We start from the raw sequence: 285306 nt of genomic DNA on the forward strand, positions 1-285306 counted from the left end.
CTTGCTTGCTGGGGTATAATTACATGACACAGGTTCCTTTTTCATTTTTTTATAGGGAAGCATTTTGCCGTTAGCTCGGAGTATGGCATGATATGTTTTATGGCCAGGGATTTTTTTCACTGTGTAATATTCTTCTCAGCGGTTTCTTTAAAGTCAAAATGACACCAAATGAGAGCAGTTTGTCTTCTCACCCTAGCCCCGCCCCAGAGCTGTAGTGCTTGTGCCTGAACAAACATCTCTTCGAGCAACAGAATACAAAAAAAAAAAAAACTATAAAGGACTAAAAACTGCATGCATGCCCAGTTGGGGAAAATTAGGAACAAGATACAAAAAGAGCAAAAACCCCCTGCACACAGCATCACCATGGGGGTGGCAGACCACCAAGCCACCCCTCCAGCAGACCCTTGGATCGGTCCCTACCTTCACCCCATTTGAGGGACCAATTCACCCCTGCCTCAAGGAGCCAGCAAGGACACTTGTTACTTGCTTTTGCTCCTTCGTGTGGCAGCATGAGTCCCAATAATTCAGCCTCACCTGAATTCCTCGTCTGGCCTCTTCTCAATTTCTATTGATTTAAAGAGTCCGAGAACCTAGGTCAGTCATGACCTTACACATTTCACTTCAGTGGAACCGGTCACCTTTAGTGATTCGCATTAGGTATCACAGTCCCATTCTACAACTTTCACAGCATAAAATGTAGGACTAATCAGGATGGGAAAATATCTCAACAGGTTGAAATAAATAACAAGCCCTCTACCTATGACCTCGGAGAAGGCACTGGCGACCCACTCCAGTACTCTTGCCTGGAAACTCCCATGGACGGAGGAGCCTGGTGGGCTGCAGTCCATGGAATCGCTAGGAGTTGGACACGACTGAGCAACTTCACTTTCACTTTTCACTTCCATGCATTGGAGAAGGAAATGGCAACCAACTCCAGTGTTCTTGCCTGGAGAATCCCAGGGACAGGGGAGCCTGGTGGGCTGCCGTCTATGGGGTCGCACAGAGTTGGACACGACTGATGTCACTTAGCAGCAGCAGCTACCTATGACGTAAGAAAAGGCACCAAAATATTCTGTCCCATCATTCCATGATACAACCAAGAGTACTCCAAAGGAGACAAGACCCTGCAGACCAGGCTTTGGCCCTGCCCTGCTGCGTGTCACTCATCCACGCATCCACCCACCATGATGAACAACTGCCCCAACACCCACTGTGAGCTCCTTTTGGGAGTCTGGCAGACCCTCTCCAACTTCCCCACTCCACCACCCCCACGTCTCCTCTATCCAGACCAGGGGTCCCTTGCAGACTTGAGTCCATCGCAAGCCAGTAGCACCCCTACCTGGCCCCAGTGCCCCCTACCCCCTACCCACTTACGCAGGTACCTTTCTCCCAGTATCCAGGACTGGCCACTGGCCACCTCCCCTGGCACTGTGGCCAAGGGAGGGTGAAAAATATAGATTATTCATCTTTGAATCTGAGCGCCTAGCACAATGTGGCATGAAACCATGCCTAATAAATACTTGTTGAATGAACGGGTGAATGACTTAAGGGGCTTTGGTAAATGCCACATGAGCACTTCCCTGGTGGTCCAGTGGTGAAGACTCTGAGCTTCCAATTTAAGGGGGGGCCCAGGTTCAATCCCTGCTCAGGAAATTAGATCCCATGTGCCACACACGACTTCAAGAATTCACATGCCAGAACTAAAAAGATCCCACGTGCCGCAACTAAGACCCAGTGCAGCCAAATAAATTAAAAAAATATTTAAAAAAGAAAAAAAGATGTAAACGCCACATGAATTTCTTGTGTCATATGACTGCCCCCAAAATGCTAATACTAAAGGCTTAATGCTGTAGAGTTGAGGTCTTTGACACTCCACTGGGGTGCATTGACAGCTTTAATTTCTCTCATTTGTTTAGGATAAAGAAAATCTACAGAAAGTCATAATGTAAATATTAATGGAGATTAACTTCTTTTTATTTGTAGATTTGAATCAATGTGACTAGTCCCTATGTTTACTGTGCAGACCGCCACTTAAGAATGCCTTTACCTGGCCAGTAGGACTGTGAATTGCGGTCACAGGTAGCATATTTTGACGCACTGCAGCTTACAGGTGCCTAGCGATGTGGATTTACTGATCATATGACCTAGTTTTAGCTTAACTCCCAAGTGAGCCATCAGGCTTAAAAAGATTCCTACGAAGAAACCATGTGTTAAAAATAATACTCATAATACGGGCACGCTGGAACAAGATGGAGGCTGAGCAGATGTTTCTTCTAGTATGAGCTCTTTGTCAGCCACATCATGTGGCAAAGACAGCCATAATCTACTCAGATCTGAGCTGAAGTCGGCCCTCAAGTTGAGATTATCAAGAGACAATTTGAAACATGAGTTTCCAATCACTGCTGTCTTAATGACAAGCCTGGCCTTTGAGTGTCTATGGTATGTTGGGACTATCTGGTGACCGTCAGAAGCCTTCAGAACAGAGGTCTTTAACCATAAATAAATACATCGGATTTCAAAGGAAACCAACGAGACTGAAATCATTATCAAATTATTAAAACAAATTTGTGCTATAGATATGTACATATACATACAGGCTTCTTTAGTAAATCATTAAGTAACAAGATCCGTGGCAGATCTAATGACTCTCATCATTTCACAGTGTTGATGAGCATATGTGATATCTTAAGATATCTGCTAATACTACTGAGATTTGTTGCCTACGTATATAATTGAAGGAAATGCTAAATTGCAGTCAGAGGCTAGTAAAAATGGAGATGTCATTTCTTTCCCATCCACACGAACCCTGTGAATTCTATCCTTGAACCTCAGGTCAAGAGCCGCAGTCTAGAGCAAATTAAAGGCTATTGGCCCCATCTCGCACAACCTCGTTACCAGGTGTTCTGTTAACAACCGTTTGAAGAAAAAAAATCATACCCAGCCTCCAACTGAATCAGAGATCAAACATCAAAACGTTTATGACAAGCAGGCACCAAAACCAGTTATGCAATCTGCTCTTGTAACTCAGTGAAGTGCCATGTCTCTGACCTGAAGCACACCAACAAGAGCCTTGGTGAAAAGATATGCTGAATAGAGAAATTACAATATTTAAGTGGCAGGATTCAACTAACCCTCGGTTACAACAGGCACACTGTCCCCTTCTAAAGGTGGTAGGCCACAGGAGTAAACAGTCTGTGGTCTGGGAGGCCACATCCCAGGGTCTTCCCCTCAGGGCCTCTAGATTCACAGATCCCGTTCAGCAGCAGCAGAGGTCCTAGTGCAGTATTTCTAGCCGACCCCCACATCTTGTTGTTTTCTTTGAAGTACAGTGTTGATTCACAATGTTGCGTTAGTTTCAGGTGGACAGCACAGTGAATATGTATATATATATTTTTTCTTTTCCAGATTCTTTTCCCTTATTACAAACACTGAGTAGAGTTCCCTGTGCTATACTGTAGGTCCCTGTTGGTTATCTATTTTATTTATAGTAGTGTAACCAATCCCCCCCACTCCAGTGCTCTTGCCCGAAAAATCCCATGGATGGAGGAGGCAGGTAGGCTGCAGTCCGTGGGGTCGCAAAGAGTCGGACACGACTGAGCGACTTCACTTTCACTTTTCACTTTCCTGCATTGGAGAAGGAAATGGCAACCCGCTCCAGTGTTCTTGCCTGGAGAATCCCAGGGACGGGGGAGCCTGGTGGGCTGCCATCTATGGGGTCGCACAGAGTCGGACACGACTGAAGTGACTTAGCAGCAGCAGCAGCCAATCCCCCAGAGAAGGCAATGGCACCCCACTCCAGTACTCTTGCCTGGAAACTCCCATGGATGGAGGAGCCTGGTAGGCTGCAGTCCGTGGGGTTGCGAAGAGTTGGACACGACTGAACAACTTCACTTTCACTTTTCACTTGCATGCATTGGAGAAGAAAATGGCAACCCACTCCAGTGTTCTTGCCTGGAGAATCCCAGGGACGGGGGAGCCTATCCCAGGGGGAGAATCCCAGGGACGGGCGGCTGTCGTCTATGGGGTTGCACAGAGTCGGACACGACTGAAGCGACTTAGCAGCAGCAGCAGCCAATCCCCAAGTCTTGAAAACCACTTATTTTGTCAATAAAAATTTACTTCTAACATTTAAAAGTGCTCATTGGTGGACCCTCTGGTATAGATCTAGATAGCCAACGTGCTTGTAATAGGTATCGTTGGAGTGTAGATTTCTGATGCAAGTTTTTCAAATGCTAAGTAACCATCCCTGAGATTTGTACCCCTCATTATTGTCTTACAGATGTAAAGCCACCTCTTCTACAGTACAGATTAAAAACAAGCTATCTATACTGAAGTACTGTGTTATGGACTAAACTGTGTCCCCCCCTCCCCAAGGTTGAAACACCCAATGTGACTGTATTTAGAGATAAGGCCTTGAGGGAGATAATCACAGTTAGAGGTTGTAAGGGTGGGACTTTAATCCTATAGGACTGGTGACCTCATAAGGAAAGGAAAGTTTGTACATACACACAAACACACAGAGAAAGGGGAATACATGTGAAGACACAGGGAGAATGCCATGTGAAGACAATTTCTGACTATTTATTACATCTCTTGATTCCTGGGGGTCAGGAATTCAGAACAGTCACAGTGGGGACAGCTTGGCTCTGCTCCATGATGTGTGGGGCTTTGGCTAAAAGATGTGAAGTGAGGGGCCTGGAAGATACACTTCCACGGTAGAGCAGTATCATGGCCAGCAAGGTGGTGGCAGGCTAGTTGACGTCTCACCACATGAATCTCCCCACAATGCTTCTTGAATGTTCTTACAGCATGGCAGCTAGTGTCCCCCAGAGCAAGCTACACAAGAAAGCAAGGCGAAAGCTGCAATGTCCAGCATAGTGATTATAGACAACAATACTGTACGATAAGTTTCAAAGTTGCTAAGAGACTAGATCTTAAGTGGTCCCACCATAAAAAAATTAAATGATAGGGATTCCCTGGTAGCTCAGTGGTGAAGAGTCCATCTGCCAATATAGGGGACATGGGTTCAATCCCTGATTCAGGTGGCTCCTACATGCCACGGAGCAAATGAGCCTGGGTGCCACAACTATTGAGCCTGTGCTCTAGAGCCCAGGAGCCCCAGCTACTGAAGCCCAAGCACCCTAGAACCCCTGCTCCACAATGAGAGAAGTCACTGCAACGAGCAGCCTGAACACCTTGACTAGAGAGTAACCTCTGCTTGCTGCAACTAGAGAAAGCCCACTCACGGCAACGAAGACCAAGCACAGCCAAAAATAAACAACTAAAATTATTGAAAAAGTGAAATGATAGTTATGGATTGTGATAGACATATTAGCTAATGCTATGATGGGAATCATATTGCAATATATAAATGTATTGTTGGCCAAAAAGTTCATTAAGCCAAATGAACTTTTTGAACAACCCAACATAAAACCAACATGTTGTATGCCTTAAACTTACACAGTGTTACATGTCAATTATTTCTCAATATAAATGAATTCTTTTTTTTCCTTTGGCCACAACGCATGGCTTGCAGGATCTCAGTTTCCTGACCAAGGATTGAACCTGGACCACAGCAGTGAAAGCCCTGAGTCCTAACCACTGGACCACCAGGGAATTCCTAAATGAATTGCTTTTTTAAAGAAAGTTGCAATGCCTTTTATAAACAACCTCAAAAGACACATGCCAGCACATCCACAGAAGTCTACTGATCACAGTAGATTCCTAGCAGATTCACCCTGATTCAGTGTAGCAGGGGATTGTGCAAGGACAGGAATATTAGGTGTGGCTCACTGGGCCCATCTTGGAGACTGGCTACCACATCCCCCATCATCTCTACATGTGGATAATGATGCATACTAATGACAAGGAAAGTAGGTCAGACGTGGCTTCCCTATTCATGGTTTTTGAGAAAGATGCTAGTCAAGAAACACGATCTTAAAAGATTCAGGATGTCTTCCCTTCTCATATTCCTCCACTGGGGATCTGGTCTCATCATCATAACCATAATAATGATCATCATCTTTGTCACTGTTATCAGTTACTGAGCATTTAACTATGAGCCAGGCACTGTGTTAGGTGTTCTACAAACATGATCTCCTTTAGTCTTGTCTAAAATCTTGGAAAAGAAGGTATGATTGGCCCCACTTTACAAATGAAGAAAAGTGAGATTCAAAAGGATAAGAAACTTCACACCTAGCTGGTCATGGAACCAGAATTTGAATACGGGGCTCTCTTGGTCTTTGTTTTCTGTCACACTGCCTCCCTGTCTGTATTAGTCAGAGAAACAGAACCAAGAGGGTGTGTTTCTGTGTGTGTGTGTGTGTGTGTGTGTGTGTAGAAAGAGAGAGAGACAGAGATTTATTTTAAGGAATTGGCTCACATGATTAAGGAGACTGACAAGGCCCAAGGTCTTTAATCAGCAAGCTGGAGACCCACAACAGCCAATGGTATAGTTCCAGTCTGAATGCCTTCAGGTTCAAAACCCAGGGAGACCCAGTGTTTCACTCCGAGTTAAAAAAACAGGAAAAAACAGATGTCCCAGCTGGAAGGCAGTCAGATAGGAGGAGTTTCCCCTTACCTCCAGGACGGTCAGCTTTTTATTCTATTGGAACCTTCAACTGATTGGATAAGGCCCACCCACATACGAGAGGGCAATCTGCTTTACTCAGTCCATCGATTCAAATGTTAATCTCATCCAAAAACACTCTCAAAGATATACCCTAAGTAATATTTGCCCAAATATTTGGGTCCCCATGGCCCAGTCAAGCTCACACCTGCAATTAGCTTTCACACTGTCCCCCATGAACTCAACCTGTTTATCCTTGGACATTCTTAGCTTGTGGGACCATTTTTGCTCTTGCCTGGCCTAAATCTTATGCTTTAAAGAGTCCTGCCCTCACCCATACATAATTCATGTATTTTCATAATGTTATTGAAAATTTCTCCTCTTGATAATATCTCCTCTTACAATAGGTGGGGAAAATAGAAGACAGACAAAAGGGATATTAGGGTATCCTAGTTCTAAACACTTTTTCTTAATAGGTTTGGGGGGAAATCAATTGAAAATACCTTAATAGGAAAATACTTTAATAGTCTAGGACAGTTATTAAATTATAAAGTACATCAGAATCATCCAAGGGCCTGTTAAAACACAGATGGCTGGACCCCATCTGCAGAATTTCTGATTCAGTAGATCTAGGATAGGGCCTGGGAATTTGCATTTCTACCAAGTTTCCATGATACTAATTCTACTGGTCTAAGACTACATTTTGAGTAGGAAAACGCTAGGGGGAAAAGCCTGTCCATGACGTGACCAGAACTGATATGGCGTTCAAGGACCTGTATTTCTGCTATCTTGGTACACTTGACCATTTCAGACTACCTCACAGTCTCAGATGGCTGCATGAGCTCCAGCCATCAGGACTAGATTCTAAATAAATGTTAAAAGGAACAGAGAAAGACCACTCCTCTTAAGGATACTTCCCAGAAGTTCCATGCAAGACTTCTACTTACATTCCACTGACCAGAACTTAGTCATATGCCACAACTCGCTGCAAAGGAAGCTGGGAAAATAATTTTTTTTTCTCCAGGAGGCTATGTGCCCACCTAAAATTCTATTACTTTTAAATAGTGAAGAATGGGACTTCTCTGATTGTCCAGTGGTTGATAATCTGCCTCCCAATGCAGGGGAAATGGGTTTGATCCCTGGTTGGGGAACTTAGCCTGCACACCACAACTAGAGACCCATGTGCTACAATGAAAATCCAGCGTAGCCAAAAAAAAAAAAATATATATATATATATATATAGCGAGGGGAGGGGGACAGAGGGAGAGCTAGTTAGGGACAATGAATGGCCTCTGCCATGGGGATCCCTTCAGCTTACTTGGAACACAAAATTATTCTTTCCTTATGTCAGCATGTAACCTGGGCCTACTTTCCCTTCTGGGTCAGAGGCACAGTCCATGCAGCTCAATAAATAGGATTTAGAACCTTGCAAAGCCTAGTGATTCAGGAATTACCAGTCTGGCCTATGTCACATGTGCTCCTTGCTAACTGCTGGAAGAATGAAGATGGAACTCCAAAGCTAGATTTGGGCATTCCCGTGTTCCCTCTCACTGGTTTGGTTAATTGGTTATCCTGTTAACTGGCAGAGGTTTTGGCTTCCTCTGGTTCACTTGCCTTCTGAAATCCAGTAAGAATCAGACGTCAGCAACTTTAGGGGGGAATGTCCTCCAGAGGAAAGACCTGGAACTCCAGCAATGCACATAATTAAACTTGCTCACTCAGTTCTAGAAAGGACATAGAATAAACAAGCTTTTCACAATCCCTGTAGCTGTGCCAGACGACAGAGGTTTTTTCTAAGACCCCTCCCCCCACCAAGTTCTGGGCCCCAAGGTGGAGGATGGGCCTGTGAGATCTCGGCTGCTAAGAGAAAAGGAGGCGTGGGAAAAAATGCCGCCAGAGTCAAAGCTCAAACAGACATTTTCTTCAATGCTTGACTCAGTGGTTTAATTTTTAATGTGGCTCTGGTTGATGAAACCGAGATCCAAATAGAAACTACTGTTCCCTGATTAACCCTTCTAGCCACTGGGTGCCACTATTGATTTGTTCGGTTAACCAAACTGCCAAAAAAAAAACTACTTTGGGGGGACGTGGGGGAGGCAGAATTCTCAGTATAGATTACTTTGGTAAAGCAGGAAGTGAAAACTGAACCCATAAAAAAGTCTGTATGTGTGTGTATATATATATTCCCTTAGATGTATGTCATTTTTTTTTTCTGACTTCCTCTCACCAGACAACAACATACTTTTATTACTTTTATTTCTCTGTAGTATCTCCTCCTTGATCTTATAATGAATTTCAGAGTAATGCTTTGAAGAACTGCTTCGAAAATTACATTACGTTTCCTAAAGTCCCTTACCACTCTCTAAAAAAAAAAAAACAAAAAAACAAATATGTACAAACTCTACTGCTTCGTAACGTTTGCAATCATTTATACACGTCATCATCATTGACAACAAATGTTTATAAAGTGCCTACTATGAGCCTGGGCTGGTGAATAGAAAAATGAACAGGTTCCTGCCAGCAAAGGGTTATATTCTCTCTTTATCAGCGGAAATATGACATATAGTCAAGAATATAAAGGTAGGGACTTTCCTGGTGGTCTAGTGGTGAGGACTCTGCGCTTCCACTGCAGGGAGCCTGGATTTGATCCCTTCTCTCCTTCTGTATCCTCAAGTACACTTCATCTTCTTCCATGGCCAAGCCCCAATTTTTTTCTGATGTGTACCCTGTTGTGTGGTCAGGGAAGGGAATTTTTAAGGAGGTGAATTATGCTTGATCCAAGCCAACCATGATGGCCTAATATTCCTTACCAAAGACTGGTGGAGTACAGCCTTGTCACCCAGTCCTAGACAATGGGTGGCTGTTGTTTAGTCACTAAGTTGTGTCCAACTCTCTGAGACCCCATGGACTGTAGCCCACCAGGCTCCTGTCCATGGGATTTCCCAGGCCAAGGATATTGGAGTGAGTTGCATTTCCTTCTCCAGGGGATCTTCCCAAACCAGGGATCAAACCCACATCTCCTGCTTGGCAGGTGGATTCTTTGCCACTGAGCCACCTGGGAAGCAGAATCTAGACAAAGTGACTGGAAGTAAAATCCACCACCCACAGAGAAGGAGGTGTCAGTTTCTTTAAACTGAACCTGTGATGTCTTCGATTGCTTTGGTCGTCTTTAGACCAGGAGAGTCATCACCTCCAACAAGCCGAGAATAGTGGAGCAGAGATGCTAGCCCCTCCCCACCCCTCAAAATGAACCTACCTCAGGAGTTCTCTTGTGAGACACAGTCGCATTTTGTGAATGCGCATTTCATTTCCCTGTAGTTGAAGGCAGGGAAACAATGGCCATGGATGCTGGCTGTGTTGCATAGTTCACTGGGGTCCATCTGCCTGTGAGGAAGACATCATCAAGCCCGTGTAAGGGATGAAGCAATGGAATCTGAGAGGTTAATACCACATCCCACGTCACCCTGGTGGAACCCTATTTTAAACACAATCAGTTCCCAATAAAGGTTTGATGGGGTTCCTTTATGGCTCAGCTGGTAAAGGATCCGCCTGCAATGTGGGAGACCTGGGTTCGATCCCTGGGTTGGGAAGTTCCCCTGGAGAAGGGAAAGCCTACCCACTCCAGTATTCTAACCTGGAGAATTTCATGGACTGTATAGTCCTGGGGTTGCAAAGAGTCGGACACGACTGAGCAACTTTCACCAGTGGCCCAGCATGGGATACAGCTGAGTGGCTGCAGGGCACAGCCATTTGGTGGCCAGGAAACACAACCCTGTGGGAGACACACCCTGTCCCAAACTTCAGACAATTCCTCCACCCTCCAGCCTAAGCATCTTCCAATTCATCCCAAACAACAGTGTTCTGGGTTTCACTGAAAAGCCTCTAACCAAGCTCTTGGGTGAAGACTATCATTCGGACTGGAAAGTCCTTCCTAGGATCTGGCCTCAGTCTCCCCCATGGGAGTCCAGTTCGGGGATCCCCAGCTCCAGAACAAGACGGCCCTGTCCCGCTCCATCTCTTTAGCAGGAAGGAGAGACTGTGGCCTTGGATTCAGCACCCCGCCCTCCAGGCAGAGCCGCGACTGTGAAAAGAAATCTCTTTGGAGACAAAGACTGCCCCGCTCCCAGTGGCCGTCAGCAGCACAAGTCCCGGAATCCCGGAGCTCCCTTTCCAGCGTCCTTCACGCTCCTTAGCCAAATGGAAAGCCCGCTCGGCAAAGCGATGCTTCTGCCCTCCCTTCTTTTGTTCGGCGTCCATTACGAGACTGTGATGCTGGTTCAGCACGCACATTTCTCTCTGGCTAGCCACCCAGCTCTGAAGCTGGGACTTGAGGGCTGAGGGCTGTCCTTCACCTGGCGCCACACTGCAGCCCATCCCCGCCAGCTTCCTGAGGGCGGGGTTCTAGGCAAGGAGAACTGCTCTCAAGATTGCTTAAGGCCCCTGGGGAAATGACAAGGAGAAATTAATCTTCCATTGCTAATCTTCCTACGCGGCTGGATCAGAACTGTTGCCTGCAGGAGATCGTTGCCTGGCTCCCACGGGCGCCCGGGGTCCCCCCACGCTGCCAACAGGCAGGGGGCCAGGTGGACCGAGCTCAGGAGGCCACACGGGGTGTGATTGTCACACACCTTGCCCTGGGTCCCCTGGCAGAATTCCCCACCATTAGGCCCCAGTCACTGATATGTGACCTTGATCATCCACCTACACTTATCCCTCCAGATGCACAGTGTCTGGACCTCTTTTCAGCCTCCACTTATGTGCGCTCCTTCTGGGCTTCACTCACCCTCTTCCCACCCCAAGGCTGGGCCCTCTGCCTGGAGTTCTTATTTGTCACAGGTGTAATGACTTTCATGGCATGTCCCTGGCAGACCATGAGGGCAGGTATCTGTCTAGTTTGCCTGGGGTACCTAGCACAGTGCCCAGTGTGAACTGAATACTCAGAAATAGGTGTTAGATGAAGGCAAACATTCTTGGAGCTTAAGATGTACAAAGCATGGTCTTGGGCACTGCGGCGATGCAGAATGAACACATCATCATCACCATCACAGCTAATTCACTTCATCTGCAACTAATGACCCCAAGGTTTGCAAGTGTGCTTAGTCACTTCAGTTGTGTCCGACTCTGTGCGACCCCATGGACCGTAGCCCACCAGGTTCCTCTGTCCATGGGATTCTCCAGGCAAGAATACTAGAGTGGGGTGCCGTGCCCGCCTCTGGGGGATCTTCCCAACCCAGGGATCGAACCCTCATCTCTTTCGTCTCCTGCATTGGCAGGTGGGTTCTTTACCACTAAGCACCACCTGGAAAGCCCCAGATCCCAAGGATTAGGTATAATTTAGTCTCTCCATTTACGGAGGAAGAAACTGAGGCACAGACATGTTAAGAAACTTGCTCAATGCAGGTCATCCATTCCAGAACATACGTTTGTGACCCCTATGCTATCATGCCTTCCAAACTATATGCCCTCTTGGGTGCCTCCACATGCCTCCCTAAGTAGACCGTTCCCTGTTTTAGGGCAGGACAGGCCTTTCATCTCGTTGGTATTTTCCCCTAGCCGGGAGCCATCCAGGATCTCAGTAAATACCAGTTAACAATCGTACCTGATTCAGTCAAAAGAAATCACAAGCTTAGTTTTCACAGGCTTGCTTTCTAAGACAAAACGAGATAGGAAGTGAAAAAGAAAAATACGTTACAGGGGAATCAGGGATTTGCCCCCTGCATTGGATAGATTCTTATCCTTTTCCTTCAGAGCTTGCTGCTTTTGTAAAACTGAAGCGAGAAAGAAGGAAATAGAGGTTGGAACATTAGTGAAGCAGGTCAGAGATTTGCCTGTGATCTCCAAGGCTGCGTGTGTTCCTTGATCTATAAGTCTGAGAATTCCCAGGAGGGGCCTTGTTCATCCCACGTGGAATTTGGCGAGGGGCAAGAACAGGACAGGGAGTTGACAGGGCAGGGGCAGCGTGCTGCTCCTAGATTTGCCAGTCTGCTGCAGAGCAGCCTGACTCACTGTCTCTGCGACTGGGAAATTAGGATGCAGCCGCCCCTGACCTTGGCACCCTGAGCAACAGTATCTGTTAAGACTGCATTAGGGTGCAAGTAACTGAGCACTTTGTGAATGGCATCCTCAACAAACCCAAGGGTTATTTTCCTCACAAAAGAAGTCTAGAATTCGACGTCTATAGATATGAGCTCAGTGCCTTAATACATCAGGGACAGCGTTTCTGTGATCCTCCTGGTCTTCCCTTCTGGCCTCAAGACAGCTGCTGCAGCTCTAAGAGCATGTTCATGGTCAAGGCAGGAAGGCGGGGGAGGTGTGCCAGCAGCAAAAATATCTGTTCCTTTTATAAAGAAGTGAAAGCTTTCCAAGAAACCTTCCAAAAGGCTTTGGCTTATGAGCCAATACCTGGCAGCGGGTCACGTGGCCACCCATAATTGTGAAGGGAGCCGGGAGAGAGAGCTTTCAGGCCTTTCACTTTATACATCAGGGAAGCGGGTTGGGAATGGGGCTTGGCTGCAGTTTTTCCCAAAGCAGGGCCTGAGCTGAGGATTCGGGTGCAGGTTGCTTATTCGGAAGGTGACCCGCGGAAGCATGGTGAGGGAGTGGGGAGATGAGATGAAGAGGGAAGCCCATTCTGGGGGTGTTGATGAGCAAGTTACCCTGAGGGTGGCAGCTCCCTCCCACCCAAGACCCCGAGAGGCTATGTGGGACACATGTCAGAACACATCCCCACTCCAAACACCCAACTCGGGGTTAGCTGGGTTGACCATTTCCCCAGGATGCTCACTCTGTGGCATTTCCAGGTTGCATGCTTCCAGCAAGATCCCTGGTGCCAAAGGAAGTCCACAGGCCGAGAAGGAAAGAGAAGCAAGCCCTTTAAGCTCTCTAGAAATAGCTCAGTGCAACTGCAGGCGAACTCAGAAGTGGGCCAAGGGGATCCAGAGATGGCCCCTGACACTGGTAACCCCTGCTGTCCCTCCTGACTCCACCCCCCAAGGCCCAGTGCTTGGTGACTCCCCAGGGCCCCTCCCTTCAGCCATTTTCCTTCTAGGTCCTTCTCTACATCCATCCTCTCCCCTCCCCCACCTACCCTCAGATAGGCCCTTGGGTACTCCAGAAAGAGTGTAATAAACTTACACATTAATATTATATTAATATATCAATAACATGCTCAGTCACTCAGTCATGTCCAACTCTGCAACCCCATTCTCCAGTTAACTGGAATATTCTCCAGTTAAGAATACTGGAGTGGGTTGCCATGCCCTCCTCCATGGTTCTTCCCGACCCAGGGATCGAACTTGAGTCTCTTACATCTCCTGCATTGCAGGTGAAATCTTTACCCACTGAGCCACAGAGGAAGCCCTATATCAATAACAATAGTATATACAAGGCCCCTTGAGTTCACCATGAACCTTCGTATGTATTATTTTGTTTAAAACTCACAATGTTGCCTAGTGATGAATCTTAGGTTCAGAGAAGTTAAGTAACTTGCCCAGAGATACTCAGCTAATATCAATACATGGACCAAGCTGGGTAACTTCTAAATGCTAATACTCCAATATCAAGCTATTCCTACCCACCTCCCCATCCCCCCCGCCACGATGCCTTCTATTTTCCTGTCCTGCATAGGCAGTCAATAAATATTTGTTTTTAAAGGACTTTTGCACCCCTCCAAAAAAATTGCTACTTGTGGGAACTGTAGATGTGGGAGAGTCTGCTGTGCTGTGCTTAGTCACTCAGTTGTGTCCGACTCTTTGCAAGCCCATGGATTGTATAGCCTTCCAGGCTCCTCTGTCCATGGGGATTGTCCAGGCAAGAGTACTGGAGTGGGTTGCCATGCTCTCCTCCAGGGGATCTTTCCAACTCAGGGACTGAACCCAGGTCTGATGCATTGCAGGCAGATTCTTTACCATCTAAGCCAAGAGGCAAAGCCAAGAATACTGGAGTGGGTAGCCTATCCCTTCTCCACAGCATCTTCCCGACCCAGGAATCTGTGTCTCCTGCATTGCAGGTGGATTCTTTACCAGCTGAGCTACCAGGGAAGCGGGAGGTCTGCTAGGAAACACGTTCTAGAATAAAATCCAAACTAGCCAATATGGCCCTCCACTGTCTAACAGTTACCCACCTTTCCTTTCATCTCATCTTTCTCCTTCTGTCTACCTGCCTTCACCTCCCCAAGTCACATCCTTCACTAATTATACTCCTATTCCTTGAACAAGCCATGCTCTTTCCTGCCTCTGTTTTTGCTGTTCCCTCTGTCTAAAATACTCTTCCCCTGGTTCTATTATTACTGACTCTGACTCATCTTGAAGCTCTCAGGTTAAATGTTACCTCTGTTGTTAAGATAGGAGTCCTCCCCATCCCACCCCCCAAAAAACTATTCTTTTCTCCCTTGATTAAAAAAAAAAATTTTTAACTTTTTTTTTTTTTTTAAACTTTAACTTTTTCACTGAACCCATGGTTTGCCATAACAAGGTGTACATTTCCCAGTTAGATGTGACCGTGTGACAAAGTTCTGGCCAATAAGGGATAAGATGGAATGGTGGATACAATTTACAGAAAGTGTCCTTAATGTGGAGTCTGCCAGCTGGAATGGGCCCCAGAAGGCCGGGGCTCAAGCAGAGGAGACCAGGGATGCTGCAAGCTATATAGAGAAGCCTCACATCCAACATGGTGAGGAGCCATAGGATAGCCATAGCCCAGGAGGCCTGGAGGCCAACAGCATTCTCAAGCATGAGGAAACAGCTGTGTAAATGTCTCCATTCCCAAGATGGACACAGAAATGGCTGTGAGGCTGGAAAACCAAAAGGCCTCTGGGTAGTAGTGAGGGGACTAGAGTGGACCACAGGAACCAGAGACCGTGGCAGCTCTAAAATGATCAGCAGCCAATGCAGGAAGAAAGAGAGGCTATAGTTGACTGTATTTGGAAAGCAGCCTATACAACACTAATGAATTCACAAGCTCTTCTAGAATGTGCCATTACCACCCCCACCCCCACCCCCGCCCCCACCAAGAAGTAGTCGTCCTCTCCAACTCTTGAAGTTTGGCAGGCTTTTGTGACCACCTTGACAAATGGAATGTGATGACGTGATACCACACGATTTTTAAGGACTAGGTCATGAAAGGCCAAGTGGCGCACTCCAACCCCTCTCCTCTTCATTTACCCTTGCAGCCCAGTTGCCATGCTGTGAGGAAGCCCAGACCACAGGCAGAGGTCATGTATAGGTGTTCCAGCTGACAGCCCCAGATGAGGTCTCAGACGACACCCTGCAACCACTGTCTGAGGGGGCCATGGAGTGATGCCAACCCCCAGTCCTCAGGCCACCCCAGCTGACACCAAAGAGCTGTCCCTACCAAGCCGTGCTCAAATCACGGATTTTATTGGAAAAATAAATACTGTGTTTATTTTGAGTTTTGGAGAGTTTTGGTATGCATCTAGAGGTGGATAATCCAATTGGGCAGAAGTTAGGGAGTACCAGGAAATGGCAACCCACTCCAGTATTCTTGCCTGGAGAATCCCAGGGACAGAGGAGCCTAGTGGGCTGTCATCTATGGGGTCACACAGAGTCGGACACGACTGAAGCGACTTAGCAGCAGCAGCAGGGAGTACCAGCAGCGGCCTGTAGGGCCAGGGGCCAGCCCTCGATCACCCCTGGGAGAAGGGAAAGGAAGAGGTGAGGATGAGGGAGGGCCGCATTTACCCTGAGAGGAACTACCTCTAAACAAGAAGTGCTGAGCTGGATTGAACTGGCATGCTGACAGTTTCCACCATCAGTGGAAATAAGAGCTCGAGAGCCAAGGTAATTCTAGTTAATTCTGGAGCTTTATAACCAGTGGAGCGGAATTCCTTCCCCCTGCCCTGCCCTCCATTCCTCTCCCACCCTCACTGCACCCCCCCCAACCTACTGGATGCTTGTTTTTAAAAACTCATGTTAAAAGAAACTTAGAGACTGCAAACAAAGAAGAAGAAAAAGTAAGTAAAAAGGAAAAGGAAAATAAAGGGCATTCATCTCTGTACACCAGACTTTGTCACTGAGCAGAAATTCCTACCCACTTTACAATTTGGGGCTGGATGCTCCCGAGCACAGCTCTGCTTCTAGTCCTGGAGCAGTCGCTAAGTTCACACATATAAAGACTGGGGTTCCACCATCCCTTCCAGCAGGCAGTTATGATTCAGTGGGGCCAAGTCATGGCTCCTGGAACCAAGTGGGTCTCTACTGAGCTCATCTCTCTACCATCCCAGCTCACCTGAGGCTTCTGGCCACGGGAGAGATGGGGAATGATCCATGCTGGGTGGAGAGCCCATTCCAGCTCCGTTCTCAGTGGGCATAGGGGGCATTCAAGGCCGAGCAGCCACTCCACCTGTTTGCATCCCCTCTCCTTGGCCTCTGCACAGAGGGCCACATGCTGGCCCAGTGGTTTTATGGATGATCCAGGCAGAAGGCGGCGGGAAGGACCACATGTGCCTCCAGGCATCCCAGCCTTCCGGTTCTGAGACTGATGTTTCAGGACTCAATAGTTTGGGGAAGGCAATCTTGCTGCAAGTATGCCTATGGTTATCTACATCTTACATTTTTACAAAATATATCTTTTTTTTACTTTGAGACACCTGAAACAGCTCTCTGTCCCCAAACACACCTTTGGAACTCTTTGGCTTCCTCTGCGTACAAGCCGAGCAGCGCCGGATTTTTTTCTCGCTCCCACAGAGTAGGGGCATATTCTCCAGAATAACACATGGTTGCCATTAACGCTCGTGATGTTTGGGGTTTGGTGTAAACCCACATTTTATCCATTGAACTATTTCTTTTTTTTCCAAAATAGTGAAAAGAAGTACAAAACACAAAAGCAATTACATGACTTAACTTTCCATCTCTGTCAAGCCGTGATTAAAAGTGGAAAATAACACCAGCACTTAGGTTTCTTTTTGGAAAGGCAAGAAGAAAAGGCAATTTGTTGTGATGGTTGTTTTTTAAATGCCATAAACTACCAGCGAAGAAAAGTGGAGAGAATGATGGGCGTGCCTGAGAGCACAGGAGCTAAAATGAAAGGCCTTTTTCGTGAGGGATGAGGGTTTGGTGAGCACTCAGGTCCTAGAGAAATGGGAGATGTTGCCTATTGTGAAGCTTGGGGTTGTCATTTAGCCTCTGATGGCTCACTCTTCTCTGGCAGCGTCCAAGCGAGAATGCTGTGATTGCGTGATTGACAATAAGAAATATAGATTTGGTCTTCGTCCCTTTCTGGCACAGAGCTCCTAAAACTCTTGGAATTTCTTAAGTGCTCAGAGTGATAAAGGTGTCTTTTATTCTGTTAATGAGATGACTTTTGGACTCCTTATTAAGGATAGGAGCAGGTCACCAGAGGAACCAACCCTGTGATTAGAAGCTTGGAACTTTCATTCCTACCCCCTGATCTCCTGGGAGGGAAGAGGTGCTGGAAGCTGAATCACTCGTTGATGGCCAATGATTTAATCAATTGTGCCTGTGTAATGAAGCTGCATAACCCAAAAGGACAGGGTTTAGGAGAGCCTCCGGGCTGGTGAACACGTGGAGAAGTGGAGAGAGTGGTAAGTCCAGGAAGGGCATGGACGCTCCTTGTCCTTTCCACACACCTGTCCTATGCATCTCTTTCCTCTGCCTGTTCCTGACATACCTTTTTTCATAATAAACCAGTTATCTAGTAAGTAAAAGGTTTCTCTGAGTCCTGTGAGCTGCTCTAGCAAATTAATCGAACCTGAGGAGGAGGCTGAGGGAACCTTTGACTTAGAGCTAGTAGCTTAGAAGCACAGGTGACAACTTGGACTTGCAGGTGGAGGGCTGTCTTGCGGGACTGAGCCTGCGGGATCCGTTTCTATCTCCGGTAGATGGGCTCAGAACTGAGTTGAATTGCAGGACACCCAGCTGGTGTCCCAGGCACTGCTTGTCGTTGTTGCAGCGGTGGGGGGCACCCCTCTCCCTCCATGCATTGGAATTGAGATCTGGGCACTTCTCACTCGCCGAGTCTATACCAATGAGAGGGATGAACAAGCCTCTCATTCACCAGCCAACCCTGTATGATCTACTCTGAATTCCCAGAAGACTTTTAAAAGTAAGCTTGCCAAGGTCCTCCAATGGCCATTCAGCTCTGCTCTATCCACTTTCATATGTTCTGATTTGGACATGGCCACAGTTTAGGCCTTCTGAGGTCTCCGACATGCCTGTGATCCTTGGGAAGGTGGTAAAGGAATATCCCAGTGAAAGTAAAGAGGCAGAGGTTTCCATAATTCTGCATCACACAGGACTGCATTCAGCTGCCCATAAGAGAAACTCAGTAACTGTGGTTGTTAGCTTAATGGCAAAGGCCCTGATTTACCTCAGGCAATAAGGAGTCAGGGTAATGAATGAGTCCGGGGCTAGGAGGGTGGCCCACAAAGGCCAAGAAGAAGCCAGGGCCTGTCTGTCTCCCCAGCCCCTCACTCCAGCCAAAGGAAATGCAACAGAAGATGCAATGCCAGCTAACTTCTGACCGTGTCCCCCTGGCTAGAATGGAATCACAGGGCCATCTCTCATGCACAGATGTACGGGAAAGTGGGTTATTGGAGGTAGAGCCTTGCTCTAAAGGACTGTCAGTGAGAGGAGAGTTGAGATGTGTGTTTAGGGACCCAACAACCTACCATACCTGCCATGGTCTCTTTTGGACTGAGGGCTTCTTTCTTTTTTGAATGAGATGTAGTTGACATATAACATTATATTAGTTTCAAGTAAAAAACATAATGATTCCATATTTGTATATACTGAAAATGATCAGTACAATGTAAGTCTAGTTAACATTCATTACCATTCATAGTTACACAATCTTTTTCTGGTGATGAGCCATTTTAAGAGCCATTCTCTTAGCAACTTTCAAGTCCTGCAATGCAGTATTATTAACCAGAGCTACCATGCTGTAGTTACATCCCATGACTTACTTATTTTATAGCTGGAAGTCTGTACCTTTTGACCTCCTTCAACTCATTTTGCCTTCCCCCTCATCCCCTGCCTTTGGCAACCACCAATCTGTTCTCTATGTGTTTTGTTTTGTCTTGGTTTTAGACTCCACATATGTGACATCATACAGTATTTGTCTTTCTCTGTCAGGCTTATCTTACTTGGCACAGTGCCCTTAAGGTCCATCCATGCTGTCACAAATGGCGAGATTTCCTTCTTTTTTAATAGCTGAATAGTATTCCAGCATGTGTGTGTGTGTGTGTGTGTGTATCACATCTTCTTTACTGATGGTATGGTTTCTGTTTACACTTTGCTTCAGCCAATAGGTTGGACCACATGCAATTCAGAAATAGATTCTACCCAAACTCCTCAGGATGTTTCTTAAGTCTTATTTTACTACTGATATAGAATTGGAGGGGGAAAATGTTGCGCTTGTTTTGTTGATTGAGGGGCTGGAATGGAGGGAAGTTTCCTATCAAATAAAGGGGGGCTGAGAAACACTTAAATGAGAAACTTCACACCTCTGCCAATCTCAATTCTTATAGTAGGACTATTCAGCATCCAAAGAATCGCTCAGTTAATTAGCCTGTTTATAGAGTAGTAAAAACTGCTTTCCAAGACGTAGAAACTCCACGTGAAAACCGGCTTACATACTGATTGGGGGATGTATTGGCTCACATAACCTTAAAGTCCAGAGTTAAGATCTGGCTGGCTTCAGGAAAGCTTTGATCCAGCAGCACTGTGATCTCTCCAATGCCCTAGTACCCTCTCCCACATTTCACTCTTCTACCATCCGAGGCACAGACTCCTTCCTTAGGTTTGCTCCCCAAGGCAGACACTATTGATGCCCCATTCCTTATCCCTTTGGCCTGCTTGAGTTCATGGGCAGCTATGGGAGACAGTTCACTGTACTCTGACAACTTCCTTTCTGCAGTATTCATGTATTTTGATGCTCTGCCTGGATACCTTCTCTTGCAACAAGGGAGCTGGTGCTACTGCAGATTGGGAATTGAAACTAGGGAGACATCCCCTCTCTCTGTAGCTACATATGTGGCTTGCATTATATTTCTATTGGACAGTGTTGATATAGATTCTATAGCAAACTACAGCCTGTGCACCAAATCTGGCCACCACCTGTTTTTGTAAATAAAGTTTTATTGGAACCTAGCCACATCCATTCACTTATATATTGTTTGTGGCTGCTTTGTCTGCAAGGGCAGAGTTTAGTAGTCACAACAAAAACCACGTGGCCCACACAGCCTAAAATTTTTCTTCTCTGGCCTGTTATAGAAAAAGTTTACTGATCTAGGAAATTTTCTAGGCTGCAAAAATATTACTGGCTTTCAGAAAAGAAGAAAGGTTTGGTTATGTGGGGAATATATGAAAAATACATATTTAAAACATGTATGTGGGCTTCCCAGGTGGCTCAGTGGTAAAGAATCTGCCTGCAATGCAGGAGATGCAAGTTTGACCCCTGGATCGGGAAGATCCCCTGGAGAAGGAAATAGCAAGCCACTCCAGTCTTCTTGCATGGGAAATCCCATGGACAGAGGAATCTGGCGGGCTACAGTCCATGGGTTCACACAGAGTCAGACATGACTTAGTGACGAAACAACAACAACAATATGTGTGCATGCACGTCATATGCAACTGGCGAGTATGTGTGTGTGTTTGGGGATGGAAAAGAGAAGATGGCAGCCATGTGGAAATGAATGCAGACTGCAATGTGGACACCTCAGCAGGACATTGAAGTCCTGCTTCCAAGTGATGACTGACAACATAAACTTTGACTAAAATGAAAAGTGCTTCTAACACACTCTTAACAACTTGCCAGAGAAGTAGAAAAAATATTCTTATTAGGCTCAGGGTGGCAAAGTAACTCGCTCAAAGTCACACCGCTTGTGAGTAATAGAGCCTGATCTCTGACCTTCTTTTTTTTCCCAATTAAAAAAAAAATATTTTGCTGACCACGCTGCACAGCATATGGGAGATCTTAGTTCCCTGACAAGGGATCCAATCCATGCCCCCTGCATTGGAAGTTCACAGTCTTAACCACTGGACTGCAAGGGAAAGTTCCTCCCATCTTCTTTTAAAGAAGAAGCCATCTACCTTAGATGGCCAAAAAGCACTTGAAAAGATGCTCAACATCACTAATTATCAGAGAAACGCAAATCAAAACTACAATGAGTATCATGTCACATGGGTCAGGTGACCATCAACAAAACATCTACAAACAATAATTGCTGGCGAGACTGTGGCGAAAAGAGAACCTGCCTGCACTGTTGGTGGGAATATAAATTGGTGCAGCCACTATGGAGAACAGCACGGAGATTCCTTAAAAAAACTAAAAATAGAGCTGCCATATGATCCAGCAATCCCACTCCTGGGCATATATCCAGAGAAAATCATAATTCAAAAACATACATGCACTCAATATTCACTGCTGTACAAAAAAGGTCTTAATGGCCCAGATAACTATGATGGTGTCATCACTCACCTAGAACTAGACATCCTGGAGTGTAAAGTCAAGGGGGCCTTAAGAAGCATCTCTATGAACAAAGCTAGTGGAGGTAATGGAATTCCAGTTGAGCTATTTCAAATCCTAAAAGATGATGCGGTTAAAGTGCTGCATTCAATATGCCAGCAAATTTGGAAAATTCAGCAGTGGCCACAGGACGGGAAAAGGTCAATTTTTGTTACAGTCCCAAAGAAAGGCAATGCCAAAGAATATTCAAACTATTGCACAATTGCTCTCAATTCACATACTAGCAAGGTAATGCTCAAAATCCTCCAAGCTAGGCTTCAACAGTACATGAACCGAGAACTTCCAGATGTACAAGCTGGATTGAGAAAAGGCAGAGGAACAAGAGATCAAATTGCCAACATCCCTTGGATCATAGGAAAATCAAGGGAATTCCAGAAAAATATCTACTTCTGCTTCACTGACTACACTAAAGTCTTTGACTGCGTCGATCACAACAAACAGTGGAAAATTCTTCAAGAAATGGAAATACTAGACTATCTTAACTGCCGCCTGCGAAACCTGTATGCAGGTCAAGAAGCAACAGTCAGAACTGGACAGGGAATAACTGACTGGTTCAAAACTGGGAAAGGAGTACATCAGGGCTGTGTATTGTCACCCTGCTTATTTAACTTATATGCAGAGTACATCATGAGAAATGCCAGGCTGGATGAAGCTCAAGCTGGAATCAAGACTACCGGGAGAAATATCAATAACCTCAGATATGCAGATGACACCACCCTTATGGCAGAAAGCAAAGAGGAATTAAAGAGCCTTTTGATGAGGGTGAAGGAGGAGAGTGAAAAAGCTAGCTTAAAACTCAACATTTAGAAAACTAAGATCATGGCATCCAGCCCCATTACTTCATGGCAAATAATTGGGGAAAAAATGGAAACAGTGACAGACTTTATTTTCTTGGGCTCCAAAATCACTGCAGATGGGGACTGCAGCCATGAAATTAAAAGATGCTCCTTAAAAAATAGCTATGACAAACCTAGACAGCATATTAAAAAGCAGAGATATCACCTTGCTGACAAAGCTCCATATAGTCAAAGAAAGTGAAAGTGTAGTCACTCAGTTGTGTCCAACTCTTTTCGACTCCATGAACTAATAGTCCTCCAGGCTTCTCTGTCCATGGAATTCTCCAGGCAAGAATACTGGAATGGGTTGCCATTCCCTTCTCCAGGGGGATCTTCCCAACCCAGGGATAGAACTCTGGTCTCCAGTATTGCAGGTAGATTCTTCACCATCTGAACCATCAGGGAAGCCCTCATAGTTTTTCCAGTAGTCAAGTACAGATGTGAGAATTGGACCATAAAGAAGGCTGAGCGCCAAAGTATTGATGCTTTCAAACTGTGGTGCTGGGGAATACTCTTGAGAGTCCCTTGGACAGCAAGGGGTCAAACCAGTCAATCCTAAAGGAAATCAACCCTGAATATTCATTGGAAGGACTGATGCTGAAGCTGACACTCCAATATTTTGGCCACCTGATGTGAAGAGCTGACTCACTGGAAAAGACCCTGATGCTGGGAAAGATTGAAGGCAGGAGAAGGGGACGACAGAGGATGAGATGGTTGGATGGCATCATCGACTCAACGGACATGAGTTTGAGCAAACTCCGAGAGACAGTGACGTATAGGGAAGCCTGGAGTGCTCCAGCCCATGGGGTAGCAATGAATCACACACGACTGAGCGACTGACCGACAATATTCATTGAAGTACTATTTACGATAGCCAAGACATGGAAGCAACTTAAATGTCCATCAACAGAGGAATGGATAAAGGAGATATGGTACATATATACAATGGAAAATTACTTAGCCATAAAAATGGACAAAAAAATACCATCTGCAGCAACATGGATGGACCTAGATTGTCATATTGAGTGAAGTAACTCAGTCAGAAAAAGACAAACATCGTATGCTATCACTTAAAAGTGAAATCTAAAAAATGGTACAAATGAACTTATTTAGAAAACAAATAGAGTTATAGATGAAAACAACTTATGGTTACCAGGGGTAAGGGGGGGCAGGGATAAATTTGGGAGATTGGGATTGTCATATACACACTGTGTGTGCTTAGTCACTCAGTACTGTCTGACTCTTTGTGACCCTATGGACTGCAGCTGGCAAAGATCTTCTGTCCATGGGATTCTCCAGGAAAGAATATGGAAGTGGGTAGCCATTCCCTCTCCAGGGGATCTTCTCGATCCAGAGATTGGATTGAGCCTCCTGAATTGCAGGTGGATTATTTACCAGCTAAGCCACCAGAGAAGCTCCATATATACACTGCTGCTGCTAAGTCGCTTCAGTCGTGTCCGACTCTGTGCGACCCCAGAGACGGCAGCCCACCAGGCTCCCCCGTCCCTGGGATTCTCCAGGCAAGAACACTGGAGTGGGTTGCCATTTCCTTCTCCAATGCATGAAAGCGAAAAGTGAAAGTGAAGTCCCTCAGTCATGTCCGACTCTTAGCGACCTCATGGACTGCAGCCCACCAGGTTCCTCCATCCATGGGATTTTCCAGGCAAGAGTACTGGAGTGGGTTGCCATTGCCTTCTCCACACACGTAAACTAGGCTAGAGCTAATCTACTTCCTCCTGGATGGAGCAGTTGGCTCAAGGGGTAGGCATGTGACTCAACCCTGGCCAATTGGAGACTTTTCTCAGAATTTTCTAAGTAGCTGTTAAGAATGTAAACCTAGCTTTTTTATTCCACTTACTATTGCTATGGGACAAATTAGGTCAAAGCACAGCAGCATAAAACAACCATTTATCATGCTCGCAGGTTCTGTGGGTCAGGAATTCTGATGGGGCACAGTGGGGAGGACTTGTCCCTATGCCCCAACATCTGGGGCCTCAACAGGGAGGACTCAATGGCTGGGGGCCAGAGTCATGTGGAGGCAGCATTACTTCTATGTGGTGGTTGATGCTGGCTGTTAGATGGGACTTTAGCTGGGATTCTTGGCCAGAACACTTTCATGTGTTCTCTCCATGTAGCGTGGGCTTCCTGACAGCATGGCAGCCTTGGACTTCTGCCACTGCAGCTCAGGACACCGAAGGCAATTTTTCCAGCAAACAAGGCAGAAACTGTACTGTCCTTTATGACCTAGCCTAGTCACATGGTGTCACTTTCATCGTGGTCACAGACCCACCCAGATTCAAAGGCAGAAAAACACAGACCCTACCTCTCAATGGGAGGAATGTCAAAGTCACATTGTTAGACGAGCGGCTGGGATGGGAGATACTGTTGTCATTACTTTTGGAAAATATAATCTGGCATTCTCTTGGTAGTCGTTTTCTCTATAAAAACAAGGCCAAGTGCCTCAGTGAGAGACTATGGAGAGAGGATCTGGCAGGTGAGGCCCTGGTTCCTAGAATCACTCTGTAGATGTTACAAGCTGCCCCAGTCATCTGACCCCAAAAATTTCCATTGTGCTTAAAAAAACTTTAAACAGGTTTCTAACCATGAGTCTGGCTGATAAAATAAATAATTATTGATATCAAAACTGAGAGAAGACTTCATTCATTCACCAAATATACATAAATATGTACACATGGTAATGTGCTAAGTTCTGTGGGAGAGACAACACAGTGAGTAAGACACATCCCTGAGTCACCCGCACGGGGTTTACATGCTATGTTAGCTCAGGTTGTCAAAACAGAATACCACAGACTGGGTGGCTTAAACAAGAGAAATGTATCGTCTCACGGTTCTGGAGGCTGGTAGCCCACGATCAAGGTGTTGACAGGTTTGGTTTCTTCCGAGGCCTCTCTCCTTGGCTTGCAGACAGCCGCCTTCTGGCTGTGTCCTCTCACAGCCTTTCCCCTGTGTATCTAAATGTCCTTCTCTTATAAGGATACCAGCCAGTTTGGATTAGGGCTCCCTTAATGGCCTCATTTCAACTTAATCACCTCATTAACAGCCGTATTTCCTAATGCAGTCATAATCTGAGGGGTTGGGGGGTCAGGCTGAAACATTATGAATTTGGGGGGGATACAATTCAGTCCATGGGCTTCATTGGTGGCTCAGATGGTAAAGAATCCGCCTACAATGAGGGAGACCTGGGTTCGATCCTTGGGCTGGGAAGATCCCCTGGAGGAGGGCATGGCAACCCACTCCAGTATTCTTGCCTGGAGAATCCCATGGACAGAGGAGCCTGGTGGGCTACAGTCCATGGGGTCACTAAGAGTCAGACACGACTGAGTGACTAACGCTTTCACACACTTCACACAATTCAGTCCATAACACAGGTTTTTAGGGATGATAATTGTGAGAGACTGGAGTATTATTCAGTAAATATTTATTCCTGTTGCCCCTCCCTCTTGGGCTGTTGTCCGCCCCTGCTCCACTGACCTTGGACTTGAGTCTGTGACTTGCTGTAACCAATGGAGAGTGAGCAGGTGTGATGCCAGCAAAGACTTTAAAGGTGCTTGCATTGTTTGGCTTGCCTTTTGCTCTCTGGTGATCTACCGTAAGATGAGGATGTACCCAGGAAGCTGCTGGCCCAAAGAAAATGAAGAGACACGTGGAGCAGACCTGGACCCAAGCTACAGCATGCAGCCAAACTCAGCTGAGATCAACAGAACCCCCACCCCATGAGCAGGAAATAAACATTTAAAGCTGCTGAGTTCGGGTGTGCTTAAAACTTTTGTTACACAGCATGATTGCAGCAATAGCTGACTAATGTGATAAGTAATAAAGTAAATTACTATGTCATGTAGACAAAAAGCTTTTCCTCTGTGCTGAACTTTATTTTACCAAAGATTTCAGATAGAACTCCTTTTTTTTTTTTCCTACTGGTTAAACAGACAAGCCATAAATTATTTTGATTATCTAGCATACTTGACAGGGAGGAAAAGATTTTTCCAAACACATTGCATATGTTTTTACTTTCAGGAGGATTATTAGTATTTTGTGAGTGTCAGCAAGGCACTAAGTGCTGACCTGGGATTCCAGGAAGCGTAGTTCATGCCCAGAAACCTCAATACTGGAGTCACCTAAGGACCATCAGACAGATGAGGTCATAAGCTAAGAATGTCTTAAACATGTGAAAGGATTGTGAGTAATTATTTAATTATGCTGGTGATTAAAAGCCCAGGCTCACATACCTTCAGTCTCAGGTATGGCTCCCTACATATTTCCAAATTGAAATTTCTCAAAGCTTTGATAGCTCTGGTATGCCCAGTTTTTTATTTCTAATCCTAGGAATCTGTTCCAAGGTTGGAGGGACATCTTCCACCCTACGGGGTCCAAACATTGGTAGCGCCATTTATTCATTCTTACTTTCCTGATAACTTGCCAGGATCCAAGATTTATAATCAACTGCATGGGATTTTGAACATTAGTTGAAATTACACTTTATATGGCCTGCAGATCCTCTGTTTTATTTCATTTAGGCTCACCCGTTTCCACTGCATCTCTAAGCAAAGGTCACGACCTCTTTCAAAAAGGGCTCAACGGAAGGGAAAATAGCAAGTCTACGTGTTGAAGTAAGAGAATTTGGTTCATAAAATAAAACTAAGGCGACAGAAGGCAAAGGGAGTTTCCGCTGTTTGAAAAGGGGCTTTCTCAGCACAAGCTTGGAAAAAAATGTTGATGATTTATGCAAATTAGAGAGGAAATGTGCCCCAAGGGATCTTGGCACAAAAGCTCAAGTCGGAATTCTGGATTCAAGGCTGGCAGTGTCTCTGATTCACTCTGTGACTGGGGCTGAGCCATTGAACTTCTCTGTTTCTAAATACCCTCATCTATAAAGGCGGGCTAACAATGCTGCTCTTCCTGCCCCTGAAGGGGAGGCAGTAAAAATGAATGAAATGTCGGGGAATTACTTCTAAAAGCCATCGATTAGAAATACAGCATATGGTCTTAATGAGAGCTTGTTTCTGCCACAAATTTTTCCCTGCTCCCTACGATCACTCCAGCTAGAGTGCCACAGAAATCAACTTCTCTCTTCAGCTATCTTCACATGCCGCTTTTCCAATCACAGAGGTCTTTAAAACAGCACTCCTGCCTGCTCTGGGTGGGCATGACGAGGCCGTGGCTCCTGGCTCCTTTCTACATGGAGCCATGCAGTCCAGATTTTCCGAGACGGTGGTGATTTAAAATATTCTGTCCCATTGTCAGACCATGTGTTGGAACATGTGTCAGATCACGTGTCCTGATCATTGCCTTAGAAAATATGGTCGCTCACACCTTCATGGGAAAAGAAGCACCTGCTTGTTGCCTAAAGTCCTCTTTGGAAAAGCATGGGAATAAGCCATAAAGCTGTAGAGACCCACTGATTGATTGAGCAGTGGATATATAAACAGGGAAGGGGAAATGGGGGAGAGTGTTAATTTGACTCAATCATTATGTGCTAGGGTAGGGTGGGGAAACTCACCTGTTTCTTAAGTAGCTAAGTTTGCGCTGGGCACTGGGCTAACCACTGTGGTTACAGAAACAGATAGACAACATCCCTGGGCCTGAGCAGCTTGCAGTGCAGTGAAGGACAAAGGCAGGTAGCAATTAACAAACTAAGGGGCGCTTCCAGGCTGTCATGAGAGCAAGGACAGTTTGTGGGGAATCAGGAAGGGCTTCACAGAGGTGGTGACACCATAGATGAGTATTGAAGAATGAGCAGAAGCTCAGCAGTGGGGGGCTAAGAAGGAACAGGCATTCCAAGCAGGGAGCAAGAGCCCAGCAAAGACCTAACCGCAAATTCTGTTGGCGTCCCACCCATGTCCTTCCACCCAACCCAGAAGGCACCTGGAAAGATTTCCCAAATACATGAGGACTTCCTGAAACTCCATCAGAGGGAGTTCTCAGGCCTCTGAAGCAAGCTCAGCTGGCTACCATATGTGCAGGCAGATCCTAAGTGCTTAGTTCCCAGAAATCATCCTCAACTCATGAGAGCCGGGGTGTGCTGGAGCCGTGGTACGAGCTCTGGAGCCTGACTGTTAACATATTCAGAAAATTTGCAAGCCAATTGTTAAAACACTGGTAGCTTCCAATCAGCCACAGTGGGAATATTTATACCCTGGCAATTGGCGAATACCATAAATTGGGACTTTCTTCGTTCTCCAAGAAATCTGGTTTACTAGCACACCACTGGATGGGAGTTGGTGGATAGATACTCTGAGGGGTGTACTACACAGGATCCCACAGAGACACCAGCAGAATTGAGCCCCAGTTGCTCATGTTGATAACCTGCTCATGAACGGACCCTATACTGGTCTTCCTCCCTTCCCTGTCTTGATTTTTAATCCCTCACTGTGCTTCCTGGGATCACCTCTCTTATGCCCCCAGATCCTTGGCTCAGGGTCAGCTTTGGGAGGTACCCAAATTAAAACAGTAATGGAAGCAAGAGTCGTGATCATGGAGGGCTGTTATACCAGGCAGAGGATGTTGAATTTAACCAAGGTGTCTGCAGTCTTGAAAGAATTTAAAGAGGTAAAAGGTGGCAAGATCAAGTCTGCATTTCTTAAGGTCACCCTCAAGGCCTGCGGAACAGATGAAAACACGGGGAGCAAGACTGAGGTAGGAGGACGGTGGTGATGGTTTCGAAACGTGAATGTACTTAATACCACTGAACTGTACACTTACAATGGTTAAGATAGTCAGTTTCATGCCCATTTTACCACAATAAAAATAATGGGGGGCGGGAATGGAGGCGGGAAAACCAAGAACTAAGTCAGTGTTAGAATGCAGGAAAGAAATGATAAGGGTGTCAGACAACCATGGGGGATGCCATCCATATAGAACATGAGGGAGTTGTGCTTGCCATAGCACTGTTCATGGATAGAACTCTGAGCACAGCTGGCACTGAAGAAGCAGATACCAGAAGAGGAGGATGAGACACAAAAGAAGACTGTATCAAGGAAGACAGAGTAAAGGGAACGTCAAGAGGGAAGTGTCACCAGGGCCACAGACCAAAAAGAAGTGGTTATCAGGATTAAATAGGTAAGGGTTTAGTAGCTGAAATAAACTTCTCATTGACTTCTCACCAGAGCCCTACATTAAATTCAGTGACCTTGCTGAATTCCCTTATTAATTCTCATAGATGAATTATATGTTTTGTTGGATGTTCTCTGTGCACAACCATGTCATCTGCGAATAGTTTCACTTCTTCCTTTCCAATCTTCATGAGTTTTCTTTCTTTTTCCTGCTTTATTGCACTGGCTATATGGTCTCCAGAGTAATAATGAGCAGGAAGAGTGATAGCAAGCATCATGCCTAGGTCCTGATCTCAGGAGGGAAATTTTCAATATTTTGCCATTAAATACAATGTTTGTTGGGGCTTCCCTGGTGGCTCAGTGGTAAAGAATCCACCTGCAATGCAGGAGACACAGGTTCGACCCCTGGGTCAGGAAGATACCCTGGAAAATGAAATGGCAACCCACTCCAGTATTCTTGCCTGAGAAATCCATGGACAGAGGAGCCTTGCAGGCTACAGTCCACGGGAGTCACAAAAGAGTTGGGACACAACTTAGCGACTAAACAACATCTGTTATAAGTTTTGCTTGTACTTACTTTTTATCAGATGAAAGAATTTCCATTCTAAGTTTGCTAAGTGATTTTACCATGAAGGGGTGCTGAACTGTATTTCTGTATTTCTCTGGGTGACCCTGGGAAAGTTCCTTAAACCGTAAACCATAAAATGACCTACTGCTTTGGCATTAGATATATCTGGGTTCAAATTCCAGCTGTACCATTTTCTCCCTGTGATTCTGTGCAATTTAGTTAAGTTACCTCATATAGAAAATGGAGACAATAATAGTAACTCCCTCATAGGAACCAGAGATTTTTTTGTAAGTTCAAGAGCCCAAGAGGCTGGCTTTGAAGCAGGACTAGGGTTTAACATCCAAATCCTGGAGCCAAAGCCTATGGAATTAGCTCTCTGCAGGGGCCAATGTTCCCAAGAGCCTTTCCATCTCCTGCTCCTTGCTCAGGATTTCCCAGAACCCTTCTGATGATGAATGGGGATGGAGCTGAGCTCTTCCATCCATATTGTTGCACTCTGCCCACTCAGGACTAAGGGAGCAAACATATGAGTAGTTGGTCCACTGTGATGGCCCTACCCACGGCCCATGCATCCTGGTATTCATGCCCTCATGCAGTCCCCTGCTTTTGAATCTGGGTGAGCTTCTCTCTTCTAATTAGGTGAATTGGCATAAGTGATACTGCATGACATCTAAGGCTAGGTCAGAAAAGGAGTTCTAGATTATATCTTGGTCTTTCAGAACTTGGGCCACCATGACAAATGTGCTATTATCCTAAGGCCACCATGCTGGAGATAGGAACCACATTCTACAGTCCCAGCTGAGCCCAGATTGCCAGCCATCCCCATCAAAGCATCACACTTATGCACAAAGCCAACCTGGACCCTCCAGGCCAGCTCATCCACCACTGGAGTGTCACTGAGAGTCCCTAGTTGACCACATGGAGCAGAGGAATCACCCATCTTAGTCCTGGGCCAATTCCTGGCCCACAAGATAAGAAGATACAGTAACATGGTTGTTACATACATTGGGGAGCTGTTCATTGTACAGTGATAAATAACTGAAGTATCTACCTTATGGGTTGAGTCTTTAGTCATGGAAAAACACTAAGCAAACCTGTCTAGTGCTCAAACCTATAACATTCATCTTGTTTGACCTTATTCTAACCACTTCAGCTAACCAGATTCAAGTATGCAGTATTTAAGAACTGAGAAAACAGAGAAGGAAGTTGTTTCACTCAAAATTCTCTGCATGCCTTTGTGTCTTAAATCCTTCTATTAACAAGAAGGGGTGTAAACAGATAATCCTCAGAGCAACTTACAACATTGGTACCATTAAGTCCAGCCGATTTTTTAAGGTTGAAGAAATGAAGGTTCAGAGAGAATAACTCACTTGCGCAATATCACACAGCTAGTTAAAGGGCAAAATTGGGACCGAAACCTAATACTATAAACTGTAAATCAGGCTTTTTTTTTTTTTTTGGTCTGGGTTGGGGCACTTTTACTTGGTAATCAGGGGGATCCACTCATAGTAGCACAAGGAACAGAAGAGAACTGATGAGAAGAACTCAGAAGCAAAAGTACAGCCAGGTTCCCCGCCCTGGGGCGGAGGCAGGACCCCCTCACTGGACCCCTATCTTTGAGAAACCCACCTTTGCCCTCTCTGGGGCCCTGTGTTTCTGAAGGCACTCTGTTTTTTACTGTATGTCTTTATTATTCTCTGCCTTTCTGCAGACTAGTTTTCCCTGGCCTGGGATCCACAGGCTTGAACACCACGGTCCCATGATCAGGCAGAGTTGACTACATAATCTGTGGGGCCCAGAACAAAACTAAAATGCAGGGCCCCAGCCAGAGGCTGGGAAGTCAGTCTCTCTTTCCCACATGTCCACTGCCTCAACCCAAGGTACTTGGTGGCCTCCAAGGGATCACAGCCTCCAAGCTGGAACACATTCAGGGCTGGGATCCTCCGTGGAGGAGAGGTCCCTGCCAAGTGTCAGACCCAAAGTGCTACTACCTTGCCCCACCCCCAAGATGCTATGAGGCTCACTGGACCCCAACCTGGACCTTCCCAAAGTTAGTACCCAGGCTCGTGCCAGGGGCAGAGGGTGGCAGCAGCCCCAAGGCCAGGGTGGTGTGCAGGAGGCCAAGTAAGGCCAGGGGCACCAGGAGGTGGGGAGCCAGCATCTGAGAACCCATTACAGGAAGGTAAACCGGGGGTGGAGGGCAGGAGGGGGGACCGTGCATGAGCTGGGGCTCCATGCCCCTGGGTCATGCTCCACTGTCCCATCGGACCTCACCCACCAAACCCAGATTTGAAATAATATTATTCAGAATGCCAAGATGGCAACTGCAGAGCAGTAAACCCCAAGCGTGGGGCCCTTCTGAGCACAGGACCCTGTGACTGCACTGATTAGACTCCACATAGCCAGCCCTGCCCTACCTAACCAGCTTTTTTTCCTCTCTGGCTCCCTTGTTCCTGGGGTGGGGGTACAGACTCCATCTGCAGCTAAAGCGATATAGAGACTGCTGGCATTCCAACCCTGTAGAGGACAGAGGTCCCAGACATCCGGGATGTGAACCAGGAAGAGACCCCAAAAGCTCCCTCGTGAATGCTCTCCTACCACCTCCTAAGTGATGTCATACTGCCCATCACATACTCTGCAGGTATATGAGCTAAGGGGGCTGGTTGCCCACCCCAGCATCCATCCCCCAATTCCTTAGTAACTGGAGGCCGCAATGGCCTCAAGCTAAGCAGTAGCATTACTCGGCCTCCCTTGCAGCAAGAGGTGGCCAATTGGCCAATGAGACGTGAGTAGAAATCACGGGGTGGGACTTCTGAGAAATCTTTATAAAGGAGGCTGACTCAGTTGGATGGGGGTGTCCTTTTCTCCCCTTGTCTCTCCGCTTCTTGCTGCTTCAAGGATTCAAGGCAGTGGGTGGCATGATCAGATGGAGGAGGCAAGTTTGGAGAGGGTGGGTTCCATTGTTCCATGAGGAGCTCTCAAAGATCTGAATTAAGAGGGTCAGATGGGGAAGAGCCCAGGAGAAAGGTTAAGGAGGTACGACCTACAGGATTTGATGGTCGAGAGCACAGTCAGTACCTTTCTGTGTGCCAAGCAAAGTAGAATGTAAGCTCCATGACACAGGGACCGTATCTCTGTGGCTTACCATTCCACACCCTGGCCCAGCACAGTGCCAGGCACAAAGTGGGTAATCCCTATGTGTGGTCCAATAAATGAATGAAGAATGAATGAAAGTGCTGTAGAAGTCCTTTGAGGGCTTGACTCCTAATTGATCAGGAACATCCATCCCCAGGGAGCCCCTTGTACCCAGGGAATGATTCCCAAGTATGACTCTCTTGCTTTGTGCTACCTGTGAACTCCTGCCATCCTCATGCTCAGACTCAGGCTGGGTTTTGGGGGGACCTGGAGGACAAAAGCCATTGGAATGCCACCCTGCTCCAAGCTTTTCCCAACTCTGGCTCTGATGTGGTTTGCAGGCCAAGTTAATGCCACTGTTTCCACAACATCACTTCCTCTGCAGCGTGAGAAAAGAGGAAGAAAACTCGCTCTATGACTCTCCTCTTCCCCCAGGGAAAGCACAAAGCTGTTGGAAACAATAAAAGCAGCCCTGTGTAAAGGGGAGACTTTTGTCTGTGCAGTCAGGGGTTGCTGCGCCCGCGACTTCCTGCAGGGACATTCGGCAGTTTTGCAGATAAATAAATGCTCACATTCAGAATGACCAGCCTAGAACACTTTTATGAGCCTTTTCTCCTCCCCAGGCTGTACACAGATAATAAATCAAATTAGCATCCTGAACCTCCGGATCAGCATCACTTGTCACCAGTTCCCCCTGCATGAAGGGTAAGTGAGTTTCGGCAAGGCTGTGCTCAGCTATGATCTGGCCACGTGGGATTGAGGCCTGTGGCCTCCTTGGAAATCATTTGATGTTTCAGGCTGAGGTCACAGGGCCCTGTTGGTCACTCCAGACCAGACTGTAAAAGAGGTGGCTGAAGCCCCAGCCTTCTAATCAAGATTAGGTTGTTACTTAGAAAATAAACACTTTCATTTCTTAGTTAATAATCATAGGAACATGAGCCAAAATAGACAACTGTCAGAAAGACAGACAAAGAAGGAAGGGGAGGGAGGGAGGGAGAGAGGGAGGTAGGACAGACTATATCCATAATCAGAAACAGAGGCTAGCCATTTTCCTCCTCCATGTTCTGCCTAAGAGAGTGACTTACACAGCAGAGGCATTCAACAGATGCTGGAGGAATGGAGTTGGAAAGGAGAGAGTTTACTTTCAGGTAACTGGAAATGAAATTGGTCCTCATTTAAGGCTGCCCAATTAGTGACACAGAATGGACAACTGGTTAGGTTTAGAAAATGAGGGTTCGGGGAATAACAATATGACATAAAAGTATGTTCTATAGGATTACCTGAATATATACATTTTTTAAAATCGCATCCTCTCTTGGAGCACTGGAAGGAGCTGGACAGCCCAGAGCAGCAGTGGTAGGCTGTTCAAATGGCAGATGTGGTCCTACTGCCCAGCCATCTCCAAGCTGTTGGTTGAGGTAGATGACTGCCTTCCAAGAGATGTGACCTCACAGCTGGTGAGGGCTGGGACTCTGAAACAAGCTGCACAGATGTACGATCATGGTGTTCCTTATGTGGTCTGTGAATTGAAAAATAAGCGCTAACTGCAAGTCACGCTCCCCCCCACCCCCCGCCCCTGCCGCTGCCACCAAGGGCCTGTGGAAGGGAAACCAATGAGCCATGCTTGGTGGGTGTACCCTCCTTTCCTGTGATATGTTCAGATATGCCTGATCCTGAGCAGAAGCCTACAGAGAAGGAAGGGTGGGGGAAAATGGCTGAGATCAAGCAAAAGCTGCTTTGGGTATATGCCCCAGCAAGTTCAAATGCTGCCAGGCTGATTGGTTGGGGGGAGGGGTGGAGTGGGAAGTTAATGTATTTTTGAATAAGAGTTTCCTGTTATCTGCAAACAGTCACAAAACAGCTAGAGATTTTATTAAAATAGTCCTCTTAGAAGGAGCAGTGGTTGGGGCCGTTTTCTCTAAAATCATGGGTGGTTCTTGCCATGGGTGGTTCTGTTATCGTTTCTTCAGATACCCGTTCATTTCACCATTATTTACTAAGTGCCTACTGTGTGTCAGTCATAGGGCAACGTAGAAAATACACAGTCCTCAAACAAACACTAAGTTTTGTAGATGGGTCTGGACTTCTGATTCCAAGGTGACCACTAACAAAACGTTTAACCACTCAGACTCAGGGATACTTGGCTTCAAATTCCCACTAAGTCATTTAACTCGCTGGGTGACTTGATAAACTCATGTAACTGACCTGTAAAGTTTGAGGGCTCGTAAAGTACTCAGCACAGCGCGGAAGTGGGAGTACTATTATTATTTAGCGCGATCCCTCCACCCCACCCCAGCTCAGATCCCTGCCGCCCTCCACCGCTTGATGGTATTTCCGAGGCGGGCCAGGCCTTCTGCCGCTGGGCCGTGACCCTGGAAATCGGGTCAGGCTCTCGTCAAGACGTGAGTGTGTGTGTGTGTGTTGGGGTGGGAGTGGGGGGGGGGCGGCTTTCTTTGCGCGCGGCTTTCCCCAAGGTCTGTCGACAGTCTAAAAACTCACTTGAGAGGAGAGGAATGAGCGCGAAGTGGCTCTTTCGATCTGAGACACCCCCTCCCGGAGAAATCACCCCCTCCCCCCAGCCCAGCGCGGAGTGAAATCTTAGAAGCCGCGGCTGCCGGGTTTGAACGGAATGCCGGAGTCGGTGGAAGCCGGAGCTGGTCGGCCCGAAGGTCAGCGAGTTGTTTTGAGTTCTCGTACCCGGAAGGGGGGGAAGCAGGGAGGAGAGGACGCCGGGGCCCGAGAGACCCCGCGTCAGAGCAGAAATTGTTTGTGCTCCGGAACAGGCAGCTCAGCGGAAGCCGCGACGGGGGCGGGTCACGTGCGGCGGTGGCGGCGCAGCTGGCGGGGAAGCCGGGCTGGGACAAGGGCCGGGCCGGACGGGGGTGGCACGGGGCGGCGGCTTTCGCAGCCGAGGATGGAACCGGCGTACTCGGGCCGCTGAGCGAGTGGCGTCCCGAGCCTGGGGCGAGGGAGGCGCGCGAGTTATGGAGGGACTGGGGTTGGAGCCAGCGTGCTCGGAGCTCCGCGTGGTGCCGCACGGGCGGGACGGGAGATCGCTGTGGGGGAGGGGTGGTGGCGTGGGGGGGTACGGGAGTGGGTCCCCCCAGGCAAGAGTGGCGATAGCGGGACCGACGCGGAGACTGCACGGTCGTCTGAACCCCGAGAATGGAGGCACCGCTCCTGTAGTCGCTAGCCTTGTTTTCGTCTTTGCACGCAAATCCCGGAACGACCGGAACCGCCATCCCTGTCTGCGTCCCAGGGGTGCCCCATTACGCGCGGGGGAGGCTGCATCCCGCAGGGCGACTCCGGGAGGGGAGGGCTGCCGCGATGGCTCCGCGGAGGGCGCCGGCTGGAGTCGTGATGCACACGACCTACACACCTCCTTCTCCCCCGGAAGGAAAGGCTCAGGCCATCATCTCTGGGGACGCCCCGGGGCTGTGTGAGCTGTGCGGGGACCGCGGAGCGGGAGAGGGTGCTGTAGGGAGACCACCGGCCCTACCTTAAAGACAGGGGTGGCCTCGTGGCCGGGAATGAGGAGTTTCACGCTTCCCCGAAGTAGCGAGCGCTACTCCGGCGTGGGATGGAAAGAACACGAACTTGGTCAGCAGCCAGAGCGCTTGAGGACGCCTGACTTCGGTGCCCCCCTCCCGGAGTGGCCTGAAGTGTTTCCCTCTGCTGCGTAGTCCACGCGGTTGAGGTCCGAGGCCTAGATAAGTGGGAGGGTGTGGTCAGGCCTCTGATGTGAAACCCACCCATGTTCCTCTCGGACGCCACGCGGAAGAGGGGCGGCACGGTCCTCGCACAAAGTTTGCCACCCCACCTCTCATCGGGGAAGGGCAGTTCTTCCGGTGGTGGGGGGCAGGGAAATAATGGCTTGGGCACGGGGAGTGGTGCTAGTTCGTTTTCCAGAGGGGCGCGGGCGGCCAGCGTTTTCGCGTCCCCCGAGTGGCGGCGCTTGGCCCCGCTGCGAAGTCTACTGGGAGTTGAGGCAGCGGGAGCCGTGCAGAGTGTGGTGCGACGCGAGACGCCATTTGCATCCCCCTCCTCCCCCCCACCTCCGCCTGCAGGTTGGCGGGGGCCGAGGTGTCGCCCGCCGCGGAAGCGTGCTCCTCGCAGTGACACTGATTAGATGCTGTGTCGGTACGTGCCCGGAATCGGGTGGGCCTTCACCTCTCCTGTGCGCATACACTTTTCTGTTGGAAAACTTGCGGGTTATTCCAACCCCCCCTCCCCCCCCCCCCTTGCCGCACAGCTGCAGTCTTCAGGGCGGAATTAGGCGAGCACGTTAGCTCAGCCCCAGGGAAAGAGGATCGTGCTAGCGCTGGGAGGCCGCCGGGCCCGGGCCGCGAAAATCCAGCCCTGGCTTTGCGTCGAGCTGCCGAGTGCGGCGCTTACGCGCGCCCGGCCAGCCGAGGCCTGGTTTCCATCTGCCCCTTTTGCCTCCGTGTTAAGTTAGCCGGGGAAAACCCAGTGATCCGTGCACAGCCCCTCGGAGAACACCGCCTCCCCGCACCCCCCCCCACCCCCGCGCCAAGCCCGATTCTGACCGATGGAAAAAATGACAGTATAGGTCGGAGCAGGCTGCCCGCGAGTATTAATGCGGCCGCCTCCGTTCCCGGTGCATGGGGAGGATGGGCGCCAAGCCAGGAAACCGCCGAAGGAGGAGCCAGGAGGGCCGCCTGCCCCTTCCCGGGCTAGAAAACGTGGATTCTTAGAGAGACCAGACAACCGTGGGCAGACAGCTGCGAGAACTTATCCCACTAAATACAGGTTGTCCGTGTATCTTTCAAGCAAGATCGATCTTTTTGTTTTAATCAAGTACACGTTGAGTCAGTTACAAATACTGTGAGAACTGGTTGATCTGTAGCTGAAACCCCGCGCTCTGCCTGCTATGAAAAGTCTGGGCAGGAGGTACCGGACTGAGCATGATGTATCTTGGCGCAGGCCGTGTGTGTCCTGAGAAACCGCAGTCCCCTTTGCACTCCACCTTCGAGGACTCTTACTACAACTCTCAACGGGGATTTCTTTCCGTTGTAGTTTCTATTGGGGGCTTGCTTGTTCCTTGCAAAACCCTGCCTGGGATTGTTAGTACTTCCTAGTGGATGGTCCTGGGTTTTGGCTTTTATAAGCCCACGATTTTCTCTTGCCTTTTTCTTTTCCTGCGTTCGTGCGGCTGGGTGCTGTGGAGTCCTTTCCCGCACCCCGCCCCCGGTCCCGGTCCCGGCCCCGGCCCCAAACGTCTGCTGCCGCCGCCCTCGGACTCTCTCCTTCGCGCACCACGCGGCCTCGGTGGGGGAAAGTGAACTCTCCGGGTGGCGCTCGAGAACTGGAATTCTGACTTTGGGCTGCGGGTTTGCTCCGGAGGCTGGCCGGCAGCGGCGCGGGAGCCAGAGGCTGTGAAGGGGAAGCCCCAGAGGTGACCCCAGAGGCTTCGGGAGCAAACCCGGAGGCGCCCGCGTCTTTGTCTTTCGCGGGGCTGGCCGCCTGGCACGCACAGCTCGGATAAGAATCAACTGTGAGAGCGAGAGCGCACCGCCAACACATTTCAGTGACTAGGCAAACGCCGGCAGCCACGTAAGGAAAAGGCCATTTGCGTTGTCTTTGAAAAGGAAAAGGCTGTCCCACTTAATGAATTATGAGTGACCTGGGAGAGGCCAGGCGCGGAGTTTGTGGCGCCGAGGCCTCCTCGGGGCGCTTCTTCGCCCCAGCCCCGCCCCATCGTGCAGGAGACCCCATTTCAAAGGAAATGAGAAGCTTTTGGAAATCAGACATCTGACCCATTCTATTTACGTAAATAGTGGTACATTTGTGTGTCCCTAAAATGAGACTCACCAGCAGCCCAGGGACTGGGGCCTGCTGCCTGCCAGCTCTGGACCGGCGTTAAACTCTGGCTAACTTACATCCCCAGAGGATGTGGCTTTTGCCCAGCGTCTCTAAGAACTGATTTATAGGAGGTGGCCTTGAGCCATCAGAAAGGGTGGCCTGCAAGAGTCTACAGGACGTCCTCTAAACCAGGGCTGTTCGCCCAAGGCCTCAGGGAGAGGGTGGGTAATGGTGCCTGAGCCCTGGCAGAAGCTTCCCATTAATCCAGTCTAAATGAGCACCATTAAAGCAGTTTCCCCTTCCATCCTTACCACACACACGGGTCTTTAAGGGAAAGTCTAGTCGAGACAGTTTGAGCCCATTTTGCCTTAATTTTTTTATGGGCAGTAGTGCTATTTCTGGGCTTCCCAAGTGGCTCAGTAGGTAAAGAATCTGCAGTGCAGGAGATGTGGGTTCAATCCCTGGGTCAGGAAGATCCCCTGCCACTGAGTGTGGCAGGCTACAGTCCATAGGGTTGCAGAGTCCGACAGGACTGAGCACAGCACAGCATCAGCACCCTTTCTACCCTGTCCAAACTCTGCCTTCAGCAGCTTCAGCCTGGTAACCTGAAACTGAAATCTCTCAGTCGTGTCTGACTCTTTGCGACCCCATGGACTGTAGCCTACCAGGCTCCTTCATCCATGGGATTTTCCAGGCAAGAGTACTGGAGTGGGTTGCCATTGCCTTCTCCAGGGGATCCTCCCAACCCAGGATCCAACCCAGGATCTAACCCGGGTCTCCCGCATTGCAGTCAGATGCTTTTACTGTCTGAGCCCACCAGGGAAACCTGGTAAAAGTATCAAATCCTAACAACACTGTAGCCAGGCAGAGTCCTATGCACTTTATGTATGAATTCATATCATCCTGAACACAGTCCTATGAGTTAGACAGTTACCGGTATCATGTTACAAATGAGGACACTGAGGTCCTGAACGCTTAGGAGGCTCTGTGGCACATTTTGGGCTATGGCCAGGATGGTCCCCAACTGAGGAATGTAGGGCTGTGCTGCCTCCCCGGTATTGTGTAGTGAAGGTGAGCTGTTTGGGTTGGGGGGAGACGGTGTTGGACCTACCACCTTCCAAAGGGTTATGGGAAGAGATGGGGAAGCCCGACAATTTGGCCCTTATCTTGCAAAGGGAAGTCCCGAAGCCTCTTACAGAAGCACGTTATAGTGGCGGCAGAAGGAACCAGGGAAGGCAGTGCAAAGGCCCCTCGCCCCACGTCGCCGCATAGCATCCGGCGGTCACGTCCGCCGGAGGTGACTGGGGGCTGGGGACAGCCGATTGCGAAGGAACTCCTTATCGCCGAGAGTCAGTGGTCTCAGGAGGCGGAGTTAAACGACCGCCTTCGGGGTGGGGGTGGGGGCTAGGTTAAGCCGGTCCCTGGGCCCCGGGCGTACCCCCGGACTCCTTTCGCGGAGCCGGCCGGATGCCTAGCAGCGCCTTCCGCACCTCCGGGCTCCACTCCGCTTGAGCCGCCAGCCCTGGGCACGGAGCCTGAGGACCGGAGCTGGAGAGGCCAGCTAGACGAGTCTCGATTGGGATAGCTGGTTCCGGGTTGCTCGTACACTCACCCTGCCGCCCCCATACACTCATCCCCCTTTCCGGGTGCGCGTGCGTGCGCGTGCACACACACACACACACACGGATCTCCAGCCCGCAGCCCGCCTCCCGGGCCTCCGCCTTCCCTTCCTCCTCCCAGCTCCGGCGCTTCCGAAGCCCGTGGCGGTTGTGTGTTGCACTCCGGAAGAGTCGGGGTTGGGGGAGCCGTGCCACCTCGCCCCTCCCCAGGGTCCGTGCACACGCTGGCGCCTCGGGGGCGAGCAGCCAGGCCTGGGGATCCCCAACTCCCACGGGAAGTAGCGGTGGCTGCCGGGGACCTGTGCACTCTGTGTTTCGTGTTTCATGATGGCCCGGGGGTCAAAGGCGAGGGCCAAACAGTGGGGCCTACGCGTGAATGGGGATGGCGATAAATACCCTTTCCGGGAAGGCTGGCCGAGTCTCGACCACGGCTACTAGGAGTCTGCCCTGCATGGCTTGTATTGGCCACAGTTTGACACCCTGGATGCCCAGGCCAGGGTGTGGCCCTGTGTGTCTTGGGGTTGGGGTGCGAGGTGTTGTGGTCGGAGGCGGCACTGGAAAATCAGCCCCCCATCTCACATCATCCTGGAGCCTTTACTTCTAGCTCGGAAGACCCTTGGGCCCGGCTGCCCTAACCACCGCCAGAGCCCGAGAAGGGACTGGCAAACCGGCCTATCCGCACTTACGGGCTTTGAGAGGCCTCGGCCGGCAGCCGAGCCGAGGGAGGGAGCGCAGCAGCCCGCGCGCCTCAAGGCAGAACACACGCCTTTCCCGGAACCTTGAAACCCTGGGGAGCCGCTGCCATCTTCGCGTGACGAGCAGCGAGACGCCGGTGATTAAGTGTTTCTTTCCGGCTCCCTCCCCGGGTTGCGGCTCTCCTCCTTGCCGGAGAGGGAAGAATAAAACCGGGGCGCGGGTGGGGGCAGGTAGCACACAATTGCGGTCTCCACTCACCCTGTGTCCGCACTGGTCTCCCAGGATGCGTCTACGCGGGGCGCCCTCTGCCCCTTTACACAATGCCTCGGCGAGGATTGAGGCTCTTGGGGTGTCGACATGCCTCAGTTTCCATCCGCCTCGAGCCCAAATCGCGAAGTTTAATGCGGTGGGGGAGGGGGCACACATTGCTGAAGCCACCCGACCCCCATCTCTTCTCCCATGGGAATTAAACCTTAATACAGGAATCCCCCACCCATGCCAGGGACTAATCCTGCCGCCCCTCCTGGGATTAACTCGGCTCACAGGTCCATAAAACACTTCCGGCGCGGTTGGAGGGTCTGTCTGCAGAAACACTTTAAAATTATCCTCCCGGGTTTGGAGTGGGAATTGACCCGGTGGAGGGAAGTGAGTAAATCGGAGGGTTGTAAGAGGTGATCCGTGCGGTTTGCAGGCTGTCGAAAGAGGTGCCTAAACTGTGGGCTGTCGGGGCTGCTTCAACCCAGAGGGTGACCTGGGTCCCAGTAGACACATCTCGGAAAGGGATGCAACATTTACTAAATGACATTGATCTGGAGGAGAGTGGAGGCAAGCAGGAGCTGGTAGGTTTCAGCTGACTTCTGGCCCCTTTTCAATGAGGCCAGAAACTTACTGTTCCTGAAACTGTTTGGGGTTTGGGGCAGAGAATCAGTCTCCTGCCCCTCTTAGGTGGGATTCTGAAGACCAAGATCTTAAAGCATTTGGTAAACAGGACCTGATCCCCTCCACATCATTGTGACTAATGTTCCATCTCTCTTACCCTAGAAAACAGAGTGGTTTGCTGATTAAAAAAAAAAAAAAAGTAAAAACCAACCCTTCCTCTAATCCACACAGGAATGTACAGATAAACAGTATCCAAAAGCCATTTAAGATTTTGAACATCTTCTTCTTTTACATCACTTCAAATTAACTTTCTGAGGTAACAGAACATTCTTTGGAATGTTCTGAGAAACATTCCTGTCCAAAGTGGGGGTTAAATGAAAGGAAAAAAGACCTTGAAACCGGGTCAAATCACACTTTAAGGAGAAGAAAACCGGATGAAGAATATAAATTCTAAGTAGCTTTCTGGCTCCCTATCCTTCTGTTAGTCTGGAGAGCAGATGCTATAGATACCAGGCCACCCCCATAGGACCCCGGAAGTAGGTCCTGACTCGGACTTGATCCACTAAGGGCGAGGTGACGTTGGCCTTTGGGGGGTGGGGGGAAGACAGTGAGGAAGGGCAGTCATTTGCTTTAAATGAACATCAGAAGAAAGACCTAGGCCTGCCTCTGCGTCCTGAGGACCCAGAGCTACTAAAACTGTGTGTTGGGAGGCGGCGCCCGACGACCTCCTTCCCCGCAGATGGACTCACGCAGCGTGACCAGCCCCAGGTGGCGCCCAGGCACACTGGGGATAGAGGCCTGGGCCGCGCATTCACTCTGCCTCGCAGATTGCAAACGGGGGCCTTTGGCTGGACCGCCCACCGTCCATTCTCTCCCCTCCCTTGCCCGAGGCCTCCGGGCAGGGTCTACTCGCCTCCACCCCACTGCCCCTCGGGCTGCGTCCTCCCCTCCCTGGCACCCAGCCCGGATCCTGAGGCCTCCCCCGCTCGCCCGCAGCCCCCGTTCTTCCCCTCGTGATTCATTTAGCAACGGTGCAGAAAGCCTGTTTACCTCTGCAGCCCAGGGCGACTCGATCTGCGTAAAAAGCCCTAACGCCAGCGCCGACCAGTAGGGGGGGATTGTCCTATAGATTATTTCTCCTCCTGGGGTTTTTTTTTTTTTTTTTTTTACGAGAAGGCTGGGTTGGAGAGGGGGTGGGGTGGCGTGTTGCTGCTGGTTTTTAAAACACCGTATTTGAAAGAGAAACAAAAGCCACACAAAAGCCGTTTAGGAGGTACCAAGGCTGTTTTTACATATAAAAAGTGCAGCGAATACCAAGGGGCCCCCAGCAGTGATAAACTAAATGGTTGGCCGATTTCGACAATTAGCAGTTAATCTGTTATCTGCGATCTGCAAACAAGTTTTGAGGCTCGAAGGACAGCGAATTCCTGTTCCAGTCGACGGCGTTGTACTCTTGGGCACCTTCGATGCTCTGGGTTTCTCAGAGTGCAAATCCAGCTTCGGCAAACATGGGTTTCCCGAGTTGGAGGACAGACTTAGGTCACAGAAAATTCAGTCGGGCAGCCAAGAGGCCTCGGCCTGTATCGCCCCTCCAGCCCTAGCTTGTCTCTTTGGTTCCAATTTCCCCAAGGTTTTTTTTTTTCCTCCCCCCGTCATCTAATTTCGCACGTAGTAGGCCTCCAGCAAATGTGGAATGAGTGTTGGAAACCAAAGTGAGGCCCTCGGCCTGTAAAGCAGGCTGATGCGCGGCCTCGCCCTCGGAACTCCCTTCGGGTGCCCAGAGCCCTCTGGCCGCCGCAATCTGCGCGCAGCTTCGCCCTGAGCGGGCCGGGGCGGGCGGGGGAGGCCGGGAGGCATGAAGCGCCTGGAGCCTGCACGATGATAAATATTGCGCAGACAGCCCATAAATAATTTGCATTATGTTCAGCTGACAACGCAGGGCGATTAATTTTAATAGCTACATATTTGCCTGGGCTGCTGCTTTCGTAGGCCCGGTAATGAAAGGCGAGAGGCCGCCCTGGCTCTGTGCTCGCGGTCCCGGAAGGCAGCCGGGAGGTGCGGGAGGGCCCGACGAGGCGTCTCCTCCAGGCAGCCCCCCGGGGAGTCCCAGCCTCTGAGCCCCCCTCTCGCTCTCCAGGCCGTGTAGACGCGGGGTGCGTGCGCGCCGCGAGGGCACCCCCGGGGCCTGGAGCAACAGGAACTACCATAATGACACTGCACATTTGTCTGTCCGGGGAGAGCCACTTGTGACCACGGGACCCTCCCCAGGGCGATGCGCCCCACTCGGATCAAGTCCGGAGTGTACTCCGAAGGGGATTTCACGTTCCAGTTTGGGTGGGGGTTGGGAAGGGCTGGTGCTAGCCCGCCGATTCACCGGTAGGCCCCCGCGCAGCAGAGGCTTTTACGCCCTGGGGACCCAGGCAAAGGGCAGAACAAAGCCCGGCTGCCCACGCGTCCCGTCCGCGCGCGTCCCGAGTCCTGCGGTCCTGCGTCCCGCGGGAGGCCTCTCTAAAACGCTTTCCGAGCTCCTCGATTAAAAGGACCGCACACATAAAAGACAGAAGAAAGGATTTGGAGCAGCTCTTAAAAAAGGGGGCGGGGAGGGGAGCGCAGCGAAGAAGGACGCGGCGCGGCGGCTGCCGCGGTCCCGTGGCGACCGGGTGCGCGCGTGTGCGTGTCTGTGTGTGCGTTCCGATGACAAAGCCCCGCCGCCGCTGGCGAGCTCCCGGCTGCTTGCGCACTGGTGGGGGAGGGGGGGAGCCCGCGCTCGCGTAGGTAGCGGGGAGTCGAAGCTTCCCGGGAGAAAGAGTTCATTCATAAGCCGGAGGAGGCCTCCTGGCCGGGCCAGGTGGAGCCTCCCGAAGCCAACACCTGTGTGTTTGCCTGTCTGAAAAGGGGCGAGCGCATCGAATATTACCATATTTTAATTGCCTTTCGCAAAGGTCATCTCTAATTACGGGTTGCGAGGAGGGTTGGCCAGGGGTCTGTAGCCCTCGATTGTGTGCAGGAGTGTGTGTGTCGCCGCTGAGACAATGCTCTTATCGAAATGCCAATCCGAGGGTGTCCGTGCGCGCCTGCGAGGCGGTCACGACGTGCCGGATCCACGCAGACCGGGCTGCGTGCACAATAAAAGCCGAGCAGGCGGCGAAGGGCAGCGCAGACCCACGGGTTTTCTTTTTAGAAACGATGGTGCGAAGAGACTTGACAATAATAACACGCAGCAGGATTAAATCAGAGTGGGAATAAGAAAATGCATTTTCGTTCCTAAAACCGCGTCCTGCGGTTAACCCATCCGATCCCCCAAGAGCTTTTTGTGCCCACGTGGAGTCCCGCACGGGGACAGGTGCGGGGCACAGAGCGGCTTTGGGGGTGCTTGGTGATGGTCCAGGACAGGCACCCTATTTTAATACTAATCTCTTCCTTTAATGCACCGTAGTCAGCTACAGTGAAGTGGAATCCTTAACGACGTCTATTTTATGGGGAATGATAACTGGCTAGTTGAAAAGGAGAAAGAGAACATTAAGGGTTTTTTAACTTTTAAAAGTCTGCATTTCCTTAGTTTTCATCACTTGCGGAAGCCCTTGAGGCAGAAGCCTATTGTAACTTCTTCTGAGGGAGCAGCCAGGCGGGAAGGTTGTTGGAGGGTCAGGGGTTCTTAGGAGGATATTGTGGAGATGAGGGGGTGGAAATCAGTGAAGAGCAGTTGGTCAGGGGTGGCCAGCAGCGACTCTAAACTTGACTTTATCAAAGGAGCCTGACGTCTCTTAGCCACCATGCTGTTTCTGGGAGTCAGGAGACTCGCAGAGTTGGAGGGTTTTGTACTGGCTCTGCTTCCTGCCTGCCCCCCACACCTGGCCTCCTGGCCTCACCAGCAGCCTGCTTTGCCCGGAGGAAGGCAGAGCCAGATGACGGGTCCAACCCCCGAGAGACCGCCTGGCTTTCTCCTCCCCTGTAATCAAAACCAGATGCACTTAAGCGCCTTTCATCAGAGGAAGCCCAAAGCCCTTTAACAGGCTTCAATAAAAGCCTTGCTAGGGCCTACCAGCCTGCTCAGTGTCCAGGCTCCTGTGCCCATGTCCCACTGGAGGAAGCCTGGGTCGACCAACAGGGCCTAGCTCCTCCCAGAGGGACCCCAGAAGCCAAAGACATCTCCATAGCCAAGGCAGCCCTTCCAGACAAGTATGATGCCAGGATCCCTGCCAGGTGTATAAGCACAGACTCCTTTGATAGGAGGAAAGAAACCAGCAAGGACGAGAAGCCAGCAGCTAGTGCTGAAGGAAGGATAGGAAGAACCAGAGGGACTCAGAAAGTAGCAGAGAGGTGAAAGGGTGATAATGATCAAGATATTCAGAAGCACTCCAAAGTACTTGGACTACCCCCACGTTCAGAGCCCTTATCCTATCCTATTGCAGCGCTTCTGTCTCCCACACTAGACTACAAACTCCCCAAGGGCAGAGACTGTCTTATTTATCTTTGCAAGCCTGGTGCAGGTTGGCACTAAATACGTGGTCAAAATGTTTGGGAGATCACAGGTGTGGTGGAAAGCTCTGGAGCAAGACACATCTGGGCTTAAGATGGGAGCTCTGCCTAGTGACTCAGCAGTAATTTGCCTGAAATGCAGGAGACCCAGGTTCGATCCTTGGGTACGGAAGATCCCCTGGAGGAGGGCATGACAATCTACTCCAATATTCTTGCCTGGAGAATCCCATGGACAGAAGAGCCTGGCTACAGTCCGTAGGGTCGCACAGATTTGGACACAACTGAGCAACTAACACTCTGCCTCCAGTGGTTATGTAACTTTTTTGAGTCTCAGTTTCCTTATTTGTGAAATGCGCATGAGAGTGCCTGCATCACCAGATTGGGGAAAGACGTGTGAAGTAATTGCATGTAAAGCAATAATGAGGTTTTAGTCAACAATAATAATAATAAGGTTTTGATAACTGTTGTGCGCTTATTCTTGAAGGAGTGACAGAGGGTTGGGGCTGATACTGTTTGAAGCATAAGAAGACCTCATGGGCCTGGGATTTGGGTCAGCAGGGAATTGTTTCTAAAATGTGTGTTCCATAGCCCTGGGAATTGGAGCACTAGGACCCCACTGTTCAGCGGGCAGGCAGCCCCAAGGCTGTGAGCTGGGCGAGGGAGGGCATGTCAGCCCTTGAACTCAGGCTCTGGGGCAGGGCCCAGGCCCCTGTGTGCTCCTCTGCAGGGCTTCTTGTGGCCAAGCCACCTGAGATGAGTGGTAGCAAATAACCCCAGTTGGTGCTGGCTTTCTGTGATCTGGGGAAGAACTGTCCCTTGGGCTTCATTCATCTCAGCTCCTGTTTCGCGATTCTGCTGATCTGCTCAGTGCCAAGTCGTATCCGACTCTTCGACCCCGTGCCCTCTGTCCATGGGATTTCCCAGTCAGGAATACTGGAGTGGGTTGCCATGTTTTCCAGGGGATCTTCCCAACACAGGGATCAAACCCGCATCTCCTGCATTGCAGGCAGATTCTTTACCTGCTGAGCCATCAAGGATGGCTGTATTTTATCTTTGACAAGTTCACCCCTTGGCATTTGGCAGGGCAGGGGCCCTTCTCTTTGCCTCTTCTCTTTGCTTCTTGGCCTATTCTGGCCTGTTCAGTAGCTCCTCGCCTCTCATCCCCCACCCCCCACACAATTTGGCCAATTTGTCTGCACATTGCAGGTGGCTTGTTCTTTTCTCCTGCCCCTTGGCTGCCATGCTTTTTGGATGTGTGTGGTGGGGGTAGGGGAACTAGGACCTGGCCCCCCATGCCCCCCCACTCAGTCTTCCACATTCCAGATGTCTGGCATCCCCTCCCTCAGCACTTTCCCAGGAGGGCAGGCTGTGAGTGAGGGTCAGTGGGCTGCCTGGGCAGCAGGGACTCTGAGTACCTGTCTCAGGGAAGCAGAAAGAGGGGGATCGGAGGGAGGGAGAGGCCCAAGGGCTGCTGGGTGATTCTGTAGGTATGGCCAAGCCAATGTGACCTTGAGTATCAGGGATGAAAATGTATATGTCTGGACTGTAATGCAATGGGGTAGTTGGGGGTCAGGGAATGAGAAGATGTGGGGTTTGTGGAGGAATTGGGAAGAAAATGAAGCAAGCTGACTCCCCTTCTGCATTCCATCCCACCCCCTCCCTGACAGGAGAACCTTTGAGAAGAGGCAAGAAAAATGTGGGAGGGAGGAGGAAATGTTTGGTCCTGCTCTCCTGCCCCATGAACTGGCTCGCTTGTACAGCCAGTGTAGGTTAGGAGGTAACAACAACTGGGGTCCTTTCAACCAGATCCTTTAGGACAGTAGTCCCCAACCTTTTTGGCATCAGGGACCAGTTTCGTGGAAGTCAATTTTCTCACAGACCCCCAGGGACTGTGTGTGTGGGATGATTCCAGCACCTTACATTTATTGTGCACTTTCTCTCCATTATTATTACATCAGCTCCACTTCCGATCCTCAGGCATTAGATCCCGGAGGTTGAGGACCCCTGCTTTAGGGGAAATGTGAGTTCAGATTTGAGAGGGAGACAGGTCACTGTCTGTCCTCCAGGGATCCCGTAAAGAACAAGAAGTTGTTCCATCCAAGGTGGAGGATTTGGGTTGTGATGAAATGTGTCCTGCCCTCCACACTTGTGATTTTAATCCAGCTTGCCTTCCAGCAGGCATATTATAAAATAGACCTCCCCTTCTTACTATCAGAAGTGAGGGTCAGAGCTTGTCAGCAGCAAGGGAGCTAGTGTGAAAGCAACTGAATTCTGCTTATGGACTCAATGGGTCCAGAATTCAGTGGAGATTCTGGGGGCTGGAATCATCTGGAGGCTGCCTCACCCACTTGTCGGGCTGCTGGCCGGGACCTCCGCTGTGTTCAGAGGCACCAGCACAGGGCTCTGTGTGTGGCTTGGGCTTCCTTACAGTATGGCAGCTTAAGGGCAGCAAGACTTGAAGTTACATAGCAGCCGCTCAGGGCTCCAAAAACAAGCCTTCCAGCATCACCTCCTCCAACCCACCCTCAGAAACCATGTGGCGTCATTTCTACTATATTCTGTTGCCTATGATGAGTCACGGGCCCACTCAGATTCAAGGCAAAGGGACATAGACCTACCCCTCATTGGGAGGAGTGTCAAAGAACTTATGGTCACTGGGGAAAAAAGAAAGAAGAAAGCAAGCCATGCCAGGCACTCTTGAGAGCTAAGCTTAATTAGCACTGGCTCTAAACAGAATAGTCTACATTATAATAGGAGCTTGTACCCTCAAGAGGCTGCATAAATTATATGGGGGGTGAGGGAGAGACAGAGAGCTAAAATTAGGCCAGGGTAAAAGAAATAGAGCCATAAAGCAAATATGGGTCTTATGGAAAATAGACGATATCAAAGGATAGCTCTCTCTGTGAGCTTGTGATGTGTGGGAAGGACTGAGGAAGAATTGGTTGGTGGGATCAGCTGGGTTGTAGGCCCTTCAGCATTGAAAGGGAAAGCAGGTAAAGGACAGGACTGTGGAATCTGGCTGCCACCATCCTTCACCCGCCATCTTAGGGGGATCTGTGGTAACCCTTCATTGCCTCAGGCAACATTATTTTCATGATTTGCTTGCAAATCACTTTTTTTTTCTTTCAACATACAGATACCTTTCTGTGGTACAGAGCTGGAAATGTAGCCAGTGTATTTGCTAAAGTGTGGAAAAAAATAATACATTGCTCTAATAATAAATGACTCTAATACTTACTGTTTGTCCCCTACCCCCAGGTGTGGTTTTAAATATCCACCAAGGATAGTGTTGTGACTGAAAGGGGCTGGGTACATCTCTAGGGCCCCAGGTTCCCATTATCCTTGTCTCTAACCCCTGAATGGAGAGTTTGACTTCTAATTTCATGCTAGGGGTTTCACAGGCAACATAATTGTATTTGCCTCTGCCTTTGATCTGCTATTTGATCTGCTATTTCATTGTGGCTCGACTAGGAGACAGAGATAGAAACGCAGTGGAAAAACACGATTTTGTTTTGCTTCGGAATTGGCAGTTATTATTTTCTCTGGCTCCCTTAATGTGACACGCCTTCCCTAAATCTGAAATCTCATCATTTTCCCGTTTTTTAAATTCCAAAAGGCATGTGCACCCTCTGGCTGGCTTTCCTTTTTTCCTCATGAAGATTTCATTTTCAGCAAGGCTTTGGGGCGGGATGCTCCTGTCTTTAGATCTCAATGAAAATTGAAATCCCTGAGTTAGTGGAGGACTCCCAGTTAAACTCTGACTGACCTGCCCCTTTCCTGACCTCACCCCAACTTCCCAGGATGTACCTGGTTCACCTCAGCCTCTCTTCAGGTAATTAGGGGTCTACAGGGCTGAAAAACAGGTCTGCTCTGCTGGGAAACCAAAGAAACCCAAATGGAGCAGGAACCTTGTGCGTCAGAACTGAGCAACCTTCAGTATAGCCCCCCAAAGAAGCTGGCTTCTGGAGCAGGGCCAGGTCGGGCTGTGTAGCTCGTGTGCTGTACTAAGGCTCCCAGCCACCACAGGAAGTGAGGACTGGAATTCAGGCCCAGAGGCACTTTTCTCCAGTGCTCCTGATAGCAGCAAATAGGCTAGTGGCAGTTCTGTTCTCAGGGCAGAGGCAAAACAGATTTTCTCTCTGATCACTAAGAAAAGAGACGGTGACACAGGACAGGACGGGGGTCAAAAGGGCATCTTAGGAGCAGATCGGGCCAGCCTTAGGCTGTAGATCAAGCCAGCGTTGACTGAGCAGGTTGGAGCAGTAGGCCCGTTATTCGCTCTTTGTTTCATCCCCTCTCATCTGCATGGTCCAGTGTTCATAAATTATTGAATTACTAGATCCTTCCTAGGCTTTATTTGGAGTTAAAAAAAAAAAAAAAGACAGGGGTGTCACCCTACCTATGTTTCTTGTTTAGCCAGCAAGGTGGGATTTGAAGTGGGGGCGGGGGGATGTTTTCTTTGGTTTTGAAGGTGAAGCCTTTCAGGGATGTTGTTAGCTGCAGGACTATATGTAGTGGGTGCAGCCATTTGAGTGGAAGACCCTAACAGGTGGTGCAATAGAGTTGGACATCCTAACAGGTCACCTGTGAACTGAAATTCACATTAACGTGTAATGGGCAAAGACAATTTGCATTTAAAAGTGGAGGATCATCCGGAGAAAGCAATTCCTAATCAAAGTTAACTCCAAAGAGGGATTTTTCTGGTGTGAGCAGTAGGCTCCTAGGGGAAGCCTCTGGAAGCCTTCTAAATTAGCCCTGTAAAGCTTGCGCCTGTTCATTTCTATAGTGGACAGTGTGGGTATTTGAAATTCCATTAATACTTGGGAAGGTATTTTCACAGTAAAGCCAGAAATGGCGTCTCCTGAGAACAGCAAATTTAGGTGACTTGCTCTTTATAGCTAGGAATGGACAGGCCAGGCGCTCTAAATCCATTTGCCTTCCTGTTTCTTTCCATACTTTGCATAATTGGAACTGGGTATGTTGAAGAAAGACAGTTTCAAAGGACATTAGTTACATCATTGTGGCTGGGAGTTCTCAGTTTTATTTTTCTATATTTTTATTTCTATAGTTATATGTGTGTTTACTTTTTAAAATTAATTTGTATTTTTCACAAAGGAATTATTTGCCCAAAGTTTATGAAGCCCAAATAGTATGTAAAGGATTGTTATAAGAAAGCACCCCTCTCCCTTGTTCTGCCAGTTTCTTCTGCTAGAAGAAACTTTCTAAGTAATATGTAGATGTGGCCTTTTCTGGAAAAAATCCACAATAACATCATCTGTTGACCTCCTGGTGTGGTAGAGGAGGATTTTAGTTCTCTTCGTCACACTTCCCCTCCCCCACCCTCACAATAGACCTGTACCATAATTTCTTATTAAATTCATGTCCAGTGTTTACTTTGTAACCACATATGGATTGTTTATTGCTGAGGCAGATGAGCTTCAGTGATTGCGTTTCCTTTCTTGTAGGATTTTTTTTTCCCCTGGAGTTAATAATTGCCTCCTTTTTCTATTTGCTTCATTTTCTTTGACCTATGACTGATTTTTCCCACACTCTCCAACCTCTCTACAAATCATCTTGGGGCAGTTTTTTTTGCATTCACATCTTGGATCCCATCTGCAAAAAGGCTGATCTTTTTTTGTTCTGTGTGTTTCTTTTTTCATTCCCATTGTCTTCCAGCTGCAAACCTTTTTAGAAGTTTCTCATCTTCCATTTAGTTTTATTTTCTAAAACTTTGCTTTTTATGAAGTGTGATGGGAGTTTTACCGATTTCAAAGTGAGGGAGGGAGGAGGTGGTGGTATTGTGTTTGGATGGAAAACTGCATCTCTACAGCTCAGTTGATGTCAGGAGCAGAGACATGAATCCTAAGTTTCTGAATCTTGGTATTTTGCTTAGTTTAAATAAACTTTCACCATTTTTCCTAAACAGCAACCTTTCAGAAGTGATGACTGTTATTCCCTGGAACCCTGAAACTATTCAGTGTTAGCATATTTTTATCCTCCCTTCCCCTCCCAGAGTGGATTCTACATTTTTAGAAGTAAAGGTTATTTTTAAAATAATTAATTGGCCCTTCCCCAGACCATTTACTGCAGGATTCATGCCCTTTGTTTACATTAATTTCACGTTGCCTTTTATTTGTGTTTAGTTAGTCATTTACAAGTCTGCCTTCCCAGCTAGATTGTAAATTACTTGAGGGCCAGGGGTGCCTTTTTACAGAATTCACTTTTGTACTTTTGGATTCCCCTAGAGCCTAAGTCAGTGCCTAGCCCTGAGCAAGCTCTCCATAAAACCCTGTCAAAAGGCGGAAAAGTAGAGTGAGTCTTCTTCAACCTAGACCCCTTAAAGAGACATAACTTTCAAATTCTCTCTGCCCTCAAAGCTGCTCAGAGACCCTTTGGACGGTGGGGACTGTGCTCCAGGCCTTGCCCCCCAGGATGACAGCAGCCCAAGTTGCGGGCCGCTGAGTGCAGGAGAGGTCACACCGCGTGGACCATTCAGGAGTCCTGGAACCTGCTGTCGTTTCTCGGGATTAAAATCCGCCTTGGCGTGGCGGCTAGGGGCGACCACAGCCTGCGCTTTAACCAGGAGCGGTCGCCCAGGGCCAGGGGTCAGCCGTGACCAACTGCGCGGAGGAGCCTCTGGAGGGAAAGGGGCACGGCGCCCCGGGAACGCCCGCACTGCAGCCTGGGCCCGGCCAGCGGCTCTGCGGTCCCACCGCCGGGGGCAGCACCGCCCGCGCCGCCCGGGCTAAGATGGCGGCCGGCGTGCAGCCCGCGCCCGGGGGAAAGGCGGGCACAGCCCCCCGAGAACCTGCGCGCTGGGCCTGGGCCTCCTAGCGGGAGGCCGCTCCTCCTTGGCCTAAGGGGACCGGTGAGGACCCAGTCCTGCCCCTTCCCCAGACAAGCTCCCTGGCCCAGCGTCCTACCTGGATGACGCCTAAAGGGATGTTTTATGACCCAACTCCCCCAGACTCTCGATAGGAGGAAGTAGGGACAGGTCCTGGTTGAGATAAGGACTGCGAGGAGGATGGCTGCCTGACTAGACACAGTGGACAGCGGACCAGTGGGTACCACTGGATGCAGACCTCAACCCCAAGCCATTTCCTTCCACCCTGGCAGCTCGGCCGCTAAGGCGTGGGACACGATTGGTGCATACGTTTGGTGTACAGTGACACAATACCCATGACCGCAGATCGAGGATCGCGCCCAATTAATATACAGGCCCAGAGCTCTTGAAATGAAGAATGTCTTGGAAAATGGGGTACATCTCGTTGGGAAATCCGTAATATAATTCAGTAGAGGCTACAGAATGTGAGCAGCCCATCACATTTGCTCTGACATCGGTATGCGCACTGTGTAAGCTTCCTGCCTTCTAGGACACTCCAGAACCTGAGGTCCAATTTACCAGAAATGGCATTGATGAATGCAGTGCCTTCTGAGTGATCTCGCCTCGGGCTCAGGTTGGGAGGTCAGAAGGGCCACCCGAGGGAGTAGCTGATGCCGGTAGAATCACAATGGTAGAAACGGAGAGGTACCCGGAAAAGCTTCCCTTCGCCCTTTGTAAATTGCAGCCTGACACCTCCCACTGGTTCAAGATTCCATCCCAGGTTTGCATGTAGTTTATCAGCTCAGCGTGAGAAGCTGAAAGTGAACTTTTTTGTTTTGTTTTGGTGAAATAAAGTCGTTCTGCATAACGTTTGCACCGACTGGTTATTCTCATGGAGAACACTTCCTCCACCCACCCAGGCAGCCGCCACACCAGCCTTTCTTTACCTCTGCAGCCCCTCTATTAATTACCTCTCTCTCGCTCCAGTTTAGGGAGCCCCCGGTGCTTTGTTCAAGTACAGCAATAAACCCAAGACTGGGCCTAATAATCCTTGGTCCTGACCTTCCTTCTAGCTGGCCTGGAGCCTGGTGGGCCCTCCTGGCCCCCAGTTGATTAGGGCCAAAGACGCTGCTTATAGTGTTTGTGCTTTATCCCCTCTGCACACGTGGTACTTTTCAGACAGGCCGCTTCACCAAAAAAATAAAACGTGTACAAGAAAAAGTTCAAAGCGGCCCTCTGGAGCCAGGCCTGCAGGAGCTGGGGGTCATCCTACTACGGAGCCAAATCCATCCGGTTTCTACACGGTAGCCCGAGCCGAAGGGTTACCGCTGACCTTGCGCCCACCGAATTCCTCTAGTAGCGCCAGCTCGGGTGGCCCGGGGGCACCCACCTCCAGCCATGTCCAGCCCCCGTGCCCCTCCTGGGAGGCGCAGTAACCATAAACGGTACGACAGGCGGCCGGCGGAGCTGGTTCGGTGACGGCTCCCTGGAGACCGCCGCCTCGAGCGGCAGGCCCCATCTGCAGTGCAGCTGACTGTGAGCGGCCCGGGGTGGGGCCTGGACGGGAGAGAACCGGCGGGGGCTCCGGGCAGCCTCGGCCTCAGGACCCCCTCCTCCTCGCCACCAGTTACAGAACTGGCTATATCTGGCTCATGGCTTCCGAAAGGCTGGCGTGGGAGGCCCAGAAGACCCCAGTCAAAGGTTGGAGCCGGGGCTTCGGAGTGGGGCCCGAGGTATGAGGCAGCGCTGGGGACCCTGGAATCGAAGGGGAGATGAACCCTCCTGGGCCCCCCGGGCCGGGAAGGCGCTTCGGCGCCGAACTCGCAGCGAAAAGCTCCAGCACCCAACCCTCAGGCTCCTGCGGCCGAGAGGAGCCCACGGTACAAGCAGGCATGGGAAGCGCGGCTGTAGGCACAGCCTCAGGTGCGCTAAGGTTAACTGGCCACCTCCGGACAGCCCGCCCCCTGCCTTCCACCCTCGGGCGCCGGCCAGATCCTGGGCAGCACCGGCCACCGCCCCGAGGCCGCCGGGCTCAGCCTAGCGCAGTTCCGCCTCGACCTCACAAAGGCTGCGTGCGGCTAGAGCAGACGAGGAGCGGCCACGACTCTCAGATCTTTAATTACGCCCCTACCCTTCCCCCCACCCCCATCGCCGGCTTCCAGCCCTTTAATCAATTTCACGATATTAAATATTAATTTCCCGCCAGCCAGGCTTTCTCGAAGGAGGGGGAGGGGACGGGCAGGGCAGCTCCGAGGAAGGGAGGGTGTGACCTGGATAGTAAGGCGTGAGGGCTCTTAAGTGACCTGTGCTGGGAACTCGGTGCCACCGGGTCTGAGCTTTGCGGCTGGGGAACTTGGAGAGTTATGAACGCCGGGATGCAGGCCTCCCGAAGGGGCAACTAGGTGCGCCGAGAGTCCCAATGCGCTGGGCGATAGCCTCCTGCTCCGCACCCCCCACCCCAAGCCCGGAGTCAGCCTCACACGGGCCCGCGGCGCGCAGCGATGATGGATCGCGCCTGGCGGGGGTGATTTGGTGTTGATCGCACATTATCACTGGCAGGTTGGACTGGTTGCTGATGGACGACTTCTAGCGGCGGCGGCAGCAGCTTCTTCAGGCACCGCGCGGGGACTCGCTTGCTCTGCGAGGGTCTTTTTCCCCGAGCACCTCCCCCCCGCCCCACTTCCCAGAGACAGGAGAACCTGAGAGTCCGAGCGGGGTCTTGAGGCACCCAGGGCCGCCCGCCCGGGTCTGGGTCCTGGGGTGGGCCGAAGGCCAGGAGAGGAGGGGAGCCAGGACGCCTCTCCCACTTCCTCCCGTTCCTCCTTGCCTTGCCGCCTGACCCCCCCCCCCTTCCTTCCTGCTTCCCCATCGAAGCCGGGAGGGCCTGGGTCACTCGTGGTGTGGTTTCCCCGCCGCCGAGTCCAGGCAGCGGCGGGGGGCGGGGGTGGGCGAGCTCCCCCGCCCTACGGCCCCCGCCCCTCTCGCGGGGCTCGCAGCACCGCGGCGCTGCGGTGCGCCCCTCCTCGCGTCTTTTTCTAAAGTGCCTGCAGATACAAAAGCGGTTTCGTAATGCCTTCCGTCTGCGAGAGCCGGAGGACCTTGGCTGACCTTTCGGAAACTGATTGCAACTGCCTGTTAACAGCCCGTACTGACCGCACCGAGCGGAGCGGAGGACAATCATTTAAGTGACAGACGGCGAGGTGGCCTCGGCTCAGTCGAGCGGCCTGGTTAAGCCCGCCCCGCCCCTCCCCCCGAGTCCCCCCCCCCCCCCGCCCCACACTCCAGCCCCGGGCGCACTGCGGGCTGTGGCGGGCGCTCGGGCGGGCGGGGAGGGCGCGTCGCGCGCGCCCGCTCGTGTGTGTGTGAGTGTGTGTGTGTGCCTGCGATTACCGGCCGACGGGTTAACCCTTAGCCGAGCGGCCGGCCCCTTTGAGGCCGGACGCTGCTGGCTTAATCTGCCATCTGCAAAAGAGGAATAAAAGGGCCGCCTCCGCCGACTTTCCCTAATGGGTAAACTGTCCCCTCTCAGCGTGACCGGGGCTGCGTGCCTGCTGCTGCCGGAGAAAGATCCCGACCCTCGGCTCTTCCGGCACGTCCCTGGGTCCCCTCCCTGCGCCCCCTCCCTCCTCCTCACACAGACACCAGCACGGGGACAGCGCGAGGGGTCCAAAGGCTCCGAGAGGCTCGCGGTGCAGTGGACGTGGGTGTTCCCGGTGTTTTCTCTTTCGGAAACTGGAGAAAGGTGGGGGGGGGGGTGGGACCTCACCGGGAAGGCGAGGTGGGGGAGGGGAGACTGGTGACAGGGCACCTCGGGCTGCGCTCGCTCCCTCTCTCGGGAGAGATCGCCAGCTGCTCTCCAACAGGCAGCGCCCTGAAATCTATTTAAAGAGAGGGAAAGGGGAGGAGAACAAAGGGGGAGGAGGGGGGCGGCGAGCGGAGCCTGGGCGAGAGCGAGCGAGCAGGGAGGATCCGCCGCTCCGCGGGCACATCAAGCGCTCACATCTGTACACTCCGCGATCGATGGGGAGAATGGATAATATTTGTCAGCTGCAGACCTTTCTCTTCCCGGTTCCTGGGGAGGGGAGGGGGCGAGGGAGGGGGAGGGGCGGGCAGACCAGGCGAGAGAGGCCGCCTCAAGGACAGCGCGCTTCCCGCGGCAGCCACACGGAAACCCAGAGCCATGAAAGCCCGGGGATTTTTCTCTTATTATCATTATTAATTATTTTTTATTATTCCACAGCAGCCAGCGAGCGCTCTGCGGCGCCCCTCCCCCGCTCGTCCGCCGCCTCCCTTTGTTGATTCTCAGCTGCGAGCGCGGCGGGCCCGAGCCGCCGCCGCCGCCGCCGCCGCCGCCGCCGCCGCGGAGCACGATCTGCTCTTGCGCCCTCGGTCGCAGCTGCGGCCCAGGAAGCCTGGGCTGCGTCCCCGCCCCCCCGCCCCCCACGGCGCGGCAGCCCCCGCACCCCCTCCCTGCTGCCCGCCACGAGGCCAGCCCAGCCTCTCCGCTGTTCTTCACTGCGGCTCCGCGTCCCCAACGCCGAGCAGAGGCGCTGGCTGCTGCTGTCCCGGGCCTCCGGCCGCGCGGGGGCTTCGCCGCCACCCCCACCCCCCCTCACTCCGCGGCGGCTTCACTCTGATGCCGCCGTCCTCACACATGGTCTTCATTTTGCAGACCAGCGGCGTGCTTCCTTTCGGCTCCTCTCCTCGGGGCTTTTCGGAGCGGAGAGGGCGGTTTAGAGGAAGTTGGAAACCCTGCGAGCTCAGGGGAAAGGGGGAAAACCCTCGCTCTAGTTCTGAGCTTCCGAGGCGGAGGGGAGCGCCCCGCGGAGGGTGGGGCAGAGCCTGGGTGTCCTCCCCTTCTTTAGGTGTTGGAAAGGCGAAGTGAGGGGTGGCGGTCGGGAGAAGATCCGGAGCTGGAGAGCGAGAGCTGCAGGTCTGCTTTCGCTCTGTCCCCTCGCCCGCACGCACCGGCCAGGGCAGAAGTGACCCGCCCCCTCGCAACGGCACAGCGGGCCTGGGAGCCGATCCGATTAGCGGTCATCAAACGAGACCAAAGACACCTCAGTCTCCCACCTCCCGCGCGGGGGAGCTCCCTGGGCCTTTGCCCCCCTCCTTTCTCCAAGAGTGTAAGCCCACAGTCGACGGCCCCCCAGGTCTTGGATCCGGGCCCACTCTGCGGATGAGGGGCAAATAAGATGCACAAAGTTCTGGTTGGGGTTAACTGGGAGCTTTGCGCCCCTCACCCCGCTGTCCTGCGATTCCGGGCCAGCCTGCGGCGGCGTCCCCGACTGCTCCGCGGTCCTGGGCAGGGCAGGAAGCTGGCACGGCCGCCGGCTGGGCCGGCGCCACTTGGCCGGGCCGGCTGCTCGCTGGAACTCGCGCGGCACGTTCGCGCCGAGTCGGGTTCCCGGGTCTCCCGCCCGGTCACCCTGAGCGGCTGTCTTCCCCGCCCCACACTTGTCCGTCGTCTTCCCTCCGGAGTCTCCCTGTCTCCACCCGCCCTCTCAGCTTTTCCCCTCTTCGGTCTGTCTCGGGAGCCCCGTAGCGCAGTCAACCGCCCTTCCCGAGATTCAAAAAGAAGTTTTGTGTTTCCCCGGGGGCAGCAGCCTAATGCTTCCCTTGTTTTCCGGAACAAAGCAGACATTCAGTGGGGAGGGGGCAGGCGCTGACTCCTTCCCCTCCCCGCAGCACCCCGCACCCCTGCAGGTTCAGAACGCTTGCTCCGGGGCCCCGCTGGCCTGGGGGTGGGGTGGGGGCCCGGGTTCTCCCGGCTAGGCTACAAAAGCTTCGCCCCCTGCGCCTCCTCCCCACCCCCTCACCCCCAGCCTCAGCCGGGAGCCCGAGAGAAGGCGACATGGTGTTTGGGTGAGGTTCCCAGCCCGGGCGGGGAGGGCGCGCACGCAGCTGTTTACAGCGTGCCTGCTGCTGGAAGCATACCCGCCGCCGCCTGACAGCATGGGGCACCCGCGCGCTGCCAGCTAAGAGAAGACGCGGAGCGGCGAGCCCTCCGGCACTCGGCCCGAGGCCTCGACAGCCCCGGGGCCAGGGCGCGCGGGGTGGCTCGAGGTCTCTGCGAGCGCGTTCCTCTTCTAGCTCCTCTCCTGCCCCACAATGGTCTGAATCCATCTGGTAGTGTATCAAAGGTACTGGGGGGAAAGAGCGGAGAGCTCAACGAGGGGCGCTCAGAGCGTTCTTGGCGCCCGGCTTCTGGGTAGTCCTCCCCGCCCCTCACCGGGACTTAGTTCTCCGGCCCGAGTGAGTAAAGCACACCACTCTAGCGACTCGGAGATGCTTCTCCCTCCGGATAGCTCTCCGCAGTCCCACCTGTCCCTGTCCACCCTGCCCACCGGACTTCCCTTGACCCCACCCCCGAGGGGATGGCGGCACTAGCTGTGCCCACGCGCGCCGGGCCTTCTGGTCCGCGCAGCGCTGCCTTCGATCCCGTTCCAGTTCTTCCCCTCTCCCGGGCCTGTGGCCGGCCCCCGGCGCCTCCAGCGCGGCCTGAAACTTGATCCCGTGTCGGAAGGACAGTGTGTAAACACCAGGCGCGCTCCGAGAGCCCGCGGGAGGGGCCGGGCGAGGGCCGCCCGGGCAGCTCCGAGGCCCCGCGCCCCCGCCCGCCTGGTCGCCCCGGGCACGATCGGCGGGGCCGCCGCCTCGCTCTTTGCCTTCCCAGTTGGCTCAGCTAATTGGAGCCGCCGCCGCCGCCGCGTTGGCGGCGGCCTCTTGTTGAATTTTCTAGATCGCAACCGTTCGGTCGTGGCTGCTTGCGGCTCCCCTCCCCCTCCCGCAGCTGTTATCTTGGCCGGCAACTTGGTGGTGGGGGCCGTGCCTCCGCTGACCCTGGCCTCAAGCTCGGTGTACACCCCAGTAGTTTGGGGGTGTGTTTCTGCGAGGTGTGGGAGTGAAGGCAGAGTCAGTATCGGAACTGTGAGGCTTTGCCCCTGAATCTGAGGCCCCTTGTTTTGATGAATGCAAATACTATCCAAGGGATTCTGTGACAGAAAGCCATTCTCCTTGCAGTCGTGCACCAGGAGGTAGCGACAGTTTCCGAGGAGCTTCAGGAACAACTCCACTAGCAGCTTCAGTTGGTTCCAGGAAAATGTTCAGAAGGGTGGAGAGGTGGGAGGCCTGAAGATACCCCCCTCCTGCCTCCAAACCCTTTGCAAGTTTGGGACCCGATGTGTAGGTTCTTCATGCCACAGAGGCCGCCTCCACCTTAGGCGTAGCCCACCAATATGGGACAAGGCCACCATTTTTTGTCTTGATTTGGAGTACCAGGTGGGTCCGAGGGGGAGGTGTCATCCTTAGTGGGTTCTGAGCTTGTACCCTGGGTCTTTGGGTCCCCCCTTCCCCTGCTGCTGGAGCTGAGCCTCCTTTCCCCCTTGGCCAGCTGGCTCATACCCTGGTCATATGTCCCTGCTCCGAGTGAACTGTGGGGTGTGCAAACCATCAGGTCTGCATGGGTCTAGAGGAGGCCCAGAGCCTGGCCAACGGCCAAGGTGGGAAGAAGTGAGGGAGTTTGGTAGTGCTGAAGGACCCAAGAAGATGTTGCTGACTATGCTGGAGCAGTTGTTCCGTATACAACATCTGCCTTAGAACATCTTTTCCTTTGAATAGAACTTTTGGTAGTGGGTTTCACAGGCCCAGCCCTGACATTTTGTAAAAAGTGCGTGCACCACCAGCCCGAAAACGCATAAATATACACAGGCAAACTCCCAGGGGGCCGGTCTGTGAGCCACCACCGAGGGGATCTGCAGCAGCCAGAAAGCGAGTCAGCTTTTCCTGTGACGGTTCTGAGAAGGGCCCCTGTTCCCTCCCTTTGATGGTTTCTCTGACAACTGTTAGGGAACAAAGAGGCAAGGCCACTGGCTCATTAACTGTCATTTTCTAACACCTCTTTCCTTCCCTTCTCACTTCTACCCAAATTGCCACTTTGGGGTTTTCCTGAGGTGTCCTTTCTATTTATAACCAGAGCAAGGTTTCCAACTCCATCCATATTGATTTAAGCTCTGATAAAAAGGGAATCTATAAAACTGATGTGGTAAGTTGGTGTCTAGGATGGCACTTCAGTGGGTCAAGTTCACCTAGTTCTTTGGCATCGAAGAACGTCCAGGCCCTTCCAATCAGATAAGCTAAGTGTGTCTCCCACTGTTAGTTTCTCTTCTCTTTCTGTACTGGATAAAAAAGGAATCTTCTCTCAAAAATGTTTATTCTTCTTCACCCCTTCCCTACCAGTGTGCAAGAACCTTGTTACTATGTAGGAGAAAGTGTATTTCTGTGTTTTGATAAAGAAGAGAGTAATTTGTGTTCCTCTTCAGGCCTGAAAAGATAATTATGTGTCCCGGGAGCTCCCTCTTCTCCTGGCTGTTTAACAGGCTATCCAGATTCTTGTTCTGGATCAGGAGCGCGTCAGTGTCTTGCCTCCTTCTCGTCATCGTCCTGTCACCAGCCGGCCATCACCAGGCCCTTTGGCAGGTCATGTGCTTGAGGGTTTCTGTCTTGAAGACTGGTGGTGCCTCAGAAGACCCTGTGACTCCGAGCTTAATTAACATTTCTTTTACTGTACAAAGAATATTCTGAGCCATTGGCATCCTCTGGTCCATCTCCCTGAAAGCTTATGCCAGAAGCTCTCCGTGGGGCCTATCGGTAGTGGGAAGGAGCCATCATGGTGGAAGTGTTGAGTGCTTGCCTGCACCAAACCAAACCAAAGTGCAAATGGCAACAAAAGGGGCATCTCCACCTGGTAGCTAGCTTGGAAACAAATTCTACCCCACCCCACTCCACTGCCAGCTAGTAAAGGCTGAGGGCACATAGTTCCTTTGGCCTCCCTTTAGCCTGACTTAGGAATGATGCAGTTAAGTAGATCAGGAAGCTGCGAGGCATCCACTACTCCTCACTTCCCCTGGCGCTGGGCTCAGCTTGGCTGAACTTGCCGTTCCTATCTTTTAAGAGGAGCTGGTTGTGTTTCTGAAGCAGGATCGCACTGTGCCGCCTCCCCAGGGGTCCTCAGCTATTGATTTTTAATATCCGTATTCAATATTGTGTATTAAATATTGAATCCATGCACGAGAGGATGTGATGCAAATCACCAGCCGTGCCTGAGACTTTAATAGTTGTTTTATTGCCCGGAAACCACAGTTGGACGCAAGGCATCCTGCAGCCGAGGCTGGGGGTGGGGATGACAGGCAGAGAGGAGAGCCGAGCAGACAAGCAGAGCGGGGCCTCCCAAAGATATAAGCCCTCTGGAATAGCCACTGCTGGAGCCACAGACAGCTCACCCCTGGGCAGGCGAGTTGGGGGCCGGCTCACAGGCTGCTACGGAAAGAGCAGGAGGCTGCTGGCTGAGACCTGAGTAGAGGAAGAGGTATGAGGCTATGTCCTTCCTTCCTGGACTTCCCTCACTGGACTGCTCATTCCTGTCCAGCCACCCCCCCCCCTTCCCCTCCACACAGATAGTCACCCAGACTCACACACACAGAGCTATTGAACAGGAAAGTGAACTTGGGAGCAGGAAACCCCAGGCCTGGGGGCTCCTCCACCACTCTTAGCCCTGCAACCTTGGTACAGACCTATCTTAACCTCTCTGGGCGTCATCTCTCTCCTCTGTCAGTGAGGGTAACGCTATCTGCCCTACCTTCCTTATAGCCCGGAGTGAATGAGATAATATTCAGGGAAAAGGCTTTTGTAAACTGTCAGGCCCCACGTAGGTAGGCTGAGGGATTAGTGTTGGCTTTCCCTTTATACTCCCCCTCTCCTCCAGGCTGTGGCTGCAGGCTGGCTTCTTTTCTCTCAGGCATGCGGGGCCCCTCCTCCATTACGGGCCCTCTCCTTCTCTCCCTTGGCCACCTCCCCTTGGTCCTCCAGGCTCCCCACTCTGCCAGGGCTCTGCACTCAGGCTGAGTAGTCAGGTTTCGAGGGCGCCCAGCAGGGAGATGAGAAGGGAGGCCCCCAGGAAGGGCGAGAACAACTCGTGGTGTGTGTGTGTACAGCCAGCGTGCCGCAGAGTCAACAGCCTGGAGAAAACGCTCAGCTTCATTCGAGGTTGGAGAGGTGAGCTCAGAGACTTCTGTCCCGGGGCTGCCCAGGCAGCGTGGGGAGGAGTGGAGGGGAGATCAGTGAGTAAGAGGCTCTCCTGGCCCAGTAGGAGTGGCGTGCTGGGTCCATTGTGCAGGCAGTGGAAGGGAGCAGCGGAGAACTTGAGGCTGAGGAGCTCCTCTCACATGACACTGTTCCTCCTTGTGGGAAGTCCACTCGATTCCCAGTTGTTGGAAAGTCAGGGCATGGGCTTTGCCGTAGGGGTCTTGCGATGGGGAAGCTGGAATGTCAATTCAATTGAGGGTGGTGGCCTCCCAGCACCTGCAAGTCAGATAAACAGTTGCCAGTGGCCCCCAGGTGGACACTAGAGGGCTGTACTCTTGCCTGGACAAAGTGCTGACCTCCTCAAACCCACACCTTTGTCCCGGGGCTCAGGGAGGGGCGGGGACCAGAGGGGTCCCTATCAGTTAAGCCCACTGCCACGGCGTGGGCCCCACCATCTAATGGGAAGGCCCGAGTTGATTCGCTGAGCCAGCCCAGGCCCAACAGAGACCAGGTCTGGCAGAAGGCCCCGCCGAGAGTCCGCGTCAGCGTCCCTGGGCTCGCAAACCCAGGGATGCCAGGCAGGGCCTGGCTGCGCACGCCTCCGCGTCGGGGCTCGGGCGTCTGCTGCTGCCTGCGTTTCCGGGTCTGCGGCTGAGCCTCCCTGGCTCTCTCCTCCCGCTTTGTCTCGCTGCCAGCTTCTCGCCTGCCCTCGCCAGTCTCCTGGGTCGGCCGGGCGCGCTCTGCCTTTCCGAGTGCGTCTCAGCTTTTACGGTGCCTTGCTCTTTGCGCACGTGTGTGGCCGCCTTCCCTCAACCCAGGCACAACCCAGCCTCTTCTCGCTGGCTACTTGGCACGGCCGTCGGATCGCGGAGAGGGCCTACCCCTGGCGCCCCCTCCCCCACTTCAGTCTGCCGCATCCAGAGCCTGGCGACCTCCAGGACTGAAACATCCCGAGGTTCTGGGTTTAGCTCCCCTCAAAGCAAACCCAGAAGGGCTCGGAGTATTGCTCACTGCGCTCCTCGTGGCTCCCAGCCCTAGGCAGCACCTGGAGGGGGACTTTTATGAGACCTTGGCAGAGTTAAAGGGAACCACTTCTGCGGCCCACCTCGCGCCGTCTGTGGCGTTCTGAGAACTGTAAGCCTCTGAGAATTGGGAGTACACGGCTGTGCCGCTGACCCGAAAGGTGGCCGGACGTGTGGGTCCGAGTGGGGGTGCCCGGAGTGCGTGTGGGGATCGCTGGGACTCTCGGTGGATTAGCCGCTACAAAACGAAGAGGAGGGGGAGCGGGCCTTGGGCGCTCGGGCTGGGGGCCAGCCGGGGGCTTGCGAACATTCTAGGCCGTGGGGCAGGTGAAGACACCCGAGCCCGCCCCTCCCCCTGGAACCCGCACTCGGCCGGCCTTTGAGGCGGAAACACCGTCCAACTCCTTGAAAGTAAACTTGCCGCGAGGGGAGCGAAGGAGGGAGGGGGCTGGCGGGGGTGTCTGCGTCGGGAAGGCTTGTGTCAAGTTTCAGCCCCTAATGACACTCGGTGGCAAGGTGCCAGAGCCCTGGGAGCCGCGGCAGGGGGGAAGGGCGGCGGGGGATCCGGGTAAGAGTGACCGAGCCGCGGGGCCGGACTCGCGAACCCCGAGGCGCACCGCGCGCTCTCGGGCCGGAGGAGGCCGGCGGGGCGGGGGCGGCGGGCGGGGAGGGGGCGCTCCGAGAGCCGCCTGAGCGAAGAAGAGCGCAGGCATCTTCCGCAATCCATTCATGCACTGAAGCGCGTGCAGAGCTGCTGATCGCTGCCATTGTTACTCGCGGGCGGTGTGGGAGCCGAGCCTCCACTCTGGCGAGAGATAAATGGCCTCTGACAGCCCCTCCTCGCCAAGAGAGCTCCTCGGATTTCACCGCGCGGCGGCTCTCAGGTCTGTGCCTCTCTCGCTTCCCGGTGAGAACCTTTAAATCAGCCTCCCGGCCTTCCCTCCTCCTGGACGCTGCCCCCCACCCCCACCCCCGCCCGCTCAGGCCCCGACAGGGCCCTGGGCGCGCTGCGCGCAGTCTCCGGCCCACTACCCACCTGGCGGGGGGAACAAGATGGGGAGCTCCGGGCGGACCCCGGAGCCGCGGGGGAAGGCGACTGGAACCCCCGCCCCGACTCCGCACCTCCCCCGGAGCGGAGCCCCGCGCCCCGCCTCCGCGCCCACAAGATGGATCAGGCTACCGTGCGGAGAGCGGGCTGTAAATATTTAAAAAGTCTCTCGCGCGCCGGCGGTAATGGCTTTCGCAGTCGTAATGTGTGCTAGGAGGAAGGGCGATGCATGCGTGTACTGTGTTGCGAGATGGGGGAATTGTTCTTACGCCTGCCCCCCTCCCAGGTCCAGGGTGGGCTGCAGGTTCCGGCTTCCCGATTTCCCGCCCTCCGTCTCTCTGCCGCCACGATAGCGCTGAGAACGCCAATCGATAGGGAACTTGAGCATGGCACGGCGCCGAAGGCTCGGACGGGGTGACCTGGAGCCGCTCTTCCCTTCAGAGTCTCCCAAGGTCCTAGGCTGGTACTGGTCTGAGACCCCCTGTCCAGGTCCACTTCTCGTTGATGCACGGGGGAGGGCGGGAAACACACAGGTTGAAGCCCCCTGAGTTTGGGTGGTCACTAAAGCCCGGACGCGGGTCTCTGCAGCGGGGCCCAGAGCCCTGTTTTGTGCCTTTGCTCCCCTCCCCGTGCCTCTCTTAAGCCTTGATCCACTCTAAAAGAGAGCCCTTCCCCCGCCCCCCCCACCCTTTCTGAATCTGAAAGTAGCTTTGTGGCTGCTGGGACTGAAACCTGGGGGGAGGCAACGCGGAGAGATTGGGGTGGGGGGGGCGGTGCCTAGCGCCCAGGCTCAGTGGAGGTCACACGTGGATGTGGAGAGGATCCTTCGTATTGCTTGCGACTGTGGGCCTGGGATCTTTAAGGCCAAGCCCAGCCGGATGGAAGAGGTGGGGGAGGGGGCATCCAGTTTCCTCGGCTTCTCGGCTTAATGGGCCCACCACAGGGTGTGTACCGGTTGAGGCTGTCGCCTATGCCAGCGGCCCCTCCCTGGCGGGGCGGGGGCGCCGAGTTGCCCAGAACTGGGGCGCGCCGGGCGCCGCGGGTTCGTGCGGAAGGTTGGAGGGGTGTGGGCTCAGGCTGGGGCTGCTCCCCTGCACCTCTCCGCTCCGCCCGCTCAGGGACCAGCCGAAGTGTGGGTGCTGGCGGCGTGTCAGGGCGCGCCGGGGCTGCTTTCGGCGTTCGAGCGCGTGGGGCTCCCGACTCCTGGCAGCTCCGCGCACGCCACTTCCAGGGGCTTGTGTTGTGCCCTGCTTGCTTGTTTGTCTCGTGTAAACCTCGTAAACCGCCCTGATTTATTACCCAGACTAAATGCTTAATTTGTGAATATGAAACAGATTAAAAGGGGCGGGGGGGCGGGGGCTTGAGGTCGGCATATTTTAGCAATCAGACCAAAGCAGGCCGGCAGATGTTTCAAATTTGTCGACATTTTCAGGCTCATGTGGAAAGCCAGCCAGAATGGTCAAGAGGTCCTTTCTCCTTCCTTCAACCTGAGAACTTGGCAATGATCAAAAGGAGGTGATTAGTAGCTACAGGGAAAAGACACCAGCAGATAAGGAGTTAACAGAGGCTGAGCCCTTCACCTCCAGGATTGGAATGGGGGTGGGGGGGTGAGAGCTGGTCACAAAGGCAAGAGGGGTCCGGACTAAAAAGGCCTAAGTCCCAGAATCCAACTTTGAAGAACAAAGTAGAGGATCCATTAAAAGTTAATTCAGCAAATAAACTTCATTGGCGATAACACAAACAGGAAAGATGGAAATGCCAACTTGAAATAGCCAAAAGATAATAAAAATAAGTCGTTTTTATGTGGCCTATACATGTGCTTCCCTTCAGTGATCTGCCTCAGCACAGGCCTCTCCAGAGCACCCTCTCCCTTTGAAAAGACCCCGTGTGTACAGGCAGTGTTTTTGTTTTTCTTTTTGGCATTTGTCATTTTGGGGCAACTTCACACATCAAAGGCGAGCACAGTGTTCTTATCAGCTCCCTTCTTCCAGCCGCCCAGTGAAGCAGATACAATTTCTGTAAATTGGCCTTCTCCTCTGGGTTTTGATTGATCATCACCATATGAGATTATTGAAAGTCTAATGTCTTATTTCACTTTCTCCAAGGGGTGAGGAGGGGAACAGTTTATTGGAAGTCAGGCCACGTGAAGATTCTGGGGTTGTGCAATAGTAATTTCCATTATCCTGGGTAGATCAGCCTGTGGGAACTACTGCGCATCTCCTACGGGTTCCTTATACCACCTCCCCGCCTCCCCCCTCCAGGTCTCAGCTTCAGGCGCTGTTAACAGGTACACTACAAACTAGAACCTTCTGGAGCCTTTGTAGTTAGAAGGAGAAAATGGCTGTTGACTAAAAATAAGGCAACAAAAGATTCATTTAAAAAAAAAAAACATTTATTATTAACTCAAGAATCCCCTCCTGAGGACTGTTTCCCACTCTAAACTTTTTTTGTTCCCCTTTTGCCTCGATACCATCTTTCATTTTATTAAAGTTGATTATGGTTCCTGTGTCTTGTCCTCAGCCAGACAAAGGCTTAGGGAAAGTCAGAGAACGTGTTAATTATATGTTTCTTGTAAACTGACTTTTCATTTCCCCCTAACACATTTAGTCGGCTTGGTGTTTAGTTTAGCACTCAATTGCTGCAAATATGCTGCTTAAAAATGCTGTCTTTATTAAAAACAAATAAATGAATGCAGAGACCTTTCTAATTTCAACTCGCGTGGGCTAGAAACAGAAGAGAAAACCGAAAGCGAGAGCAAGAAGGAGGGAAAGGCAGCGGGGAGGAGAGAGAAGAGACAGAGACCAGGAAACACACACACACACACACAGAACATTGCTTCTGCCATCCACGCGCCCTCCCCTGTTAAAACTGGTCCGTACAATTGTCCCTGGTCCCTGGCCGCGCCCTGCAGCTCGCCAGCCCGCCTGGATTTTCCATCACTTGGCGCCTAAGGCGATCATTAGCTGAGAACGGACAGCCTCCCCTACCTGCTGGCAGCCCATCACTTACCAGCCAGGGGGGAAGGGAGAGGGAGGCAGGCTGCAGGTTCCTGCTCTGGGTGCTGGTCCCCATTTGCCCAACCAGGATGGGTCCTGGGGTCCTTGCCCCTGGGTGCATTGGTGCCTAATTAAACTCTATCCAGGGCAACGTGCACTAAGTATATGAAGACTGAGAGGAAACTCAGCGGGTGAGGCAGGGAGGCAGTCATTACCTGGGCAGAGACAGGAAAGGGATGCCACTGATCACACTCTGTTTATCCTCAGCAGAGCCTCTGAGTGCACATTTAACTCATGCTGAAATCAAGGAGAAATGGAAATCAGGAAGGGGGAAAAAAAAATCCAGACCTCACACATAACTAAACAGGGCCTGTGTCACCACCAGGCAGGAGAGAGGTCTTACGTGGCTTGAAACAGACAACGCTAGCTGCAGAAAAATGACTTGGGTGCCCTTGTGGCACTGGAGTTACTGCTCATGTGCCATGGCCCCGTCGCACGTGGGATCCGGAGCTGTATAAATGGTTGTGGGGACAGAAAGGCACACACGTGCCAGGAGCCTAAGGACCAGGTATGTGTTGTCAAGCTAAACAGACCATGGGAAAGCAGAGGAGGCATCCTCAGCGGAAGGCCAGGAATACCACTAAGACCTGAGTCCAGGCGGCCGACCTTGGGTTTAAAGCGACAGCCAGGAAAACCAGAGTGTGTGCCGAGTATGGCCGCCAGAGCTTTGGTTGGGCCCCCATTTAGTCCAGCTGAGGAAATGGGTTCAGAGGGTGGCAAGGCCAGCTCAAGGGGACACATCAGTGACCAAAGTAAGGCCAGAACCCAGAGCGCCCTGCTTTGGGAATCAGAGGAGAAAGGGGACTTCTGGTTAGAGAGCAATCCCGGGTGCCCGCGGTCACCGAAGAGCTCTGGTATTATCATATAGATTTATCAAGTGCTTGCTGTTGGCAAAGCACTGTGCTGGGCCTATGAGGCCACAGTGCTCGGAGCCCTCAACGGCCCAAGCAGGTGAGTTAGGGGGTAACACAGGCCGTAAAGGACGGTGGGTGAAGGGGCTGTGGAAGAAGGAAGCCAGCCACTCAAAGTGCTACAGCAAGGTTTACAGGAGGGCAGCCTGGATGTGAGACCACTCTCCCCAGGGGTAGAGGGGTGCAAGAGAGGCCAGGCCCTTTGGACCAGGGCCCTTCACTTGACTGTCATCTGAGGGCCTGCCAGTGTGTCCCAAGGCAGGCAAGGAAATTGAGCCGGGGGCTGATTGAAGAGGCAACTCCTCCTAGCTCGAGCACTACTTGCAGCTCTCTCTCTTGCCCTGGACAAATACAAGCATGTAACTCACCCCCAAAAAGCTCCTGGACAAATGGAGGCTCTCTGGGGGAGCTGCTAAGGGAATACCGCCTCCCTTAACAAAACAAACCTGAGACTCTCCAAGGTTTAGCACTGGAAACAGAGTCTCCCAGCAGAGAAAGGGAGCTGGCTTAAGCGGCACCCCTGCCCCCGTGCCCCCTGGATTCCACCTGCCCCTTGGGGCGCTTGCAGTGTGATGACAGGTGCCCTCCCTGCAGCCATCTGGCCTCGGCCCAGCCTGTGCTCTTGGTTTCCCTAAGCAGAGGCGAAATAGGCTGGACCCTTCAAAGCACATTCCTAAACACTAAGGGAGAGCGGTGGGGAAGCGAAAACAAAGGCCCAGGAGCGCTGGAGCAGTTCAGCTTACAGAGTCTGTGGGCCAACAGGGCTGGCCCAAGTTCAGTCAGACTTCCTGGCTGTGGGCCAGCCAGAGCTGGCAGTCAGCCCCGTCCCAGCCCACCACTCAGGCCTGCGTCGCCCCCCAGCCCGGGGCACACCCTCGAACCCAGTCTGAATCCCAGGAAACCCAGCTGCCCCTCCGAAGCTCCCTCGGCCCACCCTCTCCTCATTTAAGTGACTAGCTCCAGCCAGCCAGTGAATGGCCCCTGTAGCTATCAACCCAGAGCTTGCCAAGATTGAGGGTGTTGTCTGGGGGCCAGCCCCTCGGGGTAGCCTGGGTCTGGCAGGGGTGGGGACCGGGTAGACAACTCCCCTGACTGGTAGCTTCAGGCCTAGAGCAGCCAAGTGGGGCCCTTGTGAACACTTGGTCACTGTTTATCCTTGTGCGTCGTAAAAATATCATCACGTTCTATATGTGTTAAGGCTGGGAAGCACTGGTAACTCGAGGTAAGTGTGACATCCAGGCTCTAAGAGGTCCCCACACATATCCTGGGGAGACCATCGGGCCAGGTGACCCTTGACGGAAGGTAAGCACAGCTCATTCATTCCATGAGCACTCCATAGAGCCCATCTGTCTGTTGGGCACTGTTCTTGCGGCTGTTGGGGATGGCCGGGGGAGACCCCAGGCTCCTCCTTAGAGAACTTACAGTCTCCCCGAGAGACTTGAGCCCCACATGGCTGAAAGCTTCCCTCTGTTCACACTACCTAAAGCAGAGAGAGTGAGCTCCCCTTGATTTTCCTCCTCAAGCTTATATTTTTTAGGCTAGAGAGTGGGTGGGAGTGTCTGCTCACTTTCCACTTGCAGCTGGGTGACCAAAGACCCTCCACACTCTGAGTGGTTGGCCTGCGGGGTGGGGACTCGGGAACCTGGAGTTCTGTGCTTGCTTTCCCAAGCTTCCACCCAGACAATGTCACATTCATTACACAAAATTCTGAGGATATCAAGGGGGTGCTCTCCCGTCCCCCCCAGTCGTGTTCCTCAGTCACCCAGGGCACCTGTCTATGGGCAGTCACCACTCATGGTTTCTTGCTTATCCCCCCCAAGGTAGTCTATTAAAGCTAATTCTTTAAAAAAAAAAAATAGAATAATTTTAATTTTATTTTGAAAAAAATTCCAAACCCACAGTAAAATGTAAAGATCAAGTACAATGAACACCCATATAGGAAGGCAGGTTTTCCAAAGCACTATATTTATTCAACACTCCTACCCTTGGAAAGAATTCAAAACCCCTTCAAAGATCTGAATTAGTTTAACTTTATTTTACAATGTTACTTAGAAATACTTGGCCCTTGTGAATACATTGCTTATACAGGGTCCTCCCCCCAGAACCCCCAGTACCTTATCAGGGCGCCTGGCTCATGGGAGGTTTCTAGGATTCAATAGCCAAGACTGCACAGTAGCAGGTAGGGTACAGGCAGGCTGCCTCGGTTTCTTTCAAACCTGGCTCAGCCACTTGACTAGCTGTGTGGCCTTAGGTGGTTACTCTCAGCATCCTACTTGGCCTCGCTTTGCCCGGTTGTAAAATAGAGGAGGGGGCGACAAAACCCACAGATTTCATAATGTTGGGAGAACTAAGTTAGTTGATGGAGATAAAGCACATAAAATAGTGCCTGGCATACAGGAGGGACTTAATAGGTGTTGAGGAGACGAGACCAACACATTTGGTATCCGCTTTGCTTCGGTGATCACCTGAGAGTCATTGGGCCCCCGAGTTCATGGCCCTCCCAGTTTTCATCCAGAACCGTGAGCGAGGCCGGAGGAAACCCAGAATGTGGCTTTAATAGTCCTTTCCTGCCTGAAAGAATTGCCCTCGCTCAGCTCTGCTCAGAGCCAGGGGCTTCCTGTGGACAGTTTCCACACTCACGGAAAGCTTCTAGCCATGCTTATTAAAAAGACATTTGGAAGGAAAGTCTTTTCCTTTTTTTTTTTTTCCTTCCCATTTTCTAGCCTGGCTATTTGCTGCCCTGCTGATAGAACCATCTTCGAAGAAAGAACTGGCGTTTACTTTCGGGACAAAGCCAGGAAGAATACACCCTTCACCCTCAGGGAGTTCCAGGTTCACAGAGGCCTGTTTTGGCCCCAGGTCGAGGGTCAGATGGAGCAAGTGGATGTGATCGCAGGAATACCCCCTCCTCGGTCCCCCCCTGCGCTGTCTGACAAGCCAGAGAGGGTCTTATGGACCCTCAGACAAAGTTGTCCGGGATGCTGTTCACATGGGCAGTGTTGAATGGCAGATGTCTGACGAGCTGGACGCTAGAGTCGACATGGGCAAGATAAGGAAATTTGTTTAAAGGTATACTTTGCTCTGCACTATAAAATACTGAGCCTAATGTTAGGCTTTGACGGCTGTAATATCTGACCTTGACATTGTGGTATTTCTGCCATATAATTTAATTAACGTGTGATGCTGGCACAATGCCAGAGAGTCAAACGTTCTGGCGGCTCTTGGAAGCCACGTCAGTCCCTTTCAAGTTCCCCCCAGTGAACTGACATACAGAAACCTCCTAAGGCCGAGGACAGCCTCTGAGATGGGCCACAGAGATTTAGCTGTGTTACAGTTCCATTGGATGCTGCTGGACAGGCCACCTGCTGACTTGTCAAGGTCCTGGAGGGCTGCTGTGGTTTCTGAGACCCTAACCACCGGGAGCCGCCCCTTGAGAAGGAACCCCTCAGCCCTTACCAGAGACAACACCCAGAGATCTCCTGCTCACAGATTGTTTTTCTCCACAAAATGTTTTCTTTTTCCTCAACTCAGCCTATCACCAAGTCGTTGAGCTACACAGAGGAGCATAAATTAGACGGGAGACATATTAACTGAAGACAAAAAGGGCTATCCATCCATTCTACACATAATTATTTAACACCTACCACATGCTTACTTGGGGCTTCCCTGGTGGCCCAGCTGGTAGAGAATCTGCCTGCAATGTGGGAGACCTGGGTTCGATCCCTGGGTTGGGAAGATCCCCTGGAGAAGAGAACCCACTCCAGCATTCTGGCCTGGAAAATTCGATGGACAGTATAGCCCATAGGGTCACAAAGAGTTGGACATGACTGAGTGACTTTCACTTCATGCTCACCTACTAGGGCTTTGGGTGTTTATAGCGGCGGGGAACAAAACAGTATCTTAGCCATCATAAGACATTATTTCACTTGAGAAACAAGTACATTATATATATGTATGCATATATATATATATATATATATATATATATAGCATTTCAGGTTGTGATAAATCTATGAAGAATTAAGAAGGATAAGGAGAGGGACTTCCCTGGCAGCCCCATGCAGGGGACATGGGTTCGATCCCTGGTCAGGGAACTAAGATCTCACATGCCACGCAACACGGGGCGGGGGGGCGGGGGGAAGGAGGGGAATTCTCTGGTTGTCCAATGGTTAGGACTCTGCAGCTTTCACTAGCAAGGGTGTGGATTTGCTCCCTGGTCAGGGGGATCCCACAGTGTGGTCAAGGAGAAAAATAGAGGGGAGAGAGATGAGATGTCTAAAAACATTAGATTGTGCATTGATGGAATAAAGTGCTTAGGGTGTATCAGTCAGGTCTTGCCACAATTATGCTATATAACAAAATACTATTCCCACACTTAGTAATTGACATCAGGAGGCATTTATTTCTCATATCCGTGTCTGTGGATTACCTGTTGTTAGCAGATCTAGACTGTACCAGCTGGGCTTGAGTGGGGGTTGGGTCCAGTCTGCTCCATGGGTCTCTTGTCCTCCAAGGACAAGCACGCTACCTGGGACATAGTTTCCTGGCGATATCTGAACTGCACGAGGGTAAAGTAGAAACGCAGTGACTCGAGTCCTAGACTCAGAGCTTGTGCACTGTTACTTTTGCTTACATTCCATTGGTCAAAGGACATTTGTCAGCTGACAGCGATGGAGCCGGAGATTCACTCCACCTCTGCTGCTGCTGCTAAGTCGCTTCAGTCGTGTCCGATTCTGTGCGACCCCATAGATGGCAGCCCAGCAGGCTCCCCCGTCCCTGGGATTCTCCAGGCAAGAACACTGGAGTGGTTGCCATTTCCTTCTCCAACGCAAGAAAGTGAAAAGTGAAAATGAAGTCGCCCACCAGGCTCCTCCATCCATGGGATTTTCCAGACAAGAGTACTGGAGTGAGGTGCCATTGCCTTCTCCTTCACCTCTAGAGGGATGAATTGTAAGGTCACATGGCAAAGGGTATGGAAACAGGGCAGGGTGGAGATTTAACGGTAATATAATCTGAAACAGATGGCTCAAACCCAGACTATATATCTCTAGCTATGAGATATATATATATATATATATATATATATGTATATAAACACATATATGAAATCATATAACCGCCTTTGCTGGAGTTCTCTGTTTTAGATTACATAAATCCATGCAATAATTACACATTAACATCCCTGAGGTGGTTTACTATGGGACCAGAGGCTTCTGGATCATGGCCACCAACCTCAGGAAACCTGAGAAGGTGGACCAGAGGCCATCTCAAGGCCTAGAGAGAAGGAGATCGTGATGGAGACTTTTCTTCCTGCCGGGATTTCCTATGTAATGATGAGATATAGGTGGTAAAGACTGGAGGAGACCCAAGACCTAACAAGTGTCCTTGCTAGCCTCTGAGCATGTCTTAGAGCAACACACATCTGGACTAAGACCCAGGAAGTGTCACCACTGGAGTTCACTCTACTATCAAGCGGACATTCAGCTCTTCACACTGGCTGTCTAGGACATGGCTTCATGCATTGATGGTTTTAGGGAGTAAATTGAAGGTTCCAGCTCCTTCTTATGGCTCCTTCCCCCAGTCCTGCCCTGCCTTTCTCATTTCATCCTTGAATAATGTGGGAGGGATGCCTAATGTCTCTTCCAAAAGTGATGATGTTTAAAATCGGGCCTCCCTTCAATGAATTCCTCCAGGGCTCTGCAGTAAGCCAAGTACTGGAACCTGGCCCTTCCCTTTAGGAAGGAAAGCTCACTGTTCAATTGATTCCCACGGCTAATGGAGTCTAATCGCCTTTGCCCAAAGTGATTCCAATCAAAGGAATCCACTGTACAAAAATTTAGGGTGGCAGCATCAAGATTTACATCCTGTAAGCAGAATCGAGCGTTGGGGTAGATGTTTAATGGTGGGGCCCCTTGAGGATTCAAAGCATCTTTTATTTGGGGGGAATTCTGCCTCTTGCCTCCAAGGCTGTGGGAGGTGATCCATCTTCTGTAACTAATCCCAGCCTAGATCTGGAAAGGGGACTGGCTGAGCGTAGTTGCTGCTTAGACTAGCCACCCATTAGGGAGCAGGGCGGGTACTCTTGAAGCTGCAATTTGCTTTCTGATTTCACTGACAACTTTGCTTGATTTAACTGGGTCCATCTAAAACTTATCCTTGTTGGCATGTCCCTCAACTTTGTTTCTTTGCCACTCTTTGTGTAAATCTCTTCGTGACTTCTGCCTTCATTCCGCATTAGAAGGTGATAATGATGACAATGGTGATGATTTGCTTTTTATTGACGCAAAATAGCTATACAGAAACTCGCACAGATCATTTGCACTGGACTTGATGAACACACCCATATAACCAGTACCCAGATCAGGAAACCACCAGCACCCCAGAAATCATCTCATCCCCCCTTCCAAGTACTGTGGCCCTAGAGATAACTGCTAACCTAACTTGGCATGATTAGCATTGCCCGGTTTGGTACTTTATAGAAACAGAATCTACAATATGGGCTTTTTGTGTGTCTGGCTCCTCTTGCTTCACACACTGTACTGGTAAAATCCATTCACAGTGTGTGCATTATGGTTCATACATTCTCTTTGCTGTGTACCAAGCCACGGTGGCGCTAGTGGTAAAGAACTCTATTGCTAATGCAGGAGACAGGAGACGCGGGTTCGATCCCTGGAAAGATCCCTTGGAGGAGGGCATGGCAACCCACTCTGGTACTCTTGCCTGGAGAATTCCATGGACAGAGGAGCCTGGTGGGCTACAGTCCATAGAGTCACAAAGAGTGGGACATGACTAAGCGACTTAGCGCACACATACACACACGCAGCACTCACATTCCACAATGTGAATACACCACATTTTATTTCTCTACTATTTCTCTCCTGTTGATGGGCACTTGGGCAGCTTTGCTTTGGGGCCATTCCTAATAGTGCCACTATGAACACTTACGTACATACCTTCTTGTGAATAGACAGATATTCTTGTTTGGTTGCTAAGTCGTCACCGACTCTTTGCAACCCTATGGACTATAGCCCACCAGGCTCCTCTGTCCATGGGATTTCCCAGGCGAGAATACTGGAGTGTGTGGCCACTGCCTTCTTCAGTGGATCTTCCCGATCTTTCCTTCTCCAGGGATCCAACCCATGTCTCCTGCATTGGCAGGCAGATTCTTGACCACTGAGCCACCAGAGAAGCCCGAATAGATGGACAGATGGATGCATTTCTGCTGGTATCTGTATACCCATGCATTGAGTCTCTGGACCTGTGTTCAGCTGTAATGGTTGGTGCCAAAAAGTTTTCCAAAGTGGTTGCATCAATTTATATTCCCATAGCTGAAGAGAAGAATTCTCCTGGCTGGCACTTAGAATTTTCTCTCTTTTTAGGCATTCTGGTGGACCTTATGAGAGTCCAAGCTTCTAAAGGGCACTAACAAAAGTATTTGTCTTCCATGAAAAGTCTCCCAAGTGTATCCTATAAAACCATCCTGGGGAAAATGTTAGCTGATGCCCTGGGAAATAAAAGCACATGGTTTTCTTTTACTTTTCTGGAAAAGCTGAAATGTGGTCCTTGATCTTTAATGATAGTAGCTTTTGGAAAGTGAGAAAATAAAAATCTGGATCTAGCCACAAATCCCTCACCACTCCACCTCCCTACCCCAACCACCACCAGTCTGGTCTAGCTCTACACTGGTTTCCATACTCCACAAACACACCTGCCAGACAGTCCCAGGCTTCCCACTGCCCACCCACACCCTCTTGCCAGCTCTTCCCCCTGAGGGAGACTCAGCTCCTGGGTTCCCCACGTGGAATGATCTCCTTGCTCACCGTGACACCCAGCTCTAGGCACACCTCCTCCACGGAGCCCTCCCAGACTACCTTTGAATTGAATTCTCCCAGGTGCCTTTGCGCTTACCATCACAGCCACAAAGCTTATCATTTGGTTGCTCAGTTATACCTTATCTCCTCAGCTCAGTTGGAAGTTCTTGGAGGGACCACATTGTCCAGAAAGGTGTTCTCACATACGAGTTGCCCACAACATGCTTATCGATCAGATGCACAACTATTATGTTTTGTCTCAGTTGTGTGGGGCTGGAAAGGACTTCTCAGTTGCTACTGGCCGTTGTCTGGGAGCTCAACTGGGCTGTCAGCTGGGGCATCTACCTGTGACTCCCCAGCATGGCCATGACTTCTTTTTGACTTGTCCTAGGATGGGTGCCCCAGGGAGCCAGGAGGAAGCTGCATGGTCTCTTCTGATTTAGCCTTAGAAGTCTCACAGCATCACTTCTGTCATGTTCAGAGCAGTCATGAACTTACCCAGATTTCTCGGAGTGGGAGCATCACCCCCACCTTTGAATTGTGCATTCATGCATGCTCAGTTGCTTCAGTCGTGTCCCGACTCTTTGCGACCCTATGTTTTACTGTAGCCCACCAGGCTCCTCTGTCCATGGGATTCTCCAGGCAAGGATACTGGAGTGGGTTGCCATTTCCTCCTCCAAGGGATCTTCCTGACCCAGGAGTTGAACCTGTGACTCCTGCATTGCAGGAGGTTTCCTTACCACTGAGCCATGGAGGAAACCCACCTCTTGGTGGAAAGTGTGTCAAATGACCCACAGACTTGTTTAAAACTGCCACAGTATCTGATGGGGTTGTGATGAGGATTAAGTGAGAGGATGTCTTTGAAGTGCTGGACAAATGTGAATTATTCTTGTTTGAGGTCTAGGAGTTCCCAGGTCAAAGTCAGTGCCAGGTGCCAGGCTTCCAGATGCTTTTGTTCATGTCTACTGGGCTGGAAGGATGGACTGAAGGGACGATCTTTCTCAGTTTCTTTTGAGGGACAGCATCTTAGTTCTCCAACCAGGGACTGACCCTGGGCCCCAGCAGTGAAAGGGCCAAGTCCTAACCAGTGGGCCACCAAGGAATTCCTTCTTTCTCAGTTTCTAGTCATTTCTAGTCCCTTGAGATAGTTCAGGGCAGCAGTGGTGCACTTTCTGACTCCCTGATGGGGTTTTGGGTACACAAGGTCTTCCATGATCTCCTGAGACCCCATATCAGCCCTGACCAAGTACCTGGGCTCAACTGGAACCTTCTTGGGCTCCAAATGGGAACACTCGACTGAGGACACGATGTCTCCAGGACAGATGCCCTAGTGTAGCATCTTCTGGAGGCTCATATGGAATGCGGAACTGAGTGGTAGCTGAATAGAAAGCAATCAGAGAGTGATTCTTGTGGGTGTGGTTCTTCCTCCTCTTGTCCAGGAGTGGGTCCTGTCTCTGCCCTTGGTTTCTTCACCCCAGGTCGGAAGAGAGTTGGGGGCTGCTGCTGCTGCTAAGTCGCTTCAGTTGTGTCCGACTCTGTGCGACCCCAGAGACAGCAGCCCATCAGGCTCCCCTGTCCCTGCGATTCTCCAGGCAGGAACACTAGAGTGGGTTGCCATTTCCTTCTCCAATGCATGAAAATGAAAAGTGAAAGTGAAGTCACTCAGTCATGTCCGACTCTTCTCGAGCCCGTGGACTGCAGCCTACCGGGCTCCTCCGTCCATGGGATTTTCCAGGCAAGAGTACTGGAGTGGGCTGCCATTGCCTTCTCCGTTGAGGGGCTGAGGAGAGGTCATAGGGAGACCATTTTGGCCAGCACCCAGGCTGCCAGGGGAAGGTGAGGGTGGCTTGCCTTCCATAGCCACATTCAAGGGTGCTTTTGGTTAAAAGTGAAAGTCGCTTCTGTCGTGTCTGATTCTTTGTGACCCCATAAACTATAGCCTGCCAGGCTCCTCTGTCCATGGAATTCTCCAGGCAAGAATACTGGAGTGGGCTGCCGTGCCCTCTTCCAGGGGATCTTCTCAATCCAGGGATCAAACTCGGGTCTCCTGCACTGCAGGCAGATTCTTTACCACTGAGCCAAGGCAGCATTAAAAGGGAGGCTGGGTTCCAGTTGGTGCCACAGTGGATATGATTTGCTCCACAGGGAAAGCAGGACAGAAGAGGGAGGAGCCCTTAAGCGTCTGCTCCAATGAACTGTCCTTCGGGAAGGTGGTCGAGCGCTGTCTCTGAGGTGGGGGCCCATAGACCCCTCTCGCTCACACTTTGATTCTCGGAAAAGGCAATGGGGCCTGTGCTTGGCAGTCTGGGGACAATGCTCCCTCTGGTCCTCCTGGTTTTCTTTCTGGGGCTTCCTCCCATCCTCCATCGTCACCACTAGCCTCACGTTGGGCAACTGTGTTGTTCAGAGCAGGGCGGGGAGAGACTCAGAACTGCACAGCCTTGTAACACTTCAGCCCCAGAGCTCACCTTACTGGGCTCCTTCTATGTGCCCGACACCAGGGTGAGGGCAAGAAGTGGTCCACAGGCCCTGTGATGCTGGCCAAGGAGAACAAATTGATGAACACACACTGCGTGCCCAGGTGAATAATACATGCATTTAAGCACCTCAAGAATCCATGTCTGAGTGGCTCTCAGAGGACTGGGGAGGCCAGGAAAGGACTAACTAGGCTAGGCCATACTACAGGCTGCACATCATCTCACAGCTCTGTGCCTCAGTTGCCCCATCTGTAAAGTGGGCGTAATGAGATGCCCACCTTGAAGCAGCCTCATGAGGATGGCATGAGGGGATGCAGATAAGCACTTGACAGGGACCTAGGGCTCACAGTCAGCCCTTAATAGAGTTGGTCTTCACTGGTTAGGGATTTGCATAAGAAGGAAGGAGGGGAGCCTGGAGAGTTGCCTGGGAGGGCAGAGCCATCCAGAAGGAGAAGCCAGTGGGCATCCCACCCCCACCTCCCCAAAGCCTCCCAGCAACTACCTCCCCGCTTCAGACTGCAGTCACCTTCAGAATGCATTCACTTGCTCCCTGTGGCTCCACCCTGGTTCTCCCTTGCAAACCTGGCCTGGCTTCTCCTTATAGACCAGCTCTTCCTATTACTATGCACTGGGTGGCATGCGGGGTGGGGGGACGGGGGAGAGGCAAGCAATCCCCATTCTCCTTAAGCATCAAACCTTGAGGGAGAGGTAAGACCATCTGTTTGTAAGTCCAGGCCCACTAGCTCTGTGACCTTAGGAGTCTCAGTTTCCTCACCAACAAGAGGGTAATGTGACTAATGACTTGTTTTGCTTGTACTTTTATGAGAATTAAGTAAGCGAATGCATTAAATATACACTTAGTACTGGTGTGTGCATGCTCAGTCACTTCAATCTTGTCTGACTCTTTGCGAACCCCATGGACTACAACCCACCAGGCTCTTCTGTCCATGGGATTCTCCAGGCAACAATACTGGAATTGGTATTTAGTAGGTGTTTAATAAATGGTTGCTGTGTCCATAGTGATTCTACAGCTGTGTATCCCAAAGGTGTTTGGTTAGACGACATGTGGGGATTTGACTGGCTTAGGCAGCCGCTTGTTGACAGATAAAGAAATGGCAGTCTTCTCTCTTGATTCAGGGAAAGCTCTCCCTGCCCTCTTTTCCTCCTGAGAGGCACCCCTTGCTGTGGCCCAGAGCTAGAAACAGCAGGCACAGACACAAGGCAGGGTCAAGCCAGAGGTAGCTGAGGGAAGAAAGAGTTCTAGATAAAGGGTTTTCTCATTTAATGGAGGGCTTTGTCCAACAGTCAGAACATAACTTCCTTCTAAAACTCTGGGGTGGAACCCTTTCTACAGTATGTTTCCATGAGCTGTATTAGTGTGTTATTGCTGTGTAACAAACGGCTCTAAACGCAGTGGTTTAACACAACAACAATTTCTTCTTCCTCACTGTTGGGCGGGTCAGCCACCCTCATTCCTGCAGCTCACCTCAGAGGAGGCCCAAGATGACCTCATGCACAGTCTGGCAGCTGGTGCCAGCTCTTGGCTGGGGTGAATGGTGGCTCGCCAACCTGTTACCGTAAATCCTCTAATATACCAGTCCCCAACTGTTTTGGCACCAGGGACCGGTTTTTGTGCAAGACAATTTTTCTATAGATGGTGGTGAGGGCAGAGGAGGGGGGGCATAATTCAGGTGGTAATGTGAGCAATGGGGAGCAGCAGATGAGGCTTTGTTCTCTTGCCTGCTGCTCACCTCCTACTGTGTGGCCAAGTTCCTAGCAGGCCCGGGATTGGGGACCCCTGCTTTAATACACAATACTGGTTTCCTTACGTGGCATTTTCAGAACTTCCTGAAAGGGTGAAGCAGGTTGCTGCAAGGTCTTCTAAGGCCTTGCCTCAGAAGTCACACGGTATCACTTATGCCGCATTCTGTCGGAGCGTGTCACTAGGCCAGCCCAGCTTCTAGGGGAGGGGACATAGATTCCACTCTGTATTCATCAGCTCAGGCTGCCATAGCAGAATACTGCAGACTGGGTGCCTGAAACCACCAAAATGTACTGCCTCACTGTTCTAGAGGCTGGAAGTTCAAGATCAAGGTGTGGGAAGGGTTGGTTTCTTCTGAGGTCTCTCTGGCTTTCAGAGAGCCATTTTTTTCCCATGCCTCACATGGTCTTCCCTCTATGTGTCTCGGTGGCCATATTTCTCTTCTTATAAGGACCCAGTCAGACTGGATTGAGGGGGGGGGGGCCCATCTATGTGACCTCATTTTGGTTCTTTTTTTTAACATTTATTTATGTATTTATGTATTTGGCTGCAGTGAGTCTTAGCTGACAGCATGTGGAATCTTCACTGTTATCATGCAGGATCTCTGATTGAGGCCCATAGACTGTCTAGTTGTGGTGCATGGGCTCAGTAGTTGGCTCGGGCTTAGTTGCTCTGAGGCATATGGGATCTTAGTTCCCCGACCAGGGATGGAACCCATGTCCCCTGCATTGCAAGGCAGATTCTTAACCACCATGGAAATCCCAATGTGACCTCATTTTGAATGACCGCATTTTTAACTTAATTACCTCTTTAAAGATCCTGACACCAAAAATAGTCACATTCTGAGCTACTAGGGCTTAGGAATGTGGATTTAGGGGGACACAATTTAGCCCCTGGCATACCCCTTTGGGGAGTGGAGGTACAAAGAAGTTATGGCCATCTTCGGTGTACAACAGGAGACTATACAGTATCCCACCAGAGCAAATGCTCAAACACGCAACTGCTAGCGTTACCATTTCTGCTTACCTGCCTGTTGTGAGGTGAGTAAGGAAAAATTCCCACTCTGGGTCCTTAAACCCTCTAGACTCACTCTCTCCAGCAAATACGCATCTTTTCCAAGGTGGCTGCCCTTAGTATGTCCCTGCCAGGGCTCAGTGGGCTGCAGGGACCTTACCTGCCTGTGCCATTGGCTGCCCTGGTTTTGAGTGGACTGTGTGGGGACCCTCCCAGAACAGAACAAGCCAGGCTGGCCCCACCCACCTTCATCACTCCATGCGCCAGCCCACACAAACCCGTCCATCTTCCGTCTGGCCTGATGCTTCCCCCTGGGTGCTTGGAGTGTCTTCTTCAGGGCAGTCTCGTTCCTAGAACACCTGACTTATGCATACAGGCTGTTTAATTATCGTTTTTAGAATAGAATTGATTTCAGAATCTTTGTGGTCCTCTTAACCCCTAATTCAACAATTCCTCCCAGTCCTCATACCCCAATGTCACCAAGAGCCCGATTGGGATTCGGAAGGTTTCTCCTATCATAGCTTCTCTGGGGCTTATTCCTCCCCTCCAAGACTCCTCCCCTTTTCCCGAATCCTTTCCACAGCTCCCCTTCCTCAAATGTGGCATCCTCAAAGATGCGTTGTTTCAACACTGAACCTGACTTTTCTCTCCTGTGGAGTGATGCTGGGTGATGCTGGGAGAGAGGAAGCATTTCTGCCCCTCTCCGCCTGGAACCCCCTTCCACACACACACACACACACATACACACACACACACACACATACACACACACACACACACATCCACCCCAGGGAGCTATCCTGCACCCCAGCCCACATCTATCTCCCAGGCTGTGCCACTGCATTTCTGGAGCCACATAAACGCAGGAAAGTAAGACACAGCTGCAGGTCTGGCCACCCCAAGAGAAATGAGAAAGTGTGGAAGGAAATAAGAAAAGGCACTGACTTGGGAGAGGTCCAGTGCCATGTTATTTGCAGCCTTGATGGACACAGCACACAGCTCAGGGACTCGACAGCGGTGGTGGCAGCCCAGCAGAAAAGGCTGACAAAGCCAACACCCACTGCCAGAGCTGCAGCTCTGCCAGGGGCCCAACGAGTGAGTTCCACCTCTGAACACCCCTTGAACGAACAGTGAATGTGCTGAAACCTGCGCCCCCAAAATGCGCTTAAATGCCTGTAGTGCCCCTACTGACTACACTGTCCTCCCACCCACAGTACCCCACTGGAGGGTCCCCAAGGCCCTCTCTCACCCCTTCCTCCTCCCCCACCATTGCACACACAGCTTGGTGGCAAGTGCCCTCCAGGGTGGGAGAAACAAGTGCATCCGGAGGGGGAGTTCACCCAAGGATTTCAGGAAAGCACCAAAATGGGGATTTCTGATCCCTCAGTTCAGTTCAGTTCAGTCGCTCAGTTGTGTCTGACTCTTTTCGACCCCATGAATCGCAGCACGCCAGGCCTCCCTGTCCATCAAACTCATGTCCATTGAGTCAGTGATGCCATCCAGCCATCTCATCCTCTGTCGTCCCCTTTTCCTCCTGCCCCCAATCCCTCCCAGCCTTTTCCAACGAGTCAGCTCTTTGCATGAGGTGGCCAAAGTATTGAAGTTTCAGCTTTAGCATCAGTCCTTCTAATGAACACCCAGGACATCCTTTAGGATGGACTGGTTAGACCTCCTTGCAGTCCAAGGGACTCTCAAGAGTCTTCTCCAACACCACAGTTCAAAAGCATCAGTTCTTCGGCGCTCAGCTTTCTTCACAGTCCAACTCTCACATCCATACATGACCACAGGAAAAACCATAGCCTTGACTAGATGGACCTTTGTTGGCAAAGTAAGGTCTCTGCTTTTGAATATGCTATCTAGGTTGGTCATAACTTTCCTTCCAAGGAGTAAGCGTCTTTTAATTTCATGGCTGCAGTCACCATCTGCAGTGATTTTGGAGCCCAGAAAAATAAAGTCTGACACTGTTTCCCCATCTATTTGCCATGAAGTGATGGGACCAGATGCCATGATCTTCGTTTTCTGAATGTTGAGCTTTAAGCCAACTTTTTCACTCTCCACTTTCACTTTCATCAAGCTCTTTAGTTCCTCTTCACTTTCTGCCATAAGGGTGGTGTCATCTGCATATTTGAGGTTATTGATATTTCTCCCGGCAATCTTGATTCCAGCTTGTGCTTCCTCCAGCCCAGCGTTTCTCATGATGTACTCTGCATATAAGTTAAAGCACAGTAACAATATACAGCCTTGACGTACTCCTTTTCCTATTTGGAACCAGTCTATTGTTCCATGTCCAGTTGTAACTGTTGCTTCCTGACCTGCATACAGGTTTCTCAAGAGGCAGGTCAGGTGGTCTGGTATTCCCATCTCTTTTAGAATCTTCCACAGTTTATTGTGATCCATACAGTTTATCTGATCCCTAGGATCCCCCTTTTTAAAAAATTGCTACTTACATGAATGGACCTAGAGATTGTCATACTAGGTGAAGCCAAACAGAGAAAAACAAAGATCCTATGATATCACTTATATATGGAATCTTTTTTTTTTTTAATGGTACAAATAAACTTATTTATAAAACAGAAACAGACTTACAGACTTGGAAACAAACTTCTGGTTGCCATGGGAGAAGGGGAAAGGGGAGGGATAAATTAGGAGGTTCGGTTAACATACACACACTATATTATATATACAATAATCAACAACACAGGGTAGCACAGGGAATTCTGCTCAATACTCTGTAATAACCTCTATGGGAAAAGAATCTGAAAAAACCCAGATATATGTATACGTATAAATGAACCACTGTGCGTATACCTGAAAGTAACACAACATTGTAAATCAACTATATTACAACATAAAATAAAAATTTTTTTTAATGTAAGAAACGACGAAGAAAAAAAGTTGCTGCTAGACCCTCAGTGGATGCCTTCAACCTGTAGTAAGGAAGGTCAGCCTGTATCTGAGACTCCCTGGCCTCTGAGGTACCCTAGGGCCCAGGAGAGAGGTCATCTATACTAACCACCCAGCTGTGGGCCCAGATCCCCTGCCGTGCTGAGCAGTTCCTGCTAAATCAGGATGGTTCTCCCGAAAGTCTGACTGCTCTTCAGGTACCAGGTGATCCTGAGCAGCCACTGGCTAAGTGTGATGCTGGTCTGTAGGCCTTTGAAACAAGTGTGCATCGCTTCACTCTGGATTCTGAGTTGTCTGCTTATAAGCAGAGACCATCTCGGCCCTGGCGGTTGAGGGATCTAAGCCCTGGTGACAGGCAAGTTGAAATTCTCAGGATGACCTGCTAAAGGCTGCTAAGAATATCCAGCCTCAGGCCTGACCACAAGCCAGTGAATGCCCCACGTGGCGGCTTCCATGGTCCTTTGGTTCCAGGAGGAAGGAGTTGATGGCATCTGGTGCTCTCACTGGGTCCCTCAGTTGGAAGAGCGTAGACACAGAAGTAGAGAGGAAAGTCAAGTAACATTTTGAAAAGTCCAGCAACCCCATCCTGCCCTCAAGGAATGCATAATCCTAGGAGGAAGGTCATCGACCACAAGAGACTTTGTGCGCCTTACAAGTTAAAGCAAGACCACCAAGCAGAAGGGGCCAGCAGTGAGCCATCCTACATGAGGATGTGAGGCTGCGAGTGCCAAGGAAAGAGCCCACCATGGCTTCTTGCAGCCAGATCGGGTGAATCTCATGGCCTAGCAGCTGGCAGCCTGATGGGGAGCCCTAGTTCCCACATCTGCCAAAGCCAGGAGTTTGGCTCACTGTTTCATAGACTGTTTTTTAAGTGCCTTTAAAATTTTTTTGGCCACATCACACACCATGCAGGATCTTAGTTCCCCAACCAAGGATGGAACCTGCACCCCCTGCAGTGGAATCTTAACCACAGGGAAGTCCCTCATAAAAGGTTTTGAAAAGTCAGGCCTCAGACGTCCTGGGCTTTGATGCACACATTCCCAGAGGAAATGGACAAGGGGTTGCCTGGCCCCAAGCCAACTGTCCAGGGATCTCAAGCAAAAGTTCTGAGGTTTGGGCTTAGAGAAGGAAGAGTTCCTGGATATCTGGAGAGGGCTGGGAAGAGTTCAGGGAGAAAGGTGGATTGAAGGAGGGTCAGAAAGAAAACACCTACTCCGTCATCCAGCAAATGTGGTGAGAGTGGCAGCTGTGGGCAGGTGCAGTGGATGCAGCCAGAGAGGAAACCTAAGGGGTCTGGAGTCTTGGGGGACTGCCTTTCTAGCCAGAGAGAGAAACCCCCTGGGCTCCAGGCACACAGGCCGTCATCCTTCTTTTGCTCAAATAGTTCAAGGGCAGTCATACTTAAGGACCTGTGCACTTGCCCTTTGGCTGCCTGGAGCTCTTTTTCCCACCCCATACGGCTCAGAAGTCATGCTCTGATTGAGGCCTCTCTGACCATCCCTGCCCCTTGCAGCCTTGCTACCCTATTTCATCTTCTCTGTAGCTCATATCGTCACCCCAGGTTATCTTCTCTCTTTGCTTTGTGTTTATGGTCCATCTCCCTTAGGACAGAGACCCTGTCAGTCCTGTTCTCCATGGTGCCCTGCCACCCAGGACCGTGCTCAGCACAGAATAAACACCTGTCAGAGATATGATAAACCAAATGAACTAATTGTAGACTCAAAGCTAGGTTGCTGTGTACTCATGAGACCTGCGTGTAGGGGAAGGGCCGGGCGGTTTGAGAACTGGGGGACTAACCTGGTTTGAGGAATGTGTCTTAGAGGCAATGCTGTTTGGATAGAGTTCTGATGGTAAAGAGTCTGCCTGCCAATGCAGGAGACGCAAGAGTCTCGAGTTGGATCCTTGGGTCAGGAAGATCCCGTGGAGAAAGGCATGGCAACTCACTCCAGCATTCCTGCCTGGGAAATCCCATGGACAGAGGGGCCTGGCAGGCTGTAGTCCATAGGGTTGGAAAGAGTTGGACATGACTGAGCACAGCACACACACAGCCCAATGACTAGGCAATGGCGGTGGAGAGGAGACAGCTGGGCAGGCTCCTGGGATGGCTGTGATGTGGAAAGGGGCTGGAAACAGAAGCCCAGAGCAAAGATCTGAAGGGCAGGGCCTGGTGGGCTGCTGGAGGGTTTTTATCATCTCGTTAATGAAAGCTCCAACTACAAGAACTGCCCCCTATTACTTCTCTGATCCATCCGCTCCCTTATAACACTCTGGCCACACTGGAATCCTGGTTGCACCACAGGCACTCTCGTGCCACAGGGCCTTTGCACGGGCTATGCCTCTGCCTGCAACTCTTTCCTCCAAAAATCCTCTTGGCTCATTTCCTCATCTCCTTCGAGTCTTTGCCTGTACCTCATCTCACCTTCTCAAAAGAGGACTCCCTTGACCACCCCTGAATCCTGCAACCTTCTCCCCACCCATGTCCTCCTGCTGGCCCTTACCAGCTCCCACTTTTCTTTCCATGGCATTTTTCCTGTCTACTATCCAAGGCAATTTTAAGACCTATATTATTTATCATGCATCTCTCTCCTACTGGAATATAAGCACCTTGAGAACAGGCATTCGTTTTGCTCCCCAGGGTGTGCTGAGTGCCTGAGAGGGGCACCTGGTCCCCAGTAGCAGTTGAGATTTATGGGAATAGTCCAGGGATGGTCATTGCTGTTGGCTACTGGGCAGGAAATGGACGGCAGGGGGGCAGGAGTAGATGAGGGGGGCCAGTTAGGAGGTCATTGCCAGGTCTTAGGCAAGAGATTGTGCTAGGCAGGTGCTGGATGCCGAGGGAATGGATGACTCCTAGAGCTGTGTAGATGGAGAAGGCAATGGCACCCCACTCCAGTACTCTTGCCTGGAAAATCCCATGGACAGAGGAGCCTGGTAGGCTGCCATCTATGGGGTCACACAGAGTTGGACACGACTGAAGTGACTTAGCAGCAGCAGCAGAGCTGTGTAGAAGACAGAAAACAGGATAGGGTGATGGGGCGGGCTGGAGGGGCGGGGTGGTCAGAGGTGACTCCCAGGTCCCTGGACTGCATTCTGGGCATAACTGGAGGTCATGACCAGGTGGTTGGCAGGGACCAGGAAGAAGAAGCAGGATTAGAGGAAGGAAGCGGGAAACAGATTCCTGAAGGGGAACATTTATGGGCATCCACTTGCAGGCTTTCCTGGTGGCTCAGATGGTAAAGAATCCACCTGCAATGCGGGAGACCTGGGTTCGATCCCTGGGTTGGGAAGATCCCCTGGAAGTGGGCATGCAACCCACTCCAGTATTCTGGCCTGGAGAATCCCAGTGGGGTCGCAAAGAGTTGGACACGACTGAGCGACTAAGCACAGCACATGGGGTAAGGCTCGCCTGTTCAGGGGAGAGTGAAAAGTCCTGTTTGGCAGGAGTGGAAGGAGGTTCCCCCGGAGGAGAGGAAGATGGCAGGAAAGGCAGGATGAGGGGTGGAGCGCTGGCCATCCACTAATGCTGTCTACTCGCTGTTCTCGCTCTGGCATCCTGCGTGCGAAGCTGGGCTGTGAATCCTCACCCTGAACATGGCCCATCCGCCTGGTGCATGGCTCTCAACAACTCACCTCAATCAGGGAGCAGAAAGTTTGCTTCCATTCCAGCGATTTTATTTTCTTGGTTTTTGGATGATATTTATTTATTTATTTAATTTTGGCTGTGCTGGGTCTTCTTTGCTGCGTGGGCTTTTCTCCAGTTGCGGTGAGCAGGGGGCTACTCTCTAGTGGTGGTACACGGGCTTCTCACTATGGTGACTTCTCTTGCTGTAGATCACAGGCTGTAGGGAGTGTGGGCTTCAGTAGCTGAGGCACACGGGGTCCATAGTTGCGGTTCCCGGGCTCTAAAGGACAGGCTCAACAGTTGTGGCTCATGGGCTCAGTTGCCCCATGGCATGTGGGATCTTCTTGGACCAGGGGTTGAACCTGTGTCTCCTGCATTCGCCACAGGATTCTCCACCACTAAGCCACCAGGGAAGCCTAATTATTTATTATTTTGCCACACTGCACAGCATGCATGATCTTTGTTCCTTGACCAGGGATCAAACCCATGCCCCCTGCATGGGAAGCGCAGAGTCTTAACCACTGGACCACCAGGGAAGTCCCCTGTCTCCATGATTTTAAACTGTACTTCCTGGCTGTCTCTAGAACAACCTCACTGCCCTGTTCCCCTAACCCCACTCCACCCAGAGTATCTCCCACTCTCCAGAGCTCACATACAATTATAAGTCGTATCCTTCCCTTATCTGTTTACCTATTTTTTAAATTTATTGTACTATTTTTTCTTTTTGGCCATCCCCCAAGGCTTGCGAGATCTTAGTTTCCCGACCAGGGATCCAACCCATGCCCTCAGCAGTGAAAGCATGGAGTCCAAACCACTGGACCGCCGGGAAGTCCCTATTTGTTGGGTTTTTACTTTGTTAACCTTCCATTGAAGTGCAGCACACAGAGAGAAAAGTATACGAATCCTAAGTGTATAGCTTGATGAATCTTTACAAGCGGGCACACCCATGTAGCCAGTTAAATCAAGACTCAGCACATTCCTGTCCCCTACCCCAGAAGTCCCTGCTGTGCCCCTTTCCAAAGGGCATGCCCCTCCCCAATGTCCCTCTTCCTTCAAGGTCGCCCCTGTGCTGACTCCTGACACCTTAGATTGCCTTTGCCTACATTAAAACTTGAGGTCAATGGAATCCTATTGCACATGTTCTTCTGAGGCAGGAGTGCATTTTAAAACCAGTCTTCCCAGTGGCCTCCCCCTTGAGGCCATTGAGGAGGGCTGAGCCTCCATTGCCCCTCTGGCCTGCGGAATCCTTCCAGAAAAACTTGGAGAAGCCCTCATAAAGGCAGCAGAGGGGTGATAGAGACTTTGGGTGAGGGAGAGGACTATGGCGGGGTAAGCATGGTGTTAGATGCTGGAAGGGATTAAAAAAAATGGAAGATGGGGTTAGGAGGGAGTGAAGGCAGCTGAGACTGGATCTGGATTCTAAGAGGGTGGGCTGGGTTCTAAGAGGGTCTTGAACTGCAAGAGGAGGAAGGAAAGTAGTTTACAGCTGAGGGAGGGAGAGACCCCCTGCCTCCCAAGAAGGATATTCTCCACGCTATCCAATCCTGGAAGGATCTTCCCTGGTGGCACAGCTGGTAAAGAATCCACTGCAATGCAGGAGACCTGGGTTTGATCCCTGGGTTGGGAAGATCCCCTGAAGAAGGGAACAGCTACCCACTCTAGTATTCTGGCCTGCAGAACTCCATGGACTGTATAGTCCATGGGATGGCAAAGAGTGGGACACGACTGAGCGACTTTCACTTTCACCCGATCCTGGAAGGGTCTCTTTAGCTAAAGATTGGAAAAGGGTCCTTGCCTTAGGAGAAGAGACAATTCAAGTCCATTGTTCTAGTTTCCCAGAAGATTTCTGTGTGTGTATGTGTATGTGTGTGCGTGTGTGTGAGAAAGAGGGAGGGAGAGAGGGAGGGCGGGCAGAGAGAGAGGTGTTCCTGGGAACCCATTTCTCTGACAGTAATTCCTAGGAGACCTCGTGCCAAATGGGCAGTGCTGGCTCCTGCCCACGTGATGGTGATGGTGAGGGCAGGGGGTGGCGGAGGAAGGGACCTCAGAGATGGGGAGAGACGTTTGAGGATTTCAGACTCCCAAGTCCAGAGAGGGTGAATGACTTGCCCAAGGTCACACAGCAAGGGCGCCATCATTAGAAATGGAATCTCCTGGGCCCTCCCCGGTCCTTTCATTACTGTGTACCACCCCCTTGCTTTACAAAGAGCCTAGTGTTGCCACCAAAAGAGCAGAATTACCTCATTTTTGAAAGGCGTTATGAATTCAGTTCTATTATGTGGGATGGGGCACGGAGGTTGTGAGCAGGCATGACAGTATAATTCATGTCCCACTTCTTCTATTTATCTTTGCTGGGTTTTGTGTATCTTTGGAAGCAGCCTTAAATCATTATTGGAACAAAGTAGGGAGAAAAATAATAATATATAATTACAAATGAGGTCTAGACCGTATGAATTCTATTAATTGCCTTCCCTGCAATGCTTAGTTTGGGTATTTTCAGAATAATTAAAAGATTAAGCTTTCATTGGTGGAGGTGGTGGTTTAGCACTGAACCCTAAACAGTGGCATCACCTACTCCAGGGATGGCCCTGTGCCACCTGCCGCCTGGGACACTTTCTGAGTAACACCAAGGGCTGTGCTCCAATCTCTGAGTATTTACTCTCTGCTGAGGAGAAACTCTGGCAACGGCTGTAAAATAAAGCCCAAAGCCAGGGACAAGCTGAAGAGAGGAAATAGTCGGTGGCGCATTAATCATCGTCGGCAGACCTAGAGCAGAGGACAGAGGCTGGTTTGAAGAAAGACAGAACCTAAATTATCTTGGAGATTGATCTTCCCTCCTCCACGCTCCCTGTGCCAGCAAGTAGGTCAGGAAGGTCCCGGCGCAGCCACTGGCATTGAACTGGTGAGGGCACCCGCCGACTGCCCAGCATGCTTTTGTCAAAGAGACCAGGGCAGGGATGACCGCACTCTGTCATGGGCATCATCGCAGAGCTTCGTCCGCCCTCAACGGGCTGTGTCTTGGAAAGTGACAGCACGCAAGAGGCATCTCAGAGGGACCTTCGGGACAAATTCACTGCTGTCGTGTCCTCAGGGGACATCAGTGACACTCCAGGATGCAGTGAAGGCCGTTTCCTTTAGATCCAAAGAAAGTGCCCAGTGATGATGCACCTGAGAAACTGGCTGAGTAATGACATTGCCTGGAGAATCGGAAAGACCGCATGGATCAGACTTGAGGCTCTAGGAATCCGGCGATGAGTGTCCAGGCAAGCAGGCAAGTTAGTTATCCTCTAAGCCTCAGTTTCCTCATCTGTGAAATGGGGACACTAATAGTAGCTTTATTGTAGGGTAGTTTTCTATATGAAATGAGATTAGCAATGCCTATAAAATGTTTACAACTGTGCCTGGTGGATAGTGAGCCCTTTATAAATCCTAGTGATTGTTCTTCTAAGAGCTGAAAAAGGCTAGCGGCCCTTCTCTTCCCCAAATTCAAGGGCTTCAGAAAGGCTGTGTGGTGGGTCTTTCCGATATCCTCTCTTCCCTGCTTTAGCTGTCTCTCCATGGTGAGAGCAGAGTAATTTTTATCGAAGCCCAAAGCCAGGAAAAACATTGCCCGGAAGTCTGAAAGGGCAAGGTGGTTTATAATCTCGCCAAACAGCCATAATTTAGTATTGGTGGAGGTGCAGAAACTTTCCAAACAGAGCTAGACAATCTACTTGTGCTGGGGAGGAAGTCCTTTCCTTGAACTTGGCCCCACACTTTTTTAAAGCTTACCTGGGAGGAAGGCAAGCCTTCATGCAGATGATAAATTCTTAGGTTCCCATGGTGAACACAACAGATCAGCCAAGACCTGCTGATCCCAGAAAGAAACAAACTCTTTTTGTGATATTTACTGCAGTTGGCGGGTTGTCAAGACGACCCCAGAAGGACAGGATTGGAGAAACTATGACGGATCTGATCCCAGAAATAGTTTAAGGTTTGGGGGAACGGTACATATGCGTGGGAGACAAACAATTACTCTACTGGAAAGAGCCCAGCTTTAGAGTCAGATAAAATCCCCGTCACCAGCCTCAGTTAGACTAGCTGTGTATTTGGGGAGGGCAATAGTGAGCTTCAGTTTCCTCAGTTCTAAAATGTGAATCGTCATACCTAACCCATAGGGTTATTTGGGGGCTTCCGTGAGGTAACTTGGGAATGTACCTAATAAAGTAACTGAAAAGAGTGAAGGCTCTCAATAAACAGTAGCTGTTTTTATCATGGAGGAATTTATTCATCCTTAAAAAAGACTCTCTTTGCTAGCAAATGCATCATAACGACATGGTTACTGTTGAAAGTCGAATGTCATGGCGTTGAGAGAAAAATTCCCGACTGCCCAGGCTCACCTGTGACCAGAAGCCACTCTTCTGGTTCCCCAGGGTCTGGAGCAGAAAGGTAGTCTCAAGCTTTTGCCACCAAGAAAGGACCCAATGGTTGGCAACAGGCAGAATACACTAAAGAGGTTCTGGTTTGGGCTATGTCTTGCTCTTGGGCTAGGAGGTCCCTCTCTGATCTCTGGGAGGCTTATACTCAGTGGTATTTAGCAAGGATAGGCCTGCCCCCTGTGTGCACACCCAGGAACTCTGGCAAAGACCTGTATACCTGCATCCCACGCTCCCATGAGCCTTTCTGGGTTGTAACAGCTCCTCCAGCCTCATGCTTGACTTTCCTAATTTCTGTGGTCTCGATCCTCACCCGAACTACAGAGCTACCCGCCACAAGCCCAGACACTCTGTTTTTCCTGGCATGCACGCCCACAACTGTCTTGCTCTCTTAGATTTGGTTTCTTCTCTGGCCATGATAGAGAATATTGATTAGAGTTAGCAAAATGTATGAAGCATTCAGTGTTTCATGTACTGTTCATCAAGTATTTTAGGAGGAATTCCCTGGTGGTCCAGTGGTTAGGACTCTGCACTTCCACTGCAAGGGGTGTGGGTTCTATCCCTCGTCTAGGAAATAAAATTTTGCATGCTGTGAGATGCAGCAAAAAATGAAAGAAAAATTTTTTAGCATCTATATGTGCCACAAATGTGCTACAAACAACATTATGAGAATGTTATGTTTATACATGTTCATTGCTGGATATTGGTATAAAGTCAGTGTACAGTTATGACGCGCCCTGTCCTTACAGAGCATACAGTCTCGCTGGGGAGACAACAGCCCAGGGAGGAATGCTCAGAGCCTATTAACAACAGGCCCCTGTATGCTGGGCCTCAGAGAGTGAGTCAGACAGTGGCAAGCCATGAGGTGGCAGGGACTGGAAGCGTTGTTCAGGAGTTTGGGTTTTATTCCAAATGCAGTGGGAACTAGTGGGGTAGTGACATGTGACTTTTTTTTGCAAGACCTTTGTAGCTGCCATGTGGAGCCTGGGTTGGAGGGGGGTGAGAGTATCAGTGCAGAAGGCAGCAGGACTAGAAACCCTGCATGCTCATCCCAGCAAGATGGTGCCCTGGTGAGGGTGGATTTGGGAGAATGGGAAGAAGGAGGTTGACTGGATAGAAACATTCAGTAGCAGAATCAGTTAGCCTTGCCAGCAGACCTAGCGCAAGGCGAGGTGGGAGATGGAGACAGGTCTAGAATGACCCTTTCCCTCCCACCTTCAGGATTCTGCTTTAAACACTTAAGTGGCTGAGACTTTTCTGTGACAGGGAAGGGAGTTGGGACAAAGGGCAGGATTCAAGGGAACAGCTGGTCCCTTTTTTAAGGGACATTTTGCCCTGCTTGCCACTCTTTCCCCAGGACCTGTCACAGGGTGTGGCATTTAGTAAATAACCCCCAAATATCTATAGATTGATTTTTTTTTAAAGAATACAGTTTTAAGTGTGCTATGAAGCAGAATGGGAAAAAAACATGGACTCTGTGACTGCCTGGGTTTGAATCTTTGTTGTTATTGTTCAGTCTCTCAGTCATGTCCAACTCTTTGCAACTCCATGGACTGCAGCACACCAGTCTCCCTCATCCTTCACCATCTCCCGGAGTTTGCTCAAACTCATGTCCATTGAGTCGGTGATGCCATCCAACCATCTCACCCTCTGTCGTGGCTCCACCATTTTCCGAGTGACTTTGGAAGTGTTCTATGACTTCTCCTACTTGGTTTCCTCATTCATAAAATGTGGATAATGATTCTACCTGCCTGAGAGGGAAGTTGTAAGGATTAATCGTTAATTTCTAGAAAGTCCTTAGAAGAGCGTTGCCAGCACTCTGCAGGTGTTCACTATTGTTATCATGAAGCTGGTCGAAGATGGATGGATTGAGATGCCAGTTCTGCAGTTGGTATGGGGGTCTGGAACTGGAAAAACAAATTGAAGGGTCATCAGCAAGTTGTTGTTCAGTCGCCCAGTCGTGTCCGACTCTTTGCAACCTCATGGACTGTAGCACACCACGCCTCCCTGTCCCTCACCATCTACCAGAGTTTTCCCAAGTTCATGTTCATTGATGCTGTCCAGCATCACTGCCTTGTGGCGAAAGGGCTTGTGTAACTCATTGAAGCTATGAGCCATGCCGTGCAGGGCCATCCAAGACAGATGGGTCATAGCAGAGAGTTCTGACCAAACGTGACCCACTGGAGGAGGGAATGGCAAACCACCCCAGTGTGCTTGCTGTGAGAACCTCATGAACTGTATAAAAGGCCATCACAAGTAGGTGGTATTTAAAGCCATGGGCCTGGGTGATATTAGGGGAGGGGAGAAGGACCCAGGCCCAAGGCAACTAGTAGAGCGTAGAGAAGAGTCCAGAAAGAGACTAAAAGATGAAAACCAGGTGTGTGTGTGGCATCTGGGAAGCTAAGATGGGGAGTGGGCAGGGGTGCTTAGTGCTTCTAAGGCCAAAGAAGGCCTGAACTGCAACAGCCCCCCCCCCGCCGCCGCAATCCACCTCCCAGCAGCAAAAGGAAGTGACAGGTGATCTTGAGCCCTTTCTGCAGAATAGCTAGGGAGAGTGGAAGTTGAAGAGTGTGGGTTGAAGAAGGTGATAAATGATGCATCTATACAGTGAAATTCCATAAGCCTTGGCACAGACAAAGCCCATCTCCAAGTGCTGATATAGAAAATGATCTGTAAGATGTAGCAGAAAGTTTCATAGTTGAGGTACAGAATAGCTTGTGCACTGTGTTCCCATTTCTGAAAAGAAAGTGGTGCTGGGGGTGGGGGGTGCAGTGTTGAAGATGTTTACCTTTTGGACAAACAGGTGTCTGTATCCTTCCACGTTGTTTTTTGGTACAAGGTGTAAACAGTACTCAAATTGTAATATACTATATACTTCTGTTCTGAACATTCTGTTTTTCCCCTAACAATAGACCTTAGGGGTCACTCCCTATCAGTACTACAGAGCAGATTTTTTAAAATAGCTGCAGAATATTACCTTGTATACATGTACCTTCCTGTCATTGCTGGACATTGTTTCTGCTTATGCTGTTTCAAAGCTACAATGTATCCCAATATCTTAGACTTTGAAACTAGCTGACTCTGAGACTGCACACAAGGTAAGGAAATGGAAATACTATATGGACATAGACACCTCTTTTGAGAAGTACAGCTGTGCGGGGGAACAGATAAATAGGGAGCCGGGACTGGGGTTAAGGAAGAGCATTCTAAAGATGGAAGATGCTGCAAGGGAATGAATGCAACAGTAATTCAGTAAAGAGTGCATGGAGGTGGGGGAGGGAGGCAGCCAGGAAGAGCCTCCCCAGTGATATTTTAGCAGGTGTAGGATAACTTAAAATGGTATGAGGCCCTGTGCTGAGAGCTGAGAACAGCAGGTTCCTAAACAGGCCTTCAGGAAGGTTCCAATCCAGCAGGGAAGCTATGGATGTTTCAAAGTCGGTTGCAATATTGTTAGAAAGTGGTTGATTTTGTTACTGAGGTACAAAGATCTACAAACATCCCACTGGGTGTGCCTGCTGGTGGAGTTTGCTCACACTTCCAGTGATTTCCCTGGGTTTCTGAAAAACCATTAGATTTTCCCATAGGGATTAAATGACATGCACACCCTGGAAGGCTTAAAAAAAAAGGGGGGGGGGATAAATAAATAAAATCCCAAAAAGAATTTATATTCCTGATGGCTTTGCTGATGGTCGTGTAAATTGTATATTTAATCAAAGGCACTCGAATGTCTCTTTTTTTAACTATTGAAGAGCCATTTAAATGTCAACATAAGTGATTCCCTCCCAAATAGTGCTGTTTATACATTACTTCCCCTAATAGACCATAATGATTCATAAGGAGGCATTTCGCGCCTCTAAATTGTAGGCCTATTGAAATATAAATTAAGATGATAAATAATTTGACCTTACCTGAGAGTACTAAGTATTTACATGTGTCAAATACGAAATTACCCTGAAATCAGGGTCCCTAAAAAGGCAGCCTTGCTCTCCTGGCTGAATTCAGTAAATGAAACGGGTTTAGACATCTTTAGAGAGCAGAGGAAAGAGAGGGGCAGACACAAAAGAACGGGCCCGGGGACCCGGCCGTCCCTGCCTTCCAGACTTTGCCTGGGGCCGGGGGGCGCCGGACCCTCCCCGAGAGTGCAAGGCGAGTGCCGGTTGCCCCCGCGCGCCTCGCGCGCCCTCTTCGCCCCCTCCTCCCGCGACGCCGCTGGAGTTTCTAAACATGGAGTTCCTACAGGAACTTTGCCAGGCCGAGCTCGCCGCCCTCCCGGGTCCCCGCAGCGGGATTCACCGAGTTGGCGGCGCCGCGCGGCCTCCCCGCCCCCCACGCCTCCGGGGAGCCGCTGACCCGGCAGCCTCCAGCTCCGCGAAGCCATTCCGCCGGGTTCATAACCCGAGAAGGCACGGAGCCTCCCGGGTCCTGCGCCCCCGCCCGACCCTGCCGGGGCCCCGGAGCGTGACAGCTGGGCGCCCCGGGCGGGACCCGAGCCCAACCTGCCCGCCGGGCCTGTTTGTTGGCGGCCGCCTGCGCTCGGGGACCGGGGCTCGGGGCTCAGCGAGCTCTCTGGTCCCCGGACCTGGGCCGAGCCGCAGGGGTCGCCCAGGCAGCTGAGGGGGCGCAGGCCACGGCGGGCCCGGGTTGAGTGCGTTGGCCGCTCGCGCCTGGTTTTTGTTTTGTTTTGAAGCCGGGCGTGGGGGAGGGGTAGCACCTTGTCAATGAGAAATTTCCTGTTCGCAAGACTCCGCTTGCAGAGTTTCTGTCCTGCCCTTGAACTGACAAGTGGATCTCCGCAGCGCGAGCCCCCGAGAGTCCATCCAGTCGCGCCGGAGGCGCGCGAGGGTGGGGGCAGGGGCACCCGCACCGCGGCGCCGAGCCCCCGGGAGCCCGGCGGAGCGGGGCCGCCGCCTGCCTTCCCGGTTCCCGGGCGCACCCGTGAGCGCCCAGCCGAGCGGTGACTAATCTGCGGCTCTGGGCCTCTTGGCGCGCAGCCCGGGCTCGCCTCCCGCCCCCTCGTTCCTCCCTCCCTTCCTCGCCGGCCTCCCGGCCCCGCCGCGCCGAGCTCCGCAGAGAGAATCGCGCGGGCCGCCGCTGCCGCGTTCCCGGGAGTCTGGGAAAGCGGGCCGAGGCAGGCGGCTCCCGACCAGTCTCTCCAGTCGCCCTTCTTCGACCCAGGCCCGAATGTGCGTGTGTGTTTCCTTCCCCGCAAGCACTTTGATCAGCGCTTCCTCAACGCAGCCGAGGAGCCAGGAAGAACCGGAGCTTTTAACCCCCTGCGTGCCGCCCCACGGTGGGCTCCGTGGGGAGGGCGCCGCAGGGAGACTAGTCGACACGGGGGCGATCGGTTTGGTTTGGCAAGCCGGTGTCTGGAGGAGCCCGACCGGATCCGAGGAGCTTGCCCAAGCACGGCAGGCTCTCCAGGGGAGAGCAGGCCGCGAGGCCCGGGGCGGTTCGTTAGTGTTTCAGCCCGCTCGGGGGCCGCACAGTAACCCGACCTGCCCGGCGAGGCCAGGTGCGGGCTTGAAAGGCCTGGCAGGCGGAGGCTTCTGGAGGGGATCGGGAGTCCCCGGGGGGGACCCACTTTCACGCACCCTGCCCGCTGGCGCGTGGACGGCTCCCAACCCGGGGTGGAGGCCTCCTTCTGGCCCCGCGGACTAGGCTCTGGCCGCCACTCCCTCCCCTGGCCAGGCCTCGCCGGGGAGTTAATGATTGATTTACTGGCTCCGCGCGGCCGGCGCCCTCCCAGCTATTTGTCCAAGCTGAGGAGTTGCTGGCGAGCAGCAAAGGCTGGGAGCGCGGGGGTCGCCCGGGAAGGGAAGCCTCGCTACCGACGGGAATGAGCAACCACTTGATCAGCCCCCACTGAGTGGCTCTAGCTGTGTCCAGGGCGAACCTGCTGGAGGCCCAGGCCGGACTAAGGGAGCATCGGGAAGCTCCACACGTAAACGGGTTGGCAGCTGGTGATTAGGCCGCCCGGTTTTATGAGTCATAATGGGTCCCCCGCCTGGCCCTCAACCTGCTCGCTATGGACTCGGGGCGCCGGGGTCCAGGCGGTGGACCGTTCCAGGCGCGCAGAGGGGGATGCTCTGGGGGGCCCGGGCCGCCGAAGGCGTTGCGCAGGATTTCCTCTCATTTCTAGCAGAAGGCAACACAAACACCCTAAATCAAACCGCTCCGACAACCGAGGGCTCCACACAGACACATCAATAAGGATTTCGCCTCCCGCGTTCGAACGCACTGAAACACTTGTCCTATTTTTATGCAAATGACACCACACAAATAGATCTCGCAGGCCCCGGAGTGGGGCGAGAGGAGGAGGGGCGCCGTCGCCCCAGCCTGGGGTGCTGTGAAGCAGGGAGGGAATGCCAAGCCCGCACCCCAGGACCCGCGCCGGCTCGGGCGCAGCGGGGCTGGTACTGGCCAGGCAGCCCGCCCCGCGCGCAGTGGCTCCCTGCCAGCGCCGCCAAGTCGGCCGCGTCCCCAGGCTGCCTGCAGAGGCGGATTAGGGAAGGAGCGAAGCGAGCCTGTGACTAATCGCGAGGCCTCGGACCGGAGCACCAAGGCCATGTGCGACTGACAGGATCGACACTAGCAGAGGACACGGCGACGCCTCGCTTAATTGCAGGCTTAAAAAATTGCCGCCTGAGCAGCTCCGGTGCGGAGCCACGGCGTGCGCTCTGGGCTGGGGAGCGCGCCGGGGGGACCTGCGCTCTAGCCCCCGGGAGGGAGGTTTGGCGTCTCCTGGATCGAGGGATCTGACTCTCCCGTCCTTCCCCCACTCTGCAGGGTCCCCCCACCCCCACCCTGCTTGCGGACCGACTGTAGCTGAGCCGACCAGTAAAGTAAGATCCAGCTCCCAGGCCTAGGTTTCTGACCCTTTCCCCCATGGGCCCCACGTTCCCCCTTCTCACCGTAGATCCTATAAAAGAGGCTATACAGTTGGATGAGAGATTCCAACAAACCCTTAATATAAAAACCACACACGTGAACCACTTTCTTCTCTTCCCTCCTCTTCCTAATCCACCGGCTGATACAAAGCCCCGAATGACCAAAGGGAGGGAGAGGCAAGTCAGGGCTTCAAGGAGCAAAGTCACCGAGTGCCCCAAACTCAGGGCCCACAGACATGCACCCTAGGATCTTCATGCCTGGTCATAGCCCCTCTACCCCAGACGTCCTTCCTGGAGCACTGAGGCCTCGCGGGGGAGAAGGGGGGAAGCTTCTGCAGGCAGATCGGCCTGCGTGTGAGAGGGGAGGGTGGAAGGCGGGGTGGTGGGGAACCCAGCGAGAGAAGTTTCCACCACGCTCTGGTCGGTTCTGCCAAAATCCCCGGGCCCCTCCCCGCCCGCACCGCCTTCCGTTGCCACCACAAGTTTGGTTTAACGAGAGCTCGGGACAAAAGCAAACGTTTTCTATAGACCCCGAAAACAAAGGGGAAAGAGACGCGCGGGGCGGCCGAGAAGCGGCTGCTAGCGTAATGGTGCCGGGCGGACAGCAGAGCATTAGAACTGCAAAAGCCGCGCGGGCGGGAGGAAGTGCGAGGCGGGAGGCGGGAGCGCGGGGAGGGCGGGCGGGGGAGGGGCGCTGCGCCATGTTTCCGTGTCACCCGCCGAGTCGCCGGCGCTGGGCTCGGCCGCCGGCTCCCGCCTGCCTCCGTAACAGCAGAAAGCGTGCGATTAGCAGCCAGACAGGCGGGGACTCCGGGCCCGCGGGGCCGCCGCACACGCCGCCCGCGGCCCGGGCCCGCGCCCCCCCGCCCGCCGGGTAATCATCCTCCTCGCCGCAGCGCTGTGTGCACTCTCATTAGAGCAGGGAGGCTTTTCTCTGCGCACTCGCTCGGCTCCCGCTGGCAAAACAACGCCTTCCTCGGCCGGGCCCTGGGCCAGGAGCGCCGGGGAGGGCGGGACGGGGGAGGAGGGGTGAGGCAGGGCAAGCGGCGCAGGTCATCTCGGCTGCCCGATCTCCTCCGGGCACGGAGGAGATGGGGAGGGTCCATCGGCCCTCTCCACGCGGAGTGCCAAAGTCCGAACCCCGTACCAGTGCCGCCATGACCTACTCTGGTCCCCCGCTGGAGGCTAGAGTGAGGGCCGAGGGGAGATGAGTGTGTCTGGTTTGGAGAGCGGGGGCGGACACCGGGATGGCTCCCAAAACAGGTTTTGCCCCATCTGTCTTGCAAACGACCTCTTAAGGCCAGAAGCCGGATCCCACGGTTGGCGGCCCTTCGACCCTCAGGAAGACCCCAGTTCCCCGAACTTCGGGCCTGATTGCACAGAAAGGATGGGAGATGGGGGTGGCCGGGGCGCGGCTGCGCCTGGACCTGAGCTTCGGAGCCCCATTTTCTCCGCGATCTCTGCACACAACAGTAGGCAGCCTCTCCCAGCACCACGCGCCCAGCTGCAGGGCCTGGGAGCAGGTGTTCCTGCCCGGCGGGAGTGGCGGCTCCGCGCCCCTCCCGTCCCAGCTGCGGGGGGAGCCGCGCTGATGGTGGTAATAGAGAAAGGTCTCGCTGGACCGCGAGTAGGGTCCTCCGGGTTTAAATGGGGATGCTCCAGGGCGAGGACGGCCACCTGAGACCAGGAGGGATCGAAGGTGACGCGCAACTAGCCCTCGTCTGGAACAGCCCTGGGGGCCAGCGGAGGCCGCTCGGGGCGGCGCAAGGGCTTCCGGTCCCGGTGACTGCGGCGGCGGCGGCGGGGCGGCTGGGAAGTTCCCGGGGCGGCCGCGAGGAGCACCCTCCTCTGGCTGCCGCCGCAGCGCAGCTTTCGGAACGGCGCCCTAGGAACCTCTCTGCGTCTGGCAGCGCCGATCTCGGCCGGCGCGGGGATAGGGGCTGCGGGCTGCGGGGTGGTCCAGACCCGGCCCCGGGCAGGGCGGGGGAGGTGGGGGCCGGAGACCCCGCGGGAGCTGCGGCCCGCCTCCCAGCCCCCGCTCCTCGCCGCCGCCGCCGCTGATATGGCGGGCACGTGAAGCGCAGTTCGGCGCCTCGGCGCCAGCCAGGGAGCGGCCTGCCCCGCCGGCTCAGCTTACCCGCGGGCCCAGGAACGCGGAACCGAGCCCGGCCGGGCCCCGCAGAGCCCGCGCCCCCGCCCCGCTGCCAGCTCGCCGCGGCCCCGCACCCCGGTCCCCTCCCGCGCCCGGCCTTGGGGCCGCGCCAGACGGCTCGCCCGAGGGGAACTCAGGCTGACTAATGGGACGCGTGTGGGCCTTACGTGAGGCCCGGCTGTCAGCGGATGCCCGCTCGCTCGGCGCCTACGCCGCGGCCAGGCTTTTCGGGGAAGGACGAGAGGAGGGGTTTCCCCGCTCGGCGGTTTCGACTCCCCGGGGACTATCCGGCCGCGGCTAGCCCCGGGCTTTAGGTCGCGCCCGGAGGGGGCCGACTCAGTGTGCGCCCGGCGCCGAGGTGCAAACCCGGGATGAGGGGTGAAGAGGTGGGATCTCGGGAGCTCTAAGCCGGAGGTGGGCGCAGAGGCTCATCAACTCGGCCTGGGGTGCCTGCCTGGATGTTCGCGATCTGGCCAGCGGCTGGGCTGGGGGAAATTTACAGGCCGCTCTGCAGGCCTGGAGTTCAATACCGAAACCTCCCTCAACAAAGTCTTCCGGAAACCCCTTGGTGAGATTTTTGTGCGAGAAAAGGATTTTATAAGGCTCCTCGAGAGTCCGGTTCGGCTGAGGGTTCTCAGGTTCCGGGGCTCATGACGCCTTTTCCTTCCTTTACAGGGGCCTGTAAAAATCAGCAGAGTTTCTCATTATTTCTCATTAACAACCACTTCGTGTTGACATAGTTATATGACCCTCCCAAATATAACTACCTGTTTAGTTTCAACACACGAGCGAGACGATGAAACACAAACACCGATCAGGAACTCAGAGAAGGAAAACCCGGCTGCGAGCTTGGGGTTGGAGGCAGGATAATTCCTGATCACGCATCCCTGGTTTTATTCAGCCTAATTACACTAGTAATCCTGCCCCCCACGAGAAAGCCTGAAACCCTGTAGTCGAGGTGCGACTTTTCCTGGGGAGTCCCGCGGATGAGGAGGGGGTTGCTGGTGTAGAGGAGGTGGGTTTTAAATGTCACTTCCAAATGAAAATGCTTTCCTTCAGCCTTTTTCTTTTTTTGATGCAGTTTTCGAAAGGAGCATTTTTGCGAGATAAGAAGTGACCGATCAAAATCGCTGAGGGGAGGTTGTAAGCAGCCGCTTTGCCTCAGCTTAGCCTTATCTTATCTTTCACACTTGCATGGCGGAAAAAAAAATTGGCTTATCTTTATCCCCACCCCCTTCTCGCCTTAATTGCTAAAAAACACTGGTGTGTTAAACGGGGAGGAAGGAGGTCTCAGGATTGTCAGTGGAAAGGGAAGATTCAAAAATGTGGACACTTTGGGGGAAGCCAGGGTAGCAGGGTTTATTCTTTCCCCCAGGCCTTTCTAGTACGACGCAGAAAAGGTCCAGTCCGGGGTGGAAGGCTGGATGGCCAGATTAAAAAAAAAAATCTAGGTATGGCCTTGGGTCGTGTGGCTTCCCTAGGCCTCGCTTTCTCCGCCCTGCGTTTACCAACCTCACCTTCCCTTCATCTCTCAAAAGCTAGCAGTGGGTCTCTGGTTGAGGCCTCTCATTCTGCCTTCGTCCCCCCCTCTGCCTTTTCCTCCTCTCCACCCCGCACACATCCCCGTTTGGGGGAGGGGGATGCAAGGCAGGGACGCATGGCCTGCTGGAAATCATTAAAATATATGCGAATGTCTGCAAACACACACTTTTAAATCATGGCGTTTCCCCTCCACGCTGGTGTATTTAAACTCCAGAGCGAGCTAGATCTCCTCCCTCTCAGTCGTTTGTCTGTGTCACCGACAGGCCGCTAATGGCCGGGCTTCCAGGCGCTGTGCATTATGCATTAGCCTCCTCCGAGCGCCGCACACAGAAGGTTCTGTCAGGCCTCGCAACACAAACCACCCAGCGCCCCCCACCCCCCACTCGCGACCGGGGGCTGTGCGGTGGCCAAAGTGCTGGAGACTCTGGGATGCAGGGGTAGGGGGGCGCGCGTCGAGGGCGAAGGCCGAGCCGAGTGGACCCGGAGGGGGCATCGGGGAGGGGTGGGGGAAGTGCTCCGGATTAGGCCGTTTGGAATCTCCCTCCCTGCGCTAGCCCCAAGTTTTGTTCCTGGCTGACCTTCCCTAGGCAGCTGCCCAGCTCCACTCACCTCGGTGCCCGACTTTGTGGGGGCCCAGAGGTACTTAGGAACAGGCCAGCGCCGCGTTTCCATCTGCTGGGCCGTACTCCCTTCTGGCCCCGAGCGAGGGGCTGGCGGAGCCTTCCGGATCCCTCCAGTCCCCGGGGTGCTGTCCGCGAAAGGGTTCGGGGTGGTGCGTGTCAGCGGAGTCCCGCGGCCGCCGTGGAGGGAAGCTGCCGAGAAAATGTCTCGGGCCGAAAGCCGCCTTGCAGGGTCTGCGAGCGAAGAGTTGGTGTTCTCCGCCCCCTCTTTCCGTGGTTCCCACTCACTGCCCCTGGCTAGGTAAAATATGAGCTGGAGAGACCGCGCTAAATAAGCAGCCAGGACGGGACGTGGCGTCCGAGTTTATCTACAGGAGCATCTAGCCCAGCTCGGCGGCTTTCAGGTCTCTTAAGCCCGAACCAGGTGGGACGCAAGAGGAGGCCTCCCCAAGCCGCCAACACCCATTTCTCAGAAAGCCCCCCTCAGTGTCAACGGTAGTTCACCCACCCGTGCCTGGTCAGAGCCTGAAATCGAGCCCAGACCAGAAATTTTGAGAGGCAGTTGCTGCTACCATGTTGGGCCTGCCTTCTGGACCCTCCTCCGGAGGAGGCCCAATAACCCTTCAAAGAATAGAGCAGCCATCTTCAACCTGGAGACTCCTAAGTCTAGCAGACTCCTACCAGGGAAGGCAGCTACCTTTAGATGTTTCCAGTTAACTGAAATCCCTGGGACAAAGATGCCTTTTGCTTGAGGGGATGGACCAGTGGATCTTCTAAGTGGCACCCGTGGTAAGCCCAGAGTTCTTTTACAAAGTGACCAGGAAAGACTGTTCCTGGGGGTGTTTGTGTATTTTTAAAAATACTTAAAGTAGATCACAATATATAAAATAAAAATACAGTCTCTGTAATCACCCCAATCCCACCCATTTCAGTACCCAGCATCATAGAAGAGAACAGCTGCTGAAGAGCCCCATTGGGGCCTATAAAGCTTTATAATTTAGTCCCCACATGCATGTTACAAACAAACCCCACACATCATGCTGGGATCCCAGGGTCCCCCAAACTCCAGGTAGGACCCTCACTATGGGATGCATGGCCTTTCCCCTAGGGCTTGGGCAGTGAATGAAGGTGTGGAAGAGGACTTGGCCTGCCTTACACAATTAACCTGTCAGGAAAAGGGCAACCAGGCTCCAGGCCTGCTCCTCGAAGCACCAACCTGCTTGTCCATTTGCAGACGCTGGATAGCATGGGCAGCAGGAGAGTGCCCGAGAGCCATAGGTTCTAACTGGGAGGCCCTTCCCAGGGAACCAGCGGCAGGTGGGAGGGGGTGGCCCCTGCAGCTCCGTTGGAAGCACCTCGCCTTTCTGTGCCTATTTCTTTATTTCTCCGCTGCCTTTGCGGCCTCCCCTCCCTTGCGCTCACTCGCTGGCTCTCTCCCGCCACCGCCTCCTCCTCTGCTTTCATTGAAATCCTCCCCTTGCTGAGTGCCGAGTGTAGCAGCCTGACCCCCAGGTCAGCTCCCCAGGGACTCCTGGGAGGGCAGAGGAGGGAGGGAGCAGGAGGAGGCCCGCACACGCTGCAGGCTCCGCAGTGTCCCCAGCTCCCAGAGCCCCTTCCTGAGTGGGGGTGTAAGATGGGACTGCTTCTCCTCCCTGGAACAATGCCAATGAATCGGGCCAATTGGTGTAAGCTCCCTACTCCTCCTCCACCTTAGAGCACCTCAGGAAAAATCTCACCTTTTAATTCCCAGTGAGTCATGAATCCCCTCTCCCTCACACATACATTCATACCTCTTAGGACTCCCTTAATAAGATATTTTAAAAATCTCAGAGTTGGAAATGTATCCCCTCAGAGATGGAAGAGAAACCCTTTAATCCCACCAACTTGCACAAAGATACCATGGAGGCAATACTCCTTAAAAAGGGTGTGTGTGTGTGTGTGTGTGTGTGTGTGTGTGTGTGTGAATGCTGCAAATTACGTCAAAGGCAAATTTACTGGTCTGTTTGTCTCCAGCATCAAATTTCTCCCACAGTCAGCCCTTCTCTGGCCCCTTCGCATTTACAGCACCACCCCCCTCCCCAATTCATTTTTAACTCTAGGACTTTTAAAGGTAGACAAACAGGCCCCTTTGTCAGCAGCCCTGGGAGGCCACAGGACTCAGAGAGGCTGCAGGCTCCGGGTTTTCACTTGGTTCCTGGATTTTCCAAAAGTTCTGGATGGTTACATGCAACTTTTAACTCTGGGAAAGGCCCCTGCCTGGGGGGGAGAGTTGGGGAGGCATGGGAAGGGGAGAGAAGGTGGCCGGGCAAGGGGCCAGGGTCTCTGCGGCAGCCTAACTGAGCCGGAAGAGGCTGGCACGGCTCTGAACTCACCCAGGCCAGCTCTCCCGCGAGGCCCACAGTGGCGCAGCGGCCTCCTTGCCTCCTTGTGGCCTCTGAACCGCATTCAGAGAGTTTCCCCACAAATACCCAACTTGAGCCTTCCTGGTTATTTTAGACTTGTTTTGAATAAAAAGAGTCGCTTCAAAAAGAAATGTTGCTACAACACACAACCAGGGGCCTTTTCTCCAGCTGTGTCTGTAACTTGCATGCGTTCAGTCTAATAACTTTTAATGTCTGGCCCTAAAATGTCTTTATAAAAAATAGCTTTACAGCATAATAGTCCAGGTGTCTTTCTGCTTGTTACCAGAGATTAAAAAAATGTGTGGGTTCGCTTTCAGAGACATCCACCTCCAGAAAGACGGGGAAGAAAAAGGCATACGTTCTATTATGCAGGCGCGAGTCCTGGAAGCGGTGGCAGCCCCGCAGGGCTGGGGACTGCTCACTGGGGCACTTGCCTGCCCGTCTTTTGCATCAGTTGTTTTAAGCAGCTCTGGAGCATGAAGATTTAATTCTGCCTGAAGTTTCAGGTTTCAAACGGTAGAGATGTTTCACTTCTGCTTTGAAAAGAGCTGTTTTTATAACTATGTACTGAGAACTAAAACAGAATAAATAAAATCGCACCTAACACCAATCCTATAGTCAGGATTAAGTCTAATTTTTTTAAAGGGATCTACTAGCTAGAGCTGATTTTGGCCTTGACCTTGACTTAGTAATCAACTTGAGATGCTTTTGATTATTTTTGGTATGGAGACACTCCAGGATATTTTAAAACTTTCCGTGTGGATTTACAAGCCACCTCCATTTCAGATTGATGTTCTCATCGAGCTTGCACCATCTTGTCCTTAGGCGGAAAGAGACTCCCCCACCTTCAGCATAAAAAGACCCTATCCCTTAACCGAGTGGGTCACCTATTGCGGTGATGTCCCGGCCCGCGGTCTGGGTGCGGTTAGGCCGGAACACCCCTCCCCCCACTCCCATCCCTTCCCGCCTGCTTCTCGAACTGGGGCTTCTCAGCTCGCCTTAGAGGCTCTGAGCTCCGGGGAGGCCGGAACCTCGCCTCTCCGCTTCCCCCTCTCGCCTGCCTGCCCCCACCCTACCCACCACCCCCGCCCGCGCGCCCAGAGCCGCTCCGGGTGCGCTGGAGAAGCTCAATACGTGTCAATTGAATTGAACTGCTGCGGGCGCAGGCTGTACGCCGCCGCCGAGCTCCGATCAGCACGACGTTACCGAGTGGAAATTTATGGAGCGAACGGTGTAAGCCAAAAGTTGCTCCCTGCCAAGGAAAATAAAACGCGGGAGATAATCTCCCGAGGCAGGGGTGAGGGGCCAGGACAGACCCTCCAATCATCTGAGATGCAGACTGTGAAATGCACGAGAACGGGGATAAATTCTGGCGAATCTCCGCTCCCCTACCGCCCCCACCCCCGCCTCCTCGTGCCCCACGGGCTGCCTCCTCCGTCCCCCGCCTCTCCAGACAATTCCCACACAATCGAAACGTCCGGGGAACTCGGGCGCAGAGTTCGGGCGGAACGGCCACCGTTGCTCAGGGTGGTGTCTAAAGGTAGTTCTTGACATCGAAATGGGAAGGGGCTCCTCCGGGAGGAAGGGGCGACCCAACGTGGGGATGGGCACCGACGCGCACCCGCCAGGCTCCACTGGGTCTCGGAGGGGACGCGCGACCGGGAGAGCGCAGAGCTGGTGGCGAGAGGAGGCAGCGGCGGCTGCCACTGGGGTTTGACAGCTTTGGCTGAGCGGAGTGCGAGGCGCTTTATGGTAATTGCGGTCCTCCACTGGCCTTCTGGGTAGCGAGGGGAGTCTCGGCGCGCGGCTGGGAGAGCCGCCCCCGCCGCCCCCATCCCCTCGGCTTAGGATCAGCCGGCCGCCCGCGCCGCCGCCGCCGCCGCCCGAGTCGGTCTCTGGTTCGCCCAGGACGCGCGCCCGGGCGGGGTGTGCGCAGCCAACTCGGTCCGAGCGGCGGAGGGGAGGGCAAGGGGCGGGGTGGGGGGGGGCGCCACCCAAGTGGTCTGGGGTTCGGACCCAGAGAAGCGAAACGCTCCGAGGATCGATGACGGCTGGGGAAACTCGGGCAAACCTTTACTGGGGAATCACCCCTCCGAAACCCCACCGCCGAGGCGCCGCAGCGGAGGGTGAGCTGAGGCTGGGGGAGCTCAAACTTGCGAGAGCTGGAGGCGGCGGCGGGCGGGCGGCTGTCGCCCGAGCGCTGCGCCTGCGGGGGGAGGGGAGGCGGCTGCTGGGAGGGAGGGAGGGAGGGAGGGCGAGAGGGCGGAGGGAGGGGGAGGAGGAAGAGGAGGGAACCAGGGAGGGGGGACGCGTTGGGATCGCGGCGTGCGGCGGCAGACGGAGCCCAGGCTCCCAGCGGCAAGGTGAGCAGAGCTACGCTCCTCGCTGAACGTGGACCGAGCTCGGCGGCTGCGGGGGAGACGCGCCGGAGCCGCGACCGAGAGCGGGAACGAGGCGGCGGCGGAGGGGGAGCCCGTGAGCCGCCGGGCGGGGAGCCCAAGCCGCGCTGTCGCCGCGCAGGGACGACTTGGCCAACACACTCACACACTCACACACACCCAGCCCGAGCGGGCGCTCGCGGCGAACCGTCAACATGGCGCTGGGGCTCCTGCCCGAGCGCGGGCGGCAGCAGCGGCGGTGCGGGAGCTGCTGAGCCCGACCGAGCCCGGCCCAGCCGCCGGAGCCCGGAGGATCGCGCGGGGTTGTCGCCACCTGCCCGGAGGCTTTGAGGCCGCCCCGCCCCGCCCCGCCCCCACCCGGCCCAGAGCCCACCCCTCGGCGGGGCCGACCCCGAGGGCAGCCGGCTGGCAGCAGACGGCGAGGGAGGCGAGCGAGCGCGGCGCCGCGAGCGGGCTGCGGGCAGCCGGGGACGGCAAACTTTGCTGCTCGCCGCGCTTCCCCGGCCCGGCTCCTTCTTCCGTCGCCAACGTCGCCACCCCACTTTCCTCCAACCCCGCACACCAGTTCCCATCCACCCCGTCGCCCCTTGCTCCTCCTCGCCGCCTCGACTCTGCTCCGGGGAAAAACTTCAAAGCGCCGGATCGCAGGCTCTCTGCTTACTCCCCGGCCGGGGATTTCAGGTCAGTGCCCGGAACACCTTTCCCCGGGGGAGGCGGCGGGCTGCAGTCGGCCCCCTCCCTCGGGGCCTCCGCTCGCGGCGGGTGGTTTCTTTTGACTCTCGCGTACCCCCTCGAAGCTTGTGCCTCGCGCTTCACTTTGGCTGTTTTGCTCGCTTTCATTTTTATTTCCTAGCTATAAGTTCTTAAAAATGCAGCCAACCTAAGCGGCCCCAAGTGGGCTCCGGGGAGGGAGGGGCGCGGCGGGGGGGGGTGCTGCCGCCTCCCGGGGGGCTGGGAGGAGAGCGGGGAGTTCACGGAGTGGAAGTTTGCAGCTAGTGTGTGCCTGTGTGCGCGGGAGCGTGGTCGTCGCTGAGCGCCGCGAGTCGGGCGCGGTGGGGGGGGCAGCGGGGGGGAGCTGGGCTGGAAGCTGGGAAGCTCGGCTCGGCGTTAGCTCGCTAGCAGGAAGGGGAGGGCGGCGGGTTCCCGTCTGCTTTCTTTTTCGACTCGGGAAAGAACTGTAAAAACCCCCAGCCGCCGCTGCTTCGTCTCGCCTCTCCGGGGGCCGCTCGTTCCTGCTCGTGGAACGACGGCGTGTGCGTGCGCAGGGTGTGTGTGGCGGGCGCCCCGGGCCGAGCCGAGCTCGACCTGCTGCCGCCGCCGCCGCACAACTCGGGAGGGGAGTCCCGGGGTTTTTTTTGTTTTTTTTTTTTTTGGCTTGCTCCAAAGCGCGAATCACGTGGATTTAAAAAAAAAATACTAGGAAATCGAGGAGAGCGAGGGGTTCCGACTCGGCCCGTCCACCCGCCCGCCAGGTCAGACGCTTTGTTTTGTAAATGTTCTTTTAAAATTTTAATCTGCGACCCTAGTCCACCCCCACCCTCCCCACGAAGTCGTAGGGTTGGTTTCAAGTTGTGAGTCCCCAGGGGCGGGGGTAGATCGTGCGGGGGCGGCGGCGGGAAGGGAGAGCGAGGGGGTGGGGGCTAGACCTGGGCAGCTACGAGTCTGGTGGGAAGCCCTGTAGGGCGTGTGCAAGTCTGTGGCCGGAGGAAGTTGGTCCCGCTCGGAGGGCGTGCGGCGCGGAGGCTGAGGGCGAAGAGGAACTTGCGCACACGGCGCGATCCTCCGCCGAGGCGGGGAGGGCGAGGCGCCTCCGCGCCGCGGGGCCCGCGCTCGGAGCAGGCGGGCGGCTGCGCTGCAGAGCCTCCGCCAACTCAGGGGCTCGGGGCGGCGGCGACGTGCGCCGGCTGTTTACCAAGCAAGCCCTGGGGCGCCGTGTGCGGAGTAGGGTGGCTCGAGGCACGCGTGGTCCCGGTGGGCTTCCCGCCGCCTGCACTCTCGAGTGGGCACGTCCTCCAGTCCCTGAGACGGCTGAGCCTGGCCTCGTGTAGGCCGAGGCCGGGCGAGGCTTAATTTGCTGTTAATGAATCTTTCCCAGAAAGTCCGCGATCTTCAGCTAGTGAGTGCCCGCGCGCGAGGACGCGCGCCGCCGGCGTCTGAAGGGTGGGGGTTGGGGGAATGGAAGAGCGAAGGAGGGGGGAGGGTTATGTGTATTTAAAAACAAACCTTAAAAAGAAACCAGCGCGCTTCAAATAGGTATCCGTAGAGCCTCCTGTGTCTAGACTAGACTGCTCTGGGTTTTAGCTGTTTTTTTTTTTTTTCCTTTTCCTTTTTTTGAGATTAGGCCAGAGATGGGGTAAGTGTTGTTTGGTTCTAGGGGTAGCCTCCTGGAGAAAAATCTTTTAAATGACTTGGGAATAAAAAAGCGGAGGAAATGGCCCACCCCAGAAGGTGGTGGGTGGTGAACGCAGACAGACTTGAGTATTTCTAGCCATCTGACACTTCCTGTGGCACTGGAAACGGACACCGCGGGCCGAAATCAATCCTTACGAGGTGTTGGATTCGGTTTTGCCAACAGAATTGCTTGTGTGGAAGGCATTTTAAGTGTCGGCCTCCGAGACTCCTGTACGTGGACACTTGGAGAATACGTTTGCATAGCGACCCTTCCCACTCCACCCCCGATTTGTTATCTGCTCTGGGCTTTGCAGTGGTGGTTCTCGTGTTTATCTGGGCCATGATTTCACCGCGTGGAGGAAGGGTGGAGATGGTGGTGATTAATATGCCGTCCAGGTTTAATCCGAGGCCGGCCTTAAGTATGCGGGTTGACGCCGCCACTCACCGGGATTGGCCTGAGGTAGTGAGGGGAGCGCGCGGGTTTCGGGCGCCAGGCGCTCGGCAGGCAGGTCGGGGCTGGGGCTTGGATGGCCCCAGCGCTGTCCTTTGAGGCGCTGTCACCAGTAGGTGACTGAGAGTTAATTAGGAAGTGTTCTCCGGATCAATGGGCCGCACAGCTCATTAGCGATTCTCTCCAGCTCTTTGCAGGGCCGGCCGGGCCTCTGCCTCCCACACAGGCCGGGGCCCCGCGGCCAGGGCTGCGGGGAGCGCCGCTGGGAAGTGGGGAAGGACTGGCGGCGAGGGGCGGCGGGGAGGCGAGTGTAACTTCGCCGGCGGCGTGTTGCGTGCGGAGCCCCGAGGCCCAGCGCAGCCCGCTTTTTCTTCCTGCTCTCGATCGCCTCGACTGTGTCTTTAACTCGCTCCCGCTCGCGTCGCTGCTTGGCTGTTCCTCCCCGCCTCCCTCGCCTATCTCTTGTTCTCTAAGCACGACGCCTGTGCTCCCCGCCCAGTTTGGGATTAGACAAGATAAAAATAGGACTGCCCAGCGCGCAGAGCTGTGACTGTGTCCCGGCAGCCGGGCTGGCGGGAGCGCTGGGGGCCGGGGCGGCAGCGCGGTGCGCTCGGGGCAGCCCGCGCCCGAAGGCTCCTACCCCCACCCCGCCGCCGGTGCGGTCACGCTCCAGGGTTCGGTCCGCCGGGAAGCCGTGCGGGCAGGGGGAACCCGGGCAGGGTCTCGGCGCTCTCACGGGTGTTGTTGGTGTGCCTGTGATAGATCGGTCTAGACAGGCATGCAGGCTCCCTCCCGGCTGAAGGACGGAAGGGGGGGCGGGCCGCGGAGGCGGCAGCAGACTCCCGTGAGCCGCGAGTGAGCGAGCCACCCTGCGGGCCCAGCGACCAAGGGTGAAGGGAAGGCTGCGAGGATTTCTCTTAACCCTCTAAAGGCGAAGGGAAGAGTGGGGGTGGGGAGTCTAGTAGAAATTCCTGGAGGCAAAGTAGCCTCCAGGTTGGAGGGGGCGGGAGTCTGGACCCAGGGTTTGTCTTTTTCTGTTCTGTGTTTGCACGCTGACATCCTGGTGCATCCGGCTCGATTCTTCGACGAACCAGACGCAGCTGCTAGGTGATCTAATTTGACCCGATACTTCTTAATGGGGGAGATGTGAACACACACAATGGGCACCCCTCACTTAAGGAAGTGAGTTTGAGAGATGCAGAGGTTAGATCTCAATGTTCCCAGCGGCCCGGTGTGGAAAGGTCTGCTCAGAGCTTTAGTGGGGTGGGGCCTCTGACGGAAACTGCTGCCGACCCAAGCCTGAAATGCTCGGCCCATGTGTGCAGGTATGCATGGGAGAGAGCAAAAGGGTTCTTGAGTTGTCTGTGTAGAGACACTTTTAACCATTAACTTGTGGAGAGTTCAGATCAGATATGTTCAGGGAGACAGCGTCCAAACAGGAATTGGACAGTGATGTGTGCAATGTATGTATGGACACATACAGGGGACTCAACATTGAATTGGTCTAAAATTTTAATACAACTCTTGAAGGCATTGGTCTAGCTTTTGCAGAGGTGGACAATTGGTGGGTAGGTTACTCTATATAAAAATGAATCATTAGTCATGCTCCTCTCCTTCCCCCTTCCTCTCCCTTTTAGGGATTGTAATCTTAGGGGAATCCTCTAGGTACATTTAAACTACAAACCAACATTGGTCTGGTCTGAAAATTAACCACATTATAGGCAAAGCAAGAATGTAAGTCGTGGGGAGGTGTACTGTTAGACAGGAATGCGCAGATTAAGATGTGTGCCTGAATGACATGTGCTGAGACAAATCAAGACACTTGGGCTCCGATGCCCACACGGAACAAGAGATACAGAAGAGATAAAGAACTGGCCAAGAGGAATGTAAACATGGATATGCAAATACTGAGACCTAGAGCGAGATTCTAGGAGAGAAAATCCCAGACTTTGTTGAGCTGGAAACTGGGGCAGAATTTCTGTAAGTTCGTTCCAGAGACAAAAGCCCATTTAAAGGTGTGAAGAGGGTCACTTGGAAACACAAAAAGCATTCATATGCACACATCCACGCTTAGATACACAGGCTGAATGACAAAAACTCCTCAATGCCTGATGGAGACTTTCCTGCCCAGGGAGACCGACCAGGGCACGGAAATGTGCGCCACACAACCACATTCACACACTCATTTACCGAGAAATAACGTGTCTTTGGCTAGAAGGAAACTGAGGGCAGAGGCGCCTAGCTAAGGGTAGATGGCCCTCAGTCACTAAGATTGCTTCTTGGTTATAGTTTCTTCCAAGCCAGAGTGGGGGAGAAGGTATGTCTTGACCAGGTTGGAGGATTTCTAAAAGATTTTTGAGCTCTTGACCTTGAGAGGATGGATGGTGGAGGAAGACTAGGAGTAAGCGTTACACTCCTGGCTGGGGAGGAAGGGATGCTGGGCTGCTCTAAGTCCTGTTTGCTAAGGTTGGCGCACAGGGTCTAGTGAACAGAAAAAAGTGCGAAGTTCGGCCTCTGGGCAAAATCAAGGGGAGGTATGCTTTTTTTTTCTTTTCCTGGAGGAGACCGTGCGGGGACGGCCTGCTCGGTAGGGAGGATTAGCAGGCGCCTCTGTGACCCCAGACGTGCACATAAACTAGGCTTGGGTTTGGTTTGCCCGCGGCGTCGATTTGCCGCGGTCCCTCTTTGTCTGAGCCCAGCCGGGAATTCCAGCTTTTATTGGGAAGACCGCACTCGGGTGGAGCCCGCGCTGGGTCGGGCGGGGCAGGGCTGGGCCGCGGGGCTGGGAGGGAGGCTCGCCGGCCGCCCGAACCCCTGAATGGTCCTGGGGAGTGCCCAGCGGCCTCGATCAAGCTACCTCGGTGGTTTCCTCGAGGGCGCCGGGCTCGGCTGACTCGGCACGGCGGGTCAGGGGGCGTGCGGGTACACTTGGGCCGCCGCGCCGCCCCCCTCCCCGCGGGCCCACCCCTCCCCCGCCAGTCCGAGGCCGAAAGGAGCTCTGAAGGCCCTTTGTTAGGCTCCAGGGTCACACCCGTGGCCCGGGGGCCGCGCCGGGGCGGGAGGGCCTTGCTCTCCGCGAGAAGGGACGTTCTCCTGGCTCTGAGGTCTCCAGCCGTCTGCTCACACGGTTTGGGCCTGGCGGTGCCTCGCCCAGTTTGGGGAGGGGAGGCCGAGGCCCGCCCCAGCCCGCCTGGGCTGCTTCACCCAAAAGTCCGGCCGGCAAGATTCCGTCTGTTTGCAAGGCTGGCTGCGCTGCCGGGGCCTAGGTGGTGGCGCCCGCTTGAGTAACAGCCGGGGTAGGAGTGGAATGTCTCCTCACGCCGTCCCCGGGGCGGCCCAGCCTCCTGTGTCTCGAGCACTTGGCCCAGGACCGACGGCTTAGGCTGGTTCCCCCCATGTGTTTCTCCGCAAGGGGTAGCTGACTTTTTGTTGGATGAGAATTAAAGAACGAGCTTTTCCCGCAACGTTTTGGTAGAAGGCCCTCTTTCCCATTACAGGCTCATTTCCACCTGCCCCCAGTAGAGGATCTTGGAAATGGGGGGGGGGGGGAAGCCCCTGCACTTAGTTATTCCTTAGAGCCATGTCTCCCTGCCAACCATTGCCCCTCAGCACCCACGGGCTCCGGCGCCCCGTGATTAGCGGGGAAGTCCGCTAGGAGAAGATCCTGACAGCATAAAATATAATTTGTGATCTAAAAGACAGTTTCCAGTATAATCTCATTATGCACCACAGACTCCCGGTGTTATTTTGTGGAAGGCGGACAATGATCAATTTACATTGACCCGGGGCTGGGCGAGCTTTTAGATGGTAATTGCCATATTGATTTGCATGCAAAAAGGAGACCTGCTAAAATTAAAGACCGGAAGCTAAATTAAACTAAATTTATTGTCTAGGTGCAAACCGGAGAAACTACTGGGGGGATGGGGGTGAGTCAGGTCAGGGTGCCAGGAGCAGACCAGGTGAGAAGCTTTGGAACCTCAGAGGGTTGGGAGCTGTCTTTGCTCTGGTGATTTCAAAATGTGAGGAAGGGGCTTGTTTAGGGTATGGGGACCCAGCGGGGAAAAAGTTATAAACCGGCACTACTGCATTGAAGGCACTAGGGTCTTTTAATGCTAATAGTAACTGCTGGGGGGGGGGGGGGAGAGAGGTTTATAGGGCTATAGAGGGGTCTTCCTGAACCGTTTCCGGCACCCCTCATTTCTATTGTTCTACCTGAGCGCTCACAGCCATGCCCAAGGACACGCAAAATTCTTGGATCTGAAGCGTTAAAAATTTTTGTAAAGGCAGGCCTTTAACCTACCCCCCGCCCCCCAGCTGTCAGGTCTTTCTGAGAGAACTAGAGTAGGGGGCGGCTCTGCACCCGCGCGCCACGCCGCGAGCAGGCTCGGACCGTTGGAGGCTGCGGGACTTCCTCCCTGGACCAGCTCCAGACTCGGCCCGACGCCGTTGTCTTCCGGAAGCTCTCTTCAGGTGGCCCAAGAGGTGGGGGTCGGGGATGGTCTGCCGGGGCTGGGGGTCGTCTCCCTGGAGGCTGGAAGGGCCTGCAAGAAGGTGGAGGAGGGAAGGCGGGGGCTGGAAATCCTGCCCCAATTGGCAGTTATCGCCAAGGCCGGAAAGTTTAAAAAAGAGAGAAAGCCACTGGCCGGGAGCCAGGGCCGGCCGGGCCGCCGGGGCGTGTTCGGCTGGCTAGAGGGGTGAGGACCCGGCGCCGCCATCGCCTCGATCCCTCCCGTGGCCGAGGCTCTGGCCCGCCCCAGGGGCTCCGGGAGCCATTTCGCACATCCGGAGCCTCGGCCTCTGGAAGAGACACCCGCCCGTGGCCTCTATCCCGCCCGTGGCCGGAAAGCCACAGGGGCGGCTGAGTGTCCGGCGCTCCTGCCTGTTCACCTTCCCACCGAGCCGAGCTGGAGACGGCTCTTGGTCCTGAAGCCGGCCGCATCTGTGGCAACGGGTGTGGAGAGTTCCTGGAGCATCTGAAAGCCCGGTACAGACCCAGAAATTGAGGATGGGGTGGGAAGGAGATACTTAACGCTGACACTGCGCTTCTTGGATGAGAAGTTGGGCAACGAAAAGATAAACCCAGCCGCCAGCTGGGACTTGGGACTTGGCCACTTCCCCCTCAGTTCCCTCCCCAGCTCACTTTGGTCCTCAGGTCCCTAGGAAAGGTAGGTGTAGGCACTCTTTCCAAAGGGCTTTTGCTCTACCTAGATAACTTGATTTATTGCTCCATGTGGCAAAACTAGGGTGGCAAGCCTAGTTCTAGTTCCAGGTGTCAGCACTTTAGCGCCCACTTTCTGCTGCCTGTTCTGGTCTCCTGGAGGGGGAGTGTGTGGAGCCTTGTGGGGATCCCTGGCCTCACACTGGGGTGTTCCAGTTCAGGGCGATGTGTAGGATGTCAGTGGAAAGACTAAATATGGACCGAGCGATTTCTCAGTGTAGGAGAAACTAGGGTGCAGGCTCCTGGTAGATCGAGTTTCCTAGGTGCTGAGTGCTATCCTTTTACCCTGTGTTGGAGTAAAAGGGCCGAGAAAGCTTCCCGAACTTCTTGGTAATTCCAAATGGCACGGTTTGACCAATACTTGGCTCCTCTCCGCAACTCCAGGACTGAGTTTGACCGTGGCCCATTTTTACTAGCTGTGTGACCTTGGGGGCAAGTTATTTATGGCCTCTGAGCCTCAGTAAGTTTCTTCATTTGTAAGACTGGGAATAATTATCCACCTTTAGGATCAAAGAAGACTACTGGGCACATAGTAGGCCCTGAGGATTAGTAATTGCTTTGAATGACTGGTCAGGTTCCTATAGGTTGCTTCTCCATTTCCTCCTTCCCCTGAGGACACACCCCCCTCCCTCCCACCTGCTTAGGCCAACCTTGGAGGGGACCAACCTGCTGGTTAAGCTCCCCTCCAAGGGTGTTCCCGAGGCTTTTTCTCCAGGTCTGTCTTGGTGGGTTCCTCTTTCCCTTTGTTACAGTTCTTTACATTCTGGGCTTTAAAGGATTCCATATGAAAAGGCTGGGTTTTTTTTTTTTTCTTCCCCCCCCCTTGCTGGAGTGGGATCATTTTTATGGTTAGGAATTGATTCCAGAACCAGTATCTAGGTGCTCTTTGGCTAGTCCTCCCCTCATTCTTTTGGGGGAGGGAACAGCAGCAGCTGGACGAGAGACCTGGTGGGAAGAGGTGAGAGGGTCTGGCCCGCTGTAGAGGCCAGAGGTGCTGTGGTTTGTTTGATAGGGATTAAGTCCGGATGTTATGAGGTCTCAGTGTGGTTTTCAATAAAGTCTGCCAGGGATTGCTTCTTTTATATCGATATGTATTTAAAAAAATTACTAGCATGAGAAGAAAACCAGACCTGTATGGATCCAGGCCGGTAGTAAGCTACTGTGATCAGGTTTCTTACTCGACTCCCAGAGGGGAAGTCAGCGTTTGATTGAAGCTACACTTGGTTCTTGACTCTCTGGGGATGCCTGCTCTGAAACAGGAGCCCTCCCTTACTCTCCCCCACCCCCCCCCTTCCCTTCTTCCCCTAAAAGCCTTTGTGCTGAAAGAGCTTCAGTAGGCATGAATCCCTGGTCCCTCTCTAAAGAATGCCTCCCAGCCTTTGCTGACATTGTTTTGCGAACAGTGGGTTTTACCAGGCCAGCAGTTTTCCCCCCATCTTAGCTCACTATTTTAGAGGTTAGAGTATGGCCAGGATGTGCCCAACTGCAGTGCTTTCCAGAGTGTGTAGCCAGGACCTTGCCTGTAATTCTGAAGACACCTTAACCTTTACCCTTAGGTGCGCCACCCCCCCACCCTCCGTGGAGGGGGTGGGTGGTGAAGGTGGGGAGAGCGAGGCCAGGAGATTGTTGTGGAGGGTCTGTTTGTTTTCTCCAGCCTCGGGCTGAGGGGTGGAGTGGGGCGAGTCAGTCCGTTCCAGCCTTGGGTCTGATTTAAAACTTGGTTTAATTGGAGAAACTCTTAGGCATTTAACAGTTCTGTACAAAGGCAAACTTGAAATAGCTCTAGGCCTACGTCATTTAAGAAAGAATAAATGAAGTACAGAAATGTCCAAACTATGTAAATCCTAGAGTTGTCTGCCCTCCCATAAACACATGACAAGTGCCAAGGCATTTCCAGTCAAAACACCCATGGAACCAGCAGCCTCCATCCTTTGTATTTATTATTTTATTAACAGCATTTTACACAGCATTTAACAAGCACAGCCTGCCTGCTTTCCACCGCGGCTCTCAGCGGACTGAGGGGTGGAAAACAGTTGAGGGTGGTGAGAAGTGGGCTCTAGACGGGCAGGGACAAAAGGAGCATTGGGGGTTCCTTTCGTCTGGCCCCAAAGAGAAGACAAAGTCCTGCTTTGGAGGAGGAAAGTTGGGCAGATGTGGTGTGTCTAGTCTGCACTTCGATTCCAGGTGTGAGGCTGGGTCTGCCCTCCCAGTACGCTGCCCATCAGTTATTGGTGCTTTTCAGAGACTAAGTATTTGTCTGCTATCCTTATTCTATATCCTGGTAGAAAGTTTATAACGAAAAGTAATGCCTTTCTTAAGTCATAAAATGAGCCTTGTATGATTATTTAATTAAAATCTATTTAAGGACCGATTAGGCGTGTAATTTGCGCTAATAATGACGATTATGGAAATGTTCGACTTAACCAAAAATCATAAAGGAGACATTCTGATCAGTGGGGCGACCAGTCAGGATTCAGGGGCTTGGACAGTTTTCCAGAAACACAAGGGGGCTGTGAGCTGCAGATGGGGCCAAGCTGCGTTTCATCTGGGACACGGTAGAGAGGGCTGCAGGACCCCAGGCTGGCCCACGCTTTGCTGAGCAGAGTCTGGGAGTCTGAACAACCTTTATTCCCTGCGGAGGAGATTGGGGGGGGGCTGCCCCGAGCCACTAGCTGGAGGAGGAAACTCAAGAGAGAGAGCCGGTGAACCCCACCGAACTCTGCTCGAAATGGCTGTGTTCTCTTGCTTTAACAATCAGCAGCAACACACGCAGCACTGCCTTGGCCAGCCTGGGCTGGAGCCCGGAGGGGTTGGGGGGAGGGGGGGTCCCTTGTTCCGGAGAAACCTGCCAGCTGCTGGGCTTGGTGCGAAGGCAGCGAAGGCAGACACAATACTGCTGTTGTTGGTTTGATCTCTAACTGTGGATTGTTAGTCTGGCTTTAACTATGTGGTAAGGGGGGAATGTGAAGGCTGTTTACAGCGAGTGCAAATAATGTGACAGCTGTTGGTGCACGGGCAGCGCTGTGCCTCCCCGGCGCTCACACAAAGCGCGCACTATGCAGGCCCACGGAAAGCCGCAGAGGTGGCCGCCACTTGCTGGCCGGGGCGTCCTCGGACGCAAGGCGAGACAACCCTTGGCAGCGGCGCCCCATCCCCACCCCGTGGACACATGGCCCTCTGGCTCCCAGGACCTGGGTGGACGGGCGCGCTGGTTGGCGTTTTGTGGTTTAGGGAACTTGTTAGGCAGAGGTGGCAGGAGAAGGCCTGCAGGGTCATGAGTGTCAGCTGTCTGGAGGGGTTGCCTGGGGCCTGGGGCCTCAGCGGCTTGTGACAGGGTTGTTAAGATTTGGGAAAATAACTTTCCGCCCTAAAGCAAGCCTGTTGGAAAGAATGTATTATTAACTGAAGGCTTTCTGGAAATTGCAGAGGCTCTGAAGGCCGTTGTTCTTCCTCTGAAATGGCCCTGTTATTCAGACAAGTTCGAGAGACAGGCGGCTGCTGTATTCTATGCACTGGGCCCTGTTTGCTGGATTGGCAACACCAGTGTGTAGGTTCAGGACCCAAAGCTTTGGATTACCTACGTCCCTTTGCCTTGCTGTGTTTTTTAAGAGCGCACTTGCCTCTAAGCTGCAGGACGCCACTGTCTTCAGGTCTGCCCACAGCGCCACCCACTCTGTGACTTAATCAACTAGATAGATGCCCACAGCCGCAGGCCTTCCCTGGTCCTCTGCCAGGCAATGCAGGGAGGCGCCAGGGTGGGAGGCAGAACAGTTGGTGGGTGGCAGCCATATCCCCCCCGCACCACCACCCCCACCCCCCCGCCAGGGGCCGGTCCTGGAGCCCAAGCTGGCAAGGGGCATGGATGGTCAGGAGGCTGGGCCTGCCCCTGGGCTGTCCTGGGGCCAGCTCCCCCCCCACCCCAGCCTCAAGTTTGAAGCCTTTGGGGCTCTGGAGGATCATTCAGAGCTGACTTAATTCTATATCCTGCCCTTCTGTGTGACTTGGCCTCCTGGGTGTACAGCTTTCGGGATATCTGCAAATGATGATTTCATCCCCCCTCCCACCTCAAACCTTACCCCCCCACCCCCCGCCTGGAGTTATAATGTGGACTTCTACATCTAGTTGGGTTCCCTAGTGGGGAGCTGGGAGATACTTCTGGAATGATACATGAACTTCGGTGCCAGTTCTATAAATTGGTCTCTTTTTATGACGTGTGCCATTTTCTGTAGGAATGTTGCTTGCAAAACGAGTTTCGCCTTGGAGGAAAGGCGGAAAGATAAACAAGCCTGCAACGCCAAAACACTGGCAGTCTTTCCCTCCTTCCAGCTCTCTTAAAGCAGCCGGGCTGTATTTCCAGGATTAGACTCGTGCTTGTGAGGAGGGACTCTGGTTGGCTTTTTTTTTTTTCCCCCAAGCAAATGCAAATTAGAGAAAAATAATTTTCTTTCAACGATATGCAATGTATTAGTCACTTGTTATCGTGCTCCGAGGCAGGCCTCATTTGCGCGTCTGCCAGCTCGCTCACATCTGCTCGGCGCTGTTCGGGGCATTTTAACCTTGGCGGTGTCGTGTCTAGTCCCACGGATCAAGGAGGAGTAATTAAGCTCTGAACAGCTACAAAAATTCACGGGCCCCCACGTCTACTGCAGTTTTCCCACAGCTTTGTTTGGGGCATTCTGGTTCCAAGATTGAGTAGCAGACATGGGGTTCCTATTGTTCCTTGTTAAGAAAGTGGGAGCCCCTGTCCTCCCCTGACCCTCATCCCCAGTCTTCCCAGGACTCCCAGGCGGCACACAATCAGCAGGGAATCAGGGTGCAGACTGCGGGACCCTGTGTTTTCTGCATCTTTTATTTGTAAAAAGTTCCTTTGTGCTTTCTGTGTGTACTAATGATAGCTGCTGTTAATAACCTTATGGATCGGTTCTTCTGCATTTGCCTCCAGGTTGGGGGAGACTCCAGCTGGGAACCCAGCCCTGTAGGGACCCCACTGGAGGGGGTGTGGGGCGGGGGAGGGGTGTGGGTTGGCAGAAGGAGAGGAATAAGGATGATTGATTGCATTCAACCTAGGTTTCCTGTCCTGGGCTGCTGCCTCCTGTGGGGGGACACCCGCTTCCAGGTGGGGCCCCTCTTGCATACACACATGGTTGTTGTGTGTGGCACCACCGTGAAAGAAAGTGAAAGGGACAAAAAGCCAAGGCATGGCGTCAGGGCAGAAGGGGAAGTTCCACAAGCCGACCGGGGTCGGGGGGGGGGGTGCCCCATGGCTCTGCTGTGTGGGAAAGGGAGTGTGTGGTGGGCAGCACTCCCGGTTTGGCAGCAGCTCTCCAGGTTGATCCTTGCTGGTGCCCTCCCCCCTCCTCAAGCCCCCAGCCCCCTTTTACAGTTGGCTACACTTGGCTTGCATCTTTCAATCGGGAGATGGGGGGAAGCATCCATGGAGAGCAACACTCCAGACTGGCCAAAGGGAGCCCAGGACGATGGCCGCTGGGGTCTCCAGTGCCCAGTCCCCTGGTGAGTTCCACCGCACATTCTGGGTTCTCCGTGTGCCCACCCAAAGTTGCTTTTTGTCGAGATTCAGTGGCAGGCGCCTGGGAAAGGGAGAGCCCAGAGATGCGCACAGGCGAGGTGTGAAGCGGGGTCTTGGAGGGCTAGTGGAGAGAGCTGGAGTTCCTGGAAGGTTGGGCGGGGGCCGAGGGCGGGGATGTGTGCTGGCCACTGCCCGACGCAGGGACCTGGCAGAGGAGCTGAGAGGAGCCCGCAGCCGCACGGGGTGTGTGTGCGGTGGGAGAGAAAATCCCTTTGTTGCCGACCGATCGGGCCAAGACGCGGGAGGGGGCGCCCCTCCCCCACCACCCGCCGCCACCGCCACCGCCACCGCCACCGCCGCCGCCGCTGCTGCTGCTGGCCAAGTTCACTCCTCACTGCCCCGAGTGGCTCTATCCCGGCGCCCTGGGGGAAGGCGGGGAAGGTGCTGGGTGTTGCAGGTCAGGGCCTGCCGCGAGTTTCTCATTCTCCCCGCCCCCCACTCTCCCTTGCTAGCCTTCAGCAGTGCTGTCTGTTACTAATGCAAAACCTGGGGCAGGAGTGGGGATGCCCCGGAGGCTTGCAGGGTGCATGGAGAGATAACACCTTGGCAGGCAGGATCACTCCTCCCATTCCCCCCACCCCAACTTCAGCACCCCTGTACAGGCTGGAGGACCCAGCCTGCGACCTCCTTCCACCATACCCCTGGAAACCTGCAACCTTCCCCTGACCTGGGAGGCATCCTTGGGGTTCCCCTCTCCCCACTGTTACACACACTGGGGAAGATAACCCAGGAGGACTCACCCCAACGCCTCACACCCTGGACCACTTTTTCTCAGCTCCCACATCCAAGCAGCACCCCCATCCTAAAATAGGAACTTCTTCAACCCTCCCTTCCTTGACACCCATAGAGAAGTGCCTGTGGGTGACTCAGTCTGGGCTTGGAACAGCCCCAGGAAGGGCTCCTGTGCTGCGAGCTTCCATGAAGGCCCCTTGCCCTGCTGAAGGTCACCCCTCCCTGGCCCCTCTGTGTTCCTTCCTCAGTCTCCCCACTGCCACAAAGGAACCACGCAGCCATTCTAGGGGTTTGTTGCATAGTATGTTTAGTGGAGTTAGATGCTGTTTAATGGCATTAGACTGGGCCTGCACCAGCTATTGCCAGGCAGAACTCAAGTCCTGAGTGCAGTTTAATCCTCTGAAAAGCAGGGTGCCAAATATTTACAGATGAGGGCACCGAGGCTGAAGAGGTTCAGCCACCTGCCCAGAGACAGGCTGTGAACGAGAGAGCGGGAAGGCAGTGGTGATTGTGCTTTCAGCGCATCCTCCGTGGAGAACTGGCCATGCAGTGAGAGAGTCCCTTTCCCTACAAAGGTCCCCAGCCCACAGACGACCATGGCACACGGCATGCTGCCTGGGGTCCCTGATGTCCACTCAGTCTTCTGGACCAGGTGCTCCCCCAAACCTGTCCAGACCTCCTTGGCCACTGACTGGAAAAGTGCCTGATGGATTAAGGGGTGCCTAGTGAGCGAGGCCCTGGGAAGGGGCACTGGTGGTGGTGGCATAGAGTGGGGCCAATGTGGTGGTGCTGCTTCGCATTTTGTCGGTGCCACTTGACAAGCTTGATGTGCAGACTTGAACCAATCCATCCGTCGCCTCGAGGGCGGAGGCAGTGGAAAGTGGCCCGGTGCCAGGAGGAGCGTGGTGGAGAGAAAGGAGAGGTGCCAAGAGTGGCCCAGTGCTGCCCCCCTCCCTGCACTCAGGCTGGCCTCTCAACAACCACGGCTCCTTCCTTGGCACCCTGTCTGTTGTCTGCCAGGGGAACTCGGCCTTAAAGGAAAAAAAAAGTTCTCTCCTTTTCCTCGGTGCATAATGGTATCTTCATGGCAGGACTTGGCAGACCACTGGTGGTGGGGTGCAGCTCAGGGCCCGTGTTCCCCCATGTGTCTTTTCACAGAGTGCCAAGGTGCCCCCAACTCAAGGATGCCAAGGTGGGAGTGACAGCTCCTAATCGTAGTCCCTCTGACCTCTTTCTGTCAATCAGGCTCTTCTCCCCAGTGTCCAGGCCATGCTGGGGGTAATCATAACTTGACTCCTGGAGTAGATGAGGGCCCAAGTCTGTCGAGGGAGACTCAAGCTCTCCTGTGCTTTCACTCAGACGCAAAGCCAGAGACCTCCACGCGGGGTGGCTGTTTTGTCTCTCCCAGAGCTGGGTGTTCAGCAGGCAGCCACCACAATTCCTGTCTGTTCTTCCAGAAACCAGACACTCTTGTCTCCTGGGCTGACCCCTTCTCTGGGCCACCTTCCCTCTATCCCTCTCCGGCATCCTTGCCCCTTCTCTCCTCTACTGGAAAAAAGGATTAAAACCCAGAGCCAAGGTATAGCTTAGCAGCTTGCTCTGGAAGCAGGTTGGTGCTTGTAAAGTGCTTTTCATGACTGACTTCACACATCTTGGCACTGCCAGAAGCATAGCCTGCCTGTGGAAGACCAGGCCGGGGTGGGGTGGGGTGGTCATTGAGAAATAAGGGTGAATGCACATCTTATATATAGCAGCACAGCCTCTGCTCTGTTTGTCATCCAAATCACATCGTTTGCCCCCTTCACCGTGACCCACAGCCAAGGGTCAGGGAAGTCACTTTTGAAGAACTTTTCCTCAGTTAAAAAGAAAGACCTCATCTCTCCAACAATTTCCGTAGCTCTTTCTAAAAGTGGAGTGGGGTGAGCATGACTGCCTATCTGCCCCATCTATGTGTCCCTTACCCCCAAGATCCCCTTCGTCGGTTCTCCACCCCAGAGAGATGGGGGGAGGCGTCCTTCAGTGATGGGGGGTGTAAGCAGTCTGGCCTTTGCCCAGGATGTGGGCTGTTACTCTGGAGAAGGGCCTCGCGCCGGGCAGGGCCCTGGCTCGATGGCCCTTTCTGCGCAGCTCCATCTTTGGCCAGGAACCTGAAGAGTTAAAAGTCTTTAGCTCGTTGCAATGAAATTATGGCTGGCAGTGGCGCCGCTGTTTGTTCAACAGACCTCCACTTTTAAACAGTTCACAAAAAGTTCATGGGGCAGCTAAAGATTATAAGAGAGAGAGAGAGTGTGTGTGTGTGTGGGGGTGTGTGTGTGTGTGTGTGTGTGTGTGTGTGTGTGTAGGTGTAGTCAGCAGGATCCAGTACTGGGCCTCACCCCTCTTCCTCTCACCCCCACCCCTGTGACACTGGACCATGCTCTGGGCCTCAGCCCTCCATCTGATCCTGTGCTGTTCAGAACACTTCATTCTGATGCAGGGTGTTATTTATCTGTGCAGTATTAATACCGAAAACCAGACGAGACCTGGAGCGGGGGAGAAGCTTTGAAAGCACTCTGTGATCCCAGGTTGTCTCTTCTAAACTCTGTCCACCTCACCCACTAAATTCAGGCTGCCCTTTCCAAAGAAAAACCCTTTCAAGGGAAGGGGGCTGCAGGCCCTGGGGGTGGGTGAAGGGCTCGGTAGGGTGATTGTGGCAACTGCCTTCCTATTTCCTCAGTCTGGTGCTCAGAGGCCCTTGTCCCCAGGTGACAACTAACAGAAGCTCTTAGGAGGCAGCTGGTGTAACTTTTGAAGACTGGAACACCAGACGATCGTGGCTTCAAGGGCACACACGCTTCTTCCCCTCATCCTTTTCTTAAGGGTTTGATAGAGGGACCCTTTGGTGTAAGGTCCGAATTTCATCATGACACGCAGCCAGGGAATGGCATGGCATGGCCCTCCCGTGGCAGCCATGTGCCCAGGACACTTGCACTGAGGAATGTTGCTCCACCTTCTAGATTGAGACCTGTCTTCCTTTTGTTAGAAGGGGTGGCAGGGGTTAGAGAGGGGACACACTGTTGAGTGAGCCTTCTCTCGTGGTGGCCTACCCCCAGTTTGATGTGCATGTTTGGAACACAGAAGAACGGCCTGTGGACCCCCTCAGAACCTTCCTCAATGCCTGCATCCGACTGAGTCTGTCTTTGGGGCGCTGTAGCCAGCCTCCTGGAAATGTCCCAGCCTGCCTGAAGAAAGGGACACTTTCTAGACAAATAACCTCTCCAGGATCCCACCAGGCTGGACACACAGGGAGATTGCTGTCTCTCTCCCAGCTTTATTGTTGAGCTCTAACTATGCATGGTGTGTGTCTGCACGCGTGGCTCTTGATTAACAGACGGTGTTCTATGTATAGGGGCTGATGAGGGATGCTGGTGGACAAAAGCCCGAGTTAGGACAAAGAAACCCAGAGGGATAGCCTGGCTTTGGGATTGGGGTCTCCCAGGTGCTCCCCAGTCCTAGTGGCTCCCACCCAACCAACCTGGCAGTTAGCTCCCTGTGCGAAAGTGTAAAAGCAATCATTTGCATATTTTTCCCTGCTAACAAAGGAAATGTGTCGACTTAGGGAACATTTGGGCTTTCGGAAACTGTGGGTGGGTGTGTGAGGGAGGAGAAAGAAAAGTTCCCCCATGAGCTGCACACCAGGGATTTCACACTCAGGTTTGGGTCCCGGTGTACAGAGGCTGTGGCTGGGGGGTGCCTGGACAAGGCAGCGTGCGAGCTGGGGGAATTGCCGAGGGCCATCGGTCCCAGGCATTAAAGGCTCCCCTACTTATTAACCCAGCATTTAACAGCAGGATATGGGCTGAAGCGCAGTCAAAAGAAACGGCTCAACCTCCAAAGAGCAATTAAAATCCTGCACGAGGATAAATCACGCGCCGTGATAATCCTGTTAATAAAATGCAGCTTGTCCTGACCCTTCACTCATGCAGCAAACTAGAATGTGATGTGGGTGGGGGTGGTGGGCAGAGAAGGTAAGGAGGGGGGAAGGTGCCGCCTCCCCCTCCCTCCTTCCCAGTGGATGGGAAATGGGTGGCTTTTGCCCGCTCCCCCAGTGCCAGCGGCTCGCTGCCGGAGCCCAACAGCCCAGGCTGCTAAGACTTCTGCGCTCGCTAATGATTTTTGTCCCCAGCGAGCAGGCGTCATTGAATTACTCAGCCGCCTCCCTCTGCAGCTCCCAGGCCAAACCACCCAGGCAAAACCACCCGGGTTTGGGGCTTAATCTAATCTAGGGCTCGGGTGGGGTGGCTTGCCAGCCCACTGACACTTTTTAATCCTCCACCTGTAAGTCGTGCACACCACAGCCCTGGAAATGAGTCGTGGTTTGGGCTGCCGCACTGGACTGCCGTGCCTTTTATTCCGCCCCCACCACCTCCGACCCGCTCTCCCCCATCCTTTCAGCCCCAAGAAGAATCAGTGTGGGGCTCCACGGGATCCCCCACCAGCCGCTTTTTATGCAAGTGTGTTCTCCAAAGGCTGGGAAAGGGGAAGGGAGAATGGCAGGTGCAGGGTGCCATGTGCTGTACCTTGACTGATGGGGCCCCAAGGTGCTGGGCCGTCCACATTCCCGGCGCCTCCTGCTAGGGAAGTTCCATCCCCTTCCTTGAACCCCTGGGTCAGGCATACTCCTTCACTCCCAGCCGTCTGTAGAACGTCCAAGCAGGCTCTACCTTCCCGAGTGTGCATTCCACACTCCATATGAATTTGCCTAGAAAGAGGGTTTCTCTCATTCCCTGTTTGGCTCTTTTTCATTCAACCTCCTGGGATTTTTTTTGTTGTTGTTAAACAGACTAGACGCTTGAAGAAAAGCTGCCATCCAAGAAGACGACATGCTTTCAGCAACCCCCCTGTATGGGAACGTTCACAGCTGGATGAACAGCGAGAGGGTCCGCATGTGTGGAATCAGTGACGACAGGTGAATGCGTGGGTCTGGCTGAGGCCTGGGGAGCATGCGGGTCCTTCCCTGGGGCTCCTAAGCAGAGCCCCCCTTCACCTCCTCACAGCCAGAGTGGGCCCAAAGGGGGGTGGTGGGGGGAGATCTCCTGCCTAGCTGGCAGCCCTTGATTTACAGTTTTAACAGGCAACCCGGCTCAGCGAAGCATTGCCGCCCTTTAAGAGATTAGCCCCTAAAGCGGCCTTTCAGTGCTCTTTCGTCCTTAATTTATTATTTCATATTTATGAAGGAGAATTAATCCCAGTCTATATGCTGCTTTAACTCTAAATGTCAGGAGTGTGGGCCCAGGTGGATCGGCATTCGATGTGCTTTTAAAACAAATAGTTTGCTCAGTAATAAATGGGGCAAAAGCCACCCTTCATTTCATGGAAGCCCAGGGTTTCTCCAGATCCTCTGCCGCCTATTTGGCGAGGCCACCGGCTCCTGGTTTCAGTCACCCAACAGTTCTGTTATGCTTCCTAATCAGTAGTTTGGGAGTGTGGGGTAGGGGCAGCTAAGCAGTAGATAATTGAAGCTGCTCTTCGGAGTAATGATGAAACTTTGCTCTGCTGTTTGTCAGCGATTTTATCCTGGGGATTTGGAAGTTGGCACCAAGCACTTTCTTTATCGATGCTCTCTGATAACAAGTCTCAGGGCAGCCACAACAGCCTGGCACAGATGTGTGGCCTCTTCCTCTGGAGCGGCTAACATTTGTATATTTGTGTGTATCCCCCATCATTTTGATAAAGGCCGTCAAATATGGCTTCATTATCACCATGGAAACCAGTTTCATAGGACGTGGTGCCTAACTTTGGGGAAAAGTTTTGAGAACCTGTCCTCCTGGGTAACACAGAAATGGTTGACATGGCTGGCCCATAGACTTTAGCCTCCAGGTCTGCCCTTTTGGCTTTGGCCATTGTACCCACACGCCTGTCCTCCGGTGGAGCTTATAAGGGTCTGCTCGGACTGCAGGGCCCAGACAGCCCTGCCCAGCCTGTGTGGAGAAACAATCGTGAAGGAGACATAGTTGTGCAGAATTTCTACCTTACCCAACTCAGGGACATATTTGTGATTTCGCATCCCCGTTCCCTTGCCTTGCTTTGGTTTTTTTCCCAGTTCGATTAAATCACCATTTGGGGATAACTTTCAATATGGGCCATGGGGGAGGAATTTTTGGTTTTTTTAAGGGCAGTTGGGAAAAAAGAGTTTTAGAAACTGGCCTGTTCCGGGGTAATCTATGAAAGATACATTAAATGAGGAATGTTTTCATGAAGTTGGTATGTCCTTTTAAATAGGAAAATTCCCGTAAATGATGGTGACGCTTCAAAGGCCAGACTGGAACTAAGGGAAGAAAATCCCTTGAACCACAACGTGGTAAGAGATTAATGGCTTCTGTTGATGTGCTATCTGAGTATCAGTGATCTGTAATCAATCGTGCATTCATTTGCATACCATTAAAGGGCCTTTGGGGGGCTGCTGGAGAAAGCCTAGGCAGTGGGACAAGGCTTCACCCAGTTTCTTCCTGGCTTGCTTTCTTGGCTGCGCTTGCCATTTATGCCCTAATATCCTGGTGACTGGTGGGATCCGTACCACCTTTTCCTTGATAAGCTATGTGCCCCACCGGCGCTCCCAGCTGGATAAATTTCTAGCCTCCAAGTAGACCCTGAGGATTTACCTTCCCAGTAAAATATGAAACAGAGCCATCTTCAGACACCAGGGAGAAGAAGTCGAAAGACACAACTGCAGTTTGACCCATGGCCTCTTTATTGATTCGAAATGAGACAGCTCAAGTCTTCTGTTCCTTGCTGTCCCCCTGAAAGATTGGGGTTTTTTTATTATGTTAAATAATGCCTCCACACATCTGGGAAAGCCCCAGTGAACATCACCCCACCCCATCCTGACTGGACCCAGGGAGGGTGAGTCTGAGATCTGTACCCCACAAGGTCGGTGCTGAGAGCAGTGGAGTTGGTACCACCTCAGTTGCAGCGAAGAATTTTTGCTGAGAAGGTGGATTTTCCAGAGTTAATAGATGACTGAATTAATGCAAGGGCCTCAAGTCTAAAGGGATCATTTTATGTGCTTCCAGGATACTAGTCGGACAAAGGTGAGAAGGCAGGCAGAGGAGGGTGCTGGATAAGGGGGGAGGGGGCCACGGACCTTGTGAAGCCTTGCTTTTTTAACCCTTTCCGCTCAGATCTTGAGGCTGATATCCTACTGAGCTAGTCTGTGGTTTCTCTTTGGGATGGGCTGCTTTGGAGGCACATCCTTGGTAACACCCATGTTCTTCTTGTATGAAGGTGGATGCAACCACGGCCCATCGGATCGATGGCCTGGCAGCGCTGAGCATGGACCGCACTGGCCTGATCCGGGAAGGACTGCGTGTTCCCGGAAACATCGTCTATTCTAGCTTGTGTGGACTGGGCTCAGAGAAAGGGCGTGAGGCTGCCACAACCACTCTAGGCGGTCTGGGGTTTTCTTCCGAAAGAACCCCAGAGATGCAGTTCAAACCGAATACACCCGAGACGGTGGAGGCCTCCGCTGTCTCTGGAAAGCCTCCGAATGGCTTCAGTGCTATATACAAAACACCACCAGGAATACAAAAAAGTGCTGTCCCCACGGCAGAAACTCTGGGCTTAGACAGGCCTGCCAGTGACAAACAGAGCCCGCTCAACATCAATGGTGCTAGTTACCTGCGGCTGCCCTGGGTCAATCCCTACATGGAGGGGGCCACGCCAGCCATCTACCCTTTCCTTGACTCGCCAAATAAGTATTCCCTGAACATGTACAAGGCCTTGCTACCTCAGCAGTCGTATGGCCTGGCCCAGCCGCTATATTCGCCAGTCTGCACCAACGGGGAGCGATTTCTCTACCTGCCGCCACCTCACTACGTCAGTCCCCACATCCCATCGTCCCTGGCTTCCCCCATGAGGCTCTCGACGCCTTCCGCTTCTCCAGCCATCCCGCCTCTGGTCCACTGCACAGACAAAAGCCTGCCCTGGAAGATGGGTGTTAGTCCTGGGAACCCGGTCGATTCTCACTCATACCCCCACATCCAGAACAGTAAACAGCCTAGGGTGCCCTCCGCCAAGGCGGTCACCAGCGGCCTGCCAGGGGACACAGCTCTCCTGTTGCCCCCCTCGCCTCGGCCTTCACCCCGAGTCCACCTTCCCTCCCAGCCTACTGCGGACACCTACTCTGAATTCCACAAGCACTATGCCCGGATCTCCACCTCACCCTCTGTCACCCTGTCAAAGCCATACATGACGGTCAGCAGCGAGTTTCCCGCAGCCAGGCTCTGCAGCAGCAAGTATCCAAAGGCTCCAGAAGGAGCCGAAAGCGCCCAGCCAGTTCCTGGGCACACTCGGAAAACAGCGGGTCAGGACAGAAAGGATGGCAGCTCACCTCCTCTGTTGGAGAAGCAGACGGTTACCAAAGACGTCACCGATAAGCCACTAGACTTGTCTTCTAAAGTGGTGGATGTAGACACTTCCAAAGCTGACCACATGAAGAAGATGGCACCCACCGTCCTGGTTCACAGCAGAGCTGGAAGTGGCCTAGTGCTCTCCGGAAGTGAGATTCCGAAAGAAACACTATCTCCTCCAGGAAACGGCTGTGCTATCTATAGATCTGAGATCATTAGCACGGCTCCCTCGTCCTGGGTGGTGCCTGGGCCAAGTCCTAACGAAGAGAACAATGGCAAAGGCCTGCCGCTGAAGAACAAGGCCTTGGACTGGGCCCTCCCGCAGCAGCGAAGTTCTTCGTGTCCCCGCATGGGCGCCACCGACACCGTGGTCACTAATGTGTCCGGCTCAGTGTCCAGTGCCGGCCGCCCAGCCTCTGCATCTCCAGCCCCAAACGCCACTGCTGATGGCAGCAAGACCAGCAGGGGCTCCGTGGACACCACACCGTCTGTCATCCAGCACGTGGGCCAGCCCCCGACCACGCCTGCCAAGCACAGCGGCAGCACCGGCAGCAAGGGCGCCAAAGCCAGCAACCCAGAGCCAAGCTTCAAAGCAAATGAGAACGGGCTCCCACCAAGCTCGATATTTCTCTCTCCAAATGAGGCGTTCAGGTCCCCACCAATTCCCTACCCCAGGAGTTACCTCCCTTACCCAGCACCCGAAGGCATTGCCTTAAGTCCCCTCTCCTTGCATGGCAAAGGCCCTGTCTACCCTCACCCGGTGTTGTTGCCCAGCGGCAGTCTCTTTCCTGGGCACCTCGCCCCAAAGCCTGGACTGCCCTACGGGCTGCCCACAGGCCGGCCGGAGTTCGTGACCTACCAGGACGCGCTGGGGTTGGGCATGGTGCATCCCATGTTGATACCTCACACACCCATTGAGATCACTAAAGAGGAGAAACCAGAGAGGAGGTCCCGGTCCCATGAGAGGGCCCGCTACGAGGACCCAAGCCTCCGAAACAGGTTTTCCGAGATACTCGAAGCTAGTGGCACCAAGTTACATCCAGAAGTCACCACGGACAAGAACCTCAAGCCCAGCCCTAGCTGGAATCAAGGGAAGACCGTCGTTAAGAGTGACAAGCTTGTCTATGTAGACCTCCTCCGGGAAGAGCCCGAGGCGAAGACTGAAGCCAACACATCCAAACCCGGCTTCACAGCTGAGAGTGTCGGCCAGAGCACTGAGCCCAGCAAACCCCCAGCTGAGCCGGCCCTGCAGCCCCACCGGGATTTCGTCACCCTCAGAGACGACCTGGGGCGCATCAACGACTTCCACGACGCCTATGCTTTCAAACAGGCTCCAGGCCAGTCAGTTTTCAACTTAAGCAAGGAGAATGTTCCAGCGGGAACCAACAAGGAGAACCTGGCAATGCCGGTCTCCACTCCGTTCCTGGAGCCGACCCCGGGGAGCGATGGCCCTGCGGTCACTTTCGGGAAAACCCAAGAGGAACCCAAACCATTTTGCGTGGGCGGTGCCCCACCGAGCGTGGACGCCACCCCCACCTATACCAAAGATGGAGCCGATGAGGCAGAATCAACTGATGGCAAAGTTCTGAAACCAAAGCCATCTAAGCTGGCAAAGAGAATCGCCAACTCTGCTGGTTACGTGGGTGACCGGTTCAAGTGCGTCACTACCGAACTGTATGCCGATTCCAGTCAGCTCAGCCGGGAGCAGCGGGCATTGCAGGTGAGCCCCCCACCCAAATTGCAGGAGCCTGACCAGTTGTCAGTTTTTTTTTGTTTTGTTTATTTTTTTTAATGTTCAAAGAGGAAGGGGGCGGGGGTACTAGAGCAGGACACCGGGCAGATTTGATTAATGAAGTTTATGATAATATAATTTTTTGAAATGTATCCAGTAAGGGAACATAAGTGGATTCTTGTGGATTTTAAGCAAACTCCACTTGAATGCTGATAACGGAAGTTTTAGAGGATGTCTAAAATACTGCATGACATTGACGTATCAATTGCTTTGATTTCTCTGCCGTTACTTTACTGTACGTTAACAAATAAATCTAACAGCACTGCTTAGAATGCCTTACGTGATACTTGGTGGAGGTGTGTAGCCGCCGCATGTCTGTGAGATTTGTGCAGTTTTTCTTTCACCAAAAAAAGAAAAAACAACAAAAAAACCTCGATTAAAGGGATAGAGTATGTATTTAACTTGCTAGTGAATGATAGATGTTGTCTAGGAATTTCCTTAAGATATTTTACTTTTAATTAAAAGCTAAATAAAGCCAAATTGTTTTGCAATGTTAAGAAAAAAATTGGTTTATGCTTATAAAAATGGATGAAGTTATCTAAATGATCCATTGAGTGCCCATTTTAATTACATAGATGGAAGGATTACAAGAGGACAGTATTTTATGTCTACCCGCTGCTTACTGTGAGGTCAGTTCTTCAAATTTTTATTACTAGAATCTTACATAAACTTTTTGAGTTAAATTTCATTTCCAAATATACAAAGGGAAGTTTGTGGGCCATGGTCGTCTTTATTCATTGTGCATTTGTTTTCTTTTCTGTTGTGTTTTTTGTTTTGTTTTCTTTGCGTTGTGTTTGTTTTGTTTTATTTACCTTCGAAAGAGAATGTCTGTCTCTATGCCAGTGTATGTATGGCTCTACATACACACCGCATATATCTCTACACACATATGGCTTTATGAATACAGAGTGTGTGACTGCTTAACATATAGACACTCTTATATTTGTATCATTAACTTTTAAAATATCTCAGTTGTATCATAAAGTGTGGTTGGTTTTGGGCAAACTTTTCTTGGAAAATACTTTCCTTTAAGGTAAGGCCAATGAAGTAGCTTTGATGGTAAGGTGTTTGTTTTTTTTTCATCTCCATTCTCTTCCTAGCGTGCAATGATGCGCTTCTCAGAGTTGGAGATGAAAGAGCGAGAAGGTGGCCACCCCCCAACCAAGGACTCCGAGGTGTGCAAATTCAGCCCCACTGACTGGGAAAGGTTGAAAGGAAGTCAGGACAAAAAGCCAAAGTCGGTCGCCCTGGAGGAGGCCATTGCCGACCACAACAACAGTGAGAGATGTAAGTGAACCCCAGTGGCTTGTGTGTTGTGCCATGTTGGTGAGAACAGGGCGATTTGGCTGTTTTATACATGAGGCATGTGTGAGACATTGTTTCCTGGGATGTGTCTCCTTTTCCAGAGAAACACTGGTCCCGTAGTTAATGACAATGTAATATAATAGAGCAGAGGAATGGCGATGCAAGACCTCAAGCGCAGCAAATATTTTATAGCAGGTAGGGGTATGGGTTTTTGGTAGCAGTGGAATGAATGACACTTGCAGCCAGAGCCAGACCTTCCATAGCAATGGTCTCCTCTAGTAGGAAATGGAACGTCCTTGTCTTCTCCCTCCAAAAGCAGAAGTTTTGCTAAAATGGGATGAGGGTTGCTAAAATGGGATGAGGGCTGATGAAGGCACCAGCAAGATGAGCATAGTTATTTTCTGTGGCAGGTTTGTTTGCAGCCATTAGGAGTTGACAGCACACTCCAAGGGCATGGGATAAACAAGGGGGGTGTTTATCACACCCCACTAGACAGGGGGTGTCTTATGTTAATGCAGGCAGAATTGGAGAGAAAGCTAGGGCTTGCCTTGGGTCACTGCTGTCCCAACCACTGCTCCTCCACTGGGGTTGACTTCGGGATGTATTGTCAACTTCCTGAGCTCAGGAGGTGTGTTGGCGGCCAGTGGAGGTCTTTCCCTGTTTTCTTCAGTGTGCGTGCTTGGGGCCTGCAGCCCACTCCGGACCCCACAGACCTCACCAGTGATGGTGAATGAGGGCATGAGGTGAACATCGAGGACAGGGTGGGTGCAGAATCCTCCTGAGACAGGACGGTTGGGGATGGTGGGCACATTTGGAAGGTCTGGGTCCTTGGTGGGAACGGGGTGATTCAGCTCCCAGCGCTGAGGGAGTTGAGAGGAAGCAATACGCTTCCGGTGGCTTGACATTTGGGTGGCAGCTGCTCAGAGAACGGGTCTGTCTAGCCATCCTTGCCAGCCATGGATCTCCGGGCCAGGATTCTGGGTGAGCCACACCAGGACCGGCTGGTTCTGCATGGTCTCGAAGGGTGCTTCTCTAGGGAGGGGAAGCGGGGTCTGCCTGTTCTGGGGGGATGGTGAGGGAAGCTGGAGGAAGGGAGCAGGAAGTTAGCTCGCTTGAGTCTTCTTGCCCTTTTTTCCAGCAACATGGCCAGACTCAAGGTGGCCACTACCCCTCACATCTCCGTGGCTTTACTCCAGCCTTCTTCCCAGAGAAGTTAATGTGTCTTTCCCCATCTTGCCTGCTGAGCCTCAAGACGAGGCTGGTGGGGAGCAGGGCCTGAGCCCCAGTTGATTTGGAAAGCCACCTCACCAACCCCCCACCCCCGACTTCTGAGCTCAGGGCATGGGTTTCTTCCTGGAGCACCCAGGACATGGTCCAGTGAGTCATTGAATCACTGCCACCATGGGAGGGCAGGAGGAGGGTTGGGGAAGGTGAGGAGCTCCGTTTGCCTTCTGGAGACTTGTGGTTTGTAGTCGGTTGAGAAGGTTCACCTAATTAAAGGAGCCATTGTCCTTACTGCCGCCTCCGAATCCACAGCACAGCAGGTGTTCAGTCCATTCAACTGGAAATTAATGGGCCTTCCTGTCCTTGAACCGTCATATCTTGAGCCCATGCTGGCTCAGAGGGTCCTTCTAATGGGTGTCAGTGTGGTTGAGAGCCACAGAGTGAGCATGTGGGAGCTGGGGTGGGCTGGGGTCATGAGAGGTCCAGACGTCTCTGTCTGCCTTCCCCCTCCTGAAGTAGCCTCCCCCGCGAGTGACCAGGTGCTTCTAAGATGGTGGGGCTTGCAAGTGGCTTGTTCAAAAAAAAAGTGAATTAACTTGAAAGTACAATGGCCAGGATTTTCATTTGTTATGATCACTGTTCTTTATGATCGCAGGGGTGGCTGAGTTCAATTTTATTTTGGAAGTTCACCAAATGAGTTTGGAGGTTCCTCAAACTGGGAAGTTCATTATCGCTAGGAACCCTCAGTGACATTTGAAAATGGGGTGGGACAAGGAGGTATTGGCCCCTTCGTTCTCGAACTTGAAATGACCGCCTGCAGTGCCTGGCCAGAAACTGGAGGAAACCTCAGTCAAGGGGCTTCATGAAACTTCTTAGCTCAGGGAACTTCTCTTCCATATGAGCATCTGCACATTTGTAAACTAATTTGAAACAGAGATTCCCTAGGCTTCCTCTGTAGAGGGTGTAAGTTTTAACAAGGTTAGCCTTTACTGGCAGTGCTATACTTAAGCTGCAGAGAAGGGGATTTCAATTGTGGGGAGCCCTCCAACATCTCAGAGCCCTCCCACCTTGTTTAGGCCTCACCGGGCATGGCTCCTCAGTGGTGAGGGTGCTTTGTTGCCACGGTGACTTGTAAATGTTGCTATGGTGATGCTTCTCTGAGGTGATGCTATGGCACAACCATGATAAATTATGGGATACATGTGTTGTGAGTCATATGACCACACTGCAGGGAGCAAGTGTTAAACCTCAAACAACACAGCCATGTTCACACCTGCTTAGACTGGGTGACCAAGGGCCCATGGCTTCCCACTTTTAGGAGGACCAAAAGTAGCAGTGATGGCCAAGCCTGATGGTTGGGATCCCCATGTATCTCTCTCTCCATCTCCTTTACCCTCAAGGGTCGTCCTCTGGGTCCTGTGTAGTCCTGTGGTTAGAACAGTGATTGAAAAGCTCCAGGTGACACAAGAGTCTCTTCCCCCATAGGTGGTGGCCATGGGTATCTTGGCCAGTCAGGCTGGATGTCCTTCAGGGTTCTTCAGGGTTATTATTGGCCTGGGTAGGGTCACACTAGCATAAGGTCTTGCGGGGCCTTAACTGAGAAGAATTGAGATCTTTGCCCTGAAAGACTCGGGCACTGGGAGAGGGAGACTGGATGGACCTATTTGGGGAAAGATCCTCTCACCTAATGGGGAAGAAAGCAACTAAGCGATGTGCGTGCGGGGATGATTTCAGTGAGCCCTGATTTGAACAGTGGAAATTTCCTGAGTAATAGTCCAGGATGAGGAACCACGGACATTATCATGGGGTCCCTGGGGACAAGGACCATTGGGAAGGTCAGGTGCAGGAGCGCCCTCCCTAGCTGAGTGGGTATGGTGGGCATGTGTGTGGCGCACTCTTGGTCCTGGTGAGTGAAGGGGTGCCCTCTGCACCCAGGCAGCTTTTACCAGATGGGAAGCCTAGAGGAGCCCCCAGGAAGGGTCTGACTCATTGGGGTGCACTTACTCTTCCAGGAACAGAAGGAAGAGCTTCCACGGTCACTGCCTGCCCACACCTGAGAAGCTGTCATCATAGATCCCCCAAGTGGTTTTCTATGGGCAAGAAATACTGGCCTTTTGTAGCCAAAGATATAAAGTAATTTCACTGTTAATGAAGGTAGCTGGCCTTGAGGGTGAAAACTTAGATGGAAAACCTTCTCCCTGAGCCAGATGCCTCCCTAGATGGATTGAGACTGTTACAGATACAGGGTTAAAATGTAGTAGGTGAAAGTGGAATCAGAAACACTGAGGGTAGACAGCTTCTTCATGTGATTGGGGACATCTCAGATGGGCAGGGCCCCACACTGACGGCATTCGCTGACATCACCCAGTTACCTCTCCTTCCAAACCACCGAGTTGGAACCATCTTTCCTAGCTAAAGTAGGTGGGGGGGAACTCACTTTGAATGAACTTTAAAATTGGACATGGGGGTTCGTAAAGTAGCCGTTACACTTCTCCATGGGTCTTCTTCCATGGGGCTTTTAGGAAAGGCTGATTGGACCAGAGAAGTCCAGTGGTGTAACCAGGAGGGCTCACCTCTTAAGATAGCATACATTTCAGGCCTGAAATTCAGTCTGCTCTGAAAATCTTGGCATCTTTTGGTTAAAGGAATTTTTCCAGCCTTTCCTTGTGTTTCTGAAGCCCACCCACAGGAGGAGGCTTGCAGTAACACTCCCACTTTACAACTGAAGGGGGCCAAGTTGTAAAGAGGTGCTGTTCCTGCCAGAGTGGTTCAGAGGGTCACAAAGCAGCCAAGGTGAGAGTTGCAGCACACCCTTTTCCCAGGCCCTCAGTGATCTGGACTATATCCCCCATGAGCACAGGCCAGGAGTCTGGGATTTTTCCTGCTGCCATGACAGGAGACCCAAGCAGTTGAGGTGATTCCACCATCCCTTGGCAAGGGTAGACGGGGAGCTGTCCCACCTTGGGATGCCCTTGGAGAAAAGATCAATGGGTTCCAGCATTGAGAACACAGGCCAGGCTAGCCAAGGCCGGGGTGAGATTTGTCCCCACAACTGACTGCCATTAAATGCTGAGAATGCCCGCGCAAGAGAGGTTGATTAGGGGGCTAGCCAGCTGGGCAGAAGTGTTATATATGGGAACATGAAGAGTGTGTCTATGATTTCATCTAAAAGATGTGCTCAAGGAGCATAGCTTAGGTGTTAACGGAAATACCAAAGTCATACCAACCCACCCCCCACCCCGGGGTGATGGTCAGGGTCATCTTAGGGGAACACAATCATTATGGAATTATTTGCATGCTAGGAAAAAATACGATCAGCAATGCAGTCAAACTGTTCTTTGGCTGGAGCAAAAGTGAGGAGTGATGTGAGGCTGGGATGATTGGAAGAAAAGCCCCAAGTGGTGCTAGATTGAGTGGAAGGAGCCGAAGCAGGCAGGGCTGGGGTGTGAGCGGTTCAGCCCCCAGTGAAGGGGGTGGAGTCTAGTCTTTGGAACATGGAGGAGTGCCCCGTGTGCGCGCGGCAACCCCCCCGCCCCGTTGGTGGCAGTGAAATGCTTTTCCCCCCAGTGGTTGTGGAAAGAGGGCACAGGGACTTGTAGAGATCTGGTTGAGTTCTTTGAAACTGCCCTTCACCTTTGTACATACAACAGGAAGCCTTGCCTTTGGCTTTGCCAGGCTTCCTCCTCCCTTGGTCTCCAAGCCTCCCACCATTCTTGCCCTGTTCTCTTCACCCTTGCCCCTGCTGACCCAAGTGAACATTGGTTCTGTCCCTGTGGGTGTGGCATTTGGGGGACATTTGGTCTTTTTATTACGTCGTCCTTTTATTTCAAAATAATGACCTCAGCAGCTGTTTCCATAGAGACGGGTAGCTCAGCCCTGGCTTAAGCTTGCTGCGGGCTCACCTACTCGCAGTTGGTAAAGGTCCAGGAGGGGACCTGAGTGCCATCAAAGTTGACCAACTGGGAGGTGGCTGGCAGGCAGTTCTCTCATGTGCTTATAGAAGAGTGATATTGATGCCTCATCTTGACTTTCTCCGACCTCAACTATGGACACGGAGAAGGGCAGTAGTGAGTGTCCCACACCCCTCATTTTCTGGGCCGAGTATCTTCAGGTGCCCTTCCTTTGGGACATGGTCTTTCCGAGGGTCTTGTGCTTCCAGCACGGGAGGCCCCCAGTCTCCAAAGGGGAGGGTCTGTTGGTAGCAGATTACCTCGGGCGTAGGGATCCGACGCGTAGGGATCGCGCCTGCTCCCCAACCCTGCCTGCCTCGTGACCTCTGTTCCTTCCTTCCCTGTTGTTCTCCCTGCCCGCCCCGACAGGCGATTATAGTGCCGGAAGCAAACACGACCCCTTTGAAGCCCCAGACGACAAAGATGTTTCCGTGGAGAAATACTTCCTGGATCGGCAGCCGGTGAGCGATCCCTCCGCCGACCAGGTCACCCCAGACATGCCGAACAGCCCCACCCTCCGGGCGGACAGAAAGCGCAAGGTCTCAGGGGACAGCAGCCACACTGAGACCACTGTGGAAGAGCTCCCTGAGGACCCGCTGCTGAAAGCCAAGCGAAGACGGGTCTCCAAAGGTGAGCTTGGCCCGGCTGCCGGCCCCACAGGGCACCCAGGGGAAGTAAAGTCCGGGGGTGGAGCAATGGAAGGTTCCAGTCCCACCTTGGAGCCCTGGGGCAACCCACTCACACCTCCCCCGTCCCAAGCCAGGTACAGGAGCCCAAAGATGACCAAAGGCAAATAGGCCCCCCTCCCGAGACTTGGTGACAAGTTCCACAGTGACCACACCCCTCCCCTCCCCCACCCCGTCAGTGATGTATAAGACAGTTTCTTCCCCGCCCCAGGGGGCTTTTTGATTAATTTATAGTTATTTCTCCATTAGATGACTGGCCTGAGAGGGAAATGACAAACAGTTCCTCTAACCACTTAGAAGACCCACATTATAGTGAGCTGACCAACCTGAAGGTGTGCATTGAATTAACAGGGCTCCATCCCAAAAAGCAACGCCACTTGCTGCACCTTAGAGAACGGTGGGAGCAGCAGGTGTCGGCAGCAGAGAGCAAACCTGGCCGGCAGGGCAGGAAGGAAGTGACCCAGGCAGCTCAGCCTGAGGTTGCCGCCCAGGGCAATAACATCTCCGAAGAGAAACCTGGCAGGAAAAGGGCAGAAGCCAAAGGCAACAGAACCTGGTCGGAAGAGTCCCTCAAATCCAGTGACAGTGAACAAGGTATGCACGGGTTGTTTTGGGGGGGTGGGAGGGGCTCCTGGAGGTTGGGTCACCTGCCCTCTGTGGGAAAGGGCCCTGGAGGAGACCTGAGCTCCATCCAAGTTGACGGAGTAGCATGTGGCAGGTGGGGAGTTCTCTCCATGAGGTCCTTTCAGCGTCCACACTTCCTTCTCGAATATACCGTGAGGAGGGAGCTCCATTTCCTGGGCTGCACCTCACCCGGCTCATGGATGGGCAAAGAAGGGAGGCCCTGGGTGACCCCTCACTCCAGGCTCAGGCAGTCCCCAGTCTCCACGTCCCAAGTACCCAAGGCGCCCTATGGGTGGGGGCTGGAGAGCGGGAAGGGCTGGCTTCTGCACCCCTGTCCAGGCCCTTTGAAACAACTTGCCATTTTGGCGTTTGAATGTGGGATAATTAAAATATTAATGCTTTGAAAACATAATTGGTATATCTTTAAAAACTGAAGCCGCTCCAGTGATCAGTGATAACAATGGGCTTTTCTTTCCGCACCGGCTACAACTGTGTAACGCCTGCTTTTTCTCTCCCCACCCCCTGCCCCCCCCCCCCCTGCCCCCCCCCCCCCCCCCCGCCCCCTCCGGATTTAGGTTTGCCTGTGTTCTCCGGCTCTCCGCCCATGAGGAGCTTTTCATCCACCAATTTAACCGGCAGAAAGCAGAGTCAGCCAAGCTGTACGGCAGGCTCGAGGCTGCCTGCCAAACAGCAGAAAATTAAAGAAAGCCAGAAGACAGATGTGCTGTGCACGGACGAAGAGGAGGATTGCCAGGCTGCCTCCCTGCTGCAGAGATACCCCGACAACAGCGAGAAACCATCCGGGAAGCGACTGTGCAAAACCAAGCATTTGATCCCGCAGGAGCCCAGGCGGAGCTTGCCGCTGCCAGGGGACTACTACGTGGAGAATGCCGATGGCAAGGTACCTCTTGCCCCCGGCACTCCCCCCTGGGTCGTGCCAGTGCATCCTGCCTGCCCGCTTCTCCGCTTCCGGGGACAAAGGTTTCCTTTTCCTGAACACCCTCCCCCAAAATGTCACTGCCCTGTCCTAGGGGGCCTGTATCCTGGGTGGTGCTAAAGTTTCCGGCTAGTAGAAACACAACGCCTTCTCCCCGCGCGCCCCCCCCCCCCCCCACACACACACACCCCCACACAAAAGAGGAGGGGGGAAAGCGCTATGGCGGAAGGACATCCCACAATGTGTGCGCTGCCCGCTTTCTTGGTAGGTGACCGTCCGGAGATTCCGAAAGCGGCCCGAGCCCAGTTCTGACTATGATCTGTCACCGGCCAAGCAAGACCAGAAGCCGCTGGACCGTTTGCAACCACTGCTACCAGTTTCGCAGACGTCACAGCTGCCCTGCTCAAGCTCTCCGCCGGAGGCCACCCAGTCCCGCCCGATGCCACCAGAAGCGCGGAGGCTTATTGTCAATAAGAATGCAGGCGAGACGCTCCTGCAGCGGGCTGCCCGGCTGGGCTACGAGGTGAGCATCCTCGTGGGTGTGCTGGATACCGGCTGCCGCTTCCGGGGGTGGGGGCCCCATTGGCGGGGGCGGAGGGTGGAACCTCAGAGCCCAACTCTCCTCCACGTTGGGGGCTGGGCTGGGTGTTCCAATGGGATGTTTGCGTTAGCCCCCGCTCACGCTGCTGGCTCTTTGGTGGCTTGTTCAGTCGCGGTGTGAAAAGAAAGGCCTCTCTGATGTTTGCTTCGTGTTCAGGCAGGTAGGCTGCTTCGGCATCTTCCAGTCTGGCTCACTTATCTCTGATATAAAATCTGACCTAACCCAGGGCTTGGCGACTAGGGGAATTTTAATGAGCCTTTTGGATTCTGATTAGCAAGGGGTAGAGAAGTTATTAACTCTACTTTTGGCTGCTGCGCTGTTTGGAGGCAGAGTGATGCCCCGCCCCCACCGTGGGGTAACAGCGGGAAATGTCTGTGCAGAGTAGGGGTGGTGATGGGGCAGACCTGAGGGGTCTCTTTGAGAGAGGGTACTGGAGCCCAGGGCTGATGGTAAAGGAGGTTTGGTCCTTAACCAGGACTCCTGGTGCACACCGCTGTATCCCAACCCAAACCTGGCACAGCTGATGACAACCATGGCCTCTACTGCCAGAGCAATATAGATAGAAAGGTAACTGATATCTTTCTAAGCTTGTGTGATCCACAGTAACTCCCTTCACCCTTGTAAGGGAGGCATCTTCACGTGGCAGTAGCTAGGACTAGCCCACTTCCAGATGAGGAGACTGAGCCTCAGAGGGGTTAACTGATACTGGCAATCTACAGTCTGGCTCCACAGCCCACCCTCCCCCACCACGCTCCTCACCAAGACTGGCTCACATTGGAATTGCCCTTTTTACAGTTTAGAACCTCTGTGAGATAGATGACTCCTTCTGCCCTGTGCGCCTCCCCCACCGCACTTGTCAGCTGCAATTGTGATGTAATAGCCCACAGGGCAGAGGCATTTTTTCAAGCTGGCATCAGCTCTCTGGGAGTTGAATGGTCACAGTAAAATGCGGCTCAGCAGGCCAAGCACGTGGAGGTGTGGGCTAGCATTGGGGTGGCAGGACCCATGCGGGCCAGGAACCCTGGCTCCCCCACCTCCAGCTCCTACACCCCCAGCCAGCTCTGTGGAACCCCTGTCCCCTTGTCCATAATGCCCTAAGCCCTTGGAGATGTGCCCACTCAGCCCCACAAGGCATGACTGTGGGTGGGAAGTTGGAAGCACCTATGCTTAGTGCAAGGCTTGAATGTGCTGCTGTTATATCTACATGTCTTTGGAGACCTCTCCATTAGCTAGAGAGAGCTTTCTGGTGGTTCACGCAGTTACTTTAAGATGAAGTCCAAGGAGCACCCAAGTGGTTTTCCCAAGAGCAGAGAACAGCACCTAGGAGGACAGAGTGGCTGTTGTACACAGCCCTAAGCTGGGCCCCATGTGCCAAGTGTTTGCTCAGTACTAGTTGTGGTTGAGAGCATATACTCCTGGTATGGGGGTAGGGTAGGGAGCCTACTTGGCATCATTCCCACCAGTCTCCCGTTGGGACCAGAGACTTCAAGAGACCCTTGTTGGTCCTTTAAGAAAGTTTCCATTTTGGTTTGGTGACTCTGAGGTCTGGACCGAGGGGCACTTGATCCATACGTTTTTTAGCCTACCTGGCCTTCGATTGTACACAGGAGGCCATGGGGATGTTTGTGGTCAGACTTGGTTTTCTTCAAATATACATTTCAACATGTAGGTTATACACTGATTATCACCAGTTTTGATACTGATCATTGTGACTTGTAGATGAATGCTTTCAACTTTTTTATCCAACTTCCTAGGATTTCTCTAGGCAGAATGTTAAATGTTGGGGTGATGGCCCAGTTGGGAGATTTGACGATTTAAACCTTTTAACATTGAAAGATAGTTTACTTAACCAAATAAAGGTGTGCTTTGAACGCACTTGGGGAGGGTTTTCCTGAAGTTCTGTCTTCACCATTCATTGTTGGTGATTTTCTGCTTATACCATGTGCAGTAAAGGCAATCTGAGCTTTATGTCAAAATGATCTGGTTCTGGAAGTTTAGAAACATGCTCTGGCTTCAGATCTGCTTGCAAAAGATTACTTGCGTGGCCAGAGACCTCAAACCTTTCCCTGTCCAGAAAAAGGCTTCTGCTTCTTAGGCTAAAATGCCAACGTGCAACCCCATGCGTGTGCGCTTAGTGGTAATGGTTAAATTTTCTATGAATTGAATAAATCATGTTTTTAAAAAAGTTAATGAGGCATTTAATTAATTAACAATGTCGGGTTTATGGCCTTTATGGTTACATTTTGCGGTTAATGGCGTTCAGCTTATAGCCGCTTAACAGAGAGTTGTCCAACAAAAACAGTTGGATTTTGTTTGGAAATGGGTGGGCTGCCCTTCAAACACTCCCATTTCTAGCAGAGAAAATAAACCAAGAGATGTGTTGGGCAGACAGACTTGCCTGACCTCGTCACCTTTCTCTCTGTTGGTAACGGTGGTTGCCATCCGTTTAGAGACCAACTCCCTCCCAGCTAGGAGAGTGTGGTTAGCCCACTGACCCCAATAGAGATGGCCTGTGGGATGCTCATCATGGATAGATTGCATCCCTTGGGCCTTTTGAATCTTGCCAGCCAACCAGATACTAAAGATTTGAATTATAGGTCTAGTACTTCATGTTAATTGAACTTGGGGTTTAATTTCTCTGGGCCTCAATTTCTCTTAAGTGTTCAATGAGGATAGTACTATCTTCCTTTCCTGACATCTCCTGGGTTCCCGTGGGATGACGGAAGATGTCCTTATCTGGGGCAACGAGAAGCACTGTGTAAATAGCAGCATCAACATGGTTGAGTTAGGTCAGACTGGGCCGTGGGGCTCCTGCTACCTTTGCTGATGTCCTCCAGGAACAGAGATTTGACTTACCTGTCAGCTTTGATGGCCTTTCATTTCTAGGTCCCCTTGAATTGGCCCTGGTAGCAATGAAGGTTTCCAGGTGAAGGCCATGATTGTCAGAGTAAATAAACCCCGTGCTGGTAGGACCCAGGCAGGCCGCCAGGACCTGGGGTAAACTGATCTGTACACAACAGTTGGTGGCGTTCAGACCTGATCTGGAGCCACGTGACGGGGCCTCTCCCTGACTGGGGCACACAGCTCCATTAGCTTGCGGCCGTCCACTTGAGTCTGGCTACTGAGGGCCTGCTAAGGGAGCAGCAGCTTCATGCAGTATCCTGGATACCAGGGCTCAGGATAGGTGGCCCGGGAGCCCAGAGGATTGTGGGCTTTCTGGCAGGTTGGGATCTGAACGAAGAAACACCTTCATGGGTGTGCCTTTTCCCTTCCTCCCCTTGTTTTAGAAGGGAGCTGCCACATTGACCTCACCGATGGCCAGGTTTACCAGCATGGCCCATTAGGTTCATGGACTAAACAAATGGAACTTGCAAGTTCACTCACAAGTGAGTGGTCACCTTTGATTGGCATGTCCTCTGAAGGTCCTAACAATGGACCCTGTTCTAGGTTACACAGATGAGTTACTTAAGAGTTGTCACAAGGTCTGCTCTGACCCCGTCCCATCCCCCTTTACCAAGTGGACTGAGCATTGGGCTGCCTGCACACTCCGCCTACCCCTGGCTCTCAGAACCTGACAGCTCTCTGCTGGGCATGACTTGGAAGAAAACAAGTATAACATGTTTTCTGGTGGCAAAATGCTTTCGATGTGTTTGAAAACTTTCTTAATCAAGGTAATAAAACATTGAATAAATTACCACTCTGCTAACTGGGAGCAGTTCATATTAATATTTTAACACACCGAAGAAGTAAGATTAATAACAGTGATTCTAACGCATACTCTTGACACAGAACTCCTTCAGGGAAGGGGGAAGGATAGAGTCGTTTTATTTGCTTCTTGAAATGTGTAGTTTGTGGGGTGGAATGAGGCATAATAGAGGGCGGGGTTATTTGGAGCATTTTGTGTCATTCCTTGAGGATGGATAGAGAAAGCTTCTGTTTGATTCTATTGAACATACAAATAGCATTTGAGGCCCAGGTTCTGATTTGGGGTCTTCACTGGGGGCGTGAGGATGTGGCTGACCTGGGTGTCTGTCCCTCCTTCTCTAACCTGAGGGATGTTCTTCAGCGGATTTCCGCTCTCTTTAAGCATCAGTCATCAATGCTTAAACATGTGTTGTCAACTATTGCCACCGACAGAACAGACCTGTCAAGGGAGAATGGTCTATACTTGGCCTTGTGTCATCTAAGATGTTAGCAGCCGTGGCATCTCTGTATGGGCCATACCAGATCCTCTCAGCAGCCCTGTAGAAGCTTGGGAGAAGTTCAGGGGCAGCTTACCCTGGGCCAGGCCACTGGAGCAGCAGAGCCCTAGACAACACTATCTGCATCTCCAAGCCCTTCCCACAAGTTTTTGCCCCCTCACCAGGACGCCCACCGCACTTCAGTGAGCTGTTAGATCCAAGGATGTATGCTTTTGAAAGTGGGCACTGCCAAGCTATGGAAAGGCCACCCTTGGAAGGTTCACTGTGTGGTGGTCTGATGGCATCCCCTACTTTCTTCCCACAGGAAGTGGTCTTGTACTGCCTGGAGAATAAGATTTGTGATGTGAACCATCGAGACAACGCGGGTTACTGTGCCCTGCATGAAGCTTGTGCAAGGGGATGGCTCAATATTGTACGACATCTCCTTGAATATGGCGCTGATGTCAACTGCAGTGCCCAGGATGGGACCAGGTAAGTGGTGGGGAACCCCAGGAGGAAAGATGGAGTGTGAGCACCATGTAAGCACACTGATGGAATCAGACATCTTTCTGGCAAATTTATATAGAATTTTAAAACTTAGTGATGCTCTCATGGACAGAAATCCCTGGAAATGTTGCACCTGCATGGATAATCAGGGGTGTTGCCTTTTATGACCCCAGACTCTTTACCAGCATCTGTTCAATCACCATATTTAAAGTACACGTGCGTTGAAAGTCCCTGGAGTACAGACAGGGCCGGGGCCAGTGGCTTCAGAGGATCTGCTGTGGTCACCCACACCCCCGGCCCCCTACTCTTTCCTTGACCTTGGTTTATTGGCCAGAGTCCCAGGTCTGAGTCAGCCCAAGCATCTTCTGGGTTGTGCCTGGGATGCTACCAGGAGGCGGGGCACTAGGGCTTTCCTGACAGTCATAAAATGAGCAAAACTGAAATGTATTTGGTGGTTCATGGTTTCCAAAAAGCATTCTTTCCAGATGGGACTGTGGGTTGTGTTTCCAATCCCAATAGACACAGAAAGGACTCTGGACTCTCCGGAGAACTCACCCTGCCTGCCGACTGCTTCTGAGCCAGAGGGTTGATCATTGATCTCCAAGTTGGTTTCAGGAGAGGTTCTACTTTACCCCTAGTTTCTTTTAGAAATGGCAATCTTTTTTTTTTTTAATGGTATAAATAATTGCTTGTCATGTTGGCTTCCATGATGTTGGGGTTTCCCCCCCCCCGCCCCATAAGTTATCTTCTTACAGTCTGTCACTATTTAAGTTCATTGGGAAAGTTTTCATCATGGCCTGAGTTCCTCCTTAGGCTAAGTGGATTAAGAGAGATTTGCATTTGAGAATTAGGCCTGAGATAGTCTCTTCATCTGTCCTATAAAGGGTTAAGTGTAGAAATAATAATAGAGTGATTCATCATTTGACAGTGGGCCAGTCACAGTGCCTCACTTTCCCCGTGTGGAATGGCAGTGACTGTACACTCCCCTCCTTGGTGAAACAGCAGCTTGACCACACACAGTCCATTTTGCCTTTGTGTCGTTAGAGGTGAACATCATGTCCACAGGTATAATCAATCCCCCGCGCCTCTCTTAGGCCTCTCCATGATGCCGTCGAGAACGATCACTTGGAAATTGTCCGCTTGCTCCTCTCCTATGGTGCTGACCCCACCCTGGCGACGTACTCAGGTAGAACCATCATGAAAATGACCCACAGCGAACTTATGGAAAAGTTCTTAACAGGTATGACAGAGATCACGAAATGGTCTGGTTCAGGCATCTAGATGGGCCAGGCTCCCCCCACCTCGTTTTACACTTACTGGGAAAGTTGGCGTAACATTAGTCTGTCAAACAGATACATACTTGAATGTTGCATGGGATGGCTGGGGAATTCTGAGCTGGCCAGGCCTAGCTTTTGTTTGGCAGGCAGGTGCAGTGAGACGGACTATCACTCGGGAAGGCAGGTAGATGCATATGCAGCTTACAATTAGATACCTGGAGGAGTGCGCAGAGGGACTTGTCTGGAGATAAACCTGCCAGCCCCAGCGTGAGATTCTCCCGACCTCCACCAGCATTTGCCTCTAGCCAGCAGGTGTTAACCTTGTTTCCCTCTCTCTCTCCAGATTATTTAAACGACCTGCAGGGTCGCGATGATGATGACAGCAGCCCCAACAGCAGTAGCAACAGCAATGTCTCTTGGGATTTCTATGGCAGCTCTGTGTGTGGTGAGCAGCCTTATTCATTTCAGTTGGGTGGAAAGGACGTGCAGGAGTTAAGAGAACTTTTCTCTCTAGTGTGGATGAAGGCTTGGGGCGGGTGCCATGAGCAGGGCTGGCTTGGGAAAGACTTTCTGTTTGGAGAACAGCTGGAATCTTGCTCTGGCTTAACTGATCCCCACCTCTCTCTCTCGTTTGCCATCCCTTAGAACCAGATGATGAAAGTGGTTATGACGTTTTAGCAAACCCCCCTGGACCAGAGGATGAGGACGATGATAATGACACCTGCAGCGACATGTTTGAATTCGAGTTCTCAGAAAGCCCCCTCTTGCCGTGTTATAATGTCCAAGTGTCCGTTGCTCAAGGGTGAGCATGCCCAGCGTGAGACTGAGAAGCAGCAGATGAGGGTCGGGGGGTCGGGGGGGTGAGTGAATTCCTCACCAAGTGTCCACCAACTTCACACACTGCAGTAGAATTTTGCCAGGAAAGGGGTGGGTTGGGGTGGGGGATCCCAGCAAACTGCCCTCATCGTAATACACCCCACAGCCCAAAGGACACAAGAGCCAGTGGCTGGAATTGCTCACTGTAGTTTCAGTCACTACAGTCTTGGGGAAAGGATCCTCCTTGGGAGCCCCCCACAAAGAACCACTGTAGGGGCCTTCCAAGGCACACAAGGTCCACTGATGTAGCCTCTCCTTGTGTAAGATTAGGTAAAGCCTATGTGGCACCTGGGATCTTCTGTATCCTCGGACTGGGTCAGATGGAGTTTTGCCCCGTTAGTCAGGCCACTGCGCCCCTGTGCCCAGCCCTCCAGAGTGAGCACGCCAGGAGACATTGCTCTGCCATGTGTTGGCCCCTGCTTAAGGAGTAGCATCCTCCTTGGACTATGAGCCTGGGAATGTGTCTGTCCGTCTGTCCTCATGCTGACGGTCTCTTAGGAATAGAGCTCATGAAGCGTGGCAAGGGACAGCAGGGAAAGGTTGTATCCCCTTCCTTCGAGAAAGCCTCACTCCCAGCAACATTGAGGGGCAGGTTGGAGGTGTGGGGAAAGGAAAGGAAAGACAGGCAACCTTGCCTCTTTCTCATGCTCTCTCCATGAAGGTCGGAAGAGAGGAAAGATCACAGAGGTGTTTGCCATTTGCCTTGGGTTCACTAACAGACTAGTTTTCCCTTGTGACTAGAACCGGGGGGGATGGGTGAGCAGAGACTCACTTGGACAGGGTGACCTGAGTTGTGGCTGGAGCTGAGGGACCAAGCCTTTGCCTGGGATGTGTCCATCAGTTCTAGAGGTGCCAGGGCGGCCTGTGACGAGGCTCATTCATGGGTGCTGCTCCCACTTAGGTCTAAATTGGCTGATCCGTCCTAGACCGTCTCTTAATACATGCAGATGGGTCCAGAGTTCGCCACTAGAAGTAGATCTTAGTGAAAAGTGGAGTGAGCGAAGTAATCAAAGCAGAAGTAACTGGCCCTTGTTATACCACTGGGAGACTGGCAGTTCATAGTTGGGAGAGCTTTTAATTTTGCCAAAAACTCAAACCACTGTCCTTTCTCTGGTGCAGGCCTCGGAACTGGCTATTGCTTTCAGACGTGCTCAAGAAACTGAAAATGTCCTCCCGCATATTTCGCTGCAATTTCCCAAACGTGGAAATTGTCACCATTGCGGAGGCTGAGTTCTACCGGCAAGTGTCAGCTAGCCTCTTATTCTCATGCTCCAAAGACCTAGAAGCCTTTAATCCTGAAAGCAAGGAGCTCTTAGATCTGGTGGAGTTCACGAACGAGCTTCAGACTCTGCTGGGCTCATCCATGGAGTGGCTCCACCCCAGCGACACGGGCCCGGACGACCACTGGTGAGCTCGCAGGGCCCGCCGTGGACAGTGTGGCATAGTGTTACCTTGTGCATATGTGTCATAATACGACGGTTTCTGTAAAGAAGGGACACTATTACATAGAAAATCTCTCTTCTTTATATAAGAGACATGACTCCAGTCGGAAGGACTCAGAAATAAGGTTTTTTCTTTTTAAACTTTTAAGTCAGTTTTTATGACGTTGTTAAAAATGTTTCTTTACTTTTCAGTGCACACATGCTTTGGGATATGTTTGTTTTTACTCAGAACATTTGTTTCTTTTCTTTTTTAAGGAGAAAAAAAAAAACAAGGAAAAGGAGCTCCACACTTTGACATAATTTCATGTAAAGCTCCCATGACAAAGGCTGTAACTGTTGAGAGTGTGGTCAGAACCGTGTGGTTGGTTTGGGGGGTTGTATTCGGGGAAGGCACTTGGCGATATTGTAACTTTATGTTTTGTTTACAGTGTACCTGCTCGGGCCAGGTCAATGCTATTGGATGTGATCCAGTAGTATGTAATATACATTCAAACCATATCCACACACAACAACTAATTGTATGAAACTTTTATATCCTAATTTAAAAGCTGTGAAATTAGTTTTCACGCATCAAACCGGATTGTTTATATGTTTAAACATTTTATGCTCTTATTTAAAGAAGACTTTGAGCTATTTTTTTCTGTACCCTGTAAAATATTGAAAACTAACATAATATGTTGAGGTTGCTTGAAATTGTACATAAAACTAAAATTTTCTGAAGTGTGTGTTTATGTATGAAACCTGTGTTTTAACTTTGTAAGTAAATTCTCTGCCTTTGTATTTATATTTTACAAAAATTTTCTTAAAAGGCAATAAACCTGTTGAGGAAAGGAGAAAATTGAAGTACCTTGTGTCCTATGTATTTTCCTAAAGCATTACTGTTGGCAGGTTTTTTTTTTAAGTGTTGTTGATGGTCTGTTCCCTATAGATAACTTTAGGACAGTTTATAGTCTCTATGAACTGAAACAGACTAGAAGATTTCAGGGAAGTGAGACTCAGAAGACAATTTGAAGTTCTATCCCGATTGCTCAATTCGTAGACATATATTTTGATGGTTCTCAGATCCTACCTGATCTCTGATGGCCTAGAAAACTTTTACGTTGCCTTTGACCTTGATGGACCACAGAAGCTTCATCGTGGCTAACCCTTAATCTTTAGGAGTATTTTTTCAGAAACAGGACTTTTATTATGTCACTTTTCCCTCCAGACCTCATGTTTTTCTGTTACATTTTAGCATCAAGTCCAAACCTGCTTGGCCCAATAGTCAAGGCTTGTAGTTATGACCACTCTGCTATTCTCCTGCTCGCTCTTCTTACAGCAGTATTCCTGTTGGGTACTATCAGTTGGCACTCAGTTTCCGTCCTGCATCTTTTAATTCCTTTCTTCATTGCAGAGGCTAGAAACCTGAATATTACTAGACTCCCTTGCAGCTAGAATTCTGAATCGTGGTTAGGTTTGGAAGGCAGAGTGAGGGAGAGGTGTCTTCCTGCTCTACAGGCTGCTGATAAGGTTAAGGAGACATGTTGGACAGTTGGACTGATTGCAGCCTTTCAACAGTGGGTCTTTAGCTTTGTGAGTAATGGGATGCAGTAGTGATTGTGGTAATGCCTGGATGACAACCTCAATAGACCGTTCTTAAATCCAGTGGTTCTGGTGTCATCCTTGACACATTCCTCCAGCCCTCCCAAAGATTCCTTTTATCAAATCCATTTGTGATCAGAATGCTTAGTGGTTTTCAGTCTTATAGTGAACTCTGAGAACACCTAGGCAGAGCAGATGGAAGGGGCCATGGAGATGATGTACTTGAGTGGGGTCTTAATGTATGGAGGGGAAGGGTCCTGTAAGCTCTGTGACCTGGCAGGTGGGGAAAGAGCCGTTTGTGGGAACAGGGAAATGCAGTACTGTCAGATGTGAGATGAGAGCCCATTGTTCAGTCGCTCCGTCGTGTCCGACTCTTCGACCCCATGGACTGCAGCACACCAGGCTTCCCTGTCCATCACCAACTCCTGGAGCTTACTCAAAGTCATGTCCATTGTGTCGGTGATGCCATCCAACCTTCTCATCCTCTGTTGCCCCCTTCTCCTCCTCCCACCTTCAGTCTTTCCCAGCATCAGGGTCTTTTTCAATGAGTTGGTTCTTCACATCAGGAGCCCATTGTTGGTGAGTACCAAATGAAGTTTGGGATGTATCTTGAAGACAAGGAAATCAGAGAACAGTGTTCTCGATTTATCCACTTTATTTATTAGTTTTAAAAATACATATTTTAAAATTCATTTTTGGCTGTGCTGGGTCTTGCTGCGTGGGCTTTCTCTAGTTGCAACGAGCAGGGACTACTCTTTATTGCAATGTGTGGGCTTCTTCAGTGCCTCTCGTTGCAGAGCATGGGCTCTACAGAATGCGGGCTTCAGTAGTTGTGGTGTGTGAGCTCAGTGTTCTCAGCTCCTGAGCTCTAGAGCATAGGCTCAATAGTTGTGGCGCACAGACTTACTTAGTTGCATGTGGGATCTACCCGACCCAGGGATCAAACCCATGTCTTCTGCATTGGCCAGTGGATTCTTTTGCACTGAGCCACCAAAGGGGTGCTATTATTTATTTTTTTGATCAGAAAAAATACACTTTGATTGTTTTTTAAAAAAAAGAATCTCAACGTTTCAGAAATAGAGGTTCTTGTCATCCCAAACCAAACCCTTTCTCCCATTCCCCACCCGAAAAGTTAAAACCTGTTAACAGTTTTGCTGAACTTTTGTTTTTTAGGAAGTCGTCTCAGACAGCAGGTGGAAGTGGTCACACACAAAGCAAAAGAGACCTGCAGAAATGATTGAAATGAAAGAGGACTGGTGAGCCTGAATTACAGGCAACGAGGGGCCCCCAGGAGCCCAAATTAAAGCAAAGAATAACAACTCCAAGGTATTTGGCTCTTTGTATTTGCGTTTGGGCTGGAGTTAAAGGGTGGGCTGGCGACCAACTGAGGTTCTCTCCTGGATGAAGGTCATTCTATTAATTAAGAAAATAGGTGGGAGCCATAGGTTTAAGGGGTGCAGGGGAGGTTATGGGCTTGGTTTAGGAGACATTTAAGGTATGGTTCATGCAGTGGAGGAGCCATTGGTAAGTTAGAACACTTACTGTAAGAAACATCAGGTGTTTGAAACCGTGGATGAAGAACAGCTAAAGAACTGACTGATTCTAGGTAGAAATGAGCTGTCCGTGGCCTAGAAAAGTTTGGATGTCAGGGAGCTCCCCAGCGGTTAAGAGGAGGTGCCGTAGGTGTGGGTGCGCCCTGCCCCTCTCCAGGGGAGCAGAGGGAACACCAGTAGAGACGACATCCCACTGGGTGTAGAGTAGCTTTCCGTAGGGAAGACAACAGTGCAAGTGAGATCATACTAGCCGTAGCAGGCTCCCAGGCACAGAATCCCTCATAGCACAGGTGGAGAATAGAAGTGTTCTATTCTCTGAATAGAATAGAATTCTGAAGGTTCTTCTGAAGGTGTAAAGATTGAGGGCATGCTCTTCGTCCTGTCCTGTGTCCTGGCTACAATGTGGTGGTGACAGCTACTGCCACAGCAGCCACCCTGGACCATGAAGCATGGAAGTCGAGCATTCAGTGTGCTTAAGGAGCCTGGGGCCCCTTAGGACCTAGTGTCCGGAACCATCACATCAGCCCTGCCCTGCTCTGCCTACCTTTTATGTTCGAGAAAAATAAACAATTTTGTTGAAACCACCGTTCTTTTGAGTTTTTCTCCTCAGTTCAGTTCAGTTGCTCATTCGTGTTCGACTCTTTTCGACCCCATGAATCGCAGCACGCCAGGCCTCCCTGTCCATCACCATCTCCCGGAGTTCACTCAGACTCACGTCCATCCAGTCAGTGATGCCATCCAGCCATCTCATCCTCTGTCGTCCCCTTTTCCTCCTGCCCCCAATCCCTCCCAACATCAGAGTCTTTTCCAGTGAGTCAACTCTTCACATGAGGTGGCCAAAGTACTGGAGTTTCAGCTTTAGCATCATTCCTTCCAAAGAACACCCAGGGCTGATCTCCTTTAGAATGGACTGGTTGGATCTCCTTGCAGTCCAAGGGACTCTCAAGAGTCTTATCCAACACCACAGTTCAAAAGCATCAATTCTTCGGCGCTCAGCCTTCTTCACAGTCCAACTCTCACATCCATACATGACCACAGGAAAAACCATAGCCTTGACTAGACGGACCTTTGTTGGCAAAGTAATGCTATCTATGTTGGTCATAACTTTTCTTCCAAGGAGTAAGTGTCTTAATTTCATGGCTGCAGTCCCCATCTGCAGTGATTTTGGAGCCCCAAAAGATAAAGTCTGCCACTGTTTCCACTGTTTCCCCATCTATTTCCCATGAAGTGATGGGAAATTACTTTTTTGTCCTACTCCCACCAAATCTCATCTTAATATGCTTACCATAGGTGTGCCCTTGGACATCTTCCTTGTCAAGTTGGCCCAATAGTATAACAGCAATAGGCTGAAAACACCCAAATGCCCATCAGCCGGTCCCTGTTTGAAGTTATAGTGATGCATCCGCACTGTAATACTAAGGGATTTGAGAGCCCGCCTCCTAATTTGCTTTAGAAATGGTTACCTCTGGGTAAAGAACAAGCTGCCAGGGAAAGGGGTGGAAGCTTCACTCCTCTGAATATTCTTGCAATATTGATTCGACTTGAGAGTTTACATATTTGTAAACCAAAAGCAATGTCAAAAAACAAACAAACCCTAACCATCCAGTTGGAAGTTAACCACACAGAAAGGAACTATTTCAAGTGACTTTAAAACAGAAAAAAGTGCCTATATAATCCCTTGCCCTAAGGACAGAAGAGTGCAGAAACTCTTAAATAAATAATAAATTAGTATATTTTCACTAATCCTATCCTTGCTGATAGTGTCTGCATTGTGATGCTGAGACTATCCTGTTTGTGTTGTGAGATGAAGCAAAGAAGTTATTTGACATGGTTGAGAAATGCGGTTTTCTGCATGGGAGAAAGGAGATGCAAATATAGGATGGGTAAGGTTAAAGAAAAAGAAAAATTCCCTTGGGAATTCCCTGGCAATCCAGTGGTTAGTGCTTTCACTGCTGAAGGCATGCGTTCAATCCCTGGTCGAGGAACTAAGATCTTGCAAGCCGTGTGGCACAGCCAAAAACTAAAGAAAAGAAATCCGGTAGTCCTGATCTTGAATTGGGCTTCCCATTGGCTCAGTGGTAAAGAATCCGCCTGCTAATGCAGGAGTCACAGATCTGATCCCTGGGTCAGGAAGATCCCCTAGAGAAGGAAACGGCAACACACTCCAGTATTCTTACCTGGAAAATCCCATGAACTGAGGGACCCAGTCCATGGGGTCGTAAAAGAATCAGACACAATTTAGTGACTAAACAACTTCAGCTGCTGCTGCTGCTAAGTCACTTCAGTCGTGTCCAACTCTTGTGCGATCCCGTAGATGGCAGCCCACCAGGCTCCACCGTCCCTGGGATTCTCCAGGCAAGAACACTGGAGTGGGGACTTCCCCGGTAGTCAGGTGGTTAAAACTTGGTGCTCCTAACGCAGTGGGCACAGGTTCAGTCCCCAGTCAGGGAACTAAGATCTCACATGCCAAAACAATAAAAATTAAAAAAAAAAAAAAAAACACACACCGAAGTGGGTTCCCATTTCCTTCTCCAATGCATGAAAGTGAAAAGTCAAAGTGAAGTCGCTCAGTCGTGTCCGACTCAGCGACCTCATGGACTGCAGCCCACCAGGCTCCTCCGTCCATGGGATTTTCCAGGCAAGAGTACTGGAGTGGGGTGCCATTGCCTTCTCCGAACAACTCTCAGACTGGATGCTAAATACCTTTTCCCACTAAAGAGAATTGAGGTTCCTTTGAGAAATGGTTGATTACAATGAGAGTTGGCAGGGAATATGGACATATACACAATATAAGCTGGTGGGGCTGTGTCAGAGATTCAGTAGCCAACTTGGAGAAGCCCCTATAAATACAGGCCATTTTTAGCATCGATGAGGGTAACTGCAACAAATACAGAGTAGTTCCCCTCCATCCTACCCCCAATCTGCAGTTTTCACTTTCTGAGGTTTCAGTCACCCATGGTCAGCCTTAGTCCAAAAATACTCAATGGAAAATCCCAGAAACAATTCATAAGTTCTAAATTGTACACTGTCCTGAGTAGCATGATAAAATTTTGTTCAGTTCTGCCCAGGACATATCCCTTTGTCCAGCTTTTCCATGCTGTATATGCTACCTGCCCTTTTGTCCAACTGGGTCATTAAATCTAATTTCAGGCCATCCACTGAGGGGTCCTGGAATGTATCCCTCATTGATTAGGTGAGAGTACTGTACACATTAAATATGTTCAAATCCATGAGTTCATAATGGTATATAAAAAAACAAACTCATTGATCTCTTTGGAGGAATGTTAGGGAAAACCTCATTATTTCAAAACTGGCAAAAGGGAAAAAATGAAGCATTTCTCTGCCTTTCCTCCATGAAATATTTTGCTTTATAATAGTATTACAGCCAATATAAGGTGTTACCATTTTACAACCCTTAATGAAATAGATCTAGGCAATGACCAGTCATAAATGCCAACATTACCAAAAATAGAAAGAAAACACAAAAAGGAACAACCAGGAATTCTGAGCCTCCTGATAGAAAACACTTCACCTCCTATGAAGTAGTCGTACCAAAAAATTGAACCTGAAATGGATGAGCCTCCAGAGCAGCATTGCCCACTAGAAATACAATGTGAGTCAAATGTGTAATTTAAAATATTCTAGTACCTACATTTTTTTAGAGGTGTTTTGGGTTATTTCTTTTTTGTCAGTTCAGTTAAGTTTAGTCACTCAGCCGTGTCCAACTCTGCGACCCCATGAACCGCCTCCCTGTCCATCACCAACTCCCGGAGTCCACCCAAACTCATGTCCATTGAGTCGGTGATGCCATCCAACCATCTCATCCTCTGTCGTCCCCTTCTCCTCCCACCTGCAATCTTTCCAAGCATCAGGGTCTTTTCAAATGAGTCAGCTCTTCGCATCATGTGGCCAAAGTATTGGAGTTTCAGCTTCAACATCAGTCCTTCCAATGAACACCCAGGACTGATCTCCTTTAGGATGGACTGGTTGGATCTCCTTGCAGTCCAAGGGACTCCCAAGAGTCTTCTCCAACACCACAGTTCAAAAGCATCAATTCTTCGGTGCTCAGCTTTCTTTATAGTCCAACTCTCACATCCATACATGACTACTGGAAAAACCATAGCCTTGACTAGATGGACCTTTGTTGGCAAAGTAATGTCTGCTTTTTAATATACTGTCTAGGTTGGTCATAACTTTCCTTCCAAGGAGTAAATGTCTTTTAATTTCATGGCTGCAATCACCATCTGCAGTGATTTTGGAGCCCCCAAAAATAAAGTCTGCCACTGTTTCCACTGTTTCCCCATCTGTTTGCCATGAAGTGATGGGACCAGATGCCATGATCTTAGTTTTCTGAATGTTGAGCTTTAAGCCAACTTTTTCACTCTCCTCTTTCACTTTCATCAAGAGGCTCTTTAGTTCTTCACTAGATGGTTTTTGGTTTTTTTTTTTTTTTTGCCCATGCTGCACCACTTGCAGGCTGTCAGTTCCCCAACCAGGGATTGAATCCAGGACCTTGGCAGTGAAAACATGAGTCCTAACCACTGGACAGCCAGGGAATTCCCTAGCAGGTACATTTTTTAAAGTGGGGGAAAAAAAAAAATTTTTTTAATTTTAACTCAATGTATCCAAAGTATTACCATTTCAATGTGTTACCGATATAAAAATCTTTTTTTGTTAAGGTATAACATCTCGACTGGCATTTTTTTTTTTTATTACTTTTGGCTGTGCTGGGTCTTCATTGCCACGTGGACTTTTCTCTACTTGCAGCAAGTTGGGGGCTACTCTCTAATTGTGGTGCGGGAGCTTCTCATTGCAGTGGCTTCTTTTGTCGCCGAGCACAGGCTCCAGGGCATGCAGGCTTCCTTAGTTGCAGCACGTGGGCTCAGTGGTTGCGGCTCCCTGGCTCTAGAGCACAGGCTCAGTAGTTGTGGCACATGGGCTTCGTTTTTTCACGACATATGGGATATTCCTGGGTCATGAATCGAAACCATGTCTCCTGCATTAGCTGGTGGATTTTTTACCACTGAGCCACCAGGGAAACCCGTAAAAATCATTATTAATGAGATACTTTACTTTTATTTTTTTCTACTAAAACTTTTTTTAAAAATCCAATGTATATTTTATTGGATTATCCAACGTATATCAATTTGGACTGGCCACATTTCAAGTGCTCAGTAGCTATTTGTATGGCAAGGGGCTACCATACTGGACAGTGTTTGTATTTATTTTGCAATTTACCAGAAATAAAAGGGACAAAAGAACATGTTAGGACAGTATGTGTCTGCATTCAGCAAAAGCCAGATTGAAGCTCTATAAGGCACATGATTTGGTTTCTTCAAGTTGTAAGTGGAAAAAAAAACAGGTGGGGGAGAACCACAGACTAACAAGAGACTTAAGAGAAATACCAGAATTGTATAATAAGGATCTTAGACTCTGATTTGAACAAACTAAAACTAGGAAATATTTGTGAAAACCAGGGAAATAGGAACACCAAGCTTTATTATTTATTTTATTTTATATTTTTTTTTGGTAAAGACCTTATCTTTTAACAATATATGCTTAAATTTTATGGATGAAATGACAGGATATTTTGCATCAAAATCATCCAGGAGATGGGGAAAGGAGGAGGTAAGTATAGACAAAACAAGCCTGATCATCAGTTGGTAATTGAAGTGGATGATGGGTACATGGAGGTTTATTTGCACTACTCTCTCTACTTGGTTGAAATTTTCCACAATAAGTTTTTGTTGTTGTTGTTTCTAATGAACATCAATACTTGTCTTTCTGAGTTGTGAGGATTAAATGAGAACACCAAGCACAGTGCCCAACAGGTAGTAGGCACTAAGTAAATGCTTAGATTCCCCTTTCTAAAAAGTTGTATACTTAAAAAAAGACCCTGAAATGATCCTGTCTCATCGCATACAGTTTGTAAATTCTTGCAGATAGATTTGTTTTCCTTCCTTATCTCTACCATCTGGTGATGACTTCTTCACTGGAAAACTATCTGAAAGAGAAACTATGGCAAACGCTAGTCCTCAATGACAAAAGCTCAGTCAGGAATGGGCCAAGACACTCTGTGTACACCTATTATATAATTTTTAAGGTTTCAAAAAACTAAAATAGATGAATAAGGATACATGCTGAATTTGAATATAAACAGGAACAAATGAAACTTTGTATCCCATTGACAATATTACCACACAGAGAAAAGAATTAGCTCAAGTCAGTTTTAAACAGTACACAGAGTGTACATCTGTAGTGGAATATATTCTAAGGACAAAAATAACTGCAAGATATCATGAAATTTACTTAGCAGATCTCTTGTAGTGATACTTTTATTGATATTGTATTTTATTGAAAGTATTTAATAATTTTATACACATTATAAGATAGAGCAAATGATAAATATGTTGGTAATGTCGTGACCTCTGTATGAGAAGGGAGATACGAATATGGAATGTGCAGAAGGGAGAGAGAACCTTGTGGTGTTGGATTTGAATTGTCAACTCTATATTTAAACAAATACAACTTGGATTTCCAAGCTCTGTCTGCCCACTAAAAGGGCCGCCAAAACATTGATACCCCAGGAGCAATGAACACATCCAGGACCAAGTTCTTGGTTTCTAAATACCATTCTCCACTATCAAGAACCAGGGGTTGCTTAAAGAAATGGCTGACCCTGAGTCTTTAGCTGACAATGTGAGCGTCACCTGGAGAGGAAGAGAATGGTACCATATGCCTCCCAACATGATGAATAAGAATAAAAAGGACACAGCATCACCTCTACAATGTTCTTGTCAAAAATGTAGAACCAGATCCCATCATGAGGAAATGGATAAACCCAGAATGTGGGACATTCTGCAAAACAAGTGGTCTGGCTTTATGTCTATTTCTTAATCACTGCCATAAAAAAACAAAAGCAGGAGGGAATATTCTAGATTAGAGAAGTTTGAAGAGACAAGACAATGAAATGCAATGCCTGAACCTTGATAGTTCTCTAGATCAGGGAAAAAATAGTTAATAAACACTTTTGTGACTACTGGGAAAAATTTTTAAATTCAATCTCATTGAGGTATAATTTAGATAAAATAAAAGACACCCATTTAAAATGTACAGTTCTATGAGTTCTGACAATTTTACACCCATGTAACCACCACTCCCAATCAAGAATCTCATATTTCCATCACCCCCCAAAGTTCCCTTGTGCCATTTTGCTTTCAACATTGTCCTCACCCCAGGCAACCAATGATGTGGTTTCTATCACTATAGAGTCAATGGGGAAATTGAAATAAAGACTATAAATTAGAAGGTATTATTGAATAAATGTAAATTTCCTTAGGAGTGATAACAGCATTGTAGTTTTGTAAGAAAATGTTCTTATTCTTGGAAGATGTATGCTAGGGTGTTTAAGGGAGAATTATCATGATGTCTGTAATTTAGTTTCAAATGGTTCAGCGAAAAAGGCTATACACACACAGGTAACAAAAGCAAAATAATAATTGGTGAATCTAGACAAAGGGTGTATTAAACTGTTCTTCCAACTTTTCATAGGTTTGAAAAATTTCAAAATAATAAGTTGGGGAGGGGAAAGAAAGGAAAATGTAAGACTTTTTTCAGTGTCTCTCATAACTGCTGCCGCAAAGAAAGATGAAACAAAGACAGGTTAAAACATTTATTACCTTGTCACACTTCTTCCTTTTCTAAAAGGTCTTACTTAGGATTCTGTCAAAAACAAGGCCCCAAAAGTTGTGCAGCCCCTACCCACTAAGACCCCTCTCAAAGCCCAGGTTCAGAAGTTGCAGTTTGGATTCGGGTCTGGTTCAGGGAAGGGGGTGTCTCTCCTGTTTGACGCTGAAGTAACTCCCTGTCTTAGTCTACTCAAGCTGCTGTAACAAAATACCATAGACTGGAGACGTTATAAACAGGAGAAATTTCTTTCTCACAGTCCTGGAGGCTAGAAGTTTGAGATCAGGGTGACTGCATAGTTGGGTTCTGGAGAGGGCCCTCTTTGGGGGTGCAGATTGCCAACCTCTCCTTGTATCCCCACATGGCAGAAAGGAGTTAATTAGTGCTCTGGCCTCCTAAAGGGCACTAATCCCGTTCATGAGGGTTCTACACTTTTAGGACCTGCTGCTGCTGCTAAGTCGCTTCAGTCGTGTCCGACTCTGTGTGACCCCATAGACGGCAGCCCACCAGGCTCCCCCGTCCCTGGGATTCTCCAGGCAAGAATACTGGAGTGGGTTGCCATTTCCTTCTCCAATGCATGAAAGTGAAAAGTGAAAGGGAAGTCGCTCAGTCGTGTCCGACTCTTAGTGACCCCGTGGACTGCAGTCTACCAGGCTCCTCCGTCCATGGAATTTTCCAGGCAGGAGTACTGGAGGGGGTGCCATTGCCTTCTCCACTTTTAGGACCTAATTACCTCCTAAAGGCCCCATCACCAAATACCAGCACATTGAGGGTTAAGCTTTCAACACATGAAATTTGAGGGCGACACCAACATTCAGTCCACAACACCTCCTTCCCAGAGCCCTTTGGTTTGGACAAATGGGAGGATTGATCAGCCAGGCGGGCAGGCAGAACCAAGCTGCTGGGGAGGGGTGTGCCAGGCACGAGAGCCCACTGTTCAGACCTGCCGCACGAGGAGTATGTTTCATGGAAGGTCCCGGCTGTCTTTCTCCTCAGGAACCACTACTGCATTCAGGCCAAGGTCACGCTTCCCTGGGGGCTGTTCCCAGCCAGTGACAGCACAGCAGCAATACTGAGGCCCCTCATTCTGGCAAGATGCAGGGTTCCTCCAATGGTTGACTTTAGCTCAAGACGCTCTACAGCCTGGCTGGAGCTTGCTGGGAACTATGCTGCAGCCTGAGAATATTCCTTCACCTCTCCTTCCATGTGTCTGACCTGATCGAGGTCTGAACAATCTCCTTACCTTTTCCTCCTTCCTCCCCAGCGACTGACTTTGCTGTCTGATCCCATCTTGGCATCTACTTTTTTTTTTTTTTCCAGCTGTGCTTGGTCTTCTTTGCTGCCCACAGGCTCTCTCTAGTTGTGGCAAGCAGGGGCCACTCTCTAGTCGTGTGCAGGGTGCTCACCGTAGCGGCTTCTCTTGTTGCCGATCACAGGCTCTAGAGCACAGGCTCAGTAGTTAGGGTGCACAGGCTTAGTTGCCCTGTGGCATGTGGGATCTTCCCAGACCAGGGATCGAACCTGTGTCCCTTGGATTCTTAATCACTGGACCACCAGGGAAGTCCTGGCATCTACTGCTTGGTGGACCCAAAAGTAGACAACTTTCCTTCAGCCACAAGTGCTATAAAAGAGGACTAGGATCAGAATTAGCAAGGGACCAATTTGATTTTTGGAAACTGCTCTTTTCCCCTCAATTGGTTTATATTACAGGAGGCAGAGGAGGAAGAAGAAAGAAAAACTCAGCTTTAGATGAATAATCAGGACACAGAGGGCCTCTCTGGGAAGGGGGTGTTTTGAGCAGGCAAGCGAATAAATAAATTGGTTTATAGTCAACCAAAGAGATATTAGACACCAACCAAGACAGATGCATGTCACAAACATAATATTGACCAAAATAGAAGGCAAGTTACAGAAGAATGGGTAAAGCATGACATATTTCTCTAACATTTCCAAATAGGCCAAGCACCATGTTGTGCTCTTAAATGAGTTTCTGACCAGTTAGTAAAGATAGAAAAACAAAAAGAGTAATACATACTTAATTCAGGGCAGTTCCTGCCTTCGGGTTGTAGAGGGGCAGTGGAGGAGGAGAAATGCTTACTAGGAGGAGGAAGGAATGGGAGGAGGAGGAGGAAGAAGGAAGGAAATGCTAAGGATGTGAACTTTGGAAGCAGAAATTCCTTTTGACTCAAGCCTGCGTGATGCTTAAAATAACAAATAGTTCCTGGTCTTCAGGCACATCCTATGCTCACAGTTCTAGAAGGAAAATTGTAAGAGTTTGCAATTGTTGCTTATCTGCCTGGCCTTCCCCTACAGATTAATCTTGCTAGCTGGTGGGTGCATGACCTTGAATACGTTTTGGAGGTTAACTCTGAGTCTGGCTGATCCGGCCAAGGCTGAACTTTTGCCTCTGTCGCTCCCATCCCCAAGTCTGCTAGATTTGCAAGGTCTACAGGAGTCCTAACAATGCCCCCAACTAATGACTTCAAGCTAAAAGGGTGGGACTGAGAAGGCCAAGCCTGATCCTTTCTAAATTGGCCTACTCGTTTCGTTACGCCACGAGATTTCAGTTCCCCAGAAATGAGCAGCCCTCATGACCCAGTGCCTGGGTTGGAAGAAACCACTTGTGCATGTGTAAGGGTAGCTTTTTTTTAAGACTGGCATTTTTAGGGTCAGCAAATTTAAGCAGAGGATAGGCTTAAGGAGTCTCAAAAAGGAGCAAGGAAGATTCCTGTCTCTTCTTCCTTCAGCCACCTTCTCCTTCTCCATCTTACACTTGATCGCTTCTAGCCATTCCCCTCCCTGCTGCCTCCCTCTTCCAGTTACCATGGTTGCATAAAAGTCACTCCCAAGCTTGATGGTTTACACTGGCATAAGGACAGACATATAGACCAATGGGATAAACTAGAAAAGAGTCCAGAAACTATCACAGAGATGGTCAACTGACTTTCAACAAGGGTGCCAGGACTATTCAATGACAGAAAGGACAGCTTTTTAAAAAAAAAAATATTTATTTATTTGACTGTAGTAGGTCTTTAGTTGCAGCATGTGGAATCTAGTTCCTTGACCAGGGATGGAACCTGGGCCCTCTACATTGGGAATGTGGAGTCTCAGCTGCTGGACCACCAGAGAAGCTCCCCAAGCAGCCTTATTAACATGGGAAAGTGGGATCCACCTGCAAAGAATGAAGTTGGACCCTGACTGCATACTATACCGAAAAATAAACTAAAAATGGAGCAATGCCCTACATATAGGAGCTAAGACTATCAAACTCTGAGGAGAAAACATAGGAGCGAATCTTGGTTAGGCAATTTTTTTTAGACATGACACCAAAAGCATGAACAACCAAAGCAAAAAAATAAGTTGATATATATATACATGAATCACTTTGCTGTACACCTGAAACAAGGTAAATCAATTATACCTCAATTAAAAAATAATTAAATGATGGTTTAAAAAAAATTGGGCCTTTTGAGGATTAAAAACTTGTGCTGCAACAATATGATCAAGAAAGTAAAAAGATCAGGGCTTCCCTGGTGACTCAGCGGTGAAGAATCTGCCTGCCAATGCAGGAGACACGGGTTTGATCCCTGGTCCGGGAAGATCCCACATGCCATGGAGTAACTAAGCCCACGTGCCACAACTATTGAGCGTGCGCTCTAGAGCCCCGGAACCGCAACTAATGAACCCATGTGCCACAGCTACCGAAGCCCGTGCACTCTAGAGCCCGTGCTCCACAACAAGAAAAGCCACTGCAGTGAGAATTACAGAGTAGCAGCAACTAGGGGAAAAACCCATGCAGCAATGAAGACCCGGCACAGCCAACTGTCCATGGGATTTTTCAGGCAACAATACTGGAGTGGTAGCCATTCCTTTCTCCAAGGGATCTTCCTGACTGAGGGATCAAACCCAGGTCTCCCACACTGGAGGCAGATTCTTTACTGTCTGAGCCACCAGGGAAGCCCCAAGTAAATAAATACATAATAAATTAAAAAAAAATTTTTTTTTAAAGTGAAAAGATAACCCACGGACTGGGAGAAAATATTTGCAAATCTTATATCTGATAAGGGACTCATATTCAAACTATAGAAAGAACTCTTACAACTCAATAACAAAAATAAATTAAATTACCCAATTAACAAAATAAGTAAAGGATTTGAATAGATTTTTCTCCAAAGAAGATATATAAATGGGCAAAAAGTATTTAAAAATATATGTTCAAGATCATTAGCCTTCAGAGAAATGCAGAGCAAAACCACAATGAGATACCACTTCACACCTATAGGACAGATAATAAAAAATGTTAGTAAGAATGTGGAAATTGGAACCTGTGTACATTGCTGGTAGGGATGTAAAATGATGCAGCCACTTTGGAACACAGTTTGGCATACAGTAAAATGTTAACTAGAGAATCTTCCATATGCCCCAGCAATTCCACTCCTAGACATATACCCAAGAGATAGGAAAACGCTGCAACAGAAAATCTTGTACATGAATATTCATAGCAGTGTTATTCATGAGTGGAAAAGAAACTGAGTATAAATTTAATGTCCATCAATGGATGAATGAATAAATGTGAAAATGTTGTCTATCTATACAGTGGAATATTACTTAGCCATAGAAAGGAATGAAGTACTGACATCTGCTACAACGTGGATGAACCTTGAAAACATTATGCTGAATGGAGAAAGCTGGACACACAAGGCCAGCAACATTCATTTTGTTCATGAATCCAGAACTTGAGCAGGCCTCCTTCGAGACAGCTCACCTACACTCCACTTGGGATCCCCTGGGGTAGCTCATAGGCTGGGGCTGGAATCTTCTGGAGGTTCCTTCTGTCACACAGCTGGTGGTTGAAGCTGGCTGTTGGCTGGGGCTCCAGTGAAGGGAGTGGGCTGACAGCTGGCACACCTACACTCTGCCTGTGGCCTGGGACATTTCCCTCCCACAGGGGCCAGGCTCCCAGAGCAAGCAGCCCTTAAAAGCAGGGATGGTTCTGAAGCTCTCCTTTTATGACCCGCCTCTGAAAGTCACCCACTGTCACTCTCCCCACATCTATTTGTGAGAAGTGAATAAATAACCAAGTCCAGCCTGTATTCAAAAAGAGATGGATTAGATTCCATCTGTTTTTTTCTTTTTATTGTACTTTTTTTTTGGGCCACTCTGTACAGTTTATGGGATCTTAGTTCCCCTACCAGGGATTGAACCCGGGGCCCTGGCAGTGAGAGCAAAGAGTTCTAAGCACTGGACAGCCAGGGAATTCCCTAGACTCCATCTTTCGAGGGAAGAGGATCAGAGAATTCGGAGGCATGATTTTAAGCCATCACACTCCCTTTGCTCCAAATCTTTATGGAACGGAAACCATTCAGTGAGTGTAAACCAAGGAACCCTGCTGAAATACCCACAGAGGAATTTACATTTCACAAAACAACATAAAGGGAAAAGTTTGGGCTGAATGCTCACATGCGCCCGACACTGGGTTACTTACAGCAGATGGTGACAGGGCCTGTGAGAACCATCCATGCCCTGTCGGAAGGGACAGTGTGCCTCTGGGACTAGCTGTGGCTGCGACTGGACCCTGGATTGCCAGGTCTTCCGACCTTTCAGAAGAGAAGCTAGTAATCTGGATTTTTACTGTGAGCACTCACAAGCATTCATGACATTGATAAAACAATGGATAGGCCAAGCAAAACTATCTCAGGGAGGCCCAGGCCTACCAGTTTGCAAACTCTGATGTAAATCCCTGGAGGGTTTCTTTTTCTTTTACACAAAAATATGAAATACAAATTTTATCATATTGCCCATGGTCTGGATGAGTCACCCCCTGGTGGGGGGGTTGGACCATCAAAGAGACAATTTCAAGAGCTTCTGCCTTAAACGCCTCCCAGATAAACAGTGCAGTGAGGCCGTTGAGCCTGGGGTCCCGGTTAATTTCCTGGTGAATAAGTAAGTGAATCCAGTATAAAGCATGAACTTAAAAAATTCTTTTAATTTAAACATTTTAAATTTTTTATTACTGCAAGCGCATGGGTAGGGGGAGACAAGGTTTTGGTGAATAGCCTTTCAACTTTCTTTTTCTATTCATATATCTGTTTTGTTTTGTTTTCATATTATACAAGTGTTTAAAAAAATTTTTTTATTCTTTCTGGCTGTACCACACACAGACACACACACACACACACATGTGTGCGCACATCTTAGTTCCCCAACCAGGAATTGAACCCGTGCCTCCTGCAATGAAAGCATGGAGTCGCAACCACTGGACCACCAGGGAAGTCCCATATGGGTGTTTTATAAGTAGCTTTCTTCTTGAACTCCCTTTCTCACTTTTTTCTTAATGAGAATATTAGTCCCTTGAGTCCTGGATTCTGTTCCCCTGGTCACCCACTACCACCACCCTGACACTTCCCATAGCTTAAGAGCAACATTTCCTAGACCTGGCAGGTGGGATTCAGACCAGACACAGCCACAGACTGGAATGGAGGCCAAGGACATGTTGTGAGGCCTCACAAGTCCCCCGGAGTCCCCTCTTAAAAAGTAGCTTCTGGGACCTCCCTGGTGGACCAGTGGCTAAGACTCCATGCTCCCAACGCAGGGGGCCCAAGTTCCATCCCTGGTCAGGGAACTAAGTCCCACATGCTGCACTAAGAGTTTGCATGCTGTAATGAGGACTGAAGATCCTGCGTGCTGCAACTAAGACCTGCTCAGCCAAATAAAAAAATTATAATCATAATTATAAATAAATAGTGTTTAAAAGTAGCCTCATAGATTCCACATATAAGTGATAACATACAATATTTGTCTTTTTCTGACTAATTTCATTAAGCATCATACCCTCCAGGTCCACTCATGTTGTTGCAAATGGCACTATTTCGTTCTGTTTTATAGCTGAATAGTAGTCCATTGTATGGGCTTCCCTGGTGGCTCAGGTGGTAAAGAATCCGCCTGCAGTGCAGGAGACCTGGATTCAATCCCTGGGTAGGGAAGATGCCCTGGAGGAGGGCATGGCAACCCACTCCAGTATTCTTGCCTGGAGAATCCCACGGACAGAGGAGCCTGGTGGGCTACAGTGCATGGGGTTGCAAAGAGTCAGAGACAACTGAGCGACTAAGCACAGCACAGCACAGCACAGTATTCCATTGTATATATTATATCACGTCTTCTTTATGCCTTCATCCTTTGTTGGACACTTAGGTTATTTCATGTCCTGGCTATTGTAAATGCTGCTGCTGCTGCTAAGTCGCTTCAGTCGTGTCCGACTCTGTGTGACCCCATAGGAGTCCACCCCATGGGAGCCCACCAGGCTCCCCCATCCCTGGGATTCTCCAGGCAAGAACACTGGAGTGGGTTGCCATTTCGTTCTCCAATGCATGAAAGTGAAAAGTGAAAGTGAAGTCGTTCAGTCATGTCCGACTCTTAGCGACCCCATGGACTGCAGCCCACCAGGCTCCTCCGTCCATGGGATTTTCCAGGCAAGAGTACTGGAGTGGGGTGCCATTGCCTTCTCCGGCTATTGTAAATAGTGCTGCTATGAACATTGAAGTGCATGTATGATTTCAAATTAATGTTTTCATTTTCTTCAGATATATACCCAAGAGTGGGATTTTTTTAGTTTTTTGGTTTTTTTAAAAAAGACTCTTATCTTGGAAGAATTAGAAATGTAATCAACAAAATAAACTTTGAAACAGGCTAAAAAGAAAAAAAAAATAGCCTTAGGCCTGACGGATCTGTTGACGTCACCTGTGTCTTCATCTCGAAACTTCTGCGTTCCCTTAAATTTCTCCCTTCCTCTGAATTCCCCTCTCCTCAGTCCCTGAACTGTCCAAGCCCCTGACTTTTCCCCAGAATCTCCAACAAGTGACCCTGTCCTCTTGACTCACCTTGCTTGGGGGAAAGAGAGGGCAGAAGCAGATGTTCTGAGCAGACTGGAAGCCCAGGAGCCTTAGGTGAGACACTCAATCTCACCTCAAGGAACTCTGTGAGACTGATAAAGTGCCATTTTCCACACACTAGGTTCAGTCTCAGCCCACTCTCCCAATTCTAGCTCCAGCCTCTCCCTCGCTGACGAGATCCCTCCCCCTTCTCAGCTTCCCCCATCTCACTTCTCAGCTTCCCTTCACAGCTGAGGACCTCCAGGTCAACCCCCAGATCAACTCATGTTTGGCTACCATGTCCCTCAGAACCACTCTCCTCTTATTCCTCCAGGCCCAAGGCTAGAACCCAGGCTAGCCAGGGCCCAGCAGCATGGCTGGATGGCCTCAAATATCACCCTCTCTTGACCCCGACCACCCACCCTGCCCTTCTGCACCAACCATTCCAAATCTTTCCTTCTCCCTGAGCTGTGGCTTCAGCCTCACAGCTGCGCCATTCTTCAGAAACCCTTCCCTAAACTGCAGTTATAAAAGGAAATAAAGGGACTTCTGTGGAGGTCCAGTGGTTAGGACTCTGAGCTTCCACTGGCCGGGGGGAGGGGGGTCCAGGTCCCATCCCCAAACAAACAAAATAAATAAAAGGAAATAAAACAAATGAAGTAAAATGTAAGCCACCAGCAAAAATTTGTGATTGGAATGAAGCTTCTGGAAACCCAGGAGGAACTTTTCTGGTCCTTGGAACAGAACAGGCACACTGTATCTCTGCCCTGGGGTGTCATAAGTTCCTTGAGGACAGTGGCCAACTTTTTTGAGCCCGCCTGAGTCTTGAATGTCTTCAGAAGTCCGCCCACCATGGCCGCTCAGTCAATGCTTAATCTGTATACACAGGCCACTTTGGATCCAGGCAATCTACCTGTAGGAATTTGCATTGTGTGTCACTAAATTGCCAGACCTTTGAAGCTAGAGAGGGCTTTCTTTGTATTCCCTCAGCGTGAGCACCAGGCCTGAGTCAGGGCAGGCTCCCGCCTGAATATGAAATGACCCAACCCAGGAGTCAGTGTTCCCTCAGGAAAATCTAAGACAGAGAGGCCTAAGCTTTTGATGATTCATTTGCTTATTTATTTTCTAGGTAATTAAACTATCCAGCATCTTTCTGGACCCAAGAGGTCCAGTGATTTCAGAATTGAGGCCACCCCCCACGTCGGGGCCTTTAACATTGGAAGCTTCATGCTACTTTATCCTCAGGTAACTGTTCACTTCCTGCCCATCCCTGTGCCCCTCCAAGTTTTTCTTGTTCCCTGTCTGTTATCATTTGAATCAGGCAACCTACAAACCAGACAGGTCTTTTCTTGAAAGGTGCAGTACTGCTAAAATAAACAAAGAATCAAACACTCTCCCCCTCAAGTTTTCCTGGATTTTATTGTTTTTAAAATATATATTAATTTTATTAAAAAAAATGTATTTATTTGGTTGCTCCAAGTCTTAGTTATGGTATGTAGGATCTTGGATCTTTGCTGTGACATGCAAACTGTTAGCTGTGGCATGTGGGATCTAGTTCCCTGACCAGGGATTGAACCCAGCCCTCCTGCATTGAGAGCCTGGAGTCTTAGCCACTGGACCGCTAGGGGAGTTCTAATAGCTTGGCTTTAAAACAGCAAAAAAGGTCCTACTCCTCTTGCACTGGAGAATGTTCATAATATTTTTTAAGAACAAGAAGGAAAAATATGACCGCATAACACTGTTATATCCAACATAGCCTAACTCTTGGGGTTCTGGGAAATTTGTGGCCCGGCCAAATTCACAAATTTCTGGGAATTTCTGGGTATCGGGCAAGGGTCGCTATACTCTGTAGGATCCATAGTTCTTCTTCCTCAGGAACTCACACACAGGATGAGGCAGATGGACCCCTGTCCAAAGTGAATTTCACAACATCCTTCGGAGATGCGAAAGGGCCCCCAGGGAACTCAGAGACCAGCACTCTCAGCTGCTTGCTGTGATATGCTGGATTTGTTTCCTAGGTTGCCGTATCTGTGGTATTTTGTTATTGCTTCATGATTTCAGGGAATGGAAATCTGAGGTCAGGATATCACTAGGATTGGTTCCTTGTGAGGGTGAGATGGAGAGTCTATTCCAGGTCTCTCTCCTAGCCTCTGGGGCTTTGCTGGCAGTCTTAGGCATTCCTTGGCTTGGAGAAGCATGGGCTCCATCTCTGCCTTCATCTTCACATGGCAGGCTCCCTTTGTGTGTCTGTCTCCAAATGTCCCCTCTTTATAAGGACTCCAGTTTTACAGCAGTAGGGCCCACCTTACTCCGGTATGACACCATCTTAACTGATTACATCCTCTATGACCCCATTTCCAAACATGGTCTCATTCTCAGATACTGTGAGTTAGAACTTCAACAGAGAAATTTTGGGGGAGGGGGAACACAATTCAATTTGTAAAAGATGCATTCTAGAAGAGGTGGGAAAATACCTGGGTCTTGAAGGACAGTGGCCTTTCAAAGGCAGGGCCTAGGAGCAGAGGTGGGAGCATAATACAACTCACAGACTTGGACCCTGATATTCACTTTATTCAAGAATTGTTTATTGAGTACTTGGGCTTCCCTGGTGGCTGAGGTGGTAAATAATTGGCCTACAATGCAGGAGACCTGGGTTCAATACCTGGATCAGGAAGATCCCCTGTAGAAGGGAATGGCTACCCACTCCAGTATTCTTGCCTGGAGAATCCCATGGACAGAGGAACCTGGTGGGCTATAGTCCATGGGGTCGCAAAGAGTCGGACATGACTGAGTGACGAACACTTTGTTTGGACTGGGCACCACATCAGAATCTGGAGTAGAATAGCAGACAGTTCCCAGCTTCTTGGTGCTAACTGTCTAGTGCCAGAGCAGATCCTAGAAGACACTGGGTTTGAGGGCAAGAGAGACATAGATGGAACGGTAGAGTTTCTTTTTCCTCCTTTCTGCTGGTAGGAATGCAAGTGTGCTGACTGAAGCTTGAATAGCCAAATTGAGCCTAAAATGTTTAAACAAAAACAGAAGGAGGCCAGTTCCCTACAGTGGAGTGCCATACCAGTCTTTCAATGGAAGAGACATAAGTATCTATCTTGTCAAATAGCTATGAGCAGTGAAAGTGTTAGTCACTCAGTCGTGTCCAACTCTTTGCGACCCCATGAACCGTAGCACGCCAGGCTCCTCTGCCCATGGAATTCTCCAGGCAAGAATACTGGAGTGGGTAGCCACTCCCTTCTCCAGGGGATCGTCTCAAACCAGGGATTGAACATTGGTGTCCCGCATGACAGGTAGATTAAAGAGAATATGATCAGACCTGTCTCTATTGCTTGAGTAGTACTGTAACCAAATTTTTCCTCGGAAAGTCGAAGCTACCCCAGAGGTTTCTCAGAAACTTTTACGGAAATGTAACATACAACAAAGTACACAAATCATAAATATACATCTTGAAGGATACATGAATTCTCACAAGCTGAACACACCCATCTAAGCAGCATGTAGATGAAACAGAATATGACCAGCACCCCGGAGGGCCCCTCAATGCCCACTTCCAGGCACCTCCTTATCAAGGGTAACCCCTAGCTTGTCTTCTAACCCAATAAATGAGTTTGGGACTTCCCTGATGGTCCAATGGTTAAGAATCTGCCTGCCAATGAAGGGGATACAGGTTAGATCCCTAATCTGCATGTGGCCTGGGAAGATTCCACATGCTGCAGGGCAACCAAGCCCGTGTGCCACCAGTACTAAAGCCTGCACACTACAGAGCCCATGCACCACGACTACTGAAGCCCTAGAGCCCAGCTCTGCAACAAGAGAAGCCACTGCAATGAGAAGCCTGTGCACCGCAACTAGAGCGGAGCCCCTGGCTCCCTGCAACTAGAGAAAGCCTGCTCACAGCGCATTGATCCATTTGACTGGTGACAGTTAGCTGCCTTGTACTTCAGTCCCAGAAAACTCTCTCGATTTGGAGGGTACTCTCAATGACTATTTCCAGCAACAAAGTGGTGTTTAGGGAAGACCCATTAACCCGAAATGGCCTCAATCAATGCTGGTTTGCAAAGCTTAGAGAGGTCACCTAATAGAATCGGTTTATTTAAAAAAAAAAAAGGGAAGGAAGAAGAAAGAAAAGGAAGGGCTGTTCAGGATGTTATTAACAGAATACCACAGACTAGGTGGCTTAGAACAACAGGCATTTACTTCTCAAGGTTCAGGATCAAATGCTGGCAGATTTGGTGTCTGTTGAGAGCCCATTTCGTGGTTCAGAGACTGCTGTCTTCTTGCTCTACTCTCACATGGTGGAAGGGACCAGGAAGCTCTCTGGGGTCCCTTTTATAGGGGGCACTAATGCCATTCCTGAAGGCTCCACTCTCATGACCTAATCACCTCGAAAAGGTCTTGTCTCTTGATGCCATCCCTTTGGGGATTTGGTTTCAACATAGGAATTTTAGAGAGACACAAATATTCAGTCCTTTGCAAAGGCAAAGAAAGCTAACCAAGATTTAGTCTTTATTCCTGGTTACAACACAAATATTGGATGCTGTTGTGGACAAGCCCTTGAATGCCCGCTTTCAAAAGCAACACAGTCAGTGGTTCAGTTGTGGAGGCCACAAATGCACACAGAAAGAAGGCATGAAAAAGAGAGCCTAATGGTTGGACAACGAGTGTTTGTAGCTTTGGATAGAATTTCCCCACAGAAAGTGTAAGGTCTCAAACTACTCAGTGCCTGGTGCTGATGAAATCACGAATGTCAAAGGTTTGTGGAAAGTTTCATAAAGTGGCTTTGGGCTATGATGGTGGAAAAGGCAATACAGTCTCAATTCATGCGTTATTTGAATAATAAATTCTTCTAAATAATAAAGGTAACTGATAGTTTTGAGGATATGTCCACAGGGATTCGTTCTGGCCTGCCTACAGCTATGCGATTCTCCAGCCCCGGCAGCCCTGAACTACATTGAATATTCTAGGCCTAAAAGTTCAAGGTAGTCACAAAAGATGTTCAGAGACCGTCTCTTTGGGACAACAGGAGATCATTTTATATTTGGCCATCAAGGACATTTCATTCATTGAATGGATGGATGAATAGATGAAGGAATGAATCTGAGCTTAAGAAAGGATAGACTTTGGAAGAAGGATTTGACATGAAGAGCCCAATGCCAGAAGCCAATCAGGATGGTATTGCTGTGGTTCGGCAAGTGATGATGGGAGTCTGGGCCAAGGCTGAGGCCGTGGGGAGTGGACAGAATGAGGATGCTTTTAAACAGAGGGACGTTTTGGAGCAGAGTCTCCATCATGGACTCTGTGCTGGTCTGATAAAACTTATGACCCCCTTCTCAGAATCATGCTTTACAATGCATATAATAAAACAACAGGGTACTTTCCCTGGTAGTCCAGTGGCTAAGAATCCACACTCTTAATGTAGCAGGCCCGGGTTCAATCCCTGGTCATGGAACTAGATCCCATATGCCACAACTAAGACCTGGCTTAGCCTAAATACATAAATAAAATATATTAAAAAAAAAAAACAAAACAACAGGATTACAGAGGAAATCAATTATATTGAAATATGCTATAAAAATACCAACCCCCCCCAAATTTGTGATACAGTCATTTTGGCCACAAATCTTTTGACACTTCCTCCACGGAGAGGTGGGGTCTATGGCCCCGCCCCTTGTCTCTAGGTTGACCTTATAAGAAATTTGCTCAACCAGTAAAATGTGGCAGAAGTGATATTTTGGAACTTCCTTTTTAAAACTGAGTTATAATGACATATAACATTCTATTGGTTTCAGGTGTACAATGTAATAATTCGATACTGGTATATATTATAAAATGATGACCATAATACATCTAGTTATTATATTTTTTCTTGTGATGAGAATTTTTAAGATTCACTCTCTTAGTATCTTTCAAATACGCAATAGTGTTATTAACTATAGTCACCATGCTGTATATTATAGCCCCAGGGCTTATTTATTTTATAACTGGGACTTCGTACCTTTTGAGCCCCACTTCACCCGTTTCATCCACTTGACATTCTGGAATTTCTAAGACTAGATCAGAAAGGATGCCTGGTAGCTTCCTCCTTATTATCTGGAACACTCTTTTGGGGGCTGTAAGCCACCATGTAAGAAGTTCCAGTACCCGGAGTCTTCCATGATAGATAACCCAGTTGGGCAGAGGACTTGGGGGAGGCTCAGAGACTGCCTAGAGGGACAGAGACACAGAAATGCACAAAGGAGCCCCCCGTCATTGCCTGGAGCAGAGACAGCCCACACAGCCCTGCCCAAATGGCAGTTTCAAAAGCAAAAGAAATGATCGTTGCTGTTTTCAGTCATTATTTTTATTTATTTATTTGGCTGTGCAAGGTCTCACTTGCCATACACAGGATCCTCAATCTTTGTTGCAGTATGCAGGGTCTTTAGTTGTAACATGAGAATTCTTAGTTGCGGCATGTGGAATCTAGTTCCCCAACCAGGGATCAAACCTGGGCCACCTGCATTGGGAACCCAAAGTCTTAGGTCACTGGACCACCAGGGAAGTCCCTCAGCTATTACCTTCGAGGCAATTTGTTCCATAGCATAGATAACCAGAACGTTAATGGATGGGCCTATTTAATTATGAATTAAATAAGATATAATAGCAGGCCTAACAAATACCATAATTTCAAAATAGTAATGACTGTAATCGATATACTGAGATATTGGCACCAACTATACTATGATATGAAAATATCTGTGATTTTGAGTGGGCACCAAGTCACAGGTGCTGCAAATACAATGATAATGCTTGCCCACTGGCAGAGCTGAAAGAAATGCTAAATTTCAGTTAAAGGTTAATGAAAAGAAAAATAGAAAGATTTCGCATTTGAGTTCACAAGTCTTCTGAATTCTATCTGTGGATCCCAAGTTAAGAAGCCCTATTTTAGAGAGAAATCGGGGCATCCCTTTGATGACTGATTCTGTCCTTCTTAAGAATTCAGTGAAGCAGCTTTTATAGACAGCTGAACAGACTGTATTTTTAAATGTGTTTTACCGGAAGCTTTAAAAATACCCCTCCTTTCATTCTTTGCGCTCTCTGATGTTCTCTCTCATTTTGCTCCTACAGCCGTTCTCGCTGTCTCCTTAGTGTTCTCTGTTCTCCATTCCCAGAACCCGGCTGTTCACGCCCCAGGCCTGGACCACGCAGAAGGTTCTCTCAGTCCTGCCTGGTGCCACCCATCCACTGCCCTCCTGCCTGAGAGAACTTTCTAGAACACAAATGTAACCCCGTCCTCCCCAGCTCCGGTGTCCACATCCACACTGGTGAGCAACGGGGAGAAGAGCTTCTCTGACAAAGACCAGCCAGAAACAGCCCCTTTCTCCTGGCCACTGTTCTTCTCTGACACTTCTGTATGGTTCCCCAGCACTCAGGCTACTTCTAGCTCCCCAGGTTTGCTTTTGCATTTCTGCCCTCACCCAATGCCTTCCAGAATCCATCCCCAAGGCTAAGGCGGGTATACCTGGGAAAACCAGCCCAGCATCACCTTCTCTAGAAAATTTTCCTCAGCTCCCCAGTCTAAGAGTAACTAACAATGCCTTCCTCATTGCTCCACCCACTCTCTCATAGGGTGGATTTTTTTTTTTCTTACACATTTTATTGAAAGACGCCACACATACAGAAAAGTGCATGTGTCATAAGTGTGTATAGCTCAATGGATTTTTGTGAACTGGAGAGACTTGTACTTGTGTGTAAGCAGCTCCCAGAATAAGGAACAGAACCTTTCCATCCCCCAGTGGTTCCCTCTGCCTCCTTCCAGTAACTATGCCCCTTCCCGGCCAGAGTATGTTGTCCAGACTTCTAAGTGTAAACACTAGTTTGGCCTCCTTTTAAACTTCAGATCCATGAAATCACACAATCAGTGCTTTTTTTAAAAAAAAAAAATGAAGTATAGTTGTTTACAATGTTGTCTTAGTCAGTGCTTTTTGATGTCTGGCTTCCCCCACTCCATCTCATGTCAGATCCCTCTCACGTGCAATTGTGGATTATTCATTTTCACTGCTGTATAGTGTTCCATTGTGTGAGGACACTTCAGTTTCATTCCCCATTCTGCCGTTGCAGGGCATATGGATAGTTTCCCGGTTGGGGTAACCACACTACTGTTAGCCCTGCCTTTTGAGAAACATTTTTGAGGAATACAATTCTGGTTGAATATATTCCTAGTAACCTACAAAGACAGGTTAAAACAACTTTCAACATTTTATTGCAAATCACTATAATTTGTATCTCTGTTTCCCTCTATTAGACTGTGAACATCTTTAACAATGGACTATGTCTTACATATTTTTGTATTATCATCGTCTAGCTTATAGTAGTTGTTCAATAAATATTCAAATGAATGAATCGCTAGAATGAATGAATTCATTCAAATGAATGAATCGCTAGGAGAAAAGTATTTCTTCTATGGCCTTCATATTGTCTCATCCTTCTATTCTTAAATTTTCCCAGATTTTGTTATTTACTATTTATATTTTCCTATCACTTTATTATATTTTTGTTAAAAATTTACTCAAAATCCTTTGTGGAAGAATCACACACACACACACACACAGCTTCCTTTTTCCCATCTAAACTCAGAAAGCAGTGGGACTGAGTAATTTGACTATGTGATGATCTATCTACTCTTTTCTAGGAGGAGAGTCTTAGCTACCCTAGGAAGTCCCTGTTCCTGGAACAGGAAGCAGCTTGAGTCATTTAGGTCATACTCCAAATGTTTTATCATTTCAGTTATTGAAAAATACCATGTACACAGAAAGGAAGTTATTTCATTTTTAAGTAGCACTTCAGGGCATACCTATAGGAGATTCGCTCCTCCAGAACTTAATCATCCCAGTTTAGCTTTTCATACTTTTGGTGACTTCTCGTAGGGTATGAGTGTATGTTTTGTTTCATTTTGACTCCATCTCCAAGAATGGTTCCTCTCTGTAAGTTAAAATGGTAATGAATTCTTACAAAGATCTGACTTTCAACTGCAAAGTGATCAAAAGAACTATTTAAAACTGTTTTACTGCTTCTGCTAGTTTATCATCGCTGTTATTGCCGGAAACATTAATTGGCCATATATTTAGTTCTCTCTTTTTCTCTCACACTCCACAATGTGATTTAGGTTATTTCTCTTCGCTTTCAGAACACGGTTTTCCAGGTTGAGAGTTGGGTGAGTGACTGACTTCGGGGGTTGGCAGAGGCACATCCATCCACCTGGGCAAAACAGAAATGTGTTTAGCGATATTAGAATGGTTTAGAGCTATGTGCTACATGCAAAGTTGACTCATGTATTAGTTATCTATTGCTGCATAACAAATTACCCTGCAGTTTAGTGACTTAAACAACAAAACATTATCTCGCAGTTTCTGTGTGTCAGGAATTTGAGGAGTCAGGGGCCTTCATGAAGATGTAGTCGAGATGTTGCTCTGAAGACTGCACTGGGGCAACCAGATCTGTTTCTAAGATGGCCCATTCACGTGGCTGTTGGCAAGAGGCCTCAGTTCTTCCATGCTTGGCTCACCCAATAGGGTTGCTATGTGCCCATCATTCAGGAAGCTGAATGCGCCCATGTCATGGCAGCTGGCTTCCCCAGATAGCAATGAGGAAGCCACAATGCCTTTTCCATCCTAATCATGGATGCCACATACAGTCACTTTTGTCACATTCCATTTATTAGGAGTGAGTCAGTAAGCACCACCCACAATCAAGGGAAGGGAAGGAAAATCAGGTTCCACCTTTTGAAGGGAGGAGAATCAAAGAATTTATGGACATATTTAAAAACCACCACAGGTGGTAAATAGGTTAATTGACTCCAATCAAGTGTTGAGACAACATGGGTGGTAGCTACATATTTCTCTCTCCTTCAATCAGATGGTAGGGCAGAGAGATCAGAGGGTTAGAAACAATCAGGGTAGGGTTTACCTTGAACTGGGAACCTGAGATTAAGAAGAAAAAAATTCCACCTGAAGGGTATGGTCTTGGATCTTCAGTTGTCATAGTAACTCTAAACAAGATTAAGAAGGGCTCGGGTGGTATGTCTGGGGGTAAGCAAATTCACCCTGGAGATCTTTAGGGGCCGTATCCTGCATCTTGCCCTCCAATTTCTAGCCAGCCACAAATGTTATCTATGTAGTGTGATGAACTCTTGACCAACGTTAAAGGATGTCTCAAAAGAAGGCAAAATCATGACTTTCATACAAACATAAAATGAACACGTCACAGGTTTTATACAACTCATTAATTAAATGAGGGAATGGGTGAGATATAACTGATTCAAAGGACCATCCCAAGAACAGAAACATTTTTAGGTTGGGAATATTGAAATAAATTTGCAAATAGGCGCAAAATTGGCTTTTGGAGTGGGTTTGGGGGAGGGATAGTGGTTGTCATTTCCCCTGAGCAAAGTTATTTGGTTATTTAAAGACAAGAATAGTATTCACAATGCTATTAGTTCTCTGCATCTTATAGAGTTGTAAAATAGCCTGGCCAAGACAAAGGTGTATCGCTGTAGGTACAGAAAATACCTCCACCCTCAGGCTCCAGCATTCCATTGAAAGAATAGCCAGTAATCTCTTTTTCATATTTCAAAGCCTTACATTATTCCTTGTATCAAATAACCTCAACTCTCTTGAGCTGACAAGACACACTCCTTAGAGAGTGTCCTTTTAACCTTGGGAAGGTTGAGAATTGAATATGGAGAAGATGAAATCAATCAAATACACTATACTGATATTTTAGTGTTAAGCTCAGGAACAATCTGTGCATGTGATCTAATCTGTAGTGTTTATGACAAGTTGGGAGTAGTAAAGAAACTAATAGATTAGCCTTATGGTTCCAACTTAAAATTGTATAGACTTGCAATTGTAAAGTAAAAGGAATTAAAATTTGACTTGGGAAGCAAGAGTTCCAATGTTTAAGCCAACTGGATATTCACTATATTTGCACATTTAACTGATTCAATTTTGGTTTAGGTCGGCCCTCTGTGTCTGTGGGTTCCACATCCAAGGATTCACCCAATTGCGGATGGAAAATATTCAGGAACAAAAAAGTTCCAGAAAGTTTCAAAAAGCAAAACTTGAATTTTTGCTGCATGCTGGCAACTATTCACATAGCTTTTATATTGTATTTACAACTATTTACATGGTATTTACATTGTATTAGGTACCATAAGTAATTTAGAGATGATTCAAAGTATATGGAAGGATGTGTAGATTATATGCAAATAGTACACCACTGTGGGGCTTCCCAGGTGGCTCAGTGGGTAAAGAATCCACCTGCAATGCAGGAGCTGCGAGTTCGATCCCTTGGTCGGGAAGATCCCCTGGAGGAGGGCATGGCAACCCACTCCAGTATTCTTGCCTGGAGAATCCCATGGACAGAGGAGCCTGGAGGGCTACAGCCCATAGGGTCACAAAGAGTCAGACATGACTGAGTGAGCACCCATGCACGAACACCACTTCATATAAGGGACTTGAGCATCCTTGCATTTGATATCCGAAAGTTGGTCCTGGAACCAATCCCTTGTGGATACTGTATTATGGTCATAAATTTGCCCATTCAAGCATTCAAATGCTTAAAAAGAAAACAAAACAAATTGTGTGTGTGTGAAATATATATATATAGTGTTTAGGGAAATTTAGCTAAATTTATAAAGGGATGGAACAGTTTAAGAGCATTTTAGTCTGTTCGACTTGTCTTGATTGAGCCTTAATCAAAGCCCTCTCTGAAAATGATTGCTCTAATTTTATATAAGAATAACAAGGTTAATAAATGGAAGTTAAAGACTTGTGAAATTTTAGATTTAAAAATCTGAAATTTAGGGGCTTCCCTGGTGGTTCAGTGGTAAAGAATTCACCTGCCAATGCAGGAGACGCAGGTTTGATCCCTGGCCCGGGAAGACTGCACATACCATGGCGAAACTAAGTTCGTGTGCCACAACTACTGAGCCCATGCCCTAGAGCCCGGGAGCCCCTACTACTGAAGCCCCCATGCCTAGAGCCCGTGCTCCACAACAAGAGAAGCCACCTCAGTGAGAAGCCCGAGCGCCACAACTAGAGAAAAGCCTGCGCAGCAACCAAGACCCAGCACAGCCAAAAATAAATAAATAAAATTATAATAAAAAAATCTGGAACTTAAATCTATAGTAACTTAACACCCAAAATTGAATTTTTTTTTTTTTCCCTATATACACCCACATGAATTTACTGGGCTATCAAATAATTCCCACTGATGATTTGGAAGAAAGACGGGTAGGAGGGACTTCTCTGGCTGTTCGGTGGTTAAGATTCCAAGCTCCAAATGCAGGAGATATCGGTTTGACTTGGCATGCTGCATGACCCTGCCAAAAAAAAGAGGGGTAGGACATGCGACAAAAAAATGACGTTATGTGTTATTTTGGCAGGGTTCGGTATTTTTTTTTTCAGGCATGCAGCACTGCTTGAGGGATCCCAGTTCCCCAAGCAGGGATTGAACCCAGGGCACAGCAGTGAAAGCACGAATTTTCACCACTAGGAATTCCCTAGGTGGCAGTTTTAAAGCAGAGCCCCAAGATTGTTTGAGGCACTTCCTGTTGAGAGGTAAAAGGCAGGGGTTGATGTTCTGTCCTCCCCTGAAGCTGGGCTCTGTAACTGCTTGACCAACAGAGCATGGCAGAAGTGACACTGCTAGTTTACAGGCTTAGTTGCCTTAAGTAACTGGCAGCTTCCATTCCCTCCGTCTCTTAGGTGCTCACTGTTGGCACCCAGCCACCATGCTGTGAGGAAGCCCAAGCCATCCTGTGGAGAGGCCCACATGGAGAAGAACCAGAGCCAGCAATAACTTGCCAACCATGTGTGTGAGCCATCTTGAAAATGGATTCTTGAGTCCCAGTTGAGGCGCCCCAGTTACCGCAGCGAGCAGAGGTGAGCTGTCTCTGCCACGCCCTGCCCAGATTGCAGATCCTTGAGCAAAATAAATGATCCCTGTTGTTTACACCACTAAGCTTTGAGGTGGCTTTACAGAGTAACCAATAAACTGAAGAAGATATAACTTACACATAGTAAGGCGTACAAATCTTAAATGTACAGCCTGATGAATTTTTACAGTGCAGTGATGAATTTTTACATTGTAAATAACCAAGTAGTCATCTATCAGGTTCGATATAGAATATTTGCATCTCCCCAGAAGGTTCCCTAGTCAAACAGCTTCTTGAAATACTACCTAGGCACCTGAACTATTAGCCCACAGTTCTGGGCAGCTCAGCATTTACTTTTTTTCTCAGAGACGTGTCCAAATGTAACTGGATTAGAAACATTCTCTTCAGCATCCATTGATGGAATAAAAACAGGCTGTGATGTGTACGCCAGCAAAGAGCAGAGGCTCAAATGGAAGACAACCAGATTTCAGTCTGTAACCTCTGGGAAGTAGGTCACCAGGAAAATGAGCTGATTTGCTCTTTAAACTTCCCATCAACAGAGTCACCTCGTAAAATCCAAGTGCAGAGGGTGCTGTCTTAATACCTGTAGTCAGGCCTGTGAGGCCCCACTTGGTACTTACAGTCCTAACTCTGTCCAAAGCAACAGAGACCAGAAAGGGTTTGGGGAACCTTTAAGCTGGTTGGAGGAGATCCCCCCCCAAATCAGCTTCACCAACTGCTTTACTTCAAACCGTGGGCTAATTTCCATTCATCACACTTGGCCCTAATTACCCTGGAACAGCCTTTCTTCCTTAGGCCTGGAGCAGGAATTTTAAGGGGCTCCTGACAAAGCAGGTCCCTGAGACCAAACAAACCAAACAATAGTGGTCTCCAGGAAAAGCCTGCATGAGGAAGTGTCAATCCCCACTCCCGTCCTTCCTGGAGACCCAGGTTCCAGGCCTGCTTGTGATCTCCCCAGGTAGGAACCCGAGTTCCTCCACTAAATAGATTTTTCTTTTGTTGTCACATTAATTTGCAACTCATTAATAGTGACAGAAGTGAGGTACTGCACCAATGCTATTTGCATATTCATGAGTGACTTATTATTAAACAAATAAGATTTTCCTATCTTCGCGAGCACCCAAAGTAAGGCTGAACAGTACATTACACCGGCCCCGATGCTTTATTCTCTCTTTAATATGTTAATAGATGCAGTTGATTTCTTTAAGTAAATACGCATCTATAAAACAACACGTACTTTATAAAAAAGAAATCATTTAAATAATAATCCATTAGCAAAGTTGGCAACAATTTAAGAGGAACAACCCATTAATACCAACGCGTGAGAATCAATTTGCGAATTTTAACTCGCTTGGGTGGTGGGTTGCGGACGATCGGGAAGGACCTGCGAGTGTGTGAGCGCTTAAAAATATATTTTAATGAGTTTCCGGAGACCAGCACTCGAATCCTTCGCGTCTTTCGGGTGCCTACTCCCAGAAAGTCGAAAACTGCCTGCGTCCTGACCCGGATCAGCGTTTTCCGACATCCGCAGGGCACAGGAATCGTGATCTGAAAGCAGGCCGAGCGCCACGTCGATCCTGCCGCTGTCGCCGTGCCCACCGGCCGCGTATTAGCACCAGTTAAGCCCGGTGGGGGCGGGGCAGGGCCTGGGTTCCCGGCGAGACTCCCCAACCCGGCTGGGGCTGTGGCCTCCCCTCCTATCCACCCCTGCTCCGGCACGGGTTTCGTCACAGCCGGCTCTTTCCTGCCGGGGTCAGGGCGGGCTCCCCCCGCGGCGGCTCGGAGCGCGGGGCCAACCGCGCACCCTTATCTCGGCCGAGTCAGACACTCGCCGCGCGGAATCTGTTGACATTTACTATTGTTTGCAGGAGTCCGGAGCACGGGGCGGGGGCGGGCGGGCCGAGACTGGGAGAGGGAGGGCGGCGAGTGTGGGGCCTGCGGTCGGCCCTGGTGTGTGTTTGTGTGAGCTCGCGAAGGGAAGGGAGGGGTGGGGGATGCGCCGTCTCCACGGAAAAAAAGTGGCTCGCGGGCCCGGAAGCTTCCAAGCCGGCTCACTGGGCCACGTCGGGAATTGAGGTGGTGGTGATTGTGTGTGTGGGGGGGTGCCCAAGAAGAAAGACGGGGCAGCGGGCGGTGGGGCCCGCGCGGATGGAGGGGGTCGGCTCCAGCCGCACGGCCCCTGGTGACCCGCAGGACACAAGTGCATTTGTGCCGAGCCGTGGCGGGGATTAAAGTGCCATACGGCCAGAGCGAGGGGGGCGAGGCGGGTGGAAAACAACTCCCCGCGCGCACAAAGCGCGCATTGTTCCAGCCACCTCCATTATGCCGCGCTGCAGCCAAGAGCCCGTTTCGCAACTGCCCGCCCGGCGCTCGGGCGCGCGCGCGCACACACACACACAGACACACACAGGCACGCACATGCACACACACATACAAAAATTCGTCTGGGCCTAGGCCGGGGGTGGGTGCGCTCCGCCGGGACTGGGAGAGGCCGCTGGGGTTGGGGGATTGGAGAGAGAAGGGGCTAGCAGGCGTCTTTTTCAGCTCGGCTGCTTGTCTATTCAGGGCTGGGCTTTTAAATGTCTTCTCTCCCTAATCTCCTCCCCGGCACTTTTCCTTTTCTCCGGTTCCTCGGGCCTGCCCCGAGCGCACCCCGGAGCCTGGAGCTCCCCGGGAGAGGCGGCGACGGCTGGGCTGGGGGCTGGGGAGGGAACGCTCTAAGCCGCTGTCACCAGGGAATCGCAGCCCCAGGCGCGCAGCGCTTGCCTGCTCTGCTGAGGACACGTGCTCGGGAGGATCCGAGGAAGCGTCCCGCCTTCCTACGAGAGGCTCCCGGAGCGCCCCCATCCCGGGCTCTCCAGGACTTCCCCAGGCCCGGAGCGGGAGCTGCGGAATCCTGCGCGGAACAGACGCGCCTGCCCGCCAGTGCGTGCCAAGTGGGACAGTTCGGCAGCCCCCACCCTCACCAGGCCGGTGCCTGGGCCCTGATCTCCACCTTCTCCAGCCTGCAGGGCACTGGACAGGCTCCCCGAGGGGAATTTAAGACTTGCCAGCCTCTTAGGACCCTACCCTACCCTTCTCCCCCGGGAGCGGAGCGGGGGGGGCGGGGAGGCAGGGAAAGAACCGAGACGCCCCATTCGCCTCCCGCCGCGCCCTCCCTGGTGGGCAGGTGGGGAGCGTAGGAGCCCGAGCGCGGCGAGCCAGCGCGGTCTGGTTTCCTTTACGTTTACAAGCTATAAATAAACTTCCCCTTGGGCGGATGCGCGCTGCGTCCAAGGGTGGCTTCCCGCCGAATCGGGCGGGTGGTTTACGATCCGGGCAGGGAGCTGGTCCTAGCCTGAGCCCAGGGTGGGGCGCTGGCTCCAGGAGAGCTCAGAGGTCGGCCAGAAGTGGCCGAGTGACCCTCCATCCCCTGTGGGCCTGGGGTGCCTCGGCGTTGTGGCCCGAGGGTAGGGCTGGGTGATTTATGAGCCGTCACCCCACCCCGCCCCTCCCGTTTCACTTGTTTTCCTCGCCTTCTCCAGCTCAAACCCCATTCCCAAAGCCTCGACCCCCCCCCCCCCCCCGGTCCAGCGACGATTTGGCAATCGCAGGCAGCTTAGAGGGCCAACACCGGCCCCGGCAGGACGCGTGTCCGCAGGGCGTGGGTGAGGTCCTCGCTGCTTTCACCCCCGGGTCCCGGCTCGGGGCCGGGAGCCGGCGGCTGAGCGCGACGAGGTTGGGCGGTCCAGGGCGGCCTTGGCCGGAGAGACGGGGAGGAAGGGCTGGCCGCGCCACTCCGGAAACCGCGGGCCTGCCGGGTGGATCGCTGACCCTCAAAGTCACGAGGCGCGGGGAAACCACCGGCCCACGCCAGAACTGAGGCTAGCGCTCCAGTCGGAACCCTCCTGGGTGGTGCGCAGGTCCGCGACGGAGCCCGGAGGACGAGGTAGAAGACGTAGGGCAGAGGCCACCACGGGTCCCAACACTGCCCTCCATCAAAGGGGTGCCGTTTCATTCGGCCTTGGCGCCCACGCTGCGAAGTCTGGGTTCGGACCTCCTCAAGTCCTCAGCACACGTGTGTGTGTGTGTGTGGGAGGGGAGGGCGGCAGTGTACGTGTATGGGCCTATGGGGACTCAAAGGAGTGGGGTGACTGGCAGCTGCTACGATCGTTTCCGCTGAGACTTGGGAGGCCGCGGAGGAGAGGCGGCCAGCGGAGTGGGCGAGAGCCGGGCTTGGGAACTGGGAGGGGGCGTCTTCCCCTCTCCCCCCGTTCGGGGAGGCTCCGTAGCGAGCTCCCCAGCATTCTCTACCCGTCTCCCGGCCGCAGCCCCACACCGCCCCAGGCTCGCTCCTCTGCTCCGTGTTTGTTTAACCCTCAACCCCTCCGCGGCAGCTGCGGGTAAAAGGATTCCCGGCGCGCTAATCCTGGGGCTGGACCCCAGGCTTCGGCCGCCGGGAGCGCCCCTCCTCCTCCCAAACCTCGAGGCCGAAGGTCCCCAGGGGCCGGCGCCTCCGCCACCTAATTGGGCCTGGGGGCCGTTGGGGATCGACAGAAGGGGACCCTTGGCAAGGTCCCCATTGTTCCCCGGGAGCTGGGAAGCTGACTCACGCTCCGAACACAGAGCGATGCCGAGTGTTTTCTCGGCAGCCTTCACCCGAGTGCTTTATTTAGACAGGCTTTATTTACAGTACACATGTTTTCGGCTCGTTATTCTGGAGGCGGGAGTGGAAACTGGGCAGAGCAGGAGTTCTCCCCGTGAGCCTCACGTTTGGAAAGGGGTTGAGGCTCAGCGCAGTCGAAGGTTCCCACTCCCGCTTGCTCTGTTCCCTAGTGAGTTGATGCGGAGGAAAACGGTGAACCGGTGGAAGTGGAGGGCGGGGGGCGGGGGCAGGTTTACACAGGGGGTCACCCCTCCCACAATGCCGCCCTTCAAAATGCATAGCACCCCAGATACGTGAGACATCCGCATGCCTATTGTAGAGACTTGGTGGGGGGCGGGGTAGAAATTCACACGGACAACACACACCGGCTAAGAAGAGCGTCTTTAACTCTTTCTCCTGGGCTGCTTCCTTCCGGTTTTTTTGCACTTCTCGGGGTTATCCAGGACTCGGTTTCTCTCTGGATTCTGGGACGGGCCTTGTCCAGACTCCTGAGTGGAGGGTACAGGCCAGCCAGGCGGCTAGAAGGCCTCTGGTTGCCAGCCCTTAGTGAAGCCTGCTCTTTTGGCAGCTGCTCAGTAAGTGGGGTGGTCCGGTTAGGGGGCTGCAGGAAATTGTCTGAGCTAGGTGAAACATTTTACAAAACCTTTGGGGGGCCTACGGTTGACTGGAAGCTGGCAATGTTCAACCAAACCAAGGTTAACGAGTTCTCTCTCCTGACTTTTAAGGTGCAGTTCAGAGAAAACTGGGGGTGGCGCTCTTCAGAGGAAGTAGGTTTAATGGCATTTCCTCTCATTTTTCTCCACAGCGAGGTGTTGCAGTCGTCCCCTCCTGCAGCTTGCAGAGCTCAGTAGCCTCTCTTGGGTTGGGGTGGCAGAAAGGCCTCTCTGGAGCCCCTCTTTGGCCGGGGGTGGGGGTGGGGGAGGACGACACAGCTGACTTGATCTCTCATGGCCACTGAATTCGCAGTCTTGGCCCATTCTGCATGGAGTGAAGAAGGGCAGGCAGAGTGCAGGTCCTAGGAAGGGCACAGGACACAATACAGACACCCGGGCCTCTTCTGGTCTTCCTCTAGTGTAGCCCCTGGACTGCTTAGGAGTCAAGGCCCAAACAGCCTTAGCCTGGTTTTCTCTCCCTCTCTTGAGTCTCTGCCTGCAAACCCTTAGGGGCTCTCTGGGGTTTGTTTGCAGCGCTGCTCTTCCTGAATCCCTTTGGTCCCTGCCCGTTGGCTTGGGGGGCTGACCTCTCCCCTGCACGCATGCCCACCCCATTCCCATTTTCAAGGGGCAGTGTTGGAGCTCCGCAGCCTTGAACTGAACTGGGGCCACGTGAGAGAAGGAGATGGCTTGACCTTTGCAGGAAGGGACGTGAAGGCAGATTCACAGCTCGCAGCGCTGCAGGGAGACCCAGGGCTGCACAGGGAGCCGCAGGCGTTGCCACAGCCCCAGCAGCTCTGACGGGAGCCTGTAAGAGGAAACCAGCTCCGGGAGGCCAAGAGCTTCTGTGCGATGTGTGTGTGTGTGTGTGCGCGCGGGCGCGTGTGCGCACACACAGGCCGCTCATTGAGCCTTTGGTGGTGGGGAAGCTGAGGCTACTGTCAGTGTATGGCAGTAGGCAGTGGAGGGGGGCTCACAGAGAGGCTGAGGGCCAAGGTTGGGGCTGCAGTGGAGGATGGGGCCTCTGGAAAAGAAAATTGCTAAAGGAAGCCGGCCCTAAGAGGCCCAGCCACCTGGAGACTGGCTTATCAGATGCGGGTGGGGGGTGGTGTCCAAGCATCTTAGCAAAGTACAGCCTGGGGAGGGTAGAACTGCCAAAGGATAGGGAGTCTGGAGCTTGCTTGGGTTTTACACATTATTTGGGGGTGGCGTCTCCCAGGGAAAAACAGCAGGCCCTTTACTTGGAAGTCCCCAAAGGCCTCAGGTACAATGATCTCAGACCCGGCAGTCCAGGCTCACCCAGGGGTGTGCTCTGGGGAAGGGGCGGCAGAAAGTGCAGCCCCCTCTGGTTCCTTCCCAGGCTCTGGGGGAGGGAGTCGGCAGTGGGGGGAGTGGACCCACTGTACCCCGAGGCCGCTGTCATTACGGGGTGAGGTGGGGAAACGTGCTGCCTTAGTCTGGCTGCTGGAAACCATTGTTTGAGTCTGCACCCAGCGCTTCTCCAGCCGGGCTAATTCTCCACGTGTCCAATTTTCGTGTCTGAAAAAAAGCAGCAGCACATAAACAAAACCATATGACAGGACTGGGCTGCAAACCTTGAAGAATCGAGAGGGTGGGGGAGGTGGCGGCTGTGAAGGGGGAAGGGAAATTATGTGTGTATGTGTGTGTGTGTGTGTGTGTGTGTCTGTGTGTGTGGAGGGAGCAGCGGCGCACAACTCAAAGTTTTGTCTATTTTCTACCCGATCTCACCTCCCGGCGTGCTCATCTGATGCAGTTCCAACTCCCTCAAACGATTCCGCAGCCCTAGCGCTCGCGGGAGTGTGGAATTACAGTTGGGAGGTTAGGCGCCGCCGGGAGCGGCGACGCGCAGAGCCCGGGGGTGCGGAAGCCCAGGCCCGCAGCCACGAGACGCCCCGGCCGGCTCTGGTCGGCGCCCCACCCCCCCACCCCAGCGGCTCCGTCCCCTCCCAGGTCCCGAGCGGGAAGGTGGGTCACCGCACCCCCTCTGCTGGCTGCGGGAGAGGGGGAGGGGGAGAAGGGGGACAGGGCTTCTCCCGCCTACCTCTCTAGGGCTCGATACCCCCCTCCCCCCTTCCTGAGATCCATGGCCTTAAAAAATAGCCGAAGGGCTAAACGTTTAGCTACGGGTTCAGCCTTCCCCCACCTGCCCCCGTGCCCTCTCCGCGTTCCCTAAACCCGCGAGGGCGCTTCAGGCCTGGCTTCCCCTCCTCCCCTCCCGCTTCCGCCCGTGCACGAGCTAGTGGCGGTCACTTCGGCGACTCTTTGGAGGCCGACGGCCCGGAGCTTTGTTCTCCCGGGGCTTCCCCTCCTCCCTCTAAGTCATCCCCGGCTCCACACTTTATCGGCCCCCCTTCCACGTCCGCGCACACAAACAACCCCGGTTCATAATCTCATTAGCATAGGCCTGAATCTGGGTGACCGCGAGGCGCCCCGCGCGCCCCGGCGCAGCACTGTACTTCGCGGCGAGCCGGAGTTTCCCATCAGGCGTGCGCCCTGGGCGGGGGCGGGGATGTTGGCTTTGGGGCAGGATTGGGGCCGGCCGGGAAGAGGAGGCCGCCCGGGGCAGCCGGAGCTGCGGGAGAAAGGCCCCTCCCAGCGCCCAGTTGCCGTGGTCCCCGGAGCAGATGGCAACTTTGTCTCCTGGTGTGCGCGCAGCGACTTTCAACACATTCAAAAGGCTGCGCTCAGCCTGTCGGGGAAGCCTCGCTGACATTCAGAACCGATTAAAGAGCCGAGACGGTGCCAGGCGCAGTGGAGAGTTATGAATTAATCATGGGGGTTACCGATATCTGAGGCTCCCCAGGGCAGCCCCTCTATTATTAAGCAGCCCCCACTGCCCACTCCTGACCCCCACCCCCCACCCCCACCCCCGCCACAAAGAGGGTAGGCTCGGCGTCTTTTGCGCTGCCCCAATTAACAGCCACCGGATAATGTGAAAAGTGTTTGCCCTGCCACCCGAGGTGTGGGCTCAGGCCGCGCCGCTGGGCCTGCCAGACGCACGCCGGGCAGAAAAGCTCAGCTTCTGGGACCGGCCCTGGTGAGCGCGGCGCTCCCTCCAGGGAGTGGGGGTGGAGTGAGCGAGGCGCGTTCTTAGGCTCTGAGCCCCAGGCGCGGCTCCCTTCACTTCTGCAGGTGGGGAGGCCCTGGGTAGAGGGCGACGCCGCGGGCCACCCACCACAGGGTACGTGCCCTGGGCCTCGGGAGTAGCTGGCGGGCTCGTGGTTTTTCGTGGTGCTTCTGGCGATGTTCCAGGCATGGAAAAGCGAGGTTTGTGTGTGCTGTGAAAACCCGCACAGTGCCTGGGCCTTCTAGGAGGCCCATTGGCTGGAACCTTCATGCCCCAAGCAGCCCACAGTCCCCCCAAATGGGAACCCCCTCGACTACCGAACCCCCTGTCTGCATATTAAATCACTCACAGTCTTCTAATCTTCCCTATTTATTTCCCGGGCCTGCCTGGCCACAGATTTCTGCAAGACAGAGCAGTCTTCGGGTTCCTCCTGCTTCCAGAGGGGCCATAAAAAACAGATGGTCTCATTAGGAACAATTTATGCATATATATTTCGAAGAGTTCAGCAGAGCTGGGGTAGGTTTGCAGCCCCTGCGTCAGGCAGGAGCAAAATATCACCACTTGCAAATGTTTCCAGTTTGCAAAATAATGGCCTATCCAAAGTAGCTAAGCAACGAATTACTCAAACACTAGAAGGTTAGATGCCAATATTATCGCATTCCTCGTGTTCCTTAAACCGTCCTCTTCCGCGGTCACTGCATTTCGGAGAGAGGCTTGGGGGCCACGCACCCCTACGCCCGTGGCTTCCTTTCAACGACTATTTCCAATCTCCAAGTCAAATCACTTATTAATTATAGAGGCAACTCGAGCAAACCCAATTACCCGTAGGCAGCCCTTCCCAGATGGGAAGTCTGTCTCACTGCTCCCACGGTGGCCCAATTTCTGGGGGAGCCTTTCTTTTGCGTCCGATTTCTTTTTGTCAGTGGTCCGCCAGCGGCCCAGAAGGTTTCCTCTCCCTGGTTTTTCTTCCCAGAGGCAACTCCATTTTCTTACCCAGTTCCCTTTCCTTCCTCCAAGGAGACCTCCCCGCCCCTTAGGAGGCGCTGCCTTCAGGCTAAATTTACCGCCGCGCCAGGTTTAAGCCTCAGGCGTTGCAGACCTGGCGCGGGAATGGCGGAAGCCATAGACAGAGCCCTATTCATTTGCAAACGCGGAAGGCTGAATGATTCGCTCGCTTGGCTGCCCCTCGACTCCTCGGTCTTCCCTTCAGGCCTAGCCGGTGGCTCGGACTCAACACGGTTTGAGAGTTGTGACCCTGGGCTCCGCGGGGGTTCATTCCTAATCGGAAAAAGGCCACCTCACTTTTTAATGCCGCTACAGTTCTGGCCATATGGTAATGCTAATGCTAACCACCAGGACTCTTTGTGCCAAGCAGTTAATATACACGTCTATCTTCTTTAAAACTCGCGGTCGCGCATTTACAGAGGCATCGTTCCTCCCATTTTGCAGATGAGGAAACAGATTAATAAACTTGCCTCAAAACATGCTGTTACTTGGAAATGAAGCTCTTAATTCAAAACTTGTGTTTTCATTCACAGCTTCAAAGACACCTTTCAGAATAGTATAAGCCGTAGGGGGAGGAGTGGGCAGGGGCGTTTGGCGTGCAGCGGCAGGCCTAGCAGCGCAAAGGCCTCGGAGTGGTCTAGGCGTCCAGTAGGCATTTGGGTAGCACACGGGCTGGACGGGGGAAGAGATATGGAGAACCGAGGCGCGCCTGGGATTTGGAGCGCTAGGGTGGCTGCACTGGCTGGCGGCAGGGTTGCGGGGTAAAGCGCGGTCGCAAGGGTCTTGCAGCGCGTGGAGAGGGGGTCCTCAAGAGACCGCGACAACCCCTTACGGGGCTGTGGCGCGAGTGGGACACACTGCGCGGTGCGGAGGCCTCTCCCCGGCGACCTGGGGGGCGCGCGGCGTGCGAGCAGCCTCGCGACGTCCCCAGAGGCAGCTGGCCTCAGCCGCGCTTCCCGGCCGCGCTCGCTAAGATGGAGCCAGCAGTTCGGCACAGGAGGGGAGGGGAGGCGAGGCGAGGGGAACCGGGAGAGGGATGCGCTGGCGAGCTGGTAACCGTCTGCAGCGAGGAGTGTAATTGCCCCTGTGACCGCGGGCGGCGAGGGCGGGGCGCGCGCCGGGCCTCCTCCCTCCCACTCCGCCGCCGGCGCGAAGCTGGCTTTTGGCTGGGAAGTCTTAGAGCTCCTCCTGGGCTTGGCCGGCTCCGCGCAGGGCGAGGCGCGTGCTGGCCCTCGTCGCTTGGACAGCCGTCCTCGGCACCCCCGCCTGGGTCCTTCCTTTTGCGAGCGGGCCACTTCCTTTGGCCTCCAGGCCCTTCCAGGCCCGGCCTCCCTCTTCCTTAGGGTGCGCTCTGGCCCGGGCCTGGGGCAGTCAGCTGCGCCCGGGTGATATCGGTCACCCGAGAGCGGCTTTCCCTGGAGGGGGGCGGGGCGGCCATCCTCCGGTGGCGGGTGACTTACAAGACCCTCCACCCCACCCTCGGCCCAGGCGAGCCCAGAAGCCCGCGCGCCTCGGGGGTCTCCCTGGGCCACCCCTGCTCGGCGAGATCGAGCTCGACTGCGCACACTGGGCCGCCTGTTCCCTGATCGAGGGGCGAAGGGACTCCAGGCACTCTCTGCGCCCCCGGATCTCTCCGCGTGGCTGGCGGGTGCGCTTTGCCCTTTGGTGGGTTCCTGGCCCCGCGCCGAGCAGAGGGGGCCGGGTCGGAGGTGGGAGAAGGGGGCCCGGGCCGGCTAGGGATTCCAGAGTTTGTAACCCGTGTAGTTTCTGGCTTTCACGGCTCGTTTGCAATCCTCCCACAGGAAGATGTCTGCCAAGGAGGCCTGCGCGGCCACCCGGGTGTGTGAATGTGCGGGTGTGCGTGCGGTGTGTTTGTGGTTTGTGTGTGTGTGTGAGCGCGCGCGCGCGCGCACGAGCCCCAGTAGAGGCGAGAGGAAGCCGGCCCGACCACTTTTCTCGGCTGCAGTGCTGCGATCGCGTCCTGCGGCGCAGGGGCTGGCACCCAGGGCTCGCCCGCGCCCCAGCCTCGGCCCGGCGGGCGCCCAGGCGTCCCTCTCGAGCTTCCTCCCTGTCCTCCCCCACCCCCACCCCGGGCAGGGACTGTTAACCCAGGCAGGTGACGGCGCCCTGGCGCCCGTCGTGCGTTGGTCTTTATACCTCGTGAGTTCAACACTAATGAGTTATGGGTTGGCCCACGAAAACATAATGTGTAAATTAGGAATTTAATGATGTGTAAGATTAAAAGCTGCGCAGGGTTGCATTTATTTAAGGCTGCCATCTTGTGTTCGCAGAGAAATTACTTGAACGACATTGACCCCCCTCGCCCGTAGGAGTGGAAATGGCGCGGGGGCGGCGGCGGGTTCTGGGGGCTCCCGGCCGTGGGACTTGAGGCTCCTCTCGGCCCTCTCCCAGGGCAGGAGGTGGTCTGTGGAAGCTGAGGGCTGATTTGGGGTGGGCCTATTCCTAGGAAGCCTGCAGAGGCGCTGATTAAACTCTTTCCCCCTTTTGGGGATCCAAGGGATCCAAGATTGTCAAGGCCCACAGGGTGGGGGGTTGCGAATTTCTGGGAAATTTAATGCTTCTTCCTGTCCTGATGCACTCATAGGATTTAGGGGTTGTTTCCAGAATTCAAAAGCATCTATTAAAAATAAAAAATTTTAAAAACTCGTTTCTTTTTATTTTCAAGTGCTGAGTCTCCCTTCACAGAGCATCCAGGGGCCCCCAGACCCAGGCAGGCCTGGAATCTGGATCCTGAACTCTCAGGTTCATACAGATTCGGCTCACTTTTTGTAGGATTTTTTTCTTATTTGCAAATTCGAAGGGCAATTGTGAAAGCAGAGACTCCTGGCCTTTATACTCCGACAGTGGGGCTCCCTGCTCTATGCCAGCATGCTTGTACACTGGCCAGTTCTCACCTCAGTATTGCTTCCTGCAGTTTTCCCAACAAAAGCTTCTGGCCGTGTATGTGGCCTGAGATTCTCTCTCAGGTGCTCCTCCGACCCAGGTGAAGCATGTGCCAAACAGCCACCACTTCAAGCCTTTCTATCTGGTTCTGCAGCTCCAGTGACCAGCAGCTGGGATGTTCTTCGTGCCCACTAGCTGGGAGGCCTCTCTGACCATCTCTGCCCAGCCCTGCGGTGGCTGAGGAGGGAACGAGGTAAGGTTGGGCATTCCTGGGACCCAGTCCAGAGATAGCTGTTCACCCCCTGGGAAATGAGGGCTTTCCTTCTCCAAGGGACTGCTTTGCACCTGGAAGAATGCCATGGCCTGGCAGGGCTGGAGCTGTAGTGTTTAGGGGGGCCTGGGAGGAGTAAAAGCAAAGAAAGGATTGGATCCTGGACTTCTATTTAGGGAACCAAGGCTTGTCTTGGTAAATTACAGAGTGCCAGGGACTCAGGGGACACGGGGAGGCCTTCAGCCTGTGCTTTCTAGGCCTTGAAAGAGTTAATGGGAGAAATGTTGCTCCTGGTTTGTCTGTTTGCTCAGGCCTCACACTTATCTAACCAATCGCTGGAAGGGTATAACTTTAAAAGTTTCATCCTCTCTCCCGCTTGGCTGGGAATTTCAGAAAACCCTTGCTTAAGTAATCATGATAATCCTTTGAAATTCCTTAGGGTCTAAGGCCATTTGGTGTTCCCACTTGAGTCCTGTTTTGAAAAAAAAAAAAAAACAGACAAGGAGAGAAGAAGGCAGCATGTAATAAAGAACATTCCAGCATATCCATCTGAAATCTAACCCCCTGACATGGCTATGTTGCCCAGATAAGCTTCCTAAGTGTGTCCCTAAGTTTCTGAGAAGTGGCACTGCCAGGCCTGGATGTTGGTGGCAAAGAGAAAGATCAAAGGGAAACCAGGCTAGTGGGCCACAGTTCCCTTTTTGGTAAAAACATGAAGGGGACACTTGACCACCTTGGGGAGCTGGGGGAGGCATATCGTATTGTGGGGAGCAGGTTAGAGTTTGAGGTGCTGCTGATATCAGAAAGTAGGTGTGTGGTTTCTCAGAGCAACTTCAGCCAACTTTTTTCATTGGTGTTTGTTGCATGATTGTCCCTAAGGGGTTCTTCAGCCCTGGACCTGCCCTCTGCAGCCCATATCAGCCTGTCATGGAAAAATGCCATCCCACCATCTCGGTCCCTAGCCACACTGTCTCCGATCCAGGGCTGAGGGCTGCAGGCAACCTGGCCCTTTATGCAGCCTGGCACCGTTCAGTTTTTGAGAATCTCCCACCCCCACCCCCACCAAGAAATTCTTCTTCTTCTTTTTTTTTTTTTTTTAGAAATTCTTCATTGAGCTATCACAGCATGCTGGCCAGGCTTGTTCCCATTTCTGGTGACATTCTCCAGGGTTTTGTTTTGTCCTTTATACACCATTCCCAGAGAGGCTGCAGGAGGAAGCGAAAGAATGCCTGGCTGAATTTTTGTAGGTCTTTTCTAGTCCATTCTGCAGCTGATCTAGCTCTGCGTGCTTAGGCAGGCCTTCCCGCCTCTGCACCCTGGTGTGTGGGGGGAGGTGATTTCAAAGGACCTTTTCAGCTCAGACATTCTGGCAATTTCTTTGACAAGGCAGGAAGGAGGTAGGGTTCGCATCCTCAAGACAGGATCCAGGGAAATGGCAGGTTTTGATTGATTGGGAGGTTTTGGTGTTTATGGCTTTGTTGGCCGCTCCTCAGATGTGGTAGATAGCTTGAGCTTTGCTCAACATTTGGTCCCCTTCTAGATTCAGGACCCACGCTTTGTCTGGGGGAACCACTGCTTTCTGACTGAGCCCAGGTGCTATGTGGGAGGAGACTGACCCTGTCTTCTGCCTACAGAGGTGGGATGAAAGGAGCCTTTGAACCTGCCCCCTCACCCCACTATGGCCACAGCGATTGGTTCAGAGGTGGGTGTGTGACCTGAGTGGGTCCCAGAGAGACAATTTCAGAACTTGCTGTTTCTAGTGGAAAAGAGAATCACGCTTTCTACTGGGGTTACTGAAACGATAGGCTATAAGCCTGGGCTGGCTGACAGCCTGAGGTAAGAGCCAACAAAGACAGACCAGAGCCAGGTGACAGACTCTTCATTGTTTGAACCCCTGGATCCCGTTGAACCTGAAGCCAGCCCTGCCCCAGGATATTTTAGTTATGTGTGCCAATAAATTCCCTTTCTTTGCTTAAATCACTTGGACCTGGGTTTTCTGTCACTTGCAACTGAGAGAGTCTTTAAAAATTTTATTTATTTATTTATTTTTGGCTATACTGGATCTTCATTGCTGCACAAGAGCTTTCTCTAGTTGCAGGGAGTGGAGGCTACTCTACTTGTGATGTGTCGGCTTCTCACCACAGTGACTTCTGTTGTTGGGGAGCACGGGCTCTCAGCGTGGGCTCAGTAGTTGTGGTGCCCGGGCTTAGTTGCCCTGTGGCATGTGGGATCTTTCTGGACCAGGGATTCAAACTGTGTCCCCTGCATTGGCAGGTGGATTCTCAACCACTGGATCTCAAGGGACATCCAAGAGAGTCTTAATTTACCTGCCATCCTAGGGAAGCATAAAGGTTACTACCCTCAGACAGGTTCAGAAAAGTTAAATCCAAGAGGTGGGGAACCAGGATGGGAACTCAGATCTCTATATCACAGTGCTTGCCCCAAGGAGCTTTATCATCATTGTAGTTTTCTTTCTTTCTTTCTTTCTTTTTTTCTGGCCTCTTTACATCTTTCTAAAGGACCCACCCAGAAGTGAACCTAGTATGCTGGGGCATCTTCTCTGCAGTTGATGCCAGGGGAGAATGTTTGCTTTTATTTCTGGTGGAGCCCGTCCAAGATTTCATGCCTTGCTCTCAAGCCCTCTCTCGAGCTATCCTCCCAAGATTAACTTCCTTTCTTTTGGTTTTCTGTTTTGTTTTCTTGCCCTCATTCCAAGGACATTTTCCTGACTCCCATCCATTCCCTTAATCTGATCTTCTATATTCTGCTTTCAAGACACTTCCCAAGCCTGGAGCTGGAAATAGTGCTTAGCACATGGTAATAAGTGCCTGGTAATTGTTAGTTTGCTGTGGCGTGAATCACATTGCTTCCTTTCCCCTCATCCACCAAACATTGATCCTCTGTATATATTTATTTTCTCATTTATATATGTATATTCTTTTTTTGGGTTCTTTCCATTATAGTTTGTTACAATATATTGAATATAGTTTCCTGTACTATACAGTAAATCCTTGTTGTTGATCTGTTGCTTCATTTTCTAAATTTCACACACTACTCCCTTCTTTTGAACAATTCCTAAGGTCCCAAGTCTTTCATGAAATCTTATCAATATCTGAGGAGGAGGTGGCCATCTTCCCTGGCTCCGGCCCAGATAAATGTGTGTGACCTTGTTTCCTCCCTACCCCAGCCCTGTCAGTATAAAATACCAAGAGCCTGGACCTGGTGTCAAATATTCTAGTTAGTCTCACTCACACCCATTCCAACTCTCTTTTGCTTTCTCATTCTGTACCACAGAGACCAGATAGTGAAGTTCTCAAATTGCCAGGCTCCTTTAGAGCTGGTGGTGGCCATATGACTCAGTTCCGCTCAAGGAGAGGTAAGCAGAAATCTCTGGGAAGGATTTTCCTTCCCAAATAGGGCAAAACCGTGAAAAGAGAAGAATTTTAATCCCTCTGTCTTCTTCCTGTCTGGAACTTGGATCCCGTGCCTGGAGGTACAGCAGCCATCTTGAGACCATGAGGATGAAACTGGCCTGAAGAACAGGAAGAGTTCAGGTCCTGGATAAGGAACAGATGAGCCCTGGATTCTATATGTTCCTCTGGACTTCTTTTGCAAGAGAAAAATTAACTCTTTAGTCAGGCCACTGTCAGGATTTCTGTTACTTGTAACATTTGTATAATCGACATATCCGGGTTCTGTTCCCAGTTCTGCTCTAATTCATTGTGTGGTCTTGGGAAAGTGACTTCACCTCCTTGGGCCTCTGTTTCCTCATTTGGAGAATGAATATTCATGAGTACACGCTTCGGAAGATTTTTTTATAACTAACGTTCTGATTTTCTGAATATAGCTTTGTGTCCTTTTCTGCTTTCTCTGCCTGTGTTTAGGTCTTATTGTCTGAGACTGCTACCCTGCCTCCTGACTTTCAGGTCTGTTCCACTTTCTTTTTTCTTTTTAATTGATGCATAGTTGATTTATAATATTGTGTTGGTTTCAAGTGTATAGCAAAGTGATTCAGTTTATATATATATATGTATGTATTTATATGTATTTGTTGTTGTTCAGTTGCTAAGTCTTGTCCAGCTCTTTGCAATTCCATGAACTGAAGCACACCAGGCTTCCCTCTTCTTCAGTATCTCCCGGAATTTGCTCAAACTCATGTCCATTGAGTCGATGGTGCTATCCAACCATCTCATCCTCTGTATATATTTATCTTCTCATTTATATATGTATATTCTTTTCTGTGCTCTTTTCCATTATAGTTTGTTATAAGATATTGAATATAGTTCCCTGTGCCATTACAGTAAATCCTTGTTGTTTATCTATTGCTTCACTTTCTAAATTTCACATACTACCCCCTGATTAACCCAAATTATAAGAAGCTTGTTAGTCATGCTTAAAAACTGCTAATGGTTCTTCCTACCCACAAAGTAGAATCCTGAGTCTTTTTCCAAAATTCCCTACAAATGTGAAGGGGTGAATGAATATACTACTGTGATGACCAAGATCCTATGTAATTCACTCTAAAATAGGGAATTGATCCACTCAATAGGAAAGATTCTAGAAAGAGATTGAAAACACCACGAGAACTTAATCCATGACAAACAAAGCTACCAAATCACCTTATTTAATATTTAATAATTATTTTAAAAATGCCATTAGCACAAGTTCTTGGTGTAAATAACTAACTTGGATTTGGATCTCACACCAGACCCTGCCCCCACAAATTCTGGATGGGTTAGAGTTAAATATAACAACAACAAAAAACCTTAGGAAAAATAGAAGCGTATTTCTAACATCTATAGGAGGATAACGTGGAGTTCATAGAAAATGACAAGGACAAAATGTTATGTTTCAACATAAGAATAAAGAAAACTTTTGCACAGTAAAAGTGTGGTTATATTTTGGGTTCTGTATCCTTTCCCTTTGACGTATGCATCTGGCCCTCCATCAGTACCAGAGCCTTGATGATGGTATAGCCGTAAAGTAAGCCCTTGTATCAGGTGGAGTGAGAACCCTGAATCTTTTGATCTTGAAAGCCTCTGTGAGCTGACTCTGTTTACCTTCCTCTTCCCCTCTAACTAGTCTGAGCATTGTCCCTGACACATATGAGCTTGAGAACTCATTGTGGCATGCCTGGGATATTGGGCCCCAGGCCACATCTGAAACCAACTCTTCCTTTAAGATTTATCTCAGTTTCTTCCTTTTCCATGAAAACTTTCTTGGTTCCCACTACTCCTCACTCTAATCCTAAAAGGGATCATTCTTTCCCTCTGGAATTCCCAGCACTCTTTATCTGTATCATTCACTTGGGCTTTAAAATGTTATGCTTGTATGTACTCTCATTCCCATGTATTACTGTTCAGTTCAGTTCAGCTCAGTTGCTCAGTCATGTCCGACTCTTTGCAACCCCATGAACCACAGCACACCAGGCCTCCCTGTCCATCACCAACTCCCAGAGTCCACCCAAACCCATGTCCATTGAGTCGGTGATGCTATCCAACCATCTCATCCTCTGTCGTCCCCTTCTCCTCCTGCCCTCAGTCTTTCCCAGCATCAGGGTCTTTTCCAATGAGTCAGCTCTTTGCATCAGGTGGCCAAAGTATTGGAGTTTCAGCTTCAACATCAGTCCTTCCAATGAACACCCAGGACTGATCTGCTTTAGGATGGACTGGTTGGATCTCCTTGCAGTCCAAGGGACTCTCAAGAGTCTTCTCCAACACCACAGTTCAAAAACATCAGTTCTTCGGTGCTCAGCTTTCTTTATAGTCCAACTCTCACATCCATACATGACTACTGGAGAAACCATAGCTTTGACTAGATGGACCTTTGTTGGCAAAGTAATGTCTCTGCTTTTTAATATGCTGTCTAGGTTGGTCATAACTTTCCTTCCAAGGAGTAAGTGTCTTTTAATTTCATGGCTGCAATCACCATCTGCAGTGATTCTGGAGCCCAGAAAAATAAAGTCAGCCACTGTTTCCACTGTTTCCCATCTATTTCCCATGAAGTGATGGGACCGGATGCCATGATCTTAGTTTTGTTCTAGTACCTGACACATTGGGGCTGGTATACAGTAGGTACTTACTTAGTGCACGGTACATTGTTGGAGGAAAAAAATAAAGCAAACTCTGTTGCTAATTCGGGAAGGCAGAGGTGTGTGGGATGACAGGTCGCCCAAAGTACGCATGCATACTTTAGGTGCAGGTACACTTGGAAGCTGATTTGCAAGAAGGTCTCTGACACCATGTTGGTGGGAAGCTAAGTCTTCTATGGAAACAAGTTGATAAGGGCTCTATATTTAAACATGACTTGAAGTGGGTGTTATAACTAACCCTACAATCCAGCTGCATAACAAACAGCCCCCAAATCCCAGTGGCTTACCACAAACACTCATTTCTCACCTATGGATGGCTGTGGCTTCTCTGTTCCAGGCTAGGTGTTGGATTTAGGTCAGCTCCCAGCATCTCTCTTTCCAGGGTGTTAGCTTGAAGCAGCAGCAGCAGCTACCTAGAGGCATTGGCAGGAGTGCAGGAGGCCGGGGCCAAACCAAGTAAGCACATTTCAAACCTCTGCTTGTATCTCATTTACTTACATGCCATTGACCATAGCAAGTCACATGGCCAACTGATGTCAGTGGGGCCCGGAAGTAGATTCCTGCCATAGAGGGGGTACAGGGAGAGGCTGGAGTGGGGAGGGGGAGTGAATATTTGCTGAGCACAGTGTGTATAGTGCACAAACAAAGATCAAGGGCCCAGCTACAAAAGCCTAGAGCCAGAAGGGTGGAATGAGCCACTTGGGACCACACAAAAAGATCCAGGAGGAAGCAGCGCTAGGGAGGGGCTCTCATTGGGTCCTCAGTGATGGGGAGCTGGAGGCTGGTATCAGAACATGCCATGAGTCCATGATGGTCTGGGTGTAAAGTGCTGGTAGTCAGACCGCGCACAGCTCTGAAAGAAATCCAATCTGGCAGAAGTGGAGAATTCCTCCGGGTGCGGGTAAGGACATCAAACCTGCTATTGACATCGCAAATCAATTTTCCCCTCTCTGCTTCTCCTTCCATCATTCATCCTTAGTGGGGCAGAATTTGGATTCCCATTTTCTTATTATGAAATATCGGACGGTGGGAAGACATAATCTTTTCAAAGCAATCGCAATTCAGCTTCTGGAATGGGGAGTCCTTCTCAGGTGTCTGCTGTTGGAGTCCTTGGAAAGCCAGAAGAGAGGGAATGTGGTCTGGATGAGGGGCTAGAGTTGTGGTTTGGTGTTCTACTCCCTGCTTCTTGTGGGAACAGATTCTATCGGGGAATAGGGCGACCCAGTGTGTTGCTACTTCTCAAAAAGACTGAGACCGGTCCCCTGACAGCTGATGATCACACTCCTACCTCCCCTTTAGCTTTGCCCAATGAATTTATTGCAGGCTTGCTTTTGAAGGGGCTGCAGGAGCTGGTGCTAAATAGCTGAAGAGAACTGATGATACATATCTCTTGCCAACTCTCCAGTCTGCGATGGCAAGGTGATAGCTTGAAATCGACCTGGGGAAGGGGGAGTATTTACACTACAGAAATCGGCAAACACTGCAAGCAGGTGGTTTTTTTTTCCTTTTTCCTGGAGAGCTGGTTGTTAAACATTTACCAGCATATCACTGCTGCTGAGGAAAAGTCCAGGCCATTGAACTTTAGACGGGTCTTTCTTGAGGTTTCTTGGAAGTCTACTGTGCTCCCGGTAAAGGCAAAAGGAAAGTTTGTGAGATGAGGGGTGGGGGTGGATGTGGGAGAACCAAGGTGTCTGGGCGCACGTGCGCGGGCGGGTGTGTATAGAAATGAAGGAGTTGTGTGCTTCCATGTTTGTTCAGCTCTTAAAATAGAAAAGAAGCCTGCCAACGTTTTATTTTTAAATTCAGCCAGTCCTGCCTGAGGCTGATGGCCTGCCACCTGGCCAGAGGCGGGCTGTGGTGGAAAGGATGGGAGGAAGTGGCCGAATCTGCAGGGGCGGCCCAAATCTATCCTTTTTTTATCGAGCACACGCCTGTCATCCATCGCCTGAAAAGGTTATAAATCCACCCGGTGTTGAAAAGCCCCAGAATGAATTGAATGGAATTAAATGTGCACCACGTGAGAGAACTCTGCTGTCAAACTCCCCTTCATCTTGCGGCGGATGTGGTGGGCTTCGAGAGCTCAAGAGACGTTTCCTGAATGAATGAATGAATCAGTGAGTGAAGGTGGAAGTTGTTTTCTCGTGCCTCTGCTCCTTTCCTTCTGTATTTTCATTCAGCAAATACTTTTGAGCACCCAACCTGCGCAGGGTGCCATGTCCCCAAGGCTCAGCATTGCCTGGTTGTGGCTTGTTGCCTCGGCTGGCTACTTGATCTGTGATCTGAGGGCAGGGTCTGGGTTTTCTACCTCCCAGTTGCTTGCCCTACCCACGCAGAGCCCATCATGAATTCCTGCTGGTGTTGCCGCCGCCCCCGTCACCCCTTTGGCATGGTGTTGGCAATCTCTGAAGGAGAAAGTGGTAATTTTGTCTCCTGTCACGTAGCAAAATAAAAGCTTTTGGCAAGCACGAAGCCTGGGAGGCCTTAAACTGCCACACATATAATTAGAACTTTGGGCTAAACCCATCCCTGAGGAGCAAAACATTTCATTTTAAGGCACATGCTTTTTGATTTATTTATTAAAAAAATTTTTTTTTTCGAAAAAGCAGTTCCCTTCATTCCTTCTGATGACATCACCGCTGAACACAACACAGAGCTCTTCAGCACTGTAGAAGGGGAATAGATTGCCTGCTGTATTTGACTTCAAACCCTTATAACCATGACTAGAGCATACCAGGCCTGCACTCGCAACCTGGGATGGGCATTTTTCTTCAGGTGCAAGGATCATTACAAGGAATGCATTCTTAAAGCAGGCCGGCTCCCAGCACACCATTTCCACATATGGATATTAATTTATGTGATCACTTGAATGCAAACGCTCAGCTGTCTCCATAAGTTATAGAAGCAATCATCCCAGGGAGCATCGGAGACACCGAGAGTCAATTCTTGTGTAATAATTTCATATTCGAGCCAGGGATGCCAAATCACGGCCCCTTTGGATAAAATGTGAGCCTGTGGAAACACTCCCCTCCCCCTTTTTATTATTGTGCATTTTATTTCTCCATAAAATAAGTTTATGCCCTGGAAAAACAAACCAACTCAGGGGGCCAGGCTGACAGTGTGATGCAGGGGGTGCCTTCTCAGCGCTGCCCGAAGCCTCTGACTCAGCCACTGGCAGACACCTCAACGGGTGAGCGTGTCCAGGTGCTGCTGAGAAAGCTCTCCTAGGGCCCCAACCTTGGGTGGGGGAGATATCAGAAGATCCCCGAGTCTGGAATAGAAATCACCCAACCTTGGAATGGAAAGGGGTCATGTGCCACTAGGACCCATCTCAGTGGGAAACTTCTATCCCTTTCTTATTAAAAAAAAAAAAAAACAACTTTATTGAGATACAATTTACATACATACAATTCACCCATTTAAAGTGTATAATTCAATGGTTTTTTTAAATCACATTCACAGAGAGAAATGCAACCATCACCACTTTTTCTACGTGTGTGTGCTTAGTCACTCAATCTTGTCCGACTCTTTTCAACCCCATAGACTGTAGCCCGCTAGGCTCCTCTGTCCATGGACTTCTCCAGGCAAGAATACTGGAGTGGGTTGCCATTTCCTTCTCCAGGGGATCTTCCTGACCCTGCATCAATCAAACCCTAGTCTCACCACTTCTTATCATCCCCCAAAGAAACGCCATATCCATTAGCAGTCACTCCCCATTGCCCTTCAACCCCAACGTCCAGCCTTAGCAACCAATACTCTACTTTCTATTTCTATAGATTTTCTCACTGTGGATAGTTCATGTAAATGGAATCATACAATATATGGTCTTTTGTGACAGTCTTCTTCACTCAGCATCATGTTTTCTGGGTTCATCCACATTGTAGCAGGTGTCAGTAATTCATTTCTTTTTATTGCTAAATAATATCCCAGTGTCTAGATAGACCACATTTTGTTGTGGATATTTGGGCTGTTTCCACCTTTTAGCTATTAGGAATTATGTTGTCATGAGCATTCGTGGACATATGTTTTTATTTCTCTTGGGTAGATAACTAGGAGTGGAATTGCTCAGTCATATGGTAACTCTGTGTTCAACTTTATGGGAAACTGCCAGACTGTTTTTCACAGTGGTTGCACTATTTTATATCCCCACCAGCAGTGTATGTGGGTTCCAATTCCCCTTTTTTTAATTTTGTAAACTGTGGTAAAATATACATAATGTAAAATTTACCATTTTAAGTGTATAGTTTAGTGGTGTTAAGTACATTGACAATGTTGTATAACCATCACCACTATCTGTTTCCAGAACTTTTCCATTTTCCCAAACAGAAACTCTGTACCCACTAAGCACTATTCCTCAGCATCCTACCCCCAATCCCTGGCAACCTTTAGTGTACTTTTTATCTCTATGAATTTATGTGTTCTAGGGTTCCAGTTCCTTTTACAGTGTTCCCAACAGATGTTTATTACAACTTCTGCCCCAATCAGCTCTCGTCTCCTGACCTTAGTACTGCCATCTGGATAGAAGAAACCTTGGACAGATTGGTTTCCCCATCCACAAGATCAGGTATAAGGGAAAACCCTACTCCTTTCTCAAACAAAACCTAGGGCCTAGTCTAGGATCTAGATCTGGAAAGACTCTCTTAAAGGGATGAGAAGTGAACAACTCTGACTTCGTGCCTCCCAGAGTCTCCTTCCTTTGGGGTACCGTCATTCTGACGCCCACTGATTCTATCACATTAGTCCCCAATGTTGCCCCCTCTCCATTTTACACTTGAGTCCCCTGTATGGACACACTCTTCCCCCTTTTGGCTCTTCTTGGCTCAGCTGAGACCTCTAAATACTAGGGCAGGACGAAAGGGAAATTGACACAGAATATACAAAAAATGGCAGCCTGGGTTACAAAGTGCAGGGCCCACCCAGCCTCATAGAGGCTGTCCCTCCCAGCTCAGTCCTAAGCCACAAAGGCTGGGCTGGTACCAGGCTCTTTCCCTCTGCCTTCTCCAGTCTTTCTTTCTGAAAATCTTGTTATTCTACACATGTTGGACCTCCCAAACTGATTCTCTATGTCTCTTGTCTTTTCTGTCTCTTTCATCATGCTCTGTGTCCTGGAAGAGTCTCTTGATATATTTTTTTCCTTTCAGGCTTTCAATTGATTTCTTTCATTCTATACCCATATTTTAAATTTCCAAGTTCTCTTACTTCTGTAATTGTTTGTGTCGCCTTCTTGTTTTATGGATGTAAGATTCTCACATCTCTCTGAGGGTAAAGCTTCCTTCTTCTCCTCTTCTTTTTCCTCCTCTGTTGGTGAAATTATCTCTCTTTCCTCCAGGATCCATTTTTCTGTTGTTCTTTTCCATATACATCTTTCATGGTGCGGGCTTTCTTTAGATGAACCTCCAGGGAAGGCGTCTCTTCATGTGTAGCGGAAGGAAGTGGACCATCCTCCTGGTGTGCGTGGTGGGGGTGTGGTTGATGAGCTCCATTTTAGGGGAGCAGGTGAGTAGCTGATGTCCCCCAATGATGAATCATGGGATGGGGGCTTTCTCCCAAGGCATTAATAGCCACACAAGCCACTCTGGTTCCCCTCAGAAAATGTGTTCTGTTTCTTCAGAAGACAGTCTTCCCCCTCTGTTGTGGTTGTTGAGAAATGCAAGCATGATCCTGGTGTTGACTCTAAGAAACCGAGAAGGGTGTTCTTGGCTCTTCTACTCCCAGAGGTGGGGAGAGTGGTGCTGAGGGGCACTTGTCCAGCTGCAGACCCTCAGTCAGTTCCATTTCCGGACACATTTCCAACTCCCACCTTCAGGGACCCCATCCCTCCTCCCACCTTACAGGCTCAGCCTGGAGCCTCTTCCTCGCACATCCTTGCCTGGGAGGATTCCAACTGTGGCTCCCTCTGTTCTGCGTCACCTGTCACCACCCTTCTTCCTGCTCTCTGTCTTCCAGAAATGTGTTGAAATCCCTCATCTGCTGACACCCTGCACCCTTTCCTTATTGTGGGTTTATACCTTTTTTTTGTTCCTTCACCGTCATATGAAAGGGAGCTTGGGAGGAAGGAGAGATAAGTACATGTGCTCCAAGTATGTAAAACAGATAATCCACACAAAGCATTCTCCCTAGTATCTGCTCAACAAACGTCAGCTCCTCTTAAAATGATCACCTGCTGTTGTCGTGTCTTGGGGTGTGTAGGGGGAGGCGTGGGGGTCAGTGGAACTGTGGTGGGGCAGGCGAGAGTTTGTTTGTGGTCTCTCTCAGTGAATCTTCTGGGTCTTCCAACTGTGGTTTCTCTTCTTAAAATGTTTCTTATTTAAAATTGATTAATTGCATTAATAATAAATGAATACAGGACTTAACTTCCCTGGTAGTCCAGTGGTTAAAACTCCATGCTCACACTGCAGGGGGCATGGGTTTGATCCCTGGTTAGGGAAGATCCTGCATGCCATGCAGCATGGCCAAAACCAACAACAACGGCAACAATAATAATCAATGAATACATCCCTTTGTTAAAAAGTAGAAAACGTGAAAAGCTTCACGCTGTTTCACATCTGCTGCCTCTTTCTGTCTCTGCTTGGGTCTGGGAAGCAGGCCCTGATCCAGGGCATTGGGGGCCACCCCTTTATTGGGGAGGTAGCCTGGTGGGCTGCCATCTATGGGGTCGCACAGAGTCGGACACGACTGAAGCGACTTGGCAGCAGCAGCAGCAGTCCCAGGAAGCCCTAGGAGAGGGATGCAGAGATGAGCCAGGGAAGCGAAGGAAACCAATAAAGAAATGGCTATCAAACAAATGATTCCTGTGGGCAGCTAGAGCTCAGTTCTGATGGGGACTTCCAGTAGTCAGTGGAGAGTGACCTCCCCGAGGAGTCAGGGTGCTGGGGGATTTCATTACCACACTAGCTTCCCTGCTGGGCTATGCCACAGGGAGCTTTACCATGTCTCCCGTGACCAAGGCTTGTATGTTTCACTTCACCCCAGACCTTCCTCTTGAAGGCAAGAGGGTGCTGGTTACTTCCACTCCTAGAGCGTGTTATCATCCTGTCTCCTCCACAGTCTTGGGGAGGAGAGCGGCAAGGTTCTTTAAGTCTTTCTTCTTATAGCCTCCTCTACCTTCTCCTCTTGACAAACCTCCTCCTATCCATCAGGCAGTGTGTACTAACTGGTCTATCCTGGTTTGAGTTGGCAGATTGTGCCCATCTCCTTTTCCTTTTTAAAAATATCTTATTGGGGGATAAATGTAACCTATTTTTATTCATTTATTTGGCTGCTCTGCGTCTTAGTTCCTGCATGTGGGATCTTTAGTTGCAGCATGTGGAATCAAGTTCCTGGCCAGGGATCATACCCGGGCCCTCTGCATTGGGAGTGTAGTCTTAACCAGTGGACCACCAGAGAAGTCCCTGTGTATTCAGGGATATTGCATTGGTGGCTTGAAATCAGCCACTGTGGAAGTATTTATACCATGGATATTGACCAACACCCTAGACCCCAGCTTTGCTCTCAGAGAGCCAGGCGTTAAACATTTGCCACCACACTTGTGTGTAACTTCCTATTGAGAGGAAATACAGGGCATAGAGAAACAAGCTAATGACATCACAAGGAGGTCACTTGATAGATCTAGAAAGTGGGACATTTTTTCAGAACAACATTGCAATGTTGGGCCTGGACTGGCTATTGGTTTGTAAAGACATTTTGAGTCTATTAAGGGAATCTGAATATATTCTGAGTATTGGTTGAGATGAGTATTTACTGAAATGGAAAGGTGGAGATCTTTGACTGGAAAAAACTAATTGGCTTATTGTATCTACAATACAAATATATCCTTCCACTGTTACTGGAAACTATCATAGCATTGTTAATAGGCCATACCCCATTACAAAATAAAAAAGTAAAAAGACCAAAATCTATCTTTATAAATATTTATACAGAGAATGATCCAGAACGATATTGTGGGAGGCAGAGTTCTAAACATACAGTCCCTCAAGATTTCATGCCTTCATCTTGGAATCTGTGAATCACATCATCTGTGATGAAATTTCACTCATGTGATTGTGTCGCATGCATGGCATGTGCGTGTATGGTAAGTTGCTTCAGTCACGTTTGACTCTTCACGACCGCATGCACTATAGCCCGCCAGGTTCCTTTGTCCATGACATTCTTCAGGCAAGGATACTGGAGTGGGTTGCCATGCCCTTCTCCAGGGGATCTTCCCGACCCAGGGGTTGAACCTGCGTCTCTTATGTCTCCTGCAATGGTTATGTCTCCTGCAATGGCAGGCGGGTTCTTTACCACTAGCGCCACTGCACAGTTGACCATAAAGTAAGGAGATTATCTGGGTGGGCCTAATCTAATCACATGAGCTCTTTAAAAGCAGAGTGTTCTCCCTTGTTTGTTGTTCAGTCGCTGATTTGTGTCTGATGATTTGCGACTTCATGAACTGCAGTGCACCAGGCTTTCCTGTCCTTCACTATCTCCTGGAGTTTGCTCAGATTCGTATCCACTGAGTCAGTGATGTCATCCAACCATCTCATTCTCTGCTGCCCACCTCTTTTGCCTGACTGGTGGCAAAAGAGGTAGGTAGGAGAAGTCAGAGAGATGTGAAGCATGAGAAGGGTTAGATGTGCTATTCCTGGCTTGAAGATGTACAGGAACCAGAGACAGACCTCAAGGAAATGGTGACCTCAGTCCCACAACCACAAGGACTCAGATTCTTGTAATAACCTGAATGAGCTTGGAAGTGGATTCTCCCCCAGACCTTCCAGATGAAAGCCCAGCCTGGCTGACATTTTGACTTTGGCTTTAGAATACCCAGAGCAGAGAACAAAGTCCACCTGGACTTCTAAGCTGTAGAAGTGGTGGGTAATAAATGGATGGTGTTTTAAGCTGCTAAGTTTGTGGTAATTTGCTGCATAGCAGTAGAAAACCAAGACAGATGTGCACTTAGGTGTTAATGGTGGTGATATCTGGAAGGTGAGAGTGTGAGATTTCTATTTTAACATTTTTAACATTTTTTGGTGGTCTGTATTTTCCAATGCTCTGTAGCATGCCTGTTCCATCCATTATATTAAGAGGATATTTAACAAAAACCTGTTCAGATGGCTGGGGTAGGGGAAAAGCCCTTACCTTCATCTCTTCCCCATCTGAAACAACCTACCACGGCATTATTCTGTATCTCTTTCATGATATTTGCAGTATTTTGTAGTACTTATGTTATTATTGGGATTCCCTTATAGCTCAGTTGGTAAAGAATCTGCCTGCAGTGCAGGAGACCTGGGTTCAATCCCTGGGTTGAGAAGATCCCCTAGAGAAGGAAATGGCAACCCACTCCAGTATCCTTGCCTAGAAAATCTCATGGACAGAGGAGCCTGGTGGGCTGCAGTCCATGGGGTCACAAAGAGTCAGGCACGCCTGAGTAACTAACACTTACTTATGTTATAATTAACATAATATTTAAATCATCTTTTTTTTTTTTTTAAACACACCCTAAATGTTTTAGCCTTCTCCTGAGCAATAATATTCATGAAGTCATGGGTTGGCTGTGCTGGTTTTCTTTTTCCTAGCACATCAAAATACGTAACCATAATTATTAAGAAACATGGGTCTGTGTACCTCCAGTGGTATATAAAACAGGCTCTGGGAACGGCTGATCCCATATAATCCTTCCACAGCTTTGGCTTCAGTTGAAAACAAAAGCCTAAGAGGGGGTTGGCCCCTGGGTGCCTGGCAACTTCAGCCGTGGCCCTGCCCACAAAAGCCCAAAGGCTGGGGATGTCAAAGCCTGGCTAATGTCTGGGCCATGGAGGGGAGAGAAACCTACCCCAGGAGGAGGTAAAACCTGGATTTATGCTTCTGGAAACTGCCTTGCCCATGGGTGGGTGTCAGAGCCCCAGCTCAGCCCAGCCCATCTGATTCCTCGACCCAGACTCCTTGACCCAGACTAATGCCGCTTTGCTTCCCAAGGGAAAGACCAGAAGCTTGAGAAGTCCCAGAAAGGATCAGACGTCAATCCAAAGACCAGTAGATGAAATAGGATTTTTTTGGTCCATTTTCGTTTTACCCAAAGGAAGGAGGGAGCAGCAGAAAGAGGGAGGTAGATAAATGTGAGTTTTTATGTGGCTAGGCCTCCTGGGAGATCTGTATCAGATGTTTCTTGGTGAAAGAGCTTACCAACTGGGTAACTTGAACAAGTGACTTAACTTGTCTGAGTCTGTTTCTTTATCTTTGAAGCAGGCAGAACGAATGTGGGTTTTGCAGAATGTTGATGGTGAGGTTGAACTCAATTCCTACTGAAATAACATTCACTACAACATTTGTGGTCCTCATTATCTATATACAGAGAACCGCTGTATAGTCTTTTCATTGATGTTCCCCCTGCCTTTTGCCCTCACACCTCTACCGTCTGCTCTGAAAACAGCAACCAAGAAGGGGTCTCCTAAAACCCGAGTCCCATCTTGTCCCTTTCCACACAGAATCCTCCAAAGCCTTCTTACGGCACCGGAGTGAAAGCCAAGGAAGGGAACCACCCACCTCACTTGTCTGAGTTCCTGGCCTGTTGCTTTCCCCTTCTCCACTCCAGCCACTCTGGCCTCCTTGCAGGTCCTAGAATGCACCTTAGGGCCTTTGTATCAGTTGTTGCCAGGTCTGTTCTTCTTTATTGTCCACAGCACTCCCTCCCACCTCCCCCCAAGGTCTTTATTTGAATGTCCACTACTTCTCAGCACAGACTCTTTTAAAACCTGCAACCTTCCCCCGCTACCCATCGCTGCCCCTGGGTTCCCCATTCCCTTCCCTGCTCAATTTTTCTCCTTCCTACCCACCATAAAATATACTGCATGTTTTGCTTATTTATTTGTTTTCTACCTTTCTCCCCCACAAGAATGTAAGCTCCATGACTACAGGGATTTTTAAAAAATCTGTTTTGTTCACAACAGTTTCCCAGAGCCTAGAACAGCAAGTGACATACGGCAAGTACTTAGTGATTATGAGTTGCATAATGAACGAACAAGCGAGTGAATGACAGGTTGGGAGGATTAAGTGGGGCCACGAGGGTGAGGCCCCGAGTGGGTGCACAGGGGCCTGGCTTGCAGAGGGTATGACCTTGGGCTTGTGCAGGCCTTGGCCTGGAAAACCTGTTTCTTTTTTAAAAATATTTATTTATTTATTTGACTGTGCTGGGTCTTAGTTGCGGCAGGCACTGAGGGAGGATCTTTGATCTTTGTTGTGGCATGTGGGATCTAGTTCCCTGACCAGGGATCGAACCGAGACCCCTGCTCTGGGAGTGTGGAATCTTAGCCACTGGATCTCTGAGGAAGTTCCCTGGGGAGCCTGTTTCTTTCCCAGGACCCCTTACAATTTGAAGGCCAGTGGCCAGGCGGTCCGCTTTTTAAGCAGCCGTCTGGAGCAGCCCTCAGCTGGCTACGCTTTTGCTGGATTTTCAATACGTGATGTCCCCCCACGGACAGAGCGAGAATCATTGAAAATCATTCATGAGAAACTCACGGCTGTGCTTTCCGCAGGCGGCTTCGCAGGCCACCAGCGCCTGGTAGGGAAGGTGCAAAGCAGAGTGGGCAGAGCATCCTGCCTCCCTTCCAAGGCCTGGACAGAAGAGCCGCCTTTGGGGGCAGGAAAAGCTGCTTGGGTGAAGGTTGAGGTCCTGCCATGCTTAGATGGGAAATGTGCTGCCCCTTGGCTGGCTCAGCAGTGGGCATGCTTGTGGTGTGCTTCCAAGGCCCCAAGGCTGCTCCCCCGAGACTCAGCCTGGAGCCTGAGGCCTGCCCCCTTTCCTGGCTGAGGCCATAGTCTGGGCTCCTCGTCTGCCCTGGGGCCAGAATAGATGTGTCCCCAACCCGACCTCCATCGGCCCCTCCATGGGGAGCCCATGTTATGTCTTCGTGTTGTGCCTCGCTGGCTCCCTGTGGTCTGTTTTCAATGGTGAGGGGTGGGCCCTGGGGTTCACCTATGTAGTCCACGTGCCTCACAGCCCTTTACTTGTGGCTAAGCCTGGGGAGTTAGAATTTTGCTATGGGGCAGCTTGGCTTCTCTCGCTGGCTTGCCTTCGTGTGTTCTGTGGCACTGACTCTGCAGGTGTTGGCAGTAAGCAGTCTTCGGAGCTTCGAGGCAAGGCTGCAGGCAGCTGGTTGGGGCACTGACAGTGGCTGCAGTGTACGCAGAGTCTTAACCACTGGACAGCCAGGAAAGTCCCTGAGGGAGTTTTTCAGGCAGCACCCTTAGGGCACCGATGCAGGGGATCAGCTATTTAATACTCAGACACCCATCCCTCAGTTGGGGAAACTTTGAGGTTTCTCCTACGCTGTCCCCTGAGGTCCTCAGTGGGATTGTATCCCTTCCCCATTGCCCACAGGAACAGCTGCTGTGATAACATAAACGTTATGACTTCGTTCCCTTCCAGCTCGCTGCCTCATTTTCCTTCCTGTTGTCATCACTCAGATTGCTGGGGAGGAGGGTGGTTAAAGATGGCTGTGAAGTCCTTGTCATTCCTCCTGCCAAGAAGTATTGAATGATTCCCCTCCTCCTCCCCCCAGCAAAGATCTGTTTGAAGTCGTGTCCGACTCTTTGCGACCCCCAGGGACTGTAGCCTCTGTCCGTGGAATTCTTCAGGCAAGAATACTGGAGTGGGTTGCCATGCCCTCCTCTAGGGGATCTTCCTGACCCAGAGATTGAACTCAGGTCTTCTGCATTGCAGGCGGATTCTTTCCCACTGAGTCACCTGAAAAGCCTCCTTTGCATTTCACATCACCTCTCTCCTACCCAGGAAACATCTGTTGAAGTCCCAACCCCCAGCACCTATGAATTATTGACCTTCTTTGGAAGCAGAGTGGTTGCAGATTAATCAAGCTGAGGCCATACTGGATGAAGGTGGGCCCCAAATCCAATGCCAAGTGTCCTTTGAAGAAGAAGGAGTGAAGACACAGACCACACATAGACATGACATGTCACAGCAGAGGTAGAGATCAGGGGACGACACAGACAACAACACCACGCAGAAGCTGGGAGAGAGGCCCAGAACAGGCTTTCCCTGTGCGCCTCCAAGAAGGAACCAACTCTGACGACACATTGATTTGGACTTGAGGTCTTCAGAGCTGTGATAGAGTGAATTTCTGTGAGACTGCAGCCTGCATCGGCTTGTCGGCTCTTTAGGAAATGGGTCTTCCAGCCCCGGTTGAGCTGCTTCAGCTGATCCTCAGATTACAGAATTGTGAGCAAATAAATGTTTGTTGCTGATTTTACGGGGGTTCCCAGGTGGCACCCTGGTAAAGAATCCACCTGCCACTGCAGGAGACTCAACAGACGCAGATTTGATCCCTGGGTTGGAAAGATCTCTGGGAGTAGGAAATGGCAACCCACTCCAGTATTCTTGTCTGGAGAATTTCATGGACAGAGGAGCCTGGTGGGCTACAGTCCATGGGGTCACAAAGAGTCACACACGAGTGAGCTACTGAGCACCCACTCAAGCATTTATTTTAAGCTACTGAATATGGGGACGGTGCCTTGCCTGGCAGTAGGTAACAGAAACGCACAGGAAGTTCTGGCTCTGGGCTCCTTGTCTTAAAATCTACCTGCAATGGAGCCACCCAAACCATCTTCTAGCTTCCTTCTGGTAAACTGAGCACCATTTAAAATACAATCTGGTCTCTTTTTTTGGCCACACTGTGCAGTTTGTGGGATCTTAGTTCCCCGACCAGGGATCGAACCTGGGCCCTCAGCAGTAAAAGCCTGGAGTCCTAACCACTGGACTGCCAGGGAACTCCCTCAGTCTGGTTCTCAGAATCCACTTTTCCAGGTCCTCTGGATAGTGCTTTTGCCCTCAACTGTCCACATACTGACACCTGGTTCCCTTGCCTCATACTGGGTGTCCCCTGCAGGTATTTCCCAGAGGTGGGACAAGGAGAGGGTACCTCTACCCCTCCCCCAACACATACACCATCCTTAGCCTCCAGGCTGCTAAGGAGGAAGTTGTCTCTGCCCTTTCTCTTTTACAGCGCATCTCGGTGTGCCTCCCACTCCCACAGCCCAGCATTCTCCTAGGGTGGCCATTCTGGATCCCTGTCCTTTGTCACATGTAGCCCTGTCACCTCGACTGCAAGCCCCACATCAGCCTCATGCTAAGACTAGTTTCCCTGGGGGTCATAACAATGTGGTGTTATTTTCAGGTGTGCAGCAAAGTGATTCAGTTGTCTATGTACGTCTATCTACCTGTATTCCTTTTTAGATTCTCACAAACTCTTTTCTGTCTGTCCTTCCTGACCAGCCATGTGGCACTCATTTCTGCACCGTCTTTGTGTACATCCTGGCCCCTACCTGCAAAGCCCTTTGCCTGTCTCCCTACTTCCCCCCACCTACCCCTTAAGATCCTTCCGACTGAACCCCTTCATGAGTCCCCTGGCAAGTATTATCTGCGATGGGTCAGAGTGTGGGCTCTGTAGGCCTACTCCCTGTATTCGAATTCTGATTCTGCCACCTTCTTACTGTGTGACCTTAGATGAGTTAATGAACCTCTCTGAGCCTCGATTGCCTCACCTGTAAAATGGGAATCATTATAGTTCTGTCTCATGGGGTTGTTATGAGGGTGAGATGAAGTCATGATTGTAAAGTGCTGGAACAGTGCCCAGCACAACCAAAATGCTTTATTAACGTCTGTGAAATAAATAACAGAGTTGTCGTCGGATATGGTATTTGCTATCGCATGTGTCTGTGGATGAGGCAGAGCCCATGCCAGGGCACCTGCCTCTCCCTAGGATTGGCCTTGGATCTTGCTTTTCTCAGACTTTGAACTTCCTTCTGGGTTCCTGGCTGGCCTTATCTTCAGCTTGCCTCCCCAACCCGCTTCCATCTGGTTGCTCTCCCATCAGGGAGCCACGCCCACCCCTGGGACTGCTCGCTGCTCAGTGCTGCCACTTCTGCCCTCAGCCTGGGGCCAGGTACCTTTCCTGCCAGTCTGGGTGCCAACACTGGAGGTGGCTTTCCCAAGCTGATTTGTTCTAGAACTCATCCTTTCCAGCCACAAGGGGAGAAGAAGGTTGTGAGAGCCCTAAAGCATCATTTCATAGCTGGAAAGGCGGCATGAAGGATCTTTCTGGCTGCCTGAGCTTTGAGAAGATGCCGTAAAACTGGTCATAGTAAGAAAATGATAACGGACCTTTGAGAAGCCACTGGGTGTGGCGTGTGTGGCTCTGACCTGCTGGCCCTGGCAGGAGACTCTGTACGGGGCTATGTCACCAAAGCCACTCGACATCCCTGCAGAGTAGAGAGAGTTATTCCTGTGTTAAAGATGGTGAAACCAGGGCACAGAGGAGGGGGGGTCACTTTTCCAAGATCACACAAGGGGAAGAGGTCGGGAGTGGAGAGGAGGCATGGGAAGTTGGAGGAAGCTCAGCTTTGACTTTTCCCAAAGCCCACACTCTCTCCTCCTCCTCCTGTAGTGACCTTCGGTGTCCCCTGGTCCTAATCCTCCTGAAAGTGGGGAGTCCGCCATGGCACTCCAGCACCTCCTCACCAGCTTGGAGCTGGGCCTGGGCTGTCCCTCCCCAGGCCAGCTGGGTTTTACTCGAGAAAATGTGATTAAAGTTGCTCTCTCCCGAGAGGGTCTGTTTTAAAGCATCAAAGGCTGGAAGCAAGAGGAATGTTCATAATTTTCATGGCGGTCTTCGCTGCTGGGTTTATTTCCAACTGGCCCTGTGCTTGGGCATCCATGGAAATATTAGACCTCCCGGCAAAACCTGCAGGGTTGTCAATTCAGAAATGGAGAGTGCGAAAATGAGAATAAAAACAAAACCCCATCTCCAGCGAATGTTAGAATTCTGACGGCAACTAGGCACCTGGAATCCTTACTGTGTGGATTCAGGATGAAAAAAAAAAATCCATATCTGTGAAAGCGGGAGCTTCTCCAGCCTGCTTTTAATTGCACCTGGAAAGGGGCTTAATATCTCAGCCAATTTCTCATCATCTTTTGCAAATCTTGGGCTGCTCGGGTCCCCAGGGGGTTTGTGTAATAAAACGGGATGGTTAAAGGGCATGTTTCTGCATTAACGAATCTTTCTGCACTGGCTGGGCCCGAGCATTATGTAAATGTTTACTGTAATTAAGAGATGAAGTTGTCACGGTACAGGATTTTGGTTGCTGGTGTGGAGTTCCTGCCGTGCCCCAGCCGTGAATATTCACCCAAGAAGGAAGTAGCCGAGAGGGGACAAGGTGGAAATGAACGCATTATACTAGGCTAACCCCGAGAATAATTGTCTGGTTATAACGTGCCCTTCAGCTTAACAATACAAGCAGGAGTCGGAGCCACGTCTCGGGAAGACAGGTCTGGGCTCAGACACGTCGATTTGCCTTCGTGCCTCTGCCATGGTGTGGTGGCCACGCTTCTGTTACACTGCCTTGAGCTTAAACTAGAATTTCTCTTGCTTGATCCCAAAGACGAGAGGATATGTGGAATCCCAAGAACCCGTATTTGTTGTATGTATTTTTTGCTTGTTTCTTTTTTTGGAGGAGGAGGGAGTGGTGGTGAATTCAGCATTAAAAAAAAAAAATTGAAGTATGATTTTCATGCAGCAAAACACACATCTTAAAAAATACAGCTTTATCGAGGTATAATTGACATACAATAAACCGCACTTATTTAAATTATACAATTTGATACGTTTTGACATATGCATCCACCCGTGCAACCGTCACCATAATCAAGATCGTAAATATATACATCGCTCCCAGTGTTTCCTCATGCCCTCCCTTGTCATTGCTCCTGCCTGCCTGCCTGTCCCTGGACCCCATACCCAGGCAACCGCCGATCTGCTTCCTGTCATTGTAGAATGGTTTTCTACTGTTTAATATAAATGGAATCATGCAGTAAGTACTCTCTGCCTTCTTTCAGCCTGATTATTTTGAGATTCATGCATGTTGTGTGTATCAGGGGTTCATTCCTTTTATTGATGACTGGTATTCTACTGTGTGGCTATACCACGATTTGTTGATCTATACAGTTGGTGGTGAATATTTGGGTTGTTTCAGTTTGGGGCTATGACAAATAAAGCTGCGGTGAACTTTCATGTACATATACTTTCATTTCTCTTGAATAAATACTCAGACTAGGTCATGGGGCAGTATCTGTTTAATTTTTATAAGAAACTGCCAAGTCATTTTCCCAAGTAGTTATACCACTTTCTACTCCTATCTGAGACGTATGGGAATTCCCATCTCTCTACCTCCTTGCCAACATTTGGTGTTATCACTCTTTTTATTTTTAGCTATTCCAGCTACTGTGTGTGTGTATTTTAATTAAAATTTCTTTTCTATGCTTCCTTAAAATTTTATAAGGCACATGAGTGCATACATATGTAAAAATTCATCAGGTTGTACACTTAAGTTTTCTGCATTTTACTGGATATAAATTATTTCTCAATAAAATATTATAAAAAACTTTATAGGGAGAAGATTCCCTGGAAATGAAATCATCTTCTATTTATATTCCTGTAAGTGGCTTTCCCAACCAAGCAGGGACTCAGCTCTGGTAACTAACTGGTTCTTTAAGAAGGCCTGCCGGGTCGCTGGTGGTGAGTTGAGGTTTCAGGCCTGGGTAGGTGTGGCTCAGGTCAAGGAAGACAAGCTGGGACCCCGGGCTGGTGCCAACACAGGTGAGTCATCCGGTTTCCTGGATCCTGGAAAACTGTGCCCAGGGCTTTTTTGTGAGGTCCTTCTTTGATGTCGAAAAGATGAAAGCTTTACAAGCCATGACCACTCCCACCTGCAGATGGAGGTGGCAGCCCACTCCCAGTGGAGAAGGGTGGAGCCCTATGCCCAGCGGTGGGGGTGGGGCATGAGCGGGGTGGGTGTGGGGGCAGGCTATCCCTTTGGGTCACTTTGTGGAGGCCAGTCCTAGACTCTGTTGCCTTCCCGAATGCCTTGGCATGAGCATGGCCTGGCTCCGCTGGCTTGGCCTGGTGCCCAGGTCATCTCTCTCTCTTTTTTTAAAAAAAATATTATTTATTTATTTGGAGGTGCAGGCTCTTAGTTGCCGCATGCAGGATCTTTCATCTTCGTTGTGACATGCGGGATCTTTTTTTTAGTTTCGGCATTAGAACTCTTAGTTGTGGCATGCGGGATCTAGTTCCCTGACCGGGGATCAAACCCAGGCTCCTGAATTGGGAGTTCAGAGTCTTAGCCACTGGACCACCAAAGAAGTCCCTGCCTGGGTCACTTCTGAGTTTGCCTTTACACTTCTGTGCCTGGTCCACATCGGTGGCCCAGTGTACCTGGATTGGGGGTTCCCAGTCCTGGGGCTGTGCCACCCGCCACTCTGGTGGGAGGGTGTTTGGAAATGGGTCACAACTGCATGGGGTGAATGGGCAGGGACAGTGTGTGGGACAGCTCGGTGGAATGAAGGACTGTCCTACCCCAAAAGCTAACAGAGTGTTCCAGGTTGAGAAACGAGCTGGTTCTGGTAGGTAAGAGTTAGTTGATTGCTTAAGCAGTAAATAATTCTATTCATTCAACATCTTGTGTTCGTCTTGCGGTGTCCATCAGATCATTCGGATTTTGTTGGTTGTATCCATACTTCATTGCTGCTGCTGATTAACAAATATATCTGGACTCTCAACAATGCACACAATACTCTGCAGAGCTCTTATCTTCCCTTTTTTCCCCCCACAGCACAGCTCAGCTTGTGGGCTCTTTAATTCTCTGATCAGGGATGGAACCTGGACCCCCCAGCTGTGAAAGCAAGGAGTCCTAACCTCTGGACCACCAGGAAATCCCTCCAATCTTCCCTATCGTAAAGGTTACACTTCTGCCTTACCCTATTTCTAAACTTTCTGGCATCCAAACATGGAGTATGAGAGACGTTTAAGGAACAGGATTGATTTCAAAAGCAATAACATCCTTTCTGAGTCTTATTTAGTTTTTATTTTCTTTTTTTAGGATTCATTTGGCACCCGGTATTTTAAGGAAACTCAAACCTCTCTGTGGGTCTTGACACGTAGCTAGAGGGGTGCTGAGATGGAAGAGTTCTGGTTGGCGTGACCTGTGCGGGTCTGGTGATGGTGCAGAGAAGGGAGCTGCAGTTTTCTGACATTAAATATTAACACTGGATATTAATAATGAAGGCTGACAGTTCTTTTCGCAGTGGTGTTTCTGAGTGTGTCTCTCCCCAGCCTGCGAGGCCAGCTGGCCCGGGCCCTTCCCCTGCCAGAGCAATGTGGCTGGAGCCCCCTGCTCTCCGAGGTCAGGAGAGGTAAGGTAAACAACCCCGCGTTGTCACCCACAGAGGCAGGGATCGCCTGCCTGGGCTGCTGAGCACAGCTCCGCTCCTTGTCTTCCCTCCTGTCCCCAGCGACAGGGAAGCAGCTGGTGGTGAAAGGAAAAGCAGGAGGTGGATGCCTGAGATGATGGAATGGACCACAGGCCCCCAGGCAGGAGGAGGAAACTGGCTCCCTGCTCAGAGGTCCCGGAAGGACCTGTGACCCCAGGGGAGCGCTCAGATCTAACCCCTCAGCTCCCCAGCGTGGCCCCCATTCCTGCCTTCTGCAGGCTTTGTTAGAAGCTGAGCAGTGTCTCTCTTCTGGGTCAGGAGGTCTCAGTTTGATTAAAGGGGTGGCAACATAGGTGCCAAGCAGACCTGGGCCATGCAGCCTCTGATGATGCAGATCTTGATGCGGCAAGAATCTGGCCTTGTAGACCTGTGCTGTGCAAACCCGAGCCACGTAGACCCTGATCTTGCAGACACAGGCTGTGTAACCTTGCCTGGCCACCCTAGCTTCACACCCACATGCTTGTCTCAGCTCTGCTAGCCTCCTGACTGGCTGAGTTCTGGTGACCCGTGGACAAAGGCATGGACACCCGGCAGTCTGGAATTTCCACCAGGGAGCCCGTGCTTGGAGCTGGAAAATGAAACACCCAGTGAGCTCTTCTGCCATAAAATGTACAAGGAATCAAATGTGAAATAGCCCCCGTTTGGCATACTCCATTTATGAATGACTGGGCATTCACTTTGCATTCATAAAACCACATACTTCTGTATGTACATTTTCTCCTTTTCCTCCCTGCCCCGCGCTTGATGGTGGCGAGTTTAAATATGGCCCTTGGAGTGGCTGGGCTTTACATATATTCTTGGGGGATCCAGGCCCGCTTTAAAGCAGAGGCCAAAATCTGAGGAAGGTGTCTCAGCTTGGCACTAGTACCTCATTCTGAGAGAAAAGGTTTATAATCTGAGGAAGACTCATACTAGAGTCATTTTCTCTGAGGAAAATGGTGAGATCCAGGAAACCTCCAGTGACTGATTGTTCATGGCAGCTTGCCATGGGGAGCTAAGACCCTAGCCAGGATCTCTGGCTTACCTGTTGACTTTCCCCTTCTCAGTCAGCACCTGCCTGCTTTTGCTGTGAGACAGGGCCAGGCAGCTGAAGTGAAAGAGGAGGTGGGGCCCGAAGCCTCCATCAATGGTGGTAATTAATTGGGCTTGTGGTCGCCTTACACCTCTCATTTGAGGCTGTACAGGTGCTCCACAGACATAAATTAATTAGGCCTCCCGCGCCTCCTGTGGGCCTGGACAGATGTTGGATTCCAGAGGCCCTGGTTTCCCCATCTTCAGGGCAGAGCGTGAGGGGTTTGGTCGGACAGTGACAAAAGCACTGTGCCCCTGGATCAGTCCCTGCCCTGCCAAGGAGGCTGGGCAAATGAGAATTCCCTGGAAACATGTTTGTTTGGCATTCCCAAGCCAAACCTTCATTCCCAGAGTGCACCTCTGTGGAGTGCTATGACTAGGCCTCATCCAGTGATCACCTGCTGGCTTTGGCATCTGAATGGAGGCTACTGCCTTCTGAGTCACTGACTCACCAATGCAGTGCAAACGTGGAGGGTCAAGTTCTTCCTTGGGTGGCAAGCCATGAAGGAGAAGGCAAAGTTTCTTTTCCCAAGCAAAAAAATTAATGAGTAATGGTTTCTGGAATTTCTCCTCAGAGAATATAACCTCGTCAGCTCTAGGCTTCTGGCTTCTGAACAATTGTTCTCAGTAATAATACAGAACCCCTTCATAATAATACATCCTTCTGTGTGTTCAAGAAAGTAGCAATTTATTCCAGGCAAGACTGGAAAAAAAAAAAAAGGTTGCCTTTATTCATCTTGATACCTGCCCACCCCAGAGATCAAGCAGTGAGGAGGCTGGTTAATCAGCTTAGGCTTTTTGGAGGTCTTTAACGAGCACCTATGGCATGCCCAGAAGTTGGGGCAGGCGTCATGAGGGAGACAGTAAAAAGGAGCTGTAAGAGCTGAGAATATTTTCTGGAAAGATCAGCCTTAAATACATGCCAAACTGGCTTTCCTTAAGTGCACTTTTGAGAAAAATGAGGTGAATTGATGTTTGGCATCCATGTCAACCTCTGTTAGAGAGCTAAATAGGGCATTTCCCAGACTCTCTTGCAGCTAGGGTTTGAGGTATGATGAGGTTCAGCCAATCAGACATTCTTGTGTGAAAGCTGACTTTGGATCTCAGTGAAAGAGGGAGAGAGGCATGCCTTTTGCTGATGTGAATCACAGCTGAGGCCACATGGTTCTCAACCTGGCAGTGATGGTTTCTGATTATGTGATGGCTCCCTGATCATGACAGCTCAGTTCTATGGTGTGACTTTGGGGGACTTTCCTGAAAGTTCAGCACAGAGTGGGTCTCTTCAGTCCTCCACATAAGCTTGTTAGCCTCTTAGTATCCTACAAGGAATCCCTTTCTGTTGCAATTAGCTGACCGCTGACTCACTTAGGCTTCCACTCTCAGTTCCTCCAGTTCCTCCCCCATGCCTCCCCCACCATCCCACCCTATCTTATCTTTCTTATGCAGGTAACTCCTACTCATTCTTCAAGACTCAGTTCAGATGTCACCTCCTCCATGAGGCTTTCCTTGATATATATGTCACCTCTGCAGCCTGCCTGCCCCATGGCACCCAGTGTGTCCCTTCACAGGCTATTTTTCTTTGCCTTCTTCCTCCACTGCACTGTGAGCTGCTAGAAGCTAAGGACTATCTTTTCTGGAGGTCCTTGGTGCTTAGCATCTTGCGTGTAGTAGTTGCTCAAGAAAACTTCTTTTGTTGAATTAGAAAGCAACATACTGGACTTAGAGATTATCATACTAAGTGAAGTAAGCCAGACAAAGACAGATATCATATGATATCACTTATATGTGGAATCTTAAAAAAATAATACAAATGGACTTATTTATAAAATAGAAACAGACCTACAGACATAGAAAACAAACTTATGGTTACCAAGAGGGAAGGGAGAGGAGGGATAAATTAACAGTTTGGGATGAACAAATACAACATACTATAATAAAATAGATAAACAACGAAGTCCTACTGTATGGCACAGAGAACTGCATTTAATATCTGGTAAGAAACTATAATGGAAAAGAATCTGAAAAAGAAAGAATAGATTTATATATATCATGTATGTATAACTGAATCACTTTGCTGTACAGCAGAAATGAACACAACATTGTAAAACAACTATAAAAAAAAAAGAAAGAAAACAATATACAGCAAATAGTCAGATGTGAAGTTGTGTGGTTCAGACCTCAGTTCAGTAAAGGGAGAGACGGCCATTGCCTAGAGGAAATGGGAATGTCATGAGGGGAAGCAATGATGACCCATAAGCCAGGAGAGCCCCCTTTCTGGGTCTGGTTTCCTCGTCTATAAAATGAAGGGTGAGCATTCATTAGTGTTCACTGATGTGCAGTCCTCTGAATATGACTTCTGTAAAATGTTACCTGGGAGACAAGGCTTCCATGAGCACATGTGTTTGGGAAATGTTGGGTTCAGCAAAGTTAAACAGGTTTCTCTACTACAGAACTTCTCAGGGCCTTTAATATGCTAGAGTACCTTGTGACTCTGGACAATTCTAGCACGCAGGGTCGTATCAGTTTTCTTTTGCTTCGACGGTGCTAGAAAACCTCAATGGCCTACAATGATACATGTTTCTTGTTCAAGTGTCTCAAATCTTCCGGGGATTGGCTGGGCACCCTCGTGGCTGGTGGTGGCTGGTTAGAGGGCCATCTGAGTTGGTCCTGGTTGGGATGCTTACAGCAGATCTGCTCTGTCCCACCTGTATCCCACCCTCTTGCAGCCTTCTTGGGCATGTTCTTGTGATGGTGGCAGAGGCTCAAGAGAGCAAAGTCCCAGCTCACTGCAAACCTCTGCTTCCCTCAGGTCTGTGAGCATGTATCAGTCCACAGGCTAAGGGCCGAGCAGGTCACCTACCTGCCTTGGGAAGACACTGAAACTCCATGGCCAAGGGCGTGGGTTTCAGGAGGGATCAAGAGTTGGGGTCACCTCTACTACACAGTGTTTCCCAAAGTCACCTAACCAAGGAACTCCTTTGCCTATCCCACTGGCTTCCACAACATATACTTTGGGAAACGCTTGAGTAGCAAGGCTTAACATCTTGTGCAGTTCTGATACCCTGATTCTGGAGTCCGGCTTCGGACGGAGTTGATAGCAGATCTGGGTGGAGCTCAGTGGATGGGATTTGACCAGAAGCGGCAGAAGAAGTGACTAGAGGCGGCTCCCTCGGAACCATGCTCTGTGGGTGAAGTTGTGATCAGATGGGGTACCTCCCAACTATTCCCATGATGGCCCTGTGCTTCACCTTCCCCTCCTCTCCCCATCAGTCTTTTGTCCAACCCTTGCTGGGGGTGAGCACCATCCTCCTGGAAGCATCACTTTCTGAGAGGCGTAGTTGTAGAACTGCATGGCTGTGCTGGGAAATTCAATTTTCCTGTGTTCTGTTGCTCCAGGAAGGTGCTGTCCAGAGACTGGAATGAGGAACAGCTTTCCTGGGCATGGGCATGGAGCCTCTCACCTTTCCCCCAGCTCTAGGCCAGGGGCCAGGTTCCTGCCATGGAAGAGTCGGGGCTTTGGGAGTTGGGCCTACTCCCCTTCTCAACATATCTGAATACCTGCACTGCCCTCTTACCTCCCTGGCTTGGGGGTGAGGTCGGGGTGGGGTGTCTGCCTGTTCGTTCTCTACTGAGCTGAGCATCATAACTGCTCTGGACTTCACCCAACTGCCAAGTCCAAGTAGCAACTTAGCAGCCACACCCAGCACCCTGCAGCGTGACAGCGCTATGGTGAGGTGGCCCTGAGCACTCACGCAGCGCCTCTTTTAGTTTTCAGACTCAACTCATCCAGCAGCCCCGCCTGCCGTCCAGTAGGCGCGGTGGAAATGCTTCCTGTTTATGACTCCCTGTCTTGTGTCCCCAGAACTTAGAGAGGTGGAGTTTCCGACCTGACACCCGGGGCTGCTTCAGTTTTATCAAAGCTCACCCGACCCCTTTTGTAAATGCCCTGTGGCTTTTGGGGGTGGTGGTGGGTGAGTTCCGGGCAGGGGTTTACCGGCAGCTTGGGTTCCCTCTGGGGCACATAAATTTGGCCTTGTTAAGGAAAGCTGCAGGGACACAAGGATGAAGGTGATCAGGTTACAAAAGCACACTGGGCCCCTGATGGCTTCATAGGAGGCCTGGGGCACACAAAAGGCCTCAGGGTCTGGGGCTGGTTAGGTGGGGGAGGGGCTGAGGCCCAGCTGGTCACCTCCATGGGCACTCAAAGGGCCCGCCCACCCAGAGGACACCCTTCATTTTAAGTAGATCCGAAGGGCAGGGGCCCAGGTAAAACCCCACCAGAAACACCTGTTTCTCTCTCTGAGTGGGGAACACCTGGAAATGTGGTGAGGTTATGATTTTATCAGGAATACATGCAGCGAAATGTGTGCATAGAAAAAATACTGAAAGGAAACTCAGGGTTATGTTACCAGTGGAAAATCCTTAGCTTCTGATTATAGGTAATTTACATTTCTTTTTTATAATTTTTTGGTAATTTCCAAATTTTCTACAGTGACTACAAGTATTGTTAAATTTGAACATAAAGTGATGGGAAAAAAAATAGAGGGAATGGCATAGTCACGTTTTTTGAGAAATAATTGTTCTATAATGCAGGAGGCCTGGACCAGGGTGGGGAGGGGAGGTGGTGCTAAGTGGGGTCTAGAGACCCACCTGCATAGGGGTCTCTAAGTAGCTGGTGACTGTGTGCCCAGGGGTTTCTTGCCACCTGCATGGTTCCTGGTTCTCTCTTGCTGGCTCAATGGCCAGGCCTAGCTCAACCCTAGCTGATCTGAGCAGAAGGAAGAAGCATCCTGTAGCATGGAAGCTTGTCTGAGCTGTAGGCCCTGACAACGACCACATCTAGGGAGGAGGGAAGCAGAGACAGCGTGGCTTGCCAAGCTGGCTTGCCAAGCCCCAGGACATGAAATTAAAAGATGTTTGTTCCTTGGAAGAAAAGCTATGACACACCTAGACAGAGTATTGAAAAGCAGAGACATCACCTTGTTGACAAAGGTCCGTAGAGTCAAAGTTATGGTTTTTCCAGTAGTCATGTACAGATGTGAGAGTTGGACAATAGAGAAGGCTGAGCGCCAAAGAATTGATGCTTTCGAGCTGTGGTGCTGGAGAAGACTCTTGAGAGTCCCTTGGACTGCAAGGAGATCCAACTAGTCCATCCTAAAGAAAATCAACCCTGAATATTCATTGGAAAGTCTGATGCTGAAGCTGAAGCTCCAATACTTTGGCCACCTGATTCGAAGAGCCGACTCATTGGAAAAGACCCTGATACTGGGAAAGATTGAGGGGAGGAGGAGGAGGGGACGACAGAGGATGAGATGGTTACACAGCATCACTGACTCAATGGACGTGAGTCTGAGCAAGCTCCAGGAGATGACGAAGGACAGGGAAGCCTGGTGTTCTGCAGTCCACGGGGTTGCAAAGAATTGGACGTGACTGAGTGACTGAGCAACAAATTCACACAACAGGTTAGTAGACAGCAATAAAAAGGAGTAAACTCTGGGGTCGTACAGAGTCAGACAAGACTGAAGTGACTTAGCAGCAGCAGCAGCAGCAGCTGCCCATGCAACAACATGGAAACTTTCAGAAACATAACGTTGAGCAAAAGGAACTGGAGACAAAAGAACGCAAATTGTACATTTCAGTGATTATAAAGTTCAAAGTCAGGCAGAACTAGTTTATGCTGTTGGAAGCCAGGACAACAGTTAGCCTTTAGGGTGCAGGGTAGTCACTGGAAGGGTCCCCGGGAGGCTTCTTGAGTGTTGGTCATGCTTCTCGACTTGATCTGGAGGCTGGTGACACGGGTATAAGTTCATTTAGTGAAATGTCACCAAGCTGTGCACTTATGACATGTGCACTGTACTTCATGTACATTTTGCTTGAATTAGAATTTATTTACAAAAATCCCTTGGGCTGCTGTATGGAGAATTGGATGATGGGGGAGGGTAGAGGCAGGAAGACTTGTGAGGTGGCTGGGCTACCCGTGAGAAAAGAGAAGAGGGAAGAGGGGAGGCAGGAAGGTAGGGAAAGGTAGAGCTCTTAGTGCCACTGATAGGCTGGTGGGGTGTTCAGAGGTTCCGAGGGCAGTGGGAGAGGCCCCGTGAACACTAGGACAGAGCTGTGGATGCCAGGCAGCCTGCCCCTCACAGCCAGTGTTTTCTGGGGACATTGTGAAAGAAACGACACAGCATTCCTTTCTTAGAGACTGCATGCCCCCATCAGCAGTGGATGAAAGTTCTAGCTTCTCCATATCCTGACAACACTTGATAGATATGGTTGAAGGATCTTTAAAAAAAATTTTTTTTATATTTAATTTTTTTTGATATGGACTATTTTTTGAAATCTTTATTGAATTTGTTACAATATTGCTTCTGGTTAATGTTTTAGTTTTTTGACTGCGAGTCACATGCAATCTTAGCTCCTCGACCAGGGATTGAACCTGCACCCCCTGCATTGGAAGGCAAAGTCTTAACCACTAGACCGCCAGGGAAGTCTCTAAGGGATCTTTTTAAAGCATAAATCAGGTCATGTTGTTGTCCAGTTCAAAACCCTCCAATGATTTCCTGTATCACTTAAAATAAAATCCGCACTGTTTACTTGGTCTATAACCCCATCCCTACCTCTTTCACAAGAGGCTGAGCGTGGTCTTGCCTCAGGACACTTGCACTTGCTGTGCTCCTCACACCCAGCTCTTTGCATGTCTATTCTTTCTCATCATTCAAGACTCAGTATGTTTTGGTTACTGTTGCTTCACGAGCCACTGTAAAACTTAAGGACACAAAGGAAGGGTTTTATTATGTTCATGGATTCTGGGAGTACAAGAGTACAGACAGGGCATAGCAGATTGGCTTGCTTCTGCTCCAGCACAGGTGAGAAAACATAAAGTTTGGGGGTGACCTGCAACTAGGCTCTGGACTTCTTTGGAGGCTCTGGGCACCTGCATTGGGAAGGCTTGAACCCTCAGTTTATCTGGGACAGTTTAGCAGAGCACCTCCGCGTGGCCTCTCTTACTCCTTGCGCTTCCTCACAGCATGGCAGCCTCAGGCTAGTCACACTTCTCACATGGCAGCTCATGGCTTCACTGTGGGTGTTCTAGGAGACCAAGAACTCCATGGCCTTTTGCCCCCTAGCTTTGGAATTCTCCTGGTGTCACTTCTGATGCACTGTATTGGTTGAAGTAGTCAGAAGCATGCCCAGATCGAAAAGCAGAGGGCGTAGACCTCACCTCTCAATAGGAGGAATGTTAAAGAATCTTGTGGCCATTTTTTTAAGGCCGTGACACAAGCTGAATGTCTCTCCCTAACCACACTACTTGAATCAGAAACCCCTGTTCCATATTTACCATGTTTTTCTATTTTATCTTCTTTATAGCACTTATCAGAACCTGAGGCTATTTTACTTCATTATTACAAGTTTATTTTCTGTCTTCCCCCACTGGAATAGAAGTTCCAGGACAGCACATGCTAGTTTATATTTTTTCTTTATGCTTTTATATCACTAGTGGGTAGAACAGTACCTGAAACATAGTGGGAGCTTGGTAAATATTTGTTGAAAAAAATGATAAAGTGGTAAGCATGTGAGGTGCTGTATCAGCAGAGGATGGCTTTGTTTGTTTTTTATTCATTTCTTTGGCCGCGTCGAGTCTTAGTTGTGGCACATGGAATCTTCATAGCGTCATGTGGATCTTTCACCGTGGGGCACGGACTCTCTAGTTTTGGCTCATGGGGTTAGCTCCTCCGCGGCACGTGGGATCTTAGTTCCCCAACCAGGGATTGAACCTGCATCCCCTGCACTGCAAGGCAGATTCTTAACCATTGGACTATGAAGGAAGTCGCAGGGGATGGGTTTTTTTTTTGAGGAGTCCAGTAAAGGCTTTTTGGAGGAGGTGACGAAAGCTGAACTTTGAAGAACTAGAAGGTGTGTAGCTGGTGGGAGGGGAGTGGTATATTCTGAAAAGAGAGAGCAGTGGCTGTGAAGGCGCTAGGACCTGGCACACGGGACCCAGCTAGGGCGCCTCCTATAGTGACTTGCTCAGTGTGAGTGGGGAGGCACTGGGTGGAGATCAAGGTGGAGGGGTGGTGTCGGGGGCAGACCGTCAGAGCTGCAGCACAAAGGCCAAACTGGTTTCACTCGTGATGGCTGTGGAAAACCCCATGTATAATTTTGAGCTGATCTTAAATGATGGCATCAGATGAGTTTTTCTCCAAAGGTCATTTCTTACAGATGCAGTGTTTTTCCCATGGGGTAGGGGGAGGGGTCCAAGGTGCACTTGAACAAGGCCTTGCATGTAGCCCCTGATCCCTGCTCCCCTTCATTAAGTCGCAGACAGGCCTTCTGTCCGGGCTGCAGCAAAAGGTCCAGGCGGCCCAGATCTGGGAACTGACTTGCGTCCCGGGCCTCCTGGGGATGGGTGGAGCTGAAGTTCATCTCATGGTTTCACTGAAATAAAGAGAGAAGCTGCTGACAGAGATCCTGTTGTTGTTGTTGTTGTTGTTGTTGTTGTTTAGCTCCTAAGTCCTGTCCGGCTCTTTTGCAACCCCATGGACCACAGCCTGCCAGGCTCCTCTGTCCATGGGATTCTCCAGGCAATAATACTGGAGTGGGTTGCCATTTCCTTCTCCAGGGGATCTTCCTGACCCAGGGATTAAACCCATGTCTCCTGCATTGGTAGGCAGATTCTTTAACACTGAGCTACCTGGGAACCCCAACAGAGATCCTACCCCTTAACAGTAACCCTTTACAGTATTAACAAAACCCAGTATGTGGTGTCTGGGGCTTGCTTCAAAGCATCCTAGGGTTGGGATGAGTGGGGTAGGACCAACCCCGGGTTGCAGGTTGTTGAAGCTGGTGATGGGTCCCAGCAGTTCCTTGCAATATTTCCTTGATTTTTGAATAGTTCTGAGATTCTCCATAATGAAAAGTATAAGAAGACATCACACTCACTCCAGTAAAATCCTAGTCTCCCCTCTTCTCTCTTTTGAAAAACTCATCGTGTTGGGTACATTCCTTCTGAATAATTAAAAACAATATCTCTTGACCATAATGTCAGGATAACAGCAAGATTATTAGCAACTCACAGAGGATGTGAAAACAGTAATCTTGTTTTTCAACTTATTGTAGTGACTTAATGTTCATATATTTTATTCTGAAGTATGGAAAATGAATATTGAAAGTGTATACTCCAACACAAAAGCTATTATTTTTAACGTTCAAGTTTATGTTGAGTACAAAAGTGTCAACTTTCACAAGGCAAGCAGGGAGACTAAACTTTATAGTTTCAGAGGATTTAGGAACAGACTCTAGATCTGAAGGCAGTGTCTTTCATACCCAGCTGAGTACACCTAGATTTCCCCAGACTGAAAGTTTGGGGTTGTGACAGTTGTGAGGACAGAGAATGGCAATTACCATTTCTAGAAAGAGCTCAGTCCACAGTGATGAGATTTCAATGCCTGTGTTTGGATATACCCTTTCCAACATGGCCACCAGTTTCAACATGGCTGCCATTAGTGCTGTTGAGTGCCTATCAGGGACTGCTACTGTTCTCCGAGTTCTGAGGGGAAACTCTGTTCTCAGGTTGTGCGAAGCCTCTCTTCTAAAGGAGCTGTTCAATAGGTCTGTATACGAGGGTACAGAGATACATACTCTTGAGGATGCCCCAAAAAACTGGGGGGAAGAAGTTAGGTTGAAACTCTAGAATGAAACATCCAAACAAGGTCACAAGGTTGACTGCCTTGGCTCTGTGGGCTCCATTGCTGGTGGGAAGTTTGTAGAAGCCACAGCCAGGGCCTTCCCAGAGACAGGCCATCTTAGGAGTGAGGGGTGACAGGTATCTTCACTGAGTCCCATGAATGCTGACGGGTAGGTGTAGGGGGAAGAGGATGGCTCCAGGAATAGGACCAGGATATGGGTGGCATGCTGAAGTTACCCGTCAGCAGACTGCTCCTCTGACAGGCCAGTGGTGAGCCTGGGGAGCCTGGGGACCCATGTGAGGGTAGGCCTCAGTATAGGAGGAGTTCTGGAGCAGAGGAGTCCAGACGACCAAGGCTCATGGTTCACATCCCTTCAAGCAGACATCAAGAATGAACAGTAAAGATTCCTGCTCAAGGTTTCTGGGGAAGGGGAAGTCTTCAGGAGTCTCATTTGTGCTGTGGAATTGTGAGCATGGGACTCGGGCCCTTCATGGGGTGGGAGGGTCCTACCGTGCGCTGGCCAATCCCAGTGTACCCTGGGCAGTCACAGCAAAGGCCTGAGAGGTTCCCCTTGGCCCTGTCCCTGCCCCACTTGCTCTCAGGGAAGCCTCCTATCTCCCAGTGCATAAGGGCCTCAGGAGCAGTGGTTCTCGTTGGGAGGTAGCTCAGCGCTGCAGCTTTCCAGCCTACAAATGACTCAGCTCCCTTCCTCAGTCATTGCCCTGAGCTAGATCACGTCAGGATCCAGCTCAGAGCCCTCCCTTGGCTCCCCACTGCCCTCAGATAAAAGCTCAAGTCCTGAGACTTCCCTGGCAGTCCAGTGGTTAAGACACTGCACTCCCAATGCAGAGGGCACCAGTTTGATCCCTGGTTGGGGAACTAAGATCGTGCATGCTGCAGTTGAAAAACAAAGTCAAAGCAAACAACAACAGCAGCACGCTCAAGTCCTCCCTCTGACTGACAAGGCCTCCCTGGTCTGGTCCCTCCTCCCTAACTCCCCCACCTCAGGTCCTGCTATGCATGCCCCTCCCCGTCCCCGCTCCAGCCACACTGGCCTCACTGTCATTTCTGGAACGCACTCAGCACACTCAGGGCCTTTGCACTAACTATTCCCTCTGCCTGGCACGCACTTCTTCCAGATATCCCTCACCCCCTGCGTTGCTTCCTCACCTCCTTAGGTCTCCTTTCCAGACAGGCCTTCCCCAACTATCCTGCTGAAATCACAGCAGCCCCTCCCCACCATCCTGCTTCCTGCACTACCCCTCCCCCGCCCCATTCCATAGCCATTGCCATACTTGCGGTGTGACAGGTTCGATGTGTTTTTGTTTATTGTCTGTCTCCCTTTGTTCAACAGAAAGTCTAAGCAGGCAGGGACTTTTCTCTTCTTTCTTTCTTTGTTTTTGGCCATGCCATGTGGCATACGGGATCTTAGTTCCCTAATCAGGGATCCAACCCGTGCCCTCTGCATTGGGATTGTCAGGGGAGTCCCCGAGTTTTCACAACTTTCATTCACTGTTCCATCCACAGAGCTCAAAACAGTGCTTAGCACGTGGAGGCATGTGGTAAACACTTGAGTGAACGAATGAATGTATGAAAGCACTCACCCTGGCACCTGGGGCCCTTGCTCTTCGTTGGGCCCTTTCCCGCAGGTGCAGATTGACTTTGTCCCTGAGCAAGCCTCTCCCTGCCTTCCCTCTGCTGTCTCTCTCTGCCAAACGGCATGTCACCAGCACTCTGGACTCACTGCCCCCTCATTGTGACCTCCACCGTGCCCCTGATAGTGCTTCCTGTTGGCCGAGACAGCCCACGTGCCCCATCCCGCTGCTCTCCCACCTTGCCCCTTGGCTCCCGCCCACTCCTCAGATCCTCCAGCCCTTGTGGCTCTTCTCCATGCTCCTGTGTGTCCCCTCCCTACTTCCCCTGCACACCCCCTCCCAGGGCCTTAAAGGTGTTCTCTGCCTCCCACTCCTGCCTCCAAGAGCTCACTTTCTCTAGAGGTCTCCTCCATCAATCTCCCCAATCCAAAATCAATGAGGGAAAGCCCAAGAGCCAAGTGCATGGATTAGTTAAAGAAAAAAAAGCAATATAAAAGGAGAAAAAGCATAAAGAAAAATCCAGCTCATCAGCTCCTTTGCAGTTCAGTTTCTCCCTTGCTCTTCCTAACTCTGTTGGTGGCTCAGCCATTCCCTTAGGTGTTCAAGCTAAGCTCATCATCTTTGGTGCCCATTCCTCTGTGAGGCCCTGGGGCTCTTTCAACGTCTTCCCTTGTCTATTCTCACGCCACTTCCCTACTTGAGGCCTCCCTCACCCTTCCTCACTTTTTCCTCAGGATGTATGCAGAAACTGTGAATCGGGCCCTCTGTAGCCAACGTGAGCTTTCTGAAGCCAAGTGGAATCCAATTACCCTGTATCAGTGAGGGTCTAGCCAAGAAAACAGATACCTCTCTAGGTATTGAAACATAAGGTATTTAATCCAGGAAACTGACTTCATAGGCTCTGGAGGAGCCAAAAAGCCAAACAGGGCACAGTGAGGTAATGCAGAGGTTAGCAACCCAGAGATTAGTAACAGCAGGAAGCTTTTGGCATCCCTCAGGCAGGAGGGACAAAAGGAGAAGAGTATTATAGGAACCTGGAAGCTGGAGTCAGCTAACAGGAGCTGGAACCATGGAGAAGATGCCAGAGAAGCAGCCTATGCTGGGGATGCCACCCAAGGCGAAGAAGAGAGTGGAAAGAAATACTCTGGTTTCTCCCTCTTTCTGCCCCGCCTGTCTCCCTCTGGGATCTCCCATTGGCTGAATCTAGTGGCCAGTTGCAAAGTAGTCTGGGAAATGTAGTTTCCTGCTACACTGAGCAGAGCAAGAGAAGGGCAGAGAATAGATCTGAGAGGAGAAAGACAAATGACTCTACATATTTCCTGGCAAAGAAACCACCGAATAAACTCCAAATACCTCAATCTTCCTACATGCTTTGGATACTACTCTGTCCATTTGCTGGCCCTCTCTGTCACTGCCCCCACACGCTCACACTCAATGTGGCTAATGTTGGAACCCCTGCTACCATGCCTGCCACCTCTGTACCCTTCCTCACTCAATATCCTCAGCCCAGAAGGCATTCCTTTCCAGCCATTGTGTAACATCACCCAGACTTTAATGCCCAGGTGGAAGCCACCTCCTCCATGAAGCCTTCCGGCCCATCACTTCTAGCCTTCAGCACACACAAACCAGTGTTTTTTTTTTATTCCCCAGTGCTTCCTGCATCTCTGCCTCGCCTCGTTTCTCCCTGTATCATAGTTATTAATGGGCTTGTCTCAGCTCCCCCATTAGACTGCAAGCTTCCTTAAAGGCTTGTTGAAAATGAAGCCTCCACAGCCCCCTGACACACAGTACCCGGCACCTAGTAAGGGCGCTGCCTTTTAGTTTAATGAATGAACAAATGAGTAGCAAGCGCCACAACAGCAGGTAGCAGTGTCTAGTCAGTGCAGGTGAATTCATTTGGGCTCTTTAGCAATCCATGCCTTGTGGGGGAGGGGTGTGACAAGGCCCGGGAAGAAGCAAGCTGGGGAGTCGTTCAGGGCGGGGAGCAGATGTCCATATTCTGCCTTGTTATTACTTCAGCTTATTGTTTCAGGTTTTTTTTTCTCTTCCAGAGAAAAGAATCCGCCCATGTTTTCATGTTGTTCTCATTGAAATACACCCACAGGCTCTGAGACGAACCCACTGGTGAAGCGCAAGCAGGGAGAGGGCGGTGGGTTTGTTTCTTCTCCCGCCGCCGTTTGGTGCAGCTCACGGCCGGGGCTCCCTGGGGCTCCATCTCAGAAAGCAGAGGGCGGATGGAAGCAGAGCACCGCCTTGGGTAACTGCTCCAGGCTGGGGGAGGCTTGGGCACTGGAGCATTGAAGATGTGTCTGTGAATTCATGTTTGTAGGAAGCATTTTTTTTCCAAGGGCTTACTTTTTCCAGAAGGAGAGGTCCTCAGGGAAAGGATGCAGGCAAGAAGTTGGACCCAGGGCCGAGGTGGCTCTGGCTTGGGACCCCTCTCATTGGCTGTTTATTCAGGAATTCATTTATTCTTTCCTACACGGAATGAAAGTGTGAACTGAGGCGCCCCTGGGATGGTCGGACTTTTGGAGCTAGTCTAAGTTCCTTGTTTGGAAAATGAAGGTTCAGAAAGGTTAAGTGACTTTCTCAGCATCACACAGTCAGTTCTGAGCCATGGAGGATCTCCATCTTCAGCCTCCCAGCCTGAGCTCCCAGGGTTTATGGGGGCTGCTGAGAGGAGTCCAGCTCCCCCCTACCTTCAGAGAGGGTCCATTCTGGTGGATGTTGGGACAGAAGGTCCCATTTGGAGTTGTTCAATGATGGTGACCACCTCTTGTGGCTGACTGGTTTCCCTCATAGCTCAGATGGTAAAGAATCTGTCTGCAGTGCAGGAGACCTGGGTTCGATTCCTGGATCGGGAAGATCCCCTGGAGAAGGGAATGGCAACCCACTCCAGCATTCTTGCCTGGAGAATCCCATAGACAGAGGAGCCTGGCGTGCTACAGTCCTTGGGGTTGCAAAGAGTCAGACATGACTGAGCGACTAACAAACGCTGCACTGAGAGAGTCACTTGCATCCAGCCGGGGTCCTTCTGGTGGGGAGTGAGGGGGAGAAATGCATCTCCTTCCGAGCAGAACTGGTTAGACCCCTCCCACCTGACAACCTCCCCGCCCCCCCCCCAACCTGTCACCCTGCATGCAAAGCGTATCTCTGAGACCGCATCCCCCGCCCCGTGTTTATAAAGCCGCGTCAGCTTGGGGTGTGGACAGGAATGACCTGAGCTGTCTAAACAAACCACAAGCTTCTGGCCCGAGAGGTGCGCCGGGTTAGGAGTCTGGCTTTGCTCATTTTGAGAGCTGGGCAGAGAAAATGTGGGTCTGTGCCCCCTGGTTCCCCAGAGTGAGCAGAGATGCGAAAGGTGAGTGGGGGTCCCAGGACATCCCTGCCAGCCCCCTCCACCTCCCCCAAGCTGTTCCTTTCTTTTTCCCCTCTTTTCTCTTAATCGCCAGGGGGACAAAGAGGAGATCTGGCAGCCAAAAACATCCCACGCAGATAGTACCTACTGAAACCACAGGAACAGGCACATTTTAGTAAATTGAAGGCCCACTCGCTTTTCTTTTCCAGAGACCGTGCCCCTAAATAATGCAACTTTGGTTTCTCATCTTAGATGCCTGTTTGAAAAAAAAAAAAATCAGGCTTAAGTCTGTCATTTTAAACAGCTTTTCAAATGACACAGAAATTATACTATTTTTAGGTCAAACACCCTGCAGAACTTGACATTTGAAGGTTCGGCTCTGTGTGAAAACATCCAAAGGAAAGCCTGTGATTTCTCTCTCTTTCTCCCCCCCACCCCCCGCAACCAGAAACAATAAACAGGAGTGGCTTTCGTTTATTTGTGTGCGTTCCTATCCTTTTGTATTTGCATCTCTGGGGTTTATTGGTGTAATTCTTCAGGCGCAGACTCAACATGGCAGATGTCACCTGAAGGCCGCCCTTTGGAGATACGGTCCCTACAAATAAAAGCAGGTCGTTAGACTAGAGCCGTCTTTGTTCCCTTAACTACGGCGGTTTCTCCCTCCACACAGAGCACGCTCTATATAAAGCCATAACCATTCAGAGTCACACGTAGACTATATAAAGGGCTGCTGAGAGATGAAAGATGTTTTTAACCCCTTCCTCTCAGGCGTTGGTGCAAGCTGCAACCGCTCAGTTCCAGAATGTGCAAAGTTCTGTCCTGGTCTGACATGGGGCTGGGGGCAGAAGAGGAGGAGAAGGTGTGAGTGAAGCAGTAAGGTGGGAGAAATCCCCCCACCTCGACCCTCCTCTTCCATGTTCTTGCCTGAGTTTTGAGCTGTTGGGAATCCTGGTGTGGATGGGGGTGACAAAGAGAAAGAAGCTGTGAAGACCTTGGGCAGGACTCAGGCCATGGGGTCCGGAACAGCAGTCCACCTTTGGGGGCTTTCGTCTGTGATTTGAGACAGGGGTCCCTGTATTCTGCCGTCTCTGCAAGGGTGCCAGGGCGCTTGAAACCCTGGGGTCAGGGTGGAAGTATTTCCTGGAGGGTAAACTGTATTTCATTTTAAAGTGACTGTCAGGGTCGCTTTTATATCAAAACAAGCACGTGCATGCTCAGTCACTTCAGTAGTGTCTGACTCTTTGGGACCCCATGGACTACACCCCGCCAGACTTCTCTGTTCATGGGATTCTCCAGGCAAGAATACTGGAGTGGGTTGCCATGCCCTCCTCCAGGGGATCTTCCTCACCCAGGGACCGAACCCACGTTTCTTAGTCTCCTGCATTGGCAGGCGGGTTCTTTACCACTAGCGCCACCTGGGAAGCCCAGTGCTGTCTAACGGGATCCAAATGCAGATGGGCATGAATGCCCAGTTTGCTGAAATGCCACTTTGAATTCTAACCCAAGACCACCCAGAAGGCTGCTTGGGCCCTTTGGTGACAAAGTTTAAGGAACCCTGCCCTAAATAAAATGCTAGACACAATGTAAAAATTGTTTAGTGCAAAAGACAAGGCTGGGGTTCAAGGCCTGGCTCTGTTAGTTACCAGCTGTGTGGTTTAGGGCGAGTGGCTCAACCTCTCTAGGCCTTAGTCTCCTCCTCTGTAAAAAGAGACTGATACCAGCTCCTTCCTTATAGGACCAGGCCTGCCTACTCATGTGCCCCCAGTCCAAGCTGACATCCCTGGGGCACTGCTCCTGGCAGAGAAACTACTCCATATTTTTAGCCCCTGGCAGGACCCACTGTGGCCACAGGGCAATTTAACAGACTTTGTCCTGTGAAAGAGACCGTGGGTGCTGAAAGCAAGGAGGCCACTCAGAGATACAGTGCAAAATGTCACAGCGTGCCCTGGGCTATTAGACATCTGAGGTGCAGTAATACCCAGGCCTCGGTCTCCTCATTGCCCACATGCAGAAACACCCTGCTTTTCCCAGTTCTGCGTGACCTGTATGGCCACTTCTGTGACAAAAGCCATGTCTGCTTCTGAAACTCGCTTTCATGGATAATGTGACCCCTCCCTGCAGGGTGAGAGAGGGGTCAGGAGCCCAACTGGACAGGTGCGAGGAGGGGAGGAAACAGCTGGTGGAAACTCCACCCTGGATTGGACACCACAGTGCTTTGCAAGAAGTGTCCACACATTTGTTGACACTCTTTCTCTCTGGAGGGAGGCCAGTGGCCGTGTGGTGAGGACACGGTGAGGTGGTATGTGGAAGCCCCACGTGGTGAAGGCTGAGGCCTCCTGCCCTCAGCCGTATGAGGGAGCCATCTTGGGAGCGGATCTTCCAGCCCTCGTCAAGCCTTTGGACGACTACAACCTCAGGAGGGACCCTGGGTCAGAAAAAGCAGTTAGCAAGGGACCAGCCTTGCTTCTGACTAATTGCATAGCCTTTGGCAAGAGACCCGTGAGGGCAGGAGGAGAAGGGGGCGACAGAGGATGAGATGGTTGGATGGCATCACTGACTCAATGGACATGAGTTTAAGCAAACTCCGGGAGATAGTGAAGGACAGGGAAGCCTGGCATGTTGCAGTCCATGGAGTCGCAAAGAGTCAGACACGACTGAGGGACTGAACAACAGACTGGTGGGGGACTTTTTTCTTTGTGAAAGAGCCTCTGTACCATTCCTTGTGGCCTGGGGCGGGGGGCCGCTGTCAATCATGGTGGCCCACTCTCCTGTGGCAACAGGAATGGAGCCTGGCCTGGTCAATGACAGTGATCTATTCCTCTGACCACAGTGATTAGTTAAGGAATGGACATGTGATTCTATACAGGCCAATCAAAATCTTTCGTAGAGCATCTTTGCTGGGACCAACAGAGAGAACAGCCCTTTTCTTTCTGCTAGGGTTGCTAAACTGGGAGGCTGTGGATCTGGTTCTGCTAGGGTTGGCAGGCCTGCCTGTCTACAGGGTCAGGTCGAGCCAAGCCATGAAGGGAGGCAGAGCTCTGGATCCACTTGAGCTCCTGGATCCAGCTATACCTGAAACCCTTCCTCTGCCTGGACTGTTCAGTTCTAAGAGTCAGTAAATTCCACTTGTTTTGGTCTCAGCTCATTTGAACTGGGTTTGCGTTGCTTGCAGTGCAGTGAGCTAACCTGGAATTGCTTTTAGTATCTCAGTACAGCATAGCTTCTGTATATTGTGACTAAATGTAGCAGTTGCTGGTGGTGCCCTGATGGCCCCACTGAAGGTCATGGCAGACTGTTTCCTTACAGGCCAGTGGCTTCCTGCATCTCTCTGTCTGAAGTTCTCTGGCCTCTGGACCGTGCTTGGCCTCTGTGTGTGTGTGTACCCACGAGGAGAGGCAGACAGTTCTAAAATGTCAGGGAATTAATATCTCAGGAGCAACTGTCTTCCAGTGAGAGGAAATGGATACTTACCCAGGTTCCCTTGCCCCTTGAGAGGATAATCTGGATGTGTCTTCTACACAATTTTTTGGGAGTCCCCAGCAGAACTGCATCCCAGTAGCCCAGCGTGGGAACCCTCTCAATAAAGCACCTTTCACTGGCTTTCCTCCATGCCCTGTCTCTTTTCCCACTCTCTCTCTCACTCATGATCCATGGGGTCACCTCCCAGATAAACTACCTGTCCCCAAATCCTTATCTCAGGGGCTGCTTTGGAAGACAATATCTAAAAGTAGGACATCAATAGATGGGATTTTGATTTTCTGGAGTTGACAGATCTGGAAATACTTAGCATAATTGGAAAGACTGAAATGGCAAGTTTCTCAGCCATAGCGATGTTGTTGGTTCAATAGCCCCCACATGGGATGTGTGAGGACCACATGAGGACTGGGCAGGTGGGGTAAAGACAGACAGGCAGAATGGCAGGGCTCCAAGGCCCCACAGAACTGCAGCAGTCATTTTGAAATGGAAATTGATGGGACAAATGGGGTTGGAGCATTTGGGCAATTCGGGGTTGCCTCAGTGTGGTGCTTGTGGGTGGGGGTACCCGTGTTGGCCCCCCGCACCCAGGGTCCAGAGTGTCTGTGGACAGACAGGAGCCGGGAGCCCTTCAGATTACAGCAAGAGATGGGCTTGGTTTCCAGCTGTTGGTCTTGTTTGCCTTTCCTCTCTGCCTTTGTTCTCTTTCCTTTTGCGGCTCTCGTTTATTTATGTTTAAACACGTTCTGTGTCGCCGCCTCAGCTGAGTGGCTGGAGAGTCAGCGTTGGTGTGGTTTCTGTCTCATCTTCGCCTGCAAGGCCTGGGCTCCAGGAATAAAATGCATCTGTGGATGTCGGACTATTTGGCTGATTCAGTTCGGCCACGTGTCTGCTTTCTCCCCGCGGCTCCTGACTTCCCTCAGATCCCCCGCTGTTCCTCCTGGTCACTTCCGCAGTGGCATCCGGGCCACAGACAACCGTTTTTTGTTTTTTTGTTTTTTTCTAATTGCACTTAAGCCGAGGGGAGCCACACTCCGAAAGGGACTGCCGGAGAGAGGCCTGGCAGAGCTTGGCAAGGTAGCTGCAGCTTCCGTGTAGGACTTTCATAAAAAGGGAAATAACAAGGTTCATTTTGGGTACCAATCCCTTCCTTCCCCTCAAACCACTTCCCTCTCCTTTTTGTAGTTTTTCTTCTTCCCTGAGGTATAAATAGATACAGTAAAAAGCGTCCAATGCACAAAGTATGCGGCTTGATGCATTTCTTACATTTGACTATACCATGCCACCACTATCCAGATTAGCATGTAGATAACACTTGAGCTGTTTGCTCTTTAGTTGCTCAGTCATGTCTGACTCTTTGCAACCCCATGGACCGTAGCCCACCAGGCTCTTCCGTCCATGGAATTCTCCAGGCAAGAATACTGGAGTGGGTTGCCATGCCCTCCTCCAGGGGATCACCCCGACCCAGGGATCGAACCCGAATCTCCTGTGTGTCCTTCATTGCAGGAGGATTCTTTACCACTGAGCCAGCAGAACATTATAAATGAACTATACTTAAATGAAAAAAATCCAAAAGGAAAAAAAAAAGATATAAGACTTCCCCATGGTTCCAAAAGTTTCCATGATGCCCTCCCAATTAATACCCCTGCCCACAGAGGCAACCGCTATCCTGACCTTTATCAGTGGAGATTGACTGCCTTCTTTTTACCTGTAAAAGGAAATCAGCTAGCCTTGTTGCCTTTGGTGTCCTGCTTCTTCTTTTGCCCAATACGTGGATGCACATGAGCCATGCATGTGGAGCAATGGTCCCCTCGTGTTTGGTTTGTTGATGTTTGGTTTTATCTGATTCCTATTCCTCACCACCAAAGGGGGTGGAACTGGAGACCCTGCAGGGGTGTAGAGCCAGCAGCTCGCAGATCCCATTTTGCTCCCCGTCAGCAACGGGGTGGCCGCACTCCCTGTAGGCACCTTAGCTCCCGACTGTCTCGCTGCTGCTGCTGCCAGAGCCTGGCTCCTGGGGCCAGTGCCGCCTCAGGCATCGGGTTCCCTGTTTATTTCAGGCTACTGGGCCAGTAACCTCAGCTTGGAAACCTCCTCGGGAGACAGGAGGAAGCTGGAGCAGCCCCAGCTGTGGGGTGGAGCTTGGAAATAATAAGTTGCGATTTGCAAACAAGCCAACGGCAGCAGAGGAGAAAAGTCACTGAGGTCTGGTGTCTCCTAGCGCAGTGCAGCACTTTCCTCTCCTTCCTGGATTTGTGTGGTGGCCCCTGTCTGGCCGCCCCCACGCAGGGTCACCCTCTGATTCATCAGCTCCCATCCGTCAGGGCCTGGGCTTGGCCTGCCACTCCTCTGCTCACAGATCTTCGGTGGCTCCCCACTGCCTGCTCAAGGCAGCCCTCCTCTCCTGACATTTAATTAAGAGGCTCCCCTGACTGAATCAGCTGACTCTCCCTTCCAAGTCTGCCACAGCTCCTGGGCAGACACTGTCTCCCTTTTTGAGCAGCTGGGACTCTTAGCTGGGGATGTGCCAGCTAGTGTGATCTAGTTCTCTCTCTGCTCCTCTCGCCCTATCGATTTTAGGAGACACTCTTTTTCAGTCTACCTCGCCAGGGAGGTTCCTGGCTCACTCAGCCTACCATGTAGAGCTTTGGTTGCCAAAGTCATTTCATGGACCAAGATGCCTGCTTCAGCTCCAGCCATCATGACTGCATTCCAGCTAGTAAGAAGGAGGAAAGGGAAGAAAGGAATGCCACCTCCCTTTAGGATTAGTAATAATGAAAATAGCAATAAGAATAGTAAACACTTATGCATCATTTACCATGTGCCTAACACTGTGCCAAGTGCGTTTATTTTTCATACAACTCTATGAAGTAAGAACTATTGTTTAGCTTCCTTTTACAAATGAGAAAATGGAGACACAGAGAAGTTAAGTAACTTGTGCAAGGTCACACAGCTAGGAAGTGACTGAAGCAAGATTTGGGCTCAGGCGGTCTCATTCAGCTTCTCCTAAGCTCTCTGTTTTTGTGCTCTACACCCCCTGGTCTCTGTATACCTTCCCCCTTCTTATACCCCACTGGCCAGAATTTAAGCACATGATCAAACCTACTTGCAAGGATGTCTGGGAAATGTAGTCTTTGTTCCAGGCAGTAAAAATTGGAGACTTTGATTGCTGAGGAAGAGGGAAGAACAGATCTTGGGGGCCGGAAAGCAGGCCCAGGGGCTATTACCATTCACTTCCTGGCCCTGGTTTTTGCTTTGTTAATTCAATGAGATCACAGGCTTCTTGAGAGTTGGCACCTAGTTCCCAAGAATGGTTCTGATGGGGCCCTGAGAGGGAAATGGCCTCCTTGTTTTGTTGTTGACTTTAAATCCAGAGCAGCTCTTTGTAGTATCCAGAATAACCCTATTCGAAGATTATTTCAAATAAGTTGACTGATATCCTGCATTTCTACGTGAAGGTCCTGAGTGGAAAGTCAGTAGGATGCTTAGGGTGAGGTTGACCACTCTCTCTGTTTTGCAACTGTCTCTTAGCTTGGCTGGGCTTCCCCAGTCGCTCAGTGGTAAAGACTCACCAGCAATACAGGAGACACAGGAGATGGTGGTTCGATCCCTGGGTTGGGAAGATCCCCTGGAGGAGGAAGTGGCAACCTGCTCCAGCCTTCTTCCTGGAAAATCCCATGTACAGAGGAGCCTGGTCGGCTACAGTCCTTGGGGTTGCAAAAGAGTTGGAGCGACTGAGTACGCACACACACACACACACACTTAACTTGGCTTCCCCCACGGAAGGGTTTTTGTCAGGACCTCTGGGCCTCCTCCTCTGCCGCCCTCCATGTGTGGGCTGCCTGGGGGCTCAGTCCTTGAACCGGCCGCATCTCCCCCGGCCGCTCTGCCTGGACGATCTCGTTTCCTCTCATGGCTTTTAAAATGCCTCCCATGTGCTAACTTGAGACCAGACCTCTTTCCAGGGCTTCCGCAGCCTGCCTGCCTGTTGGCGTTCCATGTGGCAGTTTCACTGGCACCTTAAACCCAGTGCATCCAAACCAGAACGCCCGATCTCTGCCTCTGCCTCCGCAGCCCAAACCTTCTGCTCCTTCAGCATTTCCCACCTTAGTCAACGGCTCTTCCAATGGCTCTTTCCAAAGGCCTGGGAGTCATCCTTGATACCCCGCACTCTACATCCAACTCGACTGCTGGCCCTTACCTCTAGTGAGTCTTCCACTCATGTGCATGGCCACGACCCTCCCTCAGCTAATCTCCCTTCCCTCTCTTCTGGATCAGTGAGATGCCTCCTACCTGGTCTCCGCATTCATGCCCCCCACCCTACCCCAGTCCATTCTCCGCATTGCAGCCAGAGGGACCATTGCAAGCGAACAGATCTGATCATCCTCTCTCCTGCTTATTGCCCTTCGGTGACTCCTGAGTACACGAGCACAACATTCCCAGCCCTTGACATGGCCTGTAATTTAGAGGCTCTGGTCCTTTCTGCCCCTTCAGTCTCATCTCCAGCCTTGTTCCAGGTACTATAGCTGCAGAGCAAACCACTCCAAATTTAGGGGCATAAAATACCAGCATTTGTCATACTCGTAGATTCTATGGGTTAGGAAGTTGAAAGGGGCACAGAAGGGAAGGTTAGTCAACTCTCTGTGATGTCTTTGGACTCAGTTGGAGGGCTAGACGGGCAGACTGACTGAAGGCTGTACACACACCTGTTGGGCACTGGAGATGACTTGAAGACCCAGGACTGCTGACTGGAGCACCTGCTCTGGCCTCTCCACGTGGCTTGGGCTTCTCATTGTGGTGGCTCCCCTTGTTTTGCAGCATGGGCTCTAGGCTGTGTGGGCTTCCGGAGTTGTGGCACATGGGCTTAGTTGCCCCGTGCATGTGGAATATTCCTGGATGAGGGATTGAACCCATGTCCTCTGCCTTCTTAGGCAGATTCTTAACCACTGGACCACCTGGGAAGTCCCTCCGAAGGTTTCTTGAAGACCCAGGTGTATGGGCCCCTATGGAATGTGGGTGGTGGCTCAGATGGTAAAGAATCTGCCCGCAACATGAGAGACCTGGGTTCAATCCCCGGGTCTAAAAGATCCTCTGGAGAAGGGACTGGCAACCCGCTCCAGTATTCTTGCCTGGAGAATCCCATGGACAGAGGAGCCTGGCAGGCTAAAGTCCATGGGGTTGCAAAGAGTTGGACATGACTGAGGGACGGGGGAGCCTGGTGGGCTGCCGTCTATGGGGTCACACAGAGTCGGACACGACTGAAGCGACTTAGCAGCAGCAGAGGGACTAATAGTAAACACTAAAGTGTGGATGACAAGACACCCTGCCTGATGGTGCTAAGCTGCCCCAAGCACTTCATCATCTGCGGTGGGTGGAACCTGCAGGCTCTGGATGGGCTGGGTAGGGGGTAGAGGTGGATGGGGGTCTGGAAGCCAAGTTGTTCCTCCAGTTAGGCTGCCTCTCTCCTGCCTCGGCAGGGCGGGGGGCGGGGGTGCTTGGCGTTATTAGAATGGCTTCTTCATCCTGACTCCAACCGGAAGTTCCTTGGTCCTGTGTAATTACATTAAGCTTTTATGGTGGGGATCTAGGCGGCCAGCAGCATTATTTTGCAGGGGCGGACTGCATTCCGGGTGTCTGGTTCACCTTCTCTCTGTGTCTGTGCCCTGGAATGCTGGTCTGTGGACAGGTCCTCCTGCCAAGCTCTGGTCTAGCTGTGGGATCCCCAAGCAGCATGCTGGGGGCAGGGTGAAGAGAAAGAGCTATGCCCGCAATTTCCTGAATCCCGAGGGTCAGAAAACCCATTCTACCCTGCAGAGCAGAAGGTGGAAGCCTGGGTCCCCCCACTTTCCAGCTGACATCTGCTTGCCTGGGATGCCCCAGCCTGCAGGGGCCAGGGGGCCCAGCTCTTCGGGATCACAGGCTCCTTGGGCTGGATGTCCCACCCAGGGGCCCCCTGTGCTTTGCTCTCCAGATACTGACTAAGCTGGTTGTCTGCTTCATACACATAGCCAGTGTGTGTGTGTGTGTGTGTGTGTGTGTCTGTGTCTGTGTCTGTGTGTGTGTGTGTGGTATCCATATGTAGGACTTTTCTTTTAAAGTAGCTTCTTAAAGAATTATTTATAAGTAATATTAGCATAAGATTAGGACCTAATCTCACAGCCTACACAAAAAGAAACACCAGGTGGATTAAAAATCCAAACATTTCATAGAACTATAAAAACCTGATGAAATCTCGTGTGGACTACTTAATAATCATAGGGTAGGAAGGCCTTTCTTAACACAAATAACCAACAGCCTGTGAGAAGATGCTGGTGGGGGTTTAAATTGGACAGCCCCTTTGGAGAATAATTTGGCCACATCTATGCACGTTTGCTGTTGTGTAGTCACTCAGTCATGTCTGGCTCTTTTGTGACCCCATGGACTGAAGCCCGCCAGGCTCCTCTGTTTATGGGATTTCCCAGGCAAGAATACTGGAGTGGGTTGCCATTTCCTCCTCCAGGGGGTCTTCCCGACCCAGGAAACCTTCGTCTTGTGCATTGAACTGAGCGACTTCACTTTCACTCCTGCATTGGCAGGCAGATTCTTTACCACTGAGCCACCAGGGAAGCCCTATCTCTGCACATTTAAGTGTGGTCATAGTCTTTGGCCTAGAATTTCTACTTTTAAGTCTCATTTTTTCAAACCGACATGAGCAGGCTGACCTATATCCTGGGATGTTCACAGCATCATTGTTTTATGGCAAAAATTTGAGAATAATCTAAATGTCCAGCAGGATGGAATAGTTAAGTAAATAAGGAACATCTATGCCATAAAATACAATATATTGTTTAAAAAGACTAGTGTGTACTGATATGGAATGTTCGCCAAGAAATATGAAATGAGAAGCAAGTTGTAAATCCAGTATGAGTTCCTTTATACACAGTAATCCGTGCGTGTATTTATCAATGCAGGGAAAAAGGTCTTGAGCTACCTGGCCAGAGGGGCTCGTGGGTCCCTCTAGGCGGAGGGCGGTATTAGGAAAAATGATGAGAGGAGAGGTTCATGTTTTTTTGGAGGGGATTGTTTGAACTTTTATAAGCACACGTTACTTTTAAAATTCAAACTATATAATGCATATGTAGATACACATATATATGTAGAAAATATATTTTAAAAAAGGATTGGGAACACGTGTACACCCGTGGCGGATTCATGTTGATGTATGGCAAAACCAATACAATATTGTAAAGTAATTAGCCTCTAATTAAAATAAATAAATTTAATTAATAAATAAAATAAAAATATACATACATACATATATATATATTACAAGATGTAAAAAGCAACATGGACCACCCTGTAAAAGGCCAAGAAAAATGATTACCGTAGTTGTGTTTATTGAATCTGTGATTATACATGCCTGACATTGCTCTTAGACCTTGATATGGATAATCTCATGGGCACTTTCCTCAGTACGCCGAGACATGGATTGTTGTGACTCCATCTGATGGATGAGGAAACTGAACACAGACAACATCCCCTAAATCACACAGCTAGTCAAGAGGAGCTGGAATACGGAGGCAAATCTAAATCACCCATCAGCCCAGATTACCTAGAGATGACCACTGTTAAGGTCATGGAGATTTCCTGACTGTGGTATGTGTGTGTGTGTATATGTGTGGGGGGGGCATATGCGTGCACATGGAGGGGGCGGGCTTCAGTTCCAGATATATGATGAAATCTTATGCCCTGATAATCTCCTTCATCCTTTCTCTCTTCCGTCTCTGGCTCTGATTTAGAACTTTTCCTCTACTTTTAGGGGTGGTTTCTAGGACACCTCTGGAAAGTCTCCTCTGCCTAGGTCGTGAAACCAAAGAGAAGGCCTCTGCCTGCCAGGTCTTTTCTGTGGAAGCAGAAGAAAATCTGGAAGACCACCTAGTAGCAGTCCTTGGAGGGAAGGGACTCCCAGAGGTGACACTTGCTCTTCAGGTGGGGAGCAAATAGATTGGCAAGCTGTGATATGGCCAAAGACTCTTCACTGACTTCCCGGATGCTCGCAGGAACTGGGTCTGTGTCTGGGTAGGCTGAGTCGAATCCTCTCACTGATTTTTAAAAAGCACTGTGAACTGTGTAATAGAGAAAATGTTCTGGATACAGAAACCAGTTTGCAGGAGGGCTGGCCAGGAGTCAGTGTTCAGCAGGGCGCTGGTCTGTGGTGCGCAGAGCGACCAAGCCCTGTTCCTGACCCCACCCCACCCCGCCCCACCCCTGACCCCAGGCCCCTTCCACCTTCCAAGGCTGTACACTCCTCACTGTGCAGGAACAAAGGCGGTTCAGATTCGTGAACAAGAAAGAGAAAAAATAAACTCAGCTGAATTCCTCTTGCTTGTGAGGGAGCGGTTGACTCTGGCCTCTGAACGGGGGAGACGTGCCGGGCGGGTGGCAGCAGCGGGGCGGGGGGGCAGGGAGGGGGGCCCTGGGGACAGCTTGGCTGGAAGGGAACGGGGGCAGGGAGATACAACAGGATGGGAACAGTTGGTGATTTATGGCACCAATAAGCACAACGGCGCAGTCTTGCAGTTCCCCTCAAGATGTATCTGAGCGCGGCGCCCTTGGAGCATCACCTGTGTGTGCTGTGACTACGGCCACGGCCTGTCTGGGCTTAGGAGCCCAGCTCCTCTGTGCCCAGCTCATAGGTGCCCCTCGTTGCTGGGGGCCCAGGGAGAGGCCCCTCCTTCCTGCCCCCTGATCTGAAGGGCAGTGGGAAAACCTGCCGGAAGGTGCGGTGAGATGAACTGCTGAGCAGGGGGTCCAGCTTCCTCTTTGGGACCGAGTGTAAGAGGCCTTTTGGAAAATCAGCCAGCGAGCAGAATTCACTTTGGCAGCTGTCTTGTTCCTTTGAGCTTTAGCAAGCCTGCCCCAGGCTGTGCTAGGCTAGCATTCTGGGGAGCCAGAAGTACTAACATCTCTTGAGGGCCTACTGTGTACTAGGTACTGGGCTAAATTTCCAACATCTCATTTACACTCTGGAAGCTTCACGACACCACCCTGACATCAGTATCGTTACTAGCTTCATATGGCAGAAAAATAAAGTGAAGCTCAGAGAGCTCAAATAACTTTCCCAAGACCACAGCCAGTAGGTGAAAGAATTTGGATGCAAGCCTATCTTCAGAACCAAGGAACTGGGGTGTACTCCAATGCTTAAGGGTTGAGTTTGCCGAGGGGCAGGCCCAGGGGTACCCCAAGGACTTGGAAGCCAAATCCCCGAAAGTGAATTTAGACCATTTTAGCATAGCATATTGTTTCTGAAGTCTGAGACCCACTAAGGCCTCCGGATCTTTTGCTGTTAGGCAATCTGCATACGTACCTTGAAGACTGAAAAGTTTTTCTTTTGGAAAGTTTGAAGTCTGGACTAACTCCTTCTGGCTGGTTGGCCTTGAGTACTATGGCCAACTACAGAGGGAGAGAGAGTGACGTTGACCTGAAAGGGAGCGGGTGTTGAAGTGCTGGCTTCTCGCTATGGACTTTGGCCTTGGTCGCCCTCAGCTGTTGGGGTCACTCAGAAGCTCAGCTTTGTTTGGCCATTTGTTGGGCTAAGAGGGAACAGGCAGATGGTTCTGGCCATGGGTGGCCATTCCGCGCTCCACACCCACCAGTTGCCCTCTCTCTGAAGGCAGGTACTGAACAGAAACATTTCCCTTTCTTGTAGGAGCTCAGGTGCTGGAAAGCACGCAGCTTTTGCTTGGGGGAAACACAAAAGCAGTCCAAATCGAAATATCGTCTTGAATTTCAATGCCCTTTACTTCACTTCTGCTCATGGCATGGGCTCGCTGGGACAGGCTGAGAGAGTATCCTGCCAGTGCTGGGACACTGGCTCCTGGCAGGCTGGCGGAGACTTGGCACCACTGCCCAAAAAGGTTATTCCCTGGCCACGCAGACCCCTCAGTAGAGTATCAGGGCCCTCTCCCAGGACCCAGCAAAGTCCTCTGAGCATGTGGAAGTGGGGGGTGCGGCCGGGGGCTATTGGGTGTCTCCTTTTGCCCATTTACGGTCCACATGGAGTGGAACATCCGCAAGACGGCCCCGGGGTGGATGGTGGGGGTGAGATGGGGAGAGGATCGCCCAGCTACAGGAGCTTCTTGGGGAGGCTCGGCTGATGACAAGTTGCCAGACACCCTGCAGTTTTATTCATTCCTCCTTAGGGAGTTATGAGTTTTCTTCCAGGACTTCTGGAATGTTCTCTAGCCGCACTAGAAAGGGAAAGGAAACACAGCCCGTAGTCCCTTCTGCCCGCCCACACACATTCCCCACGTGCCCAGATTGATTGCCTATCAGGGCTCAGTGGTTTCCAAATGGCCAGCGGTCTGCAGGCTGCAGAGAGGGAGAGGGTGAGAGCTGTGGAGGAGGCTGCCTGCCTTTCAGGTGGTGGCTCGGAGGAGGAACGCTCCCCAGGGCCTGGCTACCGCCAAGTGCACAGGTCCAGAGCAGAGATTTGCTTTTCCGTCTGTGTGACTGAGAGGTTTTCAGACTCCTCTGGCAGGAAAATTTCCCTGGCGCTTGGTGAACCAGCACTCTGGGCTGTGAGAGACAGAGACAGCTGGCTGGGGCTACATGGAGCCACCTGGAGGCCCAGCAGTGGGCTGGTGGATGGCAGGAGCTTTGGAGTCAGATAGAGCTGGGTTCAGATCCTGGCTCCTTGATGGGAACTCGGGTGAGTGATTTTCCTTCCCTGAGCCCTGGTTTCCTGTTGGTAAAATGGGGACTATCATACATTCCTTCGAAGTAGTTGTCAGAGTTCACTCAAAGAATGCTCGTGAGAGCCGGGTGTGATGCTGGTCACGTAGCAGGTGCTGAGTGATGGAGTTGCTATCATTACTCATCAGAACATCACCTCCCTTGTCCTCTGCCCGTAGCACCCTCTTTCCTCGTGGGCCCACCCTCTGTCTTCAGGTACTAGGTGTTCTCAGGCAGCCCAAGAAGCCCTGACAAGAAGTTATCTGATAAATCCATTCCCACCTGGCAACGGGGCCTGAAAGTGTTAGCGTCAGGAATATTTGCATTTTAACTCATCTCAGCCTCGTGGGATGAATTGATTCATTTAATAAGCATTTCCTGAGATCCTAGTCTATCCTGTACTAAACAGCTATTATAACTGTGCACCCACCACGTGCCAGGCACCTTTGTTATCCGACTTCACCTTTGTACCAGCATTATGAAGACGCTATTAGGGGGAGTTCCCTGGTGGCCTAGTGGTTAGGATTCGGTGCTTTCACTGCTGTGGCCCAGGTTCAATCCCTGGTTGGGGAACTGAAATCCCACAAGCCACATGGCATGATAAAAAAAAATAGATATTAGTATCATTCTCATTTTACAGATGATGAAACAGGTTCTGAGGGTTTAAGGCACTTGTCCCAGCCCTGCCCTGTTTTAACTGGCTCTAGAATCTTTTTCTGGGGCTTCCCCAGTAGCTCAGCTGGTAAAGAATCAGCCTGCAATGCAGGAGACTCAGTTTGATTCCTGGGTCGGGAAGATCTCCTGGCGAAGGGATAGTTTACCCTCTCCAGTATTCTTAGGCTTCCCTGGTGGCTCAGACGGTAAAGAATTCGCCTACTATGTGGGAGACATGGGTTTGGTCCCTGGGTTGGGAAAATTCCCTGGAGGAGGGCATGGCAACCGACTTGAGTATTCTTGCCTGGAGAATCCCCATGGACAGAGGAGCCTGGCGGTCTACAGCCCATGAGGTCTTAAAGAGTCGGACATGACTCAGTACAGCACAGCATCTTTTTCTAAGGTGCAGACACTGTGCCGGGTCCCGGGGCTGTAAAGAGAAATAAAATTGATCCTCAGCTTTAAGGAGCACCTGGAGGTGGAGACAAAGAAATCAGATCAGCAACATGCAGTGATGGTGGTAGGCACGGAGTAATGTGGGGCACAGACTAGGGGCACCCGGGGGGCATTAGGGAGTACAGCGCTGGCAGTGTTAATGCATTTTTTTTTCTGTTGGCTTACCGCGAGGCTTGCAGGATCTTAGTTTCCCAAGCAGGGACTGAACCTGTGTCCCCTGCAATGGAAGCATGGAATCCTAACCACTGGACCGCCAGGGAATTCCCAGTGTTAATGGATGTTAGTGCTTTCCTGTGTGGATCCGAAGCCCACCTGCCTGGGAGAGCAGGCTGTTTAAAATATCAGATTATTTCAAGGACATACATTGGAATAAAGAGATGTTCCCCTGTGTGGCCCCTGACTTCTTAGTATCTTTCTAGAGATAGTTGGGGTATATTGGAATATGTACATGATTGTATCCAAATATATCCTTTTCAAAAGTTGCAAATGATAGCATAAGTTTGATAAGATATCTCTATCTAGAGTGTTTATATCTTTATATAAAAGCAAGTCACCCTCCTGACCCTATTCCCCTTCCTTAAGGCTATTCCCACTACCAGCTTCTAATACAAGGTTATATTCTTTTTAAAAAGACAAATGATGGCACACTGTTTGCATATGATACACTTCTGTGCATCTTGTTTTTTCACTTAACAGTGTGTCTCACAGAGCATTCTGCATTAATACCTCAAGCTCTATTGCATTCTTTTTAAAAAATTAATTAATTTTTGGCTGTGCTGGGTCTTCATTGCTGCACGGGCTTTCTCTAGTCGCGGTACAAAGGCTTCTCATTGTGGTGGCTTCTCTTGTGGCAGTTCACAGGCTCCAGGGCATGAGGGCTTCAGTAGCTGTGCCACACAGGCTTAGCTGCCCTGCGGCATGTGGGATCTTCCCAGACCAGGAGTTGAACCTGTGTCCCCAGCATTGGCAGGGGGATCCTTAATCAGGGGATCACCAGGGAAGTCTATTGCATTCTTTTTAATGATAGCATAACAATCTCTTATGAGGATGTGGCAGACTTTTTTAACAGTCTCCTATTAATGGATATTCATTCAGGTTGTTTCTAATCCTTTGCAGCTGCAAATTACATGGCTATGACCAACCCTTGACATAGATTTTTGCTCACATGCGGTATATCTGTATACCTTGACTGGAAAAAAGACTATGCGTTTTAGCTTGAAAAGTGTTGAAGGCGTATCTATGTAAAATCCACACCAAAAATCCATGCCTAAATCTCTCTGAAGAAATGAATCACTAAGGGTGGAATTCTGACCATTAGCAAGGGACCCTGCTTCCCTGAGTAGAGTCAGCCTGCTTACCCTGGGAGTGGCCCTCCCCTCTCTCCAGCTCTTAAACCCGAATGCCAGTGAGCAGAAGCAGCTGGGGTACCCTGGCTCCTGAACTTGAGGGAGCAGCCCAGTGGCATTCTCTGCGGACACAAATTCCCTCTCTAACCAGTTTTCCCACTGCATTTCATTGGTGGCCAAGAGAGACTTTCATAACTCTTGCTATCTTTACAATATGTCGTTCAAATTTAAAACATGCTAAAAGGGAGAAAATATTTATAGAATTTTTCTCTGGAAGAAAAAAACCCTACTTTTAAGCCTAGCCAATGACATTTCTGGAAACCACAGAGAGAAAACAGCAACAACTCGCAGAAGATAAAATGGACTAATTACACAACAGATCTCTAATTTAAGAAACTAGCTGCATTCTTCTGTTTTTTTTTTTTTCTTTTCAAGATGACAGAGAATAAAAATACTGGTTCACCAGCTTATTAAAAACTTAATCCAGCGACTCCTGACCTTCTCTTTGTGAGGCGACGTATGTTTGTGCATGTGTATACATGGCGGGCTGCTGGCTTCAGCGAGGGCTGGAGCGAGGGGTCTCTTCCATGGGGTTTCTTGGCCTGTGAACTAGTTTCCCATGGGAAGGAACAGGGATCCTGCTGCCTGAGTTATTTAAATCTTGGAGTCTTCCTCCTTTTCCAAAGCTCTGGGAGTGTCTCCATGGCCACAGCTGTTGCGGACACTCAGCCCAGCGGCCTGGCTTTGGGGTGGTTGCGATAGGCCTGCGTGAATCTGCGATTTGTTTCCTGCAGAACCCCCACTGGCCACCTTGAACAAGTACTCCAGATTTCTAGAACAAGCCCTCAGCTGGAGGGTGGCCAGCATGGGGACTGGGGAGCTCCCCCGACCCTTGTTTCTGGGATTCCAAATCAGAGGGCTACCAAGGGAGTCTTTCCCCAGCTAGAATTTCCAGAAGCCAAAAGTGACTGCAGCCAAAACCTCCCTGTGAACCTCGTTTCTGTTTGGATTTTTATGGAAACTGTTTCTCTCAGACACACATCCTGTGGGACTGCGCTCCTTCTTCCCCTTCCCTTATTTTTATGTATGAATGGATTATGTCGGCTGTTTAATGGGTTTGCAGCAAGCGCGGGGCCGCCGAGCGCTTTTTAATGAAGTCTCGGACTGGCCAGCCCCGTGGCTTTCGGAGGCCTTGCAAGAGCCGAGGGAGAGTTCCCTGGTGCCTGGCCGGGATTTGCGCTCTGCTTCCTGCTTGGGATTCTGGGCTGCCCCGGCGTCGCTGTGATTTGCTGTTGGGTTTTGGGGAAAAGCACCTTAATCTCCCAGGCCTGCAGTGCACACCCGAGCTAATGCCGGCATCGGGGGCCTCTGCGGAACCGGGATGAGGAATCCTAGTGGGGAAATAAAGACTAAGAGTGACACAAGAGGGAGGGCCCTGAGGAGGGGTGTTGGTGGGAGCGGCGGGGCTGTGACGGGGACTTTTGGCCTTGAGTCCAGCTGGATGGCTTGGCCTGGGTTTGCTTGATTTGCCTTCTCTTATCCAGCAGGCTGCAAGATGTTGATTGGGGAACGTAATATCCATCTTCTCAGCTCGCAGAACCGGGAGGTGGGGGTGGGGTAAGGGGGTGCACATCCAGAGTGCTCTGGTCTGCCCTTCTTCCCTTTTGGGGGATCAAGTCTGGAATTAGGGTGCTCCCTCCTGCTCCAGTGACCCACTCCTGTTGCAAACTAATCCTCCTTCCCCATGGATGACTCTTGGATTGTTTCCTGGGCCAGCCGGAGGCAGAATTGAGAACTGGGCACCTTCCTGCCTCACCTCTCAGCCTGCTGTCCGGCCTGGGCACCGATTGGTGTCAATATTCCCAAGGGGCCTGATGGATGACGTTCCTGGCCAGTAGGTCCCCCAACTTCTCTGCCAGGGTCCATTCTGCAGTGTCTCTCCTGAGGCTCGCAGGTTGACAGTGGCTATGTGGAGAAGGTGAGAGAGCTTCCTGACCCACTAAATTCAATGGGAAGGAGGGGGAAGTGGGAAAGCCACTGATTCCACCAAGGGAGGAACTCGTCTCCTCCTGCCTCCCCCAAGCCTCTGGGCTGCCTGCTCCATCCTTTTCAAATCTGTTCTCCTCAGAACTGCCTGAATGACCTCTTTAATGCACACTGGACTCTCTTATTCTCTCCTGAAAACCCTTTGTGGGGTTTCCAATGCTTGGAGAAGAAGGCCAAGTTTCTTTCAGTGCTTTATCACCCTGTCTCATCTCAGATCCATTTCTCCAGGCTTGATTCTGCTCACCCTCTGTCTCAAGCTACTGTCCTTAGGATTTTGTTTTCCCCTCTTTTTAGAACAATTCTCTCTGGGCCCTCCTGGATCACCCTAATTCTCCCGTCAGGAGGCAGCTCACGTGTCACCTCCTGAGTCTGGCTATAAATTGTTAAGCCGTGTATTCATTCATTGTATACTTTTTAGTTGATCGGAGACCTATGTAACTGGTCATTACTAAGGATCCGCCTGTCTTAGAGCTAATGCCTCACCCGGAGCCAGCCAAACGCAAAAACAGGAGGGGGTCCTTCATGCCAGGGGTCCTGCCCATCCCCTCACCCGCCCTCTGCTCTTCACACACCAGCAGACTCCTTGCCCCACCCCAGGGCATAAGGAGTCTTGTTCGCCAAGACAGAGGACTGTGCCTTGTTTCCCGGGAGTGCTGAAGGGCGCATTCCACTTTGAGCAGAGGTGAACTTGCCTTCTCCTTTAGACCTGTTCTCCTGGACCTTGAGTCTGGTCACTCTTGGGGTTCCTTGGGTGAGGCTGAGAGTTTTCAAATTGGGACTTTCTTGAAGCCTGCTACAGTGCCTTGTAGCCTGGTCTTTCTCAGGACCTTGGGTCTCCCCTGCCTCTCTGCGCCCCCGTCCCCCAGCCTCCCCCTACTCCTTGTTTAGTCTCGAGGCTCTAAATGTCCCTTTGTGTTGAAGATCCCTCAGTGTCTAACTCCAGCCTGGACTTCTCCCCTGAAGCTCTGACTCCCACGTCCAGCTCTCCACTGAAATATCTGGTAGAGATCAGAGACTTAGCATGTCCCGAACCCACCGCCCACCCTGGTCTTCCTGCCACCTCCCCTAGCCCCAGCCTTCCTTTCGCTGTGCAGTCCACAGCCTTAGTGTCACCCAAGGGTCCTCTCTTGAATCTGTGTGCAATCCTTCAACAAATTCTGTAGATCTGGCCTTCAGAATAGATCTAGAATCTTAGCACTTGTCCCGCCCCGCCACCTGCACTGCTCCCACCCTGGAGCAGCCTTCACCCTCCGCTTTCTCTTATCTGAATTATTGCAGTATCCTCTCCTCCCCCACAATGATCCTCCTGTTTCCCCTTTTAGTGCTTCTTCATTCCACTAGCAACTCAGCAGTCAGGAGATCTTGTTAAAACTGAAGTCAGGTCCTGGCGCTTCTTGCTCAGAACACTTGGTGGCTTGGCATCATCCTCAAGGTGGCTTCCAGTCCTCCATGTGGCCTGCAACTATCTACAGAGTGGTCCCTATCACCTCTCTGACCTCGTCACCTATCACTTCCCCTTCACTGCCTCTTCCCCAATCAACTGACCTCCTTGCCATCCCTCCCACTTGCTGGACACACCCAGCCTTAGGCCCTTTGCACCTGCTGTTCTCTCCGCCTAGAAGGTTCATGCCTCAGTCATCAGCAGGACTGCCTCCCTCCCTTCTTTCATGTCTCCTGATCAGTGATGCCTTCTCCCACCACCCTACTGAGAAACGAACTCCCTCTCCCCAGCACCCTGCCCCCTCCCTGCTTTGTATTCCTTTAGCACTTACCATGAGATTATGCATTTTTCTTTCTCATTGATCTTGATTATTGTCTATTCCTCCCCTGTCAGAATGGAAGACGAGATTTCATTTTTTGGTTCACTGCTGTATCCTTAGTGCCTAGACCAATGCCTGACACAGAGTGGGCACTTATTTAATATTCACTGGATAAAACATGAATGGATGGATGGATGACAGGTGGATAAATATTCCACTGACTTCCATCTTACAGGCAATGTCCGGAGACCAAGGATGTTGGTTGACCTCTGGAGGAAACCTGCTCATCATTCTTGGGTCTGCAAGTGAACAGACTCCAAAAACTCAGTGGTCATCTATCCTGGAATTCGATTTCTTCCTCCTCAGCCAACTTCTGATGCTCTGCCACTTCCTTTTCTGCAGGCTGCAAGTGAGACTTTGTGGCTTTCTCTTGTTCTGCTATAGCTCATAACTGGCAGTGGTTCTGTGTGACTTACTGATGGGATGTTGCTCTTGGAATGTTCTAGAAACCTCATGGACCCTGGAGAGAGATGCATGAGTTTTCACTGCATTGTGGATGCCAGCAGCCCTTGGTGCTCCTTAGAGATGAAAACCAGAAAGCTTCGCTTTCCTATCAGCCCTTTCAAGCTGCCTCAGAGGAAACTCATCTCACCGAGCGAGCATCCCAATTTCAAGATGAAGTGTTTAATTTACGTGAAGGGGTGGTCTTAGATGACATTCCCCTGGCCAGGGCGCTCACTTTGCACATCCATAAAATGGGGCCTGCGATACTGACCTCACGTGGTTGTTGTGTGAAGAATAAATGAGGACCATAAATTGGGAAATCTATAAAAGTGTCTGGTTTTATTGTTACTGGTGGGGCAGACCCTCTAGGGAGAACCTGTTACTCTGGAGGATGAGGGGACCTTTGTGGGATCCTGGAAGGATTCGGTGCCTTTTGGCAAGATCCTGCAGCTCTCGAAGTTTCTTCTGCTCGCATCTGGGGCTTGGGCTTGGCTTGCTGTGCAGCCTTCTGTGACTGGGGCCGGGGGTGGCTTCTCTTATTAGCTGGCCTCCTGGGGTCTCTATCTGGCTGCTTTGGAGGTTGGAAATGGCATGTGTCAGGAAGGGGATGACCCCTGACCTTTCTTAGATTTTTCTGTGTTGTTCATTTGCATTTTCTGGTGAGCTGAGAGTTTATTAGCCAGCAAGGGGACGAGCCAATCCAAGCTTGCTCTTGCTCAGGGAGAAGGGAGGTTGCGTGAGGAGGCAGCCACCTAGCATGGGTAGAGCGCTGGCCAGAGCATCTGGAAGTGAACGGTCTCCTCATTTCTCTCCTCCACTTTGTCAAGTTTCAGGCCTGGTCCAGCTCCGAGTTGGTATCATTTTATTTATTTATCCATTTACTGGCGAAAACTTGCTCCTTGTGAGATCTTAGTTCCCTGACCAAGGATCAAACCTGGGCCACGGCAGTGAAAGCCTAGAATTCTAACCACCAGGCCACCAGGGAACTCCCATGGTGTCATTGTATACTTGCAACTTTTCTATGAGAATTGTTTCAAACCTGGAAATCAAAATCCTGTCAATATTCTCTTTCCTTTTCAAGGTGGTTTCTCTGAAATTCTGAGGCCTCTCCTCTGTAGGCCATTCCTGGGTACACCCAAGGTCTCCTGTGGCTCTGCCTAAGAGTGTTCTCCACTCGTAGGATAGTGCTCCATCTGGGAATGCCGGGGGGTGGTGGTGGGGGAAAATGCCTCCAGGAGAGAACCCTTTTTTTAAAAAAAAAAACTAATTAATTTGGCTGTGTCAGGTCTTAGTTGTGGCATGTATGATCTTCTGTTGAGGGTTGTGGGTTTCTCTCCAGTTGTGGCTTAGTTGCCCCGAAGCAAGTGGGATCTAGTGCCCAGACCAGGGATTGAACCTGCATCCCCTGCATTGTAAGGCGGATTCTTTTTTTTTTTTTTAATTTTATTTAATTTTTAAACTTTACAAATTGTATTAGTTTTGCCAAATATCAAAATGAATCCGCCACAGGTATACATGTGTTCCCCATCCTGAACCCTCCTCCCTCCTCCCTCCCCATACCCTCCCTCTGGGTCGTCCCAGTGCACCAGCCCCAAGCATCCAGCATCGTGCATCGAACCTGGACTGGCGACTCGTTTCATACATGATATTCTACCTGTTTCAATGGTAAGGCAGATTCTTAACCACTGGACTACCAGGGAAGTCCCCAGGACAGAACCCTTGACTGACATAGAATCCATTGGTGCATCTGTGCCCGGCTCCCTTGTCTTTGTAGGACAATTCTGTCGTGTGCTCCACACTGTCCCCTCTGGGCCTCAGTTGCTCACACAACAAAACTCTGCTCAGCAACACACCCTCCCTTCCCAATTTCACCATGCTTCCTGGCTCACCTCCCGTTATGGGCCCAATTGTGTCCCCTGCCAATCCGTATGTTGCAGCCCTAACCCTCAGTAGTTCAGAACGTGACTGCATTTGGAGATAGGTGATTATGTTAAATGAGGCCATTAGGAAGGGTCCTAACCAATCTGACCAGTGTCCTTATAAGAGAGAATTTGGACCCAAAATGATACCAGTGGAACATGCAGAGGGATGACCACGTGAAGAGGAAACAAGAGGGTTACCATTTGCAAGTGAAGGAGAGAAGCCTTGGAGGAACTGCCAGCCCTGCCAGCACCGATCTTGGATTTCCCACTTCCAGAACCATGAGACAGAAAGTAAAAGTGAAAGTCGCTCAGTCATGTCCAACTCTGCGACCCCATGGACTGTAGCCTGCCAGGCTCCTCTGTTCATGAGATTCTCCAGGCAAGAATATTGGAGTGGGTTGCCATGCCCTCCTCCAGGGGATCTTCCCAAACCAGGGATCAAACCTAGGTCTCCCGCATTGTGGACAGATTCTTTACTGTCTGAACCACCAGGGAAGCCCCAATGAGAAAGAAATCTATTGCTTAAGCTGCCCAGCCTGTGGTATTTTGTTAACGGCAGCCCAAGAAGGTGAATATACTTCCCAAAGAAACTACTGCACTGAAACCCCTGGCTCAGAGCCTACTTTTCCAGTCACTGAGACGGAGTCTGAGAGTAGTTTATAGAGAATATATGGTAGTAGTATACATGGCTCATCCCCATTGGGCAGAAAAGAAGACAAAAGATCGAGAGACCTGGGATAAGTCAAAAATATCTTCATCGTCACCTTCTCCTGTTTGGATCTGGGGCTGGAACACTGCAAAGAGCTGGAGTCGTGCGGAGAAGTAGACACCAGGAGTGGGGCTGGGGTAATGTGCGGTTCACAGCGCATGAATACAAATGCTTTTATTCACATGAAATTGCTTCCGAATGAAGGGCTGCTCTAAAACTGACCCTCAAATGGAGCATTTTGTGTTACAAAATAAAATTGCATCCCTTCGGCTCTGAGAAAAATGCATATTGCCCTCATCTGAAATGTGGTGATAATTATATGCCACATTATTCATCCTGTGTCATTTCTGGTCACATTCAGCATGTGGCACGGTGGCAATTGAGGGTGTGCTCGAAACAAAGGCAGTCACGCAAAAGGCAGGGGGGACGGATTTCAGGCGGTCAAGGTAACTGGTACACACCTGCAATTTCAAATGTTCTCTGTGTAGGAGGATCAACTTGGTCATGCTTTTTAGGGAAAGGGGAAGAGACAAAAACGGGAAAAGGAAAGCAAGTCAAATAATGCCAAGGTATCAGAGGCTCTGTGTGTGTGTGTGTGTATCAGGCCAGGAAAGTCAGGGTCACATGCTCTGACCTGAGAAGCCTTGGTGGGGGAGGGCGTATTAGTTATCTGTGCGGTGGTATTGCGCTGTTATGAGCTGTAGTATTTATCTTTTGCTGTGTAATAAATGATCCCCCCCACCCCACAACTTAGCCACTTAAAGCAAGAAGCATCTATTATCTCCCATGGTTTCTGAGGGTCAGGACTTCAGAATGGCTTAGCTGGGTGATTCTAGCTCAAGATCTCTGATGAAATGCTGTCAAGGTATTAGCTGGGGCTACTATTGTCTCCAGGCTTGACTGAGCTGGAAGAACGGCTCACACACATGGCTGTTGGCAGGTGACCTCAGAAGATCCATCTCTGAGCTCGCTCACATGGTTGCTGTCAGGTCCAAGCTCCTCATCACCTGGGGCTTTCCATAGGCTGCCAGAGTGTCCTCGAGACATATCAGCTGGTGACCCGCGGGAGAGAGAATGAGTGGGCCAGAGAGAGCCAGAGTCGGGAGTCACCGTCTTTTGAAACCTAATCTCAGAGGTGATACCCTATCACTTCTGCTCTGTTCTTTGTGTTAGAAGCTCAACCCTGAGTCCAGCCCACGCTCAGAGGGTGTGAATATCAAGAGAGAGGAGGGCTCCCTGGGGGCCCTCTTAGAGGCTGCTTGCCACAGGGGTCAGGCCTTTGGTCAGCCTTGCTGACCTCAAAGCTTGTGGGGCCTGAGAAAGTTTCTGTCAGTACCAATGGATGTGGGGACAAGAGCTTCAGATGCACGACTTGAAGGGTCTAGGTTCTTGCCCCAACTCTGCTATTTCCTGTCTGTGTCACTCAGAGCAAAGACACAAGTCTCTCAAAGAGTTAGTTTCCCCATCTTTAACCACAGGGACAGTAACACTGACCCCTCAAAGGCAGGGTGATGGAACGACATCAGCTGCAGAACACTAGGAGATGTAGGGAATGACACTGGAGAACATTCCCCAGGATTGGGACACCTGGGGCTTCTATGGTAACTGTTTCTACAGTGGTGGGCTATTCTGGCCACTCCAGGCTCTAGGGATTTAAGGGCCAGAGACAAAATGCACAGTCATGAAGTAACTGACTGCTGTGTGGTGACGCTCTAAGGAACTCAGGCTCAGGAGACAGCTGATGGTCACCGGCAAACCCCAGCCCCTCAAAGCGAATGCCTTGCCTGTCCCATCACCCTGGTCTCTGAGGGTCTCCGTGACTCTTCTTCAGATCTCTCTCTGCGAACCTCTTCACTGGCCAGAATGAATAGGAAAATCTTTGAAAGGTTGGGTGCTTTCTGAATGATATTCTGGTTTCTGGGCCTGCAGATTTTCTGTTTCTTCTGCTTTGAAATAAAGACTTGAAATGTCCCTCTTGTGTGAGGTGCTGGGGGCCACAAGTCTTCAGGAGGGGAGAGACAGGCCTGGCCCCGCTATGCCTGATCATACCTCCAGCTCCTTGCACAAGCCCTGCTTACTATTCTTTCTAATTTAATTTTTTAATTAAAGCCTGATTTGCATATGTTGAAAGGCGCAGAAGGTGTACCATTTGATGGGTTTTGGCAACTATACACATCTGTGGATCCACCACCCCAGTCAAGATATAGAACATTTCCTTGGTTCCCCCAAAGTCCCCATCCTCTTCCCATCAAATCCTATTGGTCACCAGAGGCAGGCCCCTGTCCTGATTTCCGCCACTGTAGGTTAGTCTTGTCTTTACTTGGATTTTATAGAAATAGATCATACAGGGACTTCCCTGGTGGTCCAGTGGTTAAGAATCTGCCTTGCAATGCAGGGGACGTGGGTTAGATCCCTGGTTGGGGAACTAAGATCCCACATGCCATGGGGCAAGCAAGACTTTCTGCCACAACTTCTGAGCCCACGAGTGCCACAACCAAAGAATCTGCGCTGCAACAAAAGATCCAGCGTGATGCAACAAAGATCCTGCGTGCTACAACTAAGATCTGATGCAGCCAATTAAATAAATAAATATTAAAAACAAAAACAGATTATATTGCCTGTGTTCTCTTGTGTTCGGCTTCTTTTGCTTGACTTATTCATCTGTCAGATCATTCAAGTGATGGTGAGTACTGCTAGCACCTTCCTGTCTGTTGCTGAGTAGTATTCCATTACACGGTTATATCGGCTATATCACAATTTGTTTTTCCAGTCACCACTTGATGGATATTTGAATTGCCTCCAGTTTCGAGCTATTATGAATAACGTTTCAAGTGTTTTTTTGGACGTATGCTCTTATTTCTCTTGGGTAAGTACCCAGGAGTGGAATTATGGGATTGGAGGATAGTTGTATGTTTAATCTTGTGAGAAGCTGCCAGACTACTGTCCAAAGCGGTCCTGCCATTTTATACCCTTGTCTGACATTTGAATCTTGAGTAGTAGGAGGTTGTTTTGTCTCTGGGTCTGCTTTGGCCCCTGCCAAGACCAAGGTTTCTTCTCCAGATTTCCAACCTATTATGCCAATCTCCAATCATCTTCTAGTAAATTTCCTTTCACCCCAGTTAGTCATAATCTGTTTCTGTTGCTTGTAGTCTAAGTACTCTAGCTCACTGATACAGTGCCTGGTGCACAGAAGAAGCTCAATGAAATGTACCAGCTCTAGTATCAGAAGATGTCTAGAAAGTCACAGGGGGTGGGGAGAGGGGATAAGGTGAGGCTTCTAGATTGCACGTGTGTAGGAGGGAGATGGATGCAGCTATGAGAGGGGAAGGAAGAAGAGGAGGAAATTCCAAGATACCTGGACATGCGAGTGTCATTCGTCACTCAAGTCTGGGGGAAAGGAACTTTTTATTTGGGATTTTGGTCCTTTCTAGTGTGAGCTGAAGAGATTCAAGAGGTGCCTGCCCCTTGGGGAAGGAAGAGGGTTTCTGAGGCTCCCTGATCACCATTGTCTTGGCTATCTCCTTATCTTCCAGCTGTGGGAGAGGAGGCAGGCTTTCTCTGACAGGCCCACTCTCTGAATCTTGGCCAGTTTGAAACCTACCTTAACTGCATTGGACAGGGATGTGTGGAAACACCAGCTGCCTTTGATTTGTGGCTTGAGTTAAGGTCCCTGCAACTTTTGGGCTTCTTTATTTAAAATTTTTTCCTTCCCTTTAAAAATGTTTTATTCTGGCCCAAACAGACTATAATCCATTTGCAGGGAAACCCACTCCCACCACAAAATAGATTTTGGGTGGGGGGCTGGGGGGCATAAACTATGAAGACAAAAAGAAGGAAAACAGGCTTTCTTGTTCCTTTCACCTCAGGGGTGAAATAGTTGAATCTTATGGCAAGGGCATATATAATTTTATAAGAACTTACCACATTGTCTTCCCAGGTGGCTGTCCCATTTTACACACCCATCAGTAGTGCCCCACAACTCCAGCTGTGTCTCATCCTTGTCAGCACTTGGAAGAGTCATTTTAGTTTTAGCCATCCCAGTGGATGTGAAGAGCTATCTCATTGTGGTTTTCACCTTGGACTAGTTTTAGTTTCCAGGGAAAGTATGAGTCATCCGAGTAGTGTTGAGAATGGCTCCGTGACTGTGCTTGTAATCTGACATTGGAAATATCAGCAGAGAACAGCTGATTTGGAATTCCAAGGAACACTGTTTGTTGATTCTTCATTCAACACCAACTCTCAGCATAGCCCATGACATTAACCTGCTTCAGTTCCCACCTTATCAGCCCTTGTTTTGCTTTAAGTCACGGACAGTGCGGTCCATACTCTACTGCATGCTGGCACAGTGACTCCTGGGGTGGGGCATCCTATCAGGTAGGAGGACGCTGCCCACACAGCATTGAGGAACTGTGGGGCTGTCTTGGAGCACGGCTTGTTCTCTCATAGATTCCTGCCCCAAGGGTCTGCATCAACACTGTTCACACGCAGGAACAGAGTGAGGTCCTGGCCACAACTGCAGAGGTTCTTCATGTGACATCCATAAACTGACTTCATAGGTGTTCACAAGACGTTGAAGCTATATATGCACAATTTTGCATGTATATGATTCTTTTTTTTCTGTGAAAGGGAAAGTTCCTAGCCTTCACTGAGTTATCCAAGATTGGCAGTTGACCCCCAATACCTGTCTTTGTCTTTTTTCCCAGAGCCCCTGAATTATTTCAGGGTACATAGGCCATGTGAAATACAGACTACATTTCCCAACTGCCTTGCAGGCTAGATGTGATTAATTGCTGGCCAAGAGGATATAGGTAGACATGTAAGGGGGGCAAGTTCCAGGAAGTGTTCCTAAGAGGAAGAGGTGTGTGCGTGCTCACTCTTTGTGACCCTTTGGATTGCAGCCCTCTGTCCATGGGATTCTTTGGGCAAGAATACTGGAGTGGGTTACCATTTCCTCCTCCAGGGGATCTTCCTGACCCAGGGATCAAACCCATGTCTCCTTCATTAAAGGTGGATTCTTTACCACTGAGCCATCAGGGAAACTCAAAGGGAAGGTGACATTTTTTTTTTACTTCCTGCTGGCTGGAGTGCAGATATGATGGTTAGAGCTTGAGCAGCCATCTTGGACTATGAAGTAACAAAAAAACAAGAGGGAAAATGTCTGGAGATCCCATGAAGATGGAACATTATACCAACTTTGAACTGCTTCCATGGACTTTACTTATCAGAAAGGGAAATACATTTTTCTCTTAAGTCACGACTCTCTTGTGTTTTGTGGTAGGCAGCCTTTAAGATAGCCCTCAATGATCCTGCCTCCTGAGACTCCCACTTTGGTACAGTCCCCTCCCACATTGTCACAGAGTTGGTTTGTGTGACCAGTAACATATGGCAGAAGTGATGGCGTATGACTTCTGAGATTTGGTTATATAAAGACTGCTGCTTATGTCTTGGGTTCTCTGTCTCTCTCATGGATCACTGGCTCTGGGGGAGCTATGTCATGAGTAGCTCTACAAAGAGGCCCGTGTAGCAAGGAAGTGAGGCCTCCTGCCAACAGCCATGGGAGAGAGCTTGGAATCAGACACTCCTGCCCCAGTGAAGTCTTTTTTTTTTCCCAGTGAAGTCTTGAGAATCTGCAGCTCCAGACAGTAACCTGGCTGCAGCTTGAGCCAGAACCACTCAGCCAGGCGGCTCCCAGATTCCTGACCCTCAGAAACTGTGCAAGATGATAAATGTTTGCTCTTTCAAGCTACAAAGTTTGGCTAGCCCCAAATTTCTAGAAACAATGTGTTCCCTGACATTGGACAAGCCATGTTGCTGGAATGGGCCTCAGTGTCCTCCTTTGTAAAGTGCTGCTGCTGCTGCTAAGTCGCTTCAGTCGTGTCCGACTCCGTGCGACCCCATAGACAGCAGCCCACCAGGCTCCCCCGTCCCTGGGATTCTCCAGGCAAGAACACGAGTGGCTTGCCATTTCCTTCTCCAATGCATGAAAGTGAAAAGTGAAAGTGAAGTCGCTCAGTCGTGTCTGACTCCTAGCGACCCCATGGACTGTAGCCTACCAGGCTCCTCTGTCCAAGGGATTTGCCAGGCAAGAGTACTGGAGTGGGTTGCCATTGCCTTTTCCGAGTGAGATGGTTGCTATAGCAGATGCTGGCCTTTTCCAGCTGAAAGTGTCTCAAAATGTGGAGAGTAAAGAAGGCAGGAGAGGGTGGGATGGGCAGGGATCAGAGTGTTTTTCTCTGGCTGTCATCAAACCGTCGCAACATTTTGATGAGCCTTCTTGAGACTGGGTGGGTGGGGGAGGCAAAGTGAAGAAAGAATTGCTCTGCCTAAGAAATTAGAAAAGACCCTGATGATGGGAAAGATTGAAGGCAGGAAGAGAAGGGGACGACAGAGGATGAGATGGTTGGATGGCATCACCGACTCGATGGACGTGAGTTTGAGCAGGCTCTGGGATCTGGTGATGGAGAGGGAATCCTGGCGTGCTGCAGTCCATGGGGTCGCAAAGAGTCGGACACGACTGAGAGACTGAACTGAATTGAACTGAAGAAATTAGGAAGAATTTTCCAGGGAGTGGTCTGCAAGTGGAGAAACAAAGGGGCAGGAAGAAAAGAGATTACCAAAGGGGAGAAGCCCTTGAACGTGGCCGTGAATTGGCGGTCTGGGGAAAATTACTGAATGCCAGGAACTGCTGATGAATTTTTAAAATAGTGAAGTGCTATTTAAGTTGTTTCTCGTATCATGCTGAAATCTATTTCCATGACTCCAAACTCACAGACACATACACACGTGTGTGTGTGTGTGTGTGTACACATGCACAGAGATACACAGCCACCAACTGTGCCTCACTATCCTGCCTGGCACACAGCATAGAGCAAGATTTAAGGGCATGGAAACTGCACCAGTCTGGTTTATTTTTTTATCTTAGTTCCCCAACCAGGGATTGAACCCGGGCCCTGGTAGTGTAAACGCCGAGACCTAGCCACCAGACCACCAGGGAATTCCTGGACCGGTCTGGTTTTGAATATGGCCTCTGCCTCTTACCAGCTGTGTGACCTCAAACCTATCCCCTGCCCTCTCTGATGAGCCTCGGTTTGACCTTATACAACAAAGCATCCTCCATTGAAGTTACTGTGAGGAGGAAGCCGGGTTCCGCCTGTGAGGCCCCAGGCCAGGGCTGAGCTCCCTGCTCAGAGACGGTGGGTCTCTGCCGTGGTTGTTCTCTCATTGTTGTCCATCTGCTTCTACCTGTAGCAGGCCAGTCACGCTTCTGGAAAGGGTGACCTGAAAGCTCCTCTTCTGCTAGGTGTCCACCTACTCAACTTCCAGCCACAGGAAGAGATTGCCCTGTGTGACCCCATCCCTCAGTGGCCCCTCCTCCCCCAGCCCGGGAGCCCAGGCCACCCTGGGTAAGTGAGTGGATGGCTTCTGGGAGAAGCTCAAGGCCTAGGCTGGTGGCTCGGGGGCAGGGTCCTGTCACTCATAGGCGGGGCTCCCAGTAGGGCTGTTGTCTTCTTCTTGCTCTTCTTGCCTATTTTTCTGGCTGCAGAAAAACCTGAAGCAGGTGATCTAAGACCAGTGGTTGACAGTGAGACAGGCTGACTGGGAGTCAGCTGACCGAGGGTGGGGAGGATGAGCTGGGCCTCAGGTGAGCATCTCTCTGAGAGGGGCTGGAAGTGACAATTGTGACAGTCATCGCCACCCCGGTGGTCACCTCCCACACCCTGGAAACTCCAGTTCTCTGTGGACACTGCCTTCACTTTCCCTTGGGGTTGAGCGGTACACATGGGTGGGTGGGGGAATATGTGACCCAAAGCTGGGTGAGAGGCTGTGGAAGGTGGCAGAAGCCATAGAGGAGCCCACTGTGGCCCACATGACAAACATCTGTTATCCCTGCCAATGCCTAGACGCTCAGGATGTTCAGCCTCAGACCCACGTTCTTTATCTGTCCCTTCAGGGTCTCTCCAACAGGCTCATGGGATCTTGGCCAAGGCCCCACTAAGGCTGACTGCTCTCCCAGATGCAGGAATGTGGATGAGGTGCAGACAGGTGGGCACTGACTGGCTGCCACATACCTTGCCCCCTCCTGGTTGGGCTCCCCAAGGGGCCTGGCCCAAGCCTATCACTGCACGATCAGAACTGAGTTCCCCATCACTCTGCCCATTCTGGGAACTTACGATAATCACAGTCTCAAAGCAGCGAAGCAGTAGACTCTTCACCAAATTCACTAGAGAGTGATAGATACCAAAATGCCAATGTGTTTATTACCTCGAGGAGCTTTATATTAGGCCGACAAACAAAATATCACCGACTGGGTGACTTGAACAACAAATATTTATTTTCTCATGGTTCTGGAGAGGCTGGAAGTCCAAGGTCAAGATGTCAGAGGGCTGGTTTCTCTAGAGGTCTCTCTCCTCGGCTTGTGGACGGCCGCCTTCTCACTGTGTCGTCACATGGCTTTCCCTCTGTGCTCCCATCCCTGTTGCCCCTCCGTGTGTCCACATTTCCTCCTCTTGTAAGGACACAACCCCATTTTGACTTAATTACCTCTTTAAAGGCCATGTTTCTAAATGCAGTCTCATTCTGAGCTCCTGGGGGTGAGGGCTTCAATAGATGAATTTGAGGAGGTGGAGGACACAATTGGGCCCATAACAAGTTCGTCGGATGTGAATCATTGGACTGATCCCAGGCACAGAGCTGCCTGGTGGGCAGACAGACCTATGTAGGAGCTCAGGCCTTGGTTCTGAAGGTCATTTGGTTCCGGCAGATCTAAGAGGACCGTGGGTACTTTGCTGCTTCTCCACTGAGAGGCGGGGCCTGTCATCTCTTCCTTGAGTCTGACCAGGGCCCTGGCAGCTTTGATTAATGAGGATGACAGAAGTGATGCTGTGCCAGTGTTAGGCTTAGCATTTAAGAGGACCAACAACTTCTCTGGGGGCACTGAGCCTCCACGTCAGAAGTTGAACCACACTGCTGGAGAGACCCCTTTGGAGAGGTGATGATACCCCTGTCCAGGGAGGGAGGTCCAGCAGACCTAGCCTCTTGAGTCCCCTGCTAAGGTGCCAGGTGCAGGAGCGAAGCCCTCTTGGATGCCCCAGACAGCACAGCCAGTAGCAGAATGCCACCCAGTGACCCCAGTCAATGCCAGGTGCTGCTGAAGAATTGCCCAGCTGTGCTCTGCCTAAATTCTTGACCCCAGCATCGTGAGAAATAATAAAACAGTTGTTTTAAGCCACTAAGTTTTGGGGTCATTTGTTACCCAGCAAGAGATGACTGAACTATTTGGTGACTGTAGAAATAGTGAGGTGGGAGTCGGATGATATTGAGGGATGTTCTCGCCAGGAGCAGAGAGCACAGGGGACAGTGGCTGAGCAGGCCGGACTCTGCTGCCTTCCCTGGCCAGGGCTGAGAGGAGAGACTTCCTCTTCCTGCCCAAGCTCTGTTTACGGAATTAAGGAAAGCCGTGGGCTGGGTGCTGCTGCTCTCTTGATGATGAGGAAAAAGCAGGGAAGAACTACCATTTCTGGGCATCTCCAATGAGCTGGTGAGTCCTTCAGGGATGAGAGTCCATTTAATCCCCTCTGTTCAACTGCTGGGAGGCTTCGTGGCCTGGGTCACACCAACCTGAGCCTGTGTTTAGACTGATGTCTGTCAGACTCCTCAGCCAATGCTCTCAGCCTGACCCCACACTGTTTGGGGCAGGGTTGGGAGGAGGGGAGTGGGGGTTTCTGACCATCAGGCAGCCTGGGACGGGCTGACACGTGGAGCTCCAGGAAGGCTGACAGCTGATTGGAGGACGGGGGAGACTCCAGCCCCGAGGCAGGCCCAGGGCAGGTGGAATTGGGCCCTGGGCACTGGTCCCAGTCCAGCCCACACATGGGGAGGCAGGCAGGGACAGGGGCGTGGGTGTGGTAAAGATCAGTGTCCAGTGGCTCTCCCCTTCTCCACCATCAAGAGAAGAGGGGCTCAGAGATTGGATCTTACTGAACTGGCTTGGTGCCCTTGGGCAGGGTGTGTTCACCTCTGAATCTGAGTTATCTCATCTGTAAAATGGGAGCAGGAGACTAGGTCATCTCAGTAGCTTCCAGTTTTAAAGTCTTCTGTTATAAAATCCCTCCCTCTATTTTCTCTCTCTCCCTTCCTCAGTCCTTCCCTTCTTTCTGCAAGCATTGTTTTTTTAGTACCATTGAATGCTGCTGGTCCTCCTGAATCATAGTCTAGTAGGGAAATATGGCAGGTTGTCCTTCCTAAAGATAGCTGCATCAATACATGACATTCCATTAGCAGATGCAAACTATTATGTATAGAATGGATCAACAACAAGGTCCTACTGTTCAGCACAGGGAACTATATTCAATCTCCTGCGACAAACCACAATGGAAAAGAATATGAAAAAGAATACATATATATTTAATGGAATCACTTTGCTGTACAGCAGTAATTAACACAACATTGTAATTCAATGATACTTGAATAAACAATAAATTAAAATTAAAAAAAACACATGCCATCCCACATGTTCATCTTCCAACTAGTCATTGACATTCTCCTACTAAAATGTGGGGTCTGCCTTCCGTCCCTGGGAAACAAAAGGCCTGTGATTATGGCAGAAATGATGCTGCGTGGCATCCGAAGTGAGGCCAGGAAGGGGACTAGAGCCTCTGCCTGGTCTCGGGGCGCTCCCTCTCAGAACCTGCTGCCATGCCGAGAGGGAGCCCAGAGACCAAGTGTACAGCCATGTGTAGGGGCTACAGCTCCTCTCCCAGCTGAGATCCCAGCCAATGGCTAGTGCGAGCCCCCAGACATGAGAGGGACCTTCAGATGAGGCAGCCCTAGCCTTCTATCTGCCCCAGCTGGCGCTGAGTGGAGCAGAGATGAGCTGTTTCCACTGCACCTGCTGAAATCGCAGATTGGTGAGCAAAATAAACAGCACTGTTTTAAACCATTAAGTTGTGGGTAATTTGTTAGGAAGGAACAGATAACTGGACTCGAGGGATAGACAGGTCGGAGCAAACAATGTAGCACTGTGAGGTACTCTCTTCAACCAAGGTGTATATGTGCCACGATCCGGGCGTTAGGAAAGGGAGACTTTAGCTTGGGTGTGTGCCTGTGTTTATGAGATGCAGAGGTTTCATCAGACGCACTGGCATGGAGAAGATGGGGCTGGAAATCGACATTTCTGGGCAGACAAAATGGGGTGATTTTCAGCAAAGGAAGAGCCAGTGGAAAGTCACAGAGCTTCGAGGTTGCAGAACTACCAGGTCACAGAGCTTCAAGGTCACAGAGGTGGGTGGCCGCCCAAAGTTGGAGCTAGAGGTAGTGGGGAGCCGCTGGCGCCTGCCCACAGCAACAGGGTTCCAGCTCTTGTTTACACATTATTTTCCCCTAATTGCATCTGAGGCTGGTGGATGCCAGCCAGAGGGGGCCCTAGATCGCATCAGGGAGCCATCTGCAAATCCCCATTCAGGGGGTGGTGGCCCGAGGGCAGCTTTCCTGTTGGGCGGGGTGGGGGTGCGGTGGCGAGCTAACCCCAGGCCGGCTCTGCAGCTCCTCAGTGAGAGGGGGCTGGAGGCAGGTGGGTCTCCCCTCCCGTTCCCTCTTCCTTCCCCGGCTGGAGCTTGTCGTCCCTCTACCTTATCCTCGGATTCAGGTCTGTCCTCTGAATGGCAGCTGACTGGAGGCCTCTTGTTCTTAAGTGCTGGGAGCTGCTGAGTCTTGGCGTCCCCCCCATGAAAGGTGTGAGCAATGCGGTCATGTGATGGCTCAGGAGTTCGTGGGGGTGAGGTGAAGCCAGAGTAGGTGGCTTCGGGGAGACGCTCTGGGGACCTGGCTATTTCTCAGGGGAGAAGCAAGCACTGGCCCCCTCCACAAGCCATTCCTGAAGCCCTCATCCCTCCAGGGGCCCTGATGCCAGGCTGCCACAGTCCCCACCTGGCTCCTCCTCTATCAAGGTCAAGAACAAACACCTTGAGGCTCTTAGTGTGCTAAGTTGCTTCAGTTGTGTCTGACTCTGTGTGATCCCATGGACTGTAGCCTGCCAGGCTCCTCTGTCCAGGGGATTCTCCAGGCAAGTGTACTGGAGTGGGTTGCCATGCCCTTCTCCAGGGCATCTTCCCCACCCAGGGATTTTGCTCTGCAAATCCAACTGTGCTGAGAGCCTACACCCCTCTGCTCTTCTATACTCTTCTGGGCAGCCCCTCGAGAAGGTTGCTATCCCTATCTTGCTGATGAGGAAAACTGAGGCTTCAAAGCGGCAGGGGGTTTGCCTAAGATCACTGCGGGTGACACAGGGTCTACCGGACTCAAGGCCCCAAGCTCTTTGTCTCACAGCAATGCTGTCATTATTCCTTTGTCTGGGCTGATGGTTGAGGGCACAAACTCAGGGAACCAGGCCATTCAGAACACATCCCACTCTCCCTGTGTGACCTTGGGCAAGTTGCTCAGCGTCTCTGGGCCTCAGCTGCCTCACCTGTAAAATGAGAAGGAAATGTGTTCATGCACGTCAGCCTCTCAGAGCAGCCCTCCTCCTGTGTTACTAAGTATAGATATCATTTATTCTCTGTATCTGATTGCACCATGGGTGGTCGTGACTGTATCTATCTCCCCCATTAGACTGGAACTTCTGGAGGGCAGGGGTGAAAATAACTTACAGCTGCATGGTAGACACCACCCCACTCCCAGCCCACCTCTCTCGCCCACCACACCCTGCCCCCACCCTCCAACTCAGGCCCATTTAGAAGGAGATCTCTGTGTTTGCAGAATGATACAGAAAGGAATTAGAGCTGTCTCCTTTGGCTCTGGGGTCTTAGAAAGCCAGGGAAGAGAGAGTCAGGCCAAAAGGACAGTGGCTGGGGTGCTGACTCCCTGCCCTGGGCCTTGAGGCCGCCCCTGGTTCCCAGAACCCCAACAAGCATCTCCTTGTCTTCCTGGGACTCCTGGTTCTGGGCGCCTTGTCCTGCCCCTGTTCCCCACAGCTCTGCACACAGCTCTTGGCGAGAGTGGCCAGGGCACTGGAGAGAGACTTTCGGATGGACGGAAGTGCTTTGCATTCTAACGAGTAAGTGGGCCCTCGCACTGTCCCCTCCTGGCTCTCAGGGCTCTGTCCGCTTTCCGGGTTCTGCTCATCACCAGACTTGCAGAAAGGCCACAAGCTTGTCTTCTTGGGACACTGGAGGTGGCCTGAACACCTTTCCTCGCAGCTGCCCCCCTGGGGAAGGGGAGGGATGCTGGATTGCGGTGCTCAGGGCTGGAGAAGGGCCCTCAGAGGAATAAAGGGGTCTGGAGCCCACCTGGCTCCATCTCAGGGCCTCACTGGGCATCTCCCCAGTCCATCATCACTCTGTTGGCCCCTGTCTGCCAGCCCTGGGCACTCCAGGTCCTGGCTACATGATGGACCCCAGTGGGAATGTCTCTGAGCCAGGGGGCTGCTGGCAGTGTGTGGCCAATCCAGCACTTGGACAGGCCCTCTGCCTGCTCCTTACTCTGTTTGCCATCTCTCCTGAGAGCCGCTGTCCAGGGGAGCTAACTGGCCAGCTCTTGCCCTTCTTTATTCTCCATGTCCCACAGTTCTCCCTGTCTTCCCTGGAGACTTCTAGAACTTTCAGATTGAAAGGCATCCGAGAGGCCATCTTGTTCAAACCCATGCCTCCAGTTGCCTTACTCAAATCTTCCTGTTCTCCTGCCAAGGTAAGTTCTCAGAAACAAACCCGGATCTCTCTAAAACCTTCAATGGCTCCCTACCACCCTCAGGACTAAGTTGGAGCTCCTTAGCAGAGCCCCCGGAGGCCTGTTGTATGAGGCCCTGTGACTTTTCCAGGCTCGTCATGTGCCACCCACCCTGGTCACCCCCCGTGTTCCAGCCCCACACAGCAGCTCCCTCCTGGGCTGGACTGTAGCCCTATCTCCTCTCTTTTCATCTCCCTTCCCTTCCCTGCCCCCTCATTAATCTGGGCCTCCTCACCAACCCCTTTCCCCTTTGGTAAGTTTGTTTTCTATCTCTGTGAGTCTATTTCTGTCTTGTAAATAAGTTCATTTGTATCATATTTTAGATTCTACATATCAGTTCAGTTCAGTTCAGTCACTCAGTCGTGTCTGACTCTTTGCGACCCCACGAATCACAGCACGCCAGGCCTCCCTGTCCATCACCAATTCACGGAGTTCACTCAGACTCACGTCCATCAAGTCAGTGATGCCATCCAGCCATCTCATCCTCTGTCGTCCCCTTCTCCTCCTGCCCCCAATCCCTCCCAGCATCAGAGTCTTTTCCAATGAGTCAACTCTTCGCACGAGGTGGCCAAAGTACTGGAGTTTCAGCTTTAGCATCATTCCTTCCAAAGAAATCCCAGGGCTGATCTCCTTCAGAATGGACTGGTTGGATCTCCTGATTCTACGTATAAGTGATATCATATGATAATTATCTTTTTCTATCCAACTTACTTCACTTAGTGTGATAATCTCTAGGTCCATCCATTTGCTGCAAATGGCATAATTTCATTCTTTTTTATGGCTGAGTAATATTCTATTGTATATGGGTACCATATTTTCTTTATCCATTCACCTATCAATGGACATGTAGAGTGTTTCCATGTCTTGACTATTGTAAATAATGTTCCTATGAACACTGGGGTGCAAGTTTCTTTTAAAATTAGGGTTTTCTCTGGATATATGCCCAGGAGTGGGATTGCTGGATCATATGGTGGCTCTATTCTTAGTTTTCTGAGGAACCTCCGTACTATTTTCCATAGTGGCTGCACCAGTTTACACTCCCACTAACAGTGTAGGAGGGTTCCCTTTTCTCCACACCCTCTGCAGCATTTGTTATGTGTAGATTTTTTAATGATGGTCATTCTGACCAGTGTGAGGTGATATCTCATTATAGTTAGGATTTGCATTTCTCTGATAATGAGCGGTGTTGAGCCCCTTTTCATGCGACATGCATATGATTTACGGAGAGCGTGCTCTCAGGAGAAGCCAGTGAGGGAGTGAGGGAAGCAGGAGAGGGAGAAGAGGAGGTTAGGCAAGGATGCCATTTCATGAGAAGTTTGGCCTCAGTCAGATCCCGAGGGGGAGTTCTGGGGCATCCTTTGCAGCAGACACCATGAGAGAATAAGACAGCAGGGGAAGGAGAAAGAGGAAGCCTCTCTGGGTAGCTCCAGGAGACATGGCTGGGGCCCACGTGGGTGCAGGCTGAACAAGGCCTCCCCCAAGTCTGGAGCTTCCCTGTGGCCCTCCTGTTCCTGAGGAATCCTGGTGGGGAGAGTAGGGCCTGCTAACCCACTGACCTCGGACATTTCTGTACAGGCATGCCTTCTCTTATCCCATGGCTCCTTGAAGAGGGGGGGCAGCCCTGTTTAGTATTTCCATGTCACCCCGGAGGAATCTGAGGCCTGGGAGACCTGACAGGGCTCAGAAGTGAGTCACTGAAAGAGAATTCATGTCCCTGGATTCCCTCTTCTCCAGGAAGAGAGATGCAACTCTGTGGGGCGGGGTGGAGCGGGGTGGTGGCATCCACCCTATAGAAAACCCTCTGAAGGCAAACACTGGGGCCAGGAAGGGGCTGGGAAAGTGGTTTCTCCATCTTCCAGGTCCTCTGAGGCCTTGCCTGGCTCCCACTAGGGGGTGAGCCTTCTTTTCCACCTGCTTAGAATTGTCCAGAGGGGAAAGGGTGGGTCCAGGGCATGGTGAGTGGTGGAGAGGAACCAGGTTCTGAATGATTGGTCTAGTCCCGACCCTGGCACCAAATCGCATGTGACCTTGAGCGAGACATATAATTTGGGGGCATTTCCAATTTTTAATCAGTAAAGGGATTACTGGTTAGAGATTTTATAGGCTCTTTGTGAGACCCATTCAGATCAGACAGCCAGGTCATAGCCCATCTCATGGAAGCCAGTATTGGTCTAGCATTGTTGAGGTAACAAATGCCCGAAAACTCAGGGTCTTAAAAAAATAGCAATTTATTCCCTCTCAATTCTGGAGGACAGAAGTCTGAAACTGGTTTCACTGGGGTGGAAATCAAGGCGTCAGCTGTGTGTCCTCTGTAGAATTTAGGGAAGAATCGGTCCCTTGCCTCTGCCAGCTTCCGATAGCCACCGGCCTTCCTTGGCCTGTGGCTGCATCAGGCCAGCATCTTCCTATCTCTCTCTGCCCCGTCCTTTTGTGACCTTCTCCTCTTCTATTTTATGAACGCAGATACCAGGAGCCGGGAGTTTACACAGTAGCCCAAGGTCACAGACAATGAGAGAGCTGGAAGTTGAATCCTTGGAGACTCAAACCTACGATCTCTGTTCCATAGCAGGCAGCACCTGCCTGAGCCCGGTCTACCCTCCTGAGGCCTCTTTTGAGGAGCCGTCTGGAGTCAGCCGGTGGCCACTGCCGGCCTGTCTCCAGTGAACAAATCTGGGACTTGAGGGCTGGACTGTGGTGTCTAAATAAAGGGTGTCCTCAGGATTAGAGCAGAGGTCAGGAGAGGACGCTGGCTGCAGCTGACCAGCCCGACAGGGTGGCCTTGGTGGCCCATCAGAAGGCTGGGGGCGGGCCATGAGCTCCACCCTCCAGCACTCAGCCAAGCTGGGCAATCTTGGATCTTCAGGGCTGGGGTCAGCCCGGGGTCAATGCCGACATAAAAACCAGCGGACTTGAGCAAGACCACCTACATCTTAAAACAGACCTTTGAGAGCAAAGGGACCATGTTATCACTTGGGGATGGAGAGAGAGGATGGGCCTCAGGCTGGGTAATAGAACCTTCTTTGCTATAAGGATTTTCTTTCCTCCTGATGCCTGCCAGGCACTTCTCTGGCTTCTTGTTGTCCTGATGAAGGAAATGGCAGAGACTGTCCTGTGTAGTGTTGAGTTCTGGGGAAAAGGTAAAACAAGCACGTGCATGTGAGAGTGTGTATGTGTGTGTTAAGGGTGATTGGATGGAGGTATTTAATTAAAAAAACAAAACAGAACTCGACACTGCTTACTGTATTCCACATATTACACACACGAAAAGGGAGCCAGAGCAAGAGATCTCAGAACATGGGAAACACAGCTGTGGCTGAAGACGTATCTGGGTTAAAAACCCCAGGAGTGCTCCTCTTTAATTTTTTGGTACAGCAGGATCAAGGAATTGATTCACTCTGGTTATGCTTCCTATCATTGTTTCTGTGGGCCGTGTTTGATCTGTTTCACGTGCAGATCTGCTATCCATGCTCTGAAAGAAATAATATATTCTGCATCGCACCCGGTCAGACTCAACCATGAAAACCCTTTTTATTATTTTTTTTTTTTGGGGGGGGGGATGATTTCAAAGCCACACACACACACACACACACACACTCTGTTTGTGTAAAGGATTAAAAAAGAATGAAAAGCCCAGCTCGAGAACATGAGCAGGGTTCCAGATCACGGATGGGGCGGGGATGGAGGGGGCGGCGGGAGTGGCGGAGGCTGGGGCCCTCACCCGCTGACCTGGGCCAGCCGTGTCCCCTCTGAGTTGTGTGTGTGCTCGACCCCTGCCGGGAGGGGACAGCCGGCGGGCCCTTTGACAGCTGCGCCTGGTGAGGTTATTATTAGTAACAATGGTTTCCCAGCGAAAAAGAGCAATTTTCACAATGGAGAAGTCTTCCTCTTCCTTCAGGTCACAAAAACGCTGAGCGGAGAGGAAAATGACACGAAGCAGTGCCGGATCCTGAAACCCCGAACGGCTGAAACACTTCCCAGCTCTCCCTGGGACTGGGCGGTTACTGGCATTTTAAGAGCCGGAGGGAAGTTGTAGCCACCGTGGGGGTAACACACACGTGAAAAAATGTGAGGCCAGACAGGCCGGGCAAATAAATAACCCGGTGCCGGCAATGGGAGGCGTGCCTGGAGTTCTAGCGCAGGGTTGTAAAAGTTGACAGGAGCCGTTTGGACTGGAAAGGGCCGTGTGGGTATCGCTGCCAGGCTTTGCCAAGCTCCCCGGCTGTTGAATACTCCAAAACTGAATAGATAAAAAAGAAAACAACAGCCACAAAAGGAAAAAAAAAAAAAATCGCAACACGAAACCACCCACGCAGCGTCCACCCACCCCTTCCCCTCCCGGAGCCTGTTGTGCGCCTGTGATAACATTGCGCGCTGCGAGCTCTCCTTTATTTAGATAAGGTGTCCGCGGCCGCTGCTCTTGGCCGCCAGCCAGCTTTCTGTCTCCCACTTGGGGCTTTAGCGCCACACAGGAGACGCGACTCTCTGATGCTGCCGGCCCGAGTGTCAGCCTCACCCGGAGGGTCCCCGCGGCTTTGTGTTCCCAGAAAGATGATTTGTTTGACAACGGGCTTTCCTTCCAGACTGTTCTTCCAGCCTGGCACAACGCGTGGGTCCTCAGACACAGACGGGGCCGTAGAGAGGCGGAGCCGGCACCTTTGGCCACGGGGTCGGGCGGCTGCTTGATGGTGAAAGGCCACGTAAAGGAGACCCAGACACGGTTGAAGGCCAGAAGGATCTTTGGTTTACATGGACTAACTGAAGCGTTTATGCTCCTCAGGCCTGAAAAAGTTAAGTGCTGGGGAGGCGGGGGGGCGCGAAGCAGGATGAGAAGGCTGGACTTATTCTATGGCACACAAAAGATTTTTAATAAGCTCGGAGAAAGGGCTGCCACCCCCACCCCTCACGTCTTTCTCTCCCTGTCTTATTCCAAAGCTCCTGTGTTAGCCAGAGAGACAGCTCGGAAAAACTGCCCCGGGAGGTGGGCAGCAGGCTGTGGGAGAGCTATTCTGCTAGGCTGGCCCCCCAGGCAGGCAGGCGACTTCCACGAGGTCAAGAAAGGCTCCCCTGGTGAGTGATGGCGCAGGGCCGGGGGGACCAACCTGGTGCTCAGGAGAACTGTGGTGGGGGTCATGGTAGGGAACCCCCCATGCTGTCGCTGCTCTTAGTTCCTTGCAGGCTTTCTCTGAGAATCCACAGTCTTAAAACAATGATTAGCCTTCAGGTGCCTGGAAGCTGGTGGGGAAGGCTGGGGGGACTTATCTTACCAGGGGCACTTGGAGTCGGTTTATAGGGGCCTTCTGTGAGGACCTGCAGAGTTTGGGAAAATAAATAGCCGTCTGTAGGTTACTCCATTCTCCTCTCTCTACCAAACCCTCTCCCCTTTGCACTCATCCGGGGCTGGGCCTGGGGGCGGCTGGGACAGTCTAGCCCACCTACAACATAGGCCTACCATCTTGGAACATCAGGGAGAGCTCTTGCCTAGCCTGTCTTTTGGGGATAAGTCTGGTAGATGGTGTCAAAGGCAGGGAGTGGGTCAGCACAGAGCCACGAGGTCCAAAGCGACCATCCAACAGCAGGATTTACGCAGACACTGACCTCCACTTTGGCCTCTCTTTTGCATCACACACCTGCCACACTGACTCAGTGTCCCAGGAGCCTCAAAGAGGATGGTTGGGAGGCGGGCATGGGTTTTCCTGCCCCGGGAAAGGAATAGGCTCTGTGGCCAATGGCTGTGTTGGCATCTGACTTTTGCATCAGTCTCTTCAGCGTGGCGATGGTGAATCAAGCCCAGCCGCCCCTCCTCTGCTCCAGGTGCACTGACCAAATCCTATTTCTGAGTCAGCTCTGGAATGTGGTGGTCTGCTGGGTGCCCGGCCCTGCCCCATGTTCTGAGAGCTCGTTCCCCTGTGGAATTTCAAGAGCCTTATTTGCCCTTCTTCCAGGGCAGTGCTGCCTCCTGCCTTGGTTTCTGACTGACTGGTGTACGAGACAGGTAGAGCTTGGTGGGGAAAAGAAGGACGAGAAAGAGAGAAGGGAGTATGGAGGAGGCCTTGCCCTCATTTCACACTCATCCTGGTCTGACAGCTGCCCTTTCCAATTTGGGAGTCTTGGTCCTTTGGGGGATGGAGTGATAGGGGAAATGAGAAGTCAAAAGCTCTCATCAAGTCCCTGAATTGTAGCCTGTTTCTGGAATAATACAAAATCGATCCTTTAAACCAAAGGAAACAAGCAAAAACCTATGAACCATGACACCTTGCTTATCCAGAAGTTACTGGCCTTAGTGACCTCAAATATTGGGAACCATCCAAAAGAGCTGAAATAGCTGAAGAATTCCCTGTGCTGAAGTTCATTGACTGTTTACCAGACACGTTGGGATCTCTTTTCATCAGCGTCTCTTGACTCTTACGTCACAAACTATTCTAACACATCAGATGACTCTGAAGTTCCCTCCAACTTTTGCTTCCATTTTGGTTTTTGTTTTGCTGGCGACGGTTGGGTGAACACGGGCGCTGTTGACCAGGGTCAGGAATACAAGAGGAGGAGCAGCAGATAGGAGGGAAGGGTGATGTGGCTGGGATACTGACAGCCACAGGAAGGTGTTATTACGCACATCTGAGCAAAAGAAGAGACAGGAAGAAAGCAGAAACAAGACATCAAGGAGGAGGGCAAGGGTGGAGCCATCTAGTGATGGGGCACATGGATGTAGAAGGTGGCCTCATCTGTGAGTGCGGCATGATTGTCCATGTACCCAGTGAGTGAGCCACCAAGACCACTTCAGCTGTGTCTGTGCCATCAAAGGAAAGAGGCAACGTGTAATGCTGTTTACTTTTAAAAATTTTATTATTTTTTAATTGAAGCAGAGTTGATTTATAATGTTGTATTAGTTTCAGATGTACATCATAGTCATTCAGTTATATATATATTATATGTTTTTTTTTCAGATTCTTTTCCCTTATATGTTCTTTCAAAATATTGACTAGAGTTTCTTGTGCTATAGAGTAGGTCCTTGTTGGTTATCTATTTTATATATAGTCATGTGTATCTGATAATCCTAATTCATCCCTCCCCCTGGACATGGTTTATTTAAAAATACATGCACTTTTGTTTTGAAGTTTTAGTGTTTCCAGAGGGGGAGCTTTGCTTTGCCTGCAGATTCATTTCTTGAAAACAGCTCATTGTTCCCTGATGCTGGTTAAGCGAGGGGGTTAGTGTTTTCCCTACATGTTATTTCTGAAAGATGAAAAAATTTCTGCCGGCTGCCCAAGAAAATTCACTTTATCTCACTTGACATAGGAAGCCTGGCATTCCTTTGAATGCAGAATTCGAGAAGCATGCCCATCAGAGCACCCTTTAGTTTGAAAGCAATTGATTTGCAGCACTGTTTCCTGGCTTCCAGGAGGGCTGGTAATACAATAGAAAGGAGGGTGCTCCTCACTCCTTTGTCCCTGACAATGGGGAAGGGGACCCTTTGGTCCAGCAGAGCTCACCACAGAGGCTGGATAGGTGCAGTGGAGGTAGCCCAAGGGCTCCCCTTTGGTTACAGGGGCCCTGTCGGCCTGAGGCTGAGCTTAGGCCTCCATTGGTGTACCTCTTTCTCCTCCTGGGGAGACGGAAGCCACTTGAGAAATAAAATTTCCAAGCTTGGAGTGATCAACGCCATATCCTGCCCACCTCCTGTCCTTTCTGGAGTCTCTGAGCAGAGCCAGAGGATGGCTGATCAGGGCCCTTGAGGGTCCTGAGTCTGCACCCCGTTTTCTGCCTCCACTCTGGCCACTCTAGCAAGCCCACTCATGTCTGGTCACCCCTCATCACTCTTAGGGATTGTTTGTGGGACGTGCAGACACGTGTGCTGAAGAACCACTGCTTTCAAGGAAGGGAAAGCAGTGCATCTAGTGCACTAGTGCCCAGCAAGCACTCAATGGAGCTTCCCAGGTGGCTCAGATGGTAAAGAATCTGCCTCCAAAGCAGGAAACCCGGGTTTCATCCCTGGGTCAGGAAGATCCCCTGGAAGAGAAAATGGCAACCCACTCCAGTATTCTTGCCTGGAGAATTCCATGGACAGAGGAGCCTGGCAGGCTACAGTCTATGGGATCACAGAGTTAGACACGACTGAAGCGATTTAGCACGCATGCAAGAGGCTTTAAAAAGTACTGATGTCTGCATGCCAGCCCCCAGAATTCAGACTCAGTTGGTCTGGAGCATGGCCTGGGCATGGGGGTTTTTGAAAGCTCTCTAGGGACTCTAGTATGAGACCCCGAGTCAGGACCGCTGACCTCCAGGGTCTGACCTGGAACAGAATTCCATTCAAAATCAGAGCCTCATGTGCTGTGTGCCTTTAAGTAGACAGTGGAAGTGGAGTCTCAGTTTCCCTATCTGCTGAGTGGATGGTGGTGATACTCATGTCCCATTGAGTTTGTGGGGGCCCAGTGAGCCAGGGTCAATGAAGCTAAGAACACAGAGCAGGTGCTAAAGCATGATTGCTGGCCTTCCTGCGCCAGAAAACATTGAACCGAAAGATATAAAATCACTTCCCCATCCTCCAGGTCTGGTGGCTGCCTATTTTCTTTTCAGCCTTCTTAGCCCAACTCCATCACTTGCACGTGGTTGAGGCTCATTAAATATTTGCAGGTCGACAGAGAAGGAGCAAGGAGAACCCTGCCGAGTTCAACAGACCCCAGGAGTTTGGTTTTCCCTTTAAACCTTTTGGAGGAAAGATGGAGCAGAAACTCAAGATGAGGATTTTTTTTTTTTTTTTAATGCCCTGATTGAGCAGTGTGAACACAGCCGAGGGCTGGTGACTCCCACTGCACACCCCCCCCCCCGCCCCGCCCCGACCCTGGGCCATCCCGGGACAACTCGCAGTGACAGGGCACCCCAGGCAAGCGCTCTGACTTCTGCCTCCTGCCACCTCCCCCCATCCCTGTCCTTTGATGAGAAACACGGAGAGCCAGCGACTGGCTCACAGGGAAGGAGAACGCTCTTTCCTCAGCCCTGGGGACTTGTTCAGCTGTTCGGCATTTAGCAAGCCTCGCACCCCTTCCCTTCCAGCTCAAACTCAGTGGCATTTCAGAGCAAGCTTCAACCGCCGTGGACCACAACCTTCAGGACAGGAGAAAGGGTTGCTGTAGCTCAGCCCAGCTCGTTTTTGGTGACCACGTTCCTGTCTGGAGAAGGGGAGTGAGCTCTGAGGACCCGAGCTGGCAGGCGCTCCAGGGGGCTCTCTGGATCCGGGTGGGGGGTTGCTGTGCCTGGGCTGAGATGTTCCGGTGGCGGTAATGAGTACCGTGCAGTCGTCTGTAATTATGCAGTCTCTAAGCCCCCGGGGCTGGGGTGGTGTATTTGCCTGTGCTGTTTGGGGGTTGATCCTGCTGTCAGCGCTTAGCAAGAATTAACAGTGACGCTCTGTGCACCACAGTCATAACACTAAATCTGATCTGCATGTCTATGATTCATTAAAAAAAAAAAAAAAAGACCCACCGTCGCTGAAACCCCTCCAAGCCCATCATTGAAAGAAATTATGCTCAGTGGAAAGAGCTATTTGACGTCAAGGAGGACCTACGTGCCTTTTCATGAGCGGCTGGAATTAGAAGGCTGCGCTCCGGCAAGTGTAAACGGGATCCATACTTGGAAACCTCTGTGTAGCCAGCAACCTGCTTTCCAGGTGTGGGTTGCTCACTTTCCGGATTGTCTGAGGCAGGGTATTTTTAAGATCCCTGGCAGGCCACTGCCGGCACGCTTATCACGCCCTGCTGGGCCACACCAAGCTCCTTCCAGGCAGTGTAGAGGAGGTTCTGGGAAGGCCAGCCTTTTTTTTTTTTTCTTTTCCTTTTTTTTTTTCTTGCATTTTAGAAGAAGCCCAAACCTAAGTGGGAAGGCAGCCTGCTTCAACGACAACCTCCCCAGCATTCCCAAGTCCAGAAGAAATTAATTGTGGATGATGGGCTGTTGGGGGTGTTCTGTGGTACCCTCTTGCTTTACTGTTTGGTAATTAGGAATTTCTTCATTTTTCTTTTTCATGAGGTCACAACCCACGAGGATAGCCTTTCCTTTTGAGGTTTCTGCTGTTCTGTCCTGTGGGAGAGGTCAGCGTCCAAGAAGCAGGACCCCTGGGTTCAAGCCTTCCATGATTCCATGGACTCTTGAACATGTTGTGGTCCTGTACCCACAAAGCTGGGTCATAAATCCCACCTCACCCCGATGCTTAGAGTCAAATAGGGACAAGGAGAGAAAACAAGTGATGGGGGCTTTTGATCTCTTAGCCGATACAGGAACTTCGTAGATGAATTGTTTGGGTTCCAGTTACTACCGCTGTGTAACAAACAACTCCAAACTTAGTGACATAACAAGCATTGTATTATGCTCGCAGATCTGGAGGTCAGAATTCAGACAGGGCTCAACTGG

General features: G+C 50.8%; 1 protein-coding gene and 3 long non-coding RNA genes across 19 annotated transcripts in view; 2 read left to right on the forward strand and 2 right to left on the reverse strand.

Moving 5' to 3' along the window:
* Positions 1–7835: 7835 nt before the first annotated feature.
* Positions 7836–36266, reverse strand: LOC133243478 (uncharacterized). The gene is made up of 4 exons (XR_009735091.1): positions 36181–36266; positions 34962–35200; positions 9825–9952; positions 7836–8292 (listed from the first exon to the last, which is right to left on the reverse strand). It is a non-coding gene; the product is annotated as an uncharacterized LOC133243478 (long non-coding RNA).
* BCOR (BCL6 corepressor) lies at positions 35988–155201 on the forward strand. 16 transcript variants are annotated; one of them, XM_061410425.1, is made up of 16 exons: positions 35988–36083; positions 129329–129454; positions 130768–130846; positions 131770–134613; positions 135261–135314; positions 135786–135972; positions 141534–141794; positions 142100–142444; positions 143050–143375; positions 143680–143934; positions 148519–148685; positions 149795–149940; positions 150321–150422; positions 150623–150779; positions 151973–152260; positions 155050–155201. In XM_061410425.1, the coding sequence occupies exons 2-16, from the start codon at positions 129369–129371 to the stop codon at positions 155111–155113; spliced, it is 5361 nt and encodes a 1786-aa protein (XP_061266409.1). In that variant the 5' UTR covers positions 35988–36083; positions 129329–129368; the 3' UTR covers positions 155114–155201. The 16 variants fall into 16 exon arrangements, with proteins under 16 accessions (XP_061266409.1, XP_061266405.1, XP_061266407.1 ...); XM_061410421.1 differs by lacking the exon at positions 35988–36083 and adding an exon at positions 36260–36350; XM_061410423.1 differs by lacking the exon at positions 35988–36083 and adding an exon at positions 65818–65989.
* Positions 95612–100533, reverse strand: LOC133243477 (uncharacterized). The gene is made up of 2 exons (XR_009735090.1): positions 98837–100533; positions 95612–96032 (listed from the first exon to the last, which is right to left on the reverse strand). It is a non-coding gene; the product is annotated as an uncharacterized LOC133243477 (long non-coding RNA).
* Positions 155202–278597: 123396 nt separating the features above from the next.
* The window catches only part of LOC133243479 (uncharacterized), an 11154-nt gene continuing 4445 nt past the window's right edge, over positions 278598–285306 (forward strand). Inside the window, exon 1 of the long non-coding RNA XR_009735092.1 lies at positions 278598–279972. This is a non-coding gene — a long non-coding RNA (uncharacterized LOC133243479). The remainder of the gene's footprint in view (positions 279973–285306) is intronic.

This window comes from Bos javanicus, chromosome X (genome assembly GCF_032452875.1).
Source record: "Bos javanicus breed banteng chromosome X, ARS-OSU_banteng_1.0, whole genome shotgun sequence".
NCBI classification, from domain to species: domain Eukaryota; kingdom Metazoa; phylum Chordata; class Mammalia; order Artiodactyla; family Bovidae; genus Bos; species Bos javanicus.

What these genes read in the sequence shown, in the direction of transcription:
- BCOR (XM_061410425.1), top strand. Translation starts at nt 129,369, where the DNA reads ATGCTTTCAGCAACCCCCCTGTATGGGAACGTTCACAGCTGGATGAAC. An exon ending in TACCCGCTGCTTACTGTGAG is followed by an intron (nt 135,315 to 135,785) that starts GTCAGTTCTTCA and finishes TTCTCTTCCTAG; the next exon opens with CGTGCAATGATGCGCTTCTC. An exon ending in TGGAGAATGCCGATGGCAAG is followed by an intron (nt 143,376 to 143,679) that starts GTACCTCTTGCC and finishes CTTTCTTGGTAG; the next exon opens with GTGACCGTCCGGAGATTCCG.